Source organism: Corvus cornix, chromosome Z (assembly GCF_000738735.6).
Source record: "Corvus cornix cornix isolate S_Up_H32 chromosome Z, ASM73873v5, whole genome shotgun sequence".
Lineage (NCBI taxonomy): Eukaryota > Metazoa > Chordata > Aves > Passeriformes > Corvidae > Corvus > Corvus cornix.
The window spans coordinates 66,970,865-67,233,736 of NC_046357.1; the positions used below are offsets into that span (position 1 = coordinate 66,970,865).

Below are 262,872 nucleotides of genomic sequence, written 5' to 3' on the forward strand. Positions count from 1 at the left end.
AGCTGCCCTCTGTTCATTAAACAATCCTATTAAACAACTGAAACAACTGAAAAAAGCAGCAAAGGAAGCGCTTTAAGAACAGACACCACATTATCAGAAATATTTAATTAAACAAGGCATATTGGTACAAGTGTTTTCTCTTCACTACAGCCACCTCTGCACACAGAAACACAGTATAGCTCTTCCACTCACAGCTGTTAAAGCAGTAATCTAGATAAAAGCGTTGCTTTCAGAAAAACCCCAACATTTTATCAGATGTTTGTCTTCAGTGAACTCCTTCATATCCTAGAAATCAAGAAGTCTGGACAGTAGTGTCTTAAGGATCACGTCTATTTTGTAGAGATCAAGAAACAAAAACTAAACTTCTTGCTTTGTCAAGTACGTGAATTTCTGTAAGCAGCACAGCCAACCTCATTCTTTCGTAAGGGTGTTCTCACACGGCATCACGGTAAGACCTGACTCTTCAATCCCACCTCATGGAACTTGTATGAAGCCACATTTCACAAATGTGCTTCCGAAAAGATTTGGCTGGAACTGGCTCAAAGATCCTAAATTAACTCAGCACAAGGTAGACATCGCAATGTGCGTGATACGACTGCCCAAGTTCCTCACAACACCAGTTATAAAAGACCTTGAAAGTAAAGAAAACTCATGTGTTTGTTTAAAGGTGTATGGTAGGGCAGGCAAGGGGACAGAACAGAAAGGGGCTTGTTTTGTACTCGGGTCGTACGTTGTTGTTTCGAGTGGTGTTGACGGACAAGTCCAAATCCGAAGACACGCTGAACGTACCAGATTCAACAGCACGGGCACTTCCTCGCTCTGTCCTTGGCAAGAGTTCCGTGCGTTCCTTGTTTGTGACGGGAAAGCTCTGAATGAGGCTCCGAACGGCGTGTTTCGTACGGAGAGCCAAGTCGCAAGCCATGACTGCATGTGTCAGCTCTGAGACATCCTTCTTCCTTACAGTCAGGTATCGATTTGCTCCTTTTCTGTCGGGGGGAAAAGAAAACATATCGTAGGAATAAGTGACCTACTCTAGGTTAAACTTTTATCTGTCAAGGTATGAGGTTCTATGCAAAACCTTTTAAAAAAAGCAGAGATCATGGTGAGAAGCCTCTTTTATGGACACGTGAAACCCATGAAGTATAAAAGCAAGCCATCTCAAAAAGCATGCCACAAGTTTTTCCAAACAAACAAAGATACTTATTTCTATGCCTACTTTTACACTTTTTTCTCTAATACTATTCCTTGCAGCAGAGTTGGCTATGTTGGAAACATCAATCACGCTATCATCAGTCATGAAATTCCATTCATCTGCACCCAAAAAATGAAAATTGTACCCCAACTTACCCTTTGCTTTTAGACACCAGTCCAAGAGACTGACAGAGCCGGTGAACAAATGCTCTTTCAGTACTAGTGAAACTAGAAGGAAATTCCATCTCTAGAATGATAAATAACAGTAAAAAAACAGTAACGATGCAACAGGCATTCTTGACATGTTATCCTGGTGTTACAGAATCAAAGAATTGTTAGGATTGGAAGGGACCTCTGGAGATCACCCAGAGCAACCCCCTGCCAAGGCAGAGTCACCTGGAGCAGGTGACACGGGAGCACGCCCAGGTGGGTTTGGGATGTCTCCAGAGGGGGAGACTCCACGTCCTCCCTGGGCAGCTGTTCCAGTTCTCTGCCACCCTCACGGATAAAAGGTCTTCCTCATGTTGAGGTGCAACTTCTTGGGTTTTACTTTATGGCCACTGCTCCTTGTTCTGTCACCAAAAAGTCTGGCACCACACTCCTGGGACTCATCTTGGAGATATCTATACGCATTCGTATAAATACGTATATTTATACGTATTTATACTCAGTCTCCTCTAGGCTAAACAGGTCCAGGTCCCACATCTCTCCTCACAGAAGAGATGCTCCAGACCTCTCATCATCTCATCTCATCTCATCTCATCTCATCTCATCTCATCTCATCTCATCTCATCTCATCTCATCTCATCTCATCTCGTCTGTGGCCTTTGCTGGACCCTGACCAGTGCTCCCTGTCTCTGTGCTGAGGAGCCCAGAGCTGGACACAGCACCCCAGCTGTGCCTCACTAGGGCCGGGCAGAGGGGCAGGATCCCCTCCCTGACCCGCTGCCAGCGCCCTCCCGACACCCGCAGGGCCGCCCCGGGCCGCGCCGCGCCGCGCACCCGCCTCGTCCCCGCTCCGGAACCGCTCCAGGGCGAGCTGCACCGCCATCTCCACCTCCTCGTCCACGCCGAGCTCCCTGAGGGCCTCGGCCCGGGCGCGCACCGCGGCGGCGGCAGCCGAGCCCCCCGCGGCCCCGCCGGGCTGCCGCCGCGCGACCCGCCTGTGTCGCGACATGGCCCCGACAGCGCCGCCACACGGCCCCGACAGCGCCGCGACACCGGCACCGATCGGCGGGCGCTGCTCCCGGGCCCGGGGGGCGACGCCGGCGGCAGGGCGGGGCCGGGCGTGCGTGGGGTCACCCACAGCCGGAATGGGCCCCGAACGGAAGGAAATCGGGTCTTTGCCCCGTTCGGTGTTGAAGCCCGCCCGTGTGCCGAGGCCTGTGCGTGGCCGTGACCAAAAAGTGGCACTGGTACCCTGTCTGGTCATAAATTACGTGATCTAATTGAATGGCACTGAACGTCGGTGTGGCGAGGGTCATCTCGGCCCTCAGCCTCCTCACGCTGTACAGTGCTACTCGCCCTCGATTTTGGATCGTCTTCTCCTGCTGCCCTTTGACATGAGATAGAAACGAAACCCAAACCTCTTGGGCATGACACAGGGCTCGGTATTGAAGGCTGCTGCTTTAGAAACATCATTAAGTCAGAGGGAGAGTACTTGGAAGAAGAACAAACTACTCCTCAGTTGTGAACTGGAGAATTAAATAAATAGAAAATAAACACCCACTGTCTGATGGAGCTGGCTGAAAAATAGCTCTTAAGAGACGTCTACCAAAGCTGTGTACAAGGCTCGCTTCAGCGTAATTCTGCACTGAGAGGTCGCACTGGAGCTGAACAATCGATCTATTATAAGGTTATTTTAAGTTTTTTTTCAGTTTTTCAGTTCAGCTATCTGCCAATGCATCTTCAACCAAAGTACATAATGCTAGCTCCTCATAGCTGCTCCTGTGACTGACAGAGCACATCTGATGTGCTGTCACCTCAGAGCACATCACAGTCATTATGGAAAATGAAACAGCTGACTAAGATGAGGATTCCTCTTACCATCTTTGGTATCAACAGTAATAAAGGAGAGCTCATAGCTCATTTGAAAGAGTCACATCAGAAATCTTTAATTATGAACCCAGACCTGTTACCAGTTTCTGCCTCTTAACAGCATCATCTTGCCTTCCTACAGAAGAAACCCCCATGATCCTGAAAAATGACTCCTCAAGCCCAGTTCTGCTCTCAATTTGCAATCCTGTAAATACAGCAGGGCACAGAGGTAACTGTCTGTTGGGTTAGCTCCCATTTATACGGCTAAGAGTGGGGTGAGGCCTGAGTGCATCCTGCATAACAAAATTCTTCATACATGCCTTGCTTCTCTTGCTTTTTTGACTCCCTGATGCTATCAGAGGGTGAAAAAATGGGAGAATGTAGTCACCCATGCATTGCCTGCTGCAGCCCTGCTAAACACTGAACTGCAGTCTGCACTCAGCATATGAAAAAACATGAGCAAAGACAGAATTGTGCTTGCCCAAGCTCTTAGACATGGAGGTTTATATAGACTCTTTAAACGTATTCTCTTAATAAAAATGACTGGCTGTGGATTTTCTTATTAGAATTAACAAGCTGTAAGTCTTTAAAAATTCAGTTTTCGTGATTGGCCTCAGAAATACCTTCTAATGTTTACTCAAAACAAATAACTCCTGGAATAAGAATTATTTCCTTCTATTAACATATAGCTAAATGCCCATGTATTTTTTTATAAGAAGAATTAAGAGGCAGCACAGTTTTGTGCAAAAACACATCTGCGTGTTTAAATACAATTAGGCATCCTTATTTTACCCTCCCTGGAGGCACTTCTATTATGTAGCAGGTTTTGCTGACTTTTTAATTTGCAGAATATTTCCTCTCTCGCAAACACTCCTATATTCCACAAAAGATGTCAGCTCTAAGAGAAAAAGAACTGCAAAGGAAGTTTATGAAACAATATTATCTATTACATAGTGTGTTAGATAGTGTCAGATTTGACTGCAAAATAGTTTGTCTTTTTGGGTTTTGTTTGTTTGGGATATTTTACAGATTTTAAGTGTTGTAAGGCTTGTTAGCTCCTGAAATATGATGCAAGGATTACTGGTGAGCTAATACTATTCTTTAAGGTCAAGTTAATGAAAGAGCACAAGATTTATTTCTCTTTTCAGTTCCTTGACTACAAAAAGTAAAAGGTATTGCAGTATGGGGGGTTTTTAAGCATCATAGTAAATTTGTAACCAGATAGCTGTTGGCTGCTATGATTATTAGTGATCCCATCAAATAAGTTATGTATTTACACACACTTAGGGAAGTAAGACTAATGTCAAATTATAAGGAGCAATACTGGTTTAATAAATTAACTGCAGTGAAAATGGGCATCTCTTGCTTTACTGCACACTACTGTATACACTGGTAGCTCCCCAGAACTTTGGCTGCTGATGTGGGCTCGATGTGGGTGATTGCCTCTGCCCCATTTCTGTAACCTCTGCTATCATCTGACAGATCATTTCTTATTTATCTGTCTTTCCACTTCCCTTATTCACTGCCATTTTAATTTCTTTTTGAGACATCAAGGAAAAAGCCTTTTGATCAGTTCTGTCCTTGTAAAACAACCTCTCTCAGGTCCTCACTTGCAGCAGTCCAGAGCTTGGGCTGTTGAACTTCCAGGGGAAAACTGCAAGCCTTAGTGCAGCTCAAGGCATGCACAGAGTTCGGCAATGTCTCCAGAATGAAGGCTGGAAAGAGCATGATTCCCAACAGGGTCAAATATACCCCAGTTCTTCCCACAGTTGTCTCCACTGCTCCTCACTCCTAAATTGAGAACCTGCAGTTTCCAGGGTGAGCAAATGACAGAGGCCAGGAGGGAGAGTGCAACGATCCTGTGCTAACAGATCTTCCTGTGTCTAGAACATGTTACAAAGGCAGCATGAAAACTGCAGGGATCCCATGTCTTGTGAGCCTGAGGGGCAGACTGAAGGCAGAAGGATTTCATACCTGTGATTCATGTGCTTGTCTCTGCTGAAACTGGAACTGCGTGGAACTGATGTGCTTCCCAGGGAGATTTATTGATCCAGAATGTAATTTCCTGTTAGAAAATTGTTTCACTGAAATGCTTTGACTAAAATAATACCTATGTTGCAGAAATTTTCTGGAGCACAGAACACATTTAACTATCGCAGTCATCAGCGGCCTGCAGAAAAAGGTTACTGAGGTTACCTCATGGTCACAGTCTACAAAAAGACCAGTTATCTTTACAAGTGCCCCCACTTTTTTCGATCAAAGTAGTATTTTGTTAACAGAGATACACCTTCAAATGATAGACTCAATAACAGATAGTGAAAATATTCAGTATCTTTATTTACACCTATATAGAAGAAATTAATGAAGGAAAATGAACTTCTTACTTTCTGTATCCGAATTGTGGATCCGTATGTAAGATCCAGGAGTAGCAACCTGTTTGAATAGGAGGGCGGTTTAGGATATTTTTGGAAAAAGGGGCAAACCTGTTCTCATTTATATTCATCATCACAAAAAGGTTGCACTTTTTAGGACAGTTTTACAAGGCGGTTGAGCATTTATGAAGGTGAAGAATGAGTAGGAAGCTTCTCAAAAGAGGCACTAATAGTCTATTTAGAAATTAATATTCTATCTAAAATATTTTCAATCCTAGCTAAAACATCTCAGTTTTGCAGATCACTCTTGGAGCAGGAGGAGAAAAATCAGAAAAATTGGCCTCACAAAAAAAGGAAAAAAAGTATTTTCTTATTTTCTTTTGAATATACTGTCTTAAGAGTTTTCAAACAGCTCTACTTGCTGAGAATTCCATGGTAGAGGCGGCACAAGACTTAGATTTCTAGATGGAGCTTTAAATCACAGGTCTGTGATGTGAAGTGGATCTAAACAAAGTAATGTGAAGGAGGTAAGACAGTGACTTCAGACACAAGATTTTGATGAGAATTGAACTAGCAATTTCCTAGCTAACCCATGGCTCTGTTAGCAGCAGATGCAGTTGGCTGTACACAATGATGTTATTTAAATAACATTCATTTGAACTGACATTAGATGTCTGTTACTTTAAATTTTGTTACCGTGAAGATCAATAAACAGAGATGGTCTTCATCTGAAGCCGACTGAAATACAGGATAATCTCTCCTTTGATACCACCAGGCGTTGCTTTTGATCGTCACCTACGTCAAAGTCTCCAGTCCGAATACCTAAGCAGTGGCAGCAATTAGAATAGCTAATTCCCCTGTCTGCCCTACAGCAACATCAGAAGTATGCATTTTCTAAGTTACCTCATAGAAAATAAAGTAGGTTTTTAGTTTCACTTCCCTAATTAAAAAAAAAAAAAAAAGGAAATAACTTATACTTAGCCCTTATATTGCCTGGGCATGGTTTCTATAGGCTAGGCACAGATTTAGGTCTGGGCATACCATCCGCATCTTAGTACCTTGGTATACATGTGCAAAGTCATGTGATGTGAGAGTACCTAGTGGCCAAGCCAGCTCCACCCTGGTCCCATGTCCCAGGCTGGCCTTTGTTGTCCCCAGGGAGGTGTCTGATACCCTGGGCTGACCTGGCTGGGATGGCTGGGTGGGTCCTGGCTGCCAGGCCCTGCCATGCCTTCCCAGGCAGCCCCCACAACCATGGATTGGGATCTGACCTGATCTGCAGAGGGTCCAAGGGATTAGAAATTAGAAGTTAAATTGTATTATAAATTCCCTACCATGCTACTTACAGACTGTACTAGGCTGACTCTGCTTGTAGAAATCCCGTGCCATTCTAATAATAAATTCTCTTCTATGTCAATCATAACATCCTGTTAGGAAAGCAAAGCTTTAGTTGTACCTCTGGTTTAGTGCCATCGTCACTCTGCCAATATCCCTAAGAGAACCCGTCTGTGTTGGGTGACAGTGTCACTCAGATAACAGTGTCTGTTCACCAAGAACCTCATGGAGCAACAGGGAACTTTTTAGCAAGTGTGTGAAAAGGGCTGATGCAGTATCTAGGAAGTTGAAAGTCCTGTATTGCACACCGTGGCTATCTTGCTCAAAGGAATATTACTAAATTAAAACTTCCTGCTTGCAAATTAAGATACTGTTTGTTTTGTTGGTGGGTTTTGAAAGAGGTTAATTGAAAAGTGCTATGGCTGAATGCTATCTAGAAGGAAATTTTTCTCTTTTTTTGGTCGATTGATTTTGGTCATTTGGCAGCTTTTTATGCAGAGTGACTTAAGCTGTTTTCTACTGCAAAAGCATTTATAGTTAAATGTCGAGAGGTTTACAGTGCTTTTCTTTTTCTATTGTTCAACACCTAATTTGAGGCAGACTTGACTTTCGGAGATCACGTGAACTTAAGCGTCCTGTTGATTTAGTGGAAAGTCAGAGAAGTCCAGCATCTCTGGAAATCGGGTGCCTCCTGCCCATCTTTCAGAGTTGTCAGATTTTGGGTCTATAAATGTTGGAGAAAAAGTGCAGCTAGTAGTGCTCCAGCATTGTTATTACCGTTTGCATCGACTGTCTGGTATGTGTTTATTTGCATTTGGAAATCAGGGCATTATGGAAAATTTATATTGTAGAATATAGATTAATATTGAAAAATTACAGATCCATTTAACTTATATGAAAAGACAAACAAACAAATACCCAATGGATTGACTGTTAAAATCCACAGTCTTAAATAGAAAACATACAAACTTTTCAAAAATTTCTTTTGAGAAATATCAAGCCTATTTTGCTACTCACAGCAGTTTGGAAGTCTCACTCCTTGCCCTCCTTCCTTGTTCTCTCTTCCTAACTTTCTAGGCACCACACACCCTCACAGCAGGGACACTTCAGGAAGAATTGTACTTTCTGCTGCACAGCACAGTCTGTGTTTTAAATGTGGGGGTTTTGCCATTTGAAGTTCACATTCTTGGCTGTAGGAGTGAACTGCCACCTAAATCACAGTAGGCACAGGAATGTGGCGAACTGCAGCTTAGGGCATTGCTTTCCAACTGATGTGATGCATCTTTTTAAAAAACTAGATGGGCATCACGGTACAAGCCAGTAAGCTCAGCTGGTTTTACAGTCTCGCATGCCGTACCACAGCTAGGATATCAGCTGTTCCTATCAGCAAGGAGGAACTGGTATGGGGGATTTGTTATCAGGGGAAGTCAGAACCCACTGCACCAGGTTTGCCTGGGACTGGTGCAAATGCAAAACAATTAACTACAGCTGATCCCCAGAAACAAAAAAGATAGCAGGAAAAATTCAATTCAACCAACTCAGAAATTATTCACAGTGAGCAGGGGGAAGATAAGGAATGGGTGAATTCCTCATCCACAGAGAAAGCTACTGTGTGAAGCATGCAGCTAAGATGAGAACAAAAGATGAAGTGTTATCTAGATTAGAGGAGAAGTGGGAGACTAGTTTAAAAAAAGGTGAGAACTGGCCAACTGTGAGGCTTAGCAGATAGCGTCAGGATGGAGAGAGGTTGTTCTTGGAGATTCTCATTGCTGTATTTTGGACCCGATCTTGCTCCATTGATATTGGTGGCCTTGTCAGGAAACACTGTTTCAGGACTCTGTAAAGAATCACAGAATCAAAGAGTATCACAAGATGACAGGGACGCAGACGAATACATCGCGTCCAGCTCCCTGTGGTTAAGAATTTTCATTCTTAGTAAGAAGCAGTTACTGCGTTTGCAGAATGTGTGCACGGATTCTTGTCTGTGGTATTGAACAGCTGGTCTATGGGGTCTGGCTGAACAAAGTGGTGTTGTGACTTCACATCTTCTCCAGTAGCTGCAGTAATCAGCTGGTATCACACATCAGCAACATCCTACCTGGGACTGAGAAAAAGCGTGCGCTAAGACTAAGAGTCAGACCACTGTAGGTCAGAAGATGGAACATCTGAAAGGGTAGTTGCAGTATCCTCTGGTCTCGGTGCCTTGAAAGAGTGTGGAAGTGTGTTGGCTCCATACCACAGTGCCCTGGTCATCCAGCAAGAACTAATGTGAGCAACCTAATTTGGAAATCTGCAGACACCGAGAGAATCCGAGAGTGAGCGTATGCGTGCTTGCACTTGCAAGCAGCTCTAGTTAATAAAATGCCAGAGGGACTCTTTACCTTGTAATGACTTACTTAATCAAGGTACAATAAATATTAACAACTAGAACTGTTGCCATCAGTTAGCGTACTTGAAAGGGCCTGTGCAACAAGTGTGATAACTTTGCTGAATTTATATATTCATTAATCCCTCTCAGCAACAAGGAAGATGTTTTGTGGCATGAACTGGATGTCTTCAAAGACTTAATTAATAGGAGAAGGATAATACCTGATACTGTGAGAGAAACGCATGTCCTTAAATAACAGGGTCTTTTTTTTCAACTACAGAAACAGGTTAGGAAAAAAAATTAGTTGTCCCACATTAATCACAGAGTGATGGAAAAAGAAACATAATGCTAATGTAAACAGAAATGCTGTTCTAGACCCTTTCAGAATACCTATTTCCAGTAGAGATAAAACACCACAGTGCTGGTGGTGTATCAGTTCTTTTCACAGAAATAAGAATAAAAAGCAGTGACTAGAACTTAACTAGATATTGAGAAGGGTGGCAAAGATACTAAAGGAAATTAAGAAGCCGTAGTATAGAGGCAAGATTTTTTTTTTTTTTTTTTCATCTGGCCTCATGGAACCCGCAAAGAAAATTACTTTTCTTTAAATGAAAAGGAGACCAACAGACATGGAAGGGTATAGCCCGCAAACGCGTTCAGGGACAGAAAAACGAATTGTTGACCTCGCAGGTAAAATCTGATCAGTGGAAAGGAACTGGATGAGTCAAGAGGGGCACCTCAGAATGCTTTTACCTGCATTACCTGACCATACCCCACCAAATAGCCTCCAGTGCAAACGCAGGGCTACAGAAAACGCTGGCGTTTGTTGGTTTCTCTGGGCTTGGCTTCCGCAGACCAGCCAAAGCCGCAGCCAAAGCAGCACTCCGGAGCCGGGAGCGGCCCTGCCCAGCCCCGAGGGGAGCAAGCGAGCCTCGGGGCGGGTTTGGGGGGCCCGCACTCGGCGGCCGGACGCGTCCCCCGGCAGCGAGGCGGCTGGCTCGGGGCTGGCGGCACCGCCCGCTCGCTCCCGGTGGTCCCGCCGTGATCCCGGCGCCGGGCAGCGGCGTCAGGAAAACAGGACGATGCCGTGCGCAGGCGGGGAGCTCCGAGCCTCATCTGCCCTGTCCCCGCTCCGAGCCCCGGCGGGATCCCGGCCCGGGTCTCCCCCCGCGGGCGGTGGGTGCGGGGCCGGCGGGGCCCCCACCCCGCTTTGTGCTGCCGCTCGCACTTTGCAGGCGCGGCGGCACTGGGAATTCCGGGCGCCCGAGGCAGCCTCGCCTCCTCCTCCTTCCCCCACCTCCCTCCTCCTCCCTCCGGAGCGGGGCGCGTGATGGCGGCAGCCGCTGTAGCCGAGGTGAGCAGCGCCGGCAGCAGCAGCACCGATACCTCCAGCACGGGCGAGGAGGAGAGGATGAGGCGGCTCTTCCAGACCTGCGACGGCGATGGGGATGGCTTCATCAGCAGGTAGCGACAGCGAGAGGCGGCTCTTTGCTGCTACGGAGCCGTCCCGTCCTTCCCCCCCCGCCCCGCGTGCCCCGGCGCTCAACTTGCGGGCGACTTGGAGCAGTTGCGGGAGCGCAGCCCCGCCGGGTGCTCTGCGGCTCCCGCCCCGCTCCCGCCGGCACCGGGGAGCTCCGGCGGGGCCTCGGCACCGAGAGCTTCCCGGGACAGCGGGCGAACGCTGCCCGCAGCACTTCCACGTCCGCCGGGGCTGAAAGGTGACGCCTCCAAACCTGGTTTTTATCACCTCGTGCCCCGGGCAGGTGGTTTTTGCAAGTAAACACACAAAAAGCCGGTCGTAGGTAATCTAGGAGAAAACTCGTACTGTTCTCCCGGATCCTATGATTTGGGTTGTCAGTACGGTTTAATCAATACTCCTGTTACACAGTTCCGTTTAAATTCCTCTGCTGGTCCTCAGAGAGTTTGAGGAGTGTCACCCAGGCTGATATTTTGGTGTGGAAGGGTGAGCATGTACATTGGCAGGAGATAGTCGGAAATAAGCCCCAGTGGAAGGTTGATGTGTTTTGGTCAGGAGTTGGTTTTGTGGCAGTGGTATTTCTGAGCTCTCACGCCATCATTTAAAAAATACCGAACTTCAAAAGGTGGGATTTGCCAGAGGTGCTGGAAACTTGCGTTTTCAAAATGAAACTTATGCTGTTGCATGCCATGAGTAAATGCCTCTAGAGAACTGGGGCAGTGAGGGAATTTCTTAAATTGGCCATTTAACCTGTAACCTAAGAATATGACCCCACAAAAAGGCTAAGTAAACTTGAATCCCCACTGCCATCTCTTTGGAGCCAGAAACTTGTTGAAAATCTGTAACAACTGGCAGTCACTTTAAAAATGAAGTTCAAGGGTTGTGATATTTCTTATCTAAACATCTCCCTGAACACTTTCCTCCCCTGTCCCCCCCCAGCCTAATGATTATTTTGACAGTTGTGGTTTTGAAATATAAACTTTGAAAATGTGTACTTTCCAACCAGTGTGCTAAGACTGCTTCCCTTTCCGTTTGTTTACGGTTTCATGGAATTGATTCTGATATCTGAAAACTTAAAACGTTCATGTAAAGTGTGCACTGTCTCCTCAGAGCACACTTGCTGATCTGTACCGTGATGTTTTTCTGCAGTGTAAACTCTCTGTGTATTTATAATTTAAAGACCTTACTCGGGGAATGTTAATGTTGCTGTTCTAGAGTTTCATACAGACGATTGAGAGATGTTACCATGACACAAGCTACTCCTTTCTGATCGACTGATCCACATTCCCTTAGTTTTGTCCCAGATTTGTAGTCTGTGTTCTTCTAAGTAGGTGTTTCAGAGTGTTGCTTGAAGTACAGTGTTGAAAACTCTAGGATGTGTCTGAGTAGGGACACTGGATTTCATGAGGAGATGGAAATAAAGCCCAGGGCCTGGGTGGTGGTTGAAAGTCCTTCAGGAGATGGTGGATTCATTGTTGAAGGTTGCTGATACTTTGCTTCAGGGGGAGTTGTGCCTTCTAAGCAGAACTGGCTTTTATCAGAGAACATGGTGTTACAAATTACTATCTTACTTTAAATCTCTGTATGTGGTGTATTGGTGCGCAAAGCACGGTCCCCAGACACGTATTTCTCTATATGTGTGAGAAAGGAGGGAAAGAATATTTAAGGAATGATCTTTTACATGGCTTTACTTCATTAGATAGCCTGGGTAACGAGCTGTGTAAATGGAATGCCTTTCTTGCTTTCTGTAGTTACTCAATTTTGCTTATAATCTGTTTTATGGCAGTGGCTGATGCAGGAGAAGACTTGTCCAGTCAGATTTGGATGTCTTTATAGTATGTGCCACCATAGTCTTAGAGCCAACTCGGTCTGATTTATGGACTCACTGGCCTTGTCAGAAGTATAGCAGCTGGGGGGTTGTTGTTGTTTAGAACCCTAATGTTTAGGTAATTGCATCTTTTTTAATGTCACAAATTAAAATAAAGAGAAAAAAGTTACAGCTGCTTTTACACTAAACTTCATCTTGCCACTCTACACATCCTGTTTGTCTTGCTTCTGGGTTTATTCATAGAGGGTTTTTTTGTTTCATACGGGCCAGTTGCTTGGTTTTCCTGTTCCTTCGTGCCCTGCTTCCTTGGACTTCCCTTCGCTCATCCTTGTGGCCAACAATTTTTTTGCCTTTCTTGCAGCCCCAGTGGAGTTCGGAGGCTGACTTCTGCATGTCACAAGGTCTTTTACAGCGGGTTAAACAATAAATAAGCAATAAATGCCCAGGCATCTGTATAAAGAGCTGAAGAGATAGAAGCCAGCACTGTAAAATCAGCTCCTTTCTTGTGTACTAGAACTAGACTTCCCTGTGATCTATAACCTATCACTAGCATAAGCTTTTCAAAAACTAGCTTATTTTCAATGAAATGGGGCTGAAATTTGCAATTTTGCAGCTGCTACTGAGTATAAATTTTATCTTTGAAAATTAGTATCCCTTTGTTTGCAGGGCTGAAGCTTGGTCAGTCATTTCTTTGCCTGGCACATACAGCAGTTTGTTTATAAAATTTCTGTTTCTCCAGCTCCAGAGCTGTTAAGGAAGAGAAGATCTTTATACTTTTTACTACTTATGCCAGCCAAAGCAAGCATTTTGTGTGCGTGTTTATTTAGTTCATATTGCATGGGGAAAAGAGCTATTTGCATTCCTAATGGAATAGCATGGTGTCTCAGCTGTGGAAATGCTTTGTCGGGCATCAAACTGTAATAAACCGCTTCAAATAATAGCAGGGAAGTACAGGCACAGATGGAGAGGAGGAGCATGTCCTGAGATACTGATTAGTGTTCAGGCTCTCACCTGAGATATTGATTAGTTTTCAGGCTCTAAATAGGATGATATCAAAACAATAAAGCCTAATTAAGCATGTACCATTGGTGATTATAATCCAGAAGACTCTGAGCTATGGGATATGGAATGCTAAACCAGTGTCTCTGAGTCTTGTATTTACATGTGCATATTGAAATTTTGCAGCATCCAGCTAGAGAAGAGTACTAAGAAAACACCAGAGCTTTAACTTGTTGGCTTGTAGTGAAATGGCTTTTGATTCTTTTGGGATTAATATGTATTACTTAATTATTTTAACGTCTTAAAATGTTTGGCATTCTTCTGATACTTCTACAACAAGACGTAATTTCACAAGAAACAACTAACCAACCAACCAGCCAACCAAAAATACTTCCCTGCACCCTCCCCAACTCCTCAGTTGCAAAGCAGTCCACAGTTAAGGCTGGATTCTGAATGCTTGAGATCAGCTGGATGAGCATTGCTGAGAGCAGAAGGCAGCCTTAAACACTGTTCACATCAGAACTTTAGTTTTGCAGCTGTAGCTGGATTCTGTTGTTATTAACGAAGAGCTGTTAACTGAAAAAGCAGTAATTGCTTTTCTTTGTTTTATTCTGTTTGCTTTGAAAAGCTTCAGAATCTGTTGTTACAGTTATAAACATTTTCAATTTCAGAGGGTTGGTGTTTTGGGGAGGACACCTGTGCTTTTTTTTCTTTTTTTCTTTTTTTTTAGGGGGGGGGGGGGTGGGCTACTGTCTGCATATGTAGTCTTGAATGCTGGGTTTTTCTGGGTGACAGGCTAGATTAATGTCTTCTTCAGAAACCTACTTGCCTTGTAGCTTTATTATATATGGATTGTACTGAAATTCCATTTAGTACATAATGAATTTCATCTTCACTGCAGAAGTCCCTCAATGGGTTTTGGATTACTCTATTCTAACGCTGCAAAGTCTAAAGAAGGTAACTTTGAATTTGCAGGAAATACTTCTGCTTTAAAATTAAGGTATGAGCTGTGGAAATAATGGGTGAAGAAAAAGTTAATTTCATTATTAAGTTACAAATATGGTAGCTTTCCAATTTTAACTTTTGAGCATGGATAAATAATTTTAGGATTGTGAAGGAGAAAGGTAAAGCTAGTGTTTAGTTCAGATAGAACTTTGTCATCATATTAACAATAGTGGAATGAAGTTCTGTTTGTAGAGTTTGTGTGAAAATGATGTTGTCTGTGTACACAATTTTTTTTTATACACTGGGGTGAATGTCTTACAGAAAATCTTGGTAAAAGTAGAGTAAGATGTTAAAAACCCGATAAACGTACTAACTTTGTAATGAGCTTATACAGCCTGTTAAAAGGATGTGCTGAATGACCGTGCCTTCTCGAGCCCTGCACAGAAGCACTTAAAAGAAACTTGTTGGATTTGATTTGTTACCTGAGTGGTTTCAGTGGTACCTTGCTTTAGGAGCTCAAAGCCTTTGCAAGTACAGGCTGATCCTTCCCTTTTTCATGAGTTGTCACAGTAGTAGGACATTCCCAGCTTTCTTGCTGAGTATATTTTGGCACCCCCTCAGTGTTTCTGCATCTAGTGGCTGTGTGCTACTAGAGGAGAAAACCAGTACTATCAAGAAGATAAAGTATGTATCTATTCATTGTGTTTTTAAGGGAGGAGATTTATTCTTCTATGGTCTCTGTTACTCTCCACAGCAGTCCTTACCATTTAGTTTAATATTTTTTTCAAGTGCCTGATTTTGCTAATGTGCTTCAACTTCTGTGCTTAACATTTAAAGAGATGCCTATTGAAGCACAAAAGGACCGATTAAAGGAAGCAGCAAAATCAGTGTGGGTTCTCTGTGACCAGTCAAGTTACCACTGGTGGTAAAACACGTGTTAAATCCATAAGATGACCATTTATGAAGTCAGGCAAACATGTTCAGTCAGGGTCTCTGAGAACTTACTTTGGGCATGAGTTAATATTTTGCAAACAGAGGCTTTCTAGTCTCTGCAGGGTATTCTGTGCTGTTCGACAGCAGTATCAGGCACAAGCTGTTTTGAGTGCTCAAATGTCAGCAGGCTAGGGAGTGGTAAAGCTATTTATCCTACAAGCAAGAGGTTTATGAAAGGTCAACTCTAGCAGAACAGGTGGAAATAAAAAACTGCCTTTGAAGACTTGTGAGAGAAATAATATTTATTTTGCTGCTAGTTTTGCAGCTACTGGGATTTCAAATTTCAAAAGCAGTTTGATCCCAGTACTGTACAGTCCTAAGTCTGGCCTCAGTCCAGCTGTCTAACAAGGAGACATCATTTAGAAGCAGTCTGCAGAATGTCAGCAAGATTGGGGCAAAGCTTTGTTTAGTCCTTGCCTTCAGTCTGGCTCTTCATACAACGGGCTGTTCTTACGACAAAGCTAAAAAAGCTGTTAAGACCTCAGTACAGGATTTTATTCTCACTTGAGGTCTGGAGTATTTGCTCTGTGTTTTCTTTAAACCAACTCAGTTTTAGAAATTCCAGGGGAAAAAACCTCCCAAATCTCCAGAACCCCCAAACTGCCGCCCCTGCCCCTCCCTGCCCCCCCTCCCCACCCCACTTTGGTAAAATGTATTTTGTCCTTGCACGAGTGCTTTAGTTTGTCTTGAAAACAATTTCAGCTTCCAGATCTGTTCCTAGTCTTGTTCCTTAAGCTTAGTCTTCAGCCCTCTCCGTTAGGAGGCTGTCACGGTGTTTGTGGTCCATGTTACTGAAGGATTGCTTTTATATGGATACAGCAGAATACTTACTGTATATCGAGTCTAATGGTGACTGGAAGCACTGTGCTGTTTCTCACATGATTGTATTATGTTTTCTCTGTTTCTCTTGGGACTTGCCTTAGTCAATGATTCCACAGTTTTATAGAATTTTGTGGGGTTTTAGTCCAACTTTGTCTTCCACAGGTCCTCTCAGAGCATCATAAACAAAAAAGGAATAAGCTATGGGGAAAGCCAGGTGGGTGGACATCTATGAAAAGCCAGAGAGACATGCTTAGTTTAGGATGAAGAAAAAGGTATCCCTTTTGTTAAATACTGTGTCTAGAAAATACACCAAGAATCAACATTCATTAAGGGATTATGTATTTCAAAGTCTGTATATGTTACAGCTGATACACAGTTGGAGGAATGTATTCCAGCTTGAATTTTCTGAACATATTAAATTTTTTAATTAGTTAGCAGTCCTGTTCTTATGTAAACAGCAGACACCTGAAGGGTGTTTTAGCTGGAGCTGCTACTGTTTTGAAGTTAGTGAAGTTACTTGGTGTGTTTTGTGTAGGCTATTGCTTTTGTCTTTCCTCATAGGCACTAACAGTCTGGTAAAAGGGACTGAAGTATATATCTCAGGCTTGTTGTTACATGGCATTACTGTATTTTCTTTCTTAGGAGCTTGTTGTCCAGGTAGATTGTACTGTGGAAAGACTGACTGAACAGTAATTCACTTGAAAATACAAATGTCAATTTTTTTGATCCCTTTGAAAGTTACCATCCAGCTGGCTTCCAAGCATTGAAGTTATATGTTATCTTTATTATTTTTAATTGCTTTTTATTTATTTTTTGCTGAGATTGTTGCAAGTACCATGTTATTTGGGTTATTACTGTAAGAGAAGTTAACCTCTCTTTAAAGTCAGCAATTTCAAAGTCATTTACTTCCCTTTTGTGGTGAAAAAAGAAGTAGTTGTTAAACTGGGATGTTTTTGCCTTCTGTTTTCTTGGGTTTCTTGGTGGCAATTCTGAAAGATGAACTTCACAAACATACTCTGTTACTTTCTTCCCAGGGGTGATGGGGAGCAGGGGCCCTCATAGGATGCTTCGGTACTTGGTCTTTCTAGCAAATGCATAGCCCTGGGTTTATAGCAGAGGAACCACTGGTGACTGTTCCAGCGGAATGACTGGGATTATGGTAAATATTTGGTCTTGTTTAGCTCATGTGTGACTGCATCTTCCATTTACAGCAGACAAGGTGGATGGCATCCTCCTTAACCGCTGTTGGTAAACTCGTGTTAGGAGTTGCTGAGGAGCAACTTTCTATATGTTTTCAAATTTAATTTGGCAAAACCTATAGTTTGAAATTCATGGATGGGTTGACTCTGTTGGGAGGCATTTGAATAAGAGAAGAATTGTTCCAGTCAGCTCCTTGTTTTTATTTGTATTTATTGTTTGAGGGTGCCACATGCAAGTACTTTGCTGATAGTTGTGGATGGCTTCTAAAATTATTTAACAGTCCTCTTTGTCTCTGATTGCTGGGGTAGGCTAGAGATTACCTGAAATTGATTGAAGCAACAGGTCATACATGTTCTGATTTGAAGTAAGTAACCTCACAAAATACTTGGGCACCTGGCCTTTCTTGCAAAAAACACACCCCTCAGCTGTGTACCTGCACTCCTTATGCAGTAAACTGGGAGTAGCAAGTGGAGGGTTTCATGATTTTTTAAGTCAGCCTGTTCTGCCAGATGAGTTGTTCTACTGTGCATGGTCCTGAAGTTTCACTCTGTCTGCACTAGAATTTGTTCAAGGAATCACCTTAGCTGTACACTAGCTCAGTAAGAAATATTTCTTTGCAGCATGGCCAGTTTATATTGTGACTTTTTATCTGGCTGTGTGACTTTTAATGTTGGCACAAGATGGTGGAGGGGGGGAGAAAAGAGCTTGGGGGTTAGTTGTGATCCCTCTGGTTATGTCTGCTTGATTTTTAAACACACTTCACTCCAAATGATCTGAACTAAGAAATCCCTCTAAAAGTGAATTCATTTCCGGAAGTGTAAAAGGACAGCGGAGGTTTTATTGAGACTCTGGTATCTCAGCTGGTAGAGGAAGGGCATTAACAAGGCTCGTGTTTGTGCCTAGTTGAGTGTTGTCCAAAGGATGGGCTTCAAATGGCATTTAAAGGAAAAGTTGTGCTGTGGATACGTGGCTTTTCAAATCCACCTTATTTTTACTGTGAACATTCACATGCATCTTTTAGAATAAATAGTACATATATGGAATTCATCCTAGTGCAGTGACTTTTGCATTATTGACCTGTGTTAATTAACATCACTGTAATGCTTAATTGTAATCAGCACATTCAATATCTCCTTTCTTCTGAGGGTTTTTCTGCAGCAGTATTTTTTATATTTAATAGAAAAGAGCAGTATTTATGTAGTATTAGTGGTTATTCGATGAAATCCCTTACGTAATTTTGGAGGCTAAGTCAGGTGGCAGAGACCAGACCATCTCTGAATGAAACCTGTGCTCGTGGTAGTTGCTGACCAAGTCTGTAGGTTGAATTGTTACTGTGTATTAGCAGTATATTTGAAACTAGCAAACAGCACAAAAGAAAGCACAGAATGGCAGAGATTCTATTGACAAACTCCGCTTCTCTGTTGACAGATGGACCTTTGTTTGCCTGCAACAGTTCAGTCTCCAGAGATGAGAGCCTTGGCCACAAAGGGGACACAGGTTGAGAGATGCAGTTTGTGCTATCAGTACGGAGTAGGTGATCAGAGAACAAAGTTAAAGCTATTTGTAGTGAGTAGAATATGCATTTGTTGTGTCATCTGGAAAACACATTTCTGTTCTGGGAAGTACTGGTCGGGGGCTGGCTGTCTTGTCCGTATCTCGTATGAAACGGGGGAGAGACACACACAGACGCACTGTGGTGGGGAGGTGGGGAGGGAACCGTCCCCTGCTCCCCCAGAGGAAGGAGTGGTGCTATAGGCTGCCCACTTGGAATAGTATTGTGAGAGGTAGCCAAGGCAGGACAGAGCTGTGAAGTAAAAGCTCAGATGGCTGAATTATGAATAAAGCATACAGGGTTTTGGGGCTGGCTGATTGTTAACCCTGTCTTGTATCTGATGATGCTCAGCATTGTGGAACTGGATCAAGTTGCAAGTTAGTTGTGAACAAGCACCTGAACATGCAGAAATTGAAACTAGCAGGGAATTTCAAGTGTGAAATTGTCCCACAGTATGGAAACAGTTTTGGAAAAGTGACAGAAAAAACAGAGAAAGAGTACCCAAGAGAGGGAGCCAGTGAGCTGCTGCTGACTAATGCTGACAAGTGTGAGGTGTTTTCTCTTTTTTGTTTTGTTTTGCTTTCTACACTGAAAATAACACATATAGTGAGACTGTTTGTGCAAATAGGACTGGTAACAAATACCTTAGATGGTAGAGGGAAGAAAGAATTTGAGGAGTGCTTGGACTTGTTTTAGTTAGTTGTACTTGAAGATCTTTGTGTATTATTCCTAAGGACAGCTTCAGAATTATTTTCCATTCTTTTTTCCTGAGCTCTTCTAAAAGATGGAAGTAACAGAAAATGGGGAAAGATAAAATGCGTTGCTTTTTTTCAAAAATGTGTTGAGATGGGGGTCAGTCTACAGACAACTTGCTGAATATGGATTTGTTAAGAAAAAGTTCAGTCAAACCCATCTAATCTAGATCTAGTGTCAGCAGTTTATGGTGGGAGTGAAACAAGAAATGCCCTTTGTCTTGTCTTTTTTAAGGCTTTTGATGTTGTTTTATGACACTTGTAGGCAAGTCAAGGAACTAGAATAAGAGAGAGTTTGGGTTTTTTTCTGAGCTATACTTGGAGGTCGTTAGACTCCGGTGGTTTGTTTTACCAATAAAATTCTGTATCAAATTGAAATCAGAAGGATGGCCTGGACATCATTAGGTCAGCATTATTAAGGATTAATGATCTGGGTGACATAATAATGGGTAAACTTTCTTCAATCTGAGATGACACCAAGCTAAGGAAAACTGGAGACTTGCTGGGGGATAAGAGTGACAATTGGTGCTGACAGATGAAGGTATTGCTTGAAAAATTGCTTATCAACTGAGATAAAGTAGGGATAAGTAGACAACAGCACATTTGGTGGTAGACGTACAGGATGTGTGCTTGATGAAACACTTCTGAAATTTATAGTGGTTCTCAAGTTAAATTTGAATTAACAGAGTTGTACTGTTGTAGAACAGGACTTCTGCTTTCAACTTTTAGTCTCTTTTCAGTGTATGCTTTAAGCTGGTGTCTAGTTCTGTGTGCTGTCATCCATTCAGTTGGTGGATCATTTAGAGAAAGACAAGAGCAGCTTATGTAAGATGATTAGAGATGCAAAAAATGGGGTTCTTTACTCAAAAGAAGGTGAAACATGGGCTTTAAATATATAAAGACTATTTTTCTTATCCACTGTGATGGCAGAAAACAGAGTATTCACTTCCCTTCTGAAGTAGCAATCTGAACTGTATCTGGGAAAACAGAAATTAGGAAAGTTGCAGAAGAGTGAAGTGCTAGGACAGAGCACAAGTGGAGGCTGTGGCATTCTTAAAAAGCAGCTTAGACACCCATGGGTGAGTCATGAGACTTTTTTGAGTCTGGTGTATTTTCTACACTGGGAGGGCTTAATTGCCTGTCTTCCTCTGTATAAGAGTTTGTCTGCTGAGTTATATACAATTCGTCTCTTGTGCTTATAATAAGGCAAATGTGCAAGATCCCATTTAGTGCCATATAGACTTCCACTACGCAGAACTCAGTGGTTACAGAATAAATATCCCCTTGTAGGACGGCAGTCTGGTTTAGTAACCTTTTTTTCCCCCATTTGCTTTCAACTTTATGTTTACACTTCGTTTTCATTCCTTCATGTTTGGGAGCAAAAATAGAGAAAAAAATCCTATAAAACGATCAAATGTCAGTCAATACTCTTACGTCTTCCCAGGTTTTTGTGTAGCATGAAAAAACCCATCTGTGTGAATTCCCTTCCTGATCACACCGAGATGTTAAAACTGAAGCCTCAGTGTGAGTTTTCAGATCCCAGTATCAACAGTACTCCTGCTCAGCATTTTAACAAGTGTGTCCAGCTGATGTGCCTTTTCTGCATCCCATCCTGCCTTACGTTATTTATGCCTTGACAAACACATCAGCTTCACTGAAAACGGCTCATTTACAACTTTTGCCTGGTGCTGACAATATATTTGGTACACAGAAAATAGGGAGCATTGGGACAGCCATAAGGGAATGGAACTTTACAACAAAAGTGAACAAAATGGGTTTTACTGCATACCTTATACTTTCATTTAAGAAAGGGTTGATTAATACTACTACATACTCTGGCACTAGGAAGTAAACCCAAAGAAAATACTCTTTTGTTTAGCAATGCAGAGGGTATTCCAAATATACATGTAAAAATTGTTTACACATCAATTTATGAGTTGTTTCATGTATGAATAGCAGTGATGGTCATGAATGCAGTTTATTAAACTGAGATGAGAACTGCAGGCCTTTATCCTAACAACTGTCAGGCAGAGGTATTGTTGCAGGAAACTTGTAGTTCTTCATTCTTTGACCTTTCGTGAGGACATCCAGGTTGCAGCAGGTGGAAAATTCCAGCATTTCTGAAGCTGTGCTCATTATTCCTTCAGAAGCTGCAATTTCAGTCTTGCCTTGCCACTTCCTTTAAAAGATAATGTGGAAATGCTGACTTAGTCTTATCAGGATGATCTGCACCTGATGAAGTAATAGCTTCTGTATTGTTAAACCGTTACAATTGGTAATAATTGAGGAAATTGGAGAGTTAAAAAAAAAAACCTTCCTAAAGTATTTGTATGTGACAAGGTCTGTGGAGATACAACTGTTTAGATTATGACAAAGGTAATGAAATCTGTTTCTGAGCCAGAAAATTATTTTTTGTGTTTGTTGCTTGTTCTAGAAAATATTTCTTTAAGAAAGCAGACTAAGTAAGAACTGCTGTGGATGTTTGTCCTCTTTCCCAGTCTACTGGACTGCTCTATCTGCTAGTGAACCTCTTCTCTTCTGTAAGGTCAAGACATGTATCAGGCCTTAGGTGGACTACAAAACTACATAAATTCTTTATCCCGCACCCTCACATGTAGGTGACGATACTGTTTTTATTCATGTTTTGCAGACAGCAGTGGACATAGTCTTCTAGTCTGGTGACCTTCAGAAATTCTCTCTGTAGCTGGGTGCTAACCTTGAGATGCTTTTTTTGCCAAAGATCATAGTGTCATACAGAGGGCTTCTGTGATACACACTGTGAAAAACGAGGTTTACTCTCCTGTTAGAATTTAGAGGGTTTAATAGAAAGACAATAAGAGACACATAAAATAAAGCAAACGGATAACGGCCGGGTGTCTTGGCGCTCTGCCAAGAGCACACCTGATGCTCGAGGTTAGTCCTTTTTATACCATTTTTACTGTCTGTTCTCTATTCATATTAAAACTTTTCCAGGAATTGATCTGCATGGCCACTCCTTGGGTCCGCCTTTTTAGAGCATGCGTAGTCTTCGGCCGTGTGGTTTTACGTTTTTTGATTCTTGGGGTTGGGCCCGCTAGGTTAAGAGTCGATGGTAGGGGTGGACCTCTTAATTCTCCAGACAGTCAGGGCTGATTGCAGCTTTGGGCCTCTTTGCCCCCCGGGCAGAGCGGTGATAAGGGCTCTCGGACCCTCCTGGCCACCCGTTCTCCGGGCGGAGCAGCCTTTGGGCCCTTTTGTTCTCTGGACAAAGTGTTGATTAGCAGCTTCTCGGGCCTCATCCTCTGTTAGCTTGGAGGTTATCTCACTTGCTCACACTTGCTAACATTCTTGCTAAAAAGAAAGAAAACTACATCCACACAGCAAAAGCATTTCTAACATTATATAATATCTACTGTAATACTTCGCGAGAAGCCAATACTATAATATATGTTTATAACAACACTCACTGTGGTTTCTGCTTTCTTGGTATTTCAGATGACTTTGGAATTAATTGTGTGTTACTTCTGTTCATCCAGATTGAGAAATAAACATTTTGATACAGCGTGCTTCATGTGATGCTTGGAGCCTCTTACCCAATGATTTCTATCCCCATCTAAAACTCTGTTAAAAGTTTATTCTGAACCAAAGGTGTCACTCTGTGAGCTTTTTGGAATACTCCTGACTGAAGATGAGCACAGTTCTGGGATTGCTGCCAGGATTGTTTGCTTGTGGTTGCTCATAGAAAATTCAAAGCTAGAGAACTGATGTGATTCTGTGGTTTAAGCAGTCAGGGGCTTGACTTGCTGTGAGAAAGCAAATGGAGCAGCAGGTCCAGGATGCTCTGGAGATTGGTGGCTGCACAAGGGACCTAAACTAAACACCCTTCTACCAAGAGCAAAAGTGATCTGGAGTGATTTCAGTACATCTTTCAGATCAGCAACTTCTTATTGCCTCTGAGCGCTCCGTTAGTCGGTCCTTTTTAGATTAGTCCTTTTAAAAATAATGTTTCAAATAGATTACTGTTTATCTACAGTATTGGTCTAAAAGTGACTCATGACACAACTGCATGGAACAGGTTTTCTTACACTATTTACTCTACTTGCCTCTAGGTGAATCAGGGGGATGGGAAGCAGGAGAATTAGTTTGTTAGGAACAATGCATCCAGCTTGGTCAGCATACCAGGGCAGGAAGAAAAGATAAGAGACCACTGATAAGGGCAGAGGGAGTCTCAGACAGACATCCTGCGCTCATCCCAAAACTAGCTCAAACCAGTCTCGAAGCTTAAACCCAGGCCAGGGGTACAAAAGAGCATGCGTAGGGAAGAAAGGTGAAAAGTTCAGGATGATGAAGACTCCTGACTTCATCAAAAAGACCCTCGGAAGACCCCTACCAAAGCCACCGAACCACACTGCGCAAGCGCAACGCGGATGTAAATGACTTTTGGGTTCATTATAATACGAAGCGAGGCTGGGCGGGGCTAGGTGATGAATATGTATAGGCGTGTTGGGAAACTTAATGAATATGGAACTTGTAACCCTGTAAATACCCAGCTGAATGCAGCTGTCGGCACGGATGGTTTGGAGGATCTATCCCCCATGTGTCCCAGCGCTGGAATAAACGTACCTACTTTACTACTTACTTAGTAGTGGAGTTCTGGCCGCTCTTCATAGGGAACTTGGCTGCATTTATAATTTTGACTTCCCTCTTCAAAGGTGTTTGTGCCCCTAGACTGCAAGTTGCATAAGCAAAGAGTAAATGTTTCCTGGCAAAATGATGGTACCTTTTTACTAGCTGAAAATTTAAATAGTTTTAAGAAAATATATGGTTTCTCCTTGTTGTTATGTAGTATAACAATTGCCAGATTTCCTTTATAAATCAGTTTGTATTTGTGTAACACCTTTAGACTGTAGGGAACCAGTGCTGAGTTTGGACATGTCCCTATGGGCTGCAGTGAAATAGAGGCTTACAGTTGTCACGAACAGGGCTGTGTAAGGTGTGCTACCAGTGCCGTAGCCTCCTCCCACCACAGTATAGCAGATTAATTCTTCTGAGGCCAGGGCAACAGACCTGTGTCCTGGAATCCCATGGCAAAATCACCCTGCACTGCTTTTCCTCATACTCATTCCAAAATTAGCACACCTCTGCAGAGTCCCTCAATCTGATGGCTATGCCTGATCTGTTCCAAGAGAACAGATACATAGACATAGCTGAATGGTATCTGTCACTCCCCATGTAAAAATCTGAATTTGTTGTCATCCCTACTCTCCTTTGCAACACCCTTGTGAGATGGTATTTGTACTGTTTTAATTTTTAAAAACAGGGAACTGAGCCATGGAGATTATTTATTAGTTGAACAGATTCAAATCTAAGAGCAAAACTCAGAACAAAAATAGAACTGCTATTAATAATAGCTTATATTTGGCCTATGTGATTAATTCTTCTATAATAAAGTTATTTCTTGTCATAAGTAGAGATTTGGTTGCTTTCTGCTATTTTTATTGGGGTTTTTGTTTGTTTGTTTTTATTTTTTAAAACTACATGGTCATGTTGTTATTATCATCATCATTGTTATCGTCATCCTCATCATCATAACCATTACTGTTGTTACTGTTATTATTATCTAATTTTATTGTAAACAACTCTCACAAGAATTCTGTTTCTGCAGCTCTGGAATTCCTGCATAGAAGTGACTTACAGAGATCCATCCAACGTACATCTTTCTGTAGAATAGAATGGGCCTTGATTCTGATAATAAACTACTTCAGTGAAACTGTTCATGCAAAAACTTTGAATATTTCAATGTATCATGTTTTCATGGAAACCTTCTGAATGCCCTGATATTAGTAATGAAATAATAATATTTCTAAATATGCTAATAATTCACATAATACTAATATTACACATTTCCTTTGCTTTCCTTCTACAGAAAGATTTTGTACAACACAGAAATAAGCCATATGCTTTTAAGCTTCTTAAAAGAAGCCGTAACATAGAAACACACTCATACTATTTGTGGTATAAATTGATGTGGTAGTGCTATGCAATCCAGTTCAAAAAGTGTTTAAGAAAAGGATGGCATGAAAGAAGCAGCGAAATGTGAGAGTAGCAAAGTAGTGGTAAGTTAAAAAAAAAATTCTAATAAGAGAGAATGGGGCACCCAGATTTTGATAGTGTAGACAGCTGCTGCTTCAGATCTGGCTGAATTGGTTTGCCCCTATTTTATATAGAATGTGATTATTTGTCATTTGATGAATATGCATCTGTCGTCATTCAGTTCCTGGAGAAATTTTTTCAAGATTTTGTTTTCTTCAGTAGTTGGCTTTTTGGTTTTAAATGTCTGTGCATTAATGCATATCCAGATTAGACTTTTCTTCTAAACTAAGTTGTTGTTTATTTTGTTTTCTCTATTCCCACTTTTCCAATCTTCCCCTGCCCCCATTTTCCCTCTAAAAATATCTTTAGGAATGACTTGCTGATGGTGTGCCGCCAGCTGAATATGGAGGCGTCTGTTGCAGAGATCATGCACCAGCTGGGAGCAGATGAAAATGGAAAAATTTCCTTCCAGGATTTTAGTCAGTGCCGCATGGAACTTGTACAGGAAATCAAGAAGGAGGAAGTGGAGCTTTCTGTGAAATCGGATGACTCTTGTAAAAAGAAAAAGTTAAGGGATAGAGTAGCTTCCTGGCCAACTAGCAGCAATAAGAGTTTAGGTAGGTATGACTTTTAAATGTCTTGTTGGTGTAATTTAACAAAAGGTTAACTCTGGGGTGTTTGTTACTGATTTTACTGGCATTAGGGTTGCCCCTAAAGGACTTTGAATCTGCCTTGGCATAATTTCATCATATGCTAGAGTGCTGTTGTAACTGATGCAGTCTTGTCATCAGAATGTAGACTAGAATGTGTGCAGAGCATCCTCTTCTAAAAGTGCAAGTTGCACAAGAGAACAGACTTCCTTGGAAGGACAAGGGCTGGTAACTGAAGATCCAGGGAGTTCTCTGTTCTCTGTAAAGCCCATACAGATACATAGGTAGAACTGAAAAATGAGGAGAGACATAATCTTGGTTCCAGTCATAATACACTGTAGGGATGGATGTTTCTTGGATGCTTTAACAATCATTCCACTGGATCCAGTGGGAGATCTGAATGCTGGGAGAGCATTAGATTATGGTTTAGAGAATACAAAAATAGTCCTCCATCTGGTTAAAAACCAAACCAAAAAAACCAAAACCACAACCAATCAAACCAAAAGAAACCACCACTACCACCAAAACCAAACCACAACACCCCCCAAAACCCCAAACCAACAAACAAAAAAGTGCTGTTCCATCCACAGGAACGTAGGACATAGGAAGGGATTATCTATGTCGTTGAGCCTGGTCCTTGATAACACTATGACCAGCCAGCATTAGGTCAGCAGTGTTAACACCTGCGGAATGGTTCCTTTCACCCTGTAAAAAATGCAAGAGACTAGAGAACACAGATTCTGGGGTCAAAAATGGCAAAGGGTGCTGCCTTGTGGAGAAAGCTGAGGATGCTGTTCATTCCCCAGCTGCCTACAATATGCAGCAGTGCATACTGGCTAAGCAGGACTGCTGGCTGGGGATATGGAACTGACCTGCATCCATGCTTCGCAAAAACACTGTCCGCCTCTGATTGTGTTTAGTTGGAGCTGTGTCTCCTCAGCCTTTTCTTTAGGCTATATGAGCCCACATGTTTTAAAACACTTTTTTAACTAGAAGTCTTCCATTAGTCTTCCTCTATTAGAAAAATAGTTTTTCTTTGCATATGTCCTAAATTAAATTTGGAATATTTTTTGCTGTTGGATGTGCTTTATACTTCTTCTGGACAGTTGTATTCCGGCTTCTCGTGTTAGTGGCCTGTTGTCAGGTGTAACGTTTAACATCAGATTTATTTATTTATTTGAAGGTAGTTGATGGTACATGGGATTTCTGTTTTAGCACCATGATGCAAAGCATACTGAAAACACAATACAGATACAAGTCACACATAGCAGAGGAGAGCAATTGCAGTGCACAGCTCCATCACAGCACCAGCGTGGTTGAGCCATGTACTTGTGTACCCCACACTCGCCTGGCTAAGTCTGGGAGACATTCACACTCTTACTGAACTCAGGGAGAAACAACAGCACCAGTTGATTCTCTCAGCTGTTTATAGTTTATCTAAAGCAAAACCTATCGTCAGGTTCTCTTGATTGGTGATGAGATCAACTCAGCTTATTTGCAGCAGCTGTGATCAGTCCCAGCCTACATCCTTCCCTGAGCTTCATGGGCACATCACCCCAGCCCATCTCTAATCCTGCTCCCATGGTAGGGCTTTACTGATCAGTCACACCTTGTCTTTATTTTGTCAGTAGTCAGCTTCACAGAAAGTAAAACTGGGCATGTGTTGATTTTGGTGGTTTGGTCCATCTATTAGTTTACTTATTTACTTGCTTTGGAGAGATAGGTTTAGCATCTTCTCTCTTCTAGTCACTTTGCACATGTTTTTGGCTAGTCATCTCAGGAATTAAAATTTTCCTTGTTTACTTTGTATCCTTGGTGAACTCATTATCTTTTTGCTTTTTGGATGGACTGTACTACTCCTTTATCCCATCATCTCTTGCTCCTTGGCTTTTCATTTCAGCTTCTCAGTATAGCAAATCTGTTTCATAGCTCTTTTTATCTTCTGTCTTGTATTTTATGGTTTCCTAGTCATATTTTGCTATAGAGGTACCCTTTTGTTAGTATTTCTTTTGTTTATTCTTCTTCCATATATATTATTGAATTGCAAGACTCTGTAGTTTCTATGCCCATTTCTCCCACCACTTTCTGTATCGAAATCTTCACAAACCTTGTGCTCAGTTGATTTCCAGCCTGTGAATCTGTTTATGGAGCTGTATCAGACAATATTTCAAAGCCCAGATTGTGCCTAATAACTTTTTTTTTTTGGTTTAAGGATATTGTGTGTCCCATTGCTCATACAGTTATTTTGTGTTGCATGCTTTTCCAATGCTGCCGCAGTTGTATTTTTCTGCAAAACAGAGTTGTTGTTCTGCCCTCAGATGGCTATGCAAAGTTTCTGTTTCCTGACCAGATTTCTGGGTTTTAAAATCTTCTTTCTTAGACAAGCCAGCCTAGTAATTTTGATTTGTAATAATCAGAGATGAAAGACAGCTCCTAAACTTTGTAAGAGAAGGGCCTACATAATAGTCTCAAAGTTTATCCCACAATGAAATCGTACTAATTTCTGCCAAAAAGTATTCATAGATGAACTTCCAAATTTATTAGTGTATAGAATTCAGTCCCTACTATTTTTTTCCTATTGTCCAATTGCTGTTAGTTTTACAAGAATAATTTAATGCGTTTTTAAAGTTGGTGAGTGAACCCACTTTTCTTTTCCTGTTTTTTCCCCCAAAAGTTAAGTCCAGAAGACTTTAGAATTTCCTGCCTTGATATATGCTGCTGATCAAGTGTGACTGTTTTACTGGACTGTACTTCTAGAGCTATAGGGAACTACGGGATTTGTCCTTTTCCTGCATTGACTCTTGCAAGAATTCTTAGAGAACATATGGAGATGCTCCCCTGAAAAAAAAGAATGGGAGGAAATACTAAAAATGAGCATTTAGAATGCAACTGCTTTTTATTTGGTTGTAAAAGAGAACCATTGTGGCAGCACTATTCAAAATGTTCTACATAGCTTTCTTTTCAAAGAGTCAAGGGAACACCCCTGCAATATATATTTCTGTGATATAAACTCAGCCTGTGGTATGAACGTAATGACAGCTGAAGAATTACACTTGCAGTACAAGCTTGAATTATGATCTGCACACTTCTGTGCCTTTTGTGTCTTTGAGGGCTCACTTAGATACTCATTTGTGATCAGAGAACTGATTGTGTTATATTGGCTCCTTGCTGTTGCTTTCTAAGTGTTTAAGACAAGACAAATTCAAATGTGGGCTTGGTGGATTCTTTTTTTGTGTTACCTTTTTTTTTTTCTGGTCAAAGCATACTGTTTTTATTAAGCTTTATTTTCAAAGAGAGTTTACAGGCCTCTTTTTCACGACTAATTTCTACAGAGTATATCAGCTGTTGATAATGTTTGAAAGCTGTTATCATGTATCCATGTGGGGCACATAAATGACAGAATTCCGAAACTCATCTGACTGGTACTGAGTGGCAGGGGTCCTGATGATCTCAAACAAAGGAGTCTAGCCGTTGACATGAATGTTTTTACACTGCAAATTTGTGTGTAGTTGTGCAGCAATTTTGTGCTGCCTTCTTGGAACTGTTCCAAATTCTTAAAAAAAAACCGCAAAAACTTTTATCTAAATATAATATTACCTTTGCTGCCCATAGGTTTTGCTTTTCATTATGAGGAAAATAACTTGAAAAAAAGTTGCAAGAAGTAATTGCATCTAATTTACTATTGAACTTCATCTCATCCATCTTTTTTATCATTGATAAGGTTCTTGTAATAATTTTGCCCAGCTTTGCCCAACAAGTATTCACTCCTGTGTTTCCATTTGGGATGCAGAGGTGAGGAAATTGGCTGACTATTTTTATCGAGGTACAAGACTTGGGTTTATTAGTACTCACTCATATACTTGGCTCAGTAAGCCAAACCTGCATCCATATCTACCATCCTGATGAGCAAATGGGTGTATAGGTTGTTGGGGTTTTAGTTTAGTTTTAGTTTTTTTCCTGTTAAAGGAATTTTCTCCCATAGGCATGTTGCTAGGGGACAAATAGCTGTACTTAAGAAAGACAAAAAGGGGAGTGGGGCGGGCCTGGCTACTCCTTTGTCTACACCTGGGTGTGGGAGCAGTTCGCTCTGAGCGTCCGGAGAGAGAAGCTGCAGAGAAAGGAGCTGCTGCTTCTTTCTTTTTGGCCGTTCTTTCTTCCTGCTGGAAACAACGCCGGGACCCCAAAAGCCGCTTTCCCTGCCCTGCTGGAGGCTGAGCTGTGGCTGCCCTGCCCCGCTGCTGCTTCGAGCTTTCGCTACGCTGTAGCCCTGCTCGCCCTGCCTGCCTGGGCCTCCGTGGGGTTCTCCCATCTGGATACATCTCGCCTGCCACCCGGGATTTGCGTTCGTCCCTGCCACTCCAGCCTGCCGCTCTAGCCTGCCGTTCCAGCCTGCTGTTCCCGAGAGCCCGGGATCGGCTGCCCAGGGGTTTGTGAAGCCTTTGTCCCATCCCTTCCCGGGATCCCAGGGCGCCGGTGCCGCGTGCTCCCCGAGCTCGCTCCGGAGCGCCCCCTGCAGCCGCGGGGGAACCATCGCACCTGCCCTGCTCACCGGGAGCCGCCAGCGCCCCTGCCGGCTGCGAGCGGAACTGCACCCGAGGGGAAAGGGCCTGACAGCCGAGAGGGCTGGGGCTGGGTTTGTGATTCTGTCTGCTGTTACTGCCGCAGTTATTGTTGTTTGTTTGCCTTGTTATACACACATAGATATGTAATAGTAAAGAACTGTTATTCCTATTTCCCACATCTTTGCCTAAAGGCCCTTGATTTCAAAATATAATAACTTGGAGGAAAAAGGGGTTATATCTGCCACTTCAAGGGGTCTTCTGCCTTCCTTAGCAGACACCTGTCTTTCAAAACCGAGACAAGATTTAAAAGCTTAATGTTTTATTTAAGTGCACAAAAAAGGAAGCTTTTCAAGTTACTAGAATTAGGCTTTTTGATATTTATTCATCAGCAATTCAAAGCTGATTAATGTGTTGTAGTTCTTACCCTACACTATTAATGTCAGCGGGAGCTTTAACAATAATTTGCAAGTAATAACCAGTTATTATTCTATACGTGGAATGGAATGTAAACTGTTAATGTTCTTCTCTGGCACTTCAAAATGCAATTAAAATTAATGAAATAACTTTTGAGAGTGTTGCTGGAGTCTTGCTGTGACCATATGCAACCCGACTTTTTAATATATCATTTCAGTAGGAAATGCAGGAAGAATGTCAGTTACTGATCAGATCTGTGTGGAGAGTGAGGGCCATGATGGGTACAGTAAATCTGTGTGAATAACGTAGTGAGTGATGGAACTGGATTGCTTGGCACATGCAAACTTTTAACACAGCAGAACTGCATCTCTAATATTTAAAGCAGGAAGCTGCCTGAACAGTTAGGGCTTCTGTTAGCTTTTTCAGTGTTGTATAGCTTTGTATGTCTTTTATAAAAGCTAGGATTAGAATTATTTATATTATGCATTGTATAGATTTGTCTAGCTCTTTACAAGGAGCAAATTACCATTTTTTCCCCGTGATAAAGAATAGCCTGTTTCTAGCACCCATTGACTTGGAGGATGAACAAGAAATGGCGCTGCTTATTAGTAAATTCTTTCTTTAGGCAAGTAAATGGTTTCCTGTAACTGCGTGTATTTATTGATCTGATTTCAAATTCTAGATAAACCGTTACGAATACAAGAGTCTTTTACCGTTTTTTGGCTGTAGGTTAGTACTTAGTAATTAATTCATAGCCAACTCCCCTTTCTTTACTGAAAATAAGTCCCTTGAAAATTTGCTATGATAATTTATTTGCATAGTGGATCAAGCATGAGAATTAATCAAAGGAGGAAAGTAGGAATTCAGCTTTAAATTAGCTTATGGGTAAACATGAGAGGCAGACCAGTGGGGCGGAAAAATCATTATTTTTGCTTTACATTAATTCCGTGTTTGATCTTACAGCAAATAAATTGCTCTCAAGAAACTGATCCAGTGATTACATTTATTTATGCTGTATTTAATTAAAAACTACAGAACTCATACAGACTCAAAGGCATGCTGCAGATTTTCTTACGATTTATGAGCAAAGTTTCACCCTAAGATATGTTTTTGACTAGAAAAGCTGTGAGTTTCTGCTAGGCCAAATTTAATTACATACAAACTCCCGGTAACTGTAACTGGTTTAATTTATTACTTTTAAAAAATCTTTTGATACCACTTTCTTTGTGCAAAGCAGCAGAATATAGTTTTTTTTTCTTTAAGAAACAGAGAGTATAAGATCTGTGAGCATCATTACAAATGAACCTGAATTTCCAGGGGTTTGTAATTGACAGCTGATGAATCTTATTAAAATCATAATATATAGTATGTGTTAAACACCGATGAATCTACGAAGGATAGAAGTCATCCCTGCAGGGATCTCTGGTGTCTAATAGAAAAACAAATGTAGTTGAAGCCTTCTTCTGGTTTGAATATTTGTAAAATATAAGAACAGCTCATCTGTATTAGACCAGACTTCATTCTGAAATGGTAATTCTGTCCCTCAGCATGGTGAGAAACAAATGATTAGAGCAGATAGTAGGAATTGAGTGATCATGTAACAATGCTCCCATATTAAATTTCAGCTCAGGGACTTTGAATTAGAGATAGCTGCACTTGCTCACACATACATGGCTTCTCTCCCTCTAACCCTGTCTTACAGGGCTGAGTCTCTGAACACAAGTGAATCTTTAGTATTCACCTGTCCTGCAGCCAGGAGTAGCACAGCTTGCCCTTCCATCGTATGAGGAACAAACTTTTTTTTGGATTGCTCAAGTTTCCTGACCACCTCCTTCCATGTGTTTGCAGGGGTTTTTCTCTTTTTTTTTTTTTTCCTCCTAGTGTATCTAGTCAAGGTTGAGCTTCGCATTGCATTGTATTATCTTCCTCAGTAGGAGCACTAACAGAGTCTGTCACCTCTGTGCCTTCCATAAAAGTTACAGGAATTCAGTGTGTTTGACACTTTGACACCCCTTCCCAATGCCCTTGAAATTACCAAATAGCTTAAAACTTTGGGAGAAAAGGGGGAAGACAGACAGCAGAGTGGGTAGAATTGGGGGAAATATAGGAAGCTACTGTTCCTGAGAGCTGCTGCTACCAAGAGTCAATAGAAGGGCTGGCCCAGACCAGCTCTGCAGAGCACCACAGGTCCAGCTTGTTTCAGGGTAACACTGCTGCTGTCTGTGCTTCTTGGTCAGCTCCAGAGGTAACACCTGGAGCTGTGATTTGGATTTGCCATATGGTGTGGAACTGGATCACGGCATCAGTTCCTCAGTTTTGTTGCAGTTTATGCTTTCCATGCAAATTGTGATCACTTGAGAAACCATAAGGCTGCAGCTGGAATTTTCATGGAAGGCATTTGGTTCAAGATGAGCACTGTCACGCATCCTCCACTTCAGCTTTTGTAAATTGAGGCTTGCCTTTCAGCACATTTCTGCTTTACCTCTCGTGACTTAGGTGATGTGCTCTTCACCTGCCTGCTTCTAATGAGGCTCTGACATGCTATGGTTCATGAGACAGCAACCTAATGAAACTGACAAACTCCGGATGTTTCATTTGTTTGCTTGGGTACATGTGTATTCAAGTCAAATCTAAAGTGAGATTGTCTTGAGTGGAAGATAACCAGGGATGAAGCTGATTATTCACATGTAAATTGCCATGTAAGGAAAGCTAACTTTTTTTAGAAGTACATCGAATACAGTACAAATACTGTACTTGAAAGGTATGTTGGAACCTCACCTAGCTTCTGTATGACTTCAGGTTTTATGTACTCTTTTTCCTTTCACTAGGGGAGTATATATACTCCCCTCTTTACTAGACATTATTAATTTCAGGGTGAAAGGATTGTTTTCTGCCTTACTAGAAACTTCAAATGAAATACTAGATTGAGTTCCTGAGTACAATGGTGTCATTAGCCAGCAGCATTCTGGCAAATTTAGTTTAGGTGCTTAAACAATACTGGGTACTAGGAGACCTTGGTTTCTAGGCTGTTGAGAAGTCATTCCCATCCTCCGTTTCCTGTGTCTGAATAGAGCAAATGGTTGTGTAGTCTCAAGGATAATCTTAAATAGTTGCCGATTCAAGGGCAGGTGTATGAAGGTGTCATGGACAGTGTGCTTTTATTTTTTTCTGTGTTGTTATTTCCTATATGGCCAATGCCAGTCTGCTGGCAAGTACTGAAACCATGATAGTTTACATAGATGCATTTCTCCAGTAATGGAAATAAATTTGAAGAAGGTAAATTGACTGAAATTCCACAAACATTTGTTAATATATGTGGTTTGGACTACTGGTTTAACAAACCCAGCTTCTTCATCCAAAAGCTGTGTTGAAAAACTGGGAAATTGTAATGAGAGAAGCTTCTTTAATTAAATACATCTCTGTTTCACTTTCTCAAGGCTTTATGAATTACCTTGTCTGTTTTATGGTTTTGCTCTTGGCAAGCTTGCTCACTTATCTGTCCTAATTTTCATGTAGCCATCTGATTTATTTTTCTTAAGATTTGACATAGTTTTTATAACTCATAAAAATCTGCTTATACAGATATGTCATGGAATGTAAAAAATTAAAACCCAAAATGATAGTATTACTCTGGTAACTAAGAGTGCTGGTTATGTTGCAGACTGTTCTACTTTCAGGGTGCATTTAAGTGTTTCTGAAATTTACACTATAGTTATATCCAGAGTCAGGCAGCACAAAATTGCAGAATTCCTGAATTTTGAATTACCAATATTGGGGATACTTCAGTGCACCCGAAATACAGTTGAGGTTTTGTGATGATTTTGAGAAATATACCAGTAGAAAGTGCAAATGTTATATCATGTAGTTCAGGGACAAGAGGGAGATGATACGTGAGCTGAGAGCAGTCTTTTAGAGCAGAAAGTATCAACGTGGTTCAATTTTCCTCTTAGGTGTGATTTCATAAAAGAGATTTCTCCCATGAGTAAGTTGCCTTAGGTAGGGTGGGGTGTAGCTGTGGTTTCCTTCCCTTGGAGCTTGTTATCCTCACTCCCAAGACTAGTGAGAAAAGGACTGAAAAAACACAGCCTAACATTGTATTTTTGTGCAGTGTTCATCAAACCAGAAAAAGGGCATGGTGGGAAGGACAAGATTTAGACAGTGATCCCATAGATCCTTGTCTTGAGATTCCTTGTTTCCCGTACCTACTCCTCCCATAGCAATTATTTCATTCTTGGTCACTGGACAAGTGTTGCAAAAGATTCTGATGTGAAGTATTTCTAGGACTGAAATGTTGAGTTGAGAATACATTTAAAAATTATGCCTTCACAGACTTCCCCCCCTGAATTCTCTTAGAATTTGTAATGGATGTACAGATAGCTTTCTGTATTTAATCAATTCTCACCCAGCTGTGCATGTGAGGATCAGTTATTATCATCATCACTCTGCTGCTGTGCCATTCATAGGTGTCATTCGTATTTTTTTTTATCATCTGGTGCAAAATAATAAATAGGCGTTAAAGAGCAATTCCTGTTAAATAGGAAAGAATTACTTTCGCGGTCAGGCTACCAGCTGAAGCCAGAACTTTGGTCTTTGATTCCTGTATGGATGCGTTTTTGTAGAAAACAATGGAAATAGTTGTAATAAGCTCCAAATACAACTATGATTTTCCCTTTTCCAGTCAGGTTGGATTAGTATAAAGTTGATCCTTCTACAGAACATAGCTTCTTTTCAGTTGTTTTGGTTTACTGGTACTTCATATGTTGCTTGAGCAATTGGAGCTCTATTCAGCTTTTAAATTTTCTTTAAAGTGCATTTGGGTTTTGTAATGTTTGCATCAGGTTAGGGGACTTGAATTGTCTGAATGTCCAAAGATTTACTCTCATTCTTTTTTGGCTTCCTGCCCAGGCCCCATTTTTTATAGTTAGACCTACTCCTTGAGGCCCTGACTTGACTAGCAACTGCAAAATGACCATTCTTTGTTAATTTTATACATTTCCCCCTTCATTCAGTGCACTTACCTACAGAGCCATCATTACTGAAGTTGGCTGGGAGCCTTGAAATGGCTAGTACTTTTCACAAATCTCTCTGTTGCCTTCATGAATAATAGTAATTTGAACTTCCAACTCTATGCGATAGGTTATCGCAATGTAACTGTTGAACGAAAGATGAGCAAAAAAAAAGGGATGAAAAATAGCCATTATTCTGGTAATATAATGCAAATAAGTTTAAGTAGCTACATGTCATGGCTACCCCATGGAAGCCAGTGATCAGACACTCTTCACTGAGTGAGGGGAAGCTTTGTGTCCAAGGAGCTGGTTGTGCACTTATGTTGTCAGCTGTCTTCATGTTTGCCATTCACAAGCCAGACTCATTTCAGAATCTGCTGCAGGGCTAATCTTACAGTGCCTTGCTTTTCCTGATATCCCAGATCCTTTCAGAAACAAATACATCTTCAGTGGCCTACCATCCTGGTGGTTCATCTTTTCTGCTCTGTGAGCAGTGAAGAAATCACAAGACACTTGGTCCACCAGCATAGCCTGGTGAAATTAGCCTTTACCAAATCAAAAATCCTGGCTATATGGGCAGACTTGTATTTTTGGTAGGCATGTGCTTCTCTGTTGCAGAGTACAAGCCTTCTGAGCAGAAGGTTGTGCTGGTAGATAAGATGAAATGCCATTTTCTTTTGGATCAGAATGCCGGGGTGGCACTAGAACACAGACCAGAGAGGTTTGCAGGTGATAAAAGAAGATTTAGATACCAAGAAGTCTCAGTGCATGTGGACAATTCAGAGTGGCATTTGTCAAGTGAATTGATTAAAGTTGTTTTAAACAGCTTTGGTACAATTTACAAACTGAAACTTTATGTGATTATGGAATCTTTTATGTGCCATCAAACGAAATTGTCCTTTGTTATTCTTAAATGTGCAATGTATTCATTCACTCCAGAAAGTGTTTGTTTAACTTTCTTACTCTGGAATTGAAGTGTTACATAATTTGAAAACAATATATATTACTTCTCTAATACAAATACTGTGCAATGAATTTATTTATTTATGTTTTCTTTCTGTTTAATCATTGTAGCAACACCTATTTCCCAGAATGCTTATTACCTGGGAATTTTTATGATAACTTTGTTTGACTTAGTACAGAAAAGTCATGCTTCTTACTATTCTAAGTGCAGATGAACAGGGAAGAGTTATCATGGGATGTGTTTTGTTCTGTAAAGACTAATCTTAAACACAGATTTATTAGCTATAGGTTTCTATTTCCCAGGTCAGCTATCAGCCATCATACCTAATGTTTCTTTATTTCTAATTACTATTGTAAGAGAAGGAATTGTATGTTAATTACAGCAAGATACAAGAGTTATCTGTTAATTCCTGGTTGAATTTTCAGTTAGAAGTGAAATCTCAGTTTTGGCTCTAGAGTTCCCCTGCAGAGCTGAGATTTGAGAGGTGCATGATCCAGGACAGCATCTTAACAGCCAGAGTTCTGGAATCTGTTGGGAAACCACTGGGCAAATTTAGGGATTAGGGTTAAGCCCAAAATAAAATTCTGGAAATGCCTTTCAGTCATCTCCCTTTCTATTTTTAATATGTATGTTTTAAATTAGGAGTATAGACTTGAACTTTTAAGAAAACTTGGGTTAAAGATACAGTCATAATAGACTAATAAAACCCAAATCTTTCCGGATCCATCTGTGTCTGACAGGTGACTTCTGTGTCAACTGAGTGTTTAAAGTGCTTCCAGTCTGATATCAGGTGGTGCATTCTATGAAGGCCACTTGGGTCCTTCAGCAGAGCTGCTGTTGTTAATTACATGAATATGGAAGCTCTTTTGCAGAACAATGATTTTTGAGTAATAGAAATGTAGTGCACATTCTCTGTAGAAACAGGTGCCTTATTTAGCTCTGTAAAGGGAGGTGTATCTATATGATACAACCCGCTCTTGTAATTCTGTGGCTGTGCTTGCCCAGAGAGCGTTGTTTCCCGTGTTCTTTCCAAGCCTGGGAAGTGGCAGAACTGATCCTCTGGCTCCCTCGGCACCTGAGACATTTCTGTGGCTTCAGGTCTGTGAGCTGCTGATTTTGTTGCTCTGTGGTGTTCTGTAGCCACACGAGGGCAGAGATATCCAACGCTGTGCACAGCCACAGTGTCCTGCCCGCTGCATGAAATACTGCTGGTACCAGTGTCTCAGTGCAAGTCTGTCAGAACTAGATGAAGTACAGTGGTGCATGCTCTTGGTGTGAAAGTCATTGAATTAATCTTTAAGTAATCTCCCTCTACCTGTGCTAAGAAATCATGGTGATTATATTAGTATAAAATGTAATTTTTTTTTTTTGTTGTGCATTATTTTCTACTTAGGTGTTTCAAGAATAGAATATTTGCATCGCAGAAAGGCAGGGAAACCAGCTCCAGGTTTCCTAAGTCTGTTTTTCATGCATAACGGCTTTACAGGGCGTTAGGGTGTTGACCTGGAACAACAGATCAGTTGCTGCCTTGCAGCCCTTCTGGCTGGTTTTCTGCTTGTACTTTTGCATCTCAAACTTTCTTGGCAAGGGGAAAACATTCTCCTAATAGTCCATTATACAGTTTATTGGTTTTGCCTGGTAACGTACTGAATAAGTAACAACCACTGATTAGTAAGCACTCCCTTAGAATGCTGATTAATATTTGAGAGAGAAAACTAGCTCATAAAAAGGAAAAGCTTTTAAAATAATAGGATAGCATTACATGTAACTACTTATGGTTTGATGATTGCATGTTGGATTTAGAGTTTTGATCTAGTCTGTAGCTCTGGATTCTATTCTGAGTTTTCTATTAACCAGAGTGGATTAACCAAACTTGGACAAGTCACTTACTTGTTTTTAATCTTCATTATGCTGTATATGAAATTTTACAGTCCTGCCCAGGGTTATTAAATAATCTAGTGCCTGCTCTGAATTGTTTTGCCATAAGAAATAGTTGAATCTAAAACTTAACAAGATTTTAATAGGAGTGAGACAGTTGTAAGGGAATCAGAAGCACCCAGGGAGGAAATAGTTACTGACAAAACAAGAACATTTTCATCTACTTTCTTTTATGGTTTAAGCCCATCTCTGTAGCAAATTGGAAGGATTGTTCATGGAGAAACAGGAGCCCTACAGCTTCATGATACAGAAACTTTCTCAAAGCATTCGTTGTTTGTCACGTGCCACAAGATCATATCCTTGAATTGATTTGTAATGAAACACATTGTGATTGATGTGTTTCAAACTAGAATGGAAACAAGCAATCCAGATCTAATAAAAAAAACAGTGGTAACATAAAAGTGATTAACTAAACAGCTCAAAGATAAACGTATTTGTTGGCATTCAGTAAACAGAAAGAGGTGAATTATGTTTTTCTTCCTTTGCTTTTCGGTCTCTGCTGCTTTTCAATCTGACGTAAGTTACTGGTACTCATTTAGTGGTCCTTAGCTGTTGTAAACTACATTGATTTTGCACTGTACTAAATAACATATGCAAATGCTTCTAGTTTGCCTTCTGAATCATGTAATTTAGTAATTCACCTGTGCACTGAAAATTTTACTGCTTTTTTTTCCTGGTACTACCAGCACGTGCAAGGTGAGCAATAATGGTGGTAGAAGTTTTTGCTTTTTTTCTTTCTGGAATGGCAGGCAAGGTTATTCCTGTGTCAGCAGCGCACCCTGGCAGCCAAAAGGGCTGTGTCCTGGGGTACATCAGCATCATCAGCCAGTCACAGAAGGTGGTGATCCTAATCTGTGCTGCATTGTTGCTACCCCACCTTGAGTTCTGTGTGCATTTTTGGGTATTTTCTCAGTACATGAAAGGCATCAAACTATGGGAGTGTGTCCAGAGGGAGACCAGGATGGTGAAAGATCTCAAGGAGCAGCCAAGGTCACTGGGTTTGCTCAGCTTGAAGAAGAGAAGGCTGAGGCCTGACTCCAGAGATGCTGATTTCGTCTCTCTGGTGACCAGTGACAGGACGTGAGGAAAGGGAATGAAGCTGCATCAGGGGAAGTTCAGATTGGATGTTAGGGAAAGGTTCCTCACTGGGGTGATGGCTGGTCACTGGAGCAGGTTCCCAAGGGAAGTGGTCACGGCACCAAGCCTGGCAGAATTCAAGGAGCATGTGGATGATGTTCTTAGCCATGTAGTTTAGGTTTAGGCAGTCCTGTGAGGAGCAGGGAGTTGAACTCAGTGATCCTTATGGGTGCCTTCCAACCTGAGTGATTCTGTGTTTTCTTTATACACAGTCCATACCAGAATGTTTTTCCATTTCTACATTTTAGGTGCCTTATCAGGAGCCAGAGAAAGCTGGGAATATGATTCAGGAGCGAGAGACCTTCATAGTCCAGACCTTCACAGTCATTTTATGCTACAAAAAGTGTTGGAGTATGGTGGAAGCAACGTGACACAACAGGCTGCTCTGCAAAGACTTCTAGCTCAGGCCTCAAATTTTAGGAACTCTGTTGGAGGAAGCTACTTAGAACTTGCCAACACTGTAAGTGTGTTTTACCATCTGCTTTTAAGTTTTTTAGAAGTTTGTTTGTTTGTTTGTTTGTTTTTGAAGAAGCGTATTTATTCCAGTCTTAGAGCTCTTATGGAAACAGTTTTACTTTTTTTACCAGAAAACCAATGTGATTTTAGCAACAGTGTAGTGTATAGTATTTCCAAAGCTTGTATAACCAAGTTGTGTCAAAAAATGGAGGAATCTTTGTGTAGTCAAACTGAAGTTCTTAACTGACACAGTTTAACACAAGAAGATTTGTTTATACAAACTTCCTGCCAGTTAGTTTTAAGTGTGATGTCAGATTGCTCGAAAAGTGTTGTGCAGCAGAATTCTTCACATGTTATTTCATTACTACCCACTAAATTATTCGGTACTTGCTTTAAGCCCTTGGTGTGCTTTTCTGTTTCTACAGGGAAATACTGTTCTCCATTTTAAAAGCCCGCACAACTGTGTGTGCTGGTTTTGACTGGAGAAGGGTGAATTTTCTTCACAGTGACTAGTGTGGATCTGTGTTTTGGATGACACTTTTGAAGGAGTAAGGCATTATTTTTTGCTTCTCCCCCATTTGTATTGGGATCATGTTTGTGTTTTAATTTTAACCCAGGCATCTTATAAAAGATCACCTATTTTGTAGCATGTTTCTGGTTTATGTTGCACAGGTGTTTAAGTGGAGAAGTAAAAGATGCTAAAATAAAAGTGAAAAATTTCTAATTTAAAAAATTACTCTTCATTGTCATGCTTGACCTTGATGAAATAGACTCCTAGTTCATGATATCACAGGATAATTCAAGCTGTAAGGGAACTTCAGGAGGTTGTCTGGTCCAACATCCTACTCAAAATGGAAGTGATTGCTGACAACAGAGGAAAATCAATGTCTTCAAGCCACATTATTTGAAAAGAAAATGATGAAAAGTATTCTGAAACTGTTTCCAAAAGCCTTCTTGGTTTTATCTAAGTTCCTGAACATGAGCTGATATAGGACCTGTTTCCATATGCAGAGTAAAAAAAAAAATGTAGATATTAAAACTTCTCTAAGAGAGAAAAAAATTTAAGAAAATTGATAGTTTCTTAAAGGAATCATGCCCTCATTTTTCCTAGGGAGGACAATAAGAGATCAACTGCGGTCCAGTCATGAACTTGCACAGAAGCATATGGGAACTGTAATGAGCAGAAAAGAAGCAGGCACACATGTATTATAAAAAGGATAGCATGGGGAAATTGAGAGATTATAGGCCATTTAGCAGCTTTGCTTGTATATTCCATTAGTTGTGGGGAAATAAGAGCAATTTTAAGTGAGAAAGAGAGAACATGTAGATTTGTAAAACAATAACCAAGTCCATCCAGTATAATATCTCCTTTAAGAGAAGATAGAAGACAAACAATACACATCATGTTTCTCCAGTAAAACATCTGACCCTGCCTTGAGTGACGTTCTCATCATCAAGGCAAGAAAAGTATTTTAAGTGTAACTACAAATGGTTGTACAATGATGGTTCAGAAGTTACGTGCTGTTACACATTTACAGAGATACCATATGAAGCCACAGTGTGCAGTGTTACTCAAGAATGCTCAGTGTGGTGGCTACTGCATTGCTATGACATGTAGAAAACTAAAAAATAAAAAGGCTTATAAAAAAATAAGGGTTCCCAGGTTTCATGGCTTTCTGAGTCAGGGGAGGATATCGGGGAAAGGTTTTTCACCCCAGGGTGTTTAAGCACTGGAAAGGCTCCCCTGAGCAGTGGTCGCAGCATCAACCTGACAGAGTTAAGAAGTGTTTACACAATGCTCTTGGGCACATGGTGTGACTCTTGGAGTGTTTTGTGCAGGGCCAGGAGTTCAGCTTAATGATCCTGATGGGTCCCTGCCGACTCAGGATATTCTATGGTTCCATGATCTCTAAATTCTTTCTATGATTACTGTCATGAGAGATGCCTGATCTTTGTTTTGATCTGTTACATTTCTGCTCTTAAGTATTCTTCTATGCTTTTCAAGACCACAGTAGAGTCATCAGTCTCTCATTTATATGTAGATGAATACAATAACATCTTCATTTGACTCCTGCTGAGGACTGGTGTCATGGGTCATATGTAAATTTTTGCTTTGGCTTTATTAAAATGGAGAAAGAAAAGGGCAGGAGAAAATTGAGAGAATTATTTACTTTGGGTTTCAGTATTTATTCATCTTTCCACAGTTTTTAATACTATGGGGCATGCTTACTGCAGTCTAAATTTAGGCTCTTCAAAGAGATAAACAGCCTTCACAGAGCTGAGATTTAATGTAGGTTCTTCCTTCCCTGTCCCTTTCTCAGATCTTTTACTTGGAGCTGCATTTGCCACAATGATAGGCAAGCTGGTCCCTAGCATTCATTCTCAGAAATGACAGATCTCAGCTTTTCCATTTTTATAAGTTGAATTCAGTTAATTAATCAAGTGTCAGTTCTTGTTATTAATGTCCTGATTTACTTTCTGACAGCCTTTTTTTAGCCTTCTTTTGATTTTAAACTGTGCAGTCAGGCTAAAGACCTCCTTGTGGTGATTATGTACTCCTACAGCATAGATTATACCCCTCAGTCAAGGCAGAGGGTCTCCATGCTGTCCTTTAGGTTTTCCATTTGCAAAAGCTAAATGAACATCAGTCCACTTTGCCTAGCTTTTATAAGGGGATTTTTTTTTTAAATGCATTTTCATAATTTTGGGAACATACATCTCTACAGCATTTTATCAAAACATAATTCCTGCTCTGAAGCATTATTCTTCATCACAGGAGTGATGCAATTTTTAAAACAGCGCTATTTGAAATTTAGCCAGTCATCCTCATTTCATATGTTTCTATCATTGTTCATTTTGCATTGTTTTGCTATAATTTGGTTTATTAACACATGTTCAGATTCAGCTTTTGTTTTACCTGAATAATATATTCTGTAATCTTTATAGGGTGTTAATCTCTTTCAGTGTTTTCCAGATTTGCATTTTTATTCTTAAATATTAAGAACACGTTCCTCTTTAGAGCTCTTCCCCTTGGTATCAACATTTACGAGTAAAATATTAACGTTTCACATGACTTGTCACCGCTTACTGATGATCTACCTATTTGTGCCAATAGGAGTCCTCATGTGTGGGTGTGTTTGAGAGTTGTAATTAATTTAAATCTTCTTCGTGGGCAGAAAAGAATGCAAGCATTTCAAAGGATTTGTTGTGCATGCGGATGTTTGGGAGCAGCCATGGGATCTCAAGTGTGCATCCTACAATGCTACGAGGAGGGATGACATTCTGTTCCAGGAGATGAAGTATTGCTGTTCTCTGAAAACATCATGCAGGCAATATCTCAATATGATAGGCATATTTCACATTAAAATTCCAATGGAGTTTAATAAGCAGAAGCAATAAGACTTGCTTTAATTCCCTTTTCATATTCTCCTTGCATGTGATTAGAATACACTTGAATTTTTCTTAGTAGAACGTGTGCATATAAATGGTAATGCATGTATGTGTGCTTAATGTTGGCTTCTGTTGCTTAAATTTGATGTTAAGATGAATGTATTTATTGTCGGAAGTAACTACATTTACATAAACAAAACCCACTGGTTATGTTTCATTTGCCATGACGATAAGATCTCTGTTCTTTTAGTTGGAAATACATCTGGTTTGCTGAGAAAAGTCTCTGCTTGAAGATCTTCCAGTTTGAAGATGTGATCCCACGTACGTTGATACATGGCGGTCTTTTAACTATCCAGTCCCTGGTCTGGTGGGATCTAGAACCCTTTAATCTCTGATTTTTCCTTCCAAAGACACTCCAGTTGTGTTGGAACCTCCTCCTTGCCAAAGCTTTTTTATTTGGAAACCTTTAGAAAGATTTTATGAGAGTATGGTTGATTTGCAGAGGGGAAGGATACAGCTGTATTTTTGAGATCAGAGTGTGGCAGAATTTCGTTCTGACCGCACTTCAGGAGGCTGTGTTGCTATTTCCTCCTCAAAGCAGCCGTGCCACAGATGTGGTTGTTCTTAGTCAGAGAGAAGGGCTTATTTACAGAGTTGCCAGAATTACTTCCTGCAGCATCTCACTCTTCTGGCCAACCACAGAGTGTGCATAGTCCTGCTTTTTATCTTGTGCAGGGCTGTCAGTGCAAGATGCATGTGTCTAGGTGGGAGGGTATTGGTGCAGACTGCTCCACCTGCCAGATCTGCACTTCTCATCTCAAGAGGAGCTGGTTTTTGGAATGCCTCCATCAAGAACAAACAGAAAACTAGTACAAAAATGTTCTTAATGCATCTTCTTATGACTGCTCTGGTATATGCTCTTTCTTATCTCTTCCTGTCTGATTTGCATGTGTTTGTACCTCATCTGGAGGCACTAAAGACATCATTGGGCTTGAGAATGGACTGTTTGTTTGTGCATCTGTTTGACAAAGTGTGCTTTATGTACAGCAGAATTAAAGCAGCTGAACTGGATTTATTCTGGCTATGGACTCTTTGTATCAAATGCAGATACCATCTCTATTGGGTATGCAACCCAAAGTTTATAAAGTACAAAGTTAAAGTGGAAATACATGTAACAAATCAACTTAATAGTTGTGGTAGCAGTAGTTTCTCAGCATGATCACTAGCAGATGAGAACTCAATATCTTTGTTTTAGGAAGCATGATGTTATTTGACAATAGATATTCTTACTGCAATACCTCTTCATTAGTCAGACTTGGTGAATGTTCGCCTTGCTAATTTTTCTTCCTGAAGAGCACTGAGCTGCAAGTTATGACAGACAGAACCACTGTTTTGAGAAAGGCTATTCTTTTTTTAGTTGACGTAGTTTATACTGAGCAACAGTGTTCTGAAAGTCACTATTGCATTTTTCAGGAACACATGACTTTTCATTTCCTACCTGGATCTGCTCCTTAGTCAGGCAAACCTAATTTTCTGTGGTCTACTTACATTAATAGCTTTTGTGTATAAAAGAGCACACTTAGTATTATCATTGTGTTTACATTTATGTCAGGATGTAGTGCAGCTCGTTCTGGATAACTGCTTGAAACAGTATTAATGCCCTGCTTCATCCTGAGTCACAATAAGTATTTATGTGCTCTGAGGCACATGTAAATGTAAATTAAATGATTTACATGTAAATTCCATACTGCTGTCATGTTTTTGAGCATATAATAATTTCTTGTAATGCCTTAATGTTATAAAATGTACTTAGTACTTTAGCAGGAGAATATCTCAGAGGTGCTTGTTACATGATGTGTGTTCACATGTGATATTCTGTGATGAAACTGAAAGCGCTGAATTTAATCTCTTTGTCTGGTCCTTTCTCTATTACTTCAGACAATTTGGCAATACATCAATTATTCTGTTACTTCTTACCTTACCTCCTACTTTGACTGCTGGACAGCCAGCTGATATTTCTACTATGCTTTGCTGTGTGACTATCAGGGCATGTGCTTACATAACCAACAGTCTTCCCTTACGAAGACTGAAATTACCAGATTACCTGATGATAAAGGATGTCTGCTTGTTCATCATGTATGTAAGCTTTTATTTGGCACAAGTAAGTGTAATGTTAGTGTATTTAGAGATTAAGCATTATACTGCTTAAAAACGCCATATAACTCACCCTCCCAAAAAATTGTACACCGTGTATGTGTAAACTACATTTTAACTAAGCAAGTAAATGTAGGTTTTAAAATTGACTCCTTAAAAACAGGAAGAATTGTCTGGCTGCCAAAGAAAGCAAAACTGCTTTTGCGGGGGATGAGGCAAAAAGGGCTTCCTAGAGATTTGTGTCAGTCGAAGCATACTCTTATAGCTGTCCTAAATATGAACCATTTTCTCTGTTGCTAACTTCCAGGCATTAGCTGTAAATTAAATGGGAGTTCTATGGAAATTCTTTTTGGGAAATGATCTTTTAAGGGAAAGTAGCAAGGAAGTCTGAAAATAGAACCATACTGTGAGAAAAAGAATTCCATGGTTGGTTTGTAGGCTACTTTTGTTTGCTGTTGCTGTTAATGAGAATCTACTTAAAAATTTCTCATTCAATTTCTGAAGCTTTTATGGTTTTAGAACTCAATATTGGTATGTCCTTTTCTGGCAAAGTCTGCCCCTTTTTATTCTAATCACTCTCTCAAAATCTACTCTGTTTTAAAATAGTTTTACTTTTTCCTTAGTGTGGGAAGCTCTGCTCCTTCAGCTTCCCCACCCCTTCCCTTACAGTCAGGGAAATGGGCCCCAAAGCATCAGGTATCCCATGCTCTCAAGGCACATCTCTTCAAATGGGAGAAGGTAATGCCTTTCTAGCCCTTCTGCATGAGGCTAGTGTGGATACAAAATACTTAGATTTTGTGTATTTTGAGGAATTTATTCAGTACTGTAGGCACTCTGTGGGATGTGTTGGAATTCGGTTGCTTGCGTAGAGATTGATTTTTTGTGAGTTACTTGGCTGAGGACTCTATTCCGTGTTTGGGAACCAGTACGAGCAATAAACCACAGGAGGTGGATCTCTTCCTCTTCTCCCCTTGCAGCCATGTTTTTCCCATATCCTACGTGCAATTTCTTTTTCATGGCAATAAAAACGATTGCTGTAAAAATGTAGCCTAATCATGCCTTCAGTTGAACTGAAATAGGTAGAAAGACCTGAAGTTGAAGATTCCAGTGGTGTGGGCAGTTGAGCCTACTACAAAAGCTTTGTGCCCAGGATAACCTTGTCTTCTGTGCATGTGCTTCCAAACCAAGCGTCATTTCCATTCTGCCAGGCTAAAAATAGACTCCAAGAATGCCATTAAAGCAATAACTGATTATTGGAATATAGATTCAGGAGGTTTGGCTTGTCCGAAAGCAGGACAAAGGCTGACAGACGTTTTTTATGTTTCAGGGTGTGGGAAGCTGTTAGCTCTTTGTCTTTGATCTCAAGCCAGCATTGTAATGGACCTTGTTTGTCTGAAGCACTCATCAGCTGTAATGAGATTATGCATTTTGTTTATACAGACCTGGCTGCTATAGCCCTCTAAAATTGTCCTCAGTTACTAGTTTTTCTCCTAAAATGGACATTCAGGATTAGGTCTGCCAGGACTCCTCTATTTTGTATGAAATGTAGGTTTTTTTTGAATCTCCAGCATTATAACAGACATAGAGGTGAGCAAACGGCAAATTATATATATACTTTTTTTTTTTTTAATTCTGTTACTATTTCCGTCTGCAGACAATCATAGCACAGTGTGATGGGTGTCAGCACAGGTCACATTTGTTCAGGCGGACTATTAATAGATGTTTTTGACTGAGGCTTTTAATTGGATCTTTTACATGACAGTTGAACAATCTCTCTCACAAGCATATGACAAAGTTGAAGTGGAGAGAGTGATGGGTTTTGACCTAGTTCTGCAGTTGCAACTGGATGATGTGAACTGGTATATGGCAATCAGGCACTATAGGAAAGAGGGTCTTAACAAGTCTGTGTAAGCAGATGTTTTGAAGGTCTACAGACCAGGTTTCAAAACTTCTAATTTAACTTAGTTGCGAGGACTTTCAGAAAATGCCTTTATGCATCCCATTTTTTTTGCTGTACTCAAGGAAGCTTTGGCTCCAGTGCAGGTGTTCAGATCTTTTTACTTTTCCAAACTCTTTTTTTTTTCCCAGTTGTCTGAAATGGAGAGCAATTCACCTGGTACAATGGGCCAGCACCACTGCATGCAGCAATACAGAGTATAGTGTTAACACTGTTGTTAGCAGAGGCAAGCTGAGTCCGAGGGCCAGGGTTAGTCTGGTGGAGCACGATTAACCTCCTGGATTCTGGTGTGCCAGAAAGATTACCATGTAGCTCTTGCCACAGGGTTCTCTTTTTTACTAGATTTTCTGCCTGCTCTCTGAGTGTGAGCTGCTGACTTGACATAGTTGAAGTTGGCAATGCCGAGCTTCTGTGAATACTCATTTTTTAAAAAGGTGAGGAGATGACTTACTGCCCCTTTTCTTATACATACACTGCACCTTTATGTTCTGGTTACACAGAATACAGGATTTTGGTAATAAAGTGTAAATCTCAACTGTAGTGCACAGTTGAAAATGGACTCTTAAGTGCTTTTGCAATTCAGTGCCAGTTTAGTTATAATGGAGTAATCAGCTGTTATCTTGCCAACCCAGAGAGGCAAGGCAGGGTTCCCATAGAAACGTGTCAGTGCCACAGTAAAAATTAATCAAGATCCTGTTCCTTGGTGTATTATTTCTCTGCTACTGTCAGCCCTGGGATATTGACCTGAGGTAGTGCAAGATGCTGCCACTGTTAAAACACCCCACTCCTCCTTGTGTTGTGGTGTTTTTTAAATGACTGTGTGGTTGTCAGCACAGCTGTTTTGGGGAACTATTTTGGTTCTAGTACTGCCACAATGCAAGGGGAGCACTTATACACATGTGCTCTCTTATGCTTACTGTTCTTACTTTTTGTGGAAAACAGTTTCAGCGCGATTGCTCCATTTTGGGCTAGAAAACCACATTATCACTTCTCATCTGGGAGGCTGTTTATGATAGTAGCTGTGTTGCAGTGAATTGGTAAACTCTACCTTTCTTCCTGGTAGGAAGGAACTGAAGTAAACTTTGTGTTTCAGGAAGGGCAGTGTCCCTTCTGTGAAGAGTTCGTAATGAAATAAGTTCACCCCGGAGGTACCCAAGACAGGTTCATGCCTTTAAGCCAAATAGCCATCTGTAATTTCCTACACTGAGTTTTGTATTTGTTTACCTTCTTGAAACTATAAATTTAGAAAAGTGACTGGAGAAAAAGGCGTTGAATCTTTCTAGTCTCTGAATGTTTAAAGAGATTATAAGTGCATATTATTGCTTGAATCTAATTTTTACATAAATATTGATTTTCTGAAATGCATTATAGAAAAGGAGGGAAAAGTCTTTGTTTCTGTAGCATCTACATGGGTGGAAGGTGTTTTTTCTTAATGATGAAATATCTTGTGCCAGGATTCTGAATTGTGAAGGCAGAACAAACAAGTTTTTTTTTATCCTAGACATGGGGTTGTTTATTTGACTTGGTGTAGTTGGTTAATAGAGCCTGACCTGAGAGTAAATGCTAGAAACAGTGAGCAAGTAATTTCTTAACCAAGTAAGGAACTATTCAGATGAGGCCTGGAAGTAAAGAAGATTTTAGTTCTGTAATGATCTGAAGTAAGTGTAAGTGGCTTTAGAAAAATGTCTTGGTATGTAGAACCAAAAGAACATACAAGAACAGGGTTGTCCACTGTCCCTCAAAATGTAAAATGGAACTGACAGATAGGAAGGCTGAAGTAGAAATGAGTGAGGCAGAGGTAAGGTAGCCTGGAAGATTATGATGAGAAACTTAAATGTAGGAAGATGTAAAGGAAAAAGTCACTGGAGAGATTTAAACTGTGTGTGACAAAGCAGTTAGAAGGGAAAAAATGAATTTTATAGACCAGATCTATATGGAAGGTTAGAATAGAGAGTTTGGATTTTATGTTTAGCCGTCCATGGAGAGAAAAACCCACAGATACCAGATCTTTAGAAAAATTTTAAAAACCTTGTATTTACTGGCTTGTAGGGAGTTGAGAAGTGATCTGTAGACCAACTTGCTGACCTTCATAAGCAGCTACTAAACTATAGACACAAAATATATCAAATTAATGAAGGTAGATGAGGGCTGCAGGAATTCAGTTACAATAATCATAAAATAGATCTGTTTGAAAACTAGAGGGTTTGATTTACTAAAGTTTTTTGAGATATTATTTCAGCTTGTGTCATTGTTAAAGTAATTTAGTTATAATTTCTGCCAAAATAAAGCACCCCAAACCTTTAAGTGATCCGTGAAGTTGATATTCTTGTTAAGTGCGCATGCCAACCAGTCTTGTAGAGCTTCAAGCAGGGATCTGTCAGATGCTTGCTTTGCATTTGCCAGAATTCATTTGACTGAAGATATTCCGAGTGGAACATTTCAGTGGATCCAAATATATATAGGTAGATATATGTGTACATATATGTATGAGTGTGTATAGATGTGCACACTTTTTTGTGTAAGTATGTGCAGGGTATATGCAAATGTCACACACTGTATGTACACAAATGGGTGAAGTAAGTGTATATATGTATGTGTGTATATACACAAGTAGTCAGAAACTATCCAACAGTTCATCTGTTAAACATTCAGAGATCTCGTCCACAGATGGTGAAGTGGGATGCTTGGCTAGGTGGGGGATGAAGTGTCAAAGCACAGTTCTGATGTAATCCAAGGGCCAGGATCCATCCCCTTTCTTCATGGGAACTCACATCATCATTGATCCATGGTTCAGGATACTCCAGGTTAGGGAGTTGTGTGTTCAATGTGCTGGTGGTAATGAAAGAGTGGAGAGAAATCTTGGAGTTAGGAAAAATAATTACACAGAGATGTTTTGGTATAGTTTAAGGGCTGCTGAATGTTTGCCGAGGCATGATCATAGCTGTGGAGCAGAAATGAGAACCCGTGAAAGACAAGAATTTCTCTGGAAATGAGAAGCCCATGAAAGACAAGAATACAAAACAAAAGAGAGGTTAGGAGTAAGGAGAGAATGGCGGAAATCTCACTGTTAGAGATTGGGAAAAATAGGAGAGACTTAGCAGGGGAGTCCTGACAAATCTTTCTATAAAAGTGAGAACTTTTGGATGAGATTTAGTTCACAAACAGGAGGAAATAGAAGTTGGCTGCCAAGATTATGGGGACTTGAAGTGAAATGACTGAATTTACCTTGTGGTTAATAACTGGAGGAATGCATAACTGAACTAAGGGAATGATGGACTATGAAGGGAAGCTAAGCAGAAGTATGATGACATGAATTGTAGTTTACAGAATGGCCTCGCTGGTGTTTTTAAGCAAGGAGCAAATAAAGTGATGATAATTAGATGGCCGTGACATAGAAATGGCTGTTGTCTCTCCTTGTCCTCACAGACAAGGCACCAACATAAATAACAGGCACACACTGACTCCTAGTCCTTTTCCTGTCCTGACCTGATGCTGAGGCTCTGTGCGGTCAGAGGGAATAAAAATGAATGTGATAGGTTTGGATGAAATGACAGGAAATGAGAGTGTTTGTTTGACAGGTTGGTGAGTGGCTTCATGGCATGAAATACTGGAGGATGGAAAGAGGGATCAAATGTGAACTCCCAAGGAGACTGGTCAGGTCAAGGACATGACTTTTTAAGTGGATTGAGTAGTTGAGGAAGGGTGAACAGGTGAGAGTAGCTGATTAAAGTGCTGTTTTGAAATTATATTATTCTTGACATGTAATCTGTTTCAGACTAATCGAGATGGTTTGATTGAAGGAACGAAAAAAATATTTGCTCATGTTTTCATCAGAGAGAGTGCTTCATTTTTCAGTGTAAGGTTACTTCCAATTGTTTCAAATGGGTTGGATTGTTTTTTTCTCTCAGCCTAGGTGCATAACCTTTACTGTCACTAATAAGAACAATTTGCATCATGAACCTACCATTCCTTTCAGCCTCTCCCTTTTAAATCATGGTACATTAGTGCTATTGAATAAAGAATTTTCTGGAAACATTATCCAACTACTGTATTGAATTTCTGCTTCCAAGTTTAGCTTTCATGCTAATCTGAGTGCTGTTTTCTCCATGGAAATTTGGACTTCAGCACTATGCCGGTGTGTTTTGTGCAGGAATGAGAAGGAAAAAAAAATTGCATTCTAATGGTTTGTAGTAGATTTGCAATACTTACAGGTGTGATTTATTTATGTGTTGGATTGTGCATAGTGCTGCTCTAACTGTAGGGATGATACTGAAACAAACAGGAACTAAATGCTCAGTGGACTTCAGTTAGTTGCATTTCAATTATAGAGCTAATTAAACAGAATCAACCAAGAAGGTCTTATTTCATACATCCTGGAATTGTGATCAGCTAATGTGTGTTGGATGTAGAGTGAAACTCCTTCTCAGAAAGTGGCACACACTGTGCTGAAGAATATGCGACACATACGTATTTAGTAGATAATTGCTTTTATGCTGTAGTTTTCACTCTACAGCTGTTAAAACAAGGAAGGAATATTCATGTGTGCTAAGTGTCACACCTGCTCTAGTAACTGTAAGTAAATAGCCTGTTGTAATTACTGAGATGTATTATGAGGGAGAGTTCGTACAAAGTAACGACGGTGCTAGTGTTTTGCATATTTTGTGGCAGTTTCAAAAGTACAGGTGAGAAGGGTGACAGAGTTATAACTTGTCCCAAAAGAACCCTTTCATACTAGGTGATAGAGCAAATCTTATTAAATGATTATTCAGGTACAATCAAAAAACTAGAAATCCTCAGTGAATCTCAGACTCGTGTCAATGATTCTTTTTCTACAGCTTAATGAGAGTAAACAAATGGAATAGATTGGCCATAGGATTATTGGATCAACAATCAGCAAACTGGCCACACTAATGGTTGTTGGTGCATAATTCTGAAATTATCTTGGGAAGAATCTATCAGTGTAAATGCACTAACCACAGTATGTGCATCATGAATGCTTTAGAGGTACATAAGGCAGTAATGGATTAGAAGTGCCGTGCAGTTGAGTGGAACCCCAGGCCAGTATCTCTGTCTCATACAGAAAGTCTATGGTGGATGTTGTTTCTGAAAGCCTCTGTGACAGTCAGGTTCGTCCATCTTCTTGTCACCTGCTTCTTGTTACCGCCTTCACGCTGATGCATCCACTGACCCTGTCATCTTGGGCTAAGAAACATCTGCAGGTTAAGAGATTCCTCTTCCCATTACCAGTCCAACCCCCCCTCCCTGCCCGTAGACGCTAAAAAAGAAGGCAGGAACAAGGCTGAGGGCAAGGAAGCATTGCTGTCCTAGGCAGGGAACTGAGTCACCAAAAGAGGGAATGAACAGTCAGCTGCAAAACAAAAGAGACTGAGTCCAACAGGCCCCTCTCTCACTGGGTCACAGAGTGCTCTGTTCATTTCCTTGCAATGCAAAATTGGCATACTTGAGGTTTTCTTTTGTTTTCTTTGAAGCCTGCCTTTGGCACAAACCAGCAGGAAAATATACTTTGGCTTCAACAAAGTTCTTAGTTCCCTGCTATGGTATTAGGTCACTTACATGTGTTTGGAAGTGGTGAAACAGCCTGCAGACAGCTGGGCAGTTCTATCTGGGAATTTGATTTCATGATGTAACATTTTTCATTCAGTTAGTTAATGGAGAAATGCTTGACAGTAATGACATTTCACAGAGGAACAAGTTCTACATCTTCAGATGTTCAGGATATCTTCTTGATGCTCCTTGATTTAAAAGTGTGATATAATAGTAACTATTTTAGGAAAATTATTACGTTTAGTCTTAGCTAGCCCTGCACAGTAAAGAAATGCCTGCAAAGTTTCATCTAAGTATGTTGAAACAAGTGTTGCCAGCTTTTATGGATTAGTTAACACTCGATGCTTTCCCACTGAGAAATGTCTAACCCTGTACCACTCAATGCAGGTATGCAGAGGTTGCAGTGGGAGTCAGCTGTGGTTAAAGTAAAATCATTTTTCATTAGTTTGGTTTAACCATTTCACTCATCCACACGAGTTAAAATTAATTTTTAAATTTTAAACAAACTTTGTTCTGAAAGTACCTGCATGTATCTCCCAGGTTCTTGCACATTTGAAGCTATGGATTCTGATGTTGTTTTTCAGTCAGTATCTCTGTCTCTTTCTCCCATATTACTGCATAGAGTAGGAAAAAGGCAGAAAAAAATCCTTTGTAGCATCGGTGTAGAATGCCGAGTGGATCTAGTTCAGATCCTAAAGTGTCCTGCACCATTATGCTTGGGATATAGTACCATGTGCTCTCTCTGGTCTGTCTGATGGCTGGTCTGCCAGAAATGGACAAACAATGGGGAGTTTTGAAGAAAACAAATCAGAACTTTTAATTTCTGAATGCCTGTTCACAGTCAGCAGGGAAGTATTTGGCAATATGGGGATAGAGCATGGGAAGTGCAGTGTATTGAACCCACAATTAATATGGCCTTTCCTTTAGAAAAGGAAAACCTCAGAACTTTATTCTTAGTATTAATACTGAGGCTCATCCCTCTGTTGGTGAACCTATGATAGATGTGATAGAATTCGACGAAGGTAAGATCAGAGCAAATTATAAATGGGAAAAAAAAGTTAATAGGGGTGTTGATACAGAATAGGAAGGACTGTCACCGCCTTGTTTTTGAAGGCGTAATTTTGAAAAGATAAAAACATTTTTGAATGTACTGTGTCAGCTGCAGGAAGTTTTGAATGGAAGTTGTGGGGGTTTTTCCTTATCTGTGAAAAATAAGCTAAGTCACTATACAGCACCTTTGCTTCTGGGTGCAAAACCCCTTTAAAATCACATTCTAATGCACAGGAGATCAGTGTACTACACTGTTGTGGCTATGCTGTTCCTGTGCTGCAGTCTGGAGGAGTCTGCACGCCCCTGGCTCCCTACCCACTGGAGGAGACAGCGCGGGTTTGTCCCAGTGCCGCCCTGTGCCATGAGACACCGTCCCTCTGCCAGCAGAGAGCAGTGCAGCCCTTCAACTGGATTTCAGGGGCCATAACTGAAAACATGTGAGAAACAAAGCAGTTGAGTAAGGAGGAAGATACACAGAAGCACTGAACACAGAGGCAGACCTGAATGTGAAGGTGTGAAGGAGGCACTCGATGGGGAAAACAGCAGAGAGTGGAGGTGAGGCAAGGTGGGCATAAAAAGAGGAAGGGAAACCCCAAAATACAGACTGTGCTAAAGCAAACTGGAGACCTGAAGGATGAAGGTAAAAAATCTTGGAAAGAGATTCTGGCATTCCTGTTACGCTGTGAGCCAGAGGAGTGTTGCAGTTCCTGTTGCTGGGCATGGAGGAAGGACAGGGGCCCAGAAAGTGCGACCAGTCTGTAGTACCATAGAGCAATATATGTGTGCTTTTCTTGGTTCTGGATCTCAGTGCGCTTCTTGTATTGTCATTGGGGTGAATTATCCCTATGTCTGCATGTTGATACTAATCTGTGACTAACAGAGGAGAAAGAAAAACTCACACAATTATTTTCAAAATGCTGCTCTTGGAGTGCATTGTTTCCCGTGAAAATGTTTTCGCCAGAGTGCGAGGACAGAGCCACATCTTGTACAGCATTTATTCCTGATTCTTATATTTGGGGTTTTTTTCTGAACTAATTTGGTGCTTTAATAATACATTGTATTAAGATGATCAGATAAATTCCAGCTGCAGAGGATTGTGTTTCCTACTTCTGATTCAAAAAGTACATCATAATCCAGTCAAAAAGTGTTTGCGCCTGTCACTGTGTTTTAGGGAATGGGGGAAAGGAATCGCCATTTCTTGTAATGAATACAGCATGTCCATAAATCCAGCTTACTAAGGATTTCTTCTAGATTTTTAGCGGAATGTTGAAGGCAAATGCTTTTTTCTCTCCTTATTCCAGTAGCATCTCCTGAACTCTTTGTAAAATGTCAGTCTGTTATGTAAAATCTGCAGCATTCTAATGGTGCTTTCAGGCTTACTGTGACCTTTTGAAATCATTACAACCCCCACCCGCTAAAGCCCCCCATTTTTCCTTAATTAATTGCACACGGGAATGGGGAAATAGGAATCCAGTTTATTGTTATCCAGGTGGCGTTTCCTGTTACTTAGCTTTATAGTTTTCCGTATAGTAATTAGTATGCAGAAAGCTGGAGAGATGCCTGTAGTTCCAAAATGAACTCTCTGTAGCTCTCTCCCTCCCTCCCACTTGCACTCTCCTTTTGGCACCGCCCCTTCCATGCACCCTTTAGCCAGCAGCAAGACAGCTGTGTTTGATCATAAACCACTTAAACTCCAGGCTCACTGGCAGGGGAAACTTTAGCGTGAAGTGCAGCATTGGTTTCTTTCAGGGAGGGAGCTTTCTTCTCTTTTCCTTTCTCTCTCCACAAATACTGAGAATTGTAGCAGCACTCTCCGTTTAATTTCTCTGTGAACTTATGTGAAGCTCATCAAATTTTTCTGAGTATGTTCAGAGGCATTGGGAGATGCCCTTTAACTGAGTTGTGGAAAAGAGCAGCATAAAGCAGACATCAGAGATGAAGCACGCCTTGTAGATGGACTAAGACAGCCCTGGGATCCTGGTAAGCACTTCATTCCCTGCATTCTCTGAGCACTTCACATTATTAACAAGTCTCTTGCAGCAATGGATGGTCTGTGAAGTCAAAACCAGTTTGGCTCTTTTAGAAGATCTTGGATCATTAACTTAAACTCTCAATGTGGAGTAAAAATGGCTGTCTAGAGCAAAATGTGTAAGAGAGAAGAATTTTGGAGAAGAAAGTATTGAACCAGTTGAACAAAGCTTTGAAGCGTTAAAATCCGCAGAAATCGTCAAGCCCTGAGAAGTCTAATCATGAATTCTGGAGTTGCTATGAAATATGGAAATGACTCCCCTGCAGAGCTGAGTGAGGTGAGCAGTTTCAGTGCCCTTCTTTACGCTTTAAAAAGAAACATTCCCCATTCAGGCTTTCAGTCTGCGAGCAATGCAATTAAAAATTAATAGAATGTGTATCTTGCTATAACTTGCTGTGCCAGTCAGGAAATGACCTGAACTTTTTTGCTGCTTTGCTCTGAATGTGTGGTGAAAGGCTAACGATTGCAACCATGTAGAGACATTTTTCCTGTTACCCTGCAGCAATTGCCTTCCCTCCGAGAGCTGTGTTTACACCCAACATTCATCTTTGCAGTACGTGAAATATGGAGATCTCAGCTGAGATTAAACAGATGGTGATTAATTTAGGAGGGAAGTGGGGTGAGTGGAAAATGGCAAATATTTATTGGTAAGACAACAACACTGGCAGAAGTTGTGTGTGCTTGTATTTAGCCAAGGTGATACTGTTTGTTTAGGTTAGATGAATTAGGTTACTTTCCTTCCTTGCCTAAAAGAAAACAAGTCATGAGAAAGTTTCTGCTTTTCCACTGCAAACTATACTAAAGCTGTTATTTCGTATAGTTCTGGGTATGTTTTTTGTGTAACATGACTGTGTGTGTATTTAATAAATTTGAAATTAAAGCCATGTCAGATGTTATGCAAATTCTTAATAAATATTTTAGAAGTGGCATGCTTTGTCAGCTACTGAAATGTCTTAGATGTGTAATCCTTACGGGCTTTACTGAGAACTGCTAATTTAGTTATGCTATGAAATCCCAATCATTTGATTAAGGTCATTTTGTAGGAAATTGAATCTGCAGTCTGTCTTGCCCCAGTTTAACTGAAATGCTTCTCTGTTCCTTTTGCCCATTTCTTTGATACACCTTTTACTGGAACATATCCTTTATACGCTTGGTTTTTTAAGGAATATTAGATAGGATATGCTTGGCAGAATAAGAGAGTTAAGAGTTTCTGGAGTTAACTGCTTAGAGAAAGGAGACACTGAGGTATAGAGTGGAATAATAATATAAATGAAATAAATCACTAGGCTAGTGAGGGAGACAACAATGTCGGGGGAAGCACAGTAAATATGTGAGAGATAAGCAAGTACTGTACCCTGCCATAGAAGAGGACTGTAGGTTTGTGACTGGGAAGTTCTGGTGAAATAAATGTTGTATGTATTACTCCCTAAAGAAAAAAGAGTTCAATTTCATTATTTCTGTGTTACTTTTTTTCAGTTGATTGCTTGGATACTCTATACTGGCAATGGAGCATAAGTGGGGTTCATAAATTCAGTATAAAAGCCTGGGTTACTTTTGGTCAGTTTCTGGCTGTGGTTGTGTTGATGGTGATCACTGCTTTCTATCCCTTCAACATTTAATTTTCAAGACTTTGCAAGATCACATAGATCATGGAGTGTCTCAAAGAGATGATATTTGAGTCAGTATTTGGAGCAGGTAGTATTTACACAGCTACTTTGAAATTACTTACTCATGTTTACTTCAGGCATCCACTGAGTAAGACTTTAGTTGTATGAAATTTTTTTTCTGATGTTTTAGCATGGGAAATACTGAAAGGAGTGTGTGACTGTGCACCATGCAATATTTTCATTGTTTAGGTGGGTTTTTTTTTCCCCCAACAAGCTTTCTTTAGTCCTTAGTTCACATTTGTACTCTCGTACCACAGGTGGGTTAGAAATAGGCCCCTTTTTGACTGCAGGCATAGCAGAGAAGATCTTACAACTCCTGACTTCCCCAGCTGCTTATCATCATTTGCTTACTGCTCATCTTCATCTTTGCAGTTTGAGCTGCTTGTGTTAGTGAGCCTTAGCCAGAGTCACCAAGAAGGGCTGGGTGAGCTTCAACCGTGATCTTGCATGAAATACTGGGTTTTCAGTGAGATACAGAGGCCTCACAAAAGCATCGTATTCCACCTCTCAGAGGGAAGAAGATGCATAAGTACTCTGAGATGTAGTACATAGCTGCTCGCCCCTAATTGTTAATTCCTCAAACAGTTCTCTGTAGTTTTTATGCTCATCTTACACCTTTCCCTGTTGGTGACTGGTACTGTTGAACTTGCTATAATTGAAGGTAAAAAGTCCTGGGTAAAGGTTGTACCTGTGGTTTATGTATCTGTATTTTTCACATCTTTGTCATGCTCTTCTTCTTCCTTTCTGGTTCTGTCTTCTATACACCGTGTTTATTTTTGATCAATAGAGGACAAGAGCCTTGTGTTCATTTAAATGATGGAAAAATGGCTACAATGAGAATTTGATTAAATGACTGCTGCCTTAGTGTGTGTTCACCTGCACCTCTATCTCTACAGACAGCTCAGATTCTGACATTACAGTGGGCTGCTACTGTTGTACATATCTGAATGGCAAATATGATAACAGACCAAGAAATACTACGATTCGCATGATGCACAGTGGGTTTTCGTGTAGGTGCCTTGATCTCTTTATCTCAGTGTGTGGAGCTCTAGGCATGAAACTGCTGTTATTAAACAGGAAAGCTACAAAACCCTGAACATATAATAAATGCATTCTTGACTGCATACATTAAACAAAAGAGAAAATAAATGTATTGCAATTCATTCCAATTGTATTGGAACTTTCTACTTGAGATTTACATCTCTCTTTGGCAAGAATTAAAGGATATGTTTCTTGTCCAAGACACAGTGTGATTGTAGAAGCTTGTGTATAGTTGATGTTTGCTATTCCTAAATTCTTGTCCAGGTAAACAGAGATCTTGATAGTTTTTGTTTACTCACCTGCCCCCATCCAAAGGTCATGCAGAAAGCAGAAAAAAAAAAAAAAATCTGATTTTTGTTGTAGGTCAGTCAAACCTCCACAAAACTCATGCTCTGTGGTTCCCTAGCTCCAGGTTTCAAGCTATTTTGCTATTGAAACCTATTGTAACCTTCATGTTACCCCATTTCTTCTGCTCTTCTTTGCTTCTAAGCTTCAAGTCCAAAGAAGGAAAGATTATCCAGTTTGCTGTTTGCATGGTAGGTTTGTCATGTTGTACCTGCTTAGTTAGAAGACACATTGTTCTTACCTAGCAAGGTGATGTTAGGCTTGGTGGTTTGTTTGGGGTTTTTTTGGTATATGTAAGATGCAATAAGAGAGGCAACACTGTTGCATGGTCTATGATGAGGTGTAGATGATGTCTACGATTTAGCTGAGGATCTACAACAGTGTTTGGTACCTTTGTAAATAGGTAACAGTGGCCAAAAAAACTCTGTTCTACTATTCTGAAATGGGCCTTCCCCTGTCCATATTAAGGCTTAACACAATTTGCAGAGCTTGCCTGTAAAGGCTTGATAAAGGAAGGATGTGATTTATATGCATAACCAAGTTATGAAATCTCTCATTGGCTCTCTGCAATTTTTTACTCCTGAAATTCTGAAAAGCTTTGTTGTAAACACAAGGCATATTTTAAAAGTCAACATCATTAACATTACTGAAAACATGTACTGATGCCATGATGATTTTTTGCCTTTTCTTTTAAACCCCTGTTATACCTTTCTACAATTTCTGTATTCTTAGTGCTTTTTGCCTACATTCTTGGACTTGTCTGTCAAGCTAGGAGACTGAACATTTTAGAAGCTTCATAGTTAGGGATCAGTGTGCCCCAGACCCCAAGGTCCTCTCCAGAACACATTTTGTAAACTGAGATAGAACCATCCAGGGGAAGGTTCCTTGGGGAGGGGGGACTCATTTGAGCCTCTCATTGGGGAATTGTTGATAGATCTGCTAAATGCTATACCAGATCTTTTGTGTGGTAGGCATTGCGGTGGGCATTGAGGTGCATTCGACCTGGACGTGTGCACCTAAGGGTCCTTAAAATAAATACCAAGGTAAAATCCCTTTTTCCCTTCCAACTGTGTCTGACTCTTGATTTTAAGACCAGGAAAAGACATCAGTACAGGTAAACAGCGGGATGCCCACAACTGCAGACCGTTTTGTACATCATTGAAAATGAAGCTTTGTATCAGAATTTAAGTGCTTTGTGTACCTATTAAATTGGCTATTTTGCAGAAAGAGATGTTCATCTAGAAGGAGCTGTATTGTCTAATCTGTATTTTCTTCCAAATTCAAAGGTACTACCTGGTTTTAAAACATCTAAAACATTTAAATGTTAATTTTAAAACATTTGAAACATGCTAGTTTTCCAGCATTTTGAGGAGGTATCCCCTACATACTGATCTTACCTGCTCCCCTGGCCATTCGCTGTGGAGATGGTGTGCTGAAATAGGGAGAGCTATGGTCTGACCTGGTACATCTGTTGGACTAAATGGGGCCAGCAGTTACACCCAAGCCTAATGCTGGAACAGCTAAACTTATTAGTGCAGGAATGTGAAAGAAATGTTAAGTGCTGAGCTTAACGATATTTTTCTCAATTGTGTACTTAGGAGATAAATTTTATCCTTGAATTAAAAGCCAAATTATGTTGTTGGCTATCATTTTCATTAAGTGAGTCTTGTGATTTGCTGGTAGTAAGACTGTGCCTAAGAGATTTTGTAATGATATAAGGGCTGGTATTACAGTAACGCAATACATTCAGCATTGCAGTTGATTTGTATGTTACTGTTTATTGTGTTCTTTTAGCACTTGCTGCATGAGTTGATGGTGTATAACATCTGAAAAGCTTGTATTTTCTGCACAGCAAAATTAGAAGATAGCATGCTGCTTTAGGTGCACACTGTATACCTCCTGCTTCTTTGTGTTTGGATGTCAAGTGTTTAGGATACAAATGTGTATGTGACAACATTAGCTACAGCTTCATATTCTTTAGCCCTTTACATTGACTGGAATAATCAGGTAGGCTGTTTGTCTTGTAAAAATGACTACCTTTTTTTTTGTTTTAACAAGGTACTTAAAATTTGGGGGAGAGGAAGGAGGGACAGACTTCAAAGCTGGTGTTTGTGTAGGAAGCGGAATAATGAGTTCATATGAAGGATTTCACCAAAACCTTACATGTAATACCAAATATAAGGAAATGAACAAGTCTGAAAGGCTTAAATTCTGACTTTTTAGTAATTTTATAGTAGGACTATATTGCACTTTCTTCTCAGATTTGTGTTCTGCTGCTGCTCTACCTATAAACTGAACTCTGATAAGAGCATCATGGAAGGAGAATTGCAGAAGTAAGAGGGGCTGCATGGCTTGAAGTTGTTTACAGAAGTCCAGTGAGTCTGAGGGAGCTGTGGGGTGAGATGGATTACCAGCAGAGAAGCAGGACATCACTCAAAGCCTCCCTGGAGGAGGAAGAGGAAGAGTTCAGCAGTGACCATCCTCACCCTGAGGTACTTTCCCATGTGTGCCTCTGTTCCTTTAGAACAAGCACTAGCTTGTGCTGTCACTGTACGTACATGTGGGGAAAGAGCACTGATGGAATGGGGAAGAGGTTTTTTATGTTTCCAAGGTAGGATTAAGTCCCAAATACTCATTTTATCTTCCTGAGCTTGGTACTCTTCCAACAAAATCAGTGAGTAAATGTCATCCTAATACTGCATCTGCTTCCGGAATGGTCTCTGGCCATGCAACAAATGTGCCAGGGTATTTCCAATACCTCTCATGAGCAGGTAAACACCATATTATACTGCAATTCCATTTCTGCTACTGGATATAGCCTTGGCTGTTAGTGTTGAAGCTGTGCAGGTTGTAACACAGAAGGGTGTACTTCTCCTTGTCAACAGAGAAGGTGTGTTTTCCCCAGTCAGGTGGTGTTTTGGGAAATGTGATAAATTATTAATCCTTTGAAATACTGCAGCCTTACAATAGAACAGAGTGGAATGTGGTTATCAAACGGCAAACATGGCATATTTTAAAATTATTTTAACCTTGAAAAAGTTGCATAACTGATTTTTTTCCTAGCAGCAGACAATCCAAAAAGGTGAACAGTGTGGACTGCTAAAGTGTTAGAAAAGTGAACGCCGCAGCGTGGTATGCTTAAATCAAAATACCTTAAGGAGAAACTTTCTTAAATGATTTCTAGTGGAGAGCTGGGTAAAACTTTCATCTGGAGGTAGCCTTAAAAGAGTGTGCTCAGCTTTAGTGCTTCAGAGATGCTGAGGTAAAGTTTGCAAATCTTTGGATGAACTCTCTCCTCTTTCCTGGTTCAAATGGGCTTTGTGAAGTACTAGTCAGCCTTGCAAACCTGGCATTTTCCCATGCTGTTGTCTTGAGGAGTGTGGAGACATTAGATGTGAAATATAATTACAGATTTTAAAGACTTACTGTGTGTCTCTGTTACACTGATGTATCTACTAATTTAAAGAAAATGCTTCAGTGGTAAACTTTCATGGACATGCTCCTGGATAGTGACTGTCAGTCTGAATGCAGCCTTTAGATTGGGTTCATAGTCAAGCTGAGGGGTGCTCTGGCATGATCAATATATGTAATTCACAGTGTGTGTGGTATTTCCAGTGTTAAAAACATAGTGACTTCAAAGAAAATGGTTTTTTCCTGGATTTGTGTGAGCTGCTTATCAGGCACAGAGTGTGCTCCAGGCTTGGCTATTATTAAATTGAAACACTATAAAAAGATTAGTCAAAATGCCCAGACACTGTCAGCACTGATAATGCTCTTCTGCAGCCTCCTAATGAAAAAAATACAAAGATTATGTAATTTATCTGCCTGATATTTTAATATTCCTTGCTCCTGAAAAATAATGTTTGAAAAATGCCTTATATACTGAAAAAGCTGTGAGGACAAATGCTGTGAAAGCACCATTAACAATGTATTGGATTGTCTAATTGCTTTTAGAGACTTGATGTTTCTATTCATAGATTAAAAAGCCAGAGTTCATTCCTGGAAGATTTTTGGAGATAAGGATTATAATCTTTTCCCTCCTTCTCTTCCAACTTGGAAAAGTAAAATGTGGTTTTGCCTTTGATCAGACTTGGACATATGAGAACATGGCTCTGTGTGGGAACAATTACAAGATTCTTCTTTCAAAAGGTATTTTTGTGTTCTTCTGCAATCTCTGGATTTGTAGTCTGTAAAGGGACGCATAAACAAAATGTCCTGAAAGAAGAATCCATAAACTGAAAGGTTAAGGTTTGCAAAGGCAGAAGCTTCTGTGTTGTGTTTGTGTGAAGAGAGGACACAAAGAGAGGCTGTGTCTTTGGATTGGACACAGACAGTGATGTGTCATTACGTTCCTCTTCTGGGGCTCTGAGTAGTTCAATGTAGGACTGAAAAGGAATGTGTTCATGTCGCTTCTGGGTGTTTTCCTTACGTTTAGGTTTTACTGTCTTTATGACGCTGTATGGTGCTTTTAGCTGCAGGTTTTACTTGTGATGAGAATTTCTGCTTCTCAAGTAGCATGGAAAGGGTTAACTGGACTTTCCTGTTACATGTAGTAATACTATATGAATTTTTGGACTCTGTAGGGATATGTGATGGTCTCTGAGCTCAAAGACTCTGAAGGATGGAGGTTTGGTGGGGGATCTGATTCTGGTAGAGAAGCCATTTGGACACTGGTGGAAACCTCCTTTAGTCAGTCCCATGTCGGGATTTCTCATAAAAATTAACTGTCTGTATGAATGATAAATATTTTCTGTAGATTTAGATTTTCACTATCTCTAATGAATAGAAATATTTATTAAGACTCTGGAAATTGGCTTGCATGTTCTCACTCTGTTGTAATTATATATGAAAATTTGTCATTAAAATTAAAATATGGACAGAAATCCTTTCTGTCCTCCTAAACTTAAAGAAATACAGAAAGAAGTATTTTTTCAGTATGCTTAGATTTAGCCCACGTGGTTGTATGTAATATTATTGGTTGCATGCTAAATTTTATGAATTACCCTCAATAACCTTTGTAGAATTTTTTAAATGCTTCAGAAGGTCGTTGCTGGATATTATTGCAGATTATTTGGGTATCACCATCGAATGCATCACAAAATAGAAATTTACATCAGGATTATGGCCATCTCCTGATAACTGAAATGAGGTACTGTTTTAAAACAAGCCATTTATACATTTTAAAATATGAGGCTATTTCAGTGTTTGCTAGAGTCACAACAGCGCCTCTGGTTTCTGATCAGCCAGAGCAACTTTTTGAAATGTTTCCAAAAAAAGTAAATTGTTTGGTTGCAGTGATGGAATTATAATTGTTAACGCAGAACTGTGATTTATGGTTGTGATGACAGAGAAATACAAGATCATTACTATGCTATGTGATAAGTCCCAAACTATTTCAGTGACAACTCAGTGTCCTTTTGAACTGTGTCCGCAGAGGTTTGGCTAAAGCTGGTGTTCCTACAAAGCAGCACAGGTGCCTGTCTTGAAAAGTCTACGTTTTGCAAACTGCAGACCCAAAAGTATCATTTGCTTGCAAAGACTTTGTGTTATCTGGCCTCCATCTACAAGTGGCTGTGATAATCCTACCCCAAACTGTGCTGGTCTGCTTCCTATCCTTTGGGTGGCTGAATGCCTCTAGTTTGATAATCTTTTGAAGTTTGTATCCTATCTAAATTGCAGAGGTTGTATACCCTTAAGCTGTTGCCAGGTAGGAGGTGGTAGAATCTACCTGGCTGTTAACTGCAGTTGGGACTGATACTGCTGCTCTTCAAGTGGCTCATCAGCTGAATCTTCCTTCCTTTGCCTGTATTCACGTGCTTGAGATGCGTTTTGCAGCCATGTACCGAAACCAAAGTGGATATTGTCATCTGCAGAAAAGACCAGGTACCCGCTTTAGAATGATGTACCGAGGACTCCTTTGCTGTCATACATGTTTAACTTCTTTTTTTTTTAACATTACATGTAAGATGTTTTATCTTCATGAGATAAGTTCATTTTTCCATCCCTTAATCTATTTTTTCCCTTTTCTTTTGCACAGCATTATATAGCATAATTTTTTTCAAGTTTCTGATACTGCTCTTGTCTAATTTACTGACTTAGGTGGTTCTTTTTATTTAAACTGATTTGCAGGTGTACTTGGATCTTTTTATTTAAACTCATGCTGGTTGACCTGTTCATCAGCTGGTTCTTTCTTTTGGTATGTTGTAATCTCTCTCCTGTGGGAAGAGAATTCTCTCATGATGCTTGCTATAGCACAGGTCAGCGATCTGCCAGGTATAACTCACCTGGTGGATGGTCTGGCCCATGCTAAGTAAGAATGCAGTTAATTTCAGTGAAATGTGTAAGTAAAGTAAATCCTTGAGAGAAAAATTTTTGTCTGCCTGAAGCAAATAGCTGCCTGCTGTATGTGAAGGACAAAAATTGTTGACAGTATTTCCAATTACACTTTTCTTCTGTCTTATGAGATGCTGGATTAAAGAGTGGACAGAATCTATTTCTCCTAATGGATAGCTCCCCTGTGGAGCAAAGTAGGAAAAAAGTGTACTGATTCATAACTGTCAAGTCATAATTGCGTGGAGATCTGTATTAATTTAGTTACTTGGTGAGAGAGATCTGGAAAACACAGAACTTTTTTTCCATGCTTTCTAAAACTTACAGATTCTGTCTCACATCCTGCAGGGTTGAATACCTATGAATACCCATAATTATCTTTCTTTGTGAAACTCCATGTGGTTGAATTTCAATACCTACCCTTTCTGGAATGGAAATAAATGTGCTAATTGCTTTTCATGAAGGTAGGCTTTCTCCTTCCTTTGAGAATTTCTTGAACTTCCTATATTTCTGTATTGTGTGTTAGGCTGAATCTCTTTTTATAGCATATTTAAGCACTTCTAAATGTAATGATTGATGCCAATGAGTTATAGGCAAGTGGCATATCTCATTCAAAATGTTACATAATCATATTCTTCAGTAATGAGATGTCATTTCCCATTATAGAATCACAGAATGGTTGAGGCTGTCAGGGACCTCTGGTTGTCACCTGGTCTAAGCCCCTGCTCATGTGGGGTCAACTAGACCCAAGTGCCCAAGACTGTGAAAAGCTTTTGAATATCTCCAAGGATGGAGACTCCACCACCTCCCTGAGTAACTAGTGCTCGGTCACCCTCACAGGGAAAAGGAGTTTCCTGATGTTCAGCGGGAACCTCCTGTGTTTCAGTGTGTGCCCATCGCCCCTGTGCTGTCACTGGGCACCACTGGAAAGAGCCTGGATCCATCCTCCTTGCACCCTCCCTGCAGGTGTTTATGTACCTTGGTGAGATCCCCTGAGCCTTCTCTTCTCCAGGATGCACAGTCCCAGCTTTCTCAGCCTTTCCCCATAGAAGAGGTGCTGGAGTCCATCTATCATCTTGGTGTCCCAGTATGTCCATATCTGTTTTGTACTGGGGAACCCAGACCTGGACTCAGCTCCACCTGTGGCCTCACCAGTGTTGGGAAGAACAGAAAGCTCACATCTCTGTATCTGCTGTCCGTACTTTCCTAATCCAGCCCAGAATACCATCCACCTTCTTTGCAGCAAGAGCATGTTGCTGGCTCACATTCAATTTGGTGTCCACCAGCTTTCATAGGCCTCTTTCATTTCATAAACTTACCCCATGGGACTTTTCCAAGGAGAGGTCTGAGTGAAATCTACAGTTGTGATCTTGATTTTTGACCATCTCTCTCCTCTCTGGATCATAAACTCCAGCATCTTATGGTTATGAGAGGGGTCAAATAATATTTCTGTAAGTGCCAAGGACTGTTGTGCCTTTGAAGATAACAGGAGCACGATATATATTGGAACAAAAAAAAAGGTATTTTTTTTTAGAAACATCAAGGGAACTTTCTGTGAATAAACAAAATATTCACTTGCAGAACATTTATTGAGTTAATTCTGTCAGAAATTTCTCTGTCTTGGAGTGGCAAGAGAGGATAGTATCCTACTATGAATAATTCCATTTAAGGAATTAGTAAGCTTCAGAAACTGTCAATTTATTAAAAATTTAATTTCCTTCTGTTGAATGGTATGATTAGAATTTAGTAGATTTTTTCATTGTTCTGATTTAAAAAAGAAAACCAAGGCAAAGTATTACAATGGATGACCTATAGTGATTTTTAAAAAAGGAAAAAATAGAAGGGGAAAACTTTTCCACTGTTTGTCTTTGTGCCCTTGCTGCTAATTTTTAGAGCAAATTACAGTGGCTTTTCATGGAAGATGTTTTCCTTCCAAGAGAACAAAGGAAGAATTTTGCAGTTTTAGTTCTTACCAGATGTTGACATTATGTATGTTCTGTCTCATATAATGCTGCCTTCATAAGGATCTGAAAAAGCAGGACTACAGAAATAAATCACAGTAGGGAAGTTTAAATTTAGATTTTGTTTTTTAAATACAGTAATGTGGGAGTTTCTAGTGATAATGAGTTTGCTGTTAATCCAGAATCCAGCTCAGTTTGTTCACTTAAATCAGCTTTGAAGTTAAACTTAGATTTCAAAGACACATTCATAGTAAATTCAATCTAAAAAGAATGTGAGTAATTCCTAATGTGGGTATGGATGTCCTGGTTGTTTAGTACTGCACTACGCCAAATCCCTGAAGATGACAGACTTATCTGGTATATCTGTGTGTTACTGTCAGGGACTAATGGGACATCATTTCTGAGAAGCAGGAAATTCTGCAGAGATTAAAATGCATATATGGTCTGGCTCCTTCACAGTGTATAATCACAGCTCCCAATGGATCAAAACAAAGTTAAAAACTAGCGATTCCCTTCCCCATGAGAGGACTGTTTCTTAGCAGCACTCTTCTGTCACGGTCGTGTGAACACTGGTGCTTGGCACAATCAGGATGGAAACATTCTACAGTGTAGGAAAAGCTGAGAACAGGAATCAGCATCCATTGGGAAAGGGGGAGGGAGAAATAGACAGTTGTCTAGAGGATATACACCTCAAACTTATGGTAAGAAGTTACATGAGTTTCTTACTTGTGAACTTTTGCCATTGCTGATTCATGACTTCAGAGTGTTTCAGGGCATCATTCTGACAACTGAGTCAGCATTCATTTTTTAAATAAGAGCAGAGATTTTACTGAGAAATTAAAATGCTGGATTCATTTGGTCTTTTGGAGTCAATGAAGTAATTCACAGTCCAGTTAGTTCAGTTTTTCAGTGCTTTCTAGATTTTTTCTCCCCTGGGCTTTGTCTAAAGCTGCACTATTTATTTGTCTGAATGGGAATTGTGAACAGTTGGTAGCCTTAAATTATCAATCTGACTTATCCTGGAATGGTTAAAGGACCATGTTGCCAAGATTTAGTGATCATTATTTATTTAGACCAAGTGTAAAACCCTGTCTTGTGTACAGAAAATATAAATAGAACAACTGATAGAGTAAGCTTTGTGTTAAATTTGAAATGCCAGTAATATGCAGTACCATTGCCATGACAGTGATGCTTTGTACTTTATAGTGCATTTCATTTAAGGAGCTGAAATAAGCTGCACACCATTATTGATGCAATTCTGTTATTGTAATGTATAAGAACTTACATTTCAATTTATTAATTTCACTATATTACCATGATTTATCAAAAATGTTATTAATGAAACTAATAATTCAATTGCAGTTGCTTGGCTTGGTCTTGCAAAGAGGAATGTATCTAGCTTGGAGCATGGTTATGAAATTATATTTAAAACCATATTTTTAGAGAAGCAAAGGATTCTAGAGGATTTTATTGATAAGCTGAATTGGTACAGGTTTACTTTTTTTAAGGATGACAGTGTTGTAGGTTTAATGCATATTTGGTGGCATTGCTTGAAGAGATGATGTGCTCTAGTAACTTTGAGAAAATAGATTTTTTGAAAAAGGTGACCGTGACACAGAAAATTTCTAGACCATGGGGTCTTCCAATTTATGTATTTTAAAATAAATTGTTAGAGTCCTTTTTCTCCTGCTTATAATAGTTGTATTTAGAGTCTGGAAGCTCAATCAGCAGATGTTTATTGAGTTTTATAGTTTGCCTCTGGGTAGGCTTTTCTGCTTCTTTGTTTTCTGTGCCTGCAGCTCATTTTCTTCTGTCCTTCTTAGAGCTTCACTAAATGCACTGTGTGTTCTCAGCTTTCATTAGCCTTTTCTTTCAACCCTCTTGCAGCTGCTAATTTATTGTTGCTGCCCTTGATCCCTTTGCCTTCTGCATGTACCAGTCTACCTCTTCCCTGTCTCTGTCTGCTTATTTATGGTTGCACTTCAAGACTGCAGGGTCCTCTGGAGTTCCCACTGATACTCTTCAGTAAAGGAAGAAGGAATCCCTCCTCTTGCAGGGCTGACTGTGTCAGGCTGCGAATGCTGGGAGAAAGGGGTTGGTTCTCTTGGCACAAAGGCAAGCTTCAGCCCCGTGATTAATTAGCGTGATGTTGCAGCAAATGAACTGTTGCAATTAAACCAGTGTAGTAACGAAACAATGAGCAACAGCCCTAAGGCTGGCACAGGCAAGGGGAGGCTGATCCCGGGTGGTGTTGGTCCAGCCAAACCACTTTTTTTGACACAAAACCACTCCCGTTGTGTACCCATAGATACAGAGTTCCTGACAATTAAACAGTATTTAAAAGCCTAATGATAAAAGTAAGATTTACAGAGAATTTATGGTTTTTTGCCTTAGGAGTTGTAGTTTTTTGTTGTGGGATACTTTGTTAAGCTTCCTTGACAAACTGGCATTGTGAGAGGGGTTTTCCTGGAGACCTCAAAAGTTGTGATGGCCACGCCGAGATTTACTGAAATTCCTGTGTCACACTACTATTTTGCAAGAAGCTGGCTCTTCAGATTTTAGGTTTGATTACTACTGACCGTAAGCAATAATAGATCTGATGAGGGTACCTTTACCTTTCCCCTGTGAGCCCTCATGCAATCTCCTGAAATACCCTCCTCTTCAGTAACTTTTTTCTGCTGTGGCATTTGTAAGCTGTCTGAATGTAGTTAGTTCTAGTTGTTCTGAGCTATAGTAACTGGCAAATGCCGTATGCCTAGAAGTTCCCCTACCCCAGTGCCACTACTGTTTCTTCTTCTTGCCTAAAGCCAGTCTTACGGCAGCTTAAAAGGGAAAACAAAATGTTTAAGCAGAGAAGAAAACATTACTGAATGCTTTGATGCTCTTCTTTCCTTAAAAGAGATTAAATGGCTTTAAAGTTTAACTTAGTTCTGTTCCATCTGGTGGTTTACTAACTTCTCTTTGGCATTTTAACTGAAATTAGGAAAAGCAATTGATCTAGATAAACTGAGACCTTTGTGACAGAGCGAAGACATGGACGTTTCAGCATTGCTGCACTCTCTCGTGGTATTAACCCAAGTGTTTTGCTTCTGGTGCTGCTGCATTTCATGCGTAAAGTTTTATATGCAGAAAGATAAAGACCTGGCAACATCCTAGTAAGTGGTGTGCATTTCATAGGTATATGCCAAATACATTGATTATGATTATGAACTCATTCCACAATAATAATTTTTCAATATAGATCAAAATCTTCTTCACTTAGTAATTTTAAGCCCCACAAAAACATTGCTTCTCATTGGGCTGAACTAAAATGAACACTGAAGTAAAAAGATACTGCAAAGGACAGAGAGTACAGTTCTTTGCTAGGTCATGTTCCAAGAAGTATTTTTTTGCAAGCCTGACAATATTTCCAAATTATAATTGAAATGTACCCCTTTAAAATTCCATGAACATAAAAATAATACCTTTTTTTTTGTTCTTTTTTTTTTGGTGAATCTGCTTTTTTGTCAAAGTGATTTAAAAAAAAAAAAAAGTGCAGTCCTAAACTACCTGGAAGTTGCAGCTGTACAGCACTGCTGAGAGGGTTCTGTTTGGTTTTAGCAAGTAAAATACTTCTATGTAAGACTGGGTGACAGGAAAGAAGTAACTCATTGACATTGTTGCGTGATAAAGAGTTGCTGCCAAAAAATATTGGTTGTCTTAGTAGTAGACTAATGAAGATTGCATAATTTTATGTTAGTTGGACAAACTAACATTTGAGGATTTAATTAATCTTGCACATGATCAGTGTTTACTGAGGTAGGCCTGCCCATGATTTTAGTGAGGTTTTTATACGAAAGCTGAAGTTACTAGTATGAAATTGATTTCTGCTTTTATTAAAAAGCTCAGTGCAGATTTAAAAGTAGCATTTTCCAGGTGTTTTGTGGCTGAACGAGAACTGGTATCCTGTGATCCTGTTGAAAAGGTTTTGTGTGTGTCGGGACAGATTGTAAAAGGTATTTTTAACTATTCCAGAAAGTACATGTTTATAATGTGAAAAAAAAAATAAAATTAAGAGCAATTTGATCTTCCACTTCATTGAAGCTCGTGAACTGATTGGTGATGGGTTGATTCCATACATGGAATAAATAATTAAATTCCTTTAGGAAAAGGAAAATCAGTGCTGAACCGAACATAAGTAAAAATGCTTTCCTTTTGGGTCACAAATGGCAATGTAGATGATCTATTACAGAACTTTCTGCTGGGGTAGCTGCAGAACATGATCAAAACCACATGTGAATTTAGTATCCTTGAGCCTTCTAAAGCTGCAGTATAGTCAGTTGGTTTTTGTGGCATGCAGCTTTTGAGAATTACAGGAGGATTACTTGGACCTTTTTTAACGTGTAAGATTCTTGGCATGAATTCCAGTTGAGGTGAGGCAGAAAGCCATTAGAGACAGCAGAGATTCCAAATGGCTAATTGTTTTAAAAGGAAGAGCAGTAAGTGCATGTAGTGTATTTGTCCCAGGGCAAGAGGAAACTTGGTGATCCTTCCCTTCCCATGCTTAATTTAAGAAGAGTAAAAATACTACTCTCATTTGCATCTATTTATTTACCTTTACAGAGTTGTTCTGAGCAATAGTCAGTGATTTCAGTGTTCTGAAAACACAAAATGCTGTGTATCTACTATGTATTATTCATCCCTTTAAAACATCAGTGGTATTGGGAAAAAGACGGCTGTTTTTCATTTAAGTTAGAAGAAGATAATCTGTAGGGAAAGTATTTGCTGATGGAAAGAACCAGACATTGTTGGAAACTTTTTTCTTATGCTAAATTATTTGCAGAATCATGTTTTGGGAAATGAGGCTGACACATTCTGCTCTGCAAGTATCTGGATTTCATTTTTTCCTTCTTTGCACAATTGATTGGAATCTTTAAAATCTGGCCATTTGTTTCTTATAAACTGTTGGTCAGTAATATTCTAGCTTTGTCCTCACCCTGCTGTAGTCTAAAAGGACCGGTGTACTATCATTTTTTGGCTCTTGGGATGTTCTATTTAGAGCTTTATCAGAGTCTCTAAAATATTTCTCCCTCCTCCCTTTCCTTCTGGCTCCAATTTTGAATATATGAGAAATAGAGATGTTTTGAGCAACGCCATGCAGGTTTTCTGTTGCTGTTGTGCCAATATATTTTTCTTTACTAACAGTGTGACATTAAATACTTTTTTCTGTGTTTTTTTTCATGTTTTCCTATTCCTGTAAGCCCAGCTTTCTCTGGCCATGTTCCAGAGAAAAGGATGCTGTTGCCCCAAAGGATTATTTGAATTATATATATAATGTAAAACCTGACAATCTCAAGGTTATTTCTTTATATCAAAATGCTGATCTTAGTCTAAGCATGCTAGAGAATATATCTGAGAGTCTTACAGCCACCATGAAAGTAGACGTGGTGAGAACCCTCTCTTTGCTTTCTAATCATCCTGATTAGTTCTTGGTCCTAATTGAAGATTGACCATTTGACATATTAAATTAATATGCTCTTTTATTGTGGTAGAAATAATAATCTAAAAGTAATTACTTGGGCAGCTGTCTGATATTTTGAAAACCTTTTCTTCTATGATTCGTGGAACTGACTTAGCTGTTACTGAATATCCAGACTGCCTAATGTCCAAAATAGTGTTCTGTCTGCATCTTCTGACCAGAGTATAGGTATCAACAAAGCAAGATAAATGGCAATAATTGTGTCTTATCTTTGTTATGATATGTCGCTAACAACACAGGTTATGGAAATTAATGGACACCTATTAATGCATCCATTTATGTGTCATGTCTTTAAAGCAGGTGGCAGGCAGTACAGGAGAGTTTTCACTCTTATCATAGATTTTAGCAGATTTTAGATTTTCCATTTAAAGAATTAGCTCTTCCATAAAACCCCTGTTTCGATGTTTCTCTCTGTTTTAAAATACATTGTCTGATAATAGTGTACTTTTGTAGCTTTGGCTGAGGTTCTTGGGATGACAGTCTTTTAACTCCAGGGTACATGGTCTAACATCTCTCCTTGGCACTTGGTTCTCTCAAAGAGTTTGTTCTATTAATGTCTGTTTAATCTCAAATCAATTAAGCATTTATTTTGCATTGGATTTTGTCCAGGTTTTATCTGTTCCTCATGGTTACGTCATACTTTCTTGACTACAGTAAGTTCACTATCTTAATGAAGCAAAGATTTAAGAGAGCTACTCTCCCTTGGTGACTCATCTGCAAAGAATAACAAAAGGGCTTGACATAAGAATAAATTATTCTTAACAGACAGTGATTGGTCTTGATGGAGATGAAAACTGTGGATGAAATAAAACAAGGATGTCATGCTCATTTCATAAAAACTACCCTGGTATAATCAGCATGGCTTTCAAGGGGTCAGAGGTCTGTGCAAGTCATGAGGAATAATAATTTTCAGAAACCACGTCTTTTTGGTCTTATTGACTGTATGTCTTAAGAGCCACAATTATGCAATGCAATTAATCATCAAGGGAGTTTGGGTTTATGGTACATATTTGAAGTAAACTCTTTTTTAATTGCTGGAGCTTTATCTTGTGGACTTTGACTAAGTGCATTAGTAAATGCTTAATTTGAAGGGATTCTGTCACCCTGAAACATATGCCTATTACAGCTGGTGAAAGGGTCAGTAGCTCTGACTCAGGAAGAGGTGACCGGTCTGGAGAGATGGTCCCGAAAGGAATTGCCTTCCCGAGGCCCGGTGTCTTCCCTCAGCTGCTGGCAGGAGGGCCCCTGCAGAGGCTGTCGGCTCTTTAGTGATTGTCAGCTCGTGATTCCAGCTCAGCTCTGCAGGGCAGCCTCCAGGCCAAGCCAGACCAGAGAGAGAGACGAGAGGCTCGTGTGGCTGGTTCCGCACAAAGGTAGCTTTATTGTCGGTCCGTACTCCGGCGAAGGGGAAAGCCAGGGATGAGAACTCTCCCTCTCCACAGGGGCAGAGGGCTAGCTTTTATAGGGATACAGGGGATGAGTAAAGGCCAATGGGTTACAAAGGATCTGCATAGGGTCTCCTAAAGGATTGTGGGTCTGTCTTTTCTCGCTGTGAGTAAAAAGGTTAGCTGCTTTCCCAGGGAGTCCTGCTGGAAGATTGAGCAATCTCCTTATCTCAGCAGACATCCCTCCAGGGCAGGGGCTGGGCATACCCCACATACTCCTATTTAATTTTTTAATTCCTATTATTTGAGAGGAGTCTATTTAAAGCAACTCCTGTCAATTCCCTTGCCAGCAGTACGATTTCATGGCCACTCTGCTTTTTGCTTTCTTCAAGGTGTTTTTCTTTCCAGCAGTCAGTAAGAAAATTAATTAGTGTAAAATAAACTTCCTAAAATATGCAAAATGCAAAATACATTGAGTTAAGAACTTTTCCCAAGCAGTAATTAATATTGATAAATCTGGTGTTGTAAACTTGTTATTAATACTTTTTTTTTTTAATTTAAGGAATTTCTGAACCTTCTCAGCATTCTGACTATCGATTCTTATGTTACATCCTACTGCATTCAAAAGTTAGCTGAAACTTCAGCTTCACATGTACTGCGTGAAGGATCTTGACAGGACAGCTCCTGCCTATCTTGCTGCAGCTGTCTGAGAGGCTGCTGTTTGCCAGCTGTCTGCACCACCTCTATGGGCAGCTGCTGTTCCAACAGGTCCCTCTGCTTTCATTCTAAAGCCCAGCTTCTTTCATTTTAAATCCCTCTTCACCAGAACTACTGTCCTCCCTTTTAGGGCACTGTGGACAATCCAGGTGGGACATCTGGCTGAAATGCAGCCTGGCATTGGTCTGTCATAAACTCCCAACTGAACCTTAGGGTCGTGTTCTTTCTGAAATGATCCTCAGGTTCTCTTTCTTCTGTGCTCTCCCTTTTACAGCCTAATGGATTGTTTACAATGCCTAATTCTGCTCTTCTCTACTTTCTGCCCTTCTTCCCAGAACAATATAGATCCTCCAATACCTGTGTTCATCTTAGTGTTTTCCCTATTTTTTTTTAAATCACAAAACTCGTCTTTAATATTTATATGGGTTTCTGTATCTCTAATTATATTTGTAAATACTTTAATATAAGACATTAAGCAGTACTGCCCAGTGTTGTTTAATTCTTGTTTTGATCTTGAGTATTTCTAGTGTATTGTGTTAGTATTGCTTGCTGTGAACTTGTGACTTGGGAAGTGTCCCTTTCTTTCCTTTTCTAAGTGCCTGTTATTTGATCAGCTGTTTTAACAATGATTTTCCCGTAGTCAGTGGTATAACAATGATTTAGTCTGACAGAGATACAGCAACTAAACATTCTGCAAAATCAGAGGAGTCATCCCATACAGTTTTTTGTTGGTCACAGCTGGTGACTTTGAGGCTCCACAAGCCATTCCAAAGACTTGTATACTGACACATAAATAAAATACTCTGTTCTCTGAGATTTTTGAAGTCTTGGTGAGACAAAATGCTGTGAATTTATTTTGATGCACTTAAGGTTGTAATAGATAAAGTGAAGTTGTCATATTTATGCATCACATTTATATCACTAGTAGGCTAATCTGACACCTTTAAGGATGTAGTATTTTTAGTCAATTATTCTACGACTTCTTGCCAGTTTAACTACAATGATGTCCAAGTTGGTGGTCACAGTTAGGATAGCTAAAAACATGCCTTCACTTTACTGCTGGCTAGGGTAGATGTCCTGTCAAAACTCCTGAAGTGTAGACCTGGTGGGGAGTTCCCATTTATTCCCTCTACCGGAATGAAGAAAGCAAAGTTATGCTCCAATTATACTTTACTTGACAGTGCAGAAAAATACATTGATACCACATGAAAAACCCCTTCAAAGCAGCAGAAATCAGTTTCTGCAACAAAATTCTTCCCTCCCCCTCGCCTTCCCCGGCCCTTTTCCCTTGCATGTAAGGTGTGCTAGCCTTTCTGGAAGTGTTTTCAGAGAGACTGTATATGCTGTGAAAGCTTAGGCTGTGCCAAATGCAAAATCTCTTCTGCTCTTTGAAGTTTTAAGTTTACCATACCTCTGGTCACCTGGTCAAGGATGTGATGGAAGCTTGATAATATGTTTGAGGAAACCAAGCACAAGCAGACTGCCAAAGCAGCAAATAACTAGGTGCATTTTACCCCTCTTTTTGTACATATTGTCATGCCCAGCAGGATAGGGGCGCAAGGAGAGAAAACCTTCCTTAAATGAAGAGTGAAGCAGACACCTTAGGGAATGTTATGCAAAATGCCTTAAAAACATGAACTGGGTGTGCTTACTATGAAGTGATACCATAAGGACCAGCACAGCTACTCTTAATTCTTGGCATTCCCAAACTGGCTACTTTTTACACATAACTTTTTATCACTTGTTTTAGAATCCATCTCATATCACCTGGAATGTATTTTTTTTTCACAGTTTCCTCAAATCAGAGTAGAAACGTCTGTCATTGGCTTGAATTGTTATTTTTTCCAGCCAGCCTCTTGCTGGTAGCAGAAGAAAGAGCAATAGAGTATTCCCAGTGCTTTTACTGCTTTGTGGCACCCTTCATGCCAGCCCTTTGCAATACCAGGCATAGAGTCTGTGAATAAGACTGCACATCAGGCCAGGTAGTGCTCTGGAAAGTATCACCCTCTTCAGATCTTTCTCTGAAGAATTAAGTCTTAACACAAAGTGTCATGATTCCAAATGTACTTAGTACTTCATTGCAAGCAAGTCACATTCTAGATGAAAGCCCTCAAACTCATCTGCTGGGTATCTCAACCAGGTGGGGTTTTTGCCTTTGTGTTAACTTACAGGTGTTTTCTTCTGTCAATCTACTCTTGCCACTAGAAATGTCTCAGATCTATTAAAACAGATGAAAAGGAACATTGATAAATAAAATACAGCTAGTAGAACTTGCAAAATTATTATAGAGAAGTAATTTCTAAAATGTATAGAACAATCTGCTTTAAATAAATGTAACTTCATTATACCAACATTCAATAAATAATGTTATTGTTTGGTTGCTTTGTTTTAAACACAGGAATGGCTTCAGTTATGTATATTTTATTCCAGTAGAAAAAGTTGGGTCTGTAACTTTTATTTACTTACTTTTTGCAGTCCAGACATTCCCTGAGCAAGTATGCAGCATTTCTGAAAATAATTTCTTCTAGACTGAAGTGGACTTATTTCAGACTGCTCTGCTGTGGTTAGAACATCCCCCAGTCAGAAGCGGGGTGCTTATAGCACTGAACTAATCCCTGTCTACTGCAGCTTCCTGAGGTTTAGAAGTTAATGGCATGAATAAGGTAATTCTTTTCAGAGTAAATTCCAACTCACCTTATTCTGTGTTTCTGTAATATTTTCACTTCCCAAAGGTAGCGGGAAGATCAGTAGCTCATTGCATTGATGCATTACTTTGAGAATGTTTTCTGAGTAACAGTCAACCTGCTCTATTAACATTATTCCATAGCTTGCATTTTTGCCAAAAAAAGAAAAAAATACAACCAACCCAAACCACAAACCAAAAACCAGATGCGGGAAAAAAAAATGGCAGCGACTGTTTTTCCCTTATGTGTTTTGCCACAAGCTCATCGTGAAAATGGTGAAATCATGAGAAGGTGTCCAGTTGCCTTGGAAGTATCCTCATAGGAGTTGCTATGCTTGTTGTACAGTTGGAGTATCCTGTCCAGTAAAAAATATCCTAAGGTCACATGGCTTTGGATGCTTCTCTGGGATATTTCTTCATTAAATTAACTTCTCAGTATTTCCATTTAATTATGGAGTAATACTGAATGCCATTTTCCAGCTGTTCTGGTTACTGAAATACAAATTTCATTAAAAAGATCACTAAAAGAGTGTTGACTTCAACAGTTGATGCCCTGAGTTGATACTAAACTCTGGGATTGTCCAGTGCAGCGCACACACAGCCTACATCTTAATTTTCCTCTGTCTTAATGAGTTAATAACACAGTAAGAAAACCAAAACTGCAGCAGAGCCACATGACAACAATAGTTCTGTCAACTCATTCATCCATCTGGCTTTTTAATTTTAAAACAAATATTAGGAGTTGTTGCATGGCTTGGGAGGTAGTTAAAGTTGTACATCTATATCCCTACAACGATTTGCTCAGGCTTAGAATGGAACTATTTTATCAAAGTAAAAATACTATTGTATAGTTCATTTATCATAAAATCTATTTTTGAAACTATGAATATATATTTTATTCTCAAATAAGCCCTGAGGAATTGCCTATTTTGGAAATAGTGAAACTTAGCTAAAACATATCAATTATGAAATTATTCCTGGCCTACTAATTTTTGCTGCTCTGAGTTTAGACACTGCTGCCAGTGAGATGCCACGGTCTAATTCTCACCACAGAATCATCATTGGTTCTGTAAATAGCTTTAATCAAATTGTTTAATTTCTGTTTCTGAATTCCCTCTTTTTTAATGGACACAATTTTTTACAGTTGTTTTTTTCTGAAGACACTTACCTTTTATGCTTATATGAAGCATCCAGATGTAATTTTTGTTTGGTTTTTTTTTAAACAGACTTAATTTTAAAATGTAAGGGGGGTGTACAGATTAGAAGCAGTAGTGCAGATTGAAAATCAAAACTGCTCATTGAATTAAAGTGTGGGTCCTCTCGGGTTTTTTATTTGTTGCTATTTGTATTTTTCCTGCTAGTAATATGCCACAGAATATGCAAAGTAGATACATGAGAAAACTCCATGAACTCCTGTCTGTGATCACATGAGCCTTTCAAGAAAGTTTAGTGATTTCTGGGTTTCTTTTAATCTGTTGCTTAAGGATGCAGGCACCAGATAGGGTTTAATCAAAAACAAGGGGAATAAAGGAAGAGCAGGACAGATGGAAAGGAAGCTTAGTCCTTTATATATGACGCCTCACCCAAGGTTATGTAGAATTTGTAGAGCTTAATTTCAAGTACTTTGTCTTCCCAGTTTAGGCTTAGATTCATGTAGTCAGGTATATCCGACCTTCAGCCAAGGCCCAGCAAACCGGGCCTTGTGTGATCCTAACCTGTACCTGCAGGTAACAAGATTACTTGTGTTATCTATGGCTGTGATTTAATATCCATCAAGGGCAGCAGTAAGAGCCATAGCACTTCTAAGGAAAATTAATTTGTAATTGGAGGTAGGAGAGAAAGACGTGAGAGTGCAGCATAGATGAACACACTGAACACACTGTCATGGTCTAAATGGGTTTAATTGTTAATACTGTGCTTGAGCCAGCAGCTGATGCAGCAGCAAAAGAGTGGGAGAGACATACAATATTTTATTTATCCTCTTAGAGTTGAGTCTGTTCAGACCTGTGCTGACAAAACTGTAATGCCTTATCTACAGATTATATAGTTCCATTGACTGTTTTTATACATGACCCTCTATTTGGTCTTGAACATGAGTTATACTTATTTACTGTGTGTAGTTCTCCTGCCCTACCCTTGAGGATTTCTGTTAAAAATTATGCACCTACACACCCCCTATTATGGCTCATCTCTCAAACCTCACATCAGTGTGCTGGTTTGCTGCTGTGACTTTTGGCTATTTAGGCTGTGAAAGAAATTGCATATCCTTTGAAAGTACCTGTACCTCAAGTGTTCTTCAAATGCCAAGAAGTACTAGCAGGGCCCTTCCAGACAGGAGTCTCTAGATGCTGTAGTGCTACCTTTTGTAATTTGAAATAAGTGTGGTATCCCTTTATAGATGAGTTTTTTGAATGGGAAATTGTTAGACTATTTGAATACTCCCAATCTGTATTTCAGGAAGCGAATTCCAAGATGTCTCTCCAAATGTCTGCAAGACTGTAATCCTGTCTGAATTGAGCTTTCTTCACCTTTTATTTTCAGTTTAGAAAAATCCCCTAAGTTTTCTTGTAACATTTCAGAGAGGTACTGGTACAGTCTGATATTAACCTCCACATAAAAACAAACAGGAAAGCTGTTGGTATGTGCTCTACTCTTTTCCATGTAGCAATTAATAGCTACTAAATTATAAGTAGCCAGGGTGCTAATTTGGTGGCCTGAAATACCTGAAGCTAGAAGGCTAAATACAATTTTAATATATGTGTCTAATAAAGTAGTGAAAACCAGTAAATTCAGTTAGCTTCTGTCCTTTTTTGATGTATTTCTTCAGAAAACAGCCTATGCCAATACTTAGCAGAAGACGATCCTCTGAATTCTTTCAGGCTTTCCTTGGTCCTCCCAAATCTGTTTTCTTTGCTTGTCCACATGAAGGATATTTTAACTTCTTGAGCTGCTGATGGTTCAGTATGATACTATTTTGCATCTGAGGTGGACATCCTTATTCTGGTCCAAGTTTTCACCTTCTTCCACAAAGGGTAGTCGTAACTGTAACTGAATTTCTTTATAATTTTAAAAATTTATGTAGATTGCTTCAATACTATGCTTCAGATTGCAAGCAAAGAGGTAAAGTAATACAGTATGCCTTTGCTGTATTTAACTGTATGTTTTTGAAGTCTGTGTCAAATGTATTTACCTCAGAACTTCGCTGGCCATGGTCTGCTCATTTAAAGAGTAACTGCAGCAGTCTTGTTTTTCCATAGTCTCCTGTGTGTGTGGTGTGTTAATTAGTTACTGGTTAATACAATTCTGGATAAATACAAACTAGGACCAAATAAGTCTGCCAAGTAAGTTATACTCAGTAAATTTGGCCTTTAAAACATTTCTCTCATGCTATATAGTTTTCCTGGCTAGACAAGCCTTGAACAGGATAGTAATGGGCTTGTGTCACTGTTTCTGCTGCTTGTTAATACCGTGTTACTATTTCCTTGTGTCTGCTGTCTTCTCACTCTATCACTGCAGATTTTTTGCTTGTCCAGGAGGCCTTCTTTTGCAAAAGAATTCATATGTACAACAGTAGTGCCACAGTCACTAGAAGTTATTTTTAAAAAAAGGAAACTGAAGTGTACAGAACACATAGCAAAACATGAAATATTCTCTGGCCTATACAATGGAACAATTTTCTCACTGTGAAATTGCCCTGGCTGTAATTCAGGAGTTAAGTGCTCTTCATAAAAAAGACGTCTGGTTTAATGCCTTCTCTCATCTTCTTACTGCAAGACTATTAAAGCCCTCTCCAACGGCATCCAGATGTAAAGATGTACACAGGCACAAACAAATAGAGAAAGAAAGAGCACTTGCCTTGTGAAAGACAACTCTTTGTAAGAGTTGAAATAAATAATTTCCACTTTCATGCCTTCATTGTGAGGAGAAAAGGCCACCTTTGTCCTTTTCCTATGAGTTAGTGGTTTGTACCAATTAGTTAATGACATTGTAAAGATGAACCAACAGGCAGGTGAAGAAAAACAGGACCACGAGCATTTATGAAGAGTGGGAAATCTCACTGAAATACAAAAAAAAATAATTACAAGTGACAAACGTTAGTCCAATGGAATAGTATTTGGTTTTCCACTCATTTACTGTTACAAGGTATTACTCCGTACAGGAACCTATCTGAATAACCATATCATTGAAACATATTAAAGGTGGAAAAAAGAAATTAGCAAAACCAGTTAGAAGACTAGAAATTAGTGTTTGTCCAAGGGAACTACATTGCAGCTGAATTTTCACCAAAATTCAGAAGACTTATATAGTGACCTCCCATGGGAAGTGCTAAAGATTCCATGACTTGGGAAGCTTACACCTACTGGTAAGGTTGCATTTTCATCAACATTTCTGTAATCTTTCAGTTTGGTGAAAGTGCAAAACCCTCAATTTTTAACTCATTACTGGTTAGTTGGTTTGAAGAGTTGTTTGTTTAAAGGGTAGAACAGTGTATGATAACTGAGGCATTACTTTTGTGAATCAAAACTATGTGTCCTTCATTATTTTGTTGAGGCCAGAGGCTGAAAACCACTTTTTACATGTTTTCATTGTTTTAATGAAAAATTGTCCTAGGACATCTTGAGTTAACCAATACAATTGTAGTTAGTTTTCCCATTTTAGCATTCAAACACTTCGTGTTGTATTATAAAAACAAGTTTCAAAAAGAGGAAGAATGTTCAATTTTGAGTGTTTAACACAGCTAAAACTAGATTTAGCCATAATGTGATGAGCATTTGTGCATGTTACTGATTTCATAGACTCATTTAGGCTGGAAACAACCTTTAAGAACCGAGTCAAACCATTAACCCAGCAGTGCCAAGTCCACCATTAAACCAGGTTCCCATGTCATCTACGCATCTTTTAAATACTTCCAGAGATGGTGACTCTACCACTTCTTTGGGCAACTTGTTCCAGTGCTTGACAACCATTCTGGTGAATAAATTTTTGCTTATACCCAACCTAAACCTCCCCTTGGGACCATGTCCTGTCATCCTGTTGCTTGTTCCCTGGGAGCAGAGCCCAACCCCCACGTGGCTGCACGTTCCTGTAAGAGAGTTGTGGAGTGTGGAAAGGACCTCCTGAGCCTCTTTTTCTCCAAGCTGAGCCCCCCCAGCTCCCTCAGCTGCTGCTCACTGGACTTGTGCTCCAGCCTCTTCTCCAGTTCCGTTCCCTCCTCTGGACATGCTCCAGCCCCTCAGTGGCCTTCTTGAATTGAGGGACCCAGAACTGGACACAGCACTCGAGGTGTGACCTCAGCAGTGCCCAGCACAGGGGGACGGTCACTGCCCTGCTCCTGCTGCCCCACTATTGCTGACACAGGCCAGGAGGCCCTTGGCCTCTTGGCCACCGGGGCACAGCTGGCTGATGTCAGCTCCTGTTGACCAGCACCTCCAGATCCTTTTCCAACAGGCAGCTTTCCAGACAAATTTTCCCTCAGACCGTAACACTGCAGGGGTTGTTGTGACTCAAGGCAGGACCCAGCACTTGGCCTTGTTGAAACTCAGACCATTGGCCTCATCCCATGGATCCAACCTGTTCTGATCCCTCTGCAGAGCCTTCCTGCCCTCCAGCAGATCAACACTCCCTCCCAAATCAGTGGCATTTGCAGTATCAATAAAGATATTAAACACTGATCACAACACTGGACCCTGAGACACCACTCTGGTACCCAGCCACCAGCTGGATCTAACCCCTCCACTCATTCAGTGCCACTCCCTGGGTCCAGATGCCCGGACAGTTTTTTCACCCAGTGACACTGGACCTGTCCATGCCACAAGCAGCGAGTTTCTCCAGGAGAATGCTGTGGGAGACAGTGCCAAAGGCTTTACTAGAGTCCAGGCAGATAATATCCACAGCATTTCCCTCATCCACCAAGCAGGTCACCTGCTTGTAGAAGAAGAGCAGGATAGTCAAGCAGGACATGCCTTTCATAAACCCATGCTTGTTTATCTTCATAGATGCCAATTCCATGCTTCAAAAGTAAGCATGTTTATTTATTTTTGTTCAGTGCTCCAAGCTCTGATCTGTTATAGGATGTTGGACCTTTCATTATTATTACTGAAAATTATTACATTATTACAAACGTGTGCAAAAACCAGAGTGCAACTCTTTATTCTGCTTACTGCTGCTTACCAAAACTGGTAGAGAAGCCTTACACTGAAACTTAAGAAATTGTCATTCTGACGAAAGCTTTCTGGACTAAAGTAGTATAAACAACTGTTTCTGCCCATGGGGAAACTACCTGTGTTTGAGGAAATAAAACTTCATTTATTTCTTTTTTGTATCATTGTTCAAGTGCAAAATCCTGGATTGGTAATAGAATATGATGTTATCTGTATACTGATGGGTTTTTTTGGTTTTGTTGGTGGTGGGTTTTTGTTTGTTTTTTATATCTCACTGCTCAGTGTGCATACACACATATATTGTCTTACCTCATGGTAATTCCATGCAATGATTTTCAGCAGATTTTTTTCTCTTGATAATTGATTTGATAATTTTTATTCCTTCTGATATTAATCTACCCATTAGCCCTGATGGTAGTCAACTGGAAGAACAGGAAATACTGAAAGAAACTTTTATTTTCTCAGCCCTTGTGATTTTGCTGCTGTTGCTCAAGGGTGTAATTCAAATACAGAGTGCAGAGCAAGTGCAATAAGATTTCCATTCAATTTAACAGTCTAAGAATTTTTCAGGTTTTTCTTTATTCCCCCTTAGGACAAATGTGTCACATGCTGCTTTTTGTCCCCTGCTTGTCTCTATGTCTTTTCTTTAGCTATTCTAAATCAGTGTACTTCATGAGAAAGGGGACAGGTCAGTGAGAGAAATGGTTTTCTCAAATTACATACTGCTCGTATGTGGCTGCGTTTGTATTGGATATTATAGTTGTTTTGTTTCAATGACAGGTCTCAATCTAGATTGTTTTATTCAGCCTCTTATCTCCTGTTTTGAGATCACAGTCTTTAATAAAATAACCCTAATGCAGTAATATATATAGACCTTAAAATCAGTTTATGTTCCTTTCCAGTAATCCAGAGATCTAAAGCCTTTTTTCTCTGGCAAGTATTCTGTTCTTTCTTCTCCTTTTGTTCTGGCTTCTTGAGTAGAAGCTGGTTCACTCTGCAAGAAAAGAATCTTAAAAATAATTTTAAATCATTTTACAGATAGTACACAGTGGGACTAGTAGATAACTATTGGGGATGTTTAATAAAATCTATTTATGCAAATGTTTCAAATGTTCAGTTCAGCCATTAATGATGGTAAAATACATTGTGTTCTGCAGAAGATGTCTCTATTGCAAATCCAGCTGCGGTGAGGCTGGAAGTGGCTTCTGCTTATCCCACACTTCCAAACAAAACAGAAGACACAGCAAACAATTCTCTTTTTCAACCTTTTAGTGCCATTCAGGGTCTTGAATACTTACTTAAACAATGAAGAGATGAGTGGTTATAGATACAGGGTAATTTTTAATGAAAAGAATAATCACAGAGTCAGTGATATCACAGAGTCAGTGATAGCTGGAGGCTTGACTAGATTCTGCCAGGTTCTGTTTCATGGAGCATCTCTTGGCAACCCCATCTGTTGCTTGGCTGTCCTCATAGGGAAAAGGTTGTTCCACACATCTGGCTGGAACTTCTGCTGTTTTGACTTATTTTCATTCTCTCTTGTCCTCCCACCAAGCTGGGAGCATGGCTGTACCTTTGTGCTAACCTCTTGATGGCTACTGGCAGGCTGTATGAGGTTCTCCAAAGCTGCATCTGAAGTTCTCACAGCCTTTCCTCAAGTGCTCAGCACCCTGATCATCATGTTGGCCCTTGGCTAAGCTTGTTCAGGTTCCTGGATGACAGGACAAGGGGGAGTGGCCCTAACATGAAGGAGGGTAGGTTTAGATTATATATTAGGAAGAAATTCTTTTGTCTGAGGGTGGTGAGATGCTGGCACAGGTTGCCCAGAGAGGTTGTGGACTCCCATCCCTGGAGGTGTTCAAAACCAGGCTGGATTGGTCTCAAAGAAACAGGGTCTAGTGCAAGATTCCTGCCCTTGGCAGGGGATTTGGAGCTAGATGATCTTTGAAGTCCTTTCCAACTCAAACCATTCCATGACTCTATGATTCAAATGTTGTTCTGGTGCTCTGAGGCCCAAAACTGAACACACACTTCCAAGAGGTAGTCTAAAGAGCACACAGTAAGTGGGAGTATTCTCCTAACTTCATCTGCCATCTGCATTCAGGATACCATTATCCTTATTGTTGTCACTGTCCGCTGTGAGTACCTGTTCAGCCTTTTTTTCTTTTTACCAGCCCCCTTTCAGCAATGGTTTCCAAGTCAGTCAGTCCCTAGCATGGCCTATTGCGAGTTTAGTTCATCTTATCTGCCAGAGATTGCATTTGTCCTTGTTGAATTTAATGAAGTTACTGCTGGCCCACTTCTTCAGCCTGTTTATTTCCCTCTCAATGGCAATCCTGCCCTTGAGTGTATCACTGAAATGGAGGTTGATTGAGATAATTAATAATGATAACCAATGGTGAATCAAAAAAAGAACAAGATACCATAATCTTTGTATGATACCATCTCCATTAAAAGTAATCAAAATTGTCAGGCACGGTCCTACAATTCAGCAAGCAGCTGTGGAGGGTAAATTGGAGCAAAGTGAATGTACCCCTTTTTCCTCTACTAAGAATAAACACGTGTTTATATTGAGATACGCAGATACTTATCCATTGTATCCATTTGGCTTCTATTCTAGCATTGAACATACTTTGCTGTTGGCTTCTGTCAGTTACTGATTTTATTTTCAACCATCAATTCTTGGATGTAAAGTAATCTGCTATGTAGGAGAAATTGAGTGTGGGTTCCTGCATTATGCTTAATGGAGTGGGCTGGAAGATAAACCTGTTTTTTAACTGCAGATGTAATATGTACTTACGTGTGTGTCATCAAAGCTTTTTTTAATATCTGCCTTCCCTGTCTGAAATAGGAAGTCACAAAATATAATGAGAAATTGAGAAAAGTAGAAAAAATGAAAAGGAATCTGCAATGGGCTATATAAAGCTTCCAGAGAAACTTTCCAGATGTTGCATGTTGGTACTAAATAATAAACTATGCTGTCAAACATACATAGCTCAATTACAAATTACTGCAACGTGTATTTTCAGGAGACTTGTCTGCAAAAAATGATCTGATAAACTTTTATAGGTAATGGGAAATATTGCTGGGGATAGTTCTCCTAAAGGAACTAAGGGAACCTAAGACTGAAAAACAGGAGCAGCATTTAAGAAGAAGCTTTCTTTTATGCAGGTAGGCTGGGTGCTTATAAAGGTTTCTGAGAAACAAAGGTGTACTCAGAAGTAAATTAAAACCTTGTTATAGGTGAAGTATTGAAAGTATGGCTCAAATATAATTTAATGCTGAAAATAAGAAGCATCAGGAAGATCAAAGTTGGTAGTTTTCCTGAGGGCCTGAGTTATATCCAAGTTACTGATACATATTTAAGTTGAGTAAAAGTGGTTAGGAGGCTTTTGTTGTTGCTGTTAGTTCCTTTGGAAGGATTTTTTTAAATCTTTCATTATATGGATCTTTTTGCATAAAACCTCTTGCCTCCTCTCAAATGCTCTGTATTACTTCTATAATTTCCCCATGTCATATTTGACCCTTTTGTGATACTTCCTTTGAAATCACAGGACTTGAATTCTCTTGCGCAGGAAATGAGTTGGTGGTAGAGGGATCTGTTTGATATAGGATCCAGGGATGTGTTGCAGGATTTTTTCTGTGACCTCCTGTAATGAACCTTTTTCTTCACTGATTAAGTTTCAGTAAAATTTTTGATTTCATTCTAATGCCTCATTTTGGCATCTTAGTCTAGCATTACTTGCTTTTTCTGGCATGCTGCCTTGGTTAATTAGCTTTGAAATGGTTTGCTTACCTCTTATTGTAGTTTGCCCACTAATAGAATATGATTGTAGAAATGAGCAGTTAATGTCCCAGTGCTAGGCACTGTATGAGCTGTAAATGGTGATTATTGTTAATGAGCAATCAGGAACATTGTATTCATATGGGAAGGAAATTGCCCCATTTCAGGAATTTCCAGAGTAACAGAAAACTGTTAAAAAGAGTAAGAAATTTGCTTTCATAACTTTCTGGGTCTTTGGTGAACACTCAAGATTGTTCTGGTAGGGTAACTATTTTCCATAGACTATTTTCACATTTGATTGGAAGATGTAGTGTTCAGACATTATTTTCAAAAAACAATACATGAAATACTTTTTGCAGAATAAACTAGGTTTGGTCAATTATATTTAAGTATCATTTCATGGTTAATATGGTAAAAAATTTGCCAAAATAAGTAGATAATGCCAGGTCTTCTGCGATTTGATTTTTTTTTCATGAAAACATAGTGAACAATTAAAATTTAAAAATCAACTGATGACAGAAGTTGGATACATAATCCAAGTATAATCTCGGTTTTTTAAATTACTTGAAAAAATACTGTAGTTGAACCTCATTGAAAAGAAAGTCTACCTGAGTGTCATTTGAAATTGTGTGATTGGATGCTTTATTGCTGTTGCAGTGCTAGACATGCTAACTTTATATGAGAATAGTGACTAATTTTGAAACTTCACTAGTCACCTCAAGTTTGCTTGATTAATTGAAGAACTAGGTACAATACTGGTTGATGTGAAGGAGAATATGGCAGAATACTGAAGACTATGGCTTTTTATGCCTGGATAACTTCTTTAATTCTGTCAATTTGACAGGGCATCATTAGCTTTTCTTGTGTGATTGATGTGGAAGAAGAAGAGAAAGTGTTTTTTTGTTTTCTGAAGAATTACATGTAGTTTCTGGTGCTACCAATGAAAATAAAATATCAAGACAACTAGAGCTTATTAAGCCACTTTAAATGAATGAAGAGTTTGCCTTTTAAAATTTCAGAATTGAACAAGCTTTGCAAAACCTAGTGCCAACTAGAGAGGTGTTTATCATGGATGAGTTCAGACATTATTGGAAATAGATCTCTGACATGTAGTCAGAGATAGCACTGGCATTTTAAGACATGCTGACCAGGTTAAATAATCACAAAGCAGATTTAGACTAGAACATGTATTGAAACTTTCCTAATTACTGATTTAATTCCACTTCTGAATCACAACGTCTCAAGCTGTTCCTTTCAAAGTTACCATCAAGTCAGCAAGGATAGACTGTGCTACGTTATTTAAAGTTTCACAGCTGTCAAGAAAATTTGCCTGGATTTGAGCAGGATTTCCTTCTGGAAATCAGAGTAACAAGGAAGTAGCAAAAGTGGTTAAATGATATTTCATAACGGACTTGGCTGCACAGACGGAATGTTAACAAGTAGAAGGTCATATCCTGTAAATGCTCCCATTTCTCACTTTCCAGTAGTTAACAAATTGTAACCAGATACAGCATGCAATGTGGTCAAATGTAGCATTTTAAGAGGAGATTTTAGTAGATTTTGAATGTTTCTGTGTAAAAGTTGGTAGCAAATTGTCTTCTTTAGGTCATTTTGAGACATGTTCCACTGCCTTATTTTGGGAAGAGAATGTGAAGAGAGAAAACGGATAAATAGATAAATGGAAAGAAAGGTATTCACACTTGCAATGTCTCATTCTGTTGGCCATTGATTAAACGATCCTTCTGCTTCTGGTCTCACTTGAGTGCAGTTATTCAGTGTTAGTGGATCATTTCTGCTACCACAGGGTAGAAACTCTCTAATGATGCAGTGTTCATGTGATGTTTATACTTCTGCTGATCTGCAGACCTACACAGAAGAAGAAAATGTGATTTTTATTTTTTTTTTTTTTTTTGTGATCAAAACTTGTCTCGGTCTTGTATGTTTACTAAAGATTTATCTTTCAGTTAACCCACTTTGGGCTGAATTTTGACTGGGGTGTAAAGAGTATTGATTTCAGTGCTTACCCGTCCATGCTAATTAGGTCTCAGTTCAGCTACAATCCTTTCTTCCAGGAGTATTTCTAACAATACCACTCTTATCAGGGCAATCTCATCAACAACCAAAATGTTCCTGATAGCAGGAGCAGTAGTCCTGAGGTCCTGGTTTATTGACTGTGAGTGAAAGCCATTCCACTTTGTCAATAGTTTTCATATGTGTGTTTGTGCTGCTGAGCTACTCTGGAGAATGGCCCATGCAGATTTTTTTCTTTACCTCTTTTGATTAGATTCCCTCTTGCAGCCTTGGTTTCTTTGATTATGGAAAGAAACAGTACCATTCTTGGCATACCAGTAAACATTTTTCTTCTGTAGGCACAAACCTCCCTCTCCTGTGTATATCTAAAGTGCTCCCCTTGCTGATTGATCACTGATCTCATCCACCTGCTTTTTCGGCTGTACTGTGTTAGACTGGCACTGCCATTTTCATAAATAACTTCTCCCCATCTGTTTTCCTCCCCTTTTCCCCTTACTCTGTGTTGTTTCAGATTCTTTCCCTTTCCAACCAGTATTTCCCTAGAGGTTGTTGTTGTTTGTGAAAACAAGTAATACTGAATATGAGGGGAAGTGAGGTAGCAGGAATTGTTCTTGCTTGCTCAGGCAGCAGTCAAACAAGTGGCATGCAAGCCAAAGGATTTGGCCTGGTGAGGAGGTGGAATGCTCCGGGCAGAAAGCAGGGGCAGGGCCGGCACTCTCATGTCTTGTGAGCAGAGTTTCTGTTTCACTAGTGGCTGCCCTGCCTCTGGAAGCTTTTGCTCGTCTGCCTTCAAGGCACTGTGTCCTATGTGGGCTGAACCAATTGGCTGCGCATACTGTGAGGGTCTGGAAAGACACTTGTGGGAGTGGCACCTGAGAGCTCCAGGTTGAAATGGAATTTCTTTAACAAGGAAAACGAGCTTGGAGGAGTTGCAAAATTTGAAATGATAAATGTGAAGGTAATTTCTTCAGCTGAGTAAGACCTAAACCTATAGGACCTCAGATGAGAAGACAGACTACTGGATGGTGTGTGTTTCAGACAGTGGCTGAGAATAGATGCTTTGTTCAAAAGTAAGGCAGTGAGGTACTGCTGGGCTCCACCAGATTCCAGCAGAGAAATTTCTGAGCTAGAGCTCAGAAATTTGAGGGTAGGCCATTCTGCTTAATGGTTTTTGAAGGCTTTTTCTTGCCTTAATGAAAAGAGTTCTTTGAATCCACGTAAACTGCAAATATCAACTCTGTGGTAGGGTGGTGGTCCCAAAAACTGGTGGCATATTGTGCGAAGGTCCTTTTTTGTTTGTATTGAACATGACATCTAATTGTTTTCAGTGTCACAACTTTATTTCTGTATTATGAGATAATGAAGAGTCATTCCTTGATTTTCTTTTCCTTAACAGTCAGGATTTCCTTAACAGTCACATCTTTATTGTATTCTGATTACTTTGCTTGATCTAGCCTTGGATTGTCCTTGCCATTCATCTTTGTTTTATTCTGTGCTCGCTAATGTCTTTGCATACCTGACTGAGCTGTCACTTAATAGCCTCACCCTCAGAATGGCACACTGGGTTTCGTGTATGCTCAGTCATTTTCCCTCAAACATTTTTAAAACAGATTTTCATAATATTTCCTTCTTGTTTTGTTTTACAGTTGAAGGTGTTTTTTCTTGTCTCAGCATGTGATGTGTCCACATTAATTTTTAATTCTTGAACTGGGCCTCGGTAGGAGGGAGGTATAGCACCTTGTATTGTGGTGTCCTTTAGATCTTTAGTCAAAACAGTGCAGATAACACACATGTTTAGGCTGTTGATGAGCAGTGCTTCCTCAGGGTCACGGTTTTTCTGTTTCTTACTCTGCCTTTCCCCAGTGAATCGATATGGTTGGGTACTGATAAGAATTGTTTAATAAGTGAAGAAGTGGAAGAAGAGAGAAGGAAAACAAAATTTAAAAAGCAATGTAAAGTCATTTTCTCAACCACCTCCTGCAGGCAGACTAATGCCCAGCCACTATAAAGACTTAAAAAAGGTGATGCATATTGGATGCATATTAACCTGAGCAGTTGCTGCTTTTACCATCAGTAGTGATTTTACCAGACACTACTGGGAATGTTGTAAATGAGAACTACATAGCAATAAAAGAAAATAACAATACAGCTTAATTTTGGCAAAGAGCTGTAGAAAAACTATTTGTTTTCCAAACTCAGGATGTAATGTTGTTCAGGTGAAGGATAGTAGTAGCAGGGGAGCATGATTCTGTAAATGTTTGTTTATTAAAATACTCTGAAGTAAGGTTAATATGACTGCTTATTGAAGTAAATGTGTTCAGGAGCTAGGGTATGTGTAAGTGTTTAATGGACGTGCAGACAAACCTATTTTACATGCATGGAAGTACTGAAATAATTCTGTGAAAAGCTTTGACACAATGTAAGAGGAAAATCATTGGGGAAATTTCTCTGTAGCAGTAATTGTACTCATGCAACAGCGTAAAAGAGAATAGTTTTGTGACACCTGTGAGAAATCGGCTCTAAAGTGGGGCTATTTGTAATGGGAAAATCTTTTTGCAGTAATAGTTTTGGGTGACAAATTACTGGCTTCAATTTAGGCTTAAATTTAGCCTAGAATCCATTTCCTCTGCGATACTTGTACAACGGGCATATAAGTGATCTGGAAGAGGTACAGAAGCTCTCAGGATCATTCTTTGCAGTAAATGTAGTAAATATGGAGTGTAAGGGTCACATTTGATACTGAAAAATGCAACTGCAAAATTTACTTAATTATTTTATTATCTCACACCTGAGCAGACCATGTGATTGCTGTTATGTATATGCATACACATATATAACAGCAATATATCTGCATATATCTGCACATAGAGCATGTGAACCTCTTAGGGGAAAGGCAAAAGTATTTAAAAAGGTAGTATTTTGAGCTCACAGTCATGCTCTCAGACAGAGTGAGCATTTATGGTTGAGACTGTCCAGCTGCTGTTGCTGCCTTTGTGAGGTTGCTGTTGGCTGTAAGAGGTCGGGCTCAGCTGGACATTCAATGAACTTGTCAGCCGCATTGTTTGCATTGTTACACAGTGATGCAGCCGGGAACCAGGAGTGACTCGTGCCGATGGCTGTGAGCTCCAATGGCTCATGAAGAGCTTTGTACTCTGGAGGTAATAGGAGAAGTCGGCTCGGGGGAAGAGCTGCCTGAGCTGCACCGCCTCACTTTCTGGGAATGTGAGTCAGGGCCACTGGCCATGCCTCCTGCCCTCCTTTCACAGCTCAGAACGGATGTAGTGGCAAGTTTTGTTATGAGAAGTGTTTTTTTATTTCAGTACAGATTCCTAAAGGACAGGAGACAAGGCTGTTTTTCACAACAGCTGAGCTAAACCCCTGCAATCATTTGCTGTGATCCACATTACCTGATTTATCCTGTGATAAATAAAACGTTGAGCGAGAGAGTTGTTACATGCCAAGTTTTCTGAACACCAAAAGATTTCCTTTTTGTGGTTAAAGTGGAGATACTGACATCCACACAAGCATGCTATTTCAACCATGCATCTATTTAAAACTTTTTCTCCATCTGAAATGTGGAAAACACTGTGATGTCATTGATTTATGAAGTCAGTACAACTTAAAAGTATTTAAAAAATGAGAAGCTAGAAGAATACTTGGATAACATTTTACAACTAGATTGGTGACCTATGATCAGAATATTTTGATGGAAACTTCTCTCTCAAGCCTTATTGCCTGTTCGCCCATAAAACCAATTCTCTGTTTGCTTAAGGATTACATGCTTTTGTATGCTCTCTCTGTATTTTTATATAAAAATTGAAATGATGGAAACAGTATTCCTGCACCAAAAAAAAAAAAAAAAAAAAAAAAAAAAAAAAAAAAAAGCCACCAGTGTTTTCCCCAAAGGATTAATGTGTTTGGAAAAGAACAAACACAACAGTCATCTTTAGTTTATAACCTTGTAAGTATTACACACGTACAAGTTCAGTATGTCTCTGGTAAATGCTGAAAATGTTCTTCAAAAAGTTATGGACTGAATTATTTGATGTTGAACAGGAATTAAGCAGAAATGTTCCCAGAACACAAAGACCTGAAATACCATGTCCCTCAATGTGAGGGTTCTCAGGTTGGAAACTGCCAAAAAACCCTATACCTACACATCAATAATATAAGAAAAGCCGTTGTATTTTGTTAAGGGTTTTGTCTTTGCAGTTTCGTATCAATATTAAACATCCAGACCATACCTGTAACTCAAAAAGAAAACCTGTGGTGTAAAAGGCAGTTGGTGGTTTCATTCTGTGTCTTGCAGAAATACTTCTGCTTTTAGAACTTGACTGGTGGTTTTATTTGTGATAAATAAGGCAGAACTGAATACAGTAGATAACTTACAAGTCATATAGCAACAGGGGGGAAAAAAGGATAGAAAACCAGTTCAGCTGTTGTTGCCTGAGGAGGCAGAAGAAGAAGGTGCAGTGTTGAAAGGTGCAGTTACAGCACTGTGGGTTTTCTAATGCTGATTGTGCTTCAGAAATTCTGCCTGCACATTCCAAAGAATTTGTAGTGCAGCAGGTTCTTCCAAACAGTTTCTACTCTATGCAGTGACAGGGAAGACAGGCAAGGTATACAAAAGCTTTCTGTGTAGTGCTTGATCTGCTGATTACTACTGCAAGGGCAGGACGGAGAAGTAACTTGAAGACAGATTTCTGAGGTAGACCACTTTGTTTATTTTCTTTTGGTATGACTTGTGATAAATACTGAAGGAGTGAATCCTGAGCACAGAACTTACGCAGATAGCAGGCAGAAGTTAATGTTTTTCTGGAATTTTCTCATTTGAATGCCCATGGATGGGTATTGGAAACATACTAAAAAAAAAAAAATCATGTAGGTTTGTAAAATATAATAGTTAATTAATTGGAAAATCCTGTGTTCCAAAGAAAACAAGAGTTTAAAACTATTTTAAGTAATTTTTCTGTATATGGGTTCAGGCTGTCGAACAAATTGGTTGAAATAATCATATAAAAGTTCAAGTATGTAGAACCCCAAATTTAAAGAAGAATATGAAAACTCAAAGTAATTTGAACTTGTCAATCTAATTGGTTTTGTCTCTGAAAAAAAAAATAATGTCTTTCTACTTAAAAAACATGCCTGCAACATAAAACTTATTACAATGTTTGTATTGAAAAGGTAGGTGTCTGCTAGTTAATCTGAATAATTTAACCGACAATGACAAAACCAATTAGAAGCTGAATAAATGTTTTGTGTGGGTTGTTTCATTTAGGTGTTACTACTTTGGGATACCTTGCTGTTACCAGGCTTGTGGAAGCCAGGGAAGTCGTGCCAGGGAACTACCCCGGGTCATTCCCAGGGTTTCATTCTGAGGTGGGGTGCAAATCCCTGAGCTGAATCAGGGCACTGGGCGCTCTGTGCTGCCTGGAGAGCTGCTGGATTGGTGTTTGTGTGTGTTGGTGCTGATGCTTGGGTGTTGCTTCCAGTGGGTGCTCTCCACAAGGCTCTGGATGGGCAATGACGCCACTGTAGATTGAGTTAATCCAGCTGCTTTATGCAAGCAGGGACTGCCTTGTCAGCACAGAATGGGTTGGTTACATGAGCCACTAATCTCTGGATCCAGAAGAGGACATCCCCTTGTCTTCTGGGAATTGTTTGGGAGGCGCAGGACCTGCCTTGTCACTGTTGTACTGGGGACAGCGAGAATAACAACATAGAGTTTAAGTCCGGAAGAATAGAATAGGATAGGATAGGATAGGATAGGATAGGATAGGATAGAATAGAATAGAATCCTTTATTAACTTACAGACTCATTTATATAACTTGGTTTGCTAGAATGGCTAAGGCTATTGGTCCTCTGACCATCCACCTCTTAGAGCGATTGGCTAACCCTTACAATACCCATTTCAAAATATTTTCTCCAGTGTACCATAACAAAACTCTGCTTGTGTTAGATAAAGTCCTGGTTTACAAAAACCTCAAACTGTTTTCAGTTAGCCTGTGTGAGAAAACAAGACTTTCACAGGATGCAGGAAAGCTAGAAAATTTCTCTGCTAAAAGCTTTTCAGTATCCACACTGCCTGATGCAGCATGTGTCAAATTAGCATTGTAGGTGAATGTTTCAAAATGGATCTGGCAAAACCAGTGTTGGTGAGTTACCATATCAAACTTGTCACAGAGGCAGGTAATTGCTAGGTGGGGTGATACAGCCCGTGTGTTATGCAGGAGGTCAGATTAGATCATCACTGTTTCTTCTGGTTTTGAATTCTGTGACTCTACTGCAACCAGTTGTTCCATGCAATCACTGTCCATACTTGTTTATCACCGACACACCCAAATCATCTTGCACCTATATGTGGCTGACAGTGTAATAGAGCTGCCTGTTTTCCAGGCATGAGGGCATGAGGAGATCTCCCATAGGTCAATGTGGTAAGGAAAATGGGACTTTAAAAGTTATATACTTGCATGACATGGAATTGAATCAGTGGGGGGTGAAAGGGGTTTAGAAAATATAGAATTTTGTGTTAGAAATTCAAGTATTCCTGACTAACTTAAGCTACATTGGTAGAACCTGTTTTAAACTGAGGTAGCACTTCAGTCAGGTTTGGAAATAGGAATAATAAAAACACAGTGCAAAATTGTGTGTTATGCAGAATTATGTTATTATTATTATGTATTGTGTATGCTGTATATTACATGTATTACAACTTGCAACATGTTGTTACTATTATATATTATTGTGTTCTTAATACAGAATTAAGAACAAAGTAGATGGGTCACCTTGAAGTAAACTGCAGCTGCTTGAAAGCCTTTTCTATGATGCTGGTTGTGTTAGTCTGTTTCCATTGCTGGGAGTATAGGATTGGCCAAAAGATTAGTTTCATCAGATGTATTTAGTGTTATTGAAAATAAGGCCTTTTTGTAGTTCAGGAACATGTAAGTAGCCCTATATTTGTTTTGGTAAACCTTCATGCTCCCTTTATTTTTACAAGGCTGGTTGCAGGCATAAATTTACCTTGTTTACCTTTACATTGTTAGGCCAAATCTGGAGGCCTGAGTAGCAGAAGTTTAGCCCTGTTTGTATGACAATTACTTAGAGAGTGATAAAAGGCTAAGTTTTCAGACAGTTTGCATGCACAAAATATGTAAAAACTGTTACATAATTATAGGGATATAAAAATACAAAAAACCCCCTAATTGTTGAGAAAAAAAATTTTTTTTAGCTTACATGAATATGATTTTAGTCCTGCAGATTAAAATCTGCTGGTCATATTGAACAGGTTAACATTACTGCAGTGCTGTCTGCCATGTTTGTGAGACAGAAGGCTCTCCTCTCCCTGTGTTTGTGGCCTCCCAAAAATAACTGATTTGCCAGGCACATTTCTTTCCAAGAAGGAAGGGGAGACATTATTTTCAAAGAAGGACAAGACCGAGATGGATGCATTTTAGAGCACTGTTACCATTTTAATAAGGTTTCCGTGAGCATCACTCTATTCAGTTATTTACTGCCCTGCTTCAATTTATCTGTCTCTTAGAATGCCTAATTTTATTTGGAAAAATTCAAATGGTGGAGTTGCTGTGGGTAGAGTGATTGTCATGCAATATTAATTAGTAACTAGTAGATTTCCCTCCTTTTTTGCAGGGTCTAGGGTAGAAAGATGAGTCTGTTGGGTGTTTTGCTTAGTCAAACAAATAATGCATTTGAGATGGTATATAAATTTTCCTCAACAAAGCTTATTAAAAATTACTGCAAAGACTTACTTTTAATAGCAATAATTAATAAACTCTGCACTCGCTATTACCTTTTATATATTCCAAACATTTTTAAAATGTCTTTCTGACAGATGGTCTGCATAGCTCTTCTCTGGAATCAGCTATGCCCATTAAAAGGGGGAACATAAATAGGTCAGATGAAGCTGCTAACTGTTCTAATATAATTCAGGAGCACTGGGCATAACACAGGTTTTTGGTACAGTGGCACATCTTTCTGATTATTATTCAGATTATTGTATTCCAGTTATGAGGAGTATGTTGCAATCCATACAATGAAACTTTGTGTATAGAGCTATTGCTTTTATTTTGTTTTTCTCTGACACCCTTTGCTGGTTCTGTCTGTATGGTTTAGCTGGATGTTTGGGGGGGTTTGGATGGATATTAATTTAGTTTCTCTGAAACAATAGTACAGTTTTAAAAAGTAATGATTAAAAAACATGTTTGAAATTCAGTTTGCACTTAGAAGAATAGGAAAGAGGTTTAAAGGCCAAAAGTAAAAATGAAAATTTGCTATAGAGGCTATTTTTGATCTTACCCCTTTTGCAAGATGCCTGAGGATTACTGTGGTATTACAATTTTACTTATTTGTTAGCTGTAAACACATACATTTTGGGTAAGTGGGGAAGTGGTTACAGGTACTTATAGCTTTTAGAGTTACCATTACTGGTTGGCAGGACGCCTCAGTGTGTCGCATGTCAAGTGTTTTCCAAACCTGAGCGCTTCAGAGGCTGTTCTGCCATAACCCACACACTCACGTGCTCATTGGCTTTTGCTCTTTCATTCTACTGTTAATGTGAAGTTTTAACCATTTCTCTTCAGAAGTTCCTTCTGATAGTGGGAGAATTGATTGTTCCTGGTGGTGTGAACCAGAAGATTCAGTTTTGCTTCTTTCAAAACATGTTTGTTAAAGTGGTTTCATGATGTCAGCATGCTGGCCAGAACCTTGTTTCGTTGAGGATACACTTAAACAAGGATATCAGGGAGTGTTTTTCACTTCAGGTATTAGGAAGCAGTTTAAGCACCTCTATTCAGCTGTTTTGTTTATTACTTATTTATAGCACAAAAATAGGCAGGAAAAATCAGAAGGAAGTTTCTGAGCATGCAAGTGTCTGAAGCAAGTAAATCCTGAGAAGTTGCACATGATCTAAACCATCTTTTAAAATACCACAGTTTGATGATGGAACCAGAAGAGCTCTTCGGGGTTACAGGGGAATGCTACTTTCAGTTATGAAGAAGGGAATTGGAAATACACTTGGCATGCATGACACATGCACAGCTCAGTCATGGTATGGCACTTGGGTTAGGGGGCAGGGTCTAAGTAAGCTTTGGGACAGAGCAGTTACAGAGAAATGATGAAGGATAGACTAGAATGGCTACCAGTACCACCCACCTGGTGGTAAGGTTATAAGCTCTAAACCCAGTCTGTCTGAGGAGGCTCTGTGTCTCTCAAGACAGCCAGCAGTTATTATTTATGGAAGTATTGTCAAATAATTGAGTTTTGTTTACATATGTTGCTTATCTTGAAGTAATGAACAAAATTCCTTTTTTATAGTGTTCAATCAAATTTCCAAATTACTTCTTGTAACAGGAACAAAAGTATCCATATGCTCCAGCATTTAACTCCATATTCGCAAGCGTATGTATTTAGGGAATTCAGTGTTCAGTAAAATAGGTCAGGACTCAAACTTGTCTTTCATGTTCAAACCAAACTTGTGGTGAAATTTATCATCCAGCCACACAGGGCTAATTCATGCAGATTTTTTATGATGATTTGCACACAAGATGGCCATTCTCATGCAAATTCTTGACTCCTTTGGAATAGTTTCCTTCCATAAGAAAGAGCTTTGTAATGGTTTTGTACTAAACCATCGGGAAAGAGACAATAATAGTAATTGCCTTACTAGACAAAGGCTTGCGGAGCAGTCAAAAATAACATGCATTTTCAGATATAAAGGATCATACACAACATGCTTAAGTTGGCTGTGTTCTTAGGATTTGCAACCCGAACTGTGTTCAGAATGGATTTTAATGTGGTGACATTTGTAAGCTGACTAATGGCAATGATATATGTTCATTTTATTGGTCTTCTGTTGCTAAGTTTTAGGATCCTCATGTATATATCACATATTCACAGTTTCTTATTTTTGCATTAATGATGATTACAACTATAGATTTAGGGTGAAGAACTCAAATGCTTCATAGAAAAGGAGAGCATCTTCCTGTGGGCATTGACACTTCTTATAGTATGTTCTGGATGCCCCTTGAAATGGAAGAATCCTGTGGCTTAATTTCCCTCATTAAATATTGTAGCACTGTTTTGTCAAAGTGATACTTAGCACTGCAAAAACTGGTTAATATGCATGTTTTTAGATTGAAATAATAGTTTCCCTTTCTCCTGTTTCTAACCTGTGACTTCTAACCTTACGCTGAACTGTAGAGTGCTTTGTTCTCTGTTGCTGCATATGCCTGTTTATTATTGTAGGTTTGTTACTTGGAAATTTACTACAAATGTGAGCACCTGCAAATAAATCTTTTGCTAATATGGAAATGTGATATGCAACGGGAACACTCTCCAGCCTCCAGATAAGGTCTGCAAAGTACCATTGAGACGTAAAGTAATCTGTGGATTGGGTCATTCTGAAAGCTCTTATTGATATGAGATGAGTCTCAATGGAGAAGTCCTGCTGTCACATGTTCATCATGTACTGATTGAGAGCAGGGGGACAGACTCAGCTGAGGTATTTCCTGTGCTGCAGAGACTGAGGGTGTGAAAGGAGCTAATGCTTCATTAAGCTTCACTGATTAAAAAATAGCAGATCTTGTTAGACATAAGATGCTCTGTTCACTGCTAATGGGACAAGTTATCAGTGTATTAAGGTAAGGGCATTGTTCTCCAGCAGCAGATATGAGAAGCTTTGTTTATTGTCTGTGGGGGGGGTTTTAAAGTGCAGTTTGCTGCTTTGCTATTGAAAAAAAATTGGCTGCTCTGTAACACATAGCCTTGTCAGAGAAACAACTGGAATGCAGAAACGCCTTTGAACTCAGGATGGATTTGTTTTTGCTTCCCAGGCAGTCAGCATCAGTGTTTTTAACAAAAAGGAGGAGGCTGATTACCACAAGGTTTCCTGTTCATGTGGATAAGGAGCTTTCATAAAGAAACAGGAAAACAGAAGGTCTCACAAATAATCAGTATTCTGCTGCATTTTGTGGCATTCTTTACAAATTTTAAGTGAAGGAGAAATAGGTATCTGGAGAAAACAGAGGCTATGCGTAAGGTACTGAGAGAAAAGAATGTCCCGAAAGAAGTAGATTCATGCAAAATGCCTCTCCAGTATTGGACTTAGGTGCTTGCAGACACTTGATGAGAGGATGTTGATGGCTGTTCTTGCTGGGCCCTACAGGGGCTGTGGGGTAGCCTGAGGGTCGTAGATGGAGGGGGTAGAGTGCAAGGTTTTCCTCCTGTTTGAAAAAGGCAACTTCGCAGCTCTTTGGGGAGCACAACACTTTCTCAGGCTGCACTTGAAGGAGCAGTTGTTGGGTCGGGTCGGCCACTCCTCTCTTCCCAGGGCATGTAGCTCTTGCCCCTTCCTCTCCCAGGTATGTACACATACGTGCACACACACATTCCTAAACAAGAAAGGCTTTCCAGAAAGGAAGGGCTTTCACAGTTACTGAAACAACTAGCTGCGAGGATTTTGGCAGGAGAGGATTTTAGTGGGGTCTGAGGGCTGGCAGGCTTGGAGGGGGCTCCTGCGGGCAGGGCGTCTGTCGCCCACCCATCTCCTCTTCCCGTTGAGGACAACTGAACACCCACAGGCAGAAATACACCCCGGGGTTAAAGAAGGGTCTGTTCCGGGTGAGTTTATCCGTTTGTTTTTCGCCCGAAAGTGGAACAGCGCAGTTGTTGTGTCCCATGGCGAGGGCAGAACACGAAAGCATCTTTGCTCCCGCCAGCCTGCGGTCTCCGCCTCCCACAGCTTTATCTGTCTCGGGTGCTGCGTCCCAGCCGGTATCGCGCCTTTCCTGACCCGCGGCTCTGGCTTTGTGGCCGTGGGGAGCCCGGCCGGGCCGGGGGAAGGGCGAGGCAGGGAAGGAGGCGGGCAGGGGGAAGTTGGCGGGGGGAGCCGGGGGCGGCCGCGGGGCCTGAGGGGAGCGGGCGCGGCGGCCTCGGAGCGTCGGCCCCGGAGCGTCCTCGCTGCTCGGCGAGGATGAGAGACCCAGGTAAGGCTCCAGGAGACCACACGGATGGTGTCCGTGTGCGGCTCTTATGCCCCCGCCATTTTCTACGACTAAAGCTTTTTTCCCCTTTCTAACAGGACAGGTGTCTAGGGGGACTCACACAGGTGCCAGGTGTGAACAAAACATAACTTTTTTTAACCTAAGTTACAGCATAAGAGCGCTTGGCTTCGGATAATAAGTGATCTCATCCTGCATGTTTAACCTCTGTATGATCTTAACTGGGAGGATCAACAACTTAAAACATGAGTTGTCTGTATTTCTTTTTTTCCTGCACTGTAAATACGTTTATATTTATGTGAGCATGGAAGTGCATAATTAGCTGGCTGATTTTCTGGGAGCAGGGTTATAAACCTAAACCCTCTGTCTCAGCCGTCCGCTGGGATTGCCACCTCGTGTGTCAGAGGTAGATGAAGGTAACATGGAGAAGTGCTGGTGATGCTGGGTCGTAATTAAGCGGCCTCAATGCAAGTATTTCAGACAAGTGAGATCTTGGGAGTGGGAGCTCCAGCCAAAAGAACAATGAGATCACATACAGGATGTACAGGTGAGATGAATTAAATGACTGAGCTGACCATTGAAACTTTAAAAATGAGAAATAATTTGACTTACTAGGAAGGATAAATCAGTGAAGGATCTAGAGAGTTACAGGGAAACTTTGTCGTCTTAAAAAATAAACCAAACAAAACCTTATGTCCTAGTAAATCTGTTCTTTCCTTTGATCTGAAAGTTTCTCCATAGCTTTTAGTCGCCTCCATCCCCACAACTAATACAAGGGAAACAATAGCAAGCTTATTTCATAGAAAATGTTCAGAATATTTCTACACCAGTTATGTAGTAGAAATAAAGACAGCATCTTGAACTCCTTAATTTAAAATGTCTTATTTGTAAAGTAATCATTTAACAAATAATTATTGGCGCTTTTGTTAAAGTACCAGTTGCAGCAAATAGGGTGTGAGCAATCTTTCAAAAAGGCTTATTTCTGAATTTCACTGAGTACAAAGAAATTCTACCACTGTATTTTGATCTGCATTATAATTTCATTGCCAGCTGGAAACATGGCAGAGGTCAGCTGCAAGAACAGACCTGTTTTCAGTTATCAGTCCTTTTAATTCACATCAGTACATTTATGGTAATGCCAAATACAGGATGGTTGTGAATGGTGTTTTGATGTGAACCTACCTGACAGAACAGAAGAGCTAGAGACAAATAAAAAATATGCGATAATACTTTATCACAATAACCATGAGCATTTAGACCACACATCTGAATACACTTTATTTGAGGGAAACAGTTTCTGCATATTCTAATCTAGAATTAGATGAGACTACATAGGTGTTTTCTGTGTGTGGCAGGGCCTGTGCAAAATGTTCTGTCACCACAGGTAACAGTAATAAAGTTCTCTGGTAAAAAATATTTTAAATTTTTTTTCAATGAACAGTTCCTCTTTAGTTCTCAATCATAGCATAACAGCTATTCTTAACAGCCTTAACATGCTTCTGCATCTTTGCATATATTAGATTCTTTTACTAGAAAACAAAGCAAACTTCAGCAGTCTGCCCTTGTGCATGTTAGTACAGGTCAGCCCCAGCAGCCTGTAATGCATTTGATTTATTTCCATCTTAGGAGTAACAGTACAAAGGCCAATGGTGAAAAATCCTGAAACCCTCTCTTAGTGCTGCTGTGACAGATTGTACACAATCTGCTCAAACAGGTAAAAATCTTGCTGCCAAGTCCACAATAAAGAAGGGAGAAATGGGCAGTGCATTTCACTCTTACCTTTTGTCAGTATGATGGGAGTAAGGAAACGTGCCCATGCTACATCCAGGATTAGTTCTGGATGGATTAGATCTCAGCTTCAGAGGTCCAGCCTTTGAGCTGGCCAGTGCTTCTGAAGAATGCTGCAAACACAACCTCCGTTTTGTGAAATAGTTGTTACTTGCTTTGGGAGGCTGAGTCACGGCCAAAAAAGATTTACAGTATAGGATTCTCTTCTTCCTCTTCTTCCCTGTGGCTTAGCTACTTTCCTGTTGCTGAGGAAGTTGGGAGGGAGCTGTGTTCCAAAACATGCTCTTGGGAAATCAGAATAATCTTTTCTTTTCCAAAGATATCTCTGTTTTGGTTTGGTTTCGGGTTTGTTTTTGGTTTTTCTTTTTTCAATCTTTGGCCTTGTTCTTACATTTGAAGGCTTTTTAGTAGTTACAGTAAAAGAAAAATGTACCACAGTGGACTCCTTCATTATAGATTTCCTTGGCATCGTGTAAGTAACGTTGCAAACACCTCTTGCTTTGTTTTGTATCTAGCTTGCTGTTTTATTGGTGCAGGCCTTTCAGAATGTCTGAACTTGTTTGTTTGGGGTTTTCTTCACAGTTCCTTTTGGAAGTGTGTGGGCTGGTTTACACTAGCACTGTATCCATCCTGTATGAATCAGTATAAACTAAAACTTCACACCTAGAGAAGAAGCCACCACCTGTCTTTTTGTTTCCTCCTCTTAAAGGAGGGTTTTTCAAACTCAGAATTAGTGTGGGAGGTGTGATGAGTACAGTACTCTTTGCCACTCTGGACCTAGAGAAGTCACACTCACCATTTGCCACTCAGGATATTATTAAGTAAGTTCTCCACCTTACTGCAGCAGTGACAGCAGTTCAGAAGCATTATTCACTTCCTTCATTGCTATCACAAGGACAGCTGTTGCACAGATGGGACACAGGTGTTCGTATTTTTATCAGTACATTGTCTAATCCTGGTCAATATTAGATTATGTGGTACTGGTTCCCTCAGCCCAGTTACAGCAGGGACTAAGGAATAGTTTTAATCTTCCATTCAGAGTATTTAATTGACTGTATAAAGTTTACTGTTCTTCTTTCCTCTCAAGTGCAGGGTTTTAATCAATGCTAAACGCCTCAGGTTGCTTTTCTGCTCCAGTGTGGTAAATTCTCTACTTCCAGCCAAAATATACAAATTATTGTTGCTCTTGGAGACCTCCATTTCCGCCCCTTTGTCATTGTGTAATTCTATAGTAGAGTGAACAATGAGAGCTACTATGTGCTGCCTAAAGGTTCAGCCATGTCCGCAGACTTTCCCCTTGTGCATTCTTCCTCTTTCTTTTGTGAACTCACTGCATGTTTTACAGCTGTCACAGGGACACCGTGCCTGGAGAGGCTGGCATGCACATCTTCACACTCTTGCTTGCTCTCATGCTCCCTCTGACTCTCTTTTATTAACACCCCCAACTCAGTTATTAACGTAGTCTGGGACTCAGGGGATAAATTTCACCTCCCTATGGGCGGGATACTCTGGGAAGCATAAGCAGTCATCTGGAGGCCAAGAGTGACAGATCACAGCCCTAGTAGCAGACTTGCTCTTTTCTCGCTAGGATCCACATTCTGCTTTTCAGAATTTGGGTACACTGTGTTTATTTTTACACTGTAAATTTTCAGACTGAATTTTGGGGAAATCTGTTATAGCCCTACCCACGTGATCACTTTTTTCCTTCCTCTAGGGTATGGCTTCAGTAGTTAAAAAAACAGGCAAAAATGAATCCTTCCCTGTGGAACTCTGTACCTGAATAAAACATCTGTGAAGACAGTATCAAAATATTCACCACAGAGACAGTGGAGATGTTCTGAGAGGTGGTGCAGGCTAGGATGTGAAGACAACAGGGTTTTTCTATGCTGTTTTAAGTATCCTGGGGGAATTAGGGGAACAGTCTAGGTGATAAAGGTACAAAGCAGGTCTTTAACACTAATGAAAGGTGCTGGAGAGAAACTTCAGGAAGAATCTCGCTGTGAAGCAAGCAGAGTGAGACCTTCTGTCTTGCTGATGAGTGTTGCCAAAAGGATGGTTCTACCTTTCCCACTCCAGGAGAGATAGAGTTCAGGCAAAGAGAGAGATTGTGGGTACATTCCTGGTGAGTGACGTGGACAGAAGGCACAGGTGGGCAGTTCTGTGTCTGACTTACTCCAAACACAATGCAGGTGGGAGCTAGCAGCACAGAAGTATGAGAGTATGTGGAGGAGGTGGTGATAACGAGGAAGTCTGCTTAAACTGTGACCCACTGATTTTCCATGGAACTCATAAAGGATGGTCATGAGGACTGACAAAATACGTGTTCCATTGAAGTATCTCAATTGAGACAGTCCCATTCTGGAAAAGCCTTTCAGAAGGAGAAAGATGCTGTCATTCTCTGACAGTGGTGACAGCATTCCTGCTTTGCTCTGGGGACATGCTCCGCTGATTCAGGACAGTTACGACTTGATCAAGAACCAAGGTTTGTGCTCATATAGTCTCCAGGGCTTGCTTCCAAAGCAGACTTTGCTTGGCTTCCTCTATGGTTTGGCAGTTAGCTTTGCTTTCGGTTTTGCCCTGCATTAGTGTTTTTTCTTCATTAGAGCTCCCATAAAAATATAGAGGTTTAATTGTAAAGAATCTGGGAGAAATTTGTCAGTTTTCTCTATGATAGAAAGAGTGTTTTGGATGAGCTAAAACTGACTTCAGATGAGTTCTAAAAATCTAGAAGTGTGACCCCCGTGTGCTATACTCATAAGTCATTTTGTGTTCTGGCCATTACAGAATAAAGGAGCAGGCTGATATCTATGCTTTTCAAATTCACTTTTCTCTCTGAAATTAGTTGTGCATTAGCCAGACCTGCGAAGACAAACCTCTTTCTTGCTCAGCTGGATTACAGCCAGCATGAAAGCAGAAAAGTCACAATCACTCATTTGGAGGTGAACTCCCTCGTTTTTTAAAAACTATTTTTAGATGATTGTTGAAGTTTCTTCCTCTGGCACAGAATGTTTTTCTGTACTTCGCTGAGTTATATAACATCTCACTTAGGTTTTGGAAAGTTCATTTTGACATGCTTGATTATCACATATTTTCAGTTCTTAAATTTAGGTAGGTTTTAAAAAACCCAACTAGACTTTGTTACTTCCTGCTTTTACTTAGTCCTTTGTCCCTTTTGTTATTCTTGCTGTAATCACAAACTAACATGAAGTTAGTCTTTTGAGTGTATTTGAAAGAAGGGAGAGGGTCAGAGTGCTCAAAGTGCACTCTGGTGGATTCTCTCACCTGGGAATGTTCTGTGCTGCTCAGTGCTGTAGGGCACTGCTGTGGGTTGAACCCCTCTGGCAGCCAAGCCCGATCTGGTTGCTCACCTCTTTCCCCACAGTAGGAAAGGAAGAGGATAGAAGGGCAGGCATTCAGAGGGTGTCTTCATGGTGAGCCAGAATAATGCCAACCTAAAGCAACATTCTAAGAATGACAATCAAAACTGTACTAGGCTATCCGATTAATGGATTTACAGGCTTTCCTGTGGTGTTGCTCATTTATGATGAGTGTGACTCTTCTAAAGAATTCAGGCACAATTCTTTTATTCTTACCAGAGATACGTTTGAAGAGAAGCTCTTAATTTATGTGTAAGAAGTAGTAATACCGTAATGAAGATCTGTTGGTATAAATCAGGTTGTGCTGAGAAGTTTTTTTTGTTCGAAATTTAAGTTGTATTTTTTAAGGATTTTAGGGAAAGAATAATTCCATACTTTGCTTTGTGTTGGGCTTTTTTTTTTTTCTTTTCTTCTATTTTCAGATATACTTTTATGTTCCAAAGACAAGAGATGAAGAGGACTAAATACAAGAACAGGTTTAAAGTTTTCATAGAACACTAGTGGTGCAGAGATTATTTGCTTGGCTGTCACTGTTAGAGCAGGATTTCTCTCTGTTCTAGTCCTAACACTACTGGTTTGGTGTACCTTATGTGTATCTTTGTTTACTACTACCGTGTAGTATTTCAGAACATTTTGCAACTCTTCGACATGTCTTAGATTGTGGAAACTCTAAAATGTCTCTTGGGAGATTGCTGAACTGAACGCAGTCACATAGTCAGGAAAAAATCATACTTTCCTTTCTTACTCCCCTGTATTTAAGTTCTTGTTACCCAAAATGCATTTTCACACTGGGTGCATACCCTGGAATTAGCTGCTCATGCTCCTTGCCGCTTACCCAGATTATTCATCTCAACTTCACATGCCTCAAAAGTGTACAAATCTGTAGTGATGAAAATAGCACTTGAGAGTAGGTAGATGGTCATGCAAAGCAGTCTGGTCAGTGGCTTTGTGCTGCTCATTGTACTTTTCTGAATTTCCCTCAGTATCTCCTTCTGTGTTGATACTCCATTTCTCAGGACTGAGTGGATTATTCCAGATGGCTTCTTACCTGAGCTGCACACAAGACCTGTCATCTGACTGATTGCAAACATGACTCCTTTCATAAATGCACAGTTCTTTCTCCTGCTGCTTCACTTTCCCTCTGTGCCTCCCTCAGGGCCCTCCTGCAGCTTAGCTCACTTCTAGTGTGGTATCATCCTGTATTATATTATCTGGCCTTCTACCAAAATTCACTTTAATTTCCAAACCATCTTTGTCCGACTTTCATACTGTTTCTCATCCTTCACTGATATTTCCAGCACCATCCTGTTTACTCTTACTTACAGATATCATTCGTTCAGTTTAGTTCTTCTCTTTTATAGGTATTGAAGTAAGGTAAGGTGGCCCTCACCAGTTAATGCCTCTGCACAGCTTAGTACCATTTTTGCTTACTGTATGGTGTCATTGTGTATGTCTGACTGTAAGTTAATTAAATTTGAAATTTAAGTATTCCCAAGACACTTGAAGCTTTTACTTAAATGGAATATATTCTGTAGTTACCACATCCATTCTCCATCCATGGAGGTTTTCAAGACCCAGCTGTGCAAAAAGTCTTAAGTAACCTTGACTCTACTGTGAGTATGAGGTTGGGCTAGAGATCAACCATCCAGCCTGAGTAATTTCTCAGTTCTGGAGCATTCATCAGCCTTACACCACTCCTGATCCTTCATGTCTCAGGCTTTGCTTCCTGTTTAAATAACGTTAGGTACATTGGATTAGCACAAGTTTCATAGGTTTTTTAAAATACAGGTTGCATTTCCAAACATACCTCTTACGTACAGTGACAGATGTATCTTTATCAATTGATAGGTTCTTTGTAAAGAACTAATTTGGTCACCTTTGAAAATGAGGGTAAGAATTCTGTTCGTCAGCTGGTCTGGTATTTCCATGATGTCTGACAGCAGAGCACATTACTATGATTAATTTATAAAAGAAAACAGGGTGTTCTGAAATTACTGCAGGGCATGGCTTCCATGAAATGTGAACAAGTTTGAACTAAAATAAGCTGTATCTAATATTTCAATTCCCATCTGGGGCCTGCTTTCTTAACTATAAATAATGTACAGCTCCCTTCTACATACACTTCTGGACACTAGTGCTCAGTGTAGCTTGTAGATATCTCTGTTTCTTTTTAGTTTTCTTTCTCCTGTACACTAGCTGCTGCATTAAAGTATTTTAAGATGTGGAATGATGATCTATAAAGCCTTTTTTGTTGGTTTCTGGTGGAGGGGGGGGCTGCATAAGCTCTTCTTGTTCCTCTGCTCAGTGAGGACAGATTGCAGTATCTTGACTTTAATACCTACTACACATTTTCCAAAACAGTGTTACTAAATTTTAATGTCTACAACAGGTAAAAAGATTGTTTCCATATTCATTGCAGTACAACAATAAAAACTTTTCTTCCATTCCCTCTGTGGTTTTGCTTCAGAGAGATAAAATCACTAGTGCATTTGTGGTTTTATGTGAATGAAATGTCTCTTCTCAATTACTGTTTCAAAACAAGCTTTCTAATTCCTATTGTCCTAATTTAAAAAATGAATTATTTGTCACTAGAAACCTGGCAATGTCACCCCACTTTTGATTAGAAAAAAAAGTGATTTCAGAGTTTTATTAGTTTCTGAAACTACCATTTTTTTTGTATCACTACTGTAGTGTATAATTCATGCACATAGAATAGGATAGTAAGCAGAGTTAACATTATAGTGTGCCCACCAAAATATGTTCATAAAATTCACTGGGATCAGGATGGTTGGATGATGGGACCACTGGTCTGGGAAATGAAACACCTGGCTTCCAGTGCCAGGTCTGCCATTCTCTGATGTCTGGGGGAAAAAAAAAAAAAGGCAGTCTCATTTATTGTTGTCTGTGGAAAGACATATCATTACCCACTTCTGTAAAGTGCTTATATGGTACCTTAATTTTCACTCCAAGATTTTTTAAGTATTAGAAGTTTTACGTTCTCACTTTGCTTAGGAAATCCCAAGGATCCTTAACCAGCAGCATGTGGTGTTTTCAGGCTTTAATTTGGAAGAGTTGATACTAATGGGCCTCCCAAATCTTTCTTTCACTGTGCTGCAGGAATTTCTGGATCTTCTGCTATTGCTGATGTTATTTGGACCCTAGGGGTATGAAATCGTTTGGGTTTTGTTATTGTTTGGGGGGGGATTCTTTGGTTTGTTGGGGTTTGTTTTAGCCTAATTCTGTAAGTGTCCTAATTCTGTTAAGCTACAATGTTATTTTGTTTCAGCTGGCTGAGAGACTTCAGTAAAAGTGACTGAGGACTTTTTAAAAAATCTCTGCCCATGTAAGCATTTTTTTACTTGTTTGAAAGGGCACAGCGTAATTCTGTTACACTAGGTATGGAAGAGTCTCGTCTTCCCATTATCTGTGGCGAGTGTGGAGGAGAGGAAGATGTAATAGTTTCAAAATGGATGATTCAGACTTGTGGGAGAAACAGCTCTGTCCCACGTGGAAGGATTAGAAACCCAAAATCAGCTCCGATAAAATTAAGCTACAATGTGTAAGGTCTATTGGGATTTCCGAGGTCTGGAGTGTTCCCATCTGCCTTCATTCTGCCGGTGGCTGAGAAGTGGGTTGAACAGACAGAATGGTTGATTCTCAGAGTTTCCATAATTTTGGTTGGCAGTTCAAACTTGTCCATTGATAGTCACATAGCTGAATATATAAAACAAACCCTGATTTTCCCTTGGCTGATTGTGCTGCATTTGTATCTCATGAAGTGTATAGTTCTGGGATATGGAATAGCACTGGAACTGTTGAGTCGGTAACGCTGTAAAAATGTACATGAGTTGTGCAGAGCGATGTTTATGTTTAAGTGTAATGGTCTTGCCTAGAGACATCTGGTTTATACTGTCTTTGAATTCTTTTCCAGATCTCTGTCTTGTTTTCTGATTTTGTAATGTAATGGAACATTTGCTATTAATTAGAAAAGCCCTTAATGTCCTTACTTAAGAAAAGCAGCTAACTCAAGTCTCAGGAAACTCAAGTATATTAGTTCAAAGCAGGGTTGTCTAATTCACAGCACCATTTACTGACCAAGTCCACACAGCCTGCCATCACAACATTTGGGAAAAGTTGGGGGTGACTACAAGGAAAGCACGTGTAAGCCCTACAACTGCGCCTGTCCCAGGGTACACAAATCTGATATTGTATGAAAAACAAGGGAAGGCGGAACTGATGATTCCAGAGTATGGCTGGTCTGTAGAACTGAACTGTACAACCAGCTCTGCGCTTCAGGTAGAAGTACTTGCAAGGAGGGCTGTAAAATCAGTGATACAAACCTTCTCTCACCACCAAAGACTTTGGACCACTGTGCCTCCAAAACTTGGCTAGTCACAAGACTTGAGCATCCCTGCTCTGTTTTCTAGCAGCAGCCCAAACTGGTATTGGTAAAATCCAAACTGGGATTTATTCTCATCTGAATATGGAAAAGGGGGAAAGATTAGAAAGATAAGGCTGCCCTGTGGTATCCCACATGCTGCAGTCTTGCAGACTTATTATGAATCTCATGCTTTTGCTGGGCAGTGGAACTGACCTCAGCAAAATATCTTAACCAGGTTAATACAAATCCAGTTTTGACCCACAGCACCTGAGGAGATTGTGTAATATTCTGCTGGTGCAGTGGGGACTGCTTCAGTCTCGTTATACATTTATAAATGGAACTTGAATGAAGGTTTTTGAGTGTGCACGAGCTGTGCATGATCAGAGCTCAGAGAAGCAGATTATAAATTTCTCTCGTTCTCTGTTGAGACTGGGCAAATGGGAAATCTTGGTAACAGGATTAAAGAGCACTACAAATTACATTTACAGAAATACTCTACTGGAGTTATTTGAGAAGATAAATGTGAGAATCTCATATAGCTGGTGCACACAATCTCAGGAAACATTTCTTCCTTTCCTGCCTCTCACCTCCTTTCCTTCAAAAATACCTACACTTAAATTTGAGTGGATGTGGATATATGGTGTGTTAGGAACATGAAAAATTACACTAAAATTTACATATCATAGGCAGCTAAACCACACTATACATGTAATTATGTGTTTGTTATTACAGTTTCATTGAAATGGAAGGGAACAGTAGGACTGAGTCTTGTTTTATTTACACTGTGGTAGTTTCATGGAATACGTTTTTTATAAACTTTCTGTCTTCACTCTTTCAGAGAGTCCTGGGAGAGGTTGACACCTTTTTATTCTAAAATATACAGTATATATCACTATGTTTTTATTCAGATACACTTTCTGGTTCTGGAATCTTAAGACAAGAAAATAAATCACTTTCCCTCATTTTCTGGGTCAAATCCAATTTTAGTTTTTCCTCTTTGTTATAGTGGACATTTGGATTCCTGCACAGTCAAATTGGCAGGAAGATATCCCATTGTGTGTCTCAAGAAAGAGCAAATTCATGGTGGTGTCTGTAGTTCTTTTACCCTTCCAGTTGTTGGGACTACAAGGGTATTTTGCAGAGTGCTTCAGTGGGTGACATCAGACGGTGATAACTTCAGGTCATGAGGTAGGGAGGGATTCTTTCTTTGGAAGAAAACTGCTTGCTTTTAGTTTGTTCCCCAGCCCTAACCCCCTCAGAAATTTCAACATCTGTGTGGCTAGAAGAGCCCCAAACTCAGTCCTAGGTTCACTTAGGGAGTAAACATTTAATAAACAGTTAAGCATATGTTACAGAATCAGCTGTGCAGTGCCGAGGGTTTGTTCTGCAAGTCCCAGGTTCTGCAGTCAGATTTCCTGCAGTGTGGAAGTCGTTGGGCCTCTGGTGAGATTAGAGGAAGAGGAAACAAAATAGTGATGGGGAAGGTCTGTTGCTAGGACAGCAACCCTTGTACCAAGCACAGAAGACTCTTTTGTGGCTGTTCCCAGGAGTTTGGGGAGAGAAGGAAGAGGAATGCGTTTGGCTGATCAGGGTCAGGTTTGCCGGCCCTGAGAGGTTGCTACTTCTGCCCAAGTAGCCACTTCCAGCTTTGCTGCCTGAACTTCTCTGAGAGCTGTGCAACTTGTTTCAAGCCTGGCTATTTTGTAAGAATAATTTTCTGTAAAATGCAGTCTGGGTCCATTTAATGACAAATTTAATTTCTAGGACTTGGGTGAGATGCCTGAGGCAGAGAGCTGTCTGTGAAAGGAAGCCTTCAATACCTTCTTGTGTCGGTTCTTCCAGCAGATAAAATACTTTGTTACTTGAAAATGGACTGAGACAGCTGGGGACTGTGGTTGGGAGGAAGAGGAACACGCACCTTCTTATACTGCAGTGTAAAAATATCCTTGTGAAAACAACCAATGTTAATTTTCTACAACCACCACTTCTTTTAAAAAGCCGGTTTATCTCAACAAGATTTTAAAAGTTTGTTTTTCCATATATATTCCCAAATACTCTGGCACATGGAGCAGTGAGGTGCATTTCAGCAAAGAAATATCATATCATAAAGAATTCCAGTCTTTTGAGAAGGGTAAAAAAGACCACAGCAAATCAAACACAAAACCATAAAGAAATAACAGGTTACTTTGTTAAGTGGCTGCTTTTTTTCCAGCAATAACATCTTTTAAAACTTGACCCTTGCTGTTGTAAATCTGATCCCTGCCACAAAGTCTCTTTTAAAATATCTGTTTATCGACCTTAATTTCTAGAAAGAGTCTTTGAGCTGTTACGTTCTGGGGCCTAGGTACCTGTGGCAGCTGAGTATGCTGCTGCATACTCAGCATTGCAGCTGAAAGAGGCAGGAATGCTGACTGCAAATAGAGACGGTACTAATTGCTCCCTGCACTTAGTTAAATAGCTGCATCGATGCATAACAGCAGGAGGGAGAGGGTTACTGAGGGGCTAATTCCATCCTGAGAGGAACCACAGGGCTGAATGGAAACAGCTGCTGCACAGGGAGTTGCTGGCAGCTTCAGTGAAGGGAGGGAACAGGAGAAGAATGGTATGTGGGGAAAGGATAAACAATCCAGAATAAAAAGAACATATAAAAATATCTTATGTCAGTACCCCAGGGAGAGAAATCACAACAGGCAGGAGTGAAGGAAGGAAGAGTTCAGGCTGGAATTGCAGACCGGAGGAGCGGGTGCAGCCACCTGCATGCCCTTGACCTCCCTCTGTGAACATCAAGGCTTACAACTAAGTCAACATGGCACAGTGTAAGTGTAGCTTGGCTATTGAAGCAGCATAGCTGTGTAAATGCTTAGCTGAGCTAGTGGGCTCTGTTGGAAGGTGTGGAGATGTTGCTTGGGATGGATACTGCATGTATGTGGTAGTGGTTCACCAAAACTGCACATTTCTGATGGTATTTGTCAAAATACAAATATGTAAGTAGAAGTTTGGTTCACTGAAGTCAGCCACTCAAGAGTGAAGTTATCCACAGCTCCGTAGAATATGAATAATTTGGGTAATTGCCATCTCTGGTACATGCCATGATGTCATCACTTGAAAGTTGCCTTCTTTCATAAAGTTGCCTTCTGTCAAACCCCTGTCATGTGCACAGACATGTCTTGTGTTCCTGCTTGCATACCAGCAGCTGTTACCAGCATTCATACAAATAAATCCCCAGAAGTGCTGTAGCTAAAGACACAGCCTGCCTACTTTGTGGAGGGGCAACTGCTAATGTCCTTCCCACTGCTTTCTCCTAAAGACCTGTGTTTTTCCCTGCAATTGATACAGTTACCTGAGCTGGGGGTGTCAAGGAGGACAGCCAACTTTGAAATTCTCAGCGCACAGAACCATGGAATGTACCCAGGAGAAGTACTTGAGAACACAAGGATTGCTTATGTGCAGGCTGGATCGTTAATGTAGTGGAGGCAGTGATGTAACGTATGCACAGACTGAGGTTGCTGACAGCAAAAAATCAGCGTGGCCAGCTGTGCAGCCCGGCACTGTCGCACACAGCTGTGGTGTGTTGAGCACCAGAACTGTAAAACCAAAGCAGTCCCAAGAAAGGCACCAGGGAGGATCAAAAGTGGAAGAGCATCTCCTGTTAAATAGATTTGGGCATGTCAGCCTCAGATGGTAAGGGAGAAAAAGGGGTATATGTTTTGAGAGAGCATTATAAATTCACAAGTGATTCAAAGAAGATCAAAAGGGACAAAAGTTATCCTTGAGGTACAGAACATGCAAAGCAATACCAGGGAAGCTTTACAAATGTGTGCCCAGTTCTTATGCTTGTTCTTCAATTTCTCTGATTTGCCACTCTCAGAGGCAGGATGGTGGACTGTCAGCCTGTGGTCTGGTCTGATACAACACTTCTTTAGTATGCTCTTTGAACCAGGAGTCTTGCTTTAAGATGGGAAAAACACGATTTTTTTTTTCCACCGATGTTTCTTCAGTTACATTACAGTGATTACTGTTTCATTCTTAAAATTACATTAATGATAATATTTCTTAATATGTCAAGATTTTAGACCCCACAGAAACAATTGTTGAGAATGTAAATGAAATAAAATAAAAAAACCCCAATGCACCGATGTAACTCTTCACCTGAACAGTGAAGTATTCTGTTATACAGATGGTGAAGCCATGAAAAATGAAAAAAGTAACTTCTACTTTCATTCTACCAGATTATGTGAGTAATATGTCACATGGCGTATAAAGATTCAAACTAGAATGCTGAATGAATGAGATGCAATTTTTACGAAGAATTAACACAGAATAGCTTTTTAACTTTGGAATCAGCAAGTTTTTTGCCCTGTGTGATGTTCAGGGGTGAAAAATAAGCCATGTGTTAAATGGAATAATGCAGTGTTGATCCTTTTCTGTCAGGACAACTAACATGAGTAAAGTATTTGCCCTACTTTAAACAGATAAGGAGGTACTGTATTGTGTTCCTCTTAAAGTTTCTGTATCGGCAGCAGAGAGCACAAGATTTATTTGTTGAGCCTTATGTAGATTTACAGCTGTGCCAGTTACTGCTTGAAAGCTCTTTATCTGTCATGCTCACAATGAGTCTTTTTGTGTGGGTGAATGTTACTGAAAGTGGTCCTAAGAAGGGTACAGACATTTTAAGGTGTTAAGTGGAATGTGTGACACATAGAATGCCTTTAAATTATAATTTTTTTTCTTGGCATGACCTCCAATTTCTTTTTGTCATATGTGCATATGTGGGCATACGTTTATGTGATATAAACATAAAAAATGTGTTTTATCAGGATGCTGTAGAAGCAGCTTTCTGTGCTATCTTGACTTCCTTAGAGAATTAGTAATGTTTTTTCTGTTATTATTTGATGATTGAAAGCAAAGAAAATTACACTCAAGCAGAGAACAACAGTCTCAGGGGATGTGCACTTTCCATGGAACCATGCTCTGGACTCATAAATATCTCTGCAACTCCTGTTTATTTAATAGGATTGCATGGGTGAAATACAGGGTTGAATTTGGCATTCAGAGTGGAGTCCAAGATAAGGAGTGAATCTGCCTTGGGCTTGGTAGAGACAGGCACAGAATGGTGGAAATACTGTGTAAATCTCAAAATGTTAGAGCAATTGCTACTTTTGTGTTTGACTGAAGCTTGCAAGTTTAATAATTGTAAGCACCTGTAATTTCAGTAAGTGTGCTTAAATTTTGAGCATGTGTGTATACAAGTGAAGATTAATTGTCTAATAGACACTTGAATCTTCACTTTTCTTTTTCAGAAAAATTGCAGGGAAAAATTCGTATCAAATGAGTAATCTTAACCAAAATATGAAGTAGTGTGGTTAGGAAATGGCTTTTCATTTGCAGAAGTTTTTGACATTTAAGAAAATTGTTGTACACTTCTTCTTGTTGAAAAGGTGAAAAAGAAAATGGAGACATCCTCACTTGAAGAAAAACTGAAGTTCATCTGTCAAGCCTCTGTGTCTGAACCTATAGTAAAAAAGGAAAGAAAATGAGGTCATTGTGGGAGACAGGTTAAGAGAAAAACATTTAATCCTGTACCAGGGTTTTCCTGACACCTTTTTTTTCCCATGAGTTTTGCACACAGAGTTTTGAATTGGGCTGAAATTCTAACCATTGCAGTCATGAACACTTGGAGAAGCTTCAGGTTCATAATTACTGTCTGTGTCTCTGAAATACTTTTGATCCCATCTTAACAAGTTGCTGTCACCAGTTGACTCAAATGCTCTAGTCTGGTTTTGTCATGCTACAGACACTTGGTTCTCTGCAAATTTTACAGCTACTTGCTTTTGTATTGGGAGAAGCCTGCTAAACAAATGGCTGAAAAAGTATGAAGCCACTTGAACAAAATGCTGTGCCTGATGCTACAGACAGAGATATCATTTTGGGTTCTTAGTCCAGTGACAAAAGAAAAATATTTCTCCTGAATGGAGTAATATCTCCAGGTGTTACTGAAATACTAAAAACTTTCCTATATAAATACTTATTCAGTAAGCATGTTGAGGACTGCCATCTGTGCAGATTTGTCTGTGTTAGTGCATTGATTATAAACATTTATCAATATTTATTTTTGTCTTCATAGTTTGTGCACTGGAGGTTCTGTTGCTTAAGGTCTAAACCATACGACTGGAAAAGAACAATATATTCATGTAACTGAGTTTTTTTAAACAGCTCTGGCTCATGAATGGCGTATTTTTATGCTGTCTGCTTCCTTCCAAAGGTAGTTGCCATCAGAAAGGAGTTTGAGGCATCATGCAGAAATCTTGCCTAAGGTTTTCTGGTATCTAGCGCTAGTTAGGATCATTCAAGTAACCGGTATCAGTTGGAGGATGAAAGGTGGTGGAGGGCATTTTCAGTTTCTTGGTTCTCTGACACTTGCCGGGAAAAAATCCCAAAACAACCTCTAGTGGTTTTTTTCAGTAAGAGATTTGTTTCAAAAGAGTTATGCCGTAGAGAGCAAGAATTGTATTTGAATAGGGCTATGGACTGTTTTTAGAAAAGGGGGGGCAGTTTGTTAGGATAGAGCATACCAATTGTGCTTGAGACTTTTCTTTATTCAGCGTACTTTGATTAAGAATCTTCATACAAATGTAAAAAAACTTACTGATGTCTTGAAATCCCGATAAGCAGATGCTTTTAAAAGTTTTTTCTGTTGTAAACAAACTCCTCTAGCAGTGTTGTAGTAACAGTTGATGCACTCACTTCTTTGTAACATACTCACTGTTAGAGATGATTCATCACAGAGCCTTATCGGGCTGTGTTTTGCAACACTAATTGTTTTGTATCCAATTTGTTAAAATTATTATTCAAGTAATAACAGCCAGTTCAATGGAAAACCTCAGCAGGAAGTAATGCTAACTGCTCGTGCAGTTTGCCATCCATTTGCAAAGCTTTCAGTAAAATTAAGCTTTTCCCTGGTGTATTGACCAGGTAATAAGAAAGAAGAGGCAGTGAAAAATGCAGGACTTGTGATTGAAAATGTCAGAAATGTACTGGGTGTTTCTTAAGAGAGAAATACTCAAAGATATCTCACACAAAGGTTTATGACATGGAGCTAGAGGGAAATTGTGGAAACTTCCTGCAGCAGCTGAAGTTACAGTAGTGTAAGTAATTTTCCTGCCTAGGATTTGTATTGAGTCTGAAGAAATTAACTGCCCTTGAAGAAGTTGTGCATCCAGTTTTGAACTGGTTGGCTTGTGAAGATGCTGGGCAAAAGAACTGACTTCTGCCAAAAATGGCAGCTTCTGGTCTAGGAGACAGTTGTTTATGCTAAGAATTAACATGCAATAGTGAGACAGTGACCATGGACTAGTCTGAGATTCACAGCCAGGAGTGTAAAGGTGGTTGATACTTAAACCCTGTAACCCTTTATAGTATGTTTTCTTTCTAAAAGCATTTTAAAAACCACTGCTTCATTGTAGGCTGTGAGGTCACTGGAGACCTCAACTTCTCCACTACTTCACTCTGGAGAGGCTTTGGTGGGTGCAGTTATGGATATAGGGGCTCCTGGGAGGAGTGGCCCTCCGAAGAGGGAGGAGGGAATGGCTGCTGGCTGGAGCTTAAAGGAGCCAGGGAAGGGGATATGAAGGTCTGAGAGGTGCAGCTAACCTTGGGAAGGTGAAATAATTAAGAACTGTACTGAATGTGTTTTGTTAAGCATGCATATGCTCATCCAGAGAATTTTGCTGTCCCATCTGGGAGCTATAAAGTTGATTAGCTGCTTCTAAAAATATTTTTAGAGCTATACTTTTGGGAGTTACATAATGTACGTTCTAATGTAAAGTTCTTTAGGGTGTGAGCTGCTTGAGGAAAGCTGGGAAGATGTTTTCTTTCTGTCAGTTTCAAAGTGCTTAGAGGTTTTGGTGGGGTTTTTTGTTTGTTTTCTGGGTTGGGCTGGTTTTGGTTTGGTGTTTTTTTATGGCTTATGGTGGAAACAAAGTGTTGATTGGACCTGGCAATACAGATCTTATTTCTCTAAATTTGTGGTGACAGCAGATCACATGGGTCATGCTGGAGACAGAGATCCTTGTATCATTGTAAGTACAGCTTTATTGCTATTCCATTGTCCTATCTTTGGAAATCAGAAGTTATTTTCCGTTTGAGAAGTTTTTGGAAAGAACTCAAGAACTATGGGATGCTTTAATAAATTATGATTAAATTAGCATAACAAGTAGTGTCTAATTCTTGAGTGGTTCTTGAACGGTGATCTCTGTTTTGAAAGATCTGGATTATTGTCAGAAAAAATGAGGCTGAAGGAGCAAGTTAAAGTTTTACAAAAAATGGCAGGGCCCTTGGAAAACAAGCCAATGTGGATGAGCTTACACCCTGTCTGGAATGCTGCAGCCACACTAGACTGTGGGCCACAATAATGCTAAATGCAAAGGATTGAATTATATGCATTCTTGGGGTTAGTTTTCCACACCTTTCATTCCTAAGGGAAAAAGAGTGTGTCCATCACCTCAATAAACTGGAAAATAATAGAGGAAAGGAGTTTGGGATCCTGAGATTTCAAGGGAAAAGGACATGTGCTGAACCCTGCTGTTTTTCTCCTCAGTTAATTTTCTCTGGTGATGTTGGGCAGACCTGGAGATAGGAGAAAATAAGTCTGTTCCTCTTTCCATTAGTTCAGTGAAAAAGAGATAATGTGCCTTACTTAAATTATGTTGAGAGTAAGTGTAAGGAGAGCAAGAATGCTAAATGAGTTCACTGCAGTGGGATAAAATCCTTCCAAGAATGGACCTAATGGACTCTTCCTAGCTCATAATTTTGTTATAATTTTTTTTAATTATTATTTTTAGTTAAAGAAAGGTTGTGATTGCAGATGGTATGTTGAGAAATGAAGACAGTATTTTGTTCTAAGCTTGGTCTTCCCATGACCCCGTTTTCATACCCTGCATTACTGTTGCTTTGCTCCCTCACTGGGAGTGGGAATAGCAGCAGGTTCCTCCTCTGGAAGGTAAAAGCAAGGCTGACCTTTCCTGCACAGTGTAAATGCCAGTTGAGTGTGGACATGTGGGCTGCCCTGCAGTGCCTCAGGTAAGGTTCTTAAGAATCCCAAACAAGTGAACTTCCCAACATGTAGTTGTTTTGTTCAGTCCCCAGATTCAGGTGTTTGTCTCCTTTTGTTATTTTTAGGTCTCAGTATTTGGCTTTTTTTCTTATGTCACCTCAAATTTTCTTTTCCATGATAGTGTAAACATCTGTTTTAATAGAAGTAGAGCCATTAGTCTAGGCCTTGGGCATACTCAGAAGTACAATTAGCACCATGGTCCATTCATCAAGTATGAATTGCCAGATGCATTTTTCAAAGGAAAATTTTCCATGATTACTTCCTTTAACATGTTCTAATACTTATCCTGCTTACCAGAATAGCATTAGTTTACTTCTTCTGTGTATTTTTTAAACAATCTTTAGTGTATTTTCTTTATGAAGCATTTTTTTTACTTTGATGAAGTTGGAATAGTTTTTGGTTTGTTTTAAGAAAGATTTCAAAATATTCACAAGTGCCTGCAAATGTTAATTTTCAGTTAAAAAAAAAAAAAACCAAGCAACTTCAGTTGAAATTGTTTAGAAATATTACAAACAGATTGAAAACATCTTCTGCAGATTTTTCGAATTATAACTGTGTCTTACAAAAATTTGGTCTTTGTTTTTCTAGAATTTGAATGGCTCCATCCTGGCTAGTGTTGGCACATTATTTGTTTAGTATTGCACAAGAATATGAAGTAACTGTCTAATGTTTAATATGACAATAATTGCTTCAGAAGCACAGTCACAAAATGTCCATTTTGTATGTCACTTTGAAAATTTGTAAGCTTTTTATTAGTATGTAAAAGTTGTTTCAGACATAAAGTTTTAGGGCGTATTTGTAGGCATATCCAGCAATTCAGTGGTACCACTTTTTTTAGTAATTTTGATTTTGTCTTGGGGAATTACTTATAGGGCTGTTGACTGTGGTATTTCAGGGCTGCACTCTAGAGATCATACAACTGAAAACATTTGGGGAATATCAATCTGTCATGTCACTGTTTCTGGGATATGGTTGTTCTTTTATGTTTTTCCCTTCTATTTTGTCAGTAAATTCACAGAAACGGATTTTGATTACATTTATTTCATCACTTGGACCATAGAAAATGCACCTTTTATGGACCATGGTTAGAAAGCAGGTGGCATGAAAATTGTGTAAGACAGAGAAGAAAAATGGTTGAGAGTAGCTACACATTTATGTAACGATCACTTTAGGTACGTGTTGTTTGTAAGTAGTGCTGATCTCTGCTCCTGATGAAATGTAAACTTGACAATGCCTTGGAGTTTTAGCTATAACAAATGTCTGTAACATGAGTTTCATATCTTTAACTTCTCTCTTAGAAAGGTTTTTAAGCTTTGCCTCGACTTTTCTTTGTTTCGTTTTGTTTGGGTTTTTTTCCTGGTTGTGTGAACCAGTGCCGTGATTTCTTTCACACTTACTGTTCAGTGTAATTTTTTCCTCTGTAACTTGTTCATATGTCCTCAATATATCTGCCATGCCTTAGCATGAAAGGTTCTCATTCACCTCAGCAGGTAAGTGCCAGCCTCGTCTGTGCCTTCCCTGCACCAGCCCCAATACTGTTCTGTACTGCCATTTATGAAAGTTAGCAATCCACAGCACAACCACAGCCCTGAGATTGCTGTTCTGCATCTTAAGATGTGTTTTTCACTATGAACTTACATTACTAGCCTTTTCATTCCTTGACTGCAATCCCTCTTTCCCTTGAAGAGGAAAGGTGTCAGAAAATACAGTGGGTAGACATTTGCTGTTTTGCCCGTTCTGCACTGTTAGCTGGAGTTCTGACTGTATTTTCCATGTTGTTCTCTACACCTACCATCTCTCATGTTACAAAGCAGCTTGGGTTTTCAAATCCAGTGTGGTGTCCAGTGTAATTTGATAACAAAAAAATTGGAAAGTTTTCAGAGAAGAGGCAACATTCTTAGTATTTAATCAGATGTTTTTATGTGTACTGCCTGTCATTAAGTAGATGCAATACACAGAGAATATCCATATTGTGGATTAATTACACTAAACTATGCCAAATGCCAGTGGGAAATAAAAAAAGAGGAGAGAATGTCAGAGCCCAGTACTCTCTGATGGGGTTCTTTTAGACAGTCCACATGTGGAAGGTGTGATGTCTAACATATTTATTTGAAAGTAGTTGATGGTACATGGGATTTCTGTTTTAGCACCATGACGCAAAGCATACTGAAAACACAGTACAGATACAAGTCACACACAGCAGAAGAGAGCAATTGCAGTGCACAGCTCCATCACAGCACCAGCGTGGTTCCCAGCCTCTATCTTATGTAATTGCCATCACCACCCTGGGCATCCCTGGCCTTGTGAGGATTAAATGTGTGAATTGAAACTGGCTCAAGCTTATTACTCTCTTTGAAATTCTGTCAGTTGATTATGTTTTTACGGTTTTTATTTTGGGCTGAGCTGTGTATATAGGTACCCCACACTGGCCTGGCTAACTCAGGGAGACATTTGCACTCTTAATGAGCTTGGGGACCAATACACACCAGCTGATTCTCTCAGCTGGTGATAGCTGTTTATGTAAAGCAAAACCCATGCTCAGGTCCTCTTGGTGTTGAGATCAAGCCAGCTTTTTTGCAACAGCTGTGATCAGTCCCACCCAGCCACATTCTTCCTGAGCTTCATGGACACATCACCCTGGCCCATCTCTGATCCTTCTCCCATGGTAGGGCTTTACTGATCAGCTACAGAGGACACACAGAGAACAAATTAATTGGTCTTTTGGTGTTTGGCTGCTTTGTATTGGTATATAGTTTGGTATGATTTTATGGGTCCCTGGTTATGTCACAGATTACTTTTCTGAACATCTGTTCCGAAACCGGTGCGGAGCAGTACTGTGGCTGACGAATACAGGAAAAAAGAGGATAAAGATAAGATTAGTACTTTAGTTTCACAGAAAATTATGTGCATAGTTCCTTCTTTTGATTTCTCTGTTGAAAATAGCAAACATGTGCAGTGAGTACAACTGGTTTTAGCAATACAGTTTAATTAGCCTGGTTCCAGGCTGAGGGAATGAAAAATGTGGATCAGATTTAGTGGTGGGGATCACATTTCACAACGGCTGGGAAAAATGCTGGGTATAATAGTAATTTCACTGCTTTTCAGGGCTTTAACCTTACTTTTTCAGCACCCTCCTTCATTGCTCTCTGTGTCTTTCTCTTGGTTTGTTCTTGGCCTCAGAACATTTCCAGCAGTGTGTACAACAGTACAGTAGTCACCTGCTTCCTTGGCATTTGTCTCACTGTCCCATCCACTTCTGTATTTGTTTCCCACAAAATTTTTCAGAAACCCGACTGCCCATAAATGTTGTTCCTAATTGTACCTGCATAGAATATTTCACAGCACCAAAAGCAGTCTTCAAAATATGCATCACAAATCACTTCTGCAGTATTGTATGAAATGCTACTAGAACAGGTGGATAATGAGAAGAAACTGCACTCATAAAGGAGGCTTGATCAGAGGTCAGGAAGTTGCTTTTCCTAAGCTTGTTCTTCTGTTTTTATAATTATGGTACCTTTAAAAACTTAGCTGTACATTGGTTTGCATTTTAACAAGAGCATACTATGCCATTTTTAAATTTTATATTAATAATATCTTAATAATAATAAATAATTGTTACTGTATATTTAATACATAAAATTTAATAGATAAAAACCTGACAGGATAATATTGAGTATAACACGTGGTGTGTATACATTTCAGTAATGCAACCTGCTGTTGTTACGGCAATAAAAATTCAAGGAAATTGTAGTTTCTAAGTTAAGATAGGTAACTAATTTTTTATACCATGCATCTAATGTATTTTCTAATTTTCTTGGATGATGGTAGAGAAGCATATTGGTTGGCTAGTCTGATCTTTATGTTTGTTCTCACATGTTGACCGTGTGTGTCCTGTTGGACAGTTTGGGTGCATCAGCATCACAACAGTGGTTTCTTTCTTGGTGGAATTCAAGTAGCTGTATTGGATCAATACAAAGTTTATGAATAACACAGGCTTTGTCAATTGACTGTTTTCTCTGTATGAAGTAGGTCTCTCTGCAGTCTATTGCTTAAAGGTTCAGACCACTGTCTTGTGGGAATATTTGTGCTGTCTGTGTTAATTTTGCACACTGCTGAGTTTTTGATCTGTTTCATAATCTCGTGTCATTTAAGAGGCAGCCCACCTTGAACTATAGATGTCTGGCATGAATGTTAGTCATAGTGATTCTGCCTTATCTGCCACTGTTTGCCGAGGAGAAAAAAACAGTATGCCGTGTGTTTTCTCTCTTTCCCCCATTCTCTCTTTCTCATTTGTCACCATCCTGTAGCAGTTCAGTGCTGCAGAGTTAGAGTTGTGGGGGACTTGCTGGTTGAGATTTTTAAGTGGAGTCTTTCCCACTTTAATAGTGTGGATGATTAAACTTGACTTTTAAACATTAATTTCTCCCTCCCCTCCCCCCCCCGCCCGCCCGAATGACTTGTGCATGGACTGTAGCTCTTTGCTCAGATATTTCCTTTTATGAGTTCCGGCAACATCCAAAGATCCATGTTCCAGTTCCCACCTCCCTTGTGATAAACAAGCGCACTAGGGAGCATGGTCTGTGGGAACACTGACACCTTAAGGGAAAGTGCAACAATAGTTTGTAACACCTTTAAATTAAATTTAAAAGGAGAGCTTGACTCCGCCAAGAATACACAGCTACACTGGCCGTGTTAACCTTTTGTATTGCAGTAGTAGCTGGAAACATTACTTGCACTTCAAAGTAGAGTATGACAAGTAGCCCTCCTCTGTTATGATAGTTGCCTTTTGCCTAGTCCGCCCTTTCAGTAAATTTCTTTTTTTTATTTATTCTTTTATTAGCATATGGAAACTGAAACAGTCCAATTAATGAAAGGATAATTTTGGATGGTGAAAGATGCAACAAGCTTTCCTTGTCATTAATAAAGCCGTGCTGTGGTTACTTGGACAAGAGAGAAGCAGTATTGAACACATAGGTGGATTCAGGATCCCCGTGCTTGGCAGGGGCTGCCAGGCCAGGCAGCAGGGTTGCTGTAAAACCAGGCACCACTCACGTTGTTTGTTACCCAGGTTGCAGTGACTGCAGAGGGTGAAGAGGACAAAGACAAATCCATTGGAAGTCTGCCTCGTTAATTCCACTGTTCAGAGAACAAGTTGTTTTTCATTGAGATTTTCGAATTAATGTTGTCCTTTTATGTTACGAGGCCATGTGTATGGACATTGTTAGTCTTGAATTTAATCAAAACCACAGCTGGTGATCATTTAATTACAGTGTATGAAAGGGAATGATACTTGACTATGTAGCATTGTTTTCTTCAATTTGGAGAATTGTAGCCATTTTTCATGTACTGTTTGAAGGATGCACATTCTGGTGAACAAACTTGTGACCTTCATTGCAATAATTCCACTGTTACAGGAACAAGGTGAAGCAGTGGCTTAAAAATTCACCAGCTTTCCTGCAAATTGGAAACAAGTTATGAGCAGATTGGTACAATTGGTCTGGTTCTTTTTTCTCCACACTGTAAATGGAGTGCATAGTTTCCTGTGGTAGGAAGGAAGGCCTTCTGCTGAGGGCCAAAAATACTTAAAGGTATTTAGAATGTTTCTGGGTTTTAAGAGGTTTCAGTGTATATACTTCATAGAAGCTGTGTAGGATATGCCCATAGCAAGCCAGAATTTTTCATGTTTTTACATGAAAAATTAAGGCTGCTTTGACAATCTTAAATGTTCTGCAATGTATAGTTGTGCATGTGTTTATTTGTACTGGAAAAAATAACTGCATGTGTGCAAGGTATTTTTGTAGCTGACATAATAAAAAATACTGTCAACTGAACTCACAAATGAGGATGCCCAGGGAATAACTAGTTAAGCAGCATTTAAAAGGCAGAATTCACATCCAAATATCTTTTAAAATTTATCTTTTCTGTCTTGAAGGCAGAATTTTTTTTATTAACAGTGGGAATACTGTATGTGAAGAAGCTGTTGCCAGATGATCTGGTCTCTCTGCTGTCAGGCAGCTGCTCTCACACATCACTATGGGAAAACATGGTTTTTCTGGCTTCCAGTACTGTAAAGGTAGAATTTATATAGGTGACCCGCCCAACAGAATATCAGAGTGAGGGACTGCAAGTGGGTGGAGGATTAGAGGCAGGGTTTTTATTTCAGCCTGAATCTTGGCAGCAGCAGTGTTTGCTGTGTTGCTTGGTCTAGTGTGAAAGGTCACTTCTGTTTTCATACCCAATATAACTTGAAGCTGTTTCTTTACTACTACAAAGAAAGACTTCAGTGCTAGTGACTGGTTTTCCTCCTGGACTTTTCAGTTGCAGTTGTCAGTACTTAGTGTTGAATTCTGGCTGATGCCTTTAGTGAAACGATGAATAGGATATTTAAGGACAAGAAGAAAGTGTGAAAAATTAAAATTCTTTTAAGAACTGTTCTTGGTTTCTAAGTTGTGTAGCTAACCTAATTTCAATGTCGTGAGTTATCCTAGCCTGATACATAGTTCCACATGCTATCAGTTAAGTGTAGAAAGTATATTTCATCAAAAGGATCTACTACAGAAAGAAAAACAGTTCAGGTTCTTCATGTGTGGGTTATTAGATAAGAATCACTGAAACTCACTGGCATGGGACTGAGGAGAACAACAACTGCAGAAGAGTAGCTCACGGTGGAGTAAGCATTGGTTGCAAAATAAAACCAAATCCTGTGCATGGAGTTACCCACTTTCACCAAACTGATAACCTCTGTATGTCTAAAGGCATCAAAACGTGGTACACCTCATTCTATAATGCAAATCTTAGTCAGCATTTAATGTAATGTTTTATAGAGCAAGACTCAGGCTACCTCTTAATAAACTAGTGTTAGAACTAATCTACACATTTCTAGCTGAATTATTCCTCATTGTATTTATCCTTATAAAGGATATGGTGAAGGAATGTGTGCTGCCTGGAGAGAAAAATTAATGGTAAAATTAGTAGTTAAATTTTTAGTTCCATGTGGATTTCTTTTAGACTTCGTTCTACTAACGTTCCTATTAACTGCTACAGAAATCCATCATTACTATAGCTGCTGTCCTATGCCGTCTTTTCTCTGAACCACTAGTGCTACATGGCTTGTGACTTAGTTAATTTGTTTCTTTCCTTTTTGTTGTCCAGCTTCATTTAGCAGCCCTGGCTTCATTAAAGGGAGACATCGTGGAGCTTAATAAGCGTCTACAACAAACAGAAAAGGAGCGTGACCTGTTGGAAAAGAAATTGGCGAAAGCACAGGTGGGCAACAGTAGTAGGACTATTTGAAGATGGTCCTTGGTTTTGTGTAGTCCATGTTCCTCAGAGAGAGAATAAAATACTCAACAATGTCACAAGTCAAAAGAATTTTAAGACTGTATGACACATAGTTGCCATGGATTATACCTTTTATGTGTCGAAGACATTCTTCTAAAGCAAAACCCCAAGAATTAATTAGATTAATTTTGATTTGAAGTCAATATAAGCAACAAGTGCTTTGAAATATTGTAGAATATAAGAATTACAGCATGCTGTCAGCGGATTGGGTAACTGGTTGCAGAGCCTTGCACTCCTGGGTCATATTTAAACACTGCACAAATTAACAGTGATCAAAAGTTATTGCTAATTTTCAGTGCTTTGCTGTTATGTAAGAAATTACTTATTATCTCAGTCTAGCTTCCAGTAAGGCAGTTGGAATTGTGGAAAATACAGCCAGTGGAAAGCCAAGGGGTTAAACAACAATAAAGTCAGAACTCTGATGCTTTCACAGGTCTTACAGAGAGGCAAATGCAAACATGGAAAATTGCACTATTGTTCTTAATATTTCTCTCTTCTATAAAAGGCCTTTGTTTTCAGATACTGTCATTGTATCAAATACCTTTTATAAGTAGTTGAAATTTCAAAACTAATTCAAAATACTTGGCTAGAGATAATCAAAGCAATTTGGCCTGTAAAGTATGGCACCTTATTTGTTGCTCAGAGAAGTTGTACAGTCTCCAGCCTTGGAAGTACTCAAGGCACCTGGACCTGGTCTGGGGTTGGGTAGGGGACTGAGTGAGTAACTTGCAGGGGTCCCTGTCAGCCTTGGCCATTCTGTGATTTTGCAGATTTGGAGTTTTCAATATTTGGTGCATTTTGATGAGACCTTTTATCTGTGTTACTTAAACTCAAGCCAAATGTAGAAGTCTCAATTTTCAGGCTCTTTCTTCAGTCCTCCCTTATTTTGGCCTTTGCCTGAATTCCCTAATGGTTTTTTCAGCTGCCTGTTAAGGTTTGTGGTCTTGTAAGTGATACTGTTATTGCAGACCATCAATGTAACATCCAGAAATAAAAATCACTTTTGTGTTTTTATTCCTCTCAATATGTGAGCCAGAGCCACACTGGGAGTTAACATGGTTTATCAGCTATAATCCTGAGAGCCTTTTCTAATTTCTATGGCATTTTTGGGATAGAGTCCTCTTTCTGGCTTACAGTTTGATATGAGGCTGCATTTGGCAATCATTAAACTCCCACATGGATTCACTGTATCCAAATGATCCACATCATGCTGCATGACTGCACTGACTTTGTTGTTATTTATAACTCTGGAGGGTCTGGTGCTAACCACAGGTTTTTGTTAGTGTTTTATTTTTTTTCTGGGTCTTTATCTAAAAATACATATATTATCTCTAAGCCAGTGAAGAGTGCCCTATAGGTGCTCCCATACAGTGGCGGATCTACATTGCTGGTGACTGGGATTAAGGATCAGTACTTAATCCAAATTAACGTGTACTCTGTTAGCACAAGATTGTTTGGTGTTTCCTTTGATGGGTTACCAATGATGCAAGCGTATATAGTGCTCAGTTTGTAATGCTGGGGGTTTTTACTTGATACTGAGCCGTGTGAGCACAAACATAGTGATTACTGCCACCTGACCTGTGAATAGCACAAAACTGGAGTATCTGAAAGGCAGGGTGGTAGCTAGGTTTCAGATAAACAATATGTATTTTTCAATGAACAGTTTCTAAAAAGGATTACTGATTTATCTCTTTTCAGTTAATTTTTTTCTAAAGCCCTCAAGAGGATAGAATTTAGTGTGTATTAAATAAAACACAAATCTTTCTTACGGAATTTCAACCATTAAACAAACACAACTAATATATTGAGTGTGTTGGCAGTGTTTGAGTACTGAGACATACACTGGTGAAACCACTGCACCTTGTCTTCTTTTTCTGACTGCATCACTTCCAAGTAGAGGTGCCACTTAACATAAGTTTTTGGACTTTTCTTCCCACTCCACAGAGATTCGTTCATTATTCTTTCCTCTACAGCCTCTGTCTAATGTGAATCAGAGGTTCAGGAGGCATAAATTAAATAGGAGGTGTTTGGGGTTCTGCATAACCATATTCAGATGCTAGTGGATCAGTATTAAATCTCTGTTCTGCATCTGGAGACTGCACTTAAAAAGGCAGCACATTTAATTTTAGGTGATGTAGCATATGCTCTCTGGAACAAATAGCTCTTAAAATGCATCTTTGGTAATACCTTTCCCATCATTTCATGAGGCATGTGAGGCATTTGGAAGAAAGGATTAGTGATCAGCAGAGTGGAGATGATTTGGGGAACCACAGCTCAAGTAATAGATGACAAATGGTGAAGAAAGCTAGTTGGACAGCCTGGGCTTAAGATTTGTGATGTAATTGATTAGTGGTTGTTGTAGCATACTCACTTCCAAATCTGCAGCCTCTGGAGACCAGCTATAGCATTTCTCTACATGCTTTTATTTTTTCAGTAACACAGCAGATCTCTGTGTTTTGTCAGTGTACAATTTGGCAGTAAAGTGATCTCTCGAATGAAATTTGCTGTAAAACACTGGTCAACCACAACTAATGTCTTCTTCCAGAAATGTTTCTGTGATTATGAGAATTGTAGTGCTTTCTACTGGCTCTATGTGGCACAGCATCCTGGCTTTGATAAACAGTGGGAGTCTGAAGGGAGAGCATAAGAACTGCACATAGAGAATTGTCCTCCTTCGTACTCCACCACCTTTCTGCCAACATCTGTGAGCAGGAGGCCACATCGCATTTTATAGTCCTCTATGGTCCTATCCTCCATGGATTTATATAATCTTCTTTCTAATCCATCAACATTCTTGGCATTTCCGATATTCTGTGACATTGAATTCTGCAGTTTTGTGATTGAGCATGGGATTTAATAACATGCTGAATGTTTCAGCAAATACAGCAAGAAGAGATCATTCACGTACTATATTTTTCCTATAATTTCATCTCCTTTCACAAGATTGTCCTGCTCTCTCATTCTTTGTGCTTAGTCATTGTTATTTTGGATTTTTATAATAGCTCTAGACAAAGAATATGCTGTATTGTTCTTAATCCTGTGTCACAGCAGTAAGTCTCATTACTGCAGTAATAATTCTTTGCCATCCTCTTGATCATTCAGAATATAGGGAGCAACAGCAGAGTTTAAGAGAAGAGTAAAACCAACGCTCTGTAGACATACAAGAACAGAAGCAACACTCTCTGTAGACATGTAAGAACATGTGAACTTCACAGGAAGGCTTCAGTTTCTCATTTAACAGAGAAGCTTGAAGTAGAAATGTGTGGTGTTCAGATGAACGTTGAAATTACTTGTTCTGCTGTGTGATGTCTATATCTGACATGGATTAATTCTGTGTGCTTATATACATCTTCCACATTAAGTATAGAACGTACCACAGAACAATTAATTCTGACCATGCATGCTTTTGTGATTGAGAATTTAGCACAATAGACTTGTTTTTATACTTAAATTTAGATTAATGGATTGCCGCTTTTAAATCTGCCACTCCCCTCAAATTAAAACACTGTATTAGTTGAGCAAAGGTTTTTAGCTTCTGTAATCCTGTTAGACAGGTTTATGACTGCGGCTTGTTCAGGTGATGACTTGTGTTCTTCGTGAGTAACACCACAGTCAGTGTTTGTCTCTGCAGGACCTGAGGCACTGGGGCATCTCTTAATGAGCACTGCTGCCAGTAGGTCTTTTTTTTTTGTGCTCTGATTGAACACTTCAAATTTAATATAAAGGTTAAAATAATTTAACACATTGTTAGTGTTTCTTTCGCTAGGAATTTGTGTACATTAATAGGCAATAGAATCATCTGTTCAGACAATAAGCTTGAATTAAAATGTTTTCTCTTATCCTCCTTCTCCCTCATACACTTCTTGCTCTTATTGTTGTTTCCCAGCATCAAGGGATCAGACAGTGGTGTTTCGAACCATTGTTAATTTATATTGTAAATGAAATAACCTTTTTAATCTGTACCAAAAACCAGCCAAGAGTTCTCAACTTAGAGTGAGAACTGTGCTGGAAACTTCTCTCCTGACCCCAACAATTAATTGCTCATCTTTTGCAGCCTCTCAGTAGGTTATCCCTGTGTTTGCTTTCTCATAGAATTAGACCTCTTAAGGGTTTTGAGGCTGAAGCTCTCAAGTATGAGGCTGAAAGAGAGATGAGGAAAAGGGTATAAGGTATTTATTGTGTGACTGACATGCAAATAAATTGTAAGAGCTGAGTGTGTACACCTTGGAAGGAAGTAGGGATTGGTGGGTAGATCGCTGTTCTGAGACTCAAAGCATAAAGAAACTAAGGAGGATGGTGAACAGTCACAGTATCCCAGAGAAAAACTTCAGCAGTGGGTAGGAAAACATGCATTTGTTTCTATTCCTTTTTAAATTTTCAGATAAATGTTCTATAATAAAGAGCAATCCTGAATAACCAGAAGAATTTTCCATTGCTGCATTTTGGGATTCATATTGAATCATGCTTCCATTGCTTGGATGCTTTTGCCATTTTCACTTGAGGCTTGTCATGGATAACCAGAATGTAGGAGATGTAATACTGTTCCCCTCCTCCAAGAGAGAGCAGTCCTTAGCATCATGCCCTTTCTTTCACAGAGGTTTCCTTTGGCCTTTTCCAGTTGCTTTTACCTAAGATAATTCAAGAGCTCTTTTAAAAAATCAAATGTGAAGCTGTTGTCTTATATTGCCAGACTGCTGGTTGTTCACAAAGTACATCTGTCACTGAACGATGTTATCCTGAAAAATGATGACTGAGAAATGGCTGGAGAAAACAGAAATCAAGTCGTAATGTGGCTGAGATCCATTAGCAAAAGACCATATATCTTCAGTCAAGATAAACAAATTCTGCTTTTCAGTGGATAGCTTAGAAAGACAAAAATCGTTGTGATAGGGGTTTTATTTATTGTCTGGAAACAATTACTATACACTCTATCTGAAACATCCCTTTGGTTTAAAAAACCCACCAGTGCACATAACAGATTGATCTGGATAATGCTGAGGTAGCGTTTGTGGGCATATATGTGTGTCTGAGGAAATTTAGGTTTAGAAAGGCTGAAGAAGCAACTCTTTATTGCCCCTAAATCTGCTCTAGAGCTTTTGTGAAGCATTTTCTCTGTGTTATTTCTGCACTTTGAAAGCTATGGTAGTTCTTCAGAAAGATAAAGATGTGGAAATGTGAGAAATAAGTTGTGGAATGATCCTATAACAAAGAGTCATTGTAATATACATGTACAGCCGTATCAGTTGCCAACATGAAGTCTTACAAGTGCGGTGAACATTATCAGTCTTCTGAAATGTGTCCGTTTGCTCTCCTCTGCAGTTTGATGATATGATCTGTTTTTCTTAGTGTAGGTGAAAGTGGTTTTTACTACAGCAGATGGTAGAAACTATTTTGTTGTAGTCTGTGGAAGAGTACTCTGATGTCTGGGCTACTTCTCAGTGTGCATATTCATGGAAGTTAAAAACTGTGGAATAAATTGTATTTAAAGTTCAAAATAAAAATGTTATTGAAGCTCAATGTAAATTTTAATTTTCAAGCAGTCTTTTATGTAGATGATGTTCTCAAGCTGTGAATGGAAGCGGCCAAAAATATGGGAGCAAATTATGAAAATTCTGGCACATCTACTACTTTGGGTATATTATTATTATTTGTGGCAAAGGGTTTAGGGAGTTAGCTTGTATTAGAGTGTTTACTTGATTTGAAATAAAGGGGTTGATTCAGGAATTTTGGAGGACCTCCAACATTACCATCAATTTTGGCCCTTAGAAATGCTAGGAATCTACATTGCATGTCATCATTTAAGGAGTGTGGGTTTTATACTCTTAAATGGCTTGTGAATTTTCTTTTTTTGACAGCATAGTACTCAGCATTGTGTGATTGCAAGGAGGCTTGACTGAAGGGGGTCAGAAGCAAAATGTTAGAAGCCTTACTCTTGCCAGCCGCTGCCAAGCAAACTTCAATCAGCATGCACTGCTGGTTTGTAATTGCAGTGGTTTGTAATGGTTTGCTGTAATTGAAATAGACTGTTTGCTGGCCTGAAGAGTAAGCCAGGGAGACTACATTTAAAAATCTGTGGGAAGGAAAAAGGATTTTGTGACATGTATAAATAACAAGCAGTCATGTAGCTCTGTAATTGTTCAAATCATAAGATTTTTTGGAGAGTATGAACATAATAAAAATAAGCTGTATTATCTCTAAGGGTTAGTAAAAGTGGTAACTTACACTAGAGAAGAAGTTACAACCTCAAACTGTGATTACTTTATAATAGTGTGGTTTCTGCTATAGGATTTTTTCTAATTCAGACCACATTCGGAAGATCCTAGGATTCAAAGATTGTATATTTATAGCTATTTTGAGATGCAACTGGTGGGTTTTTTTCAAGCAGCAACAGCAACTTCTGCTCTTTAGGAAGACAGACAAAATAATAAAAGTACACTGCATAGTCTGTCAGTTCCTCAACTATGTAACTATCTACGTTTGTGTACCTGTTGGTGTTTTGCATCTGTCCTTTTCTCTTGCTAAGGCATTGTTGGTTTGGTGAGTAAGAAGATGATAGTGCTGCACACTTGTGCCTCGTGCCAGATCTCCCTGTTGTTGTCCATAATGCCCTTTCTGTTTTCTTCCTTCTCTGCTTCAGTGTGAGCAGTCCCACTTGATGAGAGAGCATGAAGATGTGCAGGAGCGAACAACGCTGCGCTACGAGGAGCGGATCACGGAGCTGCACAGCATCATTGCGGAGCTCAACAAGAAAATCAACCGACTGCAGGGAGCAACAATAAGGTACAGCAGCTTCCTGGAAATTCTGGGCCAGGGCGAGACTGGTGCAAGACATGGTGTGAATTATACTCTAAATGTAATACGATGACGACTTTAAGGCTTGTCATGACAGGTACTAAATAGCTGCCCTTAATTAAGGTGTGTGCTCTGCAGCGTATCATCCCAAGCACCCGAGAAGTGCTACGTTCTCTCTGGCAAAGCTACACTTTGCAAAACCTGACAAGCACTGCAAAACATGCACTGTGACATCTAAATATTCCCTTTTGTAATGTGCCAGGGTGCCATGTAAGTGACAGCAGTGGTGTGTAAAGGAAGGTGAAGACACCCGACCTGAACCTCTGCTTTTAACTTTATTTTGTGGCCTCCTGTAGATCACCTAAATGAAATCATTTGTGGGAGAGATATAGCTCAAATAGATGTCAATAGGTTTTGCCTCTTCTTGTGCTGACTTTTTTGACAAAACACAATGGTACAAATGATGTTGTTGCCTGTTTCTGGAGCAGCAAAGTTTGGGATATTACACCAGGTTGTAACTGTGTTAAAACAGACTTTACATTTGACTCCACGGAAACATTTTTCCTCGCTTGTTTTTTTTACATATTATTTTCAATGTAGAAAACTTGGACTAGAATGCAGAAGGAATTTCTTAAAAGTTTATCTAGTGAGGATGCAACTATATGCCAGAATCAGTGGATTTTCTAGACAATATCAAGATAGATTTGATGCATTTGTGGGTAATGTTAATATGGTGCTCTAGCCATGTAGCCAATTTTCGGTTTTCCTTTATCTGTTAGCTGCACTTTTTTTGGTAATTGCTTCAATTCTTCTTCCTTGTAAATATTTCTGCTAGCACAAGGCAATGTTGTTGCTACTACTCACTTAATCTTTCATGAAAATATTAGTATGCAAAAAGAAGACTGGTGTACCATAAATAAGAGGGAATATCATCACATATATTTATCACTACTAAAGGAGTGTTAGAATCACATGTTCATGTTATTTAAGAACATAAATATTGTTGCCTATGAGATGATCATAACCATGGTCGTGGTGAGATTTTTCAGGTATTTTCTCTGCTGGTAGTACTTCTCTGAAAAAAATCCCAATGACTCCCTTGTTCATTTATGCTTGACACCTCTGCAGACAAACTTTTCATTTGTCTTTTGAAAAGACCAGTTGAAAAGCAAAATCTGAGAAAGCATGAGAGCTGCACTGATTGTTTTTTTTCCTTGAGTGACAGAAAAGCTCTATGACATTTAAGAAAAATGTTACACAGAATTCATAAAAATGGTGTGTTTGGAGTCCTCGTGGCAAAGCAAATGCCAAGTGGTGTTCAATTACAAAATACTGGAATCAGGTGGATACTCTGAATGTTTAACCATGTCCATAAATGAGTCAGCTGCAAGATGCACAGGAAGGTGAGGTGTGAAAACCAAGCCTGATGAGATGTACATGTTGCTTCTCATGAAAAATGCAATTTTTCTGTCCTTTTAGGGGGGTTCTGGCCTTTAAAGGCATTAGAAAAATACTTCTGCAACAGGTGCCACACCACTGTCATGCCCCTCCAGTTTAATTCAGTCATATGAGAGCTTGTTTTGCTCAGACAGCTGGAATGCCTCATCTGGTTTTATTTGTTTTGGTTTTATTAATAAAAACAAAACCTGTTTGTTAAGTTAGTGGCTCTTTTTATTTCCTTCAATGATGGAAATAGCTTGTTTTCTTTGGCAGGCCAATAATTTGGTGTTTGGGGAACAGAGGAGTAATATCCATCCTAAAAATGGCAGCTGAAGGGATTCCACGGGGTTTGTAAAGCCAAGTGAAAGAAGGAAAACTGATGTACCACTTTCTGTGAATCCAGTCTGAGATCCACGTGTCATTCTTGAGAAGCTGTCTGTGCATCCCACAGAGCAAGGCCGGTGCAGTTGCTGTCCTTGCTGGAACAGCTGTGACTCACAGCACTCCACCTTTGGCTCTGGGGACTGTTGATGCCGGGAGCTCGAACAGAACAGTCCTAAGAGAAAGTGTTCTGGGAGCATGGCCCTGCTGGAGCCTCAGCAATTATACTTTCCTCTAAAACAGAAGGATTTTAATTTTGATTTGTCTCTTTGAAACCTGCAGGTAGTACTGAGCAGAGGCTTTACTTGTCACAAAATTTGGGCTGTCTTTCTGGAAGCAGAGTTTACATTAATTGCATAACAGATGAATGTTTCCCCAGTGCTGATACAGCAACTCTTGAGTTTTTTCACATATTGATTTTAGATTGTAAAAATAAATTAACATGTAGCTTCATGTACCTCTACTCTATTGATGCCTTTTCCTGGTCTTAAAATCAAGAGTCAAACACAGGTAGAAGGGAAAAAGGGATTTTACCTTGGTATTTATTATAAGGACCCTTAGGTGCACACGTCCAGGTCGAATGCACCTCAATGCCCACCGCAATGCCTACCACACAAAAGATCTGGAATAACATTATAGGTTTTACTAATTAGCAGATCTATCAAAGATTCCCCAATGAGAGGCTCAAATGAGCTCCCCCCCACAAGGAACCTTCCCCTGGATGGTTCTATCTCAGTTTACAAAATGTGTTCTGGAGAGGACCTTGGGGTCTGGGGCACACTGATCTCTAGCTACGAAGCTTCTAAAGTGTTCAGTCTCCTAGCTGAACAAACAAGTCCAAGAATGTAGGCAAAAAGCACTGAGAATACAGAAGTTGGAAAAAGGTATAAAAGGGGTATAAAAGAAAAGGTAAAAAATCATCATGGCATCACTATGACATTCTTTGTAGTTCTTAAACCCAAAAATATTTTGGAAACAATTAGAAGAAACCAGTTATTTCATGGAAGGTATTTGATTATCCTCTTTAAATTGTATTATCTTTGTGTGAATGTGAACAGTACCCTCAGAAAGTAGGACAGAAAGTAAGCAGATACCATGTTTAAATCTAAATAAGGTGTTGCAACAGTTTTGGGAGGAGTGTTGGCAGGCTGTATAAGTTGGTTAATATTCTCCATTCTGAGAACTTTTGTCTCTGGTTTTTGGTATGTTGGGGGTTTTCTGCCTTTGCAGTGTCAGCATTTAGAAGTGTAATGTGGCTTAGTAATGCCAGCTCTAGAATCATGGCATGGTTTGGGTTGGAAGGTACTTTAAAGACCATCTAGTTCCAGCCCCCTGCCATGGGGAGGGACACTTTCCGCAAGACAGGTGGCTCAGGGCCCTGTCCAGCTTGGCCTTGGATGCTTCCAGGAATGGGGCAGCCACAGCTTTTTTGGGAAAGGAGAGAACTTAAGTCACATGTCAGTGCATGTGTCTCTTCCCGGGTGTATCTGATATGCTGATCCCAGTAGCAGTAGTGTTACAGGAATATTTTTAGAAGTTTACTGGATTTTTCTAGGTTTGCTAGCCATTTCTTGGGTACAAGAAGTTTTCCATGTGTGTGGCCCCATGAATTTAGCTGCAGCTCTTGCATTACATACTTCCAGCATTCCCAGAGGAAAATTACTTCACCATGCTTGGGGGTAGCAAGCCAGCATTCATCTGCAATTGTCTCATCTCCCTACTGCTGGTGCACTGGATAGCCCAGCTGGTTTGGAAGCACCTCAAAAAAAAAAAAAAAAGGTGAAAAAAGTGAGTTCCAATACTCAAATACTCACGTGCAAGTATATGAGCCTCTGTGTTGCCAAGGTTCTCTGTCCTTTGACAAGGTGCATGCCTACTGCAATTTTCTCTCAAAGTGTGTACAACTTAGAAGATAGGAAAACCAATCAAATGGATCTTCCCAGTCAGAGTTATATTGTAAATACTTGGACATAAAGGGTATACCCAGTAACTCTGAAGCACGAAAAGCATTTAGAAATTATACAGTAGGGTACTAAAATGTAATTATGTCTACATTTAGGGTGAATATTTCTGTCTTCAGAAGTTTTTAGTATTGCCTTAGATTCATTCAAACTTGACTCTTTTTTTTTCTTAATCATTTCTTTGGCTGTCAAAATCAACTGTAACTTCAGCATGTGACTGACAGTTTTTCTTAGATGTCAGATTGAGGTTCAAGAAAAAGAAAAGAGAGATGTCTAATTGCTTTTAGCTCTAAACCAGTGGCTGTTTGGGTACATCTCTGCAATTCTAAAAATAGTGTGCAGCTATAACAATACCAGACAGAAATATACTCTGTTCAGTGTTGGTGCCTGCTAAGGATTACTTGAAACAGTTGTCAAGAAGCTTATAACCCATTACTGTAAAATTATTTGTTCAGACAATACATTTAGGAAGTGTTGGAAGTTAATGGAGAAGAGGGGTAGTGAAGAGACATCACAAGAAATAACACATGGCACTTACAGTCACTTTTAAACAGTGACCTGGAGGTCTAATTCTAGCTTCTAAATATGGGCTAGGTGGAAGTAAGCACATACTGGATTCAGTTCAAGTGGCAATGTGGGTGTGGTAATGTTGGTTCAGCACACAGTGCCCAGCTTCACTTGCCCTCAGTGATTAATTTCCATGCTGTCTCAAGCGTGTCACTATTTGTTCACAATGAACTAGTTCAGAGGGACCTCAAGTGTTTGTACACAGAGTGCAGTCAATCTTGGTGCACACACACCTGTAGTATTTTCTATTTGACGGTCTTAGAGGGTTTTATAGTTATTTAAGTAAAATGATGAAAAACTGCTGGCACCTGGAGTACAAAGCTACTGACTGTTTGCGGCCATGAACAGAACGCACACCTTGCCAATGTTCTGTGGTGTGAAAGGATGCTGAAAAATGTGCCGTTTTGCTCAGTGTTTTAACAAGTTTTTCTCAGTGTCTGTGCAGCACTCTGATCCTTGGTTGCACCTGGTCATGAAGAAAGATATTAGTGCAGAAGTACCTGAAAACCACGGGTTTTTTCCTCCAATGTTTATCCCATGCCCTCTGTGTCTAGAATGGCTTGATCTGGTTTTAACTGCCCCCAAGTCACCATGACATTCCAGCAAGTGGGATCATCAGGGCCCATAACAAAACAGAAGCCTGCTTTTTACAACCAGGCGGTCACTGATGGCAGCAATAAGGAAGTTGCAGTGCCTTCACCTTCTGGGTGGTGTGGCAGGAGTCCAGTGGCTGATCATTGTCAGCTGTCATGCACCTTGCATTTCCAGTGCCACTGGAGGACTCTTCCTTCTGTTTTGGGGAAAGGAAAATCTCAAGTAATCTTTTGTTACTGCCAGCATCAGTTTTAAAGGCAGAATTTATATTTGTGATGTATCACTGCCCTTGAATTCCCCCTTATTCTTGCCCTCAGTCTGTGCCCAGTTGGGCTGGTGGTGGACCTGGCTGCCATTTTATCAGAAGTGGGTTTCTGATCTTTCTGGACAGATTTTAAAAGCATTAATTCATTTGGAAATTGACTTCTGGCTTGAGTCATCAGAAGGGTGTGAGTCCTGCTACGTGACATACTTTTCAACTGCCCCAAGATAGTGAGGGGCACTTAAACTGAGAAACCCAGAACAAGTGCCAGCTAGATGAGGCTGTGTTGTATTTGGAACAGAAAAATCCATGCAAGAAGAGCCCAAAGAAGAGTGATGAGAAATCATTATTGTGTGTGCTGTTGCTTTAGGGCCAATAGAGCTTCTTATCAATTTGTGGAGGTAATTCAGGTTTTAAAAATGTAGGACTAATTGTTTCATAAATGAAAAAAATCAGTTACCTTCAGATGAAAAACTACAACTGTTTGAGTGCTTGGTAATTGTTTTTGTCTAAAGCTAATTACTAGTGGCTTTTTTGGTGGCTAATAACAAACTGGTTCATGGAACATTAACTGACGTTTATGTGTCTTCCTTACGCTGTTTAAACTCCTGCTATTCATTATTCCGTTCTAACACTGTCTTAAACAGGTATTGCATGGTACCTCAAAGACCTTTCTTTGATGTAAATCTCAGTGTTAAGCAGCTGGCCTGCATTTTGTTTAGTAATAGTGGTCACTAAGTGCTTCTGCTAAGGTGACATTTTCTTTGCACTGAAGCAAATGTGAGGGCTAGAAGAGCATGGTAGAAATAATGTCTTGGTACCTTGGGAAACCCTGCTTGGCAAGCAAGCTGGAAGTCCTTTTTTGAGTTTTATTGAGGTTTCTAAGTTGTCACCTCTGCAGCTCTGAAAGTAGACTTTACTTCTGTCATTGATACCTGTATGTATGGGCCACTTTGTCTGCTATTTTCCCTGACAAATTGAGACACACCTCCAGGCTGAATCCTGCAAGAAGCTCTCGTCACTGTGTTGCACACACACAGCAGACCTAACATTACAGATTACCCTCCCAGATGCCGATCCCCAGATAGGTCTTTGCTGTTTCTCATTTTTTCCAAAGCCAGACAGTTCCATTCTCACACTTTTCTGCTGAATCTGCAGCAAAATTAATCTCTGCATGTGATCTAGTGAGCAACAAAATGATGGCTGTTTGTTTTCTATCAGAGGGGCCCTGCGCCTGGATAAACTGGTGTTTTTCCAGTGTTTAAAATAGATACTTTAATGTTAAGACAGTCACTACAAAAGTAAAAAAAAAAATTTGAGTCAAATCAGCAAATGGATCAAAAGAAAAGTGTTTACAAATGTTCTAAAGCAAAGCTATTATTCATTTACTTATCTTCTTTCCCAGTGCTTTGAACTCTTTGTGTGGAGACAGAAGGGAAAAGCCCTAATTTTTAAGCTCATTAGCTTTAGCTAAAGTATTCTGTGTCCTCAGTTATTTTAGTTGAACCAGCTTGACAAATAAATTAAAACCTAGGTAACTGAGGCTTTTTCTTTTCCACTAACTTCAGCAGTTCAGTGCAATACTTGCTTATCTGTTCCTCTCTCTTTTGGGAGGAGAAATTAAAAAACCTACCAGTCTCCAAGAACATTGTGATTTACATGTACAGGTACAAGCATGTGCATGCTTGCTTTGCACATGAGACGGTGACATCCTTGAACTGAGAAACAGACCAAAACCAGTTACTTCTAATCCACTTTGGGATCAAAGCCACTTGTGCTGATTTGTGTGAATTACCAGCTGGGGAGTCACTGCAGAGCAATGAATGTCCTTGCACACATCCTTGCTAACACTCAGTTCTACCCATTGCTTCCTTCTTCAGTGGCCAGGAGAAATAATGAAGTTGGGAATAAAGAAATGGAAACCAGGCACTGGCAGCTGCAAGTGGGTGTTATGGACATGGCACAGTTGCTTTGCAATGAAGGGTGTAAAGTCATCTCTACTGACTGGACAAAACACTTGTGTGAATTGGATCCTGTTGCTCAGCTTAAGGAGTCTGAAATGCGTGTCACGAAGATGCACATTTCCTCAGAGGATTTAATTTCTGCCTTTGCTCTCTCTGCCAGGGAGGAGGATGAGTACTCAGAGCTGCGGTCGGAGCTGAGCCAAAGCCAGCAGGAGGTGAATGAAGATTCACGCAGCATGGACCAGAACTCTGTCTCAGTGCCAGAGAACCAGTCCACCATGGTCACTGCAGACGTGGGTGAGTTGTGTTCTCAGCAGAATTGATGCCTTTCCACAGCAAAAAGGTATCATAGCTTTTGAAATGAAAATCTGAGCATTTGGTGAGGAAATGAATTAATGTAGTCTTAATTCAATTACATTAATGTAGTTAAATGAATTAATCACAATTGATGCTGAGCTTGTACACAACTGTGAACTTACATGTGAAGTAACCTCTCTGCCTTGATTGTAGAATCATATAATGGTTAAGTTTGGGAAAATATCTCTGAGATCATTGAGTCCAGCCATCAACCCAGCACTGCCACCAAGTTCGCCATTAAACCATGTCCTCAGGTGCAGTATCCACATGGTTGGGTGAACACTTTCTGGGATGGTGATTCCAGAATTCCCCTAGGCAGTCTAATCCAATGCTTTACAGCCCTGTCCATGAACATGTTTTTTCTAATCTACAATTTAAACCTCCCCTGGTGCAGCTTGAGGCTGTTTGCTCTTGTCTGGTCACTTTTTAGCTGCGAAAAGAGTCCAACGCTCACCTCACTGCAACCTCTCAGGTAGTGGTAGAGAGCGGTAAGGTCTCCCCTGAGCCTCCATTTCTCCAGAAGCAGACCTTCCTAGCAGAATTCTGGTGTAATCCTCACTATGACAGATTTCCAGAATTCTCTTCAGGACACTATTCCTGTTTTCTGGACTATATTGTTCATAAATGCAAGACCTGCAACAGCACATTTGTATTTACATGTTTGTGATTTCTAGAAACATCGGTACAACAGTATTAATAATGTGACTACAAAGTGTCTGACCTAGGGAATTCAAAATACTTAATAGAAGTTTTTATAGTTATAGAAAATTAATGTTTTACTCAAAAAAGTTAATGTTTACTGTTAAGTTCCTACTTGAACAGATTCTAGTATGAGGACTTTTTTTTCCCTAATTTTCTTCTTACCCAGAAGAAAAAAAAAAAACAAAAACAAATTCTCTTTTCAGTATTTATTTTGTCTTCATGAAGTGGAGCTGAACCAGGGTTTGTGGACATAAACAGCAAGTTGTCCATTTAAGTTTGGTCTAACAATGAAAAACACAGCAATAGAATGATGTACAATGTAGAGACCTAGAAGATAAGGGGGCAGATGTGTCTGCCTCAAAAACCAACAGACAGATAGCTCTGGAGCCAGCCAAGGATTGTTGGTAGTAACAGTGAAGGATTGTTGATAATAACACGCTGTGAGGAGGAACAGGATGTAGCTGGAGAAGGGAGCCATGCAGAGGTACAGGCAGCACTTTTCAGGGACAGATGTCCTTGTTTAGTTAAGCACAACACAGCACACAGCAAGTGCAAGGATGAGGCTGAAAAGTGGGCATGGGCTGTAGAGGGGAATCCTGACCACCTAAGACCCCAGAAGCCCTCCCAACCATTTCTAGAAAGGTCTGAAAGAACAGATTGCCCAGGATAACTAATTTGCATAGAAAGTGAGGAACCTATTGTAGGAACCCAGAGTGCCGAGAATATTCCTCTGCCTGTTTTTAAGGGTTCTTACCCCCCTGAACAACACTGTTTTAGCTTCAAACCTTGGGAAAAACTACCAATGATCAGACAAGAACTAGAAAATACAGTGGTGTGAATTAGGTGATAGACTACTATGTAAGATTGTCACAGGGTGAAAATTTAGAGGTGTTGGGCTTCTCTTTGTAGTAAATAGATAAGAGTAAAAAATATCAAAATGGAGGACTGTGGTTGTTCTCTAAACCTTCTTCTCCTTTTTCTACTACTCCATATTCTGCAGTAAAAGTAGTTTGGAATGACTGGATAGAGAATTCTGCAGTTCCTGCCCGTGTTACTGAATAATTGGTAGGAAAGTGAAAATAATATACATTTTTAATGACTGTTGGTTAAATTATCTTTAAAAGGCTGTGTAAATCTTGACAATTAGACTTCACTCCTGCTTTCTGTGTTCTGTCTGTACCTGGGTCACGCTGGTGGCTCTGTTCCTCTTATAAGACTTAATAAACAACTATCCGGCAGCATTGAAACTCCAGCAAAAGTCTCAGTTTATCTTTGAAACTCCTTGCAAGGACTTTTAGAAAATTCTCTCCCATCTGGAGGGATTTGATTTATGGCATGGTTCAGTGTCACCTATCTCCAGAGCAGGGAAAACTTACCTATAAACAGGTACCTCCACGCAGCCCAGTGTGCTTGTGCATGTGCAACCCAGCACCCTGAACAGCTGGACCATACCAGAGCCAGGACTGGGTTCTTCTCTCTTCTTCTCTGTGTCTCTCGCCCGTCTCCTTCTCTCTCTTCACTTTCCCACTTTATCCAGAAGCCGCTGCCATGTGCTTATATAGTAGGTCAGGGCCTAACCTGACCCAATTTCCATGCCAGGTGTGTATTTATGAGCTTTCGTGGATCCTCTGACTTCTGTCATTCCTTTGACCACAAGAAGCTGCAAATCTTGGGTGCTTCCTTTTCCTTAAGGGTGGGACTTACAGGTAGCAATGGACAAAATAAGAATGTTATCCGTAGGGATTCCTGCATTGTTTCCATATTTTCCTTCTATCCATAGACTATCGTTTTTGGGTGTTATTTCCATATTGCTATGAAAATAAATTTCACACACACACATATAGATACAGGAATATGTATAATTTTAAGTCCTGCTAGATATAGGTATATGGGGATAAAAAACCATGCTGTATAACCCATGTGCATGACTTGCTTACTGCCCTAATGGAGTGAGCATCAGTGACTTAGTAAAACCAGTAATACCTCATGACACATTAATGCGTGTGGATCTGTTGCTCTGTTATTGCTACAGGCAATAAAACACCTAGAGTTAGAACTGTGAATGCTCTCCAGTGCGTCTTGCAGAGCTTGTGATTGGGCTGTGATGGTTTTCTGTCAGAAATGGGGTTCTCACATTGTAAACCACTTATTTTATGGGGGAAATGTCACAGTTGAAACAAATCCCAGCAGACAAGGTCTTGCGAAGGTTGTTTAAAAATACAAAATGTTCATTACAGAAGATGTTATGGAAAAAAACAAAACACAAGGTTTTTACAAGTAAGCATACTGCTTGCTATATCCTGCTTGTGAGTGAGTGGTGGTATTATTATAAAGGGCATTTTTTTGTGTTATTATAACACATGGGTGGCTGTTAATCAGGAATTAGTGGAATGACTTCCCAGAAAAAACTTTTATATGTTGACCATTCAAATTTTTCATGCAATGTTGTAACATCATTCTAAACTCTTCTTTTTGGTCAGCAGTAGGTTTGTGTTTATGTGTATTAGGTGGTGGAGTTAGAGTTATGATAATGAGTTTGCAGTTTTTTACTTCTTTTCCTGTCATTCCTTCATCCAGCAGCTCTCAGTCTTTCCTTGCCTAGGGAGATTTCAAGGCAGTCTGCAATAATCCGGTGACTCGTGTCTGTTAAAATTCAGACCCAGTTCAATGCACTGCTTTAGTGCCTACAAAAGTGCCTCACGCTGTGAGGCTACCACAAAATTCTGACCATGGTGAGGCTCTTACAGTGGCAGTACAGGAATCACAACTTCCACCAATAATGCCTGCCACTGTTTTTAGTGGGATAGAGGAGCTGCGGCTGTGCTGCCGCCTCATAGTGCACCCCTTGTGTGTTCTGCTGTGGGTAGCTACTGCCAGCTCTTACCTAGCGAGCCAGAAATACTGACTGGCACATCCAGGAGACAGCACAGGGGTGAATTCTGCCACACGTCTGCCTTAGGAACTGCCACTGTTCATCACCAGAGGTGAACTTAAGAAAAACAAAAATAATTTTTGAAGTGAGCTAGCAAGCTACAGAGACCCACTTGTTTTCAGATAGGTGGAGGATGCTATGGCAGTGGGCGCTAGAAGAGGTTTGCCTAAAGACAGGAAAGGAAATAATTCTCTGTGATAGTTTATAATTAAAATAACTTTGTTGTACAAGCTAGTAATATGGCTGTAGTATGGGACATAACAAGCTGTGGTGTTATGATCCCTGAATATTCTGCAGTTTCATTTGAAGGACTAGCTATTAAGATAAAACACAGGCTCTAAGATAGTTGGTAGGGATCATTTCTGTAAACACCATGATTTTTTAGGCAGAACCTAAGTACAACCACAAAAATTCCTCTGAAAAACATCAAGTTAAAACATCACTGAATGTACCAGACAGAAGAATGTTTTTACAGAGACAAAGATATGACATTAACAAAATCAGGATAATAGGCCTTAAATGACCAAAAGAACAACATAAAGAAATGTCACAGAATGTAAGCATGTAATATCTTAAAATGTTCATCAGAAAAGAGGGGGTTTTGAAGAAAGAATGAACACTTGAGATAAGCTGTGGGGCTGTTATTTGTTGGATGAGAGGTAGCTCATTATTTCAGTTGATGTGATTATGGTTTTTAAGCCTATCAGTTGTCGAGGAAGAAGTGGCAGAGTGCAAGGACATTCTTTGAACAGTATACAGTCCTGGCTGTTCTGCGGCAGGCACTTCCGGGTTAGGGTTTGTTTTTTCACTGAGTCACTAATTGCTACGATGTTTGTTTTGTTTTGTTTTACTTTCTTTTAGATAACTGTAGTGACTTGAATTCAGAACTGCAGAGAGTGCTGACAGGTCTGGAAAATGTTGTCTGTGGGAGGAAGAAAAGCAGCTGCAGTTTATCGGTGGCAGAAGTGGACAGACACATTGAGCAACTCACTACTGCCAGCGAACACTGTGATTTAGCCATTAAGGTAATGGTAACATTAGGCTCTAAAATGCTGTGTGCTCATTGACTCAGACACCTGGTCACTTCTGCAGTAATCACACCTCGCTTTCAAAGGTGTTAAAAGTACTTCTTCACAGGAGTCAACTCGTGTTCACACTGTGTGTTTGGTAAGTAGCAGCACACCTGTTCTACACCTTCTACGGTCCAGGAGGAGCTACTTTGACCTCAAAACAGAAATATATTTGTCTTACGCTCTTTTCAAAGATAAGAGAAATGGGGATACTCAACATTTAATTTACTTTCTTAAGCAAGTTTGCTTGTCCAGCAAACAAGTTGTCACCTGCCCAAGGTCCTACAGGTAATCATTGACCAGTGAGTGAAAACACCATGTGTATGCCTAGGTTGTGATTGGCTGTCTTAAAATCTAAAGCCGTCCTAGTTCCAGCCAGGAGTGGGTTAATTTTTGCAGTAGCCAGGAGGGGGCATGGCCAGGTTATCTTGTATCCCTCATTTTCCCGGAAGAGGGGAAGGGGTCCCTTCCTGGTTGTGTATTCTTGGGGGTGAGAGCTCTTCTTCAAATTGTACACTTCTTGTACACTCCATTATTAGTATTTTTGCTGTTACTGTTCACTTTCTTACCTCATTCCCGTTTCCAGTAAATAGTTCTTATCTCAACTCCTGATCTTTGCCTTTTGTACCTCTGATATCCCTTTCCATCCCACCATAGGGGATTGGAGAGTGAGTGAGCAGGGTGTGGTTTGGAGTTTCAGTGGGAACACTAAATTGGGGAGCACCACTCCTAAACCACAACAAAAGCTAATTTAACACAAAGCATTTGTTGTGCATTTGCTCAGATGAGATAACTCAGACTCAGGAACAAATAATTCAAGTGCTATCTGTATGTGTTGCATTTATTGTGAATGTAACAGAACAAGGAAAGGGATGTTTCCTGGCACATGTAACAAAAGGCATTGCAATTCAGAACCTGAAAGCAAGGGAGCCACAGAGAATCTTCCTATATACAGGGGAAAACATGAGAAGGTTTTTTGTGTCAGGTGGAAAGGTGTCAGTGACTCATTTATACAAGAAAAATTGTATTGACAGTTTGCTCTACAAGTGGGGAGGTCTGTGACCATTCTAGATGGCTTTGACAGCCCTTTGTCTTACTACTGGGAGAAGTTCCTTCTGTACCTGGAGGTGTCTGAGAAATATAACAAAATATAAAGAAATTAATGTTGAGTAGTAATTTGAAGAATGTGTGTATATTTGACTTCTGGTCTCTTGGGATCAGTATTAAAGCAGTTTATTTGAATATCTCAGAGGATTAGGACCAGTGCTTTGAATGTTGCCAAGTACGATTTGGAGTTTTAGGGTTAACTGTTTTCAGAAGTCACTGTTCGCCAAAAGAGAGACTGTGGATTCTGGGAAATAGGTAGAGATGAGCCTGTGTGAGGCCCACAGAGGTATCTGAAGTGAGATGTGTTTAATATAGCAAAACCTACATGTAGAGCCTCTCTCTACCATTCCGCTGCAGGTCATTTCTGCTTTCCTGTTTCCTCAGAGAAAAAACAGAGAGATTTTTTAAGTGGGTGGAATCGTGAATGGAAACCTGAAATATTCTGACTGTCTTTTGCCTTGACTATTGACTTCTTTCTTCACCAGCAGACTAATGCATTTAAGTGGTTTAAATCCTTCAGCTTTGGTGGTTAAATTTCACTAGGTTCCTTTTAATGCAGTTGCTGCTGATTTTTTTCTTTTTTTTGCTTTTTTATACAAATCATGTGACCCTGGCTAACTCAATTGTTTCTGTCCCACAAAAACTGAAAAGACCTTGAAATTAAATTTATCAGATTGTCTTTCAAACTGAACAGTTACAAAAGCATCCTTTAAGAAAATTTACACAAAATAATCTGGTTAATGTTTCATTTATTTTGGAGAACACAGCAGTAACAGATACCTAACCACTAAAATTTTTCTGATTAAAAAAGCTGTAAATACTTCCAAGCATGAAACATTTAGAACGTGAGAACAGCTGTACTGGGTTGGACCAAAAGTCCATCTGCCTAGTGGCAGATGCTAATGGAAAGACAGCATCAAAAATGACATGCATAGTATGTTCTTCCCCTTCCTTTAAAGGTGCTTCCAGCAAAGTGGGTCTGCAGGGACTTGAACCAAAGATGATGTCTTTGTGTTTAATTGTAATGGATGGAATTTTCTTCCTTATTTATATCTACTGTGTTTTAAAACCTGTCTAAATTTTTGGCTTCCATAAATTCTCTTAGGAGTAAATTCTGCCATTGAGTTACACCATTTGAAGAAGTACTGCTTTTTGGTTCTTTTAAACCTGATACTTGCTGATTTAATCTGATACCATGTCTGTAACACAACACTTCTTTTAAAGAAAATAAGGCAGAGAGCACTGATGGCAGTGTCAGAGACAAGACTGGAATTACCATGATATGACATCCTGTTGCCCTGTGCTTGGAACACGACATTATCATTCAATCCCACACTCTTTGAAATTTTACCTGAATTATCTGCTGTGTAGCAACACATCAGATAAAACTGCTCTGTAATGCTGCTTTGAAGAAAACTAATCAACGTTATTTTACACAGCTGTATCTATGTACAGTGTTTATGTTTCATTTTCCATAGAGGATGGTTGGTAGCATATTGGACTCCGGAGAATTGCTGTAGTAGTAGTGCTCTGAGGAGAAGCAGTGGCTTAGGAAGGGGAGGGGTTGGGAAAATAGCAACACTGGAGCATGGGGAATAAGGAGGAAGGAGGCAGCAGCAGAACTTCGCATTACAGGGATGAGAAAACAGCAGGGGAAGTTCAGTTGGGTGGCGGAGGGAGGAAGGGAGAGAAGAAATCAGCAACAAAGAGGCACTGTTTAAACTAAAGCTGGCGTCCTCAAAAGAGAATGCTCCTGCCGTTACAGAGCTTCTCTTTACATCGTGTGATTAACCACCCTGTGCTTATTCAGAACTTGAACTCATCCTCATGCTGTGTTGAAATAATTTACCTTGGCATAATTTCAGACCTATGGGTCCAAGTGAAGCTAATACAAGGGAGAGCTGTGGCTTCTTTCATCTCAGAGATGCTGCAAGGCTCTGCTTTTTCAGAAAAGTCATTTCAGTTTCCTATCAAATCTGTAAGCAGAATTACAGTGTAGATACTCTGTCAATAGTGTTTCATAATTGTGGGTCTAGATGTATTGCAGTTTTATGTGAGAGAGACATGAAATACAATTCAAAAGGATAAACTGAACAAATAATAAAATTTCATTGATACCTCAAAGTCACAGGGTGCTGAAAACACTGGGAAGATTTCTTGCAGAAAAAAAAAAGTTGTGCCTCTAACTAGGTTTGTAATTTTCAGCTGTACTCTAGTTGGTTCTTTTGGTCCCTCCCAATTTAAAGAAATAAACAAGGTAGCAATTTTTGTTATATAGAGAATCAGAGGTTCATAGAATATGCTGAATTGGAAGGGACCCATCAGGATGTAAATGTTCTTTTGAATAAAACAATTAAATAGATTATTATTACCATTGGTGCATGAGTTCTCTTCCATATTAGACGTAAAAGTATAGGCTTTAGCTATAACTTTGTTTTTTTATTAGGCAGTGAAATGAAACTTTCTGCATTGCCAGTGATGTCAAATATTCTTTTGTTTTCCATGTTTCTTCCAATCATTTTAATACACACTGCTCTCCAGGGAGATTCAAAAGCTTATGGGCAACATTTGGAGTGGTTTTGCTTGTTGCAGGTATCTTCCATAGCTGAAGAAACGGAACAGAGGCACAGCACAGACTGGGTAGTAGATTCCAAACTGCACGCTGAGTGTTACGATGTGTTTCAGGATGTTGGGTGGCCAGTTTGACAGTCAGTTCAGGCATGGCAGTATTCCCTTGCTGCTGGTGGGTGCTTGTAGTTTAGTTTCACCCACTAGAAGTTCCTTAATATCCCTCATGCCAAACAGTGCCTACAAGGCACAGCTCTGAGCACAGAGGTGGGACGGGAAGTGCTGAATGTCATTGTGTCCCAGAGAAACCCAGCCTTTTTTTAGGCACTGGAAAGGCTGTAACATCCCCTGTAAGCCTAGCCAAGGCCAGAGTTCTTTCTTTTATTTTGCTGTCACCTCAAGGAAAGAACATACTCAGGGACATGGGAAAGAAGAGCCCTCTTTTAATCCTCTCCCACTCTTTTCCTTGCCCTTTTCTGGCATTGGTCTAGCAATAAATAAGGCCCCATGCCATGCACATTCACAGGCTGCTCATTTCTGCCTGTTACTCTGCAGGGAAACAATAAATACAGTGCTCGCCCATGACAAGCAGTCATTAATTTGTTCTAAAGTATTCCAAGATTAAACTACCAGGATTGCTGGCATTCACAGGTGACATGTTTTATTTGCGTGTATTTGTCTTTTTTGGTGTTTGTCAGTATGAAATGTTTTAATGAAATGGTCAAACTGTCAAAGAAAATAAGCAATAATTTTGTTTGCTATTACTTCGCAAACAAAAGAAACAAACAAATGGTGTTGAGAGGCTAGGAGTGTATATATTTAAGTGTGTAGAGTTGCCTGTTAACACGTATTTCTGTCCCATCTACCCATTAGTCCTGCTCAATTGTCTTTGCTCCTTTCTGTTTGTTGATGACTCTGTTTTTGCAGACCGTGGAGGAGATAGAGGGTGTGCTGGGACGTGACCTTTATCCAAACCTGTCTGAGGAGAGGTCTCGGTGGGAGAAGGAGCTGGCTGGCCTGCGGGAAGAGAATGAGAGCCTCACAGCCATGCTGTGCAGCAAAGAGGAGGAGCTCAACAGGACCAAGGCCACCATGAACGCTGTCCGTGAAGAGAGGGACAGACTGCGTAGAAGGGTAAGGCTGCTGCACAGATGATGCTGCCTTCTTCCTCCAGCCTGTGTGATTTTGTCACCAGAACAGGCTTCTCTTTAATCTCACTTCCTGTGCTGGCTGTAGGGCTTTTTGTTTTTCCAAAGCTGGGCTATACAAATGACAAAATTAGGACAGAACTGAACATAATTGAAAAAGAGTGTGTGACAAACAGCCAACGTGCACAACAACCTGATTTCAGAAATCGTGTGTTAACAGAAAAACTGATACTCATCTTCAAGGAAGCATATGTAACTTGGCTATAGAGAAAGCAGATGTTCATCTAGTGAACTTTCCTATGAGGCTCTTTTTTCCTGTAAACAACAAATATTTCTTTGTTTTTTGATGGGAATTCAGTTTGTGACTAGGAGAAAGAAAAAGACCAGGACTCCTGTCAGTGGGTAATAATTCACCCACTGAACAATAAGTAGTTCCAGCCATGTCCTGCTTCCCTATCTACATTTTATGATGCTTTAAGGTCAGATGAAGGTTTTGTGCTTTGTGTGGAGTCCAAAGTAAAAAAAAAAGGGGGGGAGAAATTTGTTTGCAAAAAAAGATGAAAGATCCAAGAGAATGTGACCTCAATCTCAGTTACTTTTAAAATCTGTTAACTTTGTACCTGTTAAATTTGCAGTGTTTTGGCTAGATATGAAGTATCTTTGTTTTTGAAACAGGCAGTTTAGGGTTCATGTTCAGTCTGAATGACAAGTCAGACCACCATATCATGGTAAATTATTGCAAGTATTACTCTTTACCAACTGGCAGCAGATGAGGTTTTTTTGGTGTTCTAAACCAACACTGTTCTGCAGTGACGGTGCTATTTTAGTGTGAACCTGCATTGTGTGAGATTTCCAGTCTTCAGATAAGAAGCCTCAAATTACCTTTTCAAAACTGTCTATCCTCTCCTAACACTAAAAAGGCATGTGTGATGAGGCAAGAATAGTAATCTCCTATTGTATAAAGCAAGACCACTTCAACTTTTCCTTTGTAAATTTTTGTCTTATTATATACCATAGGCTGTTTTCAGTCCTGGAATTTTTGGACTGATTTTATAGTGACAATTTTTTTTAGCGGAGGCAATACTACCCCTTGAGCTACAGAAGTAGCATTGGTGGACTGGCTGGATTGTTGCCAAATTGAGGGGGTGGACACCAACACAAGCAGGCAGAAAATAGAAGCGTGTGCTTGAGAAATTTGCTTACACGAATGCAGATATTGACACTACAGGTGATACAGATCAATACCTAGATACCCAACAAGAAAAAGATAGCTGACCTTGAGCGCAGAAAAAGATTCATGTTTTGAGAAGTATGGCATGCAAGCTAAGGGGCTTGAAAGAATGGTCACAAGAATTTATGCTGACAGCTCCTCAGTTCAGAAACAGAAAAGGGGAGAGAGTTGGTGTTGTACCCTCAGGGATCAGCATGGCTGAGCCATGGTGGCAAATTCAGTTCGATGAGGTACCAGTAGAGACTGGAAAAACTGTATAAAGAGTAGCAAGATCTGATCTGGAATGTTAAATGTCATTCTTATCTCTTATGCATGTAAAGATGCAGTTTAATTTGGCAGAAAATGATGTACACAATGGTCAGAGAAATGGGCATTATCTGTGGAGAAGGGACTTGTCCTGTTCAGCATGGCGAAATAAAATCTTAGTTTGTTTTCTCTTTACAAGTGCTAGAGAAATAAAATAAAGATGGGAGTAATGGCCCTCTAAACTTAGGGACAAAACTGGAGCAAGAACAGATTAATATGAACCACTTGTGGCTATATGAGGCCAGAAGTTAGACTGTGAAGTGTCTAAGAGGCAAGAAGATCGTGGTTCTGAAGAAACAGTAAGGAGTAACGCTACCGACTAACTACTTTCTAAATGGAGCTTTAAAATATTAAAGTTATGTTTGTATAATATACGACCTGTTAAAACCAGGATCATTATATTAGGATTGTATCCGAAGGAAAGCAGAAAAAGCCAGATTAACACAGCTGCAATAATGCTAGAGCCAGCCTTAGCATCTTTTCACAATTCTGCTATGTTTTGTCTGGCTGCCAGCAGTGCCAGTTCTCTATTATGGAAGCATCTCTGGTGGAAACAGAATCAAGGTCATCAACTTGTTTCAGTTGTTTGCAGCTACAGAGGACTTTACTGAAATCTGGTAATTAATATGATCCTTATGCAGAACAACTGATTTATTGCCCCCACCAGAGAAGCTAGTTCATGACATATGACCCTGTCTGCACACTATGTAATTGTTGCACTGGAGACTGTATTTGCATTTTTAATGTAGCTTCATGACCATAGTGGCAACAAAATAAATGTTTTCTGTGACCTATGGAATATTTTCTCTATGCCATCTGAACTCAAGAGTCACTTCAAATTATTTCCCTGGAGAGTGGGAAAGGAGGTTCAACTAAAATTTAGTTACTGTCTTTCTCAAATTAAATTGGGTGAAGTGAACAAGCTTGAAGTTGACCAGATCAATAGGTCTGTTTCTTCAGACCAATGCTCATAATCAAGCAGAGTGCTTTCAATACATTTTTTCTCAGGCTTGTTGGAGATTTAATTTAATTAGGTATTTACTGCACTCAGTTAACAGATTGAACTGCTCTCTGGAACAGAAGCTAAGAAACAACATACATTCAGGTTTGTTTCCCACAGGTCATTAGTGAATGAGGTAATTGCTTACTTCTGTAGGTTGTCTACAGTGTGACAGCTAATTTCATAGTGCAGAGGTTTATTTTACCTCTGTATTACATTGCTGCATTGAAAATAAAATCTGCTTAGGTCTGGGCTGGTCAGTGTCCTAGAAACTGCTTACGCATAGCTGACCATAATCCTGAGTCCAGTAATACAGATAAGATGGTGAGGAACTTCTGTACCAGTTTGTGGGATTAATATTGTTACTATGTGAGAATAAGGTTGTAATCAGGTCAGCACTATTTACAACTGCTGTATAGAGTAACAGGCTTAAGTAGTAGAAGAAAAGGTACTATTTGTGTTCTTATGCAAAAGCCCATGTATTCAGCAGGGGATTCAAATGAGCAGCTGTGAAACAGCATATAAATTCCATTGTGACTGCAAAGTAAAAATTGTGGGTTTTTTAGTTACTGCCTGTGAAAGTTGCCAGATGAGTGGTACCTCAGCACAGTCCGAAGGAGCTGGTTAGCATAAGAAGCAGCAGATGTGGGCAGCATTCAGGCTTCCCTGAGGCTGTTCTGAAGAACTAAGTCTGAAGTGAAAAGGCAGTTTCAGCGCTGGAAGTCTGTTAAGTCTGTTCTCTGCATGAGCCGTGTGTCAGCTTGTTGGGTTAATCCCGTGCTTCTAGTTGTGAGGATTGTTCTGTACCTGCTTCAGATCAGCTGAAATTGCCAAACTGACCAGAACAAAAACATTTCATTAGCTGTCTTCAACTAAGACCCTAAATAAAACATAATCTGTGGAGCAGTGGAAAATTAGCATTTTCTGTGTGATCCCATCAGCTGCCCACATTTCCCACTCCAGAAAACTTTGATTTTAGCAGAGGGCTCCCACAAAATACGTGGTTCTTGTGGGGAGTTGAAACCTACCCCTACCACAGCAGGACTCAGATCCTTGGCCTTACAGGTATTCTTGGGCCCACACTGTTCTCAGGTGACACAAAGCTGTTGTCATTCCTGTTGGGATCAGAAGGTATTGTTCCAGATTGCTGGAGAACACTGATGCATTACGGGCCTTTAGAGATTATTATCTGCTTGCACAGCTGAAAGTGATCCTGGGGCTGTTCTGTTCCTTGTCTCTTGATGAGCACCAGAAACCTGAGGTAGCAGCCCAAAGCTATTTCCATTCTCTGCCTCCTTCAGTTGCATGGTATTTGCTTATGCAGCAGCATCTCCTCTTGGGTGTCAACAATGTAGAGTTTTACTTCTGTTTACAAGCTTGCATGCAGATACTCAGTGTTTAGTGAACCTTACAGATACCAGAAAAGATTTCTTTACCATACTCAGTCGATCACAACAGACAATACAGGAACTCAGACTTTGTTTGCTCTGGTGCTCATGATACAGGAGAGGCTAAAAATTATCTGCCTGAAAATAGTCACCACTAGGACTGAATGAAAGGTAAGGGGTTCTTTTGGCTGGAAAGGATCCTCGCCACTCAGAGCAGCTTGATTGTTACACTCGTGTTTGATTTGGCATCTTCTCCTCCACAGATCTGCAGTATGCATGAATAAATTAGAAAGTGGGAGAGGTTCACTCCCTGTGGTTTGTTGTACTTCATCTTCCTCCTCTGTATAATAGGGGAAAGGAAATGAAGCAGCATTAAAATGCTGGGGGGGAAAGTGCTGTTACTTGAAGGGTTCAAAGGTACTGTTTGATTAAACAGGTCACAAGTAGGGTAGAACAAAAAGAATCTCAGGCATGTCCCTCATTTGAAACTGGTTTAGGAAAAAAAGCAGCAGGTGTCCTTTGAATGTGGAAATCAGTGACAAAAACAGGCAGTTTGTAGCTGTGGTTTTTTATTTAGGTTATGTTAATGAATCATGTAGTTGTCACTATGTGTGTGTAAAATAAAAAACCTAAAAACATGCTTCTCAGAGTCATGGTTACAAATAATAAAGTATTCCACTGAGGTATTTTTCTGTAGCCCATGATACCTTTGGACAAACATGTCTGTGGCACCTGTTGATAGCTTATTAAGTCTTTCATAAATTGAACATTGCTGTAGTGTGTCAGCCCTTTTCTCTATCCTTGCTTGCTCTTTATTTAGTTCTTAAGATGGTAAGAAATTACCCTTAATTTTTCGCTATTGCTTACTCCAATTCTCAGCATTCAAAGGAAAAAAACTAGAAATGCAGCTAAACAATTGGTTCAATTGCAAAACATCAAATATTAATAAGTGATATTTCCAGTTACTTATGTTTATATCAGTAGCTTGAGAACATCTGTTTGCATCTGACTTTTTTTTGGTATCTAGGCTGTCCATTGCTCTGAAACCTAATAGCTCTGTTGCCTTGTGTCTCACTTAATGCACCTGTTCCTGCTCTTTCCAGGTTCCAGCACTTTTTTACTTCTTTAGTTTCTTGGACTTCCTCCAACCATTTAGAAGATTTTTCTTTTTTTACTGGATTTCACAGACATTTCCCTGGATTTCTCCTTTTTCCCTCCATTCTCAACCCCTTTTTTTTTCTGATCATATAATAAGATCTGCTTGCCAGACAGTTTCCACCTCATTTTAGTGCTTCAGGAGTTTATGGCAATTTTTATACCCTTCTGCATGTTTCTGTTTTTAAACTAGTATGATACAAGGATTCAGTAAATTTTTCTTTAAATCCTTCCTAGTTATTCCTCCTCCCAAACACAGAAATCAACACTTTTCCTGTCTTCTAATGTAACTTTTTTTGGGTTTGTTTCTGTACTTGTCTTTACCCATTGCATTTTGCCAATTTTGTCATCGATTTCCTGTAAGATATTCCCTTCCTCTCTCCCCCATTTCCAGGAGGTTTTTTTGTGTCTCATGTGCAGTACTGCAGTTTACCTTCATTCTACGAGTTAACCTTTACAATAATTTATATTACGTTGGTAATGATGCTCAGGACTGTTTATACAGGGGGTCAGACAATTTTTAATCATGCTTTTAAAACCAGTCTTTTCATAACCCATGCATTCACCAAACCAGAGAAGAAAATGGTTCTTCCAAATTCTGGTTTGTGTTTGGGATACTTTTCTTTTCTTTGGTCATTCTTTATTTTTTCTGTAGAGTAGCTACCAGTGTGGAAAAATAAATTTTGAGGAGATGCTGCATACTGCTCTTTTTACAATGGAAGTTTTAGTGACCAGAGATAGTTACCTAAGGTATCTCTGGGCAGTGTGGTAGGTGGGCAGCCCAGTCATGAGATGCTCGGTGAATGTGGGAATTGTGAGATGGGTGATTTTACAGGTCAGACAAACTTGCCCTGTTATCCTGCTCAGAATTACCATCTAGTACTCAGTGTTGCTAAAATTAGCACAGTTATTTGTAGCAGTCAATTCAGCATGTAATTTCACAAATGAAGGCCTGAATTAGTAAATATGTCAAGAAGCATAGATAAGCAGACAGCTTCTTCAAGTTGTGGTTGCTTCTACGATACGATATTAAAGCAGTGAGTTGCACAGATTAACAACTGTGCTGTGCTCTGAGTTTTCTTCTAGAAATGCTCTCCTGAGCAAAGCTTTACCTGACTACACTCCTAGCTGTGTTCGTTTTTCTGTCTGTTGCCAGTGTTGTTTTACAGATCTGTATGAATAATTAGCTTTGTAATCCTGGCCAATAGTCACTGCCCAGTAAGAAAACACACAGTAAAGGAAACCTATCTGCATTAGAGTTTTGTGTGATACAGTCTTTGCATAAGGTAGTTTTAAACTTCAGAGTCTACCAACACTTGGCATTTAAGCAACTTTACCACTCTCTTTCCTGGTTGCACTTAAATTAGGAATGTTACTTGCTTTTGGACTGGAATCTTTCAGGACTGACTTCTGAGTGTAGGTGAATATTTTAGCGATTTTTAAGTTGGACATGGAAGCTTTATTTTATAAAGAATGCATCTCAATAATCTTCCTTTTTGTTTGCTTTTAAACAGTGCTGTAAAATAAGCACTTAGAGAATTCAATTTGGAACAGCCTGGGTAAAAAAAAAAGTAATAAATGGCAATTTCGACTTAATGAAGTTCTGGGTTTGCTTTTTTTATTTTTTTTTCAGTGTTAATGCCACAGTACAAATCCTATCTGCACTGACATTCCACATCTGCAAGCAAAAATATGCACGCATGGTTTATTTCAGCTTTATGCATATCAACAGGCTGAAATTACTGGTTTGCACCAGTAGAGCACTTCTGTCCTTAAGGTTTGCATTAGTGCAGCTGTACCCATGTTGAAGCTAAATATGTCAGTATTTAGAACAAAGGAGGCTTCAGCTGCAAATTTGTAGAAGACACTTGGTATGAATGTGCACTTCGTACACTCTGCTCAGTTAACTTCATGGTATAATTACAGTTAAAATGTATAATTCTGGGTCAAGCACCCATATCCATTTTTCAACAAGTTACTTTAAACATTGGGGAATTTGATTTTGAGGTTTTGTGTACTTTAGCTGTTTGGAATAATTTTGTTCAAGGTGTAATGTTCCTCCACAACTGAACAGGGAACTTAGGAGTGCAGTTTGACTTTTATGTGCTTTTAATGTTGCTTTTTAAAAATACCATCTTATGTAAAACACACAGGGTTTTTTTCTTTTTTTTTTTGTAATTTGCAAATACTTAAAAATTCTTTTGACACTAAGTGCACAGGCAGTCTGTCTTTCAGTTTGTATATGACAGAGGGAGAGGCAGGAATACTCTTCAGGAAATAGAAGCAGGCTGTAGAGGATGGTAGGTGGCATAAGATACTGCTTTGGTGACTGGAGAACACTCCAACTTGAGCTCTTTCCTCTGTGCAGTAGGTTGAAGCATCTGTTGTGCAGAGAACACATGACTGCTGCTGCTGCTGCTTCAAGCAGAGATTGATAAAACATTGTCCAGATGCACCTCCACCTAAGAAAGTCTAAGCTTTAATGCAACTTTAATTTTGGGGTTTTTTGACTAAGGGGCTTCAGCTTGCTTAGTTCCTTGTATAAATGTATTTAGTATAAAATCCCACCTTGCTTTAGAAAGTAGGAATCACAGTTGCATTTCATGCTACATACATGGGAAGATGCAAAATAGGCTGAACTTCACTTGACTGGACTTCTGATGAAATTTCACCGGTTCTGTTTTGTAGAGGGACTGTTCCAATGAAATCACATAGAAACCTCTGTTTTTAAGGAAAATTGTGTTCAGGGCAACTTCCTCTTTAGATGGTTTCCTTCGCCTTCTCCCATCTCACACTCTGAGATCTGTGGGAAAAGTGAGCTCTGTCTCTTTACCTTGTGTCATAACTGTTGTGTTAAGCAGACCATTTATTCCTTGTCTATTAAGAATTATTCCAAGGTAAACACTATAATCTTTAGCACAGCTGTAGTTTGGCTCCTGCAGACCTTTCTTTCTTTTTTTTTTTTTTAACCTTTTAAACTGAAAATCTTTTGACTTCAGTTCTGTAAGTACCTGATGTGTTACGAGGACCATGCAGTGTTTGCAGTGTACATTTACAGAGAGCTTTTGCAGACTGTTGGTTGAGTTCTTTGCTGGTTTGGGTTTTGTTTTTTTTTTCCTGTACGTTGCTCACTAAATGGTAGTTTTACTTGACTGTAGTTCTGACGCATGATTAATGTTTGAATTTCTTTAACCTTTAAATATGACCAAGTCATCATGTGATTTATTTATGTCAAGAGGGTTTTTCAGCACTGGAGTTTTCTATTAACAGGAGGATTGTTATTTGATTTGTTTAGCCATCATTATCTTAGGCTGGAGCATTAGCTTTACCCCAGAGAGAATAACTCCTATACCTATAGTACATCTGAAACTTTGAGTAATTATTCTTCAGTGTTATGTTTGCATATTTCCACATTGCAAATAGTTCAAAAAACTGACAGCAGTGGGATTTTAAAATAGCCTTCACTCATCTGCTCCCCACGTGAAAACTTCACGGCCACCACAGTACAAAAATGTAACTTCTGTGCTGAAGCCAGAAGCAATTAGACGTGGCTAGACAATGAGAAAATCTCCAGACTATTTAAACCATAAAAGTGGAAAAATCAGAATGTTATGTTTTATTGCAGGTTCGGGAGCTGCAGACTCGTTTGCAGAGCGTGCAGGCCACGGGCCCGTCCAGCCCGAGCCGTCTCACTCCTGCCAACCGCCCCGTTAACCCCAGCACCGGAGAGCTGAGCACCAGCAGCAGCAGCAACGACATTCCCATCGCCAAGGTGGGGATTTTTTGTTTGTAACCCTCCTCATGACCTGGGGAAAGCAGGCTTCATTTTGTGCTGTGTAAATGTGGGAGATGTTAACTGGGAGATGTCCAAGGGAGTCCTAAGCAGGTCTGTGAACTTGAGCTGTGGAAAGGAATTAAACATTATTGATTGTAGTTCTCTCGGTTACAACACAGGACTCAATTCTCTAGTAGTTTGCTTCAGCTTTGCAAGTGTAACTAGAGAATACATGGGTTTTGTGTGATCTTTATGGGGTGTGTGCTGCTGTATAACCTGTGCAGCATTCTGCCTTACAGATTGCTGAAAGAGTGAAGTTGTCAAAGACAAGATCAGAGTCTTCATCATCTGATAGACCTGTCTTAGGATCAGAAATTAGCAGCATAGGGGTAAGGACTGAAAACTGTGTGCATGCATGATCCATGTTCCATAAAAGCATTGTTTTCTTAATAAAATTAATATATGAACTACCTGAAAATACTTTAAAAGCTAGTTTGAGGAAAATATTTCAACAAACAATATTTCACCCAGTATTAAGATCTCATTTTCTCGTAACTAGTGGATAGAAATCTCTCTCCTGAGTGACTTCAAGAGGAAAATTTTGGAGTCAGTTCCTCCAAAATACTCTTCAAGAAGACTCTCCAGTTGCATTTCCCAACTTTCAACCAACAGCAAACTGGATTCTGCTTTTGAAATCCAATGTAAATCAGTAATACTGTTGTTACTGTGTGTTAGTATTTGTTTTACTGAAGAACTTGGCTCTAACCCTTTGCTATGCTCTCAAGAACATAAATAACTTGCATAGTAGGCTTTTTAAAAGTATAATGAAATAATGGACTTCACCCTTGGTTAGTAGAATTTTAGAACAAAATGGCTTCTAAAAATGGAATCTTGTAAATATTCTATTCAATGTAAAATTCATAACAAAAACTGAATAATGAATGCCTTGAAGGGAGTGCATGCAAGCAAATGCAGTTCTCAATGCAGAAAGTATCTGGGAGAAATCCAGTGGGTATCCATTCACAATGATCTGTTAACTGCCCTGTGCAGGTGTCTAGTACCGTGGCTGAACATTTGGCACATTCCCTTCAAGACTGCTCAAACATTCAGGAAATCTTCCAGACCCTCTATTCACATGGATCTGCTATCTCTGAAAGTAAAATCCGAGAGTTTGAAGTGGAGACGGAGAGATTAAATAGGTGAGCTGGAAAGTTAGATGTGCTCACACATGTTGTCTTCTGTTAGCTTTGTTAAAGTTGGCTGCTTTTTTACCCTTTTGGAACATTTCTTAGTTCAGTTTCAGCTCAGCTGTGGCAGCTGCAGATAAACATGGAATGTGGTTGCTGAAGAGGAGATTGAATTGTGTGCTAATGATTCTTTCCATGAGTATGAGTTTGTTCTTTATTAGATCAGCATGGCACCTTCCCTTGTCTGAACTGTGGAGTGTCCCTTCTCTGTGCCTGACCAAGTAGTCATGGTATCAGTTTTCATAAGACACATCACTCCTTGAAATAAGGACTCCCATAACTTAGTCTGAATCATTCTGGAATTATCTCGCTTTGTTTTGTCCTGAGGAAACAGAAGAATAGCATTTAACCGTCTCGATAAATGTACTGATACGTGGTGGTGTTGCATATATACCAGGAAATAGGTTTCTGTCTGTAGAAGAGAGATTGCAGCTTTCTGATTGCAGTTAAAATACTGCTGGGGTTACCCTTCAGCAAGCTCTATCAAAACCAGTGTTTTGTGTCTTTTTTGGCACATAAAATCAAAACTGTGGATCACGAACGTGAGAATCATGTCTCAGCGTGCCTCTATCCAAATTCTGTCTTCCCCACACCTCGCTCAAATTTAGTCTGATCAGTACAATATCCCTTTATTTATAGCTCATGTTTTTGTAGTGCTGCAAAACGTGATCCTTGTTTTCTTTTTTCTTTTTTTTTCTTTTCTTCTGCACACTGCACAATTATGCTTTGACAGCATGTATCATTATAGAAGATGTCAAGATACAGAAAGTGACGAGTTGTAGCAGCTAGAAAAGTCCGGGCTTTATTCTGGTAACTGAACAAATGGTATACTAGCCATTCTCATTGTTCTTTTTCAAGAAGTCAGTGATTTTAGAGTCCTGGATGGCATGGATTTCTTCATTAGCTACCTGTGCAAGGTTTCAAATTGTTGGTCTCTCTCATTTTGGTATATATCCAATTTTTACAGTTAGGCATAGTACATCTCAGTTGTCAGCAGAGAGAATAAACAGTAATACTGGTATTCTGAATCTTCATTTTCATGTTCACAGTTAATCTCATTGAGAAGGTTATTATGGTTAAGCTTCTGTTTGACTGTTGCCTGAACATTTGAAGATTACATTGCCCCACTGAAACCTCATTCGTAGTTCAGAAGTTCGCTCTCTAATCACAACCCAAACACAACTTCAGGTGGAATGGTTACTCTGGATGTTCAGAAGAAAGGAGGCATTTATGCAACTGCATGATCCCTGCACACACCCACAGTCACACTAATGAATATGCCATTTAACAGAAGTTGCAAATGTGGCAGCAGAAAGTGAGGAATGAAGGCAGAAAAATTGAGCAAAAGGTTAATATGAAACTCTCCTATGCAGCAGTCTTGTGGCTGCACAACAAGGGTACAGCTTTCTGCTTGCTGCTGCTGCATGGGGTTATGACTACATTTTACAAGAAGGAGAGGAGGAGAGGACGAGCTAAGAGAAATTTCTATCCTCTTGGCTTTTGATAAGGGATACAGAACTGATGGATTTTGCCATATTCATTAAAAAACACTTCCACAGACTAAAAAATTTTTGTTGCTTCACAGTATGATTGTCCTAGAATTTTCAGGACAGTGACTGCAAGTTAAGCTTGAGGGTTGCAAATGACTTCTTTTTTTGCAGCCGTATTGAGCACCTGAAATCCCAGAACGACTTGCTGACAATAACACTGGAGGAGTGCAAGAGCAATGCAGAGAGGATGAGCATGCTTGTGGGCAAGTACGAGTCCAATGCCACAGCCCTCAGGCTGGCACTGCAGTACAGGTATGTAGCTACACAAGGAGCTCAGCCAGGAAGAGAGAGCTGGGGGAGACTTGGTAGAAGTGTTCAAGAGTGAAGTTGTTAGTGTGCCATAGTAATACTGTTTAATTTTTGTTTCCTTCCTGAAAAAGCACCCCTTTGGTCAAACTACTTGACAAACTACCCAACTGAAGTTATTGCGACAGTGTATTTCAACTCTAGTTGACCAGCATCTAACAGGAATGTAGAGGTTTATCTTTTCATTCTTAAGTACTGAATTAACATTTGAATTAGGGGTTGTGTGTAGGGTCAGACTTGTCTTGCTGAATCCAACCTTAAGATACAGTTTCTCTGTACCTTTCCGGAGAGCAGTGGACCAGGAAATGTTATACTCCACTCATACTCACAACTCAGAATGACTTTGTATTGCATCAGTTGGGATTGTGGATTAATGGCTTGATATTTGGTAATAAGTATGTAAATTTGCTTCAAACTGTTTGCAGAAATATCGCGTCACTTAACACCTTCAACTGCAACTAATTTAGGACAGGCAGGTTTGGTCTTGGGACAACTTGTATGCCTTTTAAAGAATGTATTCTTTTACTGTCAGCCTTGAGCAAGTTGCAAGGAAGTGTAAATTGCTGATAGTATATTAGTATATTAGTACAGTTAATAGTATAATAGTGCATTAGTATGTATTTTTTAAAGCATTAAAATGCAACAGGGAATGTGTGACTCATAGCTGGAAGCTGTTCCATTTTAAGGAGGAAGATCTTACAGCCAGCACAGAGCAAGAAGTATTTTTCTTGCGTCTTCTTTTCTTCTTACAACACTTTGTGTAGTATAATTATATTGTAAAGAATACTGTATTTTGTATAGTAAGAAAGTCTGGGAAAAGTTTCTCGGAAGGATCACATTGACCACTGTTTGTATTGTCATCTGTTTAAAACATCCTTCTGGAGCTTCCTTTATTTCAGGTCGCTCTCTTCTCTTTTGTCTTTTTACATTACTTGAGGCCAATCTGGCACTGTTATAAGAATGAGGAGACTACTGAATGCTTGTGATAGGCTATGTGTATAATGTTATTTAATATCCCTGCTGCTAGACAAGTAGTAGAGAGTCATGAAATTAATCAGCTATCTCCTTTTTTGTTGTTGCTGTTGCAGGTATTGCTCCCCTTTAAATTGCAGTTAATATTTTGTGTGATTTTTGTTTTCCCTTTCAGTGAACAGTGCATAGAAGCATATGAGCTGCTGTTGGCATTGGCAGAAAGTGAGCAGAGTCTCATTCTTGGGCAATTCAGAGCTGCAGGTGTTGGTTCTGTTGGTAAGATGTCAATGAATCACTTAATTTTTTTTGGCATGTCAGTTAGCATTAAAATTGGTTGTAATGGTGAATCATGTCATGACCCATTACTTAAGAATGTTCTCCAGTCTTTTTTTGTTTTTAAGTGTCTAAATTATTTTACACACCCCAAAAATAAGGGGAAAATACAAGAGAGCAATTTAAATTCACCTGTATATGCTATCACGAGGAGATGCCTCTTCTGGCAGGGGTGAGACTGTTGTAGGCATGCTGCTGTACAGAGTGGAATAATTAAACAATACTTGTGAGCACAGGTATCTTAGGGCCATACAGCTGTGGTAATTCCAAATCCAGATTCAGTAAGATTGACTCCCCAGAAACTGAGTCTAATCTATGAAAAACTGGGATTAAAACAATACAAAGGTAGTACTGAATAGTTACAAATAAAAATTTTTTTAAATGCTCTGAAATTTTAAAACATTTTATATCCTGTTTAGCCTGTATGTTATGGATTTTTCTTATTTTGTGGTTAGTTAATCCTGTGGCTAAGTGTTGTTTTTTAATATGCTGCCTGCTAAGTAGTGGAGCAAGCCACTATCATAGGTACAGTACAGTTCAGAAATTTGGAGCTTGACTTTGCTGCTGGCTCCATTCTTCTGATAGAAAGAGGTGATTACACAATGAAATTCCAGTGTTATAAATCCCATTCCTTTTACTGATACGAGAAGGCAGCCACAGTAATCTTCAAGTAGAAAGAAGGGAAACATTCAGAGAGAGAATAGCTCTTCATACTGTGCTGAGGCACAGCAAGTGCCTGGTGTGTTAGGAGCACTGGCTTCTCAGTAGAGGGGAAGTCTGAGATTTTCTTCCACCTTTCTCCCAAACTCTGTTCATTCCTTTCCACAATGTGCTAGGGAACTTCTCCCAGCTGGCACAGATCATTGAGTAGCAAAATTGAATTTAGGCTTGGATTTTCTACTCCTGTACATGGTTGAAAGAAATCTTAGAAGAGAGAAATACTTTGGGTTTGAGTAGGGTTTCGTCTGACATGGGTTTTATGGAAGAGATTGTAGTTAAATTTTTCTGTAGGTGTCTGTCTACAGCTCCTAATTATGGTATTATCAGTTACAGCCCTGAGACAGAAACAGTGCAAATTTCCCATTACACAGTACAGCATGGAGGAAGTTGTGTATGGTTTTATGTACCTTTACTTCACCATGAAATTTGATTAACACACCTAGATAAAATAACAGATTATTGGTTTGAAGATCAGTCAAGCTTTATATCAACATCTGTGAGTGGAGAATTCATGGGAGTTGCATCACTTAAAGCTGAGCATATCCAGCTTCTCTTAACAGAACATTCACCCTTCCTTTCTTCCTCATAAATGTTACTTCTAGTGCATGCACTTCACTCAGCAACTGTGAAGTACAGGTAATTGACTTGAACAAGGATTAAATGGAAATCTAACACAGAGCAAGCTGTTGGGTTTTGGTAAAGTATGAATATTATGTAGCTTAATATACAAATGCATTTGTAGATTTTCTGTGTAGCCAGTAACAGTCTTAATTTAATGACTTGATTGCAGCTGGAAGATTGTAGGAGTAGTGACAATGGTGGTTTCAGTCCTGCTTCTCCTGAAGCTTACCAGCTACACAGGTGCTGTATAACCACTAAAAATTAGAGCAATTTAGTAAACCAGTGCTGGTTTTCTTTTGGCTTAGTATGCATGACTGTAAACTGTGAGAGGCTGCTTCTGAGCACAGAGCAATTCTGTCTGGCCAGATGGCCTGTGAGAAGGTGTCCTGGCAAACCATCAGGCTTGAGATCAAGGTGCCTGTGAGAAGAAGCTCTGGAAATGACTACACTGTGACACCACACTGCACTGACTGGAGTAAGAGTTGTAATTGAGGCTGAGGCTTTTCCACTGTGTTCATAATTTGAGCATCCAAACATAATGTTAATGCAGAATGCAAACCATTACAAACAGACAAGCTAAAATCATACATCACTTAAGACATACTGCCTGGAGCCACAAGTACCTGGAGCTTGTGACTGGGAGAGGGGTGCATTCAGGCCAGTATCCCAGTTACCTCTGATGCTCACACAGAAGTGAAGTTGCTTTTACCTAACAGATTGGTAATTTATTGTCGTTGTCATGGTATAAACTGAGAGCGAGTAGAAGGATCTCTACTCTTGCCTTAATTTCTGTCTGAAACATTGTTTGAACACTAGGGGACCAGACAGGTGATGAAAATGTCACCCAGATGCTTAAGAGGGCTCATGACTGCAGGAAGACAGCTGAGAATGCAGCAAAAGCCTTGCTGATGAAACTGGATGGGAGCTGCGGGGGAGCCTATGCAGTCACAGGTTGTAGCGTGCAGCCCTGGGAAAGCCTCTCCTCCAACAGCCACACCAGGTAACCGAAACTCTTCTGCTACCCTAATCTCCTAACCTTTGATTTCAGACCAAAAATTATGTTCTATTGTATTTGCTGAGCTACCTCTCCTCACCCCAGTCCTCTAGCTTCTGTGCTTTGATTTATAAGTCACCATGCCTCAGTGGTCTAATTGTCTTTGGACTTTGAGCAACTCCAGCCAAGAAGGGTTTTGTATAAATTTGTTTCAAATGGGTGACTCAGAACTTTGATCTTCCTCATAAAGGGCAAAACCATTACATTTGTTTTACAACAGTGACTTTCTTGCTGTTTTATTGGAACTGATATCATGCACCTGTTACTCATACCTATTGTATGCAGACAGCACAGATGTGTAGTGAACGAGAGATCTGAAACAGGCTTTCACTGGCATTTTGGAGTGCTCAAGGATTGTCTTCAAAATGTTGCAAATCTAGCCATTCTGTTTTAAACCATTGTCTCTCCCTTCTCCTTACCCTTTGCCCCCCTCCAAATTCTTCTTCCCATCCTGTTCTTTTCACTCGTGGAGTGGAATAGAGTGGGTTTTTCCAGGAAAGACTGGAAAAAAAGCACTTTTTCTGAAGACCTATAAAATAATGATACTTAGATGAGCTATTATTGCAGAAGTATTCCAGCTCAAATATATCTGCCAGCAGCTTCATTTTGAGTTTTTGCCCGCCTGTGGTATAATTGTACTCTGCAGTGAATATGTGTGCTTGTGTATGGATACAAATTTGGCAAGTGTCCTGGATAAATATAGATGAACATTTTTCTCTTTAAAAGTTATTTTTATTTCTCAGATTTGCTCTAAAACTTCATTTTAATTCAGTTTTCTAGCCAATTCTTTATTCAAATGCTGTCATTTTTTTGACACTTCAGAAGTTTATTTTAGTACTATATCATTTCTTTTTCTTGCTGATGCCTCCTCCAAAGGATCTTATTTCCTGCCATATGACTGGCATGGAATAGCTAAAAAGTGAGCAAAAAGGTAATCTGAGGGAACAGGGTCCTAATGTGAGGTGAATTTTAATGTTTTATTCAGAGAAGTTTTCTGGTGCACTCTCAGTCCAAGAAAGCTGTGTCTTTATATAGAAATTATTGTGGCAGCACCTGTGCTAGTAGTACACTGATCACACTTTGTAACAGAAGCATTTACCAGCCTTGGAAAGAAATAACATAAAGCTGTTTCAAGCACTTGGCTTGCTGTGTCTTAGGCTGTATCTACACCTGTATGTGAATGTGTTGTCTGTCTACACGTAGTAACACATCTACCTAAGCGAAGCTCGTTTTCCATTCTATTGTTTGAAAGGATCATTTTCAGTTTTTCATAACTACCTCAGTGGTTTTTTTCCTTGTGAGGTATCTGGCATGTAGTCAAGGCATAGTAATTTTTTTTTTCTTGAAAACAGTTCAGGTATTTTCCAGTACTGACAGGGAAGAACTGGGGGGGGAGGGGGGAAGGGGTTGTTCTTGTTTTAGTGGTTGCTTTCCTAGCCTTTCACTGAAAGTGTTTGGTAGGAATATAGTATCTACAGCTCTTGCTTGCTTTAACAGAATTTTTGGGAGGCTAAGAGAGGGAGGATAAGAGTCTGTGTGTCTGTGTTCGTTGGTGGTCAGCTGGACCTGTGTGTGTGTGTGTGTCCAAGTGAAGTGTTGGCTCAGTGGATAAAGTTTCAGCAGAGCATGTTTAAAGTGGCAATGGATTTAAAATTTCATCAGGATGAACTATGTTATGAATGTGAAAATGCAATTATGACTGTTCTTATATGAAAGAGACATTTTAGCTTGAGCCATTATCACTATAGTATTTTTAGTTCTGGTGTGGAGAAAGATACTGTGCTGAATGAGGTAACTTTTACAATTTTTTTTTTAAATATGTGGAATATAGGAGATAAAAGCTCTTGTCACTCACCCAGAGGGCACACACAGGGAATTTGTGACATGGGCATCCTGATCTGATTGTCACTTACACATTGTTGTCCTTCTCCCCTCCCCCCATGCCCAAAGTAATTTATCTTTGCCTAAGCATACATATCAATGAAAACATTTTTGAAACTTCAGCTTCTCCAGAAAATATAAATCTTCTCTTCTTTTCTTCTGTTCTGTTCAAGTGACATGTGGTTAGAGGTGTTTTTAGATTTTTTTTCTTCCTGTGAACCCTGACTCAAAAGAGAGGAATCATTCCCCTCTTCAGCTTACAGACACATGACATTGTGCCAGCCCATTGTTGGAAAGCCTGTCTTTATCCAAAAGGCGCATGCTTTTCTATATTTGTATCACAGAACCACAGAATCATCAAGTTTGGAAGAGACCTTCAAGGTCATCCAGTCCAACCATCACCCCAGCACCACCATAACCACCCCTAAACCTTATCCACAAGTGCCACATCCAGACGCGTCTTGAACACTTCCAGAGGTGGTGACTCCACTGACTATCTCGGCAGCTTAATCCAATGCCTGACCACTCTTTCAGTGAAAATTTTTTTCCAGTATCTAATCTGAACCTGCCCTGGCACAATTTAAGGTCATTTCCTCTCACCTCCAGTGAGTGCTGTGTGAGCCACCCGCCACTTGGGGACCACTGCAAGAATACTTTTACAGTATTTGATTGAAACATTCTTTGAATCTACAAAATTTATTTTTCTTGCCTTAGATGTTTTAATGTGGCAGGCTTTTAGTTGCAGATATGTATTGCTACCTTTTCCCTTTGAAACTAAATGAATAAAGCAGTAGTAGGATGATGAAAACTGTCCTTTGCTGACACTTGTGAAAAATGACCAATTCTTCCTGTTGTTTGAAATCCTGTAGCATATGGAGTTACAGTGGAATTGTTGACCCATCTTGGGCTTTGAAATTTCAAATGAGATTCTGAATGTCAAATCATTGGACGCATTACTGAGAGTAAATGCTTCGTGACCTACTAGTGACAAGTGGTTAAAGACTGTAAAAGAGAGCAACTGAAATGAAAATAAATGAAATGCAATGAAAGAGCATCTAAATAATGCTAAAAAAGCAGTACCACAATAATGTTGCCAATTCAGATTTTGAAAATAGAAATTGGTTTGCAATATAGTTGGAAGTCATAATTACTTTAAATGGACAGAAGGTAGGTATAGAACATACACTGCCAACAAGGTTTGACTGATTGCACCTTTGGAAGGAAACAAAAGGGAAGAAGCCCAGTTGTAACACTGGCTGAAAATATGGTGTATTTTATTCCCTGCTGTGCGAGTAAGCCCAACCTTACATCTGGGTTCATGGCAGGACAGATTTGGTCCATTACATGCAAAGGCAGTTCTTTTCAGTATTATGCAGTGTCACAAAATATCTGAACTCAGTCAACTGTAGGAGTAGATATCTCCTCAGAACCATCTCAGGTTTCAGATAAGTTGGTGACAGACAAGATTATCTTAGCTGAGGCATGCAAATAAGTTATTTAGAAATGTCCAAACATTTATCTTAGTGTTATCTGTGTAACACTGTTGCTGGACTGAAGCAGTCTCAGAAGGAAGCAGGGCAGTTTACCAAAGGTTCTGATTTTAGCTGTTGTTTGTCCTTTCCCTGGTTGGGGTATTTTTCAGTTTGTCAGGAGGTTACTACCTTCTGGCATTTTGCTGTTTCAGATCTCAAGCTACAATGTTCAGCCAGAAAGAGGGTGTTTGGGCTGTGTATACTGCGGATCAAGGGTATTCTTCAAAGCATTAGGCCATGTGCAGGTATTCAAGCAAGTTCCTGGATTCAGTTCTGACAGTGTTAATATCAGTTCTGCCAAGTGTATTATCCACACCATTGCTGAATTTCAGATTTATTTATTTATTGACTTCATTTTTAACAGATAAAATGATGCTCATATAGGGTTTTGTGGACAAATTTTTGTAGTGTACAGAAACTACTCACAGAGAAGCACTGCTGAAAGCATCCTTTATATCCGTCCGCTGCATTTTATACACACACACTCATGCCAGAAAATTAAGACTGACATTGTGCTGTACCAGCCCACATATTTTCCACTAATTGTATATGAAAATTAATTTGCCGTCACCCAGGCATGACATCATCATAAAAGACTTGAGGGATGAAACAAGTGTGAAGAACATTTCTCCTTGCTTGTTCTGATACAGCATCAGTGAGAATGGGCAGATTGATGTTGTATTCCCTCCAGCTGTGATGAAACTGTGATCCTTTCTCTGTCCTCACCTAAACACTTGAGAAATGAGAAACTGCACATCTTTTGCAACAGTTTCCTGTGGGTTTTGGATGGATGCATTATACTATAAACATTTTCCTTTGTCCAGATTGCTGTTCAGAAGGGAGGGAATATCAGAAATTCAGGATGAAGTGCTCACCAGCTGTCATCCCTTAAAGAGAGCAGCACTGAACCTGCACTGTGGCTGTGGAGAGCTGTTAGGTGGGGCTTTTGGGGGAGCACACCCTGGCAGAGTTGCTGGGGAGATCAGAAACACTGCAGTGTAGTTTCTGTCCCTTCCTCCCCAGTTGCTTCCAGTCTTCTGGGTGGGGACATGCTGCTAAATGCAGGGGGAGAGTGAAGGTTCTGGTCCTCTTGTGTGCTGGCTGAGAAACAAGTTCCTTGCTGAGCTCCCCTCAACTTCTTAAAAAAAAACCAAAAAAAAAACCGAGAAGAAGAGCAGCTTGCTAGCAATTCACCAGAGGAGCCAACTCAGCTGCAGACAGGCAGGCAGCCAGCCAGGACTGAAGTAAAAGCAGCCTCAGTATCACTGGCAACAGCCCAGACTGCCTTCCTCAGTTTGGACTGCACTCCCCTAACATATATGTGCATAGCTGTGGGTCTTTAAGGGCCAAAGTCTGCGAGTATGCACAGCGAATGAAGTCCAGCTCCACATAACAAACTTTCAGCGTTTTTTTGCTCAGGTTTCATTTGCAGCAGGAGGGCTGGGTTTTCTTTCCTTTGCAAGCAAAAACTGAGATGAGGTCTTTGTGCCCCAGGATTTGAAGCCTTTAAAAGTTATCCTTCCTCCAACAACAGCTGTTTTACATTTAATCCAGAAAAGCTCTGCAATTTCAGTCTTTGGGTGCTGAGGAAGAAACTTGCTATATGACTTCAGTACAGCATTAAATATTTTCACATTGTCTATCCTCATTATTTTTATATAAATATCTACTTCAGCAAGATGCCTTTAGGCTCAGGAAAGCAAGATTTCAAGGTTTTCTAATAAAGAAACAGTATGAACAAAAATTTGTTTCAGTTTGAGAGGGTTTCTATGTATAGGTACTGAGTGCTCTTAAGCTTTGCTGCTGAAGGACATGGATGAAAACAAAAACAAAGACCAATTTACAGTTGTGTCAACTGTGGCAGGCACCTCTTATCCCTCAGAAAACGAGAGAATAATGTGAAATTAACACAGAACTGTAATAAAGAGCTGTAATGTCATATTTCATGAGGAGGAAGGATTTTGAGAAATCTTTGTAGACCTGCCAATTCTCTATCTTCTCCAAGGCTGTGCTTGGAATTTGTGGGAAGATGGGCAATTATTTGAAGCACTTCAAAATCAGTGTAGCTTTAACTGAAGAAAAACCAAAGGAAAGATAAAATTCAAGCCTTTCTTGGTAGGCTTCCCCTTTGCACATGCATAATATTTTAGGACATCATCATGGCTCTCATAGCATCTAGCGGGTGGGACTTTTCCTCTTAGTACAAAAATGTTGAACAGCAGTGCAATTTGATACAGAAAGTGATTTATTCCCCTGCTGATAACTGAGATCATCTAGCATTCCAGACAGCCGCAGTTAATGGATGACTTATCCCTCACCCGGCAGCTGATTACAGGACCTCAGGAGACAGCAGGCAGCTTTGAGTGACGCTCTAGAAACAACATAGCATTTTATTTTCCTTTCAGTGTAATTGCAAATACATTCAGCCCCAGAATACTACAGCTGTGTCAGTCTGGGCCCCCTGCAGCACTGGCGTGCAAGGAGGTGGGTAGGCAGCACTCAGCCACCATTGCTCTAAAGACGTTATTAACCCGTTCTGCAATCTCTGTGTAAACGCTTGTGGGGCAGAGCATTGGGCCCTCATTTGTTCAGAAGATCCACCAAGTCTTTTATGATGACTTTTTATTAGAATTCCTGCTACTCTATGGGTTTGTTTTAAATCACTCTAGCCCTGAAGGAGTGTCAGTATGCTGAGGAGTACACCTTCACATGAACTGAATGATGCTATCTCCCAGCAACTGCCAGTGGAATTTTGCTCAGGTTGACTCCTAACAGTATCCATTAAAATATCCGAGGTGGTAACTGGTATGATCATCAGCAGAGATAAATCAAGTCTGGGTTGATTCTTTTTTCCTGCTTCTCAAAAAAGATGAAGACTCAGTGTCTGAGCAGCTTGCTATGCTAGGTTATTGCTAAGAAGTCTTAAGTAGCTTTTTTTTCTTCCTTTTTAATTAAACAAAAAATACTTTTTTTCAGAAGACACCATTTCAGAAAAAGTAATTCAGTTACACATCACTAAATATCTGATTTGCAGAGAAGTTGTCACATGATTTAATTTTCTCACGCAGCTTAGAAAATTTCTTTTCTGAATTTGTCACATCTCACATTGCAATGTCTGGTCCATACATTTGTGTCCTTTCTGTAAACTTCTGAGTAAGACTCAGATGCATTGATGAAGTATTTGGAGGGTGTTTGATGTAAAAATTAAGATTTTGTTCCAAATGTGTATTTTTTTAATGCCATTCTTTCTCTTTCCAGTACTACCAGCTCAACCGCAAGCAGTTGTGACACAGAATTTACGAAGGAGGATGAGCAGCGGCTGAAGGATTACATCCAGCAGCTGAAAAACGACAGGGCAGCAGTGAAGCTGACAATGCTGGAGCTGGAAAGCATCCACATTGATCCCCTTAGTTATGACGTTAAGCCACGTGGAGACAGCCAGAGGCTGGACCTGGAAAATGCAGTCTTGATGCAGGAACTCATGGCAATGAAGGTATTTTATTCATAACCAAGAGGGGAGCTGCTCTGCTGTCAATGCCCCTGTGCCACTAAACATGCTCAGTCACACACGTGGGAGGCTTTTGTCATGGTCACTGGGTAATAAAGGGTAACTTTGTTGAAACACATAATCTGGACTGAAAGTAGTCAGAAAGTGACAGAAGGCAGTGCATTAACAGTGATGAGCTATGTGTGTTTTGAATTAGGCAAGGACTTCATCTGTGTCTGTAAACTTGGAATGTTCTTCTTGACAAACCAGATGCTCTGTCTCTTAAGAGATATGGCAGCTGAATTGCTCAAGGATGACCAAAAACCATGATTCAGCACTTCCCAAGAGACAGTTCATTACTTACGAGCTTGCAAATGTGTGCATCATGAATATTTGTGAACTGAAGCAGAACAAACTCAGTTCCTTTTAATATTGCTGTGGGAGGAGGAATGATCAAATGTCCTCCCTAATGCGCTCTGGCAGTTGGTCACAAGTCCTGAGCTGTTCTAGGCACCGTGTTGCAATCTGTATCTCAGTCCAGAGTCTGAGCAAAGAGTAGGGTGTGTAATGAGTTGCATTAACTCAGGGTTTTGGAGAAAACCCTGGTTATATGTCCCGTTCTAAAGATGTGATCTAGAAAAGCTGATCTTTATTGACCAGGTGTAGAGCTTACATCATTTTAAATCTGTCTTCTGTGTTGATTTTGAGAGGTGAACTAAAACATAGGAACATATCAAAGGCAATAAAAGTACACGTCTGCATTCAGAATTTGTCTAGTTTTGGTTCAGTTTAAGTAAGTTTAATTTCTGCATTTTAGCAAGTGCTAATTTAGCCAACTAATTGCAGAAATGTCAGGTGATGGTATTGAGTGGGACAGCAAATCCTAACAGTTTCATAAGCTTCTAAAGTTACAGATTTTTGTTCAGACGTGCTGCTTCTGGCTCAGTGGTAGCCTGGTAATGATAATTATGTTCTTAGTGGTGCTGCTTTTCCATGACAACAGATAGAGTTTTGCAATAATGCATTCATTATTTGCAGTTAGGAAAAGATTGCTTCCTAGCTAGATTTAAAAATTATATTAGTTGTTTGAATACATTGTGGCCAACAGCAATGTATTCCCCACAACTAAAGCATGCAAGATGTACTGGAAGATGTTGGTAGATAAATAGAAGTGTATTTCAGATATCACACTTCCTTCTCCTTTTTTTGCATCCAGATCTTCCCTGAAATCTTTTGTACACCATTCTTACATCTATTTTTAAATTTTAAATTACTTTATTTTCATAATTTTATTTTAATTTAAAGGTAAGGGCAAACTGTAGGGCTGTATCCCTTGTAAGTAGTGCCCTTGCCTTCTCGAGCACCAGCAGATGCATATCATTGCAACTATTGAGTGCTGGTAGTCCTTTTGTTCACACAACAATCATTTAACTTGTTCTTGATACACAGCATCCATTTGGCTGGACCTGGCACATTGGGTTTTCACTGCAGGAATTGCCTCAAGAAGCGGAACATTTTCTTCTTGATTGGGTTGTGTGTAGTGCATACAGAAGAGACACATTTTGCATAGGTGTCTGAAGTTACCTTCAGCCCTTTGCAGTGCAGAGAAACTGACAGTTGTGTTATTCATTGTAGTTTCTTGCACTTTGCTAGAATTCACAACTGCAGGAAAACCTTATGTTTCTGAAAGAGACATTGTGAAAACTCAGATTTGTCAAATGTGTTACCTGTCAGCTTCCGTGGTTGTTGCTTGGGTCTGCGTTGTACCTTTTCTGTTTGTCAAGCTAGAACAGAGTTGAACCTAAGGTCAGGACTCATTTTGGCTTTCTGAGTATATTTGTTGTATCAATTTGAAACATGTACCTTACACAGAATAGCATGTGTGTCTGCCTCCTTCTGAGACAAACTAGAATTTAAGTTTCCTTATGGTATTTTATTTAACTTGAAGCAGATGGACTGCAGAAGACTTCACTGCTTAGCATTTTTAATTTGTTCCCTCCCTTCCACATTTTTAGCAAGGATGATACAGCCGGACCAAGCTACTCAACGACTTCGTGCACTGCTGGGTCTTACAATCTCTTACTGTCTCCCAGAACTTGGTTCTGTGTTGGAATATCTTCCATTTTTGATTCCCTGTAAAAACTGATCACCACAGTTTGGAAATACCTTTACAACACTAGTTCTTCATTATTAATTAGAAAAACGGTTTGAGGGTGATTGTTGCCCTGTTTATTACTATTTTTTTACTGATCCAGAGTGTAAAACACAGTTGTCTGCCAGTACTCGTGTAAAATTCAATTCTTTGCTTCAAGCAATAATTAACCATGTTTCCAAATACATTCACGTCCGTGGTTTGTCATCATTCAGTGGTCTTGCTTTGAGGGCAGTTGTTGTCATGCCCCAGTTAGCAAGGAGATTACTTCTGATGGGTGTAAATAGTTCTTGGTTTACAGCCCTTCTGCATTTCAAAGGACTTAATCTAGATAAGAAGTCTCAGCTTTCTACACCGATAATTTTTCCTCTTTTGTGTACAGGTGTTGATAATGTTGTTCATTATGTGCTTTGAGACTACAGTCTCTTGGTGGAAAATGTTAAGAATTCCATTGTCCACCTTTGTTACAGCACTTCATGCTCCTACAGATTTATGTAGTGAAATACAGTTAACTAGAGCATGACATTTGTCTGCTCTGATGTTTGTTTTAATTCTGAAGGCTGGTATGTCCCACCTTGGTTACTGTGGTCCTCGTGGAGTCATGACTTTTTGTGACTTTTAGAACTTTTTGCCACATTAGAGTCCTACATGACCAAATCGAATACAAGTTTTGATTTTGAGAATTCCCTGGTGTTTCTGATCATTTTGAATCAGGAGTTTTTAATTTTCATTCAAGTTTTTGCCCAAATTCAGAATTACAGTATGACTGCAAGTACAAAAGACCCCTCACTATTCAATTAATTAGTCCCAAAATAACTGTTGGATTTGACACTTAAAACTTGTGAATTTGCATGGATTGCCTAAGTCTTCTGCAATCCGCTAGAAGAGGGACCACTTGCTACCTCCTCCTTCAGGGTTTCATTTAGTAAATGCCACTTGTGCTTACACTGAAGATTCAGGTGTGTTAAACTGCAAAATGCTTCACAGCAACCTGTAGCTGGAAGAGAAGGGAAATAGTAATTATACAAAGGTGGCACTGTCATTTCAATTAAATTTAGATGCCATTTTTGGAAAACATATTTTCATGGAAAAAATTGCTGTGTATGTAAAGACTCTTTAAGTAAACCTGAATTACTTGAATTTTCCCACATGAGACGTGGCTGCTGCCACTCTGTCTCACACATTGTATGGGTCCTTACAATCCTCAACTGCAGTTTTAATTTTTAACTATCTTCAACCTTTCCATGCCCTCCTGCTCGTTCCCTGGGTGCCTCTGTAAGACCCTGGCTGACAGCTTTTTAACTTTTCCCCTGCTTTGTATTTGCTTCTTTACTTCCAAGTCACACTGTTTTGACTTGAGAAAACTAACATAATGGGTGGTGCGTGATATGTCTTGTGGGACAGGATACAAACTGCTGAATTCATACATATGGTGATCTAGGCTTACTGTCTTCAAAGGAGTTAAACATTGATCCTCAAATGTATTTTGAGCTTGTATATGTTAAAATAAGTTAAAATTATGAAAATAAAATAAGCTGAAATCTTTACATCTTTAAATCTTACAATCTTTACATGAGAAAAACCAGTTCCACAGATTCATTGTTGTAGTGGATAAATTCACCTTTTTATTTTAGGAAATAAATGTCCCTTATTTCTGGACTGAATTTGCCTAGCTTCAGCTTCCAGTCAGGAAAGATTTGTCATGACCATCCCACACAGACACCCAAAAGCATCTTTTATTCATAAAAGTGCCAAAATACTCTGTTCAAATTACTTCTCAGCTTTCACTAAGAAGGCGAAATAGATTAATGGCTTTAGAAGTAGAGGCTTAAGAAGTTAAATGCATACACCTGAGTATATCAGACCATCCAGTTCAACTCCTATAACAAAATTTGCCCATCATTATTTATCAGTATTATTTACACTTTCTGTTGACAAAGGAAATTAATGTAAGTTCACATAACAACTAAATTTGTGTACATCACATTGAGTGAAACTGGTTGTGCTTCTAACCTTCAGTTCACGAACAAGCAGATGAATAAATTGATGACTTAAAAGCTCATACAAACCTTTCCAAGCCCCTCAGGGTTTTTAAGATATGGATTTTATTCTTTCATGGCTGGTGATTCCGAATAAGCCATTGATTACCTGTGATGGTTGTAACTGTGATACACCTGTGTGCACTGTTTATACTTAATCCAGACAGCAGATTTTTGGTAGGAACATAGATTCCCTTCTGCATAAAAAGTTAGTCTAAATATGTGTCGACATTTATTTTTGTATAACCTTGCTAATAATGGCTATAATATAAAAAGCATTATTTTTTTAATTATAAGGGAAGATACCTCTGTTATTTTTGTGATTTAAGTATTTTTTTTGTTTGTTAAAAAAAAAAAAATAGTGACTTTTCCTAGGCTGGCCACATAAGAAACTTCTGTCTTTCAGAGGTGTCTACACAGTGAACAATTCTGGAACCAAACTGTAATACAGAAAATGTCTGCATGAACTCAGTATTCACCCATCAGGTGACCTAGGGCAAAACAAGCTAAACAGTGGGAACATTAATCTAGGTGGTGGTGGGGGGGGGGGTTTGTCAGTCTTTTGTTTGTTTAGTGGTGATTTTAAGCACATAACATAAATTATGTCTTAGTACTATCTCTTCAAAAGTTTTGTGGATACTAGGTTTTTCTGGGTGTAGAAAATAACTAGGCATTTTGTTCAAGAAACTTTTCTGAAGTGTTGTTAATCACAAAGAGCCTTCTGGTTCAGAAATAAGCCATCATTTGCTTTTCATGGGAGTCTGGGAGCACATGCTGAAAGAAGGATCATTGCACTCATGCCCTGCTCTTAAACTTCTGCCCAGCCACTGTCAGACAGATGTTAAAACATAGATCTGTCCCCAAACAGCAGATGTTGTGTTAACAATAGGTGACAGCCCTGTCAGAAGCCTCAGAGCAGCAGAAGAATTGCACATAAGAAGGAGCTCTCTGAGCTGAGCTTCTTTCTATTAAGTACCAGTGTCCATCCTCTGTGAATCATATTTAGGGAAGAATATGAGCGAGTGCATTTTTCTATCTAACTCAGGTTGTGTGTACTTGGGATTATGGCCATTTAGAGGAGGGAAATTATAAATGGACATCTGATGGTGCCATACTCAGTTGCTCTTTTTGACTTAACTCATTCTACCACAGAGGCTGGTATTAAAAGGCAGGAGTATGTGACCTCTGAGTGCTGTCCTGGTCTCTCAAATCCCTTCCACTGCAATAAGACAAATTCTTACATATCAATGAGAAACTGAAATCTTGCTTTTAGGGAGGCATTTGACAAAGTCATACACTTCTAGTTTTAAGAAAATGGTCTCTGAAGGACAAAGTAGAACCAAAAAAATTGCAGCAGCAGTGGCAACCCTCTCAGATCCCTGATAGTCTAATTCTAATTCTGCTGCTGAGCTTATTTCTGAAGATCATAAAAGGGTGGCAGAGATCTTTGACAAATACGCAGTGTGATTATAAAAAGTCATCTGAGTGCTGGTAGTGTTCTTTGTTAACAGAACCCTTTGGTTACAGGAGTGGATGGAAATCTCGTTTAACCTCATCTTCCTTTAGGTACCTAGTCCCATGAAGCAGCATGCTGATAATAAAATGTTTCTTCAACAGGAAGAGATGGCAGAGCTCAAGGCACAGCTTTACCTGCTGGAGAAGGAGAAGAAGGCATTGGAATTGAAGCTGAGCACTCGAGAGGCCCAGGAGCAGGCCTACCTCGTCCATATTGAGCACTTGAAGTCTGAAGTGGAAGAACAAAAAGAGCAGAGAATGAGGTCTCTCAGCTCAACCAGCAGCGGAAGCAAAGACAAACTGGGCAAGGTCGGGAGTCACACTACATTTCCAAAGTTACAAACTTGATTAATTAAACCCTTCCCGTCCCTATTGCAGTCTTTAGCATGTTCATAATTCTCCTCTTTTGTCTGTATGCAGATGTGTTCTCTCTTCCCTAGTTGTTAGGTGGTTCCTTCCATGCTGTGATTTAAGAGGACTTTGCAGAATTGGTGTTAAGCCTGAGCTAAAATAAGGGTATTCTAAGGAGTACCACAAGGCCAGTCTTGCCAAACATAAAAGTTGCTGGGATTGAGGGTGTTTTGCCTGTTGTCACTCATTGGGAACACTGGAAGGGAGTCTAGTCAAAATGCGATTCTCCCCTAAACACAAAATATGAAAAAATTAACGCTCATTTCTAGGAAGCATTTAGAGCATTGAATGACAATCTCTTTCTACAAGTTAGATTGTAATAATTTGAGAATGAAGACTTTTCTTCCCTTATTGCAAAATAATGCAAGATAAGCAGATTTTTGCATTTGCAGTAATAATTTGCATTAAGAAATAAATACCTTGGAAAACTTCAATTTGTCTTATTTTAGTGCTGTGTCCCCAGAAAATTTCAATAATATGTTTAAAAACAAAAACCAAGAGGTACATCTTTCTTACTTGTTCCTGGCCATCATCTGAATTTTTTGATCCCAGTGCTGCTTTGTTTCAAGTGTGGTGTCAAAAGAAATACAAGGAAGGCACCAGCAGTTTTGCGCACTGTAGCAGAATTCTGCAAGTCAATGAGCTGTGGTGGTTTAAAAAGCATTCAGAGGCACTTGTGAAGTATTAATCTGTTCATTCCTTGGTATGTTGGTACACTGCCATGTTGCTGTAGCGTTGTTTTCTTTATTTCACCTTCATTTTAAAAGTAACTGTGAACTAAGAGGCTTTCAGAATTTTCCTATTAAGATGGTCAGTAACTTCTAATTAGGTGGCTTTTCCTCCTTTCCCAGGAATGCAGTGATGGCACTGCAACACCGCTAACACTTGCTGAGCTGAGACCATACAATGAGAGTGAACTGACTGCTGAGCTGACAAATGCGCTCAGGAGGTAAGCACAGCTTCCCTCACCAGGGACAGGACTTGTCCTGTAAGTCCAGGGAAAGGTTTATTTCTGAGCCTTCACGCTAACCCTCAGGTGGTTTGAAGAGTGATCACAGATTTGTCCTGTGAAAAGAAAAATGATCAAAGTCCTTCTAATTTTCCCCTCCCTTCTGCTGTTGTTCTTTAGCTGGTGGAAGTCTTCACGTGGTGCTCAACTCCATTCTCCTGGAGGTTTTCTAAAATTCAGTTGAATTTTAGAAATAAAAGAAACCTTCAAAATGGCAGTTACTTACCATATTCAGGCAAGAGTATGAGACATAAAACAGTGACAAGACTTCCTTGTGTGCATAAAAAAAGCCTTCAGTGAAGACAGGATTTGAAGTGTGATCTTTGGTTAAGAAGGTTGGCCTCAGGTTAGAACTTGGGTAGGAGTTACGGGAGTGGGAATTGCAGGCATTTTGATGACTCAGATGCTTCATTTGCCTCCTGAGTGTGTAAGTGGAGCCACAGTTCAATTACAAATGACATTGTGTGAGGCATTAGCTTTCCAATGGGAGAGAAAATTGATGTCTTGACAAACAGCTTTTAGCAACAGCCAGGTTTTAAGCCTAAGCTTTCAGTACAGTTATACATTAGCTAGATATTTGTTTGTGCAGCAGTTTTTCATGCACCAGCTATGTGGTAAACTTCATGACAAAGAAATTCACAGTTTCGATAATGGTTTCAGTACTTGTTCCACCTTTTCCTGGAAATGGCTGTCTGATACCTAATCTGGTTTTTACATTTAGTACCTGTCCAAAATGCTGCTAAGAATTTTGGCTGGGAAGAGTGTGTTTTACGGTAATGGTGTTTCCACCCTCTTTGAGGGTGGAATGTCCTTTCAGGCAGCTGTGGTGTTTCATTCCTGAGGTGCTTTTTCTCATAGGTGCAATGTGTGGTGTGCCTAGGGACACTTAAGCCTGAAAGGCATTATGTAAAAATGTAAGATCATTACCACTGCAGAATCAATACATTTCATACCATTTGCTTAGTAGTCTGGCAGTCGCTGAGTACTTAGTTTGCATGATGCAGGAAACAAAATTCCGTGGGTAAAATAATCAAAACTGTCACTTGTGTGTGGGTGGATAAAACCCATCGATGAAGTAATTTACATTAACATTGCAGAGAGCCATTGGCCTCCCCCGGATCCCCACCCTGCAGCCCTGGTGTGAGCTGCTCCACCCTTCACTCAAGCTGCTGCTTCTTCCTGCTCTTGTTATTTGCTCCTGGATGTCGAGAAGATGCCAGTGCCCTTAGTTAGCAGAGGTTTGAGTATAGTCATGAAACGGGGTTTGCTGACAGCACAGAGAAAACAACTTTGCTTTATGTACTAGGCCTTAAATTGATTAGCATGGATTTCCAGCCAAGGGCCTCGCAAGTACAGTTTGTCAGGCAGAAATGGAGAGGAAAAATAATCGGATTAAACTGTACATAAATTGTGAAGGCTCTCTGTGTAATGGAAATACGATGGTACTAAATGTGATTGCTGCTGCCAGTGGGGCTCAAGCACAGTTCCCGCAAGCTGTGTGGACAGGCTATTTTTCTCCCTAATCAGTGTACCAGCCAAATCAGGCTGAATGGTTAGCCCTTCTTGCCCTAAAGTCTTGTCTCTGCAAGTCAGTTGAAGGTCTATCTAGCACATGGAAAAAGCTTACTGCAACCTGTTTAGCCACAGCTGTCTAAAAAATACCAGCAGTCCCTAACTGCTGTTCTGGGTAAATGGGCTCTCAAATATCAGAATGACATTTATACCATCACAAATCCACAAAAGAGTTCTAATAATGATCAAAAGTCCTTTTTCCTCTGCAAGAGTATCCCACTCACCTGCCAAAGTAGGACCAGAATACAAAATTAAAAGTGTTTGTCCCAATAGCTGTGTTTGCTTAGGGGTGAGGGGAAGATGTGAAACAAGTGCATATCATGGCAGTATTTAAATGCCAATGTTCAGGAGTGTTTTCAGGCTGAAACACTGTTTCAATGGTGTTTCAAGGTTACAATTCGTTCACGAATCCAGCAATTGGTCCTACCTGTTGTTTCTCCCGGCAGTAGACACTGGTGCAGGGGACAGCAAGCTGCAAGGATAGGGGCAAAAATCCATTTGTTTTTGAGCCTGTTTGTCAGAGCATGTGATACCAATCAGCAGCCCTGCTTCCTGTCCCCTCCTCATCCTGTCATTACAGAGATTAAAGTTCTGGCTGCTTCCCCCTCTACTACTTTCCAATTCTGTCCTTCTGTTGCTGTTAAATTGTCAGGTTCTTCTCAGTTAATTGAAACAGAGTGAAACCCAAGTAAAACAGCATGACATAGTTACGGTTTGGGTTTTGGTGTAGTTTGGAAGCATTTATTTGCTCAGTCTGCAAATGGTCGTGCAGCAGAACAGTCTCATCCACAGAGCCAGGCTAGCTTCTCTCTGCAGATGTGGATTTTTTTGTAAATCTGGAATCCAGCAGTGTGTTGTGAAGCTTTTGTTGGTAGTGCCCATCACCAGAAATTCAAGGCAGAAGCAGTTCTTCATCTATTGTGTCATAACATACTTGTTCTACATCAGCTCGGGATTTCCTGTGTAGTGCTCAGCATTAAAACCCATCTTTTTACAGAATTCAGTTTTCTTTTACATGGTCGCTATGCTAACTTGAAGAAATGTAAATTACCTCTGCTGTTAAAGTTATATCTAGCTTAACTGATTTCTGGTATTGCAGGCTAAGCTCACTAATTTAGAGACACATCCTGTTCCAGCAAACAGTAATGTAAACACTTTCTGCCAGAGCCTTTAACAGTTTTATTTTCCCCTCTCTCTTTTCTTGATGGAATGATGAAGTGCTTTAATGGACATGAAGCCTCTTCTTTCTTGAGTTTGACACATCCATAAACAAGCTTCTTGGCAGTAAATACCTTATTCTTGTGAGAGCAGAAACGTGTTCTCAGCAGCCTCATGGCCTGGTGCTGACACCTTGATGATTGTGCCAGAGGCCAGTTTTGTGAGACAAGATCTGGTTGAATACCCCAAAATCAGACACGTGACACAGTCTCCTAGGGGAGACCTTAAAACAGTCTCTTCTTGCTGGTTTGTTCTGCTGTGCTGGGGCAGGGGAGTGAGAGCTGTACATGATGAGTTTGTAACTTAGTATGCACATATCAGGTTATGCATTAATGCAGGTAAATGCATTAGAGGTGGCAGGAAGGAGCTAGTAGTAATTCCATCCTGCTTTACGAGGGTTATGATAACGGTGATAGAACTGATCGTTTCTTCTGCTGAGTTCTTTCATTCTGTGAAAAATGGCCAAGCTGGAAAGCCTGAAACTTCTCCCTCTCCCTAGGCCTTGCTACAAATGCTTTGATTGTTGAGGTCCTCCTGTGGTCTCTCCTTGTATTTCCAGCTGCTGATACCTTTTCTGTCTACATAGGATTGTATTTTATTCATGTATTTAGAGAATCATTTATAAATAATTTAAATACTTGGTCAGGAGGGATCTAGCAGTACTAGGCATGGACCATGGCAGGCAAAACACTTTGTAACCAGACTGACTGTTCAGACCTCAGCTGCATCATCATTTGGCACAAAATTATGATCCTTGATGGCTGTGCAGGGTTACATGAATTGCATCAGTCTAGACATGTTTCAGTATACCCCTCACAAAAGCGTGACTTTCTATCTGGCAACACTACAAAGGAGCTTTATATTTACCATGCCTGATGTCTTCTAAGCTGAGAGATAACATAGTGAGTGATGCTACTAATTGTGAAGTTGCTGCGGAGAGAGGAAATGAGCAGTAATCAGTAGGGTTGGCAAACAGGTCTTTAAATGTTAACAAAAAGTACGTTTTGCACAGAGCTGTGGTCCCACCTCTCTGGAGTAGAAGCTGCAGGTATTTCTAGTAGGACATAAAAAATGCATCCTGTTGCAGTAACTTCCTTGTGTCTGTTGAGACAGAGCAATGTTTGTTGCAGTCTTAGGTCCTTATCCCTGTCTGAAGACCGCAACCACGTTTTGTGCCAAAAATTCTGTTCAGAGAGCAAACATTTCAGTAGAAAGCTGGGCCAAGGCATGGCAGTGACTGTTTCCTGACACAGTGTCAGTGAGAGAGAAATCAAGCCACCTTCCTTTATTTTAAATTTCCGTAAACTTCATGTGATGGCATCTTAGCTTGGCACGTTTTCAAGGGCCAACCTTTGTTTCATGATAGCAGGTGTCAGTAAAAGCATCACTGAAATTCAGGCCTATCCTGAGCATCAGGCTGTCTCAGAAACGGAAATAGAAAGGGCTAGAACACGTCATACTATAATCATTCAGATTTGAAATTACTCTTTAGACTTCTACTGATTTGTAAAAGCCTCTTCTTTTTTGACCAAGGTACAGGGCAAACATGCAGTAGGTAAAAGTGGGGGGGGAGGGAGGCAGGGGTTTGTGTTCCGGACCTACTGATGCATCCTCAGCTATATTCTGTCAGTGTTTGCATATTTCTGTTCTCCAGTTATCACATCAATGAAATGAGGAAATAAGCGACTCTGAGGCAGTTGAAAGCCAGACACTAGCATGGACTACAGTCATTGCAAGTTTCAGAGACATCTTTTTTTTGTGACTGTGCAATATCCTGCTGTGTTTTCCCCTTGGCTGCCTGGGGGCTTCCGGAGGTATGGCCTATCTCTGGAAATCCCTCTGGAGAGTCCCATGAGAGAAACCTTCTCACAAGAAGAGAAGTGACTCATGCTGATATCAGGGACAGATTCCTTAGAAGCAGCTTGAGTAACTATTCTTACCATATGTTTTACAGACAACCATAATTTGTCTTTTTCTCCATTTTTTACATGGAGCAAGTAGTTCTTCTTACCACCATGTGGTTATCTGAACTGCTGAGCTGCTGTGCACTTGGATATAATCATCACAGGGAGCTCCAAATAGCTCCAGGTCTGGAGAGCTTCCAGGCTGGGCTGGCAAAGCTGGGTGGGAGGTTTGAGCAGTGAGTGTGGCAGGCATGCTGCTGCCTCCTCCAGGGCTGTTCTCCCTTTTTTCTGCCAGTATGTTGTTTCCAGGACCACACCTGGCCTGTCTCCCCGCTGCAGGTGGTGTAACACATGCCTGTGGTACTGTCTGGTTTTTGAGATCTGTTCTGAGCATCTTGACAATCAGCAAAAAGTCAGTACAGTATTTTACACTAGCAAAGTGGTTTTTAAAGCACCCTCTGTCACCTCTGCAGTCAGGAAAGGCCTCCTGTGCACAGGTAGCTGGCAGCACAGGTGGTGCTTCAGCAGGTGAGCCAGGAAGGCATGGCACTGGAGGAGGGTGGCTCTCTTGGCATTTGTGTAGTGTTGCTTTGTTGCCTCTTTAAAACATTTATTACATTCTGGTTGTTTTCCTTAGCAGGCCAAGCCAGACCAGTGAGGCAAGCATGCATTTGAATTAGCTTGGGGATTCTGCATGCCAGCCTGATGTAAGATGTTAAACTGCTGATGAAAAGAAAATTTATCTGCATTCCTTTTAAATGTCCAGCTGTTATCTCCTGAGAGGAGAGGAGTCCAGATCCCTAGGAAAAAACAATCATGTGTCACCCTGTTCAACTGGAAAAGTCAGAGGGGAGTGAGGGATGGTGCCAGGCTCACTACAGCAGGAGGGTATCAGGGGAGGAGTGGAGTGTGGGATGTGCCTTCCCTTCAAAGCAGGGGTCCCGAAGATAGCTACAGACCATGCAGGAGGTGCCTTCCCTCCCTCCCCTTCCCCACCCCCAGTGGCCTGGGGCTGCCCTGCTGGCATGGATAGCTCTGCCAGGGATCTTCGTGCCTTTGTCTCCCTGGGCTAGCTGCTCCTGGTGCTGCTGTGTCAGGGCTTTGAGCCTGCTGAGCTGAACCTGGTCATACCACTCCTCAGGGGAATGCAGGATTTGAAGGGATCTGCCTGTAGCAGATCTCTTCTGATGGGTAAGAGGATGTGCCTTAGGGATGGCAAGACTCCTCTGCCTGGCTGTGGGAAAGCTTCTCACCTCTTCATTTGGAAACAACTCATTGTTCCCCTTTTGCTTCAGATTTGGCAAGAGCTGTGGTGCTCTTGACCCCAGGGCAGAGGGGTGGTAGCTGGTGCTTTCATAAGAAGGGGAGTTAGCTGGTTGCACTCCAAGCCAGGGGCAGAAAAATCAACTTCTGTGTGCCAGAGAAGAGCAGCTTCCTGTTTGCAGCACCGGGGAATTTTCAATGAAATCAGCAAGAGCAGGAAAATCCAGGAAGAATTCTAGAAGCACATGAAACCTGAACATGTCTGGAAAAGCCCAGACTGCAGGGAAAATATAAAGGTGCTCATGACCTTGCTTACATTACTATGTGCCAAACATGGTGTGTGTGGAGGCCAAATTCACATAAACACAGTTTCCTTTATGGCCCTGGCAGAATTCCCCTCTCTCTGAACTGGTAGCATTGAAACCAGAGAACACCAGTTAGCCCCTTCCTATTCAGCCATCCTGAAACAAAAAGCCCTTGAAAACCACTATGCAACTGCCCACTGAGTGTTTTGATTGTGAAAATACCAAACAAAAGCCTTTATTACCAGCACATTAGGCATTTCACTGAAAATAGTGTTTTTAGCAGATGTTGTAGGCTGTAGGCCTTTGAATACACTCATTCTGAGCTTTTCCCTGGGAAGGGAGCAGTCGGGGATTTCCCCATCTGACTCCTCAGCAGCAGAGAGCCCTTGTGCTGAAGGGAGCCATGCCCCCAGATCATAGACTCGTTCCCTCTTCTGGGAATACTTGCTCATTCTCCCTGTGCACATGAAGTGTTGTGGCTGTGTTTTCTGAAGCTGCAACTTGCAGTAGCCACTTGGAGGAGGAACTGTTGGGATAAAAATCTCTGTTGACTTCTGCAGTCCAATAGACTTGTGAGTCAGGGGCTCACAGAAACTGTGTTCTCCGAAAAATACTTGCTTCTCCTTTCCTCTTCACATCAAAATACACAGATAAATGCTTTCTTGGGATACACTGAGGTCCATATTACTGCCCTGGGGCACAATAGCTGAGTTTGGTGTGTATGCTTCCATGGGAGTTTGGACCTCAGACTGGAAGACTGGCAGCAGCAGGCTGCGCCTGCATCAGTAGGATGTTCCGTATATCTGTCACATCACACGCAGTTCCATCCCTGGTTTGCAACTCTGGCGTGCTCTCATTGTGGACACATGCTTCATATGCAAGATTGAAAATACTCTGCCATATTAAGCCTGTAGTGGCTGATTTTCCACATCCTGCAGTCAGGAAAGTACTGTGGTGCTGGAAATCCCCTTAGGACAGCACCTCAGGATTCAGTACCACTCCTGTTCACTGCCTAACTAAGCGATCAGTTTTGAAGAGAAATAAGTAAGGACAACTCTTTCTGACCAAACTGAGGTGATCAGTGATAGAAACTGAGGGAAGCAGGAGTCAGCATTGCGAGGCTTGGGGTTCTTACTAGCCCGTGAGGTACAGGTCTGAGCTCTCTCATCTGCTACTCAAACAGAAGATGCAGCACTCTGGGGGAAACCTTACATGTTTTTAGTGTGTAATAGTCATTAACCAAGTGCATTTTCATTTCCCCAGAGTAAACCAAGATGTTTGCTCTGCCTTTGCTGTTGCTGTGTCTGGCTGTGTCTGGCTGTGTCTGGCTACTCAGGTGTGACTTGTTCTATGAAATGTCTCCTGAAGTGAGGATATTTAAATAGGCAGTTTTAAAATTAGGAACAAGTGTAAAGGTAGATCTCTATGGACTGTTTTTTCAGATTTTTGGGACATTTCAGCACATGCAATCAAACCACCAATTGTTTTCCATGAGATTAAGGTTGAGTAGGTATTATCTAGTGCTGTTTCACTGACTTCAAGACATCATGAAAAGCCAAAAGAAATACATGTATTTTACTGGTGCCAATGTAAATTTGAGTCATCTATAGATTAGAAGTATTACCCACTGTTTCCTATTTGGCTAGAATGTTCAGAACTGGCATCTCAAAAGATCTTTAAGTAGCTTAAACAGGGTGCTTACCACTCCGTTGGCTCTGTGTCTTTGACAAGCAGCAAGACAAGGATATTGTAGACCAAATGTAAAGAAATACAGCTCAGGCTGAACAGGGCTGGTTGAAAGGTGTGTGTGAAAAACAGACAAAAGGTGATATCATTGTTTTATCGGGTAACAGTCACCATAGCAACCAAACTTTACCACGCATGAAGAGTTCCTCAAAGTCTTTCCACTGTGTTTCTTTTCCACGCAGCTTTTATTACAGCAGTTGTGTGAAGGACCTCAGCTGCAGTGAACTGTGGCTCTACTGGGCTCTTTCCCGTGGGACTGTGTGCAGTGTTTTCACAGCTATACCTTTTCTTGCGCATGATGTCAAATCAGCCTCATGTGGTTTTGAGATTTCTCTGCCCATCCAAACACTGTGGATGTTTATTCTACTGGATTTGCTGTTCACCCTAGGTCATCGTGCTGGGAATGGTGCTACTGAGCCTTCCCCAGAGCCCCTGGCAGTGGCAACCTTTGGAGCAGAGAAGTACCAAATTTACCCTACTCTGTTCCGGCTCATCAGTAATGCAACAAATGCATTAGGTCTGGCCACTGCCACGTCTCTTTCTTGTTTATGTTCTGGGTCTTTTTCTTCCCGTTTTCACTGCAGAACACAGATTTTGGCTGTAGACTGTGCTGAGCCTTTCTGACGGCTGAGATAGGCTATAAAAATTAAGATTTACATTTGGGGTGGATGGCAGTGAACTTTTAACTGAGAGGAGAAGGATTGTGTTACTTGAAAGCAGAGAGCATGTTCCTTCGATGAAAGGACATACAAAGAATACCGATGATCCTTCATCAACAAGGGCCCTCTTATGTCCTTTTTAATCTGGCTGGTAAACCAACGCCTGAGTGTGTTGGGATAGACTGCTAACTTGGAATATTTCCCTGGCTGACTTTATGAAAGCCCTTCCGTTGCTGCTGGAGCCAGCGCTGTCCTTCTCTCCGGTGATAAAAGCCTGCCGTACCCAGGTCTTCCTGGGAACTGCAGGCTGCTGAGCTGGGATTTCAGGAGGATCTGTGTGGTCTCTGCAGAGCTGGGGAAGCTTTCGCAAACTTCAGGGTATTCATTCCCGTTGGGCTTATATGGGAGCTGGCAGTCGTCTCATTATTGAGATGAAAACAAGTGTACTCATGTAGTAGCACTGCAACGAAGCAGGAGGGAGAGCTGGATCACTGCAAAGTGGTTGTACGCAGCAAAGCACAGACTCCATGTAAACACACAAAGTTCCCAAGTGTAAGGTTTGATGCTGCAAAATCTATGTTCCAGTTGAGCCCAGCCCCACGTCATTCTTAAAACACTTTTTTTTTTTCTTTTCCCCCCCTTCTTCCAAATCTTACTTTTTTTTTTTCTCTGGGCTATCTATGCTGAGAGTTTGGGTCACAGAGAAAAGCTCCTGGAACGGTCCCGTGTGTGTAGGAGTGGGCTGAGCAGGCAGCAGGCATCAGCCATCAGCTCTGCAACAGGGAGCTCCACAGGAAGAAGCACCTGCCCTATGCCACATGCTTACCTGGGAAATGCTTTTTAAACCCAGCTTAATCCCCAAGCTGTAATGCTTGCTCCTGCCCAGAATTTGTCTTGTTCACTTTTTCTTTCTCTCATAGACATACTTGTAATGTGAAAATATTATAAGGTACCTTATTTCCATTTCGTCACACTTCATGTAATTAGCTTTTGGTGCAGAGTTGATAAGTAAGTACTGATAACTATATTAGCATTTTGTGTATCTTTGTGCTTATTTCTTAGTGTGATTCAATGCATTACAAGACCATGATCTGCCAGAGAAGTTTGTTTACTCTTTTATCTGCTCTGTCTCCGATCTTGAATTCTAAAACGGTGAATGTTACAAATACCAATTGGAAAAGTTTAATGTTAAGAACTACCTCCTGTATTATCCTAGTAGTAGTATGGAAAATATTTTCAGCATGTCAACCCAGCACAAGACAACTACTGATGCATTTCCAAGCTGAAAGGTTATTTCTGTTTTGAAAATAGTTTTCTTCCTCTTTTTGTCCTGATCCAGGGAGAAGAAACTGAAAGCAAGAGTGCAGGAGTTAGTAAGTGCTTTGGAGAGACTCACAAAGAGCAGTGAAATCAGACATCAGCAGTCTGCAGAATTTGTTAATGACCTTAAAAGGGCAAACAGGTAAAGGATCTACCAGCAGATGGATGCACCACTGATTTTTTCTTTGCTGTGTTCTTGCAAAGCATTGTAATAGTCCCCTTAGCTTAATGAGAAGTTTCTGGATCCTCACGTTCCATCCATATGTTGACACTCTAGGGTTATCGTTAAGAGATGGGAGAGGCATAAACCTCCCATGTAGGCCACTGGCAACTACATAGTTTCAAACAGAAAGCAGGGAAATAGGTTAATCTTAAGGGAGTTACTACTAGTGATTGCACAATTTAAAAAGGAAACAAAAGAAAATATTTATGAATCTGTTACTCTGTTTGAAACTGCTCCCTTTTCTTTGGCTTCAGCCTCTTCATTAATAACCTGTCTTGGATAATCACACCTAAGTTCTGTTGCTCACTCAGGGCATTTTACTTGCACTGTGTTTGGATGGCCTAGGACCATGGTGCAAGGCAGCTGCCTTTTGTGCAAGCAGCCTGTCATTCACAATGTAGTTTTCCTTAAAGTATATTTGAAAGCCTTTGTGGTGAGAAGCAGCACCCTTCTCGAGCTTTCCAACACAGTCAAGGCGGAGGCACAGAAGCTACTCAGCAGCTAGCAAATTAGCACAAGATGCCATCCTCCAAATGTAAATCTGTATTTTTAAAGTAAAAAATGCAAAATCAGTCCTGGGTTTTCTAAGCCGATTCTGGCCATGCAATGTTTTTATAAATCATGTTTAATGTTGTGGTATCTTGACTCACAAACAGTGCTATGAGAGGTCATCAACAGCAACCTCCATTTGCCTCTTTGAACCATGTTTTGTTTTCTTTACCAGTTTATTGGTAAAGGTGTGTACTTTCCCCAGGAAAGACACAGACATTAGCATTCATCTGGGTTTGGATCAAAAGGTTTGGATCTAATCCATTTTAAAGCACTGGTAAATTTTGGGAAGGTGATCAGTACCCAACCTTTGGAGTTCCTTGAAGGTGGGGCTTTGGGGTAGATTTTTTGTAGCACTTGCTCTGAACAAGCCAGTTTGAATTACCTTGTATGCCTTGTGTTTTTAACAGCAACTTGGTAGCAGCTTATGAAAAAGCAAAGAAAAAGCATCAAAATAAGCTGAAGAAACTGGAATCACAAATGATGGCCATGGTGGAGAGACATGAAACCCAAGTAAGAATGCTCAAACAAAGAATAGCTTTACTGGAAGAAGAGAACTCCAGACCACACACCAATGAAACTTCACTTTAAATGCATCTCTTTAAAGGATGTTTAGTGCCATTACAACTTACTTTCTTTTGGAGGTTGACTTTTAGGTAGCTTCAAATGCTAAAAGCTCTGATTGTCAATGTTGACAAAACTTAAAAGCACCTGCTCTGGGATCCCAGAGAGGTGTCATGGGGATAATAAAAGTGTTAACCTTAAGGACTGTTTCATAATGTAAAATGGCAGTGCCTGAATCATGCTACAATTGTCTACATTGTGTTGTTATGTCTGTATTCATACAGCTTCGCGTCCATTTTATCGATGTCCTGTGAGTGACAGTGTCACATAGCAGAACAATTCATGTTAAAGGTTTTCATTTGGGTAGTTTGGAGATCATATGAGAGTTTTCCCAGTCCTGGAGCTCCCTCTGCTCACAAGTCCATACTGTAGCCTCAAGACTTGCTGTTGTGGTTATACCACCAAACAGGCAGCTGCACAGTGGGGAGATGACAGGCTGGCTGGCTTTTTTTTTGCACCCTGCTTGCAGTTCTGCTGCTCACAGTGCAGATCAGGTAGGAGAACTGTTGATTTGGGAAAAAACCAAGAAAGCGTAGTTGCATCTCTGAAAATTATGATAAAGGTGTATCTCTTACAGTGTGTAAGAGGGCCAAAGGCTGTGGGTTTCACCATGCCACACAGCCTGTGCCAAGAATGGGTAAGAAATTACAGGAGACCTCTTGGTACTTACATTGCATGGTGTTTGCAACTACTTAGTAAAAAAATTTGGTTTTTCTTGCTATATACACTATATCCAAGGTTTTCCTTAAGAAGCTGGGCCATTTTCGTCATGTGTATTGTGCTTATTACAGCTTACTGTGATCAAGAGGTAGAATGTCTTCTTTTGATACTTTTTTTTTGACCAAAAAAGGTACTTATAAGGAATGTACCTGTTTAATATTGAATACACAGGCACAAAACTAGAAATGTGTAGATGTATGGATATCCAGCCACAAACAGAATGTGAATGGTGAAGTCTTACAGCTTCTTAGGTTAGTTTTTGTTACTGCTAACATTCTCTTGTTAAAATCACATATTACTGTATTATCAAACTGACTGAAGTGCAAATTTTGGCTTGTTAGGTTAATGAACATTAAGCAACTTATGGGGATCAGGTTGATTTCTGTAGGGGTCCAAATACAGGAGTCTGCCATAGCACCTGTTATATTCAGAATTTGCTTATTTTTGACAGAGTATGTAAAACAGCTTTATGTGTGTTTTAAAAAGCCAAGGTAGAGTTCCTTCACTGTGTTAGCCTGCTGCTGTGTTATGCCTCTGCTTTGCATTTTCCAGGCTGATTTCCAGTGAATCTGATTTCAGGAGATGTTTATCCTTTTTGCTTTACACATTGAGAGTTGCACCTCAAGTTTTTTACTAGCGTATTTAGAGTTATGATAACTTCTCTCATTTATTCCTCCCATTACTAGTACTAAGGAAATACTTTTAGAGGACTTTTTTTTGCCCACTGTTGGGTTAGGTCAAGCAGACAACACAGTTGTGGGAATTTGTGTTCAGAATATGGCACTGTTATTAAGTCTTGGTTAAGTCTGGAACTGTAGCAGGTTGATTTTCCCATCTCTTACTAGTGTAGCTGCTGTTGTCTTCTATCCTTAGTCATTCCTACTTCTCTGGAGTCTGATACATCATCCACAAAGCCAGCATCACATGTGATTGATTGCAACAGCAAATTAAAACAATGCTGATTTCAAAATTTTTAGGTAGTGATGTTCTGGTTTTGATCAGTCCTCTTTCTCAAAATAATTGCACTTCTTAATTTATAATGTGAATAGAAATTTTTGCAAATTAGTCTCTTGAGGGAGGAGGCACATTGATTTCTTCTGTCTTTATGGTTCTGCTTAGCATCTCTTTGTGATGTTTCACTTTTTTGGCCCAATTTTCTGACCCCCAGGAGGATGGTGGTTTGCCATCAGCTTCGGTGGTAGCTGAGCACACTCGTTCTGAAGAAACACAAAGAAAAGTGTCCACCTTGTGCTGTGGCAAAAATGCAGTTACACTTTTGTCTTGGGCATCTGCAGCACCCATGTCACATGAGGTCACCTCAAATTCCATGTGAAATACCTTTCACTGAAGAGGACCAGAAACCACTACTGCACTGGGCTGCCTCTTAGGCTTTTTTTTTTCTCCCCCTATCTAGAATAATAGAATCACAGAATGGTTTGGCTTGGAAGGGACCTTAAAAAGCATCTTGTTACAACCCCCTTCTCTGGGCAGGGACATCATTCACTGGATGAGGTTGCTCCAAGCCCTATCCAACCTGGACTTGAACACTTTCAGGGATGGGGCAGCCACAACTTTTCTGGGTAACCTGTGCCAGTGCCTCAGCACCCTCACAGTAAAGAGTTTCTTCCATAAAAAAAATCAGATACTCTTACACAGAGGCATAAAAAGCTGCATCCTCAGTGCCTTTTTCCAGGCCCAACAATTTGCTGATTCTGTTTCACTATATGTAGCATGTATCTTCCCTGCCAACTATGTTCTAGAAGTTCTTCAGAATAAATTACAAATCATGAGTAAATGTAAACCACTCCCATTTTTTTCCCTAAAAGGGTTGTAGATGAAAAAGCAGCACTGGTACCATCCAGGCTCAGCAGTAGCCATATTTTGCCAGACCACCAGTTCAGTTATTTGCCTCAGCAAGCAGCTATTGCATCATTGGTTGGCATATTGGAAAAGATCAACAGGGAAGTGGTCACAGGTTTAATGTTATTGTGAAAACTGTTCAAAAGTGATAACCAGCTGCAGCTCCAGTGTACCCCATTAAAATGGCACCAACCCTCAGAAAAAATGCCAAAAAAACCCAAACTCCTTTCATGCAACTCTGAAGTAGCAGCACACCAGAAACCTGAGTGTTTATCAGTTACAACAGTTACAGCAACTTAAGTCTCTTAACACTTGTTGCAGAAATAATAAATTTGCAAAGCAGGAAAGAGGTGGTTCTTGCCAACCTAACTCCATTCATGAATTAATGATTGGACTTTTTAAAATTTTCTTAAGTCACCAGAGTGCATGAAACTTTGTATTTCACAGAGTGCTCAGAAAAAACATTTGCTTTTTTTCTAATTCTGTGACATTTAAATCTTCACCAGCTTGAATGTACTGTTAGCTATTGCAAAGCACATGTGACTAAGTTTGCATTCATGTCATGTTCTACTGGTTTCATTAGAATTTTCTCCTCCTTTAATACTACACCATGAATTGTAACTTTAGAAACTTTTCACCTTACTGAATTAGCTTTAAATGTTTGCTATCTTTTAGTTTCCTAGCAGCTGTAAAATAGCTATTTTGTGTTCATTTGATATAGAATTGTAAAAACTGCATTTATTTATACAGAGGCATTTATAATACTTATTTTACAAATGTTCTTATATTCTGAATAAATTTCTAATGCTGTTGCTTTGCCTTGGGAGTTGTTTCACCATGGCTTGTCACCTTACCGTTGAATGGGACAACCTTGGCACAAAGGTATCTCATTTCCAAGAAAAGTTACTGAGGGAGATAGTTTGACATTGTCAGGAAAGTTCACATGGTAGAGCCATGAAAAGTTGAGAACTCAGGTCCAGCCACAGGTTTTAGCTGGGCTCAAGAACATCAGTACTTCTTCCCACAAACCCTCTACAGCTTCAATGAACACTTTATAGAAATGGAAGGGCACATGTGAAACTGTTTCTACACATCCAGTTCTTTTAATAACAAGTTATATGTATCAAAACAAAAACAAAATACTCAATATTACATAAATATTCTAAAATCACTGATTGAAGTTCACATACTTCCTTTCTCCAGTATGTATAATTTTAAGTTCTTTTTTCCATTGTGTTGAATGGGCTCCTCATCCACTTTTACAACTGACTTTAAAAAAATACTCCTTTCCTGGCACTGCCTATAATCACTGCTGCTGACTGGCTTAAGGCAACACATAAACATTCTACAGTGAAAGAAGAACCTGTACCAGCAGCACAGGCTTCACATTTCACAATGACCAGCAATCCTTATACTTCAGTACTTCAGTAAGTTTATTTATAAAGTAATTTAATTTTACAGAGGAAAAAATAACAATATAGAAGAAAATGCCAACTTAGTTGTAGTCTCGTAAATGGTGTGCTTCAGTTTCTGAATCAATTCATAACAAACAAAATCACCATCGTCAGTACAGCGGATGTTACAGGTAGTTACAGGTTTTATTTAATACAATTGGAGCTGACTAATGCAAACTTTCTTCAAAAGGACATAATGGAAGTTGAATAAAATCTGTAATGGTTTTAACCCTTTAGCTGTATGTACTTTCTACTTAATCAGCACTGATGTGCCACATACACACAGAGGAAAACAGATTGAGTTCTTGAGCTTTAAACAAATGGGAAGACATCACCCTTCATGCATGAGCCATACCACAGATCACTGGCTCCTGTTTTCTGCAAGGCATGCAGTGCTCCCCTGTAAAGTGTCATCGTTTGGAAGCAATACCCACATCTGGGTCCTGGAACGTGAACACCAGTCGAGCATTCTGCCTGAATTAATAACCCCACACCTTCTTACGGGGCGGGGGGGCAGTCTGTTTTGCTTTTTAATGGTAAAAGTGCCTTGCAAACCCAGCTACACTGCTCCTCGGGGATGAAGTTCAACTTCCATATAGTGCACTGCCATGCAGACACAGTAAAGTTCTGTTGCAAGTATTGGCATGAGAAGTATTTGCTAGGAGTTCTTAATCATGCAGTTTTCCATACTTTTTCTGCATAACAAAATTATGTAACTCACCAGTAAGATAAAAATCTCCACAGTTTAGTAATTTTGATCAAACAGGCTTAAAAAAATTCGCAAAGTTTTTCTCATCACTGTTGGAAATGTGTTATAGAGAACTCTGTTTGCAGGATGTGTTTTCTTAAAAAGCTATGAATGCCTTATTTTAAAATGATTATTGCTCCAAGAGCTGTAATCATTTTTTTAAAAGCACTGAACTGTAACCCATACTGGAAACAAGAAGCTAGTTCTTTTGATCAACAATATAAATGCTTAGAAATGACAAAATACTCTGTTTTCAATAAAATCCATAGAGACCTTTTCAAATTTAAACATTCTGTACTGTGAAATGTTTACAGTTACTTAAAAGGAAGCGCTTTTTTTCCTGGAAGAACTGAAGGAGGACTTGAAGACACTTTTGACTTCCCAGAAGCATCTAGAGCTGAGAACAATTTAAAGATAAGGACTTCTGTAAAGCTGAATTTGTACAAAAAAGTTAAGTCTCACTGAACCTAACATTTTCAATGGAAAGACAAGTTAAACCCCAAGCATTCTGTTTTATTGTACTGCTACCAATCTGGCATAGTTCCTCTGATACAATCCTGAATATGGCCAGTGTAATTGTTGTTTATGTTGACTTCCTTTTAAGTTCACAACCTACATGAAAAAGTGAAATGCACACACAGCACAAATCCTACTGCATCTATCAGTGCTTACATACGGGATTAAGAACAGTGCAAATACTAGCATTTAGCCTACTTCCATTCTTGAACTACACTATTGCTATAAATGCATAAGAACAAAAACCTATTTTGGAAGTTTCTAAGTCTAATTTACTGTAAAAGCACCTTCAGTTAGTTTGTATAAATTTATCATATCTTAAATAATTTTGGTTGTTTCAAAAGCTGAAATACTGTAATAACAAAAACAATTTGAAATTATGAAGTCATGTATAAGCACCAGATTATTTAACATTTACAGTGCAAGACTTAAAATCAGTTTATTTACAGAAATTAAATCAAGAAGAGAGACTATTCTACTAATTCTCAATAACTATGAGCTTCCTAACACATTTAGAATATAACCTCCTAACTTAAAACATGAAGGCACCTGGCTTTACCTCTGGAAGAGAAACCTGTTGCTCAGAATTTGTAACAAAACCCCAGGTATCTGAGGATTAAGCAGCCCACTGACCTCACAACTGGACAGCCAGTTACCCCTGGAGCAGCAGTGCTGTCTTGCACCACAGGATAGTGGAGTTTGGATTCTTAATGTAGACTCTTTGCTCTTCACACCATAATGGCATGAGTGCAAAAGCAAATCACTACATTAAGTAAAGGTTGGAAGAACTCTGTTCTTATCTGAAATTACAATCTGAGAGCAAGTATGTTAGAAGTAGCCAGACCTGAAGCCTGCCTTGTTTCCAAAAGTAACTGTTACATCTATAACAGCCGCAGGTAGGTAAAAACACTAAGTATTGTTCTCAAATCACCAAATTAGTTCAGGAAGGTTGGAGCACAGCACAGAAGCCTGCAACAGTGATTAGGCCCAAAATTTCATTAGAAACTATTTACGCATGTTTGGTCTAAAGAATTTATATTGTGTTTAAAAATAATACCTTGATTGTGCAATAAATAAAGCTATTTCCCCCTCTCCTTCCCAGAACCACTGTTGCCAGACTTCAAACTGTGCAATACAGTTACTTTCAAAACCTGGATGATTGATGTACATCAGGGAGCTGAAGTCAGCAGCACTTCAGTCACTTAACTGGGCAGGCCACTCCTCAGTTCAAGGTCAAAGTATAGAAGCATTCTGAGAAGGAGAGATGCTAAAAACCTCATGCTAAAGCAGGGAGTTGATGTAGTACTAGAAACTGCACACTAGTACCAGATTCCTAGCACAACACAGCTGTAGGTTTTTCTGCTAAATGTTCGTTTACTCTGTAAATTGATTCCAAGAACACTGACCGTTCATAATCTGAATAACCCCTAACATGGCAGCATTCTCAAATTGACAGTGTTTGTTTTTCAAGTATCTCGACACCAGCTCTCGGGTCTGACATGCAAACAGTTCCTATTTCCCTGTGTCTAGCTCCTGTAAAGTAAAAACTCACAGAACTAAAGCCTGTATCTCACTTGCTATTTCTTCACTGCTTTATGGAAGATAATGTAAACAGTACTTCTAAACTTAGAAATACAATTATAGAAGGATGATGAAATAAGAACACAAAAAATAGTAAACAAAACGTTCACTGCGCAGGGCATGACGGAGCCCACCAAGTGGATCACATGCCACCACACTTACATAGTTTTAGAATAAAGCAGAAAGCAATGCTACTACAGGAAATGGTACCCTTATACAAAGAAGTAAGTTATTGCATATTTATCACATTTATTTGCAACTCACATTAAGGCTAGGTTTACTAAAATCATGACATATGTATAAGCTTCACTTTGGGTTGCTTAATGAAGCAACCAATGTCTCTTATACTAAACCAACCTTTCACTAAGAAGAAAAAAATGACACAGTAAACAGAGGGCAGCCAGCATCTCCTATTCATAGAACATGCTTCAATTGTTCTAAAGACTTCCTCTTGCCTGGGACAGGACTTCCCAAACAGATGACAGATGCTCCAAGTTCACTGTTTCATCAACATCCCCATTATTTCACAGAGCACTAAATGATCTATAACTAATTTATCTGAAGAGTCAACTTATTTATAAAAAGATTTCCACAGCCTGTTATTTAATTATGCCTTAGGAGAGTCCTGTTAACTCCACAGGCAGTAGCAGCCTCAGGATATGATACAAACTTCTGCCTCACCATGAGTAAAGGCACTTTTGCTGGGAAATCAACTAAAAAAGCACTAAAGAAGTAACTGAAGATTAGTTTTCACCTGAAGCTGAATAACGTAACCTCCTCCAGCATTATCCTACCTTCTCAATTACTCTTCGTCATTGTATGGCCTTTGGATACATTTAAGAAAAAAAAAAGAAAATAAAAGTGAGTCAAAGCTAGATTGAGCTATTTCACAATTTGGTCTTGAAAAACAAGGCCCTCAGAACCCTTGTCCTCCAGAAGGAGGAAATGCTGTAGTCCATTTCTCCTGTTGACTGATACCGAAGTTGAAACACTCCCATGGCCAAAATTTTTACAGCATTAGAGTTCCAAATCACCTGGTGTCAAGCAGGTGAATAAACCAGGAGAAAGTTCTAAAGCTATTTCTGAGCAGAACACTAGGTAACAGATCAGGTAGGGTAGATGAAGTAGGGTGGTTGAAGGAAGACCAGGATTTTGGTTTTGGATGACATATATGAGTTGCATAAAAACTCAGTGCATGTACATACACTACAAGGGCGTAGCTCATTCAACCTATGAAGTTATCAATCACCTCTATTCTAGAGAAAGGTCCATTTTTAAATCTGGGACATGCTCGCTATCACAAGCTGCTGTGACAAATTATTTCAGTGCATTTCTCTCCACTGCAAAGCACGTGCTCAAAACCCACTGACTTGAAGGTGATGTAACAGCTCATCACCTCAACTCTTACAGGTTTTTTTGTTCCTCCCCTCCATCCCCACCCCATCTTTCATGTTTTTCCTAAGAAAGCACTGTAGCTGAAAATGAGGCTAGATCATTTATATGCTAACTGCAAGTGCAATTCAATACTACTGGATATATACACAGCAGATACACTACACAAGAGATCTGAGGACAACAGCACAGAATACAATACTGAACACCCTTGGAATAGTTATTGGAAGCCTGATTAAGCTGTTCAGTGTCACACAATGCCTCTATTATCCATGCACCTGCCTTCCTCCTCAGCGAGATCTACAGAGGCTTATTTACATTCAGTATAAATTCTACACAAGTAACCTCTCACAGACAAGTTTAAGCTTTTCTTCTTTTGCAAGCAGCTGCTTTGTAACTTCTTATGCAGCTGTGGGCAGTGCACAAGAGTTTAGACACTTTGAAGGGCTGAGTTCTACTCAGTTTGAGTGTCGTTATCGAAGACCAAGGAAGAGGAGGTACAAAAAGTCAACATGCTATAGATTTGACTCAAGTACTAGTGATTGCCAGCCAACAAAAACTATCAGTGTTAAGGAGGGAAGGTATGTGGGGCAAACAATCAGTACAGAGAAAGGATGACAGGCTGAGGCTAGGTTTGAAATGTGCAACTTGGTTTCAAAATCACTAGGACAGAGGTGTCCTCTGAGAATTAATTTCATTGCCACTGCTTAATATTGCAATGTCCTACAAAATAATGACTAACAAGTCCAATAATTTACATCAGAACAATTAAAAGGTTAGCAAGCTGGTACACTCCAACAGTTAAAAAAAAAAGTCAATGACATTCTACAAAACACACAGCAAGTTAAAATAAAAAAAAAATTTAAACCACAAAAAATAAAACACAAGTAAAAAGAATGCCCTCTAATGCACAGCTAGGAACAAGTGAACTGAACATTGGAAAGGTACTTTTGTGGACAAAGGCTAGACTGCATTTAAAGTGCAACACTTGACTATGCCACTCCCATACTGCAAAGAGAACAAACCCTTCCAAACCAGCAGTCAGTCCCTGCATTGCATTTAAAAACAAACAAACAAAACAAAATAAAAAACTCCTGAGAAAGAGTAAGGCTGGATAAGAAACCCCCTCAACTGCAACAGGCAAGTCTGATTCTTATTCCTAGTAAGTTTGCTGTCAGAGGTCAAAACTTTTCATTATGGCATCATGGTCAAACTTGAAACTCAAGAAAGCTCTTGATGAAAAAGCAAATTTGTAATGGCCATTGCATGCCATAGAATGTCCCTCTACATGTTCTGGCAGTGGGTCTTCACTGGAGCAACACATCTCATATGCTGCTTCTGCTTAAAGAGAAAAAAGCATGAAAATTTTTAAATGGGTAGTTGCCAATAAAAGTATCAATAACAACACAAAGCCATACCTCAAACATATATTCAATTAATATTTATACCCAAACCTGTATGTTTGGTCATAAACAGAAGAAGAGTCAAACAGCTATATTTACACGTTATCTAGAGGCTAGAATAAATCTTAAAAGTCACTGCAATCTGGAAACACTTTCAATAGCCAGTTTTACACATATAATATTGTTTCACAAGCCATTTCTTAATAAGGAGGAAAAACATCGGCACTATTTTCTGAGCAGTGAGTAAAAAACTGTGTGCACTCTGCTGCAGCTTATTACTAGCAGGACAGAAAGCCTTGAAAAAACACTCAATTACCAGTGCTGTTTTGACTCAGACGCTATTTTCCTAAACTAGCTTTTAGTTACTTTTTTTACTCAGCCACCTGGTATATCAGTCAGGCTTTATAATTAAGGAGAAAAATTACAAAACCAACATGAAACAGTATCTTTTCCATTAAAAAACAAACAAAACCTCAGACTACCTTGGAAAAACATGGCTTTATAAGATTTGGTAGCTTGGCATGAGGAAAAACCCTCAACCACCATTATTCGGGTGCCTTCAGCCTGCAGCACAGGGCAGCGGATGAAAATTCTGACTGCACTTGCCTGTTTCAAAGTTATCTTGAAGTCTTCTTGGATTAAGCCTTTTTTCACATTTCTGGTGAAGAGAATGACCATAGATTACACATTTTATGATTAAGAAATTACATTGTATTTTTCAGGGGTATAGTTTAAGCATCATCTACCTAAAAGGTATGCTGGTTATATTTGCTTTGACACACCTCATGTATTTTACCTCTAATCCAGCATGAATTCTGTCATGTTACTTTATGTAGCAAGCATGCTTCAAGTCCACAAGTCTTTCAGAAGCATGCAACCTTTTAACAGTCAACAAAACATTTTTAAAATGCAGACTTTTATGGGAAAATTTTGAGTACTTTCTAACTGTTTTAAGATGGAAGGGTCTTGCATATGATGGTGTGGAATCAAAGTTGTACATGCATAAGCCCACTCTTCAATCAGCTTGTCCCAAAAAAGGCAAGGGGAATGTATTTGCAAACATGCTGCTACTGTCAATTAAACTAACATGCTTTAGAGACACAAACTTAGAACTCTCCAGGGAAAAGTTGTTTTAGGCCCAGGTATTGCTGCTGTAAGTACACAAATACAGAAAAAACATGGCCCTTTGCACTCTCTGCAAATTAAGAGTTTCCTGGCCTTCAAATTACATCAGAAAATTATCACTGGGACACAAAATATTGAAACTTCAAAAGACTGACAATCATGAAAACGCAAGTGAAACAGAGAAAGAGAAATATTTAGAAACGTCTGTGAAGAACCTACAAAGTAACTGTGAGGCATTAACAATTCCACTTGTTTCCATGAAGATCCTACAGATTACCATTACAGTTTTCCCTATCCATCCAAATTTCTGGCCAGTAAATTCATTCTTCTACACTCAGACTCAAACATAACTAATCATTTCTTGCTGCAGTGAGGATTTTACAGGACGAATTTATGGTTTCTGTATGTTTACATGAATAAGAGAAAGAAGGCAATAACCACAAGCCAGAATGGGAAGAATCTAGTTTAAAGCCTGTAAACAAGAAAAACTAAAGCCTGGACAAGCCAGCTGAGCTGCATAGAGAACTGGGGGCTCACTGCTGCACAAGAGCCAACAAAGTATACGGAAGAGCCATAAAAAACAGGGAATCAAAAGAACATTCTACTATAAAAGGGAGCAACAGCCCAGTGAGTCTTCTCCCATTGAGAAGAACTGGACAAACACAATTAGTTACTGCAAAGGAATGTAACAAGCAAAGTGTGTGATACTGGAATTTACAAACTCCTGTAAACAGCTCTACTGTATGGTTAAAAAATTACATGAGATTCATCCAAGCCAAGTCTGCATCTCAGCGTTCTTGCTGCAGAGAAGGGAAATAAATAAGCATTTGCACTACCACGTTTTAAGTGTTGCATAACAAAACCCCATGTTTACAGCAAGACATCATACATGAATAAATAAGACATGTACTACACTGAGTTATTACTGCACCCTACAGAAGGCTTTTACATGACTGGAAGCTGGAAAGCTTCAGGATTGTGTACTGAAGCAGCTGACAAATTTTCAACAGCTAGCATTACTTCTAAAATGCAAACTTTGAAACTTAGTATGCTTGTCTATAGATGCGTATGTATACAAGGTAAGATATGTTACACATCTACAAACGCGTATCAAATACTCTGATCAAATATATTCTTGATAGATATGCACTCTACTTTGTTTCAGCAGGACATTGTCCTGGACATTCGTTAAGCACTACTGGAACTTACTAATGACACAGCCACTGCATGTTTCTTACCAAGGTATGGTTTTGCTTAACTGGTTGACTGTGCAGTCCATTTGTTCGCTTCTTTTGGCTGGAAGCGTCTTGACTTTGCTTTCTGCCATTGTTCCTCAGGCTCTGACTCTAATGTTAAGTCCAAAATAAGTAGAGGGAAGAGTTTAAATGGCAGAATTGGACATCATTGCACTGACACTTCCTACTTCCTAACTAAAACTTCCCTCCAAGTAACTTCAAAATATGTGAACAGCTTCTTCTGCAGACAAAGTAAAGCCCACTGAAATTAACCAAACATATATTCAAGCCACAGAGCCGTCAGATGTTATTCATTCTCTCTTACACTGTGACAGAATTATTATACAATAAATTCAGTTAAGTGAGTTCCCAGGCAGTGATGCAGATACACTGTGGCCCAGGTATTGCTGCTGTAAGTACAAAAATACAGAAGAAACATGGTGTTATCTCACTAGAGATAACACCAAAATGGCAAGTACTAATTACTATCTGTACATGAAACAACACAATTACTACCTGATACCACCACCTCTAGTATGAGATTAATCAGACGATTCCCAAGAGTATTCCCCCATTCCATGCTTCTATTTTTGCATACTGTGGTGATGAAATTCACTATTTCTGTCCTAGAGAGGAAACCTGTATGAACAAAGACATCTGTTTTAAATAGTCTAGATACATATGTTTGCGTAAGAAACAACCTACCTTTATTTTCAAAACTTCAGACACCTCAGGATGATTGTATGGCTTCTGTGGCTGTTTTGGCTTCACCCACTGCTCTCCTGAAAAGCCATCTGTAAACACCTGTTGACTACAGCGAAGTTTGGATCTAGTACAAAACAAAGACAGTTTACAACACAACTTCAGATCTACTGACAGCAGAAGACAAATAGGAAAGATTTTTCTACTTTTTGAGAACAATCTGGAAGACAAGCTTAAGTAACCTAGTATGGAAACTCTAATAATGCTCACTGCCATTTGTATTCTCCACAGACAAAGGCCAAGTCCACATTAACATCTGTCGTGTTGTTCCCAGTGTTGGTGTTGCCCTGGCTCAAAATACTGGAGCCCTTTCATAGGGACTACAGGTTTTACGGTTTGCTCTACCACTTTTCACTCAGCTGAATCTAAAGCCAGCAGCACTTGTTCCCCTACTGATCCCCACAGGTTTTATCTAGCTAGCCACTTCTTACAGTACTTTACAGCCCTACTGTAGAGAGCCCTACTTTTCCTGTGCAGAAGTGCCAAAAATATTGAACTTGAAACAGTGGAAGTTATCTACTTGCTTTAGCTTCTGGTTTTTTTGATTCCCATAGACAGGACTGAGGAAATCATCTCAGTTCTGTCACCTGTGTATCATGACATTAATTAAGTTCTCACCTTATTTATCCTATGATACAAGTCTACATTTGTATTTTTTTTTATTAACCTATTCTATGACTGGAACATGAATACTTGGAGAAAGAGAAAAGGACAAGCAGCTTTGTATGACCAGTGTTTTATAAGAAAGAACATAGAAGTGTTAAACTGACCTGGTTCTTACCTAGCTTTTTCCAAGTTGGGCTTAGAGGGTGTGCTCCCTGCAGATGAAAAGCCATTGTCACTGTCTGAGGAGTCTCCATTCCTTCGGGAAATCCACTCCCTCAATGGCCTGTGAACAAGGAGAAGTACAACAAGATCTACTTACCAAAACAAATCTAAAGAATTTAAAGTTGTCTGAAAGACCTTGGCCTAGCATTTGCCTCATCTCAAACATACCTGATGAAGGGAATTGCCATAAAAAATTTGTTAGGTGCCAAACCCAGCTTGGATTTTGGGGTCATGTCATTTCTATGGCATGGTAATTTGTCGATGGAAAACCACTCAATATTCTAGAAAGACAAGAAATAAAATCAAAATACCCTCTATTGCAGCCTTAGCAGAATGTTATAAACTTGTATCAGCCACAATTATTTCCTTAATTAAAAAATTACCATGGAAGACTTAAATTAACGGGCCACAACATCGTTTTTCACAAAAGGTTAATTAACTCTTCCGACTGCCACTACAGTAGCAGATGGTACAGCACAAACTCATTGCATGAAATCGCACCTAAAATATGAAAGGTATTAAATCAGCAACTAAATTCTGAATAAGAGTTTCATAAACAAACCAACCAAACCACTGCACAAGGACTGCCATAAATAAATGTACAGACTTTTAAAAATTTTCAGTAACTTTTTACTTAAAATGCCATCAATACTGGAGCACCAATACTCATTTAAAAGTAAAAAGGGTGTTTAGTTTGACAGCAAGTTTCAAGTTTTGTTATAAAAGAAAAAAAACATGGGGATAGGAAAGGACTTGTGTTACTGTTAATACATTATAGTTTTAATAGTTAAATAGTATACTTTGCAGACTGGGGACCAAAATCAGGAATTCTGACCACAGACAGCGTAGAAGAATCCACATCAGATCTTCTATCACGGAATCTACTCCCAAAGCCCCAGGTCCAGACAAGATGCAAATTATAGAAATAAGTTACAAACTGAACAAGTTTTCAATATAGTTCTACAGGGAATACAAAACCAGCCTGCCTGGCTGCATTAGATCAGATGAAGACAAAGCTTCAAAACTCTGTCACTGCACGAACTCTTCAACATTCCCACGCATAGAGTCACTGTTCTACAAAGGGGAATATTTACTGTACATTTAAAAAAACCCTCAAATGTCATTTTATTTCATATTTTGAAAAACAGGTCTCTAATGCAAAAAATTAAGTCCTGTCCAGTCAACTACCTGCCCTATTTAGAAAGCAAGATGCCTAGTTCAGTGACACCATCTGCATGGAAATATAGCTGTTTTAAACTGAATGCCATACAAGAAAAAAAATATTCAAACTTCAAAGACTACAGACACTGGGGACAAAGGTTCCAAAGTGTTGCTACCTGAGCCTTTGCCTTTCCCTTTCACAATACCTTTTAAAAGCCTAATGGTACACGATACATCCAAAACAGTCCCCTTTTTCTGTCCCCTTCCTAACCTCCTCCTTAAAATATACTATTTTTTAAATCTGGACAGTATTAGCCATAAAAGAGAGAAAACAACCCTTAGTTTGTCCTTCTGATATGCAGGCTTTTGCATATCCCCAATTAATTACAACTTGATAGTATATAGTTACATAAGCATCTGTAACTAGGAATAATATGAAATTATTAATATATACACCACTATGAGAAAAGGAGAATTACATTTTGGCAGCATGCTCTATTGTGTTTTCATGATGAATGCAGATGTCAGACAGATGGTCAAGTATCAGACTTGCAGGTGAGCTGCAAGAAGTCAGCACAAAACCCTACAATGCAGAGATGCCACTGGTACCTAGCATTTGAGGCATTCATTGTGCTTAGAGGGTTCATTACTTTACACACTTCTGGCTTTAAAAATCAGGCTCTGCAAAGTTCCTATCGATTCAAACAAGGTTAACACATACCCGAATTTCCCTTCTAGTTTTGGGGTAGAATTTCGTGTTCTTGGGAACTCCTGGAATGATGTACAGCCGTGCTAACTGATCATTAATTCGCAGCTCAATGTAGTCCTCTTTGCAGATATAATCTTTTATGTCAAACCCAGTTTCTTCAAACACCTGAAAAGTAGTCAGATGAAATTAGTGTCTGTGTATTCAGAGTTATCCTTTCACAACCTATTATCACAAGCAAAGGAATGACTATTTTTCAGATATATCCATTAAAGCTGCTGGGAAAAACAAGCCTTTACACATAGATGTTTAGAAACGGAAAAAGTATCTACATGCTTTATATTTCTCTAAGACAGCAGACCTGTAATGCAAGTTGAAACAACTCTATTACACCTTCATATAGCAATTTATTAATATGGATGAGGTTAGTCCTCCTCAACTTCTGAAATACTGTTGAACTGTGTAGGCACTGCCAAGTGAAGATCTCTTCAGTTAGACTTTACACAGATGCAGCTTATGGTTTCAGACCTGCGCTGACTTCAGTGAAAGCAGTTGAAAGACTTATTTCAGATACTACAGACATCCCAATTCCTGGCCACGGGTAAGCCTTGAAGAATTTGTCAGTCTATCCACAATAACAATCTAATTTGATGGAAAAAAGATCATAGCAACAGTGCTGTTCACTAGTGAAATCTAAATCAATTTTTCAAATTAACACCACCATCAAAGATTTTTTTTCCCCCACTATAACTGTGCCCCCTTTAATGCTTTTGCTGGCATAACTTGAAGTAAAGAGGAAGACATACTTCATGTCATTCCTTCTTGAAGCAGCTATGTCTAGTTCATCCTTGGCAGGTTATTTCAAACAAACAAACAAACAAAACAAACAAACCAACCAAAACCCTGTGATTTCTCACGTACTGATTCAATCCAATTGAAGAACACTAAATGCATCATACTACTTTCCCTCACCTTAATTTTCTCTCTCAAACACTCGGGATGTATTACGTTGAATGAACACTGAGTTTGTACCAGTAATACTCTTTTACAGGCCATTTCTAATATGTAGCTTCACTACATATCTAGGTCTCCAGGAGCAATAAATACCACAGATCATTTTATTTTTCAGATTTTATTTGCCACATACATTGATTCTTGTTCCTGCATAACTGAAAAATAGAAAAGTAAAGTTCTTCACAATTTTTACATAAAATTCTACAGCCTCCAACTCAGCTCCTTAGCCTCTTTATACAGACCAGTGTACATAGGCCAAATTCGCATTCCTCACTTTTTTACAGTTATGGTGACCCTTGAAATTAATATGCCAAAAGCCATAAATTACGTAAGACTTTCCAAGCACCATGAGTAATACCGAAAAGTAAATTCACAGTTCAGCAGAGAACTTTAAAAATAGTACTCACTTCATTTAGCACATTAGTGCAAAACAATTTGAAACATAAAGCAGTTTGGGTTCTTTTAATTATATGTAGCCATAACCTTAATTACTATTCTGGAAATCAGAAAGGCATCAGAAGGTACATAAGAAGATGACTGCAAGAACAGACTATTTATTCATGTGATTTCAATAAAGAGATTACCTAAGTAAAGTGCCTTTTCATCCAACACATACATCCTGATTTCAGCAAAATTTCACTTATCTTAAAGGAGTTGATATAACTTACCTCTCTAGCAGCACAGTCATGAGGTGCTTCTTCTTTATTTACTTTCCCTTTTGGAAATCCCCAACCAGATTTTGCTAAATAGCCCTGAACCAAAAGAACCTACAAAATACAAGGGAATGCAACTGTCACACATGCAGGTGTTCTACCCAATTTTATTAAATGTCTTCCCTCCACCATCCCCTTGTTCTCCAAAAGGATACCTTAGCCTGAAGGAAGGAAACCATTAGGTTTGCTGTGTTCTAGCAAGAGCTGTGAATTTTCTTATTGAATCATGTAACTCAGAATAAAAAAATAAAAAAAAACCTGAGAAGGAAAGCAAGCAGAAGTGTGTTTTCTGTCTCACATATTGTATTTCTGTACACAGACACCAATATGAAGTAACTGTCAGATCTCTGCAAATCTGACAGTGAATGTAAATTTCTCCAGAAGAAAAATGTAAACAACAAAGAATTACTTCTGCCAGCATATGCCATCCTTCCCTCTAGACAGTCCTTCACGACTATTTCCATACTTACATTTTCAAGTGTCTCATCAAGAATAATTGCACCATAGGTTGGCACTCCCATTTTGTATTCTTTCCACTCAACTAAAACCTTCTGTACATCTTCACCTTGAGGCAGTAAAAAAGGGCAATGATTGAAGAGTACAGCAGCACGTTAAGGAAGATAAACTCAAGCCAGTTCCAAATCACATACTGAATACAAAAGATATTCACTCAAAATTTAGAATAAACATTCCCTCCCCTAAGTGCTTTCAAGATATATTCTTTTGGAAGTAAAAAATATTATGAATAATCAATTACCAAACACTAAAAGTCAGAGCACATCAAATAATTTGGCAATTCCTATACAAACCAATTTTAAAAAATGAAAAAAAAAAAAAAAGAAGACAAGAAAAAAGATTGCACTTGTTTGAAGGAAGGTCTCCCTAATTCTGAAAAAAAGTAACCCTGTAACAGTTACTCTGAGTATGTATTATTTGTAAACACATTTTCTTAGTTTTGAGTGAGCGACACAGAAAAAAATTCAGTTCCCTGTGCTTGAAATAACTGGGAGTAAATTTTTCCCACAAACATTTGTTAAGATTATGGCACAGAATCCTATCTTCAGTATTTGTGATGCAAAAAAATTTATTTTGAAAGGCATACAGTTACAGAAATCTAAATTCTAATACATTTTATCAAAACTCACCATGCAGAGAAAACATAAGCAACCTCTGTAACTCTAACATTTTGAGAGAAAATCTGCAAATCCTTAATAAAAGTATTAATATTATATATTACACACATTATACTACCAATAAAGAATACTCCACAGCAGAATACTTAAAAATATGACACTGCAGAAGTAATATTTGTGGCAAATATGGGCTAGAAAGGGATAGAAGTAATGAACATATAACATCTATTACGCTGCATTTTTTCTGCACTGCCTACAATTACTAGGAGACTTTTGCTTGTCTGAAAATACATTTATAATTAAAAGCATATATAAAATAACAGCATAACATCGACCAACAGAATATTACCGTATTTTTACAGTTTACTGTTAAAATAAAAGCTGTGGTATTTCGAAGTAGATCTATATTATGAAACTAACAGAGATAAGTATGTTAGGTAGTGAAACCATAGATAATACTATTCTCAAAGTTAGAAGCAATATTCCAATCTCTCATTAAGAACATATGGAAAAAGGTTAAAACTAAAACACTTGCTGGATGAAAGCCAGAAAGTTTCCTCTAGCAAGGACTAGATAGTACACATTCCAGCAGCCCTTGCAAACAACAAAAAAAGCAGAGGCCAACCATTTGAATTCAGTAAAAATGCATCCTCTACCCTACAAACAGAGACTTCCAACAAATGCATACCACTGCCCATGGGGGAACACATACCACCTTCAACTACTTCAACATTTAGGTCACTATTTACTTGAAACTTAATTAAACTGTGGAGTTCAGTTTGAAGAGCCCCAATAGCTCATCCTTGAAACCTACCTAGCATGCAAAGTGCAACCATGAGGAAAAATCCTCAAATATCAGAAACTGACATTTTCCATAGCTCTGTAGCAGTCCAAGAAGTGGTCCAGAACCACTCTTTTGTGGGTGCCACAAAATTATGGAAGCAGTGAACCCAGTAACATCACATACCTAGCAATATTAACTTTTAATCATTAACACATGAATTGACATTATCATACTATGAAATACCGTTAACAATATTCAGTTTGCACTTTACCACTGAGACAGAAAATAATCCCAGTAATAAAAAGGATATCAGCTTTAGCGAAGTCTCTTATCCCACACTGAGGTAATCCTGGTGTGTTTTGCATGTAGAAATCCAAATAAAACCAATGGGCAAGTTCAATCTGAAAACACACTCTGATTGCATTGTCTCTCTCTTCACTTGGAATGTGCAAAATAAATCGGCTGCCGGGAAAGAAAAAGAGGAAGATTAGCCAAATCTATTATTAAATACAGCTAACAATAAAAACATTGCAACATTACACTTCTTAATATGTTAGCATATACCAGCAGACCACCAGATCCTCCTCATGTTCCACTGGGACAGTAAAAAGTTTTCACAAAGTAAAACACAACTTTTAAAGTCAAGAAGGAAAATGGATTATGATGTTCCTTCAGAAACATCAGTTACACTACGCTAAGTACATTAACTGTTGTGAAAACAGGGAGCGTGAAGACAACCTACTTAAATGGCTGTATTACAAAAATGAAAGCATTTTTACAAGTCCATTAAAGAACATCTGCAAATTCTGATAAGAGATTTCAGTGCTTTTTTTTTTTTTTAGGATGTAAGTTAAACATAGTTATGTATTTTCACTTAAAACCACAGTAAACTAATAATTTATGTAGATCTTAAAATTCAATATGATCCTACTAATTTTCTCAGTCTGAAACAGAACATGGACAATTGGGTTATTTGTCAAGTGTACTTAATGCTTTAGCCCAGACACAGATAGAGTCACTGAGATAAAAGTTTAAGCAGCACCATGTGATAGCTCATTTTACTTCAGCAGAAGAAGATTTATTTATTTTTTTATATTAAAAGCAGAACTTCCTTTTTAGAAATTTAAGGTCATACACCCCACTAAACTTAAATCATATGACGGAGATCTTTTGCATTCAGCTCCTGAGTGCCACCACCTAAATTCTAAAAGTGCATAATACTATTGCTCAAACCAGAAATACTGTATCTTTACTTGAAACCTGACAAGTATGAATTGTTATAGTATCTCAGAACTCTCTGAGGCACTCTGGCCAAGGACAGAGGCAGAAGGTCACTGGTGCAATCACACGCTTGACACTCTCCAGGCTCACAGGCACATTCACAGGTCCCCAAGTACCAGCACACGTCTCCCTTTCCACCCAACAGCCCTGCCCAGATCCCAGACCACCACACCCATCACACAGGTCCCTGCCCCGCCACATGGTCCTGTTTGAAGTTTGCTAGTGAGCAGACATACACAACAGGTCTGGGGAAGACGCTTGTTCCCCCACCAACCCAGCACATGGGCTGTTACCCACAGCACAGCCCTGTTGCAGCTGCCAGTGCTCTGCCTCCCACTCACACCATTTCCCCCACGGAAGCTGGTTTCCAGGACACTCATCATTGCCACCCCAGACACCGGGAGCTGAGACCCCCCCCCCTCCTTGTGAGTGGCTGGCACTGAGATCTGCTCCCTCACTCCAGTAGCTGACACCTCACTCACACACAGCTGCCATCAGTAGCTGGCACTTCATCCTTGCAGGACACATAGACAGGGAGTAGAGAGTGGAATTACCCAATAAAGAAAAAATAGAGAAAAAATAAACATTTACTAAGAAGACGTCTGATAGGACACTCTGTGACACTTGGGCAGAAGGCTCAGACATAGAAGTGTACCAATTTGCCCAGTTTTACAACCCACCTCTTTTATACCCTTTCCTACCTACCCTTACTTTGTCCCTCCCTGCTTTCCTTTTCCTGTGGCACTCCTCCCAGTCCAGTGGGATACCCTCAAGTCTAAAGCCCTACCAGATGCAAAGGCCAGGCTGAGTGATGCCTGTGGTTTCTTGACAGCTCATCAATTAGCGCAATTAACAGGTTTGTTTCTTGTCACTGTGTCCACTTCTGATTTCTTTCTACTTTTTCATTCTGATTTCCTCACTTCTTCCCTGTTTTCCAGGAGCAGGTCCTTACTCAGATAAACTTGCTGGAATGAACCTTCCTATACCCCCCTCATCAATCAGTGGCCAGGTTTGGTTTTCATCACTGCCTTCCTTATCATTCCTCTGTTGGGTCTGTAGCCTTGTACGCTTTATTCACAGATTTCTCATCTTCTTACCCAATTTTCATACTGAAAAAGGTCCTCGGACAGGTACCTTTAAAGACCTTGGCAGGCTTGATAGGGGGGCCTGTGTGAACCTCATGACACTCAACAAGGCCAAGTACAAGGTCCTACGCCTGGGTTGGGACAATCCCAAACACAACATAAACAAAGGCTGGGCAGAGAATGGATGGAGAGCAGCTCTGGGGAGGAGGATTTGGGGTGTTGGTGGATGAGAATCTTGACATGAGCTGACACTGTGAGCTCCCAGCCCATTCTTTTGATGGAACACAGTGTGCACAGCAGCTTGAGGGAGGTGATTCTCACCCTCTACTCTGCTCTGGTGAGACCTCACCTGAAGTGCTGTGTCCAGCTATTGGAACCCAAATAAAAGAGAATGGGGACCTGCTGGAGCAAGTCTTCATTGAGGCCTTCCAGTACCTAAAGGGGGCTAACGAGAGAGCTGGACAGGGGCTTTTTACAAGGACATGTTGTGACAGGACAAGAAGGAATGGCTTTAAAGAGAAAAAGGGCAGGTTTAGACAATAGGAAAAACTTCCTCACTGTGAGCATGGTGAGGCACTAGAACACATTGCCCAGAGAAGTTATGGATGCCCTGTTCCTGGAAGTGTTCCGGAGGAACCTGGTCTAGAAGGTATCCCTGCTCATGGCATGGCAGGGGGAGCTGGGATAAGATGATCTTTAAGAATCCTTCAACTCAAAGCACTCTATGATTCTGTGATTCTCCTTTGCATAAACAACCCCATTCACTTCAACATTTTACCACTTCCCAATCTTCAGTTGGCAGCACCACTCCCAATTTCTTTTGAAGGCTTTATTCTGAGTACTGAAAAGATCCCTTATCTCTAAAGCTGCTGTAACTAAAATATAAAAACTTAAAGGTCTATTTTACATCTAGTTGATGATATTTTCTTGCCCCAGAACTGCAGATGAACGCAAATCTAAAGAAAAAAAATGCAGTAGTAAGAGCAGTAAGAACATGCCAGGCACTAGGCTTAGAGAACAAGAGCAAAGCCAAGTAGAATGCTACTTATTAATCAAAAAGTTAACTTCTAAGTTACTTGGAGTGACTGAAATGCTAACAACAGACATCTCTAGGTTGTTCTAGGTGCAGGTGCCAGGTTCTGGCAGTGAGGGGCTTATGGTGGACACACTGTGGAACACAGCTGAAGGCAGCAGCTGAGATGGTGGTGCCTCTAGGGAAGTGTATTCAGGGACAAAAATACCAGACAGGCAGAGGAAGTGAAAAAAAGAGCATGAAACAGCAGGGAATGAGCATGAAAGATCATGAAACAACAGTACAAACACCAGCGTTGGAGAAGAAGGGGGCAGAGGAGATGTCCACCCTACAGCCTGTGGAGGATCACGTGCTGGAGCAGAGGGATATGTCCTGAAGGAGCCTCAACCCATAGAAGTGATCCCACACTAGAGCAGGGGCAAAGCTAAGAGGGAAGGAGCAGCAGAAAGGATGTGTTACGAACTGACCACAATTCCCATTCCACATCCCCCTGAGCTACTCACAGGAGAGGAGGTAGAGGAGCAGGGAATGAAGGGATGAAGCTGACATGAAGTTTCCCTGGGAGGAACAAGGATGTAGAAATAGCTGCTGTTCAAATGTTTTTTTGAAGAGGGCAAGTGTGTGGCTAAGCGAGCATCTGGCTACTGAGCTAGATGAACCAATCACAGTCCTGAAGTCAAAAGATGGGGTAACAGCACTTGTTTATAAGACAAAGGGAGTATTAAGAAGCCGCAAAACCTACATTAACTCTCTGCACCTCCACTTCTTTACTCAGTAAAGGACAACTCTGTAGCACAAGGCATCATGACAAAAACTGACATGGATATCTGAGACTTGTTATTTAACAATACCCAGTAACTGAGGAGGAAAAATCACTTGTCACTTTCTACCAAAATTCCCACTAATATCATATACAGATTGAAGAATGTAGGAAACTACAGATATTTTTATAACCCATTATAACATTAACACAATTATAATATAAAACAACATTTTGAAGCTAGAAGGTGACAGTATCTCAAAGAAACACAGTAAGACAGTGGGACTGACCCTATTACAATGTAAGATTCAAATACTCATGTGCCCTTCTATCAGTCGCCCCATGGAAGTGACACTAACAGGCTGTATCAGTTTTGTAATCACTGCAATTCCCCTCTGGATTTTCTGAAGAAGTCTTAAACCCTGTGTCATATGTGAGCAGGGATCTGAAAGGCAAGTTCCTCTCTCTGCAGGGAGCCCAAAGGAGACACAATGGAAACACAAGCATGCTTCAGAGGCCAGATCTAGGAAATTGAAAATTTACATGCCTATCACAAACTCTGACTCTTGCATTTAGTGCAAAACAATACCAAGCAGAGCAGTTCTACTTCTTCTTCCTGTGGCATTCTCTAAACATTCTCACTTATTTGAAACTTCTAAATACTTTCACTCATTTGAAAACAGTAATTACAGTAAGTGGTGTATCTTCCCTCTTCAATAACCTTTCCCTCTTTTACATAAATACGTCATAAGAAGTCCCTCGAAGGTGGTAAGACAGAAGGATTATTTCACACCAAATATCACATGCAGTTTGTGTCATCACATTCTGGGGATAACAGACAAATTACAGAGTTTGAAGGGCTGCACCACAGATGATCAGAGGTTGAGACCATAACGGGAAAATGCAACTCCCCCTTTCAAGAACACAGAATCCATGCTTTATGAAAATTCAAACGCAAAGCCCCTGGAACAAGAAAAGTATTTGACTGTGAAAGAAGCGACAAGCAGGAGAGGGCAGCTTCAGACCGAAGGGTGTCCCTGTGGCTCTTCCCTTTCCGTCCGCTGGCACGTTCCCTTCCAGCAGAGGTAACTCAGCAGAAGGGACTCCCTGCCACCCCTTCCAAATGAAACCAGACCTCCGAGCAGCAAGTACCACATCAGTGCTCGGCTACACGTCACGCCAGCCCCACGCTCCCAGCTCTTCTTTCACCTGCGCAAACATCGCCGACGCAGTTTTACCTTTTCCGGCCCAAACCCCGCAAGAAATCCCTACAATGTTCTCTCACTTCCCCGCGCACTCGGCTCCTGGCCCGCCGCCGGAGCAGCCCCACACCAGGTCCAGAGGGTGCCCCGGGCAGCCTTCCCGCCCTTCCAGGACGGATTCCATCGGGAGGGCGGAGCCTCGGGCACGGGGGAAACGGGGCGAGCCCCTTCCTTCCGCTTCCCGGCCGCCGCGGGACGGCCGAAGCCGCCCCTCGGCCCGGGTGGCCCCGCACCCCCTCAGTGTCCCGAGCATCCCGGGCCCCGCGACGCACCGAGCGGAGGCAGGCGCCCTCCCCGCCCTCCGGCACCAGCGGAACGGCAGCCCCGGGGCTGCCCCCGCCCCACGGCCATACCTGCATAGGTCGTCCAGGACGCTGCTGGGGATCTCGGCCCGTTTGGTCTCCATGGGGAAGCGCGGCTCATCCCGACGCGGCGGAGGCCGGGGCGCAGGGAAGCGGCGGGGCGGGGCCGCGCTGCGGGGAGGCGGCGGAGCGGCGGCTCCCAGGGCCAATGGGCGCGCGCCGGCGGTGGAGCGGCGGCCAATGGGGCGGGGCGCAGGGCGGGACCGGAGCGCTCAGGTGATCGCGGGCGGCCAATGGGAGACGCGGGGCGGGGTTGCCGCGAGCGCGCTGATAACGCCGCGCGCCGCGACACGGGCCGGGACGCGGCACACGGCACGGGACACGGCACGGCTGAGACAGAGGGAGGGGAGCCTGCCGCTCTGCCCGGCCCTAGTGAGGCACAGCTGGGGTGCTGTGTCCAGCTCTGGGCTCCTCAGCACAGAGACACGGAGCCACGGGAGTGGGTGCAGCAGAAGCCGTGAAGATGATGATGGTGTGGAGCGTCTCTGCCTTGTGAGAAGAGGCAGCGGGAGCTGGGCACGTTTAGTGTGGAGAAGACTGAGAGGGGATCTCATTAATGCATATAAATATCTCGAAGGCGGGTGCCAACAGATACTAACAGACTCTTTTCGGTGATGCCCAGCGACAGGACGAGGAGCGATGGCCATAAACTAAAACACAAGAAGTTCCACCGGAATATGAGGAAGAACTTCTTCACGCTGAGGAGTGGCAGAGCTTTGGAACCGCTGCCTAGGGGAGGTCGTGGAGTCTCCCCCTCTGGAGACATTCAAACCCAGCTGGATTCATTCCTGTGTCACCTGCTCCAGGTGACCATGCCCTCGTGGCGGGGAGATTGGAGGGGATCATCTCCGAGTGGGAGCAATTCTGTGATTCTGACTCCGGGTGGCATTCCCCGAGGAGCCTCCCTGCCAGCAGAGGGTATCGCTGCTCTCTCCGCGGCAGCTGCTGCTGGCATTGCAGCCTCTGATTTCAATTAGCAGCGCGTATTTAATGCACTTGCCCTCCTGTTCTTCCCCTCCCCTTCCTCGCCAAACTGCGTGAGCTCCCTCTGGCTGCCCTTTCCCTCAGCGGGATCGGGGAGAGAACCAGCAAAATGAGAAAACTCGTTGGTTGAGATAAAGACTAAATTGTCTAGTAAGTTAGTAGTATTGCCTATTAAACTACAGGGAATGCAAAAGCTGCACACACAATAAATCAAAACAAGAAATTAATTCACTGTTTCCCATGACCAGGCAGGTGTTCAGCCATCTCTAGAACAGGGTTCCATCATGTGTAACAGTGACTTGGAGAGACAAATGCCATCACTCTGAATGTCCCCCATTTTCTTCTCCCCACAGCTTTGTATCCTGATAATGATGCTATGTGGTATGGAATATAATCAACACTGTTTTCAGCACAAATCCAAATAGCTCAATACTAGCTAAAGAAAATTAACTCTGCCTCAGCCAAGACCAGCACACAGAAACACCAGTCCAGCGTTACCCTGAAGACACAAGAAGTATGTTCATTCACAGCTCAGTGATTGACTGTTAGGCATAGAAGTTGAGAGATGTATCCTTTGCCTCCTTTCCAAAGTTATAACAAAGCACAGGAGACTCCATGGTAGCTCCAGAAGTATAAGGGAAGGGCATTCAGCCAGGTATGGAAAGAGCAATATTGTAAGGAGACTTTGGAGCCCAGTCTTAGTAGGAGCAGCGTATTTACAGATATTGGCGCCTTGCTCGTAAGCAAACTCCACAAAGTGGTATTTGATAGTGACATTTGCTCCACTCCCTTTATTGCTGTGATGTTTGAGGTGATGGGTGTTAACATTGACTTACAGGAGTACTTTGGTAGAGAAAGTAAAGTCCACTAACAGTACTATTGGTATGTCTAGACAGAGGGACAGCTGGAAGGGTCCAAGTGCAAATTGATCAATCCCGTTGCTCAGAGATCCAAAAAGTTCCATTTTTACCAGGAAGAGTAGATGTAGGAGGTTCTTTAAAAGTTGTATGATCTGGATTATTTCAGGTATCAGGATACTCTTGCTGCTACGGTTTTTCCCTGGTCTGCTACATTCACGAACTGCGCCCATGCCCCAGTCCCCATCACTCATGTGGATTTGGTACCAGGAACTCCTACAATTAATAAAGAGGAAATAAGTGGCTTAGAAAATGCACTTTGACATCTCATGCCATCTGTGGTACTATTAGCCCCTTCATGGTTTCTGAAAAATACCCAATGATACAATGAAGAAGCAAATATGTCAAATATTACCGAAGTTACAAATCACCCTTGGATAACACAACTCCTTAACATAAGAGAATTGTACTGCCTGAAGAACATAAAGAAAGTTTGTAGACAGTGTTCCAGGACAGGGGAGAGAGGAGAGACAATGTTTGAACAGTTCTGCTTGCTCAGTTTTGGAGACATTGGTGGAAGACTAGGTTAGCCAGAACATGGACGTAAGAAAAAATACGTTCATAAGTAGGATTTGGAGCTGTGTATCATTATAGTTTCTTTTTCTTGATTGAGTTTCTCATTTCTTTGATAAACTAACATGCACTCCTTTCACCCATTAGCTCACAGAAAGCAAGCTGAGTTAAAGTTGACACATTCAGGTTATATTTCCCTAATGATAAATCCTCCAGAGAACTTGCATGCACTGGTGGCAAAGTTGGAAATAGCTCTTGTCAAGCTCCAAGGGCAATTAGGAGAGTAGGAAGGCCAGGCATAACACTGAGAAGCTCACCACACCACCTCACAGCTCCAAGCAGTGTGCAGAATCACCCAATGATGTAGTCAAACTGGTTTTTAATCACTGCTTATCAGCCAGCCTTGGCAGTCAGAAAGGCAACAATAAGGTATTTGGAGAAGAATGTTGTTGTCTGTTTGCACTGGGCAAGGAGAGAAGGTGGCAGAAAATAAAAAAGGGGCCAGCCATTCGCACATTCAGAAAGGGATCTCAGAAGAGGAGCTGGATTGCACAGGACAAGCAGCAGCTAAGGATGGAGAAAGTTTTGCTTGGAGCTCACCAAAGTGAGAATTTCATTGGCTATGAGGACACTCTCAGATGCCAAGAACTCAATAAACATTTATTTGCAGCTTATGTGAATTAAAATAAAGACTGAGGCAGAGCCTGGAGAGTCTGCAATCAAGAGATAGCAGACTTCAGCTTGCCTAAGTCATCAGAAAAAGGCATCAGTTCCACTCAGCCCTTCAATAAACATACTCTATACTAAAATCTCCAACAAAGGATGGAGGTAGCAGGTAAGTGGACTGAAAAGCAATACCTTCTGTAAGTAGTATGAGCTTGGCACCCTCAGTTGCTCCAAGTTGGTATTTTGGGTCAAGTTTGCATATATAAGGAGACAATGCAAGCACTACTCCCCTGCTTTGCTCCGTGTGTTACATGGTGAAAGAGGTGAGTGAAGAGCTGGCACAGACCATCATGAGGATGGTGGATATACTATAGAACCAATACCATATAACCCACGTGGAGGAATATAAACAGTTAAAATACTTTGAAGCAAGTTTTAGGTATAGAAAATTGCCCACACAAAAGTTAATGACAATTTAGGCTTAAATCTGTGTTCATCTCAGTTCCCTGATTGTAAAGGGAAGAGAACCATAAAGATCTGGAAATAATCTGGAAGAGTTTTTATTAAGTGAGAAGCACCATAGAAAGGGCTGCACTTGTGATGCACAAGACATTATAATAAGATGCATTCAGTAGTAGATTTGGATGAAGTATGGTACCTAAACCCTGGAGAGGTTCTCTGAACCTTGCAGAGGAGAGAGGAAACACAGATAAAAAGATAAGCCAGTGATCATTGGTTACTTTTGTGGTGAGCCTGTTCAGAAAACTCTGTGCTGGGCTTTTCTTAACATTACAGTGCTTTCCTCAAATAATTTATGATCTAAGAGTTTGCAGGTAATCATTAATTTAATGGCAATAGCATGTATATTGTTTTACATACATGACAGCACATGCTATAGGTCAAGACAGCAGGGTTTGTTTAGGCAACACTGATCTCAAACAGGCTTAACCAGCTGGTCCAGGTAACACACACATCCCTTGGGTGTGATCACCCACTCAAACTCCAAGTCAAGCAGACTGTTGGAGGAAGTCCAGCTCTGGGGCCCCCAATATCAGGAGGACATGGACCTGCTGGAGGGAGTCCAGAGGATCATGAGGATGATGAGGGAGCTGGAGCACCTCTCCTGGGGAGACAGGTTGAGAGAGACAGGGTTGTTCAGCCTGGAGAAGAGAAGGTTCCAGGGAGAGCTTACAGCACCTTCATGTACCTAAAGGGAACCTACAAGAAAGATGGGGAAGACTTTTTGCAAAGGCATGTAATGACAGGACAAGGGGAAATGATTTTAAACAAAGAGAGTAGGTTTAGATTAGATTTTGTGAAAAACTCTTTACTCTGAGGGTGGTGATGCCCTGGCACAGGTTGCCTAAAGAAGCTGTGGATGCTCCATCCCTGGAAGCGTTCAAGGCCAGGTTGGACAGGGCTCTGAACAAGCTGGGATAGTGGAAGGTGTCCTTGCCCATGGCAGGGGAGTTGGATCGAGATGAGCTTTAGGGTGCCTTCCAACCCAAACCGTTCTGTGAGTCCATGAAGTATGCACCTGTGCTAAAGCCACAAGCTGACCTTTAACTCTGGATTGATTATAGAAGTGGACCACAGCTCAGGGTGAAAAGACATTTCACTCTGAAGAAGAGTGTTGCAGACACTTAAAGAAGTAAGAGAGCTTATCTAGTCACTAGTCTAATCCTAAAATCAGATTAAATGGCTTAAAACATCAAAGTGAAAAAGATACAGATTTGTATTAACTGGAAAATAAAGGTAGAGAAAAAAATAGGATACAAAAAGGGAAAATGAAGAATGGAGGATCATGAAAAGGCCATAACCCTGTAATATGCTGTTTTCTATTAGCTTGTTTCATAGCACAACCTTCAGCAAGCAGGATAGGCAGCCTGCCATTCTGCATGTGGTCAAAGGGTGCAATTCCTCTCCTAGCCCAGGTGTGTCCTGTAGCCTGTGACTTTAGATGTCAGCTCTGGTATTTCATGTTAACCTACAGCTGGGTAGCCTGGACAGATGGGCTACTGCTGCATGTGCTTTGATTCTGGTGTTCAAGACACCAGTACTTTCAAATCTTTCAAGGAAAGGCACTTATCCTCCTAGTCTTCCTAGTAGATCTGGTGCATTCTTCTGGTCTTCTTCCTCTCCTGCAGAAGCTCCTTGAGCAGGTCATGCAATCCTCCTTTAGCCTTCCTCTCCAGATCTTTCAGGTTACAATATTCCTTCCCTGTTCATATTTTCAGGTTTTTCTGGGAACATGAAAGAGAAATGCCCAATACAGCATGTTGTCCACATTGAGCTGGAAGACTGTTGTTATTTTTAGTACAGTACCCTACCTTTATTTCTATTTGAATTTCCAATTTCTTTCTTCTAAAAACTCATTTTTCTCTTGCCCTGTAACATAGGTATCTTAAGCCAAACAGTTATGCACCTTACTGCTATAAAGAGTTTACAGAGCACACTGTACTGCACTGAAAACATTTGTCTAGCACAGATCAGCTGGGGGAGCTACTAATGCCATGTTTTATAGTTTAGTTTTAAATAGAAAAAAAAAAACCAAAACCAGTGAGTTATTATGAAAACTCAGCAGGAATTTTGTTGCTTTTAACATTTTTATTAAATTCCCTTTTCTATAAAACTTTTGTGTCTTATCTGCTCTCCTCCTCAGTCCTTCAGTCTTACAGGTATGACGAAAAACCCCCAAATTTTTAGATGCACTTTACGAAGTGCAAAGAGAGTGAACATGCGAGAGAAAACAAAAACCAAAAGACCAGATAGTTTCCATGAAGCTTTTTGCACTCCTGCAAACCATGATCCAAGTCTGCAAATCTTCAGTTTGAGAATTGCTCATTTAGAATTCAGCAGGTCTTGTACTTTCTCCACATCTCAGCATAACCACAAGTAATCTGAGAGTGACACTGCTTTCTGCAACCTTTGATGCTTACCTTGTTTCACTGTTAACCCTTAGGCACATCAGAACATTAAAGTATTCTTATAAGATGGGAATTTCTACACAGCAATGTCTTTATGCTTGACAAAAAGGAAATCTCAGTAAAGTTGCTAACATTTTTATTATTGCTATATTTTAAATTAAAGTGTAGGATTTTGCTCTGCTTGCTGCCAAGAGTTAAATCTCTCGTGGATCTTGTCAAGGACCCTTTCTTACTGATATCTGGCCCTGTTAATAGTCTTTATTAATTTGAAAGCATCGGCATCCCATCATGCTGTGTAATTCCAGTCCCAAGAGTCCTCCACATTCTCTGTAAAACCCAAGACATATCAGATGGATCCAGCAGACAAAGAAAGGAAAAGGAGGGGGCTGGAACGCATGGCATACAAGGAAGGTCAAGGATCTGGGATGGTTGTGCTTCTTCTCAGAAGTGAAGGCTAAGTGGGGATATCGATTGCTACCTTCAGCTCTCTGTTTGGATGTTGAAGTGAACTAGACCCTCCTCAGAAGTATAAAAAATCAGGGCAAAGGACAAGATGAAACAGTCACATGTGACATCAAAGGACATCTCAATTTCAAACATGAGTGGAAAAAGATCTCTGTGGTTGCAGTTAAGCACAGTGAAGGGCTGTCCAAGGAGGCTGCAGAATTTCCATCCATGAACATTTTCAGACCCTAGGGGTCCAAATCCTGAGCATCAGATCTAGCTTTAGCATTAGCCATACTTTGAGCAGAAGACTACATTGGACTACATAACTTCCAAAGATCACTTTTAACTCTATTTTTAAATTCCATTTAAAAAACCTGAAACCTTTTATCACAAAAAAAAAAAAAAAAAAAAAAAAAAAAAAAAAAAAAAAAATTAAAATTACAGGACAAACCTTTTAACCAGGGTTATGGACTAAATATTATTCTCCCTCCTCTCCTCACCTCTGCTTTAATAAGACAGTTACTGGAAAGAAATATGTATTTCAGCAATTAAATTTAAATTCTTTGCAAGATGCCTTCCCCCGAAACATTGAAAGCTCCAAAGCACAATGTGATGTTTACATTTAATTTTTTTTTAGGTGACGGTAAGACATACACAAAAGAAGACTGATTAGTCTTTTCTGGCAAACTCAGGAGCAACACAGATTTGAAGAGGGCATAAAGAATCCCAGCACTGGTTGTAATGCTGAGTCAGACGCAGAGAAATTGCTGTGAAGGGTCAGCCCAGCCGAGGAAGTTTCCAGGACTACAACACAGCCAACAAATTATATTTAGTTGGCAAGAACATTGAGCACACCATAAATTCCAGGTTACAGTTACTGCAAGGCGCTGATGCCCTCGGCGTGGTCACACACGCCTTTTGGGTACCCGTGCAGTAGATTGTCATAACCTTTCTTCTACATCACGTCAGTGCCTACCATCTGTTTCTGACTTTTGCTCACCGTGTCTGAAATCGTTGGTATCACGCACTGATTTTGGGGGTGGGGGAAATTCTAGCAGTTGTGGGGAATTAGAGCCGGCTACGATCGTGGCCTCTTTCTCCTTGCCATCTTTGACACAGGGGACTCGCTATTTGATTACCTGAACAAGGCGCACCATCCTTGCAGGGATCTATGTCCCTAGCTCCCCGCCTAAGATTAAAAATCTGTCCCTGCCGGCGGGGCACGGAGAGCGGGAGGCCGCGGGGGGACATCGGCTGCGCGCACCGCGCCCGGTGCCGCACCCAGCCCTGTGCCCGGAGCCCACCAAAACCACCGGGGACCGGGTCTGCGCCGGCGGGGCGCGCCCCCAGACCTCCATTTCGCGCAGGGGCGGGCTCGGAGCGGGCCCGCAGCCGGCGGAAGATGGTTCCCCGCCGCTCGCCACCGCCCCCGGGCGCGGCGCCACGGGGACGGGCGCTGGGGGCCGGGGCGGCGCCTGCGCTCGGCCGCGGGGAGCGCGGGGTTGCGGCGCGGCGCGGAGCGAGCGGCACCGGCACCATGACCGCGGCGATGCGACAGCGGTTCGACCGCTTCCTACACGAGAAGAACTGCATGACCGCCGTGCTCGAGCGGATCGAGAGCAAGACCGGCGTCAGCCGCACCTACATCGCCGCTGGTGAGCCCCGGCTGCCGCTGCGCCGGCTCCCCCCGGGGGCCGCGCCCTGCCCGCGCCTCCTCGTCCCGCTCTCTCGGGCGCTGACGGCTCTCTCCTCTCTCCTCAGGCATCCTCGGGGTCGTGGCCGTGTACCTGGTGGTGGGATACGGCGCGTCCTTGCTCTGCAACATCATCGGCTTCGCCTACCCCGCCTACGTCTCGTGAGTGTCGCGCCTCTTGCTCCTCTCCATCGATGGTTCCGGGTGCCACTCGCCGACGTTGTTGCAAAATCATATTTCTTGCGCCGGTGCCGAGCCTGTCAGGGGTGGCATTCCGGGACCGTGCTCCCAAGCGTTGTTTTTGCCGCGCACCCCTTTCCTTTAGCAGGTACAGGTGCCAGGTGCCAAGTGAAGAACGAGGCTTCTCCCATCTGGCGAGTGCTACGTCAGGAGTTACAGATGGGAGACGCTGGGTGGTTACCACACTTGATAGCCGGTTCCTGTAGCGGGTTATGCTTTGGGTTTGGGTTCCAGCTTTGTCATCTCCAGCGGGAAGCTGGATCTTACTGGCTGCTGGTAACGGGAGGGAGGATCGCTGCTTTGGGGGTGTTTGTTAAAGCTCGCGCTGATGCCTTGAGGGGGGGGCAGGAAGGTGCTGGTGCATCGTCAGCGTGTGCCTGATACAGAGTACTGGGTACTGTAACGGGCTGGAGGCAGAGGTGCATTAAGGAGTGCTGTTTACTCCAAACCCGCCTCGCTGATGAGGGGAGGAAAGGAAAACACCGTAACTCCTCCCGAGTGTGAAAGACTTTTAAATACTTCCTTTTTCAAAGGAAGGTCTCCTTAGATATTCTTAAAAACAGAGCAACTGTTAACGTTTCATGTGCCTTTAGACCAAAATGCCTTTCCTGTTAGGCAGGACCACAGTCGAGTATGTTCCAAAAGACTGCAGAAACATACTAAATAAAAGCTTCTGTGTAACCTAATACATTCATAAAATGGAAGTCCTTCCCAACAGGACTGCTATATTGTTGAAACACAGTGCTTGCCTTTTATATAACTCTATTTAAATACAGTCAGAAGCTTAAAAAAAAATGTTCTCTGTAATTGGCTCCTGGGCAATACAAAGTCGGTCCTTTTTTTTTTTTTTCAGAGATGTGAGAGATTGACTCAGTTTTAGACTCTTGAAACATCCTATGGTTATGATGCTTAAGACCAAGCAGCATTTTTTCTAAATGCTGTTCCTGGTGTTTGCTAATTTCAGAGATTATAAAACAGGACCTCTGAAGAAGCTTAGGTTTTGTTTCCTAAATGATAATCTTTAGTGAAAAGCTTAGCTTAAAAGTATTCTTTCATTAAAATCTGAAAAGGGAAATATCATCCAACAAACCTTTAAAACATTGAAATGGTTGTGTAGGAATTATGTGTATGTAATATTTTGTGTCTGACTTCGGTCACTTTTAAAGTAATGTAATTACTTTCTACAATCCTGTTTAAATTTTTAAATTTGTTTTTAAACTGGTTTGGGATTATATTTTAAACCTTCCATTATGCAATGATGGTGAATAAATTGATAATACAAACTCTTAGAACTGCAGTAGTAAGGCAGTAGCAAATCAAATATGAATAATAAGGTTTCATTACTAATTTTTTTCTTTCAAATCTGGATTTTTTAAAAAATCTTTTGGTAGAGTGTCTACCCTTTTTCATGTCAAAATGGGGTTTTAAATGTGTCTTAATATGAAAAGTTACCTCCCAGATGTTAGTACTGTGGTGTGTTTCAGGTTTTTTACTTTTTTTTTTTTTTAAATAATGGGAGCATTGTCCGTGCCTACAAGTTTTACTTAAACAAGAAAGCATGCTGAGCAATATGCACAATGCCGGTTCTGTTTTTCTTCCAGTTCACGATCAGGTAATGCTTTTCCTTTAGCTGCCTTTTTAATGCTGGATGACATTTATAGTAGAAAAGTATAATCTTAGGTGAAAATCTAATTTAAAACGCGTGCGGTGTGCTGCATGCCAGTGTCTTTCAGTGACAGCCTGCTGACAGCACAGGTGGGCTCGATCCCCTCCCAAGTCCAGATCTGGTATGTAGAGTTTTTCCACATTTTGCTCTGCCTGCTTTTGTTTTTGCTGCTCTGGATCATGTACTGTAGTCAGGGTGCTGAGTACCATCCCCCACACTTATAAAGCATAGAGACCCAAAGCATAAAGAACACTAGCCAGAGTGGTTTGTTTATTCCTTTCTGCTATTTGGTCTGTCCCCCTTGGAAAGGCAGATGAAGAGCTTGCTGTATGAACTGACAGTAGTGAATTTGCTTCCTAGCATTGAACAGAAAACAGTTTTCAGCTGTTTTCATCAGCTGCACACACCCTCAAATGCCTTTTGCTCTAAAAGCTGTGGCTTCTGGAAGAGGTCAGGAGCTGTAAATGGAATGTATTGTGCAGGGTGTTAGTTTGATGTTTACACAGGTGTTTCAACAATGGACCCAAGCCTGAAATGTCTCAGAAAGGTACTGAAAGAGAAAAAGCAGATTACTTTTCCTCAGTTAACTTACTTTCTTCTTTTGTAAAGTAGGTCAGTGTATCATTTCTCCATTGTCGGTAACTGAATTACTTAAGTGAAAAACAAGCAGTGGTTTGGGTTGAAAGGAACCTTGAAGGTCATGTAGTTGCAGCCACTCTGCTGTGGCAGGGGACAAAGTAGTGGGTCAGGCTCCTTGTCAGCAGAAAAGGCACTCAGAGGGGTGAAGGAGTGGGACAGATGTCTGTGCTCTGCAAGGGACATCAACTCCTGTCCTTACAGTTGTCTAAAACGGCAAAGAGGCTGCCTCATGTGTGACCCTCAGGCATGTTCCAAATCTGTTTTAGTGGGATTTCAGTTCTGGGTTACTTCAATCATGTTAATTACTGTTCATCTCTATGTTTCCTAAAGAAAATATATTGGAGTCACAGCAAACCCAGAGACCCTCAGCTCAGATTTAAATCTGTTCACGCATGAAACCAGGACAGTTCTGTGCAGATATCTGCCTGTCAGGCCTTGTATAATTCTGCAGTTTGTTTTCTTTGGTCTCTGTCATTCCCTGTATTCACTGTCAGTGTGTGCAGTGCAGCAGGTGTGATTTCAGTGGAGAAATGCTGCAGGCTGTAGCTGCTAGACCAAGCAGGTGGTGTGAAGTGGTGCAGCTGCACTGCTGCCTACTTTCTCATCACTGTGGTGCAAACCAGTGCCAGGGGAGGGGGCACCTCCCTGGTTAATGCCTGATACAGCTTCAGGCAGGCACAGCTGTTTCCCTTCTCATTCTCCCTTGTTCACCTTCAGCTTTGCCTTGGGGAAATCTTTAGTGGTTTTATACATGGAGGAGTTTCTTCTTTGGCAATACAGAATCTTCCCATAAATCCAAGTCTGTGACATGTCACAGCAAGGACCCACCTGAGTCTCTTAACATAGGCAAAATGAAGCAGTAGTTTTCTGGCTGTTTCCCAGTAAGTTGGACAATCTCTAGTCTTATTCCCTAGAATTCTGTAAAGTGCTATGTGATGAAAAAGAGTAAATAATTTTAAGTTGAAATGTAATGCTTGATTTACAGGCTTTTGTGGTTGCAGTAGACCAGCACTGAAAAGTTTGCCACAGATGACAGAAACAACTTTTTAAACTTCTAGCGAGCTTTAACTGCACAAGGCAGTAATCAGGCTAGAGATGGAAAAAGTGAGTGTTGGCAAGTATGTTAATACCATTGCCAGCATTTTCACTGCTTCTCTAAACTTTCCAGAGCTAGAGTGTTCAAATGTAGCTCCACCCATAGTTAGTGGTGGTTAACTGCCTCAAAAAAATTAGAGTGCGAGCAGGAAGGGAGCCTTTGATGACTAAGAAATGCGTGCAAATGATTGGAAATTTCTTAAGTGCTGTCATGCTTGGTTTAAAAATTGCAAAGATGAAAATGGCTTTCGGCAGTAAAATGTCTGAACTTGTTACTAGTGTCTTCAAGGAGGAAAAGCAATATAGTACAATAATGCCTCTCTCTACTTTGGCTAATTTTATGCTGTTGCTTCAGTTCAGCTGTTTTTGCTATGTAAAGGTTGCTTGTGACACTTTACTAGCAGGAAACAATCTGGATTGATTGTAGAGAAGTATAAACACTCAATTCAAGTTCTAATTTGAATATTGTCACGGTGTCTCGAATCTGTCTCGTATTTCCTTTTCCTCTTTCAGTGTACCTTTAAAACAGGAACACTGCTTTTCTTTGCTCACAGTTATTTAGAAAAGGTAAAATTGTTCCTGTATTTCTTGAGAACTAGGGCAGCAAATTTCCTTTCTCCTAAAACGTTTTAAGGCAAATGCTTACTTTTTTCCTTCATGAAAGATGATGCATGATGTGCTAAGGTTCAGAAGTAATGCTCTGCTGCTGTTTTATGAATACGATTTGAGAGAGCTGATGTATCTAACCAGATTCACAATGCCCAGTATAAACATAAGTAGAAAATGTTCAAATCTGTCTGCATGTGTGCTGTTTTCTCTCATTCCTGATAATCTTTTCATGGGGATTCAGACACTAAAAAGGGTATTTTGTTGTTTGTTTTTTTTAATATGTCCTGCCAAATTAGTTCCTCCAAGCATACTAACGTTTTGGTTTCTAGGTTTTAGTGTGCCATGTTTAAAAGCCATCTTAGCAGTTGCTTGGATAAATTATGTGCTTTTCTTTCTAAAGAAAGCAAGTGTTTGGGTGCAGGGAGTCTAATACTATGATAGCAGTAAGAAACTTCTAATTTTACTTCTGCATTTTACATTTAGGTTAAAAATATAAAGGTGTTTGTTATACAAATGGGTCTAGTCTGAAGTGAGGCACTAAGGCATCTTAATCTCAGCAGAAACGCCAACATATGTGTGGGACTGTGTTTTGGGGAAGCTGGTTTTGACCTGAGTCAGAACTGGGGAACTGACTTATTGGTTAGCCTTACAAATACTTGTTCCAGGAGAGAAGGGGCCAAGAATGAGCAGAGAGCAGTGAAATGAGAGGATTCCTGCTTTTTTTTCCATTTTGTTTCAGGATTTCAGCTTTGTGGTGAGTTAACATGTAGGCTGTAAGACTCCATGGGTGGGCAAAATGGCATGTGCTCCTTTTGCTGCCATTTTGCTCCACTTCCTTTTAAAAAACACTCTTAGAACCCTTTGTATTACTGCCATGTAGCTTTTTGGTGTGTTCTAATAATATCTGTCTATGCATGGACAGATGACAGTGAAACCCTCCCTTGCTATCCTTCATGAGTTTTTCTGCTAGATACACAAAATTTTGAGAGAAGGGTACTGGTTAGACTTAAATCATAGCAGTTGTGTAAGTGCAGTTGGCAGGAAAATCTTTTCTATACCTGCAAATGCATGATTCTGCTGTTGCAGTCAGTGAGGAGGAAGAAAGATGGAAAGCAGAAGGCTTTTAGCTGATGGATGGAAATGTAGAAGCCAAAATGATAAAGCAAATCCAAGTGCACAGGTACTTGTTTCACTGAAATGACGTGAGATGTCAGGGAGGCAGCCTGCCAGGGTGAGTGTGACATGAGGGTGACAGGGAGGCACCAAGCTAAAGAAGTCTCTGGTGCAGTGGAGTGTTGATTCTATGTGGATATCTGGATACATAGCTAGAAGTAAGTTATTTTACTGTAAAGTAAATAGTAGGGACAGACCAGTAGGCATAAGCTCTATAGAAGTATAGGTAACTTCATGGGTTTTTAAGTTAAATGACAAAAAAAACCCCAAATTTACATTTGGATTAGGGTGTGACAAATATACCTGCCTACTCACTTTGTGTAGCACTGACCAGAAAACTGAAGGAAGGATGCATGAAATGGTCCAGTCCTTCCCAGCTACAACAGGATCACTGGGTTTAAGGGTTCATCTTCTGCCTTAAACTTGTAACTTTATTTATACAAGAATCCTCAGGTACACCTGAGGGATTGCAGGGATAAGGGTGATCACTTCACATGAGACCACAGTAATAAAATTTGGCATTTCCTTATTTTTGGTTCCCACATCTGGACTCAGCTCAAAAAAACCCCCACCCCAAGCTTGTAACTTAGCTAGTGAGTACTATATGTGTGAATTTACTGTAACAAATGATTTGTTATGCCAGAGCTAATTGAGAAGCAACAGTCTCTTCTTGGAAAAGAGATGATCTTTTTTTTTTTTTAAATGAGTCAGAAGCTCTACGTGAAGAACTCCACTTGGCAACTTACTAAAATTAGACCAGTATCTGTTACTATCAGTAACAGGATAAGTAACCACACTTGATCTAGGGTTCAGTTTGATTTTAGGATGAACAGGGTCAAAGCTGAGCCAGTGCTCTGATACTGTAGCTACACAGCAGATGGGAGCCCTGGGCTGCTACAGAATGTGACAGCCTCCACTCTTCCCCCTTGGCACAACCAGCTAGCAGGGCTACTGGGGAACAGATCTGGCTGAAAACGAAGTTTTTCTTGGCTCCCCATCCATCACAGTGCTGGCCCACAGTGGGTCATTTTCACTCTTGGACAGGCAGCTGTTTCTGAAATAACTGAGCTGTGATATTTACTATCCAGACTACTGTAGCTGCTCCTAGTGACTGCTTTTACCTTCAAGGTGCAGAACTACTGTAAGTGGTTGTTTGAGGCTCTCTTTGAAGTCCTCTACAGTTAGTGTTTAAGCAGTATAAAAAATCCTTTGGGATATGTAATTACTACACTTAACTAACATGGAATTTAGTCAAATCATGGAATTTTGTCAAATCAGACAAAACAGTATCATTTTTTAAAATCTGAAGCTATAGTCTTTGGATGGTCCTTCATGTGTTAGAAAATCTTAATATTATGTGTTAATGAGACTGACTTATTTGCTCTTGCAACACAGAAATAAGTTATAAGAAGGCAATCCTGAAGTAGGACGTAGTGTCAGTGTCTCTTGGTCTGCAACTTTTCACGTACTGATGGAGATTGCGTTTTGAATTTCAGCCTGCTTGATTGGTGACTTAACGTGGAGAAGAACGAGGTGTTCTTGGCTTGAAGCAGCTTCGATGTCTCTCCTAAGTTTAATTGTACAGGGCATTACACCAGGATAATACCTGTAGAATAACTTGGAAGACTTAAGTTTAATTAGAGTGTGATTCTCATGTTGAAAAGAGTGTAGTTAAAAATGGATAAAAAAACCCTCTGTGTTCAGGTATTCTATATAACTTACTGTGCTTGTTCTTCGACAAGTACTATTTTCTGTGACTTGCTATTGAAATAGCGTGTGAGTAGCAAGGGATGGAGGCAGCTTCCACCCTTTTATTTAACAGGGACATTTTATACTGGATTTCCCTGTCTCATCCAAGGGACGTACTCCCCATTCCAAAGCAGAATATTTATAAAACACTTGCCTTCCCTTGACTTCAGTTAAAGCTTTCATTCACTGATGGCCCTGCTGTATCCTGCTTTTCCCCCTCCCTCTCTCCCCAGCTGGGACTGGAGTTAGGGCCAGCAGGAGCAGTTTGAGCTGACATGGCTGTTGCCTGCTGGGTGTGGTAGGGGGCTGCCCCTGAACTTGCCCACTTAGATCAGACCACTGCAGAAGGAGGGGAGATGTGCTGTTCCCTACAGTGTGTAAGAGAGCAACCACGTGTGGATTTAATGCTGCGTACATCAGCTAGCTAAATCAGACAGGGCTTTGACTACTTGTAGTGCTGCTGCTTGTGACTGTCTGACAATAAAAGTGTGTTGTTCATGTATCCCCCAAGGAACTAGAGCAGCAGATGGTGAACGTTCAAAGGGAGCACACCCATGGCACTGTATTTAGGAGCTCTCAAAGGCCATTTGTTTCTAGAGGAGAGAAGATAATAGAGCGTGGCCCATTAACACAGTGATATGCCATCTGCCCTTTGCCACAACATTGGAGATTCTAAGCTTTTTTTTCTTAATGAAAGTTGATTTTTGTAATTGCCGAGATGACTTTATAATGTTTATAAAAAATGAAGCAATGATCCCTTAAATACATGTATGACTTCAGATTGGTGACTGGAAAACAGCAAGACTGCTGGCAGTTTCACTGCAAAGTTTTCTCACAAATACCAAGCTAGGATGCTTATTGCAGTAAAATAAGCCTTCCCCTCTATGCCTCTAATTGAGAAATTGTCAGCAGAACTAAAGAAATTCACATGGTGAGCCTCTACAGCAAGTTTTCCTTAACAGTGAGAACCTTTGCAATTGGTTCCTTTCTCTGCTCCATTTATCCACCACTCTAACATCCCTGCTAGTAAGGTGTACTTTTTTCTTTCCCTCCAGGAGTGCAGTTTCACACATTGAAAATAACTCTATAGCCTTCTTCCTTAACTCCTGTGGTGTTCAGGGGCTGTTTTTGTACAGCCCCCTCACCTGTTCTCACTAGAATTCTTCAGAGGTGTGGGCATAGGAAGGATGTGGTTTACAGTGGGAGCAGGAGCAGCTGGAGTTGTCACTGCCTTTGAACAGACTGCTTGGACTAGGGCTGCCTGTGTTGTTAGGAGCAGCAAGAATTAGACCTGCTGTTGCCAGCCTGTGGAAAACCTGTTCTTCCAGTTGTGCTGGTGCATGTGCCTTGGTAAGATCCCCCTATTGATGGGGTATGGCAAGGGCTGCTGGTTTTCCCACTGCAGGACATTGCTGGCCCGCCTCAAACTCCAGTAGAAATAATGCATGAATTAAGTATCAGATCCTTGTATTGCATATCAAAGTAATTCAATCCAGCAGCTGTGCCAGCTCCCTCTGCACGTGGTGGGTTTGCCAATGCTTTTGCTAAAACATATGGCATGTCACAGGAATTATTTCCCCCAACTCCCCCTGCTCCCCTGTGACTTACAGAACTAGGAAGTGACGGAATCCACAGCATTTCTCAATCCACAGTCCAGGAAATGGACTTGCAGCCGACTCTCTGGTTTCTGTATTGTAAACCTCCCTAACTCTGCCTTTTCTGTGGAACTAACAGAAAACGTGGCACCTCTAGTACATCTCACACATGCTGCTTCAGAAACAATATAGCTGATATTAAAGGAGTAAGTGGTAGAAGAATTTAAACTAAATTCATTAAACTGAGTCTTACAGATTTTGATCTTGCAGCGTGAGTGGACAAATGCTTTCTAACACTCTTAAGCTGGAAATTATCAGGCTTAGATTTGCTAGCATTTTCTTTTTAAACTTCTTACAGTGTTAAACTGGAATTTTATGGCTCCAGAAACTCCACTCCACTACTTTTACTGAAAGACCGCATGGAGCATCTTTTAATTTCTGATTTTTAGAACTGTGTAAACCTGAACTGCATTCGCACAGCAGATGGAGAACAAAAGCCCATTAAAAGCCCATTAATCATTATGCAGAAAGCCCAGTACTTTAGCAGAGGTTGTTTCACCTTGTTCTTAATAGTTTAGTCTACATTAGACTTTGCAAGTCCTGTAGGAATTAATTTATAGAGTAATACAGTGGGTGATGCAGATATGTGTTCTTCAGCGTATGGATCTGGATCCTCTCTGCTTATGTAGACCAAGGGCTTCTTAGGACTTAGAGCAAATCTTATAGATAAATTTACCTTTTCAAAGAGGAATCTAGTGCATGTATATATGAGTACAGTTAAAATGCTATTTATAGGACATAACTATGTAAAAAACCTGGGGAATAGTACAGTCAGTCTTTTACCCCTGGTGGTGCTAGGAACCCCAAGCTGTGCAGCGCTGAATGAATTTCTGATCCACACGTAGCACACTGTGCAGGCCTTGTCTGGAGGCAAGGTTACCCCATTTTGATAACTTAAGGTATTGTAGGATTTTTCATCCAAGACAACAACTCTGTTCATCATTCCTTTCTGATGGCCAGAGGAGGATGGTCACTGTTGGTTGTAGGCAAGGCCGGGCAGGTGCTGTGATCACTGGTGTCCTGTGTCTCACAAGACTGGGCTCACTAAGATTATCTGTTTTGAGGATCAGTAATGCTCTGATGTACAGTAGCCTTCTTGTCAGGATTACCACAATGCCTCCAGAACTGGAACTATAGCCAAAGATTATCCCCTCCCTTTCTTGTCCCTCAAAATGTTTTGTGAACAAGGTCAGAATGCTCACTGGTTTTGTTTGGTTTTTTTTTTCCTCCTTGTAATCACAGAGCTAGAAATAGCTTGAGTATCTTTTAGATTTGAAGTGTGATATGTAGGGAAAAACTTTGCTGTTCAAAGATCTTGACACACTGTCTGTATGATAAATATTAATTAGTTTTTGTGGAGCAAATCAATTATGAAGATTCACATATAACAACAAATCTGAGTCATAAAAACTTCATCATTACAGATGAGACTGATGCTGCTATTCTGCTCACTTGATTTGTTTTCCTTGCAGAATCAAGGCCATTGAAAGTCCCAACAAAGATGATGACACACAGTGGCTGACTTACTGGGTTGTGTATGGCATTTTCAGCATAGCTGAATTCTTCTCTGACATCTTTCTGTCCTGGTTCCCTTTCTACTACATGTTAAAGGTATGTTAGTTCATGTGACCCCTCTCCTAAAATGAGACCTTTGATATAACTGGTCTAATGTCTCCAAGAATGGGTAGATGGCAGCATTCCCTGGAATCATTCCAGGGTCACACCTGTTTTTTAGATGCAGGTTATGTGTAATTTAGTACTGTGGAAGTGATCTGTTTACAGCTGATGTTTTGTGAAGCAAGAGGGGAAGTTGGGATAGGTGGAAGGGAAAGGTCTGCTGTGTTTTAGGAAAAAAAAGACAGTGTAACTGTCCCATAAAAAAAACCCCAAAGAGTTCTTTCTCTTGGTGTTCAGGTAAATTTGGACAAATGACAGACATGGTAAACCCCACAGAGTGGCTCTATTTTTGCTTTAGTGCAAAAAGTGCATTAGTAAAAGTGGAGAGTAAAATCACAAAGGCTGTTGAAGGAGGTAATAACATCTGTGCTATTGGAGCAAAGAAGGAAATTGGAACACGAGAATAGTTTGAGTCCTACAGCTTTAATATTTAATTAAGCTCAGTTTCCTGAAAGGAGTTGGTGGGTATCAGAGGAGATGGTTGCTTATGTGCAGTTGTTAGCGTGATTTGAGTACCAGCAATGATTTGGTTGATATGCAGAAATTGACTGTGACAGTTGGTTTACACCTCTGCATTTTTCCTTTTCAGTCTTTAACAGGCTTCAACTGTGACTATCGTTTGGATACCTTGTAGTTCAGTAGAATTATGACTTCTATCCATAATCTGCAGTGGCATATACTCACAGTTCTGAACCCATACAGTGTATTTTCAGAGCTTCTTTTCTAAATTCTTGGTGGAAAAAGATGTGGCCAATGGTTTCTTCATGCCACCACAGCTATCCTTCTGAAGAGCACACGATTGAAATTCAGGTTCACTTTGCAAATAAAGACCACAAATGGCTCTGATACTCTGGTTATCAGGAGTGCCACAGTTACACGTGGTGTTGGAATCAAGGGAAAGGCACTTTTCTCAGTTCTGCAAAAGCAAACACAAGGAGTTATGTCAATACACAGCTTTCTACAATGGCTGCAGAAGGCACACGGAAGTTAAGTGTTTGCCCTCAGTAGTGGCTGGTAGGAGAGGTTTACTTTTTTTGTACAAAGGCAGACAGGTGTTGGCTGAGAATCAGAAAGCATTGCTGAATGGATGGAAGTTATTCCATAGGGGGAGAAGGAGGAATTAGGCAGCTGCCACACTTCATTCCATCCATGAACTAAAACCTCTTGTAGGGTAGTTATGATGTCTCCATATCTCTTTTAGGAAGTGGAAGCACAGATACATCATCCATGAAAATTTCGAGCTTGCTTTCATTTTCAAAACGTGCTAAATTCGCATATTCACATCTGTTCGATACAGCTTGTAGCTTCCACTCCAGACTGAGTTTTAGATGCTCAGTATTTTGAAACACCTTCGGTTGCATGGCTGAGACATTGGGCACAGCTGCCCCCAGAGTCCCCAAAGTCCAGAGTTTAGACTCTGTGACATTAAAGTTTTCAGCAGACTGGAAGATTTTACAGGTGGGAGAAAGGCATGTTGAAGAACTCCTTTAAATATGTTAAAATGTTTGTATATACTTTCTGTTCTCCAGATGGCATTTCTTGGATTTTGTGGACCTTTTTTTTTTTGGTAATGCCCATTTCTTATTTATCTGTTTGGGTTTTTTTTATCTGTGAAGCACAGGATGTGCATGCAACTCATAATTTCATGTGCATATGATTTGTTTTTAAATACTTCTGTTCAAGATCTAAAAACTTCAGTGTCATCCAGGTACTGGAGAACAGTAGCCAGTGAAAGTAGCAGAGTTTATCATTCTATGAGTATTTTTGGTGGTCGGAATGAGAGAGGCTCCTTACTCCACTAATGGCTCTGCCTTGGAATTCTATAATGCTATTTCTGAACAAAATTGGTGCTGCCAGGGCAAAAACAGCTGCTAGGAGCAGGTCCAAGCGAGTCACACTGAGCTCAGATGAATTCCACTCCCTCCTCTGGTCTGGAGGGTTGCAAAGAATATATTCTGGGTTTGGGCTTTTTTTTTTTCCAGTTAACTATTTAACCACTCTGAGCTTGCTGGTCCTTCTTACAACCCTCTTTATTTGCAATAGCCTATGCTGGTTCAGTTTCATGGGAGACAAGGGGAAAATAAACTAAGTTAGCAGCCTAACATTCTCAAGCTTTGAAAAGAATGAGAATCTCAGCTTTGGTACATGTCCAATAGAAAATGCATATGAGCATCTGCTTCGGTACAATTCAAAAGTAATAGGTATTTGAGAACAAATCTGTAATTATCTTTTTCTTGACTAGACTGGGACAAAGCTGTCAAATCAAAATTACTGATTTTTTTCTTAGGCAGGGAAAGGGAAATTTCAATTTCTTTTCGTTTCAGAGGAAGTTGGAGTCACATCTGAGGGATTTTCTAAAACAAAGGAGAACTACCTTTTTTGTGTATTGGGAGAAGTTGAATAACTCTCAGTAACTGATGAGATATTCTTGAACATGAAATATAGGCAGTGTACTTTTCAGCTTTTAATGAAAGATAACAACATAAGATAGCACCATGTATTCTTTCTGTTATATTAAGTTCCAAATAATTGAAGCTTTTGAAAATTGATATTTATATTGATAAAGGCACTTTTTGCCTTTATTTTCTCTGACCGTACTTAATAATTCATTAGCTGCTACTTACTGGTGCCAGATTGTATTGCCTGTTGAATTATTTGTTTTAATTCATTGGAATGTTCCTAGTGGGCCAATCTCTATGGTGTACTCTTTACTTTAAAAAACATTTCTTTGTCTTCTGGTCAAACACTCCTTTAAGTCATTCTGTTTTTACACCATGATCAAATAGTTTAAAGAAGAAAGCTTAATGCTTACCCAAAAGGATGGTAAATTGCACTGCAGAGAAGACAAAGCCAAGATTTTACAGATGTGGAGAGCAGAACCTGCAGAACATCCAGTCTCAGTATACCTTATTGGAAAGAACAGAGGGGACATATTCCAAAATATTTTGAAGGCTTGCTTGAAGAAGACTGTGTGTTTTGTTCCCATTCTACCCAGAAATGTGTGGAAATCCTCAAACATGGAATACTGTCCAACATGAAGACAAAGCATGTTTTGACTGAGGCTGGGGTGGTTTTGTTTTGTGTTTCAGGAAAGGGTAGTCTGAGAAAAGCTGTTATGCCTTCATTTTCTGGAGAGGCTTTTGACATGGAATATAGTGTACAGAAAGAACTGTACAAATGCTGAGAAAATGTACTTCATTTTGTTGCAGTTTTCTCCTGTAAAATAATTTTATATATATTTTCATAGCTCAAGTGGATTTATTTATGGCACTCCCTTGAATGTTTCATCTTGTTCTGCATAGCTGTCTCTGTGTGCTGTATGGCAGTGAAACTGAAGCCAGATAAAAGTGCTTCCTTCAGTGGTAAAGACAGGGATTTGTAGTACATGTAATAACTGTCTTTCCAGTCCCCTTTTGTACGATGCAGAAACATGACCCCACACTGTGGTCTTCGATTTTTCTAGAGAACAGATGGTGCTCTAAAAGCCATACCTAAACTGTAATCCAGAAGCATTACCCTTGTTTGTGCACTGTGCGTAGCTTGGGTTTGTCTCTCCTCCTTGTCACTTTACTTCTGGGGTGCACACAACCCTGTTCTTTCCCCCACTGTGTTTCAGAGCAGGGAGGCAGAGAGGACAGGGATGTGTTTTGGCTGAATTGAAGTCATATAGAGACTTAGACTTTTAGTCAGGCCTGTGCCCTATGTTTTAGAAATATTGAGAGACAGATGTTTGCATAACCAGGTTTTATAGTTCTACCTTAAAGAGAAAAAAAACCAACATGTAATCTTGATCCACCCAACACCAGGTTATATTTACTGCTGCAGCCCTCCTCCTTTATCCTTATACTATCCATGAAATTATTCCAGTATAAATATTCACTGTGTGTAGCTGTCCTGGTGTGTGCTCTCATTGAGCCCTGACCACATAGGGGATGACTCACTGTTCTTAATGTGCTCAGTTCTGTGGCACTTAGGAAAGGCACCTTGTCTCCTACTCAGGATTCCTTCTACTGAGGCTGATGTTCTTGTTCTCACAGTGTGGCTTCCTGCTGTGGTGCATGGCTCCAAGCCCTTCCAACGGGGCAGAGTTTCTCTACCACCGGATTATACGTCCTTTCTTCCTGAAGCACGAGGCCCAGCTGGACAGCGTTGTGCAGGACCTGAAAGACAAGGCTGCAGAGACTGCAGACACCATAACTAAAGAGGGTAAGCAAAAGGCTGGTCACTGGTCACATTAAGTAGAGGGAATTTCACTGGGGAGCTCTTATTATTGCACTTCGTATTCACCACTCGGAGGAAACAAAAATAAATTGTAAGAAGACGATGTGAATTATAATGGAGAAGTTAAATTTGGGAAATGGGGATTGCAGTGAGTCGTGCTTCCTAGAATTGCACTTAGGCTAGAATGAGTGGAAGAAATTGTATCATTTGTGTGTCTTCCCACCATAAACACCACTAAAAACATTTTCTCTAGAGGCAGGTCCAGACACTCCTTTCATAAATACAGTTACTGTTTCAGTGCATCCTCCTATCTCCCAAAATATTCCCTCAAATACTCCCTGCAAGTGTAGAGGGGTTCCCAGTTGTGCAATAAAGCAATTAACAGCAATAAACAGCAACATGGGAAGCACAGTTTTCCCATCTATATGTTTTTGTACTTTTCCTTCCTCTGGAGGTAAAAGGATTCCTCACTCTTAAAGGAACTACTTATGTTTTATTTTTGTGCATTATCACAGACTGTAGATTGCTTAAGGTTTTTCTTTTATTTCCTTGCATTCTATAGTGAACCCTTGCACTCTAAAATATCTGATGATGGCTTTATTAATAAGAGAAGGAAGTGTATTAAGTAGCTAAAATAAACGTTTATTCAAGTTTCGTTTGAAAGGAATTTTATTGGTATGCTATTTCAAAGCATCTTAATTCTTCTTTCCACCAAACAATGCACGCAGTCTCATTTCATCTTGCCAACTTCAGCAGTTCTCCTGTCTGCTTAAAAGATCTGCTTTTCTCAACTATTCTTGGAAATTTTGCTGCAAGACTCTTCCTGAGTCTTTATTGTTAGGCATGTATCTTAATTAATATCCTTCCATGTTGCATATGGGATTTTTCTGTCTTCATTTCATCACTTACTCTTTCTTTTTCCTATATTTATATATATAGAGATTTCTACCAAAAAAAACCACAACCAAAAAACTAACAAAACAAACAAACAACACCCCCCCCCCCCCAAAAAAAAAAAAAACAACAACAATAAAAACCCCAGGCATTATTTTTAAGAAACCATGCACACACATATACATGTACACAAATATTAGCATTACTACAAGCCTGTTTTATCATTATGGTATATTTCTTGCTGCAAACCTGAATGTCCTTAACACTATGAGCAGCCCTGCTTTAACAATACCATAGTTATATATATGTCAGTCTTTAATGTTTATTGTACTGTTTCTTGCTTGCTTTTTAAAATCTTTTCATGATCAATTTTACTGATGTATCTATGTCTATGTATATACAAAAGCTATGATTTTCTTCTGTGTTCTTTCTCTTGTGAGTAAAAGGAAAAATTTTTGTATGCTGCTCAAGAACACTGGACAACCCAGAGATAACCTCTGTTCCCAAGAACAGAGATAACCCTTTGACTGTTGGCCTATGACTGAACTTGATTTTATTTTCCTGCAGCCAAGAAAGCAACAGTGAACTTGCTGGGTGAAGAAAAGAAGAGCACCTAAACTGGATAAATTTCCCTACCACCTCCTTTGTGCAGCGTGAGGTTACTGGGGACTGTGGTATAGGTTCAATAATATTGCCTTGGAAACATTTTGATATATTAAAGGAATGTGCTGTAAGTTTACTTACTACTTTGCTGTGACTGATAGAGAGTATGCATTTTTATTTAAAAGCAATGCAGTGGGCAGCATTTGAAGCTTAATGAAAATATTTTATTCATCTACATGCAGAAGTCTTTCAGTAATCTCTTTCTGCAGTAACATAAATAAAAAGTATATATCCCTCAGGCTCTGCACTTTAGTTGTCTCTTTGTCTATGAAATTACTCTTAATACTTTGATTGTGGTACATATGGTAGCACAAAGCTATTTTATAGGGAAAATTCCAAATGGATTTTGAATATACAGGGAATTATTGTGAGAGATGGCATAATGGATATATTCCCCACCAGTAAAACTGTAAATTGTGAAATTACGTGTTCTAGGCACCTGAATATAGAGATTATTCACTGTTGCATGTTTTGTTGTAACACAGTATTTGGTTCAGTGTGTGTATTCTTAAATGGATAGATACTAAATATAGGAAAGAATAACTTCCTTGGAGTAATCAAGCTTATATTGGCCTGAAGTAATTTGCTAGAAATGGATGCATTAAATCACACAAGATTAACACAACTTGACTAAAGTATAACTTCTTCCCTATTCTTGCTAAAACAAGGTGTTATCCAAAATTGTTAATAGAGTGTTTTTCAAGATCACACTCAAAAGCACAAGCCACCTCTTGCTAAGGAGTGGTACCATTACAAGCACTTCTTCCTGAATTCCTTTTAAAGTATCAACTGCCTTGGATGTCAGTCCTCAGAACTACATCATTAAGGGGACAGACTACAGCTCTCATGAGGTTTTTTCTGCTCATAAAAATCTGCAGTCTCTTCTGACTATACTAAGAACAACTTTGTGTGAGCACTTAAACTTCCTGAGTGGAGATGCTCTTGTTGTTACTTGGTATATTCCTGACCAATCAGTAAGAGTGCAACCAAAGTTGCTAAGAGAAAAAAGGAATTTTTTACAATCAATGTAAAAGAATATGGTTTTTTTTTTAGATTTGCATCTGTACTCTTTAACACTGCAGTATTTTCAACAAAAATAATTACATGAATTAATTAAGCATGAATTACTGAAATCTTCCTGTTTTCGTCTCCATGCTGACATTTCTTTAAGCCTAGAGTAATGGTATGGCAGTTCTGAGCTCACAGAATGTGCAGAAAGGAAGCTTAAGCTTTTGATTGGGTAAAAAATTATTTCCAGCCCACAATCTTGAATCCCAAAGACTTAATCTTAAAATAAAGTTTTGAGGACTTCAGGGTTTCTGCAACAAATTGTTGTATAAAGATTCATTGTAAATTTTCAGATGCAAGAACTGCAAAAGAGTGAAGCACACAGTGCAACTCAGCAGGTTACTTTTAACCTGGAGAGATACATTTTATAAGAGGGGATGTAAAAGTGTCTTAAGAGAAAGCATTTCAAGCTTTAAGCTGGAAAACATAGCCCTTAGGGCTGGCAACTTGGATAGGGAAATACGAGACCTGCTGTATCTCGTGTTCTGTAGGACAGCATGCAGTTTGTCATTTGAAGAAAAAATACAAAATTTCACAGCTACTCATTCCATGACAACTTTTTGTTAGGAGAGGATGTGTTGAAGAGGATAAAGTTTACAGCAAAGTTCTGGACTGTAAGCAAGTAAAAAGTTTGAAGTGAGTCACCATTTAATTGGTTTAATTTCTTGTCTTAACTTCTGTTGTAAACCCACTGGATTTCTTTGTAAGCCTTACTAAATCTTAGTCCTGTGTTTTAAACTCTATCAGCTGTATGTAAAGCACTCATGTGGCCACTGTAATTTAGTTTCACTTCTTGAGATTAGAAGTAATTAGATAAAAATAAATGAAGATTCTTAATAGACTATTTGATTTCAGTGCAAAGTACTACATAACTTACTTACCTAAAAGCTTATGGTAAATTTTAGACTTCACGAGCCTAATGATGTCTGTAGTAGAGACAGGATTTACTTTTCATTTCTTATGCTACTCAACAGTTTTTCCACTGTTATTAATGGGGATAAAACATTCTAGGTAGATGTTAGATAAGTGTTAAAACAGTCCCTTGCATCTCTCTCAAAACTTGAAAGGCTTTAAATCAACTTCTTGTCTTTACAACTTGATATTGCCAGCACATACAATCAGTGCTCTTTTGTCAGATTTCTATTTGAATTAGAACTACAGTCTGTTGTTAACAGAAGTTTGCCTTGGTTTTTTACCTTGTTGCAAGTAGAAATGACTGAATTTCTGCAGCAAGTTATCCTTTCCTGCAAGTAACTCCACTGGGCTGGCCCCACAGATCAGTGCTTTTCTTTGTTTCTTCACAACATTTATGTGCAAATGTTGGTACACACATCTGCTCCATGTCTTTGCTGAAGCTGTAATGTGCTAAATAAAAATGGACACAAATAAAGAGATTCTTATGGGACTGGTATAATGCCTCAGTGTTTCTTAAGAACCTTATACCTCAACAGTGAAAACTTGGCTACTTTTGGAAGCTCTTTACAGGGTATTCACTTTTTTTGCCCCCCCCCAGATTTCATTACTGTGGAACCAGTAGAAACCTCTCAAAGTCCAAAGGAAGTGCCTCTGCTTCATGACAATCTGAGGGTGCAGCCAGGAAGAGCATCAGGCCCTTAGAGAAGAGTTTGGAATGCAGATCTCTTCCCAACAGTGAGCACCATGAGCATCTTTCTAGGCTTCATAGCCTGGCTTACCTGAGGAATCATCAAGATTTAGTGTTCTCTAGAAGCACTGAGGGGAAAAACTGCAGGGGTTTGGAAGTTTTTCCTCTCCCATGGGTTTCCTGGTGTTCCATAAATGACCTCAACAAATAATGCTGAATAGTTATTGGCAGTGGTGTTACACTTACTTAAGACTTCTGTTGCCACGGTTTATAGGACATTTCATCTGCTTTATCTGGCTCCTTTCCAAACTCAGCAAAAAGGAAAATAAGTTCAAGAAAACACAATCTCCCCCACAATGATAACATCACCACTAGAGTTAAAATAATGAAAACTCTTCAAACCAGAGTAAGACAATTAACAAAGCATAGAAGTTCTTGTAAGTAGTGAAAAGTGTAACTAGTATTTGTTAGGTCAAACCCTCACTACTTTTAGTTTGACAAATAAAGTTTCTTGAGTTTGTACTTCAGTATTGCCAACTCTTTCTACATAATCTGAGAATCAGCTAAAATTATGACTAATTCCTTAGTCACCTTCCACCCCCATTTCAAATTCCATAAACAATAGTTTCCTTATGCAAAGGAGGAAGAATGGAGTTTTAAAAAACAAAACCACAAATCCTTGTAGGTCATGAGAGACTCTCAGTGTTTTCTGTAAAGGGCACCTGACAAATATGATGAATATCAATCTTGTCTTCTAGAGAACTTCTATATCCAGCATGATGGAATGAAACAGTACTTGAGGAATGACAACCCAGGGCTACTAAGGAGGTCCTCAGTTGTACAACTACGTTGTCATAACTTCTTGAAAATTATGTTTCCTACTAGTACATAAACCATTAAGAGATTCTGGAGCAAAACAATCTTCAGATGACCACATGAACTCATGAACTAATCATGTAAATACAATTGAAGATGAACGTTGAATTTAGCAGACTTTGGAATGTGATGTAGTTGACACCTTTGCTGAGGCTACGGAATTCCACAAAACTTTTCATTTTGTATTACTGCATCTTTGCAGGAGAAGAATACTTAAAGACTTCAATTAGACATGTCTGAGTTCTGATACTTGAAAAGCAAGCAGACAAAACCCAAAAAACTACACCCCAAAAAACCCCCAAAGCCTGACAGATGAAAAGAGGCACACGTGCTGTTTCAGAGGAGATAGCACTACGGCTACTCAGTTCCTACCTGGAGTATCCCCTGCTCTTTCCCAGGTCCCAAACTACCAAAGACTTGTCTGTTTCTTCCCATCTCCCTTACACAGCCACTGTGGCAAGGGGTACTTAATTATTCATTATTATTAATTTTTCTATAATAACATCTAATTATTTAATAATTATAATTAATTATATTTTTATTTAGGGGAAAAGAACCCATTTGAAAAGGGCATCCCTTATCCTAAGGGAGAAAATAACCCCACAAAGGCCAGTCTGTAACAGGAAGAAGTTAAATAACTGGTGTCCAGTGACAGAACCTGTGGGCATCATTCGAAGCTGTGTCAGGGGAAGTTCAGATTTGACATTGGGAAGCATTTCTTTACCAGGAGGGTGGTTAGATTCTGGAACAGGCTTCCCAGAGAGAGTGGTTGATGCCCCAAGCCTGTCAGTGTTAAGAGGCATTGGGACAATACCCTTAATAGTGTGCTTTAACTGTTGGTAAGCCTTGAAGTGGTCAGGCAGTTGGATTGGATGATCATTTTTGGTCTCTTCCAACTGAAATAATACATTCCATTCCATTCCATTCCGTTCCATTCCACTTCATGTATAGCTCCAGGTACATCTGCAGCTCCAGAGAAGGAATCAAGGGAGCCGTATCCTCTCTCATGCTCCCAAGTAGAGCACATACAAATATCCCACAGGTGTATGTGCCCCAAAAGGAAGTTCTGGCAAAAAGGCTCTCTCAAACACACACAAGGAACAGGATGTATACACAGGCAAGTTTTTTAAGACCAGCTGTTTTTTGCAGAGCTGGTCTTTGATTTACTTCATGGCTGAAGGCTGACAACTGCATATGGTCACTTCCCAAGTTAAAACACATTTCAAAATAACCTTTTAAAACTCCCACTGTTTACATTAACAATTGAGTAATTATGGTTGTTATTCTGCTATAGTAGCTACATGCTATAATCTGGATGAATAAACCACCTATCTCAGTAGTGCTGATTTCTCATTTTCAGTCATTCTGTTACTGATTGCTTGCATCATCACACCTGTCTGATGCTCAGCATCAATGTTACCAATCCATTCCTGACACAGAAATTGTTACAAGATTGTTATAAGGATTTTGAGCTCATATGTCCATTTCAAATGTTTAATCTTTGTTTAGGTACCCAGAAAACTGTATAGGGAAATAACAGGCATGTACTTCTAAAGAGCTAGACCGGGACACTAGTTCAATACCCATACTCCTCCTGTCCTGGGTGCTGCGTAAATTCCCACTCATGGATGCATGCCTTCCTTTGTTACTGTTGCCACCTACAGGAAACCACGGAGCACAGTGCCTTTTTAGCAATGATGCTGCATAAGTAAATTTTCACAGAAAACTGTAAAAGCAAGGCAGGTGGAATAGAAGGACATTCATTGTCACCCAATTCCCCCTTAAAAAAAAAAAATTAATATCTTTGAGACTAAAAATTGCAGTATTACTGTATTTTTGTGGAAGCTTTGTCTCCACTCCCAGTCCCACAATGGTCTGTAAGCATCTCCCTGTTCCCAGAAATGAGGCATGATCAGTTGACTGAGGAAGAACCGAGGTGGTCCTGACCTGCTTATTTTCAATCCTCTAAGGAGCCCAGTTTATTAAAATGAGGCAATACAGAAATGAAAGTCTGGTTTAACTCTGTCAGGAAAAGGGGAGCTGTGTTTAACTTTGTGCTGCCTCATTTAGAACAAATATTGCTCACATGTACTAAGTGTAAAGCCAGAAATAATAAAAAGCAAACCAGTCCCATTTAAAGATGGGAGAATAAGTAGGCAGGAGTTAGGAAACTCAGTCTTCAACTTCCTCTTGGTAGTGGTCATCTGATTTCCTAGTAGGGCTTTGAAAAAATAAAGTCAGCTTTACCCAAAATACCCACAAAGCTTTCTTTGTTAGTTTGACTAATTTACAGTTTTATATATTTGAACTCAATATTACCCTTTTCAGAAATATTTCCTAGTCTTTGTTTATAAGACCCCTAGACTTACAAAAGTTAAACATAACATGATCAAACTTGGCTGGAGTCATCCTCCTTCAGTTTACATCAGGAAGATGAGTTACCTTGTACCAGTCAATTTTCACAGAGCTCTCACTTTATTTAAAGTTTCATAAAAATTACTCAGCACTCAGCAAAATCCAGGAGTAATTTGAACCGAACAATCTGTGCACAATGGATGTGAAACATGCAGTGTGATTAAGCCATGCAGACAAAGCCCCTCTGGTATGGAGGATGATGGCTGAAATGTCAATATAGCCAGGCAGCTTGAGTGTATCAGTCTCCCAAATACACCAAGGCAAGTGCCCTGTGCTCACAGTGGGGGGATCAACCACCAGATGGCTGGAAACTCCCTTTGTGCCACACTACTGCCTGAAACACTGTCCTGGGCCTTGAAAAGCAGGTCTTATGGGGACACAATACACCAGAAATAATAGAGTCAGACAACGGGGTTCATTTCCAAAGCAACCTCATACACACTTGGGCCAAAGAACATGGCACTGAGTGGGAATATCACATTCCCTCTCATGCATCAGCCTCTGGAAAGATCAAATGATGCAATGGATGGTAGAAGACCACAATGAGAGCAGTAGGTGGTGGGACCATCAAACCCTGAGGTGCACGTTTAGTGAAGGCCACCTGGTCAGTTAACAACCAGGGATTGCCCATTGGCCTGGTGCAGCCCCATCTAAACTTTTGCTTATTGAAGAAGGGGATGAAGTTCCTGCACTGAACATTAAAAACATGCTGGAAGTCTGGGTTGTCCCTACCTCAGGCAAAGGTAAACCCATCCCTGGGATTGCTTTTGCTCAAGGACCTGGATGCACTTCGCATGTGCTGCAAGAAGATGGAAAAGTCCAGTGTGTGTCTCAGATTTGATTGGGGGTAAGAACAGACAATGAATTAAATTAATTACTGTGTAACACTGTGAATTATCACTTCTGTGACGGTTCTATGCCCATCACCACATTGGGCACCCCATGGTGCCTGTCTGTGCCACACTGGATTTGGGGTTCTGACCCCGACTCCCTTTTGATCCCACATTAATGAAGAATGAACTTTGATGGAACCATGAACACAGAGGTGATGGATTCAGAACTGGTTTCCACACGCAACAGCCTAACAGCACACACCTTCTTTCCTGCCTGAAAAACGGTTCTGACAGATGGAGCCCAAGGTCATGCACTCAGTGATCTCAATGGGCTTTTGTAGGGATGGTCCATAATTTAAGGGAGTATTAACTGTGTGTGTATCTGTACCAAAAGAGAGGAAAGTGATGGGGTTTTGGGAAGTGGGACCTGGCATTATAGAAATTATATGGAATAAGGGGTGTCTGCTGTCCTGATTTCAACTGCAATCCAGTGAATTTTCTTCCCAGCAGCTGTTAGTGCTGTATTTTGGATTCAGTGTGAGAATGATGCTGATAACACAGTAGTGTTCTGCTTGTTCATGAGCAGTGCTTATATTAAATCCAAGACTTTTCTGTGCCTCATGCTCTACCAGTGAGGAGGTGTAGCAAGAAGCCAGGACAGGTGACCCAACCTGGCCAAAGGGATATACCATATCATAGATTAGCATGTCCAGTATATAAACAGGGGGGAATTGGCCAGGAGGTGCTGATCACTGCTGGGGGTGGGCTGGGCATCAGTCAGCAGGTGGTGAGTAATTGTATTGTGCATCACTTGTTTTGATTTCCCCCCCGCCTTAAATAAAACCCCTGTAATGATAATTATATTTTATTATAATCACTGTCACTTGCATTACTGAATTTATTTAGTTTAAATTATTAAACTCTTCTTACCTACACCCACAATCTTTTTCTTTCCTGATTATCCTTCCCTGCATCCCATCTGGGGAGTAAGGGCGAGGTTGGATGGCACATAGCTGCCAGCTGGCAACTGAAGACACAATAACCAGCTTGCTCGAAGTCCCATCCAGCCTGGGCTTGAACACTTCCAGGCATGGGGCATCCACAAATTGTCTGCACAACCTGTGCCTCACTACCCTCACAGAGAAGAATTTCATCCTGATACAGAATAGCATAGAATTATGACAATTGCTTCACTATCACAAATAAATGGTTTACTAAGGCAACCAGATTTCAGAAGGTGCATATTTCTTTTGGAAAAAAATAATTCTCCCAACCATCCCATTTGCTTATGTTCTTCCGCTTTTAACGTGGGTGCTAACATCAGACTTGCAGGTTATGTGTGAAAAGAGATTTATTGTTACACAGATGCAAGGCAGTTACATGCATTCCAGTTCCGGGAAAAGCAGGCAGTTCTACTCAGCTTCACCTCTTCTTTTCTTGCTCCTATCTTCACTTCAAAGTTGCCGAAAGGTGTCCATTTGCACTTGTTGTAACGTTGCGATGTAATGACAATTCCAGATGTCAGCTTATTTCTTTTTCTTTCCTTTACCTTTCTTGCCTCCCTCTCCCTGCTGAAGGCTTTGATCACTACTTCCCATCTTTTGAGTTCTTGTTTTCAGTTTTGGAATGGTTTCTGCAGCATACAGCATCACTGATTTACCTAAAATACAAGGAGAGATCAATGCATGCCTACTAAGTTAAGAACAGATGTAAAGCCTAGGAGATCTGCTTCCTTCGCCTGTACAGCAAGCAGCTTGTGAATAATTCTTGGGGGAAAAAACCCAAAAGTGCAGAACTGATAAATGTCACAGTAGACTGGAAAAGCCACGTAACCTGACAATCTCCAAAGTGTCTACATCCTTCCTGTTACTCTTTCCCTTCACCTCCTACTGGCCCTAAACACTTCGGACAGAATGATCAGGCAAAAGCTACATGCATTTTTAGAAAGGCACTGCTGCCATCCTGCAGGAATCTGGTTTTAAATCATCTCCCTCTGTCAGCACTCATGCTACTGTACACTCTTCTAGCTCTTCCCTTAAGATATATACTGTTTCCCTTTTACACAGGGATTCACCTTCAGAAAAAATGCAAAAGATGAAATTATTTGTCATTCAAGATGAGTAATTCCTATTAATCTTTAAAGGACAGCTGCTTCATTGTAATTTACATAAATGGCCAGCAGAAAACTCAGCTGAACTTAGTACTGTGTTTTATCCATTTGGCATCTACTCAGATGATGTATGTATCCTAAAAAAATGTTGGAATTTAGTCATTTAAGCACTAAACATTCTATTTTAAATGTCAACAAAGCAGTTACCCAAAACTGAATAGATGCTTTGTTCAATACAGCAACCACGCAATGTAGCCATTGCAGAAGCAGCAGAATCAAAGGCAACAGCATTTTACAAACTTTACTCAATGCTCACAACTTGATTTTGTTGACTTATACAGGCAACAAGATTTAATGTAAAACTATAGGATTTATAATAGTTAAAACTAATTAAACAGGCTGATAACAAAAAATACACGAAGTCTTTCTGGTTTATTAACAGGTGAAGTGCCTAAACCCAGGCACTCTACTCACGTGTTGGAAACTGAGGTAAACACGGGTTGCCATCATCTTGCTTGAGCTGGATTCGTACCCTACCTCTGTACTGCACGTCTCTGTTCCACTCTCTGGGATACATCTTGTTTTTCTGTCATACAAAAGGAGAAATGTATTATAATATGCATTGGAAGACACAACTGTTTCAGAGGCACTGCTGAAAACAATTCCTGGTACTTGAGCAATTTTGTGAGTAAACTGCAAGAGGGACCATTTTACATGCCCAGCGGTCTGGACTACAGGGGCTCGGGTTTTTGTTTTATCTCCACTGCTACGAACCCTTCTGGACACCTAGGGACAGCAAGTGATAGGTCACAGTCACTGCTTTTGGCTAATTACAGCCTTCGCTCTTGATGAAACATCACAGGTTTCTCAGTGCAGCTGGTGTGCACTGTCCAACTACTTCTGAAAAGCAGAGTGATTTTGTACCAGGCTTTGGGTACCAGTCACACTTCTAGATGAGAACCTATATTCTTCTTAGAAAAATCAACACTGCTCTAAATTAATAACTAATTATAAATTAATAATTACTTCAGGAAATGACCTCTGGTGAAGTTACCTCTCTAGAAATCCAGACTCATTCCCTAAGAAAAAAGTAACCAACAAACTATTTAAAGAGTAAGGATGTACTGCAATAAAAAGCTAACATTCTTTGGCTGAAACATGACTCCAAAGGACTATGAATATTCCAACTATCAGAATCCTATTCCTATAAAACTCATTGCAAAGGTCATCATTTTTCATTAAAAACATTCCTTTCCAAAAGCTTAATTTGCAGAGTTGCAGCTTGCAAAAATAGCTTTTATTCTGACACACTTTTAAGCATCCAGGACAGTCTTCTAAGAAGGATGGTAAAACAGAAGTAATCTTTTTATAAGATTAAAAGTGACATTGTCTGAGAGATCTGAGGTATTCCTGACTTACATCATTTTTCCAACATTTACTTCATGACTATGGTCAGTTATCACTCAAAGCAAGCACAGCTAATAACAAAACTTCTCAACTGCAAGTTATAAAAAAAGACATAATGAAACGCATAACAAATTTGGGAGTTTTTTGTATGTGGGGACTTTTTTTTTTAATTACCTCTAATAACACATTGAATCCTACTGCTGCACACACATCTTGGATTTCTGTAGATGTGGGATTTTCAACAGCCTGTTGAAACAATGCGTTAAAATTAATTAGTTTTCAACCATGACCTGTCTATACAAAAATAGTTACCAGTTTCCCACACTATACTCTGTAACTAGGAAAAGCTGATGGGGAAAGTGAAGGTAGTGACAAATCTAGTGTAGAAGTCATCTGTCAGTGCTGCTGTGGTCTACAGAACATTTAAAAAGAAAAAAAAGAAGAGCTGAAACATCAGGAAAAAGATGAGACCAAATTCATTAGGACATGAGAGCAAGGTAAAGAATTGCTTAGGAAAAGTAATTGAAATTAATTAACAGCTATCGTACGTACAGAGATATCAAAAGCTGTGTATCAGGAACAGCAAACATACAGCAAAGACTGACGGAGGAAAAAACCAGAAAATTTCTAGCCACAGAGCAGCAGATTTCTCCCATAGGTAGACCTTTGATTGGCAACTTGCATGCTCAAGAAATATTTTATTTTTAACTGTTATCAAGAAAAAACCAAACCCTAAGCAGTGAGGAAAGCCCTTTATACTCCCAGAACTGCTTGCTAAAATTATTACAAGTGAGTGAGATGATGAAGAACTATTTCTGGACAGATTTGAAGTAACAATAATTACCATATCTGTGAGTCACATGCACAGGACACAGAATATATGCTCATATAGTCAGTCACCAGAACCCAGTAAGTAGCTAGCTACTCTTTCCTGCACTGCTTTCAGATTCTGCAAACTTGTGTAGGCAGTGGAGTGCATGAAGTTCCTCATTACTTTACCTGCTTGTCCAAGGTGCTGCTCAGACAAAAGCAAACACTTCAGCCCAGGGCTCTTCTACTAAATTCACATGCTGGCACTAGGTTACCTCCAAATACACTGTAATTTCCAGTTACTGAGTGAATTGCCATGGGGGAATGGAAAGGTCAGAGAGATGTATTTTCCAGCTCTTTATACACTGCTACCTAGCAAAAAACCCCATCCCTCCCACCCATAAAATCACCTTATCTATAGGTATCCTTCTTCCTTCTGCTATTGTCTTCTTGTTATTCAAATAAGCTGGATAAATGCAGATGAATCTAAGAAGAGAAAACAGTGAGTTTAAGCAAGCTATATCAACTCCTTAATGCTTATGCAGTATTTTCCTAGTAAAACAAAAAACAAGCGTCATGGCTACAAACACAGAAGTTCCCACAGCAGTTTAGAACAACCATTTATTTTCCCTAGACTGCTTAGTAAAATGCTGCAAAATCCCACTTTGAGTTATCATGGACACTACATGACACCACTTTTTGCGGCACTATTTGTACAAGGGATGGCACTACCCATTCTGAAAAAAAAAAAGGAGGCTGAAATAGAACTTTCTGACCTATTTTTTTGGACCTATTTCTTGCATGCTTGCAACCTCGAAGGGAACACACATATTTCCCTGAAAAGAATTAAAGAACGTTTCCTGAAAAGGTTTTATTACACTAATAGCTAACTAAGTCCTGTGTTTGTTTTGTTTATTTTAATTCACACACAAATCAACCCAGATTTGGGTACATTTATAAAAGCCACTGAAAAACTGTGCTTCGAAACTTGCTTAAGACTTTTCAGTAGATTTACACCCATCAAGCACAAGGGGATCAGCGCGACAGAACCTCAATTATACTTCTTAATTATAAAAAATAACTAGCTGCGACCAAGGAGAGGGGGAAGAAGGCCTGCATTGATTTGAATGAGGACCTATGAGAGCATAAGAAAATAAGGAAAATGAGTAAAACATATGGTGCAGACAGATTGCAATTAGCTGAATGACAAGAGAGTGACAAGGATCACGTTCCTTGCTGCTTCTAAAACCAGCCGAAATCACCTCAACTCCTACTACTTTCTCCTCCCTTCCAGAGGTTCTCTCCACTCTTTGCTACTGCCGTCTTTACGAGCCGACTAGGTCTGGGTTCAGCACGGGAATTCCAGTCTCCTTACTGACTTCCCAACCAGGCAAGTGTCACCACCACCCTTTGTTCCACAGGGATTTAATTTCAGACACCACCACCCTTTTCTCCACAGGCATTTAAACGACCAGCCCTTGCTCCGCTCGCGTTTTCTTCTCCGCCAGCCCTCAGTGACACATAAACAAACGAACCCACGGAAGACCCGACCCCAAACAAGCCGTGCCCACGGTACCTCTCCTTGTCTGCCGGGGACGCGGCGCCGGCGGCGGCGGCCATGACAGCAGCGCCTCCCCCGCCCCGCCCCGCGCCACGGCGGGGAGAGGGCCCGCCCCCAACGGACCGATACGCGATTCCATTGGTCAACGGGATTGTCTGTCAAGTACCTCAGCCTGTGAGGAGGCGCAACGTCTCCGGGGCCGCGCGCGCGGCGTCTGCCCGGCTGAGTGAGCGGGGGCGGGCAATGGCGGCGGGAAGGGCCGGGCAGGTTCGGGGATGTGCGGAAACGCCGTGACACACAGCCTTTAACATTGGGCTGCAGGCGCCGATGAAACACGATCCCAGAGGGTGGCGGTGGGCGACGCAAAATGTGTTTCGGAGGCCGCCAAGCCGCCGCGTGGTGCCCTTCACTCACAGAGCTCTAGCGGTTGTTTGAATCATGGAACAGTCCGTCTAAGAAGTGCCAGGAAATGGTTATTTGGTATTACCACAGCTCCATGTACAACTACATGAAAAAAAAATAAGCTAAAGTTTAAGGAAAAATTATGGGGTCGGTACTGAGTCCAATCCTGTGTCACATCATCATCATTAATGCTCTGGATCATGGGGCAGCTGCGCTCCCAGCCTGGTTGCTGGTGACACTGAGCTGTGAGGAGGGGCTGATACACCAGAGGGTCGTGGTGCCGTCCAGAGGGACCCCGACAGGCTGGAGAAAGGGGCTGACAGGAACCTCAAGCAGTTCAGCATGGGAAGAGCCAAGTCCTGCAGCCAGGGAGGAACAACCCCAGACACCAGCACGGGCTGGGAATGCACAGCTGGGAAGCAGTTTGTCAGGAAAGGCATCGGGGTCCTGCTGGACACCGATCTGAACATGAGCCAGCGATGTGTCCCAGTGACAAGGCCAGTGGTGTCTGGGCCGCACCACGAGAAGTGCTGTCAACGGGGCAGGGCAGGTGATCCTGCCCCTCAGTATTGGGGAGGCCACACCAGGAGTGCCAGCTCAGCCCCAGGACAAGATGGACACGGGCACACTGGAGAGAGCCCAGTGAGTGGTCACTAAGGCCGTAGAGGGACTGGAGCAGCTCATCCTGGAGAAGAGAAGGCTCAGGGGATCTCACCAAGGTACATAAACACCTGCAGGGAGGGTGCAAGGAGGATGGATCCAGGCTCTTTCCAGTGGTGCCCAGTGACAGCACAGAGGCGATGGGCACACACTGAAACACAGGAGGTTCCCGCTGAACATCAGGAAACTCCTTTTCCCTGTGAGGGTGACCGAGCACTGGCACAGGTTGCCCAGAGAGGTGGTGGCATCTCCATCCTTGGAGATACTGAAAAGCTGTATGGGAATGACAGCTCTTGGTGGCCCTGCTGGAGCAGTGGTTGGACCAGATGACACCCAGAGGTCCCTGACAGTCTCAACCATTCAGTCACCCTGTCAATTTGACAGGTCATATTTTGTGCACTGTTACCATCTTCATACAGCAGTTATGTACCACGACAAAGAACTGAAGGTATCTATTCAGTATTTATCTGTGGTGGTGTCTTTTTTTATTTTCTGCTCCACCAACACATGCAGCTGGCAGTGAAATATTGAAGAGGGGGGTGCTAAGAGCCAGTGCAACACAGTGGTATCCCCAGGGGAGAACTGCAAGTACCATTCATGAAAACTTACAAGAGTTAACAGTTAGGGAGAAGCTTCAGAAAGAATCAGGGTGGCACAGATGAAAAAGTTATTGTCTAGTCACCCTGTTGAATGATGAGCAGTTTTGCTGTCTTCTGTCTTTGCTCTCATTCTGTCAGAAGTGAGCGCACTGCACAAAGTACTGCAGAAAACACGAACAGCACAACTGTGTGGCATCAGCAGGAGCAAGCAGCTTTTGGAAATGCGACTGCAGCTGTCTGGGACCAACTCATCGATTTGGCAGCTCGTCACAAACATGACTCAACAAGCTCCTCAGCTGACAAACAAGGTTATGTAAATGAGGTGTGCCAGTTATGAAGAAAGTTTTTGATGCAATAGTTGTCCAGTGCTAAAGACAGGTTTTTTGAGGGTTATCTTCAGATTACCATCAAACTGACTGATACAGAGTCAAGTGTAGCTTTCTAAGAGGTAATCCATTACAAATAATTTGATATTTTGTTGCTTAGCAACAAAATGTTCTCATATTGTCAACAGTAGCTTGATAATGGATTTGCTGTGTTTTCCTTTCTTTGCACAGTGTTTTTATTTTAAATCTCCATTGCTTGCACACACTTGTCTTTCTATTAAATGACTTTTTATTGAGATACCTACCACCTAAAAAGTGTCAAGAGCTGCCATTACCTTGGGAGTTGTCCTGTTGTCCGGGTTGTCACTGCTTAAATCTGTGCATCAGCCAACATGGACAGAAGCTTCTTCTGTCCACTGCTGTCACCTGCTTTTAGCAAGACAGATGTGGGCTGTCGGGGAGGAGAGGGGGTCTTAGTGCACAGTGTGAACTGTGGACTGACCAGGGTGCAATACATTCATTGTCTCTGTGCAGGCATGAGATGTGCAGGGCATGGTAATGGTCAGACCATTGCATGAAACATGGTCATCATAAACCTTGTTACAAACTATGCTTACTGCCATTTAGGTTTGAACAATACACATTGCCCTTTGCTTCTGGGACACACAGGTCTGAACCCACCAAAAGGGTATAAACATAAATCTCCCTCTGCGGGACAATGCTCTAGCAGTGTTGGAATCAAAGAACAATCTAATAAAATCTTTTAGGAAGTAATGCTAAGAAATATTTATTTGGCATCACCACAGCTTCATTTTTTAAAATTTAAAAACAGGCTAAAACTTAATGAAAATATATTAAAATTTACTTCGTACTGTTCCCTTAGATTTCTGTAGTGGTTTTAGTTTCTCAGTTTGTAAAGCAATTTCTGGTGCATTACCTTGAGAAACACTGCTCTGACAGTATGTTAAAGGCAGTGAACACAGCTGCAGTTTGTGAGTACCTTCATTGCATATTAAAATTGCTCTCAGTCAGTCCACCTAATTCAGGGCACTGAGAAAGGTTTTGTGTTGTTTAATGTTCTTTTATTTGACAGTTGCATGTTATTTTTTTCTCTTCCAATTCATGTAAGTTTTTAATAGCAATGTATTAATGGCTTATCTTGTAAACCAATATTTAAATTTAGTGTTACAAAAGATACATAGCCTGTATCAGTATTTGTGAAATACAAAGGGTACAAAGACAAAAATTATTTTCCACATCTATTTCAGATGGAAAAATAACTGAAAGATTGCCAGAAATGGAGTTTGTGGAATTACAGACTGGATCATGTGGCAAACATAACTGACCACACAGGGGAAACTTCTTTTTCCCCTGCAGATCTTCTTATTACTTACCAATCTCCTTTATAGGTGCTAGAATTTGCAATATCTTAAAACCAGGATGCCTAAAATTAAGCAGTGAGTAGAGACATGTCAGTTTAATCCTCATCATCACTGTAGAATGACTTCATTGAGTATATGGTATCCAATCACTGCATTTGTTCTAGTGCCATAAGAAATAAATTTCAAAGTTGAATTCTGCATATTTCCAGCCTGAGGAATTCAGAGACAGAAGTAGGTCACAAAGCATTCCAGCTCAGGCACGCTATAGCTGCATGCACTTCCCGAGTATCTGCTGGCCCTGGACTCAGAAACGGAATGAAGCACTCAACACCTGATAGCTTTTAAACAATTTAAAGCAGTATGAAGAGAAGGTACAATTGCTGGTGAGGATAGGACTTGTACACGTCTGAGCAAAACATGAAGATTGCAAATAATGCCTTTGGATAGCAGAAGGGATACAGGTCTTGGAAAGCTGTGTATAACTTGGTGAGGTTATTCCATCTGTTGCCACTGCAGTGGAAGGGGAACAGGCAGGCAATGAGAATTATACTACAAGCCCCTAAAGCAGAGAATTCCCTCTCTGTATACACTTATCAGCAAGTCAGGTGTCCTTATTGAGACTCTATTTTCACTGTTAACGGTGTTTGGAGAAGAAAAATAACAAAAAAATCCCCAACAAAAACCCCCTCAAACCCCAAATAAAACACACTCCTGAACAAAACAACCCAGCAACAAGAGCCTTGTACAAATATGAAATACAAATTCAAAGTGGTTGTGATAGGTTGCTGCAATTCACCTGGGGTAAATGAAAATAACTGGAAGTGGGAGCCCAAGAAAATGGAGATGATTTGAGGTGACACAGTTTGTCTGTGACAGTGTTTTACTGAAGTGTTACATACTCTTTCTTATTCAGACCTTGCATCCATGTTCATTTTCTTCTCACTTGAGGCTACATTCCACAGTCTAAACATGCTAAGAATACCTATATAATAATAGGACTAGTGAACTTGTTCAGGAGATGGTAGATTTTCAGTGGGATTTGTGGAACAGCTCTGTAGTGGACTGCAAATAAAATGCTGAATGGGGATGTAGAGGGAAATCTTGATTTGTTCAATGTTCACTGAAGGGAAGGGGGAAACATGAGAAGGATTTTCTTCACAATTTTTGTAAATGAGAATTCCAAAAAGATATTTTTAGGTAAAATATAAGGGCTGGGAAAAAAAGGCAACTTTCATTGTGGAAAATGTTTCATTAAATATGACTCAAGTTGGAAAGTAACAGGCAGTATGAACTAGGTCTGTCCAACAGTGAATTTTCAACAGCACAGAGAGAAAATGATGCTCTTTCATTTAGTTTCATTTTACTGGTATTTACTTACCATGAAACTTGAACATGCAGAATTAATCACACTAATCTCAGTACGTGCCACTCTTAAAAGACTGTATGCGCCGTTTTCCCAAAGCAAGAGGTGTCCCTACCCATGGCAGGGTTCCAGCCTGGAACTGGATGGTTTTTAAGGTCACTTTCCTGCTCAAACCATTCTGTGGTTCTGTGATTTTAAATCCAACAGACTACCTTTCAGTTTTAACAATCCAGAATCCTGTCTGCTACATAAGTGTTTTCAGAAGAGGCACTACCTCATGCCCATCCTACAGAGAACACCAACACAGCATTCTTTATGAATCAGCAGAAGTACCACTTCTGTTCATGGCAGAGGACTATAAACATCGTCAATAGCTTATTTAAGGAGCGTGGGATGTTCTAAAGCTACTTGAGGCTTAAACGTTTCAATCTGTGTAAGTGCTGCACTGCAAGAGCAGCTGACAAGTGGCCTTGGAACAGCCAGCCTGACTTGTACGGTGTTTGGAGCTAAAAGTCTTTTGGATTATGTCACCTAGACCCAAACCTTGACTTACATGAATTTATGTATGAAGTACAGCAGACTATATATACAGTGTTTCGCTGAGGTACAGGGGAAAATGTTGGGCACCACATTGCCAAGATTGTAGCCAAATCCCTATTAGCTGGCCACAAGGGGACTTGCAAAGTGGAAAAACATGGATTTCTACCCACCTCTCATTCCTTCTGATTGCAAAGATTGTATCTCTTAAGTACAGAGCTCAGTTTTACACCCATTCTTTGTCCTTCTGTTTTAGCCTTGTAAAGCAGCTGACAGCTGTGTAAATTCACAGCTGTGTACAGCCAGCTTCTAAGATCAGAAGAAACCATCAGTCATATATGTGTGACACAGTAATACAGTATTTACACTGAATTCATAGCTTTCATTTAAAGCTAGATTTTCACTTCTAGGAAGTCCAAATGATTTGTGTTCTGGTTTTGGCTGGGATAGTTAATTTTCCTTCTAGTAAACAGTATAGTACTGTGTTTAGAATTTAGTATGACAATGCTGAAAATGCACTGATGTTTTTGTTGCTAAAGTTTCTCATGTCCTTCCAGGAAGAGAGCTGAGGGGCACAAGAAGTTGAGGGGAGGACACATAAACTGGCCAAAGGGATATCCCAAACCTTATGGTATCATGCTGAGGATATACCTGTGGAGAAAGTGGGCTGGAGGCTCATGCTCAGGGATTGCCTAGGAATCAGTCAGCAAGTGGTGAGCAACTGTACTGTCCATCACTTGTTTTGTATATTCTCGATTGTTATAATTATCATGATCATCATCATCATCACAATTTTCTTCTGTTGTTCAAGTGTCTTTATCTGAATCTGTAAGTTTCCTCACTTTTTAGTCTTCTGATTGTCTCCCCCATGCCACTAGAGGGGAGTGAGTGGCTGGGTAGTGCTTGGTTGCCAGCTGTGGTTAAACAATGACACTTAAAACACTTAGAAGTGTCAAATAATCCATCACGGTTGTTCAGCTGCTCAGTGTAGTAAGAAAAAAAGGATGCCAACTTCTTTTCATCACCCAATAGGATAACAAAATACTACTGCAAAAAATAATAAAAATTGGGAGTTTTCTTGTAACTCATATTACGGCTTAATTTTTACACCTGTTTTTGTGTTCTTCCAGTTACTTCCAAAGTGAATGAGTGCCATCCCAGACCTTAGCAAGAGTCAGGTAAGGTGCACAACTAACAATGTGCTTTTTGTACAGAGCATTTTTAGGGAAAAAAGGGCAGAATTAGGCTTAGCCTATCTTCATTTTTATTTAATATAATGATGACTCTAATCTCCTTGTTTTCATGATCCCTACTGACTTTAAATGGCAGGTGATAGTTTATAATGCTTTTAAAAATTATTATTCTTAATAAAACATTTAAATTTCTAGCAAGACAATTTCCTTTTCTGCATATAAAGCAAGACTTAAGTGCATTTTTTTCCTAGAACTTAAAAATAAGATACCAGCTAATCAATCCTCAAACTAGAACTCAATATGAAAGAGTGGTACAACTATTAGAAAACAAGGGATCTTAGTAATCAGCAATAATGCCCTTTTTTTAGTTTAAATGCTTTTGTCAAAGTCTAAAGTGAATAGGGGAGTGTAAAATACGTATGTAAATATATATATATGTGTGTGTGTGTGTGTATGTGTGTTGGGAGTTAATCACCTTAGGTCCCTTAATAGTCTAATCAGGGACTAAAGAATTATTCATTATGGGAAAGAAAGATTTTGTAATTAATAGTCTCTGCTATGCTTATGACTGTTAATGAAATAAGCCTTGTGAAACTTTTGTAAATAACAGAGAGATT

The 262,872-nt window shown here is 40.2% G+C and overlaps 5 protein-coding genes across 22 annotated transcripts in view; 2 read left to right on the forward strand and 3 right to left on the reverse strand.

Annotated features, from left to right (window-relative positions):
- LOC120411478 (3'-5' RNA helicase YTHDC2-like) overlaps window positions 1-7,776 on the reverse strand; it is a 42,965-nt gene extending 35,189 nt beyond the window's left edge. For 8 of the 10 annotated variants that reach the window (XM_039566691.1, XM_039566692.1, XM_039566693.1 and 5 more), the window contains exons 1-3: window positions 2,194-2,638; window positions 1,348-1,438; window positions 790-986 (exon numbers count right to left, since the gene is read on the reverse strand). In XM_039566691.1, the coding sequence (XP_039422625.1) occupies window positions 790-986; window positions 1,348-1,438; window positions 2,194-2,623 (718 nt within the window). In that variant the 5' untranslated portion in view covers window positions 2,624-2,638. Of the gene's footprint in view, window positions 1-789; window positions 987-1,347; window positions 1,439-2,193; window positions 2,953-5,202 lie in introns of those variants that run through there. The other 2 variants (XM_039566684.1, XM_039566685.1) reach the window with 2 other exon arrangements.
- A 2,825-nt stretch (window positions 7,777-10,601) lies between these two features.
- MCC (MCC regulator of WNT signaling pathway) lies at window positions 10,602-197,163 on the forward strand. 5 transcript variants are annotated; one of them, XM_039567614.1, is made up of 19 exons: window positions 10,602-10,767; window positions 26,313-26,560; window positions 40,863-41,074; window positions 128,664-128,777; window positions 135,490-135,632; window positions 142,974-143,110; window positions 147,666-147,829; window positions 152,477-152,683; window positions 161,403-161,549; window positions 161,852-161,941; window positions 162,603-162,751; window positions 164,461-164,601; window positions 165,803-165,903; window positions 168,118-168,301; window positions 175,027-175,261; window positions 181,064-181,270; window positions 182,224-182,321; window positions 192,388-192,510; window positions 193,551-197,163. In XM_039567614.1, exons 1-19 carry the CDS (start codon window positions 10,634-10,636, stop codon window positions 193,729-193,731), a joined length of 3,015 nt encoding a protein of 1,004 aa, XP_039423548.1. In that variant the 5' UTR covers window positions 10,602-10,633; the 3' UTR covers window positions 193,732-197,163. The 5 variants fall into 5 exon arrangements, with proteins under 5 accessions (XP_039423548.1, XP_039423549.1, XP_010389663.1 ...); XM_039567615.1 differs by lacking the exon at window positions 26,313-26,560 and having other exon boundaries at window positions 10,648-10,767; XM_010391361.4 differs by lacking the exons at window positions 10,602-10,767; window positions 26,313-26,560; window positions 40,863-41,074 and adding an exon at window positions 55,544-57,492.
- A 264-nt stretch (window positions 197,164-197,427) lies between these two features.
- On the reverse strand, window positions 197,428-218,795 carry DCP2 (decapping mRNA 2). 5 transcript variants are annotated; one of them, XM_039567616.1, is made up of 11 exons: window positions 218,674-218,795; window positions 213,210-213,361; window positions 211,453-211,580; window positions 210,938-211,036; window positions 209,271-209,423; window positions 207,557-207,669; window positions 207,342-207,449; window positions 206,504-206,627; window positions 205,802-205,909; window positions 204,045-204,096; window positions 197,428-203,373 (listed from the first exon to the last, which is right to left on the reverse strand). In XM_039567616.1, the coding sequence occupies exons 1-11, from the start codon at window positions 218,724-218,726 to the stop codon at window positions 203,210-203,212; spliced, it is 1,254 nt and encodes a 417-aa protein (XP_039423550.1). In that variant the 5' UTR covers window positions 218,727-218,795; the 3' UTR covers window positions 197,428-203,209. The 5 variants fall into 5 exon arrangements, 3 of the variants coding, with proteins under 3 accessions (XP_039423550.1, XP_039423551.1, XP_039423552.1); XR_005603935.1 differs by having other exon boundaries at window positions 203,295-203,373; window positions 203,921-204,096; XR_005603936.1 differs by having other exon boundaries at window positions 203,307-203,376; window positions 203,921-204,096.
- Window positions 218,796-226,600: 7,805 nt separating this feature from the next.
- On the forward strand, window positions 226,601-245,589 carry REEP5 (receptor accessory protein 5). The gene is made up of 5 exons (XM_039567203.1): window positions 226,601-226,791; window positions 226,898-226,991; window positions 237,128-237,266; window positions 241,370-241,538; window positions 243,015-245,589. Exons 1-5 carry the CDS (start codon window positions 226,674-226,676, stop codon window positions 243,062-243,064), a joined length of 570 nt encoding a protein of 189 aa, XP_039423137.1. The 5' UTR covers window positions 226,601-226,673; the 3' UTR covers window positions 243,065-245,589.
- Window positions 245,590-251,238: 5,649 nt separating this feature from the next.
- On the reverse strand, window positions 251,239-255,913 carry SRP19 (signal recognition particle 19). Its single transcript, XM_010391369.2, has 5 exons — window positions 255,809-255,913; window positions 254,643-254,718; window positions 253,597-253,668; window positions 252,490-252,601; window positions 251,239-251,565 (listed from the first exon to the last, which is right to left on the reverse strand). The coding sequence occupies exons 1-5, from the start codon at window positions 255,850-255,852 to the stop codon at window positions 251,432-251,434; spliced, it is 438 nt and encodes a 145-aa protein (XP_010389671.1). The 5' UTR covers window positions 255,853-255,913; the 3' UTR covers window positions 251,239-251,431.
- Between the last annotated feature and the right edge of the window lie 6,959 nt (window positions 255,914-262,872).

Excerpts from the sequence above, each read along its gene's own strand:
- DCP2 (XM_039567616.1), bottom strand. The coding sequence starts at position 218,726 with ATGGAGACCAAACGGGCCGAGATCCCCAGCAGCGTCCTGGACGACCTA. Across the intron at positions 205,910-206,503 it reads CTGAAGTTTTGAAAATAAAG|AGTCAGAGCCTGAGGAACAA; the intron begins GTAGGTTGTTTC and ends ACTTAACATTAG. Across the intron at positions 204,097-205,801 it reads TTAAGCAAAACCATACCTTG|AAATGTGAAAAAAGGCTTAA; the intron begins GTAAGAAACATG and ends TCTCTTCACCAG.
- MCC (XM_039567614.1), top strand. The coding sequence starts at position 10,634 with ATGGCGGCAGCCGCTGTAGCCGAGGTGAGCAGCGCCGGCAGCAGCAGC. Across the intron at positions 128,778-135,489 it reads AGAAATTGGCGAAAGCACAG|TGTGAGCAGTCCCACTTGAT; the intron begins GTGGGCAACAGT and ends TCTCTGCTTCAG. Across the intron at positions 182,322-192,387 it reads CTGACAAATGCGCTCAGGAG|GGAGAAGAAACTGAAAGCAA; the intron begins GTAAGCACAGCT and ends GTCCTGATCCAG.
- REEP5 (XM_039567203.1), top strand. The coding sequence starts at position 226,674 with ATGACCGCGGCGATGCGACAGCGGTTCGACCGCTTCCTACACGAGAAG. Across the intron at positions 226,792-226,897 it reads CCGCACCTACATCGCCGCTG|GCATCCTCGGGGTCGTGGCC; the intron begins GTGAGCCCCGGC and ends CTCTCTCCTCAG. Across the intron at positions 237,267-241,369 it reads CTTTCTACTACATGTTAAAG|TGTGGCTTCCTGCTGTGGTG; the intron begins GTATGTTAGTTC and ends TTGTTCTCACAG.
- SRP19 (XM_010391369.2), bottom strand. The coding sequence starts at position 255,852 with ATGGCCGCCGCCGCCGGCGCCGCGTCCCCGGCAGACAAGGAGAG. Across the intron at positions 254,719-255,808 it reads TCCCCGGCAGACAAGGAGAG|ATTCATCTGCATTTATCCAG; the intron begins GTACCGTGGGCA and ends TTCTCTTCTTAG. Across the intron at positions 253,669-254,642 it reads GAAGGATACCTATAGATAAG|GCTGTTGAAAATCCCACATC; the intron begins GTGATTTTATGG and ends TTGTTTCAACAG.